The following is a 256,891-nucleotide window of genomic DNA, read 5'->3' on the forward strand; positions in this document are numbered from 1 at the left end:
AATCTTAAACTTAAACCATACTAAATGTTTCAGAGTGAATTTGAAACATATATAAACCTTTTACATGAAAAATCTTGGAAAATGTTTCATTGTTAAGGAACTTATCAAAGAGTGCCTTATTGTGGAAACTCTAGAGTTTCGTTTAAGATACAAAACCAGTATTTTTTTATTTATGTTTGTGTGTTTTTAGGGAACATTTTTAAGTTAACGAGAATAAATCAATTCAGAATACATAAAAAAATATATTTTTCATATATATACACACATTATTTTGAGCTGCTTTTCACTATTTTTTTTCTATTTGTTCCATGTATCTGATAATTCTTTTGGGAAATATATTAACAAAGCAGCTCATACACTAAACTTATAAATACTATAAAATATTTATCTATAAAACTAAATGTTTAAGAGCTTGTGTTGATTCTGTTACATGATTGAATTTCCTTGTTTTATCAACTTTTTGATGTGTAGGATTTGGTTAAATATATAAGTTAAAAATTATTCCTTTCTTTAAGTTTCGTGCCCTCCTGGACAGTTCGGGAATAAAAAACAAGTAAAATGCGTTCCCTGTCCCAAGGACCATTACATTAATATTTTGGGTCCTACAAATGTTCGGCTTATCCAGAAAGACGATTCACAAACCCTGGATTTTCTTCACGGGATGCATGTAAACGTAAGTTTTATCAAATACCGCACTATGAACGACTTTATCTCAGTTATATTCAGAATTTTTATTGCTGCAAGTGCTCAACTCTCAAATAGCTTTAGAACTTCTAGTCGGTATCATTAACAAGTAATGTTATTTATGTAGTTTGATACTATCCACTTCTCATACAGAGAGTAAAGCAACGTACGCTATGAACTTTATACCAAGTTCAGACAATTGACCTGTTTCTTTTATTTAGACAAATTATTTTGCTATAATTTTATTTTTTTGTATCCCTAATTTTTTTTTAAACAGAGGTTTGACTGGTTTTTGTTTAGATGTTCTTTATCAGTTAACTTTAAGATTTTATCTTCTCTTTTTTTTGTTGGTCTTATTGTCACTTCTGTTATTTTTATTATCGCCGTTTGTTCCTAATTTTCTCCGACTTTCGTGTTTGTTGTTTAAAAACACATTTATCTTTTCTAGCGATCTGAATTATACGTTCTCACAATACATGATGTAAAATACAGCAGCGTGACGTTGTATTTGTAAGTTATGGCACATTAGGCGGCATGCTTAGCATCTTATATCTGAATAAATACAAACACAAATATTCTTTTGTCATGGTTGATACCTATGCTGAAGTGAGGACAATGTTTTAAAAGGGGGCTCAGTGTTCCAATAAATCAGAAAATACTTGAGAATACTTGACAAGTTAGGACTGTAAGAGGCTCTAATCTATCCTGAGCAACTTCATCATCTGTAATGATTAGTGAAGAGAAGAAACAAATGAAAAACAAAAACAGTATTGTGATGAAGCTGGACACATTGTTCTATTGTTTACAGAGTAATAAACAATGATTTGAAGTGACAAAGGATTATAAACTAGAAGTTTACAAATCGTCAACTGTTTTCATTTGAAAAATGAATGAAGCAAAGGGAAACCCAGCATATCTTTAAAGGTCGCAGTGTAACTATACAATAGACATTTATTCATTTAGTCATTTTAAAATTGGTATTAGGATCCAATATACAGAAAATAGTATATGTAAAATTTTAAAAGTGTGACTGGTCAAAAACTGACCTATAAGCGGTTACTAATAATGGTAATGAAACGATCGGAACAAATGGAAGCAATATGAAGTACTGGACTTCCAACACCGTTCTAGTGTTAAGATTAATCTCAACTATTGTGCACATAGGAGAAGGAGGGAGCAGCCCCTCTAGCTTGTAATACATACGGTCACTTAGACAGATTTTTAATTTTAATTCGGGCAAAACTAAAGCAGAAAATATAAACTCAATTGAGATAAAATTGTGCAGCCACCCTCTGAAAAACTCCTCGTATGTCTATGATTTGGTACATAAAGAACTTTAGTAAAACTCCATAAACGAGTATTTATATAAATGTTTGTACAATGATCTGTATATATAAAACACCTTTTCGACACATTTATTTTAAAAAGAAACTATACATCTGATTTAATAGAGACATTTTCTGTAACGTAAGTTACGACTATGTTTATAACAAATGATTTCGATGCTTCATTCTCGTTGGTTGGCTTTAGTTAGATGTATTGACATTTTTAATTAGTTGAAATTAAATATTTTTCACAGGTTAAATATTACCCAACTGGGACGGTTTGAAAATATTTATTGAGAAACGATATCAATGATAAACAATGCTAATATTGTTTTAATTTCACTACCCATCATAGAAAAGATATTTACGCTTCCACTTCTGTTTGCCACGGTGGGAATACCACTTCTAATACTTTTATCAGGGTAAGCACAATATTTTTGTTGGTTTAACTTGTTTATCGTTAGGTACAGATGCATTTAATAGGATCGAGTTCCTGACTGTAGTGTTTTTAACCCTCAAGTTTATACTTAATTGGTTGGGCAGGGTAACATTTTAGATATATTTCAATATGTGTATGGTTTATTGTAAATATTTTGAAATTAATATCTTATAAAGAAACCTTTAAGTGGCATTTACGAGTCTTATACTGATTAAATATTTCTAACATGTAATAATAGGCTTACGGCTAAGGAAGGTGTGGAGTTTTAAAACCATATAATTAAACTCGAATTTTTAACTTGCACTTACAGTGGGGAAAACAATTTATATTTAACTGCTAATTGTCAGTATTCGTCAGAGTTATTTACTCACCAGTTAACTCATTTAATATACAATTAATATTTTCATTTTTATTTCTTCCCCTAATCTAGAATATAATTTAAAATTCTTCTCTAAGAACGGAGCACTGCGATATTGATTAAAACAATTAAGAATCTTGTCATGAAACGTGTCAATTAGCCAGTCATTATAATATTACAGTAATATATTAGTCAGTGTACTAATATAATATTACAGTAGTATACTGATATATACAGTACAGATATATTGATACTTAGAGCTGTAGACATGTTTATCAAAATTAAATTCTTCTTTTTTTTCAGTATTATAATTCGTAAACGACAGAGTCTCGAGATATCACTCTGTTGTCAAGACAAAAATTCGGGGACAGAAAAAAAACTTCGATTATATAAAATATTCACCAATTGGAGATTCTAGTGTAAAACGTGAGGAAGATGTAGAAAAACTACAAGAGGTTCCACAACGAAACAATTATCAGAAATTTGTGACGTGAGTGACAAGAACTTTAGTTTTAGTGTGAAATTATAAACCAATCAAACTAAAGTCGCTACTCTTCTTCAAAACAACCACAGAAAGATTTCTGAAACGATTTAAAATGAAAGACGACAAAAAATACAACATTTTAAAAATCTGCGTATATCAAAACAGTCTCCAACATATAAACTTTCACTTTCTAAAAGTACTCCTTGTGTCGGAGGAGAAACACGAAAGGAAACAGGTTGCTCTGCTTTACAAAAACAAACTGAGCAAAAAAATATTCTGTTCAAATTGAACTTGAATTACACTTCAAACTTGTACTTAATCAATCTATATGCTGTGATACTAACACTAATTTTTTATCTTACCAATTTTTTACCATCGTCTACAATTTCCAGTATCAAGATGGAATGAATCAACAAATAGTTTAAATCGATTTTAAAGAGAACAGCCTGTATATCTTCTCGCTGTTATATAAAAACTATTAAATAAAATAGATTCAAATGACCGCTGTAATATATTTAGAAGTAGTGCACAGTTATGTTCACTTAAGAATGGATTTCGATAGTTAAGTTGTACACAAGATAAGAAGCGAGTGTCATTCAGTTAAAATATTGAAGTGAGAAAACTGACTAGTTACACAATCATGTACAATTACTAAATACTCATTCTGATTATTAATATATTTGATGATGCTTCAATAAAGTAGAAGATAATCGATTACATGTTACTGTAATATTGTTTCAAAACTATGTGGAGAAAACATTTGACAAGTAAAATAATTTTTCTGAGCCGACAGAGTGAAATCTTACATGTTTAGTTTATGTTGAATCCATTATTCGTTTATTTATGTGTTGAAATATCTTTAGTATGATGTATCAATGTTTATTTTCCCGTGTTGTTGTACAGATGTAAAATACAGACTTTACCTGAAACAGTAATAAAAGCATAGTGTAGAAAAGTTGAATGAAAGCTAATCCAGTATGTTATGAGCTAATGTGTTTATACAATAACAGTGTTGTTAAAAGTTTTATTAATAAATGTATTAGTATCCTTCTCTAGTCTCTAATTCCACATTGTTAATATAAGGTGTGTTCAATAATAATAAACACAAATGTGTTGGATATAGAAAATGTGGCAGAATAATTGCTTGATTTATAACTTCAGGTTCTTTTGATATTATGATTGATAAGTCTCTTTTGGTTATAAGCTATATTCAAGTGTCAGCAATATTGCTGAAAGAGTCCCCAACGTATATAGATATATCACTGATACTGATCATGAAGTATACAGCAACTGTTTAATGGTAAGAATATTACTAAGGTAGAGTAGTGTTCAAATAATTTTTGATAATGAGAATTTATCGAGCTTTTAGTACAAATGCAAATAGTTTTAGTCGGCGAGAAACAAGCTTAAGTCAAATATTTCTAAAAATATCTACAGAAAGACAAGAATATACTTTTTGTTTTATTTTATACAGTATTGTAGATTAAACATAATTATTTTTTTAGATAGTTTCTTTAAACTCTGGTGTAACAAATCGACTTGTAAAACTAAACATAAGACTTAAAATCGTTCCCGGTTATTACATTGATTGAAATTTCCTTAGACAAAATTTAATACTAGACATTGTACATCCAAATTTTAACTATGTTATTCGATTCTGAGAGACAAAAATAGTTAATTATTTACGGTTTGATCGGGCAATGTAGGATATTCTCATTATATTTTCGGCTCAGCATGGCCAAGTGGTTAAGGCACTCGACTCGTAATCGAAAGGTTGTGGGTTCGAATCCGTAGGGGCGTAATAAAGTTACCGTCAATCCCACTAACAGTTGGTAAAAGAGTATCCCAAGAGTGGGTGATGATGACTAGCTGTCTTCCCTCTAGTCTTACACTGGTAAATTACTGAGGGCTAACGCAGATAACCCTTGTGTAGCTTTGCGGGAAATTAAAAAAAAAACAAAAAACCTTATCATAGTTTCAGGTACAGTTGAGTCAGCTGAATAATCGATTTCATAACTTCGTGTTCAGGGACCAACTCTTCTAACCCAAAAGTATTGATTTTTAAACAGATTTCTTAAATGTTCTTACGACTCGACTTACCAAACAGTGTACACACCTGTCCACCAATGAAGATCTGACACTTAGTTGGATAATTTTTGAAAACTCATTGTGATTCTCGGAAACAAAAATACTTTAATAATTGATCATAGTAAAAGATGGTAAATCGACAGCCTGTTTTTCTGTAACTCTCATTCTAAATGTCAAAGTTCCGATTAATCCCATATGTACGAGTTGTATTGAAGTTAATATAAACTTTTTCTGTAGCTTTTTTATCCTACTACGGTGGCGTCAGTTTGTAGATAATGCAAACAGTTGCTTCTTAATATCATTTCAGTTTCTTTATACTTGGCGTATATGTTCCTTTAATGGTTAAGCATCATTGTGCAACTTCTGGTACGCATTCATTAGCTGTGCTCAGTTTTTCTTTATATTACTTGTGTGTGAATCCTATATGAAATTTTATAAAATTTTGATTTTCTTCTCGTGAGGAATTTGAAAATAGTGTAAAATGCATCAGTTCTTCCTTCTTAAAGAAATGTTTATCATCGACAGAAATTTTACCACTAAACTTCCATGTGTCTTACTTTTCTTGTTGTACTAAACAACGGTTGTATTAACCTGTTTGTAAGTTTGTCCTTTATCAGTTAAACATTCATACTGATGCAGTTGATAACATTTTATCATCTTTAATCTAACTGGGCTTGTTTGTTTTATGATTCTATATGGTTCTTTTCACAATTTCGCCAGCTTTATAGTGTTTCCTATTTTAACTTTGGGAATGCATAACATGCATTAACTAAAAAAGGCACAGTTAAACTTGACATTCTCCTTAAGTTATTGTAATTGTTTTTTGCTTTTTTGTTTTTTTAATTTCGCGCAAAGCTACACGAGGGTTACTTACTCTAGGCGTCCATAATTTAATAGTGTAAGACTAAAGGGAAGGCAGCTAGTTATCACCACCCACTACGAACTCTTGGAATAATCTTTTACCAACGAAGAGTGGGGTTTACTGTCAGTCATAACGCCCCCACGGCTGAAAAGGCGAGCATGTTTGGTGTGACGGGTATTCGAATCCACGATCCTCGGATTACGAGCGAGAGTCTTAACCGTCCGGCCATGCCGGACAGTTATTCTAAAGTAAAGCCTAGTTTTCTCCTCTCTCATTCTATGCATGGTTCTTAATAATCTTTAATATTTCTTCTGGTATTCAACCGAAAGAATATTTTACTTATTTTATGAAGTGTGCTGAAAATGACATGTCATGATCCATTTTCATTACTTTAGTTTTATATCTACGTATTACAAGTATCTGCAATATTCTGTTATTGTCAGTCTTTTCATAACAGTCAGAGTCGAAAGTGTACACTGGATTTTCTTCCTGTAGTATTCTGTTCCTTAAAGTTTTCTTTCACCTTTATATAGGTTCGTTTGTTTGTTGTAAATTTCGCGCAAAGATACATGATTTGTATGTTTTAGACTGAAAATGTATTTCTGACAGATACTCATCTTTTTCTGCCTGATCTTAAAATGATGGTTGAATTCAAAAGGAGTCAACTGTTCTAGGAGGATGTCACACTCCTGTTAGTTTCCAATATCGTTTGGTTTAGAGGAACCACAAAAATGTTATTTCCCACATCATTTCAACAAAAAATCCATTCTCTAGTATCGAGGACATACAACAGATCCCAGATTTTGTTACCCTCACAATAAGTCAACTCTTGTGAGATAAAAGTTTCTGGAGTGACACAAATTGAAACGAGAGGAAGAGACGTAAAGGTTAGAAAAATAACTGTCATTGTTGACCCTTATTATAATTTTTGTTGGAAGCTATATCTATATTCATTTTTTACGTACAGCTAGCCAGACTTAGATAATACTTCTCACAATGTTTTCTTATTACGTTACGTGTTGGTAGATAATAAGTCGGAAAAACCGCTTGCTCCTGATTCGTCCACCAAGGCATTAAACAGACACTATATCGAGGATAAGTGGTGGTCCGAAATATCTACGGGTACTTGCGTGACAATGGAAAGCCATGTTATACAATTAGAGGGTTTATCCTTAATTTTGAATTGTAATATTAAAGGAGGAAAAATAAGACTTTCTTCAGTTTCGGGGTTAGAAAGTAAAAAAAATGTCGAGTGTGAATACTAGATAATAAGAATATACCAGATTTGTTATTTTGTTATTAAAACTATTATAGAAATATTTTAAAGAACTGTTTGATACATCACTTAAAGCGAAAGTGTTTGGTTCGCCCTCTCACTGTGTAATATTGAAGACAAAGCAACATTAGGGCGCACAGTATAATTAAGAAGAAGGAGTGCAAGTGAACCTGTAACATCGATAAGACAAAAAATATCAAGAAGGCAAGTTTTATCATTTCTTTAACTTCTAACTGTTATAAATACAGACAGTGTGAAAAAATAAAATGAATCCAAACTAAACGTTATGTGTATAATATATTATACTGCAGCTAATAATAACTTAAATTATTATCGCAGTTCTCTGCTTATGAAAACAGACTAATCACGTGACCTGTTAATTTACCGTTAGAAAAGCACAAATACACAGACGTACTGATATCAGTAAGAGTCTCAGTAGATATCCGCCAAACAGGCGCGTCCTATTGTACGTTCGTGTGATTTGCACACATTGCAACATACCAATTAAAAATGAATTATACGTGTGATTTTTGTCATTTATTTACTGTTATAGCTATACAACGTTTACATTTATGATATGCGTCTCTAAACGTGTGGCGGTTGAGACACAACATTCAGTTTCCTGAATACTGCTTCAAACACAAACTTTCGCGACTTTTTGGTGTATTTCAAGCCAATAGAATCAAAATACTTGAGTCTTTATCGAACTGATTACAAAATTGTATCTCAGGACGGCTGATATGGGAATTAACACTTTTACTAATAAGGCAGAGAACAACGTTTTGTTTTGTTCACCTGAAGATGTCTTCAGTGAAAGTGTTAATACTAATACCAGCCGTTCTGAATTACATTAAGTGGGTTTCTTGTTGTAACGAACTGATTACAGTTTCTCCTTAACTCTTAACATCAAAACCGTACATTTTAAACATACAACACTTCTGCCTAATAAGAGAAACATGAGCACATAATAACAGGATAATCAATATTAAAAATTTACAGAAAATAATAAAAAGTGTAAGTGATGGTTTTAGGTGTGACGATAATTTAATTATATTCTTGTTGATTATAAACGTCAATCATAAAACACGAGTGAATTAATTTACGGATAAAGCTGGCGAAACGGGAATATAAATAATGTGCTTGCTCTCAGATATAAATGCTAAACCTGTTATATTTACAATTGTTTGTTTGTTTTTGAAATTCCCCCAAATTGTTTGTCTGTTTAGGAATTTCGCACAAAGCTACTCGAGGGCTATCTGTGCTAGCCGTCCCTAATTTAGCAGTGTAAGACTAGAGGGAAGGCAGCTAGTCATCACCACTCACCGCCAACTCTTGGGATACTCTTTTACAAACGAATAGTAGGTTTTACTGTCACATTATAACGCCCCCACGGCTGAAAGGGCGAGCATGTTTGGTGCGACCGGGATTCGAACCCGCGACCCTCGGATTACAAGTCGAACGCCTTAATACGCTTGGCCATGCCGGGCCTACTTTATTGTTATATAAAGTACTTCATTGTATCTTCGGTATCATTATGTTCTATTGGTGAGCAGAGCATTTGGACTCTGTCTACAATTTTCGAACTTGATACAAAGCTCATCACAGACTGCTTATGACGAGAAACCTACTTGAAATAAAAATGTATCTCTAGGAAAGTCAAAACGTTGTTCTCTGCTTATCAATAAAAGTGTTAATACTCATCACAGACTGCTGCTGAGCATGCGTAAAATGTTGTAACATCAGAGAGACTTACTCGGATATCCTGTTTCCCGTATAAGATTAGGATGTAAAACATTTGAGATCGGACTTAATGCTTATGGCAAAAGAGAACATTGTTAAATGCACACAGTTCTCTATTCTGACATGAGGAATATGTTTCAACTGTTGAGTGTTTTATGTGTTTATTTGTTGGCTGCGGGAGATGTCCATCATCACGCTGCCTGTAGTACTGTTTGTTCACTGAAGGGAATTCTAGATTCTGTGTCAGACCTAACAACTTGGCTGAGGAAAGACTTGCTACCTTGCAGAGTAAGACATTGCAGTGCAAGCAATACTGTGAAATTATCACAGTTATAATGGTGGAGTTTTCACATGACAAATAATGGAATATGTTTTAATACGTCTTTTCCTTTTCTATTTAACTTACACTTGAGTTACTGTTGTCTATTTTGTTTCACCCATTTTCCACTTTTTTATTTTTTGTTTATTCCAGATCCTATATGTTCCAAAGACAAAGCATTTTACATGGAAACGTATACCAATGTGACACAAAACAAGGCAGAGAAAAACGGTCTTCTGATAAACTGTGCTACTGTTTATCAATAAGGAAACAGAGCCAGTGGTATCTATATGATATGGCCGCTGTTTCTGAACCACCCAATCTCGGTTTTGTGTGACATGAAAACTGCTGGCGGAGGATGGACTGTAAGTATAATAGCAGCTACTGTATTCGTAACAAACATCGCTACATCTTTTAGTCATCATAAAATCAAAACAATTAGCTAATAATCTGAAGAAATATAATCTATAGATTCAGGTGCAGTAAGGTGCCTACTATTAAACCCTGTCCCCCAGTGGCACAGCGGTATGCCTGCGTAGTAGTTACACCTCTAAAAACTAGGTTTCGATACCGGTGGTGAGCAGGACACAGATAGCCTGTTGTGTAGCTTTGTGCCTAAACAAACAAACTATTAAATATATTTAATTAAGTTTAATTATATACATTATTATTCAGTAAATAAATGATTAAATATCAAATGCTCATCTTAAAACATTCAGGTTCGGCATCGCTAGGTGGTTAAGGCGTTCGACTCGTAATCCGAGGGTTGCTGGTTCGAATCCCCGTCACATCACACATGCTCGCCCTTTCAGCTGTGAGTCGTTATAATGTGACGGTCAAGCCCGCTATTCGTTGGTAAAAGAGTAGCCCAAGAGTTGGTGGTGGATGGTCATGACAAGCTGCCTTCTCTCTAGTCTTACACTGCTAACTTTGGGATGGCTAGTGCAGATAGCCCTCGAGTAGCTTGGCGCGAAATTCATACAAACTTAAAACATTTATGAAATAAGCAACTTTATTTTGAAAAGTATAATCATGTTTTAACAACTATAATGCATATATATACACTCTTTATTGAATATATGCTATTTCTGTTTATATGATTATTAAAATTACTTTAGGCTCCTTCAAACTCACTACTAATATTAAACCTTTTATAAACAACGTATACTCAACTATAAAATGTGTTTATAATGCCTCAATAGGTTCAGTGTAAAGTCATATTAATGAAAGGTATGATAATTATGCATGTAACAGGGTATCAGTCATTTTATTTATACGAACTATCTTTTAGAAATTAATAATATATTATTGTTGTTGATGATGTTTGCTTAAGAAATGAAGATGTGTGTGCATTAAAATTACATAAACATAGCCCTTCTTTTAAACCCTGTTATTTTTCTCTCTTTTTAGGTAATTCAAAGAAGAGGAGACTTTGGTCAACCTATACAGAATTTTTACCAAACATGGGATAGTTATAAAAATGGCTTTGGGAATTTAACCAAAGAATTTTGGTTGGGTAAATAATTGTTTAATTAATAGTTTTGAAATTTATTTTCATTCTCTCTGTGCCATAGGTTATTTTCACACATATCACCGATGCTCTAAGAAAATAAAAATAATATTAATATATATTTTCCAATCCATTGGAAATGACATCATATTCGTCTTAACCAATCAAGACAGCATGGTACTCCGTGTGGATTTGGAAGATTTTGAAGGTGGTCGAAGATATGCAGAAGCTGTTGAATTTTTGGTCAGAAGTGAAATAGAACTCTACAAAATGTCTTTTAAAACGTATAAAGGGGATGCAGGTAAAATTGTTAACTTTATTTTGCTAATGTAAACTCATGAATAATATAAAATTATGACCAGCATAGGTTTGTGATTAGAATAAACTTTTGACCATCTTAAACTCATAACCAGTATAAATTTATGACATGTATAAACATAAGGCCCATACAACCTTTAATTCTATTTTAGGTATGCATATTAGTGAATTTGTGTGTTATTATACAGTACATTTCTTTCAAGATTTATTATTTTTATTTTAAGCAAAACACGGGTATAGATTACTCAGTCCATAAGCTACTGCATGTCATGCAAAAAATATTACCGTCTTTATTGGGTATTTAAGAAAAACGCTTTCATAAAAATGGATCAAATACAGAACTATGCAAAAGTGTAAGAACAAAGTCAAAAATTAGTTTTGAGGCTACTTTTAAAGAACAGTGGAAGATAAATCACGGGTGAAACATTAGAAGTATACTAACCTTCATATTTAGTACAACAGCAACTCAATGGAAGTGTTTGAGTTCAGACAACAGTTAGTATTTTGTATATCTTTCTTTTGCCTTAATAACTGCAGAAAGTCATTCAGATATTATTGCAACATATTTAATCAAAGTGACATTTGGAATTTTACAATAAATGTCCCTAATACAGTCTAATAAGTTTTCTTTGAAGGTAACTTATGGTTTTTCAAGTTTTTAATCTATCAAATCCCAGATCTGCTCAATTGGATTGAGATCGGGGCCCTGCGGGGGCTACTACATCATTTGAATTGTTTGGGCAGATTCTTCCTTAGCTAAGTAAATTCTGTATGTGGTAAAAAAGTATTTGGGGTCATTGTTTTCTTGGAAATAGAGTTCTTTACCAATAATATGTAAACCTATGGGTATACCATGACAGATTAGTATGCGGTGATACTTGCACTGATTCATTATTCCATCTATTTTACAAATATTTTCTGTCGCCTCAACAGAAAAACAGCCCCACACCATCACACTGCCTCTCCCATGCTTCGTGGCAGGTGCTATGAGTTGCAGTAAGTATTTTTCACCTTTCTTCCGCCAGACATACAACCTACACTTTGCACCAACTATTTCAAACTTGTACTCATCCGTCTATAACACCCTTTTCTAATCATCAACAGTTCGGTTTTGTACTTTTTAGCAAAGTTCAGTCTCATAATAATATTGTTATATCAAAGGTTTTTAAACTGTTACACGACCAAATATTCTATCATTGTTGAATCTTGATACTGTATATCTGGGGACTTTTCTGTCACTTGTTACATAATCGTTCATCTCCTGCTTCAGATCAGTGGCAGTCCCGAAGGCTGCTTATGCGAAGATATTTAACATGAGTATCATTAGATTTAGGTGTCCTGCCTCTTTGTTTCCTATATTCAAGTTTATCTGTCTCTGTTTCAGGATCTAGGGTGTATTTGAAGATGTGTCTGGGGAGTGTTATAAGTCTGCAATAATTTGTTAGAGAGTCCAACCAGCATCACATAAAGCTGTCATGCGTTAGACGACAACAAAACTTAATATATAGTGTTAAACACTGTTTTACCAAGGTTTAATTATGGGTTGCTATTAAATACTTTCTTCTAGTATATACCTGTACCATATGCTCGTTTCTTTCTATATAGTTAAGACACTGCATAGGGTACCATGACAGTTATTTCAGACCCTAAATTTGATAAGCATACTCATTGAAGCTGAACCTTATGACGTGTCCTTGGTGCAAGCATATGGGAATTCTAAAGAATTACAAGAACTCTCACCCTAACACATCCAGTTGACAACAGGAATCAGTGAAGCATTATCATACTGTTGAAATGTACATTCTGTAATGGCATGGAAGAATTAGCCCAATAAAATGGAAAAACGACAAAATATTCTTTTGTCATAACACTTTTACACACTAATAGGTCAAAAAGTTTTAGACTTATTTAAAATCTTTTAAATGTATGTGAAATAAAAAGTTACAAAATTAATCTTTAGCCCCCAAAATTAAAAAAATTGCGGATGTAATTTACATGGCCTCAATTCTAGAAGTCATGTGCATTTGAAGGCAAGGGTCTGCATTCTAATGTTTGTTTTCTTTATATGGTTTTTCTGAACTTATGAATCTTCCAGTGTTTTGTTTTAGGAGATTCACTTTCTCAACACAACAATATGCCATTCACCACCAAAGATAAAGATAACGATAAATGGAGGAAGAACTGTGCGGAGGCCTACAAAGGTGGATGGTGGTATAACGCATGTCATCACTCTAATTTAAATGGTATGTATCTGAGAGGACCACATGAAGAAAGTGCTGTTGGAGTAAACTGTTATCAATGGAGAGGGCATAAGTGCTCTTTGAAAGTAAGTGAGATGAAAATACGTCCTATTGCTTTCGTTCCTGGATAAGGTCTACCAAAACAAGGCTTCTAAGTATAAATTTATACCTTAAAGAACGTTTACACATTCACACAACAGGTAAAAGCTTTTGAGAAATATATTTAAATTTATACTTTCTTCAGACACGTGTGTAAAGTATATTTGAGGTCAAAAGTAGTTATTCAACAGTAAATATTTCTTCATTCTTTGAAAAAATTAATAAAAACAATTGATATTTATTTCTGAAAATGTTGTTTGTTTGTTTGTTTTTAAATTTCGTGCAAAACTACATGATGGCTATCTCCTCTAGCCTTCCCTAATTTAACAGTGTAAGACTAGAGGGAAGGCAGCTAGTAATCACCACCGACAGCCAGATCTTGGGTTCCATCTTTACCAACGAATAGCAGAATTGACTGAAACATTATAATGCCCCAAGGCTGAAAGACGCGAACTCGCTACCCTCAGATTGAGATGCAAACGCCTTAACCACTTGGCCATAACCGTATATGATTGTTTACAAGAATTTTGTGCAACAAAAAAGTGTGTGACTATCCACAAGCTTGATGTGACTGTCAATAAGATTTTTTTGTTTAGGAGAAGACGTGCGACTTTTCATAAGACTGGTGTTGAAGAAAAGTTATGTGACTGTCCCCAGGGTTTGTGTGGAAGAAGTGGGTTATTGTCTATAATTTTGGTATGTGGAAAAATATTTGTGACTATATACAAAAACAAAGTACAGCATCATAGCAATTGCACAATAAATAATTTATTATAAACTGGGGACAGCCATAAAGACCCTACATGTTTCGGTGTTCTTACGCCATCATCTTAGTGGTAAAAGTTAAAGCTTAGCAAATACTTTTTTTATAAAAACTACACAATTATTTGCATTTCTTTGGCGCCATGTAGACTTTAAACACCCAGCGTTTATAAAACATATTTTCAGTACTTCATTTCTTTTAAACCTGGACCAACATTTTAGTTCAGTCAATATCTTTGTTGCTGTTATTGTTATTTTTTCAGCTTCTATTGTTTTTCTGAAATTTATTTCAACTTTCAACTGTACCTGATGTATCAATTAAACGTTATTCCAATTAATAACATGATACGTCTTCTGCCACGTGTTCTGCTCAGGTCAACTCATTTACTTTATATTTTTTACTGCATTTGTATATTCTCTGATCACAAATTTCAAATTTCTGCACGTTCGGCCACAAACACAAGAAATTTTATAAATCCCACATTTATCAACTTCTACCGCTTCATCGTTTATATCAGTGAAAAAAAGAGAACATATCATACTTACATTCTATATATTTTTATTTATGTTGTTATTCTTGTTGACAAACCGTAAATATAATGACAAACAAAGCCTCATGTTATCACCTTTACCTTTTCCTATAAACATAGAACGTGATGACATTTTAAATCAGAATTAAATTTCAGAGGAACGACAAAAGCTAAAAACAAAAAATATTTTGGTTGAACAAAGAAGTTGAGCTAGGTTTAGAAGAAATGAAGTATAAAACTTATGTTATGTAAACGTTGTGTGTTTAAGTATACGTAGCAGTAGTTTTATAAACAAGTCTTAATCAAGCTTCAACTTTTACTCGTAAAGATGGCATAAGAATACCGAAACATGTAGAATATTTACGGCTGTTTTTAATAAATTATTTATTGGTCAACTGTTTAAACGTTATGCTTCTTTTAAGTATGTATTTGCGTGTGTGTGTATTGCACAAAAACTATTTTAATCTATTTAAATATACGACTATCTGCAAGATTGGTGAGGAAGCAACGTGAGACAGTCTACAAGACTTGAATTGCAGAGGAGGTGTGTAATTATCCACAAGGTTTGGGTTGAAAAAGACGTATGAATGTCCACAAAGTTGGTGTGAAGAAAAGAGGTGTGTGACTGCCCAGAAGATTGTGTTAAAGATAACAGTATGCCATAAGAGGTGTGAAACTGCCCACAAGATTGTGTGAAAGATAACAGTATGCCATAAGATCGTAACTGTATTACCAGTACATGTAAACAAGCTTTTATTCTATGCAAGATAACATAAATTTAGGAAATTCACAAACTAACGAGCATAATTAACTCATATGTTTGTGTATAGAATAAAGTGACGGTATTGTTATTAAGTTTAAAAAATGACACTTAACACAAAAGGAATAACAAGTATTCTCTGTGTTTAAATACGTCTTTTACTTAATGGATAAACTTAGACGAAACGTTTACAACTAAGAAGTTCTACATATATATAGAATTATTTATTATGAGGAGTGTATATGCCTTAAATATAATTTTTCAGTTCATATAAACACTACTTTCACAAACATTTCTTCTTGGAGAACTGTGTTATTTATAACAACTTCCTTAAGTAAAGATTTAGAAAAAACAGGTTGAAGTACACATCAGAAGAGTACTTCCGAAGGCACGGCTCCAGCTTATGAACACAGGGTACCAACGCTTGCTCCTACCTGGAAAATAAATGTAATATTTAAGTTAATCTGGTGTTGTCTCGGTGCTCGTAACTCCTTCACGTTATCATCTTCTCGAAGATTGCGCCAACCAAATGTAAATAATGCTGAACAGATTACTCTGTTATTACTTATTGATTTTGTTTGATGGAAAAGTCCATTGATTTGTAACATAATGTTGTTTACTTATAAAATACACATTGAGTGTTATTCAGAACTCTTTACATCCTAAACATCTGTTCAATGGGCACAATGTGTCGTAGATAATGAAGGTTGGTAACTAATAATAATATAAGGTTTCGAACACCGGATTGTGTTCAAATTAATTAGAAACACCTTAAACAAGCAACTAGTAAATAATTTAGTAATGTTTTCCTTCAAAAAAGTAAGAAACCAAATTTAAAGTAATCCTGTTTAGCAAATGGGTTAAATAAAGACATAACACCATGTAACAAAATGTTTACTTTTTATTGTTCCTGGGCAGAAAATGTTATTTTCCAATTGCTTATGCTCAAAGTAAATGGAAGAGACCTATTTTTCTCTTCAAACTTTGCTTTTGTGAGATGGGTAATGAAATTTTCAAATTTACCCATTCTCCAGAACATTTCAGGTAAATTCAGTGCTGAGTAGCTGATAGAGAATGTTTTCGAATTTACAAGAATTTTCAAGAATGAAAGTGTTCAAGTCGGAAGTCAGAGGAAGCGTCACCGATATTTTTCAAGCTTCTTCCTTCGTCAAGATGGGCTCTGCTTCTGCCACAATGTATCTGGTCTGTGCAAGGAAATTGGAATTGCCTGTAATTCGAACGAGTGGCGCCTCTTCATTGATAGCTCGTCCAAAAGCCTCAAAGCTGTGCGACTCCATAACGGGAATAAGTATCCGTATCTTCCCCTGGCTCATTCGGTGCATCTAAAAGAGGAATTGAAACAGCGTCAAAACCTTGCGAGAAGCCTTGAAGTATGATGAGTATGGCTGGGAGATTATTGTAGACTTCAAAATGGTGGCATCTCGGATAGGTTTCCAAGGAAGCTTTACCAATTTTCCCTGTTATCTTTGCCTTTGGGACAGCAGGGACACCGCAGCGCACTACAACAGGAAGTACTGGCCACAACGGGTCGGGTTCTCTGTGGGGAGGCACAATGTCAAGTGTGAGCCACTAGTGGATCTCCATAAGGTGTCGTTCCCACCATTGCACATAAAATTAGGTCTCATGAAACAATTTGTCACAGCTCTTGATAAGGAGTCTGCTTCATTCAAGTACCTTCGAGACTTCTTCCCTAAGCTGGCTGAGGCAAAGGTCAAAGCTGGTGTCTTTGTTGGACCACAAATAAAGAAGATCGTGGAGTACACAGAATTCCCCAAGAAGCTCAGTAGGAAAGAAAAAATAGCTTAGGACAGCTTTGTCGCAGTGGTTCGGGGCTTCTTGGGCAATCACAAGGCCGAAAATTATCTGGAACTGGTTGAGGCTCTGGTAAAGAACTTCTGCAAAATGGGTTGCAGAATGTCCCTGAAAGTCCATATCCTTGACACTCATCTTGATAAATTCAAGGAGAACATGGGAGCATACTCAGAGGAGCAAGGCGAGTGCTTCCACCAATATATACTGGATTTTAACTGTCCATGAGAATATAACTGACCACTGTCAAGGAGAATATAACGAAAACATAATAGGAGACTATATTTGGGGGCTGATAGGTGAAAGTGATTTACATTACAGTCGCAAATCTCGAAAACTACTCACTTCTAAACATTTGTGTTCATTTTTGTATAACTTTAGTATAAATACATGTAAATCTTGATTCATATGTTGTTTTATTCAGACCTTATGTAAATGAAAATGTGCAAATTTGCCCGTTTTTACATAGAAAATAGGTTAATTTTTAAATTTCATTATCTAGGTCACAAAAGCAAAGTTTGTAGGGAATAATGGCCATTTTCTGTATTTTTACAACATAAGCAATTAAGAAATCACACATACTATCCACGAAAAAAATTGTATTACATAGTGTAATAATTCGTACGTGTACAACATATTTAAAGGAATCCTCTGTTAACAACTATAGCATGTTATGAAGAAAAAAGAAGTCACTAAGAATTTATATCCTTTCCATACAAGATACGTCATTTTTCACGCAGATAACACAGATGATAACTTTGTCTAAGTTTGTAAAATACATTAATATTACAACTTGATTTGAAAATATTAAAACTTTTGAGTAATGAGGTATTCAAAGGCGCCAAATCAGATATAGAAAGCATCATCCAGAAACGTTACAGTTTTATTGAGCTTTGATGTACCTTTTGAAATCGTTTAATGTTATATTTAAATTATTGTAAATTATCAAACTACATAAAACACCATATAATCACGTTTATTGTTGGTGATAAAAAAGCTACGACTGAAGATTAGCAACTTCTAATAGGTTATTGTGCGAAATATATTGCTAAACATTTTAAGAAATACTACAATAATATCAAAGGAAGAATCATTATTAATCCATTCATGATGCATCATCTGTAATTCTATTAAATGTAATGAAACACTATAACTTTGTGGTTAAAACAAGAGACACTTTGGGGTTTTTCGTAATCTTTACACTAGTTTTTCTACTGATAAAATTAAAAACTGTTCATCAACAACTTCGAGATCTTTTAATAATTATATTAAATTTATACTTTGTATTAATAAATACAGATGTTTCTATTACGGTGTTACTTGTAAAAAAACACACACAATTGTTTCTCTTTAAACGAATTATTCCAGGCTATATATTTTTATTGACAAACCAATTGTTACATTCGGCCTACATATCAAACAAGCACAGGGATTCCAATAAAAGGTAGCTTCAGCCTGCAGGGCACGGATTTATATTCATTCGAACTTGAATTTTCATATATATAACAAATCTTACTAATTACGTTTATATTAAAGCTTCGCACACCAGCTGCGCCTGACGATGTAGTGACAATATTGTTATAGCTAATTATCACGCTTTCTTGACTTAGATCAGGGGTGTGCAACATTTTTCGTCGGTGGGCCATATAACCAACTTCATCAATCAAGCGGGGCCACTTAAAAAACAAGCTTATTCGTGTACATGCACAATAAATTAAAAAAAATTCTCAAAATGCAAGCAATAATATTTTATATTTTTGCATGAGTGATCATTTTAGTGCGACACTTGAAATTTAGAGTCCTTGCAGAGCTTGTCAATATCAGCTTTGACAGAAGTGGTTGCCACTCTTAACTGACTGGTCAAATGTTCATCAGTCAGCTGACTTCTACATTTGGTTTTGATGAGCTTCATTTTGGAGAAAAATTGCTCACAGCAGTAGGTGCTACCAAAAAAGGGAGGCAATTCTTTGTGCATGACGGGACAAATTGGGAAACTTTTCACGTGCACAGAGTTTGTAAAAGTCTAGCAAACTGTTTTCAGAGAATTTCCTTTTAGTGTCCATGTCAGCCTGCAGTTCAATGAGTTCCATTTGGCAATCATCAGGACTGTCTTCCACTGCCAAATCAAAAGGTTGAGCGAACAATTTCAATCTAATTTCAGTTTGTCTGAAATCTGGAAATCTGTTTGCAAACTCATCACGCAGCTTTTGTACACTGGTTCCATATTTGGTGCAATCCAGATTAGGAAATTCCAGTTTCCTGGTTGCAAGACATGTAAAATGGGTCAATATGGCTCTTCTCAACTGAACCTGGAAAAGTTCCAATTTCTTCTCAAAAGCACAAATATGCTCAAACAACTTATTCACAAGTTGACTTTTCCCTTGTAGTTTTAAGTTTAAATCAGACAGATGCTGTGTAATGTCTGTGAGGAATGCTAAGTCATTCAGCCAGTTCTCATTGCTCAAGAAGTCCACATTCTGACGTTTGCTCTCCATGAAGAACTTAATCTCCTCTCGCAGATTCCAGAATCTCTTCAAAGTAGCAGCTCTACTAAGCCAACGTACAGCAGAGAAGTACAAAACATCTGAATACTCACTGTCCAGCTCATCTAAAAAGTTTTAAATTGTCGATGATTTAATCCTCGTGTTCGAATATAATTTACGCATTGGACGACATTTTTCATGACTTCTGCAAAATCCAGAACTTTGGTGCACAAGCTCTCTTGGTGAATAATGCAATGGCTTACAACTACGTCTTGTGCTCCAATTGCAGTTAGAAATTTCTTGGTGAATTCATTTGTCCTACCTGTCATGGAAGGAGCACCATCTGTTGTAACACCACATAATTTATAAGGATTCAGTTCAAACTTTTCTACAACCTTAAGCACTTGTTCACAAATATCCTGTCCTGTGGTTGTGGAGGAAAGGCTTGCCATATCTAAAAACTCTTCGAAAACATCAAAGCCTGCAGTAACAGCTCTGATGAAAATGACAAGTTGGGATGTGTCATTGATATCAGTGCTTTCATCCAACGCCAGACTGAAAGCTTCACACGAATTCAATCTCTCTTTCAAAGTTTCTTTGATGTCCTCTGAAAGATCTTTTGTCCTGCGTGAGACAGTAAAGCGGGAAAGGCTAGTTTGCTCCACCAAATATTTTTTCTCTGGACATGCATATTCTGTGAATATTGTTAAACAATTTTTAATAAATTCTCCATCACTGAAAGGCTTTCCCTTTTGTGCCATACATTCACAAAGCTTAAAACTCAGTTTTGTCACCAGTTCTGAATTTTTCTTGAAAGTGGTAAAAACACCTTGTTGCTTTTCAATGGATGTTTTTAAATGTTCAATTTTGTCCTTTCGTGCCCGACCAACAATTTCATCAAACTGGGAGGAGTGCTTAGTTGCGTAATGTCGCTTAATATTGTACTCTTTCATGACTGCAATTGTAGTTTGACAGACGAGGCAGACAACACCTTGATTATGTGGGACAACAAGATATTTTGTGCACCATTCACTGTTGAATAACCTTCCCTCATCATCAATTTTCGTTTCTTAACTGCTGACATTTTACTAGCCCTGAAATCAAAACAAAAATTATTCTCACGAAAATAGCAAAGTAGAAAAAACATAGAATTTATTTACACATGGAACCTCTTATGGACAGAAACACATGTTTCTAAATTGGCATCCCGATCATAGCCTTCCGGTACTTAAATTAATTGAGAATAGCAAAATACAGTGTGACCTCGCCTATTCGCGGTTCGCCATTCGCGGGTTATGCGCGAACTGCGTTTTGTAGGTCACAGAGACTGAAAGGGCTTTTCGAGGAGATTTCTGTTGTATTTACTCAATCAAGCCGTTTTATCAATTGTCATCTTCACCAAACAAGATTGGACTGCTATTGGCTGACTGCCTCAGCTTCCCCAACAACGCAAACGGCAAAGCACAGCCCGGTAACGCACGGTACAATTTAGTGAAATACATAACAGTATGCAATATTGCTACATTATTACTGCATCAATGAGTATAAGTATCATTAGTGTTTGGGAAGCATTTCATATAGTATATAATCGCATACATATACGTTTTAAAACTGCGTCCAATATTCGCGGTTTTCGCTATTCGCGGAGGGTAAAGAACGTAACCCCGCGAATAACGAGGTCACACTGTACATAGAATCAGATGCATCTGAAAGCAAAAATTTTAATAAATTCAGTAAAGTCACAACAATATGCTAAATAATAATCAATTTACCTTCAATCTCTTGTAGTAACTGTAAAAGGTAATAAAATTTTCACCAATAATGAATGACGGACAGCAGAGGTTAGGGAAAATTGTTGCCAGCGGGCGAAGGCGAGGTTCAGGACATGACGTTGAGTCGTAGACAATAGTGCTAGTGCACGTCACCTATTCATGCCCTAAGAAGGCCGACCAATCGAATTCGGCCTGCTCCTCTCGAGGAAAGATAATTTTAGAAGTTTGTCGAGTCGAAGCCTGGGAATCCCGTAGGATCGATGCTTTTAAAAATATTCCATTTGCGTTGGATTACAGATCAGGCCACATGGTTAGATTACAACAACTAGGGCCACACTAAATGGCTTGGCGGGCAGGGTTGTGGCCGCGGGCCGCCTGTTGCACACCCCTGACTTAGATGAATAAATTTATTCACCGGAACTCCCTCTAGAAAAAAAAATCACCGAAAACGAAAAAATACCACCTAGACTTAGATAACAACGTCGTTTTTCAAAAAAACCTCTTCAATAAATCGGATAGTTCTAAGCCATAACTTTTCTATTTTCAAAAACAAATTTTTCATATAATGTTATAATTCCTACTATACGCAACTTTTAAATACATATAGTTTTGTATTACAAGAATACGTGGACCTCTCTCATAAATCCGTCTTATTCCTTACAAAGTTTATCTATCGCATATTGAGCATCAAATTTATTCGATTTTTATAACCAAAAATCATCTCAATCTAGAAAAGCGACACAAATCAAATAAACACATTAAATACACTCTAGTGCTTGATGCTAGCTAGTTTTTTTATGTATTCCTTAAATAATTTATACTTTCTGGCTTTTTTATGTTAATTTCATTAGCATTATTGGTTAGAATGTTTAATACATCTTGCTATATTATAATCAATGTGTTATTATTGTATTTTTATTTCATATATTATTTTGCATTGTTAGTTCAGTATGCGGATTTAGGACTAACCAAAGTTGGCTTTCTTTGTTATAAACCGTATAGCTATACAATGGGCGAAAACTCCTATGACTACCATGGGTATCGAATCCGATTTTTTGTGTTATAAGTCTTCGAACTTACAGCTGAGTTACTGGAACCTAAGTTACCTTAAACTTGTGTGATTTTATTCGATTTACAACAGAAAATATCAACAACACCAAGTGTACCCAACTAATGAAACGATGTATTTAATCTTTATAATAAAGAACAGTATATTTAATTAACTAAACTCATTACCGGACATATTTTTATTTTTTATATTATAAACAATTATCTTGTTTCGATCAGGATTTGGCTTGTTTTGAATTTCATGCAAAGCTACATGTAAGCTCTCTGTTCAAGACGTCCCTAATTTAGCACTGACAGACTAGAGAAAAGGCAGCCAATCAACCGCGACTTTCAGATTGCGAGTCGAGCGCCCTAATTACCAGGCCAGATCAGAGGTTAATATAAACTCTGTAAAAACAGACAAAAGTTATATTTATATCCTAAGTTCTACAAGTTTATATGTAGAGGGCCGTAATTGTAATCGCTTTTAAAACGTTTACTCTCTGAGAATGTGTTTGAGTGCTTTTCTTATAGCACCGAAGGGAATCGAACCCTTGATTTTAAGTTGTACATACGGAGACTTATTGCTGTCCCAGCAGGGGACTACTCTGTGAGAAATGAATGCGAGATAGTTTAACTGTTAGTATAGATCACTCAAATAACAGGTTGGCTTCACATTTATTTTTTAAATTTGTATATCTAACCTACTCACTATCGGTATACGAAAAATTAAATGTTGAGAATTGCTATTATTTTTTTCCTTTAATTTGATAAAGTATATTCGAGTCAGAATTATTGTAATCAATATTATTGCAAAGATGTAATTCTGGTTTTAATTGTTTTAACAATATAAGTAGGCTCAATGAAACTTTTCATTAAAAACGAATATTTCGTGTTTCTCTTTATGTTAATGAAAAATTATAAAGCAATATATATAGTTGCCGCAAGCCTAAGAACTTTGATTCGGACTCCTTAGTCTTTAATCTAGGCCCGAATATTGCTGTTATAATTACTACGTTACGTATTATAATTTATTTCGGACGATTTTTCTTTATTATGTTGCATACGTTACATATTACCATTTCAAATAACTAAACATTTTAACTTAAAAGTTAATTAAACGTTAATATATTAAAGTTATGATATTTACCAACAAGACTGGTAGACAATTTTCTTTCTTAATACAAATATTTTATTATACAAACAAGAATACAATTTATAAGAACGGTTATTAAAAGTAGTTATTAGATTGAAAAACGCAAAGTTTAAAAAGGTATTGATAGAAATGAATAAAACCCTATTAGTTATTACAAATAATGATTTATATACAACAGTTTTACACACTTGCACACAATACTAAGTCTTATCTCCTGTCTAGAACTGAATATTTGATCGACATTCACGAAGAGCATGTTAATTCTTTGTTGATACACCTGTGTATTTTTACAGCTAGCTATCTTGAAGCACCCGTAAGTTTCCCGACAACAATATTTAATGTCATCGTAGAAATACTACCGTCCGAAGTTAATTCACTTAAGTTAAACAGTTTGTAATGTTCGAAATCTACAAACTATCATGGTCAAATTCTGTAGTTTTCTGATTAATAGGAGTTTATCACAATTATAGCTTTAGAGGCATGTAGCACACTGACTGCAGGCTGACTAACAATAATAATACTGTCTCTTGAGGTGTTGGTCTATATAGTTTAAGGCGAATTTCTAGAACGTTTAACATTGTTGTGTGTGTGTGTGTGTTATAGCAAAGCCACATCGGGCTATCTGCCGAGTCCACCGAGAGGATTCGAACTCCTGATTTTAGCGTTTTAATTCTGTAGACTTAGCTCTGTACCAGCGAGGGACTGTTTAACAATTAGAGTTTTCGTAAAACATTGTTAATTCTTACTCTCAAGAATCTTCCACAAATTTAAGAGAAGCGGGATTTGCGCAATACACAAACAATATGTCACATACATCAAACTGAAACACACGTATATGTTAAAATAAATGTATAACGGTAAATCCGTTACAACTAATATACAGTTAACAGATAAATTTAAACATTGTACATAAAATCACAATTGTGGAACACTGAGTATTTTGCCTGCTTAATAATTTTACCCATACGCTATTTGTTCTTGATAATATAGTCAGCAGTACAGAATCTGTAAAATAAAATTACTTATGTCTTTAAATATATTTTTACTCTAAAAATCAGATATATAATGCGATTTATTCCTTAAAGTTGAATAATCATCCGTAAAACAGTGATTTGTACCAAGTTCGAATGTATACAAAAGGTTGTGAAGTAAACCAAAATTATATCGGGGACAAAAAATTACGCATTAAAACAGTGCAAAAAATTTATGTATCTAAATGTGTGCAAAATAGTCAGCGATGGTATGTAATTACACCTGGTCTTTATACCTACATCTATCTAGATCGCTGTATTTTTTCCCTAACTGAATGCTGAAAATACTCGTGACCCAAAAAAATCGCCATATTGATTCAATTCACCCTTAACTCATTTGGTATATCCCAATAAGTTATAACCTTAATTTAATAATGGACTTGTCCTAATTGAGATATTTTTATTCAACGTCTAAAATCTGTAAAAAGTCATGTCAAACGATTAATTTTAACTGTACTTTTTAAAAAAAATTCTTATAGTTGGCCATTTTTATTAACTTCACACTGGACAGCCACTTGGTTAGTGTTGGTGTCGTTTCTTTTTCCCAGTGCTATACAATGAACTCTGTAATCTCTCCTCTGCAGGAAATCGAACCCCAAACTTTAGCATTGTAGGCGTGGAAACTTACCACTGACCCACTGGAGGATGATGGCTAGCATTATATGGGTGATCTTAAACAGTAATGGTCATTAAATTCTAAGCATTGCATGATATATAATTCAATTAGTAATAAGTAAAAGGTTTCAACGGTTATTCGAGATTTAAAATAAAATCTAGATACACACTAAAAATTACATAAACAAAGTGTAAAAACGAAATAAGAAAAGGATCATGAAAATTACAGTAAAAGAACAGATTACATATATTAAAAGTAGTATGCATGAGGATGCAAACAAAGCGCTCCAAGATATACGAAATTTGAACAGATATGAAACAATACAGAAAATACTTCAACTCAAGATGTTGAAACTGAAAGCACCAGCAAATTCATTTAGGGCTGGATACTGTGTATCAGATGAAAGTAATGCACTTAACGATTATGAAACATACCTGCTCTTGTAGTATGTTTCTTTGAAATTAAGCAGAATGCTACACAATGGGCTGTATGTGTTCTACCCAGCAAGGGTATCAAAACCCGGTTTCTAGCAGTGAAAGTCCACAGAAATACCACTGTGTCACTGCAGACACTTTTGTAGTTCTAGCAACAGTAGAAACTTCCAGAAAGTTTTCATTCTTAATTACCCACTAAATATTCATGTAGTTCTAAAGCTGATAAAGCCTTTACTAGCAAAACCATGGTTGTTAATAAATAGCTTTAGGTACAAATTATTTTAAAATATTTTATGTAAATCACACAAAGTATATTCTCATGATGACAAACAAAACCATAACATTTTCTACAATATAAAGAAAAATACAATTTTAGTGATAAAAAAAATTACATAAAGAAAATCTGTAAAAAATTAAGTTATTACTATTTAAGGATTTGTGTTTCAATCTAAACAAAATGTATTCTGATAAATATTATTACACCTGCTACATAAAGCTACAAATTTTATTATATTTTGAAAATAAACACTCAATTTCTGATAGCAGACAAATAATGAACTTCAATGACAGTGATAAGTGTCATTTGCCCATACATTTATAAAAAGTTATATTAGAATACAAAATTTAAAAACCATGCTTTTAAAGTGAAAAAAAAGAATCTTCTAGCAAATGTAATTCCAATAATATAGCATGAATTATGAAGATTACTTGTACTTGGAGAAAAAAGGCTATAGCAGTACATAAACCTAAAACTCAAATTTTTATAGATTATACAACCAATATTTTATTATACCTTGATGGAAATAAAATTGCATGTGAACGTGTCATTTTATGTTCTTCATAAGTGTAATTTCTCAACATTCATTACCATTAAGTTTAGTTTGTCATTTAATGGTAAATGGTCATGTAAGTATCATGAAAACAACAAACTGTTTGTGTACTCAGATATTTTACACTACTGAACTCATAACATCAACACATGGTTAAATGATAAAACTGTTCTTTAAATTGGGTTATTCACTGGATTTTTATTTTACTTTAGTGGTACGACTTTACAAAGTCATGGATAAAAACAAAATCTGCAAGAACCATTATTTAATTAATAGTTCTTCAGTTTATTAACACATCTATAAATTTGAGCTTATGTGAAAATGGCAGAAATATTTTCTAGCTGTTAAACTGATTAATCTTAGAAATCAAGAAAAATAAGTTTGTTTGTCAAGTATATGTTAATCCACTTCAAATAATTTCCAGAGTACATCACGTATTATAATTAGAGTGGAATGTTAAAATAATATTAAATTTAAAAAACAACATACGTTTATCTGTTTAAGTATTTATTAATCTCTAAGTAAAAACATGCAAAATCTAAAGATTTAGCCAATAACAAGTACTTGTGAAATATACATAAAGCATATTAAAACATAAATATTAATTTATTAAATGCATATCGTGATATTAAACCAACCTATTAAAGAATTTCTTGGTCATATCATTAGAGCATAGCAACATACCATTATGCTTTTAATTTATATTTTGAAAACAATAAAACCAATATTATTACCAATATATGTTAATAAAAACAAAAAAGCATTTGATTTATTTAAAAAGCAAGCAACAAAATGCTTTAAGATCAAAATTACCTGCATAAGTACACATATAATGAGAGAAGAATAGAGAAACCTAATACCATGTGATGAATTTGTAAACAGAAAAGTTTCACTACCAAAACTGTTTTCATGTAGTGATAAAACACTGGTTAGCTGAAGAGAAACAACAAGCATTCTGGAATGGTGATTAGAAAGATTTAAAACACGTGAAGGCACAGATGAAGATATTGGTTCTTTGTATTTACAGATAATTTTAGTAAAATGGCAGCCAATTTATCATGGTTTTGTGTGCATACCAGGAATATCCTGATAAATTCTAAAGTTTTCAATTCTGTAATTATTTGCAATAAATGCATGTCCTATGGGCATTTAAAGCAGCAGTAGTTGCTATGATTTTTATTAAGTTTGTATTAAAAAATTTAAAAGAAATAAAAATGCAACAAATAATAATTCAAAATAATATTATGTAAAAATCTAATAATATTTAAAAATACCCAAAAAGGGTTCTAGTTTTATATTTCCTAGGAATAAAATTATTAAACTTATTCACAAACATGCTAGAGCAGTTTATATTAAAATTTCATGTTATCTTCAAATAAAATAAAAATAACTAGCTGAGTATATTAAACAACCAGTACTTAAATAATATTCTTGTACATTTCTTTATATCCTACACGGTTGAAAAATATGAATCTATACAAATGAAATTTAAGAGGAAAATTGCATTATAATGGTTTACAAGACATGATTGTTCAAATCTACCTATATAACAGTTGTGAAAGAATTAATGATTTTGCTTCTCTCTTAAAAAGAGACAACTGAAATACTTAAAAAATTACTTCAAAAGCAGTGGAACAGACAACATTTGTGCCTCATATCAAACTGTTCATCACAAGAATACAAGTTATAATTTTTGTAAAGCAAGTGTATTTCCAATATGTACTTCCCTGTATAAAATATTAGCTTTTCTTGTTTTCTGCTGCCCTCTATTTGCAAACTTTTCTGAACACATGCCACAAGCATTTGAACTTTCCTATGTTAGAATTCAAAGTTCCAACAACTCTCTCATGAAAATCACTATTCATCACTTCTACACCAATAGGAGAGTACTACCATCATAAAAGCACATGACTCCTCTACAAGCCACCACCAAATTATCACTTTGAAGTTTGACAGAAGACACAAGCACTAAAAGATAATGGGAAGGAAGGAGAGAAGCTTGAGTAGAAGGAAGTACCTTTTCTTTGTTTGTTTGTTTGTTTTTTTTAATTTTTGGCAAAGCTTCACAAGAACTACCTGCACTAGCCATCCCTAATTTAGCAGCATAAGGCTGGAGAGAACTCTTGAGCTACTGTTTTTCCAATGAATAGTGGGATTGACTGTCACATTATAAACACTCCCATGGCTGAAAAGGTGAACATGTTTGGTGTGATGGGGATTCAAACCTGCACCCCTCAAATTACAAGTCGAGCACCCTAACCACCTGGCGATGCCAAACCAGGAAGTTACCTATTGGAAATATTTTCATTTAGGAAAATTAAAGAAGAAACAATGTGCATTTCATGCAGCACTTCATCTCCTTGTGACCAAAATCCCCTAATTGGTCATCTGCACCTGAGGCTGAAAGCACAGGAAAAGACAAATGATATGAACCTGAAGTAGTAATAAAGACTTCAAAATTCATGCATGATACAAAACCTGTGAAAATGTACAACAAACGCTAGTAAATCAAATGATCTTAGAGAAAATGGAAAATAAATTAACTGAAGTTGAACTAAGTTAATTTGAATGAAGTTAAAGAATGTTAAACCACTTCTAGAGTAATAAGTGTTCTAAAGAATGATGTCTATACTTGATCACTGCCAAACAAGAAGAGATAGTTTGATGTTGGCACATATTGGAAGTTGCATGCATCAGATAATAGTACTGTATCTCAGAATGGTGGGTATGGGTATTAACACCTTTATTGATAAGCAGAAAACAATATTTCGACCTTCCTAGGTCATCTTCAGGTTGACAAAGAAACTGTGTTCTCTGCTTATCAATAAAAGTGTTAATACCCATACCAGCCCTTCTGAGATACATTTTTATTTCAAGTGGGTTTCTCATCATCAAGAGATGATAGTACTCTCCTACTGGTGCAGAGGTGATGCACGGCAATTTAGATGAGATGTTAGAACTTTGGATTCCAACAGAGGGAGTGTTAAAATTTGTGGCATGTGTTCAAAAAAAGTTTGCAAATAGAGGGCAGCACAAAATGAGGAAAATCTCATTTTGTGAGCAGAGGAAGAAAACCATATTGGAAGACAGACAGTACCAGCATTCATGATACACCTGGTACCACTAAAACGTGATAGTGTCTGCTACAACCAGAGATGTGGGGGTGTGGTTATTGTTCTCTTTGCAGAGTGACTGCAACCATTCTCTTCATGTCCCAAAATCTTAGATGCTGGCTCAATGAGATTTTCCTAGTAAAAAAAATACCAGGTTGATTAATAATAATACCAAAATATGCTAACAGTATTATTTTAAAACACTTTTGTAACAAGTACTTTAGTAATTTTTTTCTTAATTTATGCAAAATCATGTATAACAATTTATTACTAATATCTGTACTTCACCTTTGGCATTGTACGTTTATGTTGCCTAGGGGTTCCATTAACTGGTTGTTCATATTTATATTGCCTTCGGTGCATGTTATCCACATGGACAAGGTACCATATTCCTGGAAACAGGTCTTCCACTTTACCAACAGGACTGTAAGGAGCTGAAGAGAGATAAAAAAAAAAGAAACTCATTACAATGATCTGAATGAGAGTAATTTAGTAAAATTAAACTAATTTTTTGTTCCTTGCCTTACTCAACACTGGGTCAGATTAAAACATTCTACCCAAATTAAGGAATTTACTTTTAAAACTGAAGAGAAATATCTTTAAAATATCTTAAAAAGAGATGATCTCAGAAACATTGATACTTAAGACAAGTGATTTTAATCTACTAGAAATATACCAAAACAATAAAACTATGTGTATGAATTCCAAAAAGGTTATTTCATTTCAAAAAGACATAAAGCAAAAATATTCACATTTTGTAATTTAGGAACAGTATTTAAAGGAAACAGGTTTTTATTATTTTGTAAAGCAACCATATCACATCATAACCACCAAATGCATATTAATGATGTATGTGGGGAACAAGATATTACTTTTCAAAAAGATACATGATGTATTTCCTGTTCCATAATATTTATCCTGGCTGGTGCAATAAGTTCAAATACACATAGCTTACAGCAGATTTAAGATCACTTGTCTGGAAGTGTCTTGTATACAGTCCTTCTTAAAACAGATTATAAAAGTCCAATATTTCAGGATTTTAGATCAGAACTGTATGAGTGATAGGAAAGGATCATCCATTCAAAACTTCTAAATTACAGCAGTTGTTAGAAAATGAACAATATACTAGAACCAAGAGTACCATCTTCCATTTTGATGAAAGGATACTCAATAAATAGAACAGAAATAAGCTTCACTGGTGTCTTAATGCATATGTGGTACTCAGCAGTTATGAAAGCATTGGGTAGCTGCACCCAATGAAAAGTAAAAAATCAACTCATTTTGCAATTGTCTTTCATACCAATTACAGAAAACAAAATACAATACAGGATATCTTGAGCACCAAATGTTTAATCACTCACCAACACCACAACAATTTACTTATATCAAGTGCATTAAAATCTAAATCCCAGTTTTCTGAAAAACCTTCTAAAATTACTTTAAAAGAAACTTGAGAGTTACTGACTATTATGTATGTACGTACAATGTAAAAACCATTCTTGCTGTATCCAAGTTCTTACAAAACTTTCACTGAAGAAAGCAAAAAAAAGTGTGCAAACCTTGATGATGAGTATCCTCTCGAATCTTCAAAATGGACGTAAATTCCATAGGGCTAACTTTCTTCCTTAATTCTAAATAGTTCAGCTGATCTTTCAGAGCTGTATGTAAGCTCTTCAACAATTCAGCATCAGAAGTGACTATGATGGAAAACATAGTAGATGCTAAGCCTGACCCATATGAGAACATGCCTATTCTCTTTCCAAGCAAATCATTGATGAAAGAGCTGTAAAAATATCTAGGATGTTTGGAAAATATACTAACTTTATGAAAAACTTAAAGTGAAACAGAATATATATTAATATGCAATAATAAACAAGTAAACTTTAAATAAACACCTAAAGTTGATAATATTGACTACATAATATTAAAAATGCCTTGTAACAGGTACATTCTGAGCGAGTTTTAGTGCATTCAACCCTTAATACTCAAATTCACTTGAATTAAAACAAAATACAGAAACTGGAAAATACCTTCAAGCCCAAAAGAAAATTGTTAAAATGAAAGAATATCACAGAGTTACGTATTTTGTTGTTTGTTTATTCTGATATGTCATCAACTACTTACTTATACTTTTTTTGGCATTTCTTTTTACAGGTTCAGTAAATCAAATTTTAAAGTGCCTAGATGAAACCACCTAATCTAACAAGTGGTTTTTGAAGAAATTAAAAATCCATATTATCCTTTAAGTGCAAGATATATTTATTAAAAAGTTTTGAAACTGTTTTCTTTCTATAATTATACAATTAAACACAAACACATACAAATGTTTGAATCTGTTAGAAGTTGTCCATGAAAAATGAAAAAACAAATAATAAAAATAGCATTATACTCTTTAGTAACCATGGTATTACTAGGCATGTTCACAACATTCAACATATCAAATAGTGTTAAACTTCATTTGCATTTAAGCAAAAAAAAATCTGTATTGAAATCATGGGTTTTTAAGTGTGTTTGTTAATAAGTTTACTAAACATAAAACTTATATTTCAACTTTAGACCAACAAACCTGACTATATATGAAGCCAGACATCCATACAGACATGGTGTATACATATTCCCCACACGACTGGCAAGCAGAAGACCAGGCTGGGTTTTCTTCTCAAACAAAGGCTGACTGAACTCCACAAAAGCTTTCTCTACATCTTTGTTAAAATATGTTTCTTGAAGTTTCAGATGGCTGGTAAAAAAATATTAAAAAGAACAATGCATTCTGAATAGTTTCCAGAAAATCATAAAACAACTCACCAGAGAGGGCATTTTTAAGATAAAACAAAATGTTCAGAAACAATACAGTGAACTTACAAAAATCTGATAAGACAAATCAGAAATCATACTAAAGCAGTAATTACAAAAAATTATTACAATGTGTTTAAACACAAAATATTTTCCAATTTTAAAATACAAAATATTTTATTTTTAATTTTGAAACAAAATGCATTAAAAATATTTCAAATATAAGTTTACATAAAACAAAGTGAAGAAATTTGTTTAATCATGTTCAGGAAATACAAAACAACAGGTGATCTTGATATAAAAAAATTTTGTATCTCTACTGTTATTTCTAATTATGACATTCAAAAGTAACTCAAAATACCAAGGATCCTTTTGTTATTTTTTAACTGTCAAAGAAGAAAAAAGCCCTCTTTAAAAGAACTTAAGTTAGTTAAGATAAATTGTGTGTGTGTGTGTGTGTGATTTTTTGTTCTAGTTCTAAACAAGGAACATGATACCTGAATGCTTCCATGGTCTTGTATTTTTCACCATCAACTTTTCTTACAAAATCATTCAGAACAAGCCTTGCCAAAGATTTTTTCACAAGTTTACAGTATGGAGCATGAAACAGAATGGCATCTAGATCATCAAGAGAGAAATCTTTCTGATTACCTAATGGATAAGAAGTATAAATATAAGTAATTCAAGTTTTAATAACTAAGTTCATTTGTGACACACATATACAATACAACAACGAGTACTGGAACACATGCAGATACACAAACAAAATACATTGCATAGAACAAGTTTTTATAAACAGTTTTGAGGTATATATTAAATGTAGTCATACCTATACAAATTAATTGAAAAATTTGCATAAAATAGTCGTGGCAATTAACTACTATCACATAAAGGAATGTTTTTTAAATCTTAATATCTGACATAACTATATATCTAATCACATAAAGCCATGTAATGGTATACCAAAATATTGTAAAATAGAATAAATTAAGAAATGAAATAATTAGTGTATTTAACTTTCACAAGGTCATAAACCTAAGTGCAATAATTACTAGTATATTAAGATACCGATTACTTTAAATCACAAGCGTATGAAACTAATTTCCTATCTTTTTAGGATAAACAAAATACCTAAAAATTAAAAACATGCAAATTTTAATTAATTATAAATGATGAAACTTAAAAATTTGATTTAAATCACTATAACATAGAAACTGCATCTTAACGATTAATTACCAAGCTTCTAAATATTCCTTCAACAAAAGTACAAATAATATATTTGTAATAATATGTTTGTCAATAAATAAAGGCTTTCTAACAACTAATCCTATTATAATTCAATATTTAATTAAGTCTGTTATATTAACAGTTAGTTCTTTTAAGAAAAGATTGTTGCATTAAAAGAGCTATATTGAAACAGTAAATGCACTAAAAGTACAGTCACAAAAATATCAAACAACTTTACAGAAAACTCATTTCTTCGGTTATTACAATGAATTTATTGATAATGCAACATATATTAGAAGAATATCAATAGGAAAATTAGTTTATAAGAGAACTCACATTTTACCTGTTTTTATCAAAGTCTTAGCCTTTCTACAAAATAATTGGTAACACTGATCTAAAGCTTGAAAGTAACATTGGATAGCTAATTTGCCATCAACTCTTGGAAATTCAGAGAGCAAGTCAGGTTTATAGAAGTCATACACATGAGCCATGTGTGTAGCTCGCATTCCTAGAAAAATACATTTAAATTTTTGTTAATATATATTCTAAAAATATTTAGTGTGTATGTATCATAAGAGTAAACTTGAAAAACAATAAATATGAGTGAATTGAAATAAAATATAAGGGATGGACAAAAAAATGACACCTTGAAAATGTTGTTAATTTGTTGCATCTTTTAGTAGATAACAGAAAAAAACCCATAAAACTAAATATTTTTAGAATGCACTCAACAAGATCTGTTCATATATGATCTAAAATTCTAATTTTACACTAGATTTCATAAATACCTAAATTTTCATAAATTTAGTTACTTTTTCTCATAAAAAGTGTTGTACACCTGCTGTAGTTTCTCAGATCTTCTCATTCCAATTGGTTTATGAATTAATCAAACAAGTTTCTCTACAATTGTGGAGTCATTAAAAGATATCTTAGAAATAAGAGAATTCAAAATGAGACAAGTTAAACTGATAAATGAAAGACCACAAGCCAAACAAGGAAGATGAATTTTTTGAATACTCAAAAAAGTCAATCATTCAAGAATGTCTGCACAAACTCATTGAAAGTATACTACATCAATATGAAACAGTACTGAAATGTAAGGGAATGATGACTAAATATTAACTTGTGAAACTGGTTTGTGTTATTTTGAGTTTCATTCTTATATTTGATTATTGTTGATTTGATCATTTTGTAGGAAAACTGGAATAAGAAGATCTAAGAAACTACAGCAGGAATAACACTTATGAGAAAATGTAACTAAAAATCATGAAAATTCAGGTATTTATGAAATCTAGTGTAAAATTAGAATTTTAGATCATATATGAACTGATCTCAAATACATTCTAAAAAAACACACTTTTATATATTTTTCTGTTTTCTAATAAAATATATAACAATTTAACATTTTTAAGTGAATCCACATTTTTCTGTCAACCTTCTGTATATAATGTAATCTGACCATAGCCTTGAGTCCAAAGAATATATCATTCAAATATACTTAGCCATTTACATCCTTAATGCTTCCAATAACAGATATAGACAGCATTTCAATTAAGATTTTCTATGTTATAATGAGAACTGATTGATTAACTCAGTGAATTTCACTAATTAATAAACATTATGTACATATTACTACTCCCAAAAAGGAAATTAGTGAGCAGATAATATACAATACATTAGTATACTCATTACAGTATTAAAAGCAAAACTCTAAGAAACACCAATTTTAAGGTATCTACATAAATTTATGAAGCAGATAAAAATATACACCAAAAAACAGAACTCCTAACCATAAGTTAACAACAGCAGTATAACATATGGTAGATAAACTTATGATCCTAAAATGGCATTTCAGTGTCATTGTATGTTAGCTTCAATATCAGAAAATCATAAAGTGTTCAACATTAAGCTTAAAACATTTCCTCTCTAATTAATGCTTAATTTTACCTCGTTCAAAAATCAAAGCAGCACCTGGTCCCACAAGCATGGCAACAGCCCCAGCACCTCCTGTTGGTCGAGCATTACCACTAGCATATACTGCAATATCAGCAGCAACAACAATAGCATAACGACCTAAAAATATTAAATTTACTTTACCACTGACATATCACAATAACAAATACCATTATTCACAGTTTCTTAATTTGCATACACTTGTTATGCCATCAGCAAGATGAGCCATCAATCCTGTCAAACACCTAACAAATATAAATTAAAATGAATTTTATTTTCAAACTTATTATGCCATATGCATACATAAATCTTCCAATTATGTCATACTGATGAAACATGGAATCAAATTCAGCCACTCATTTGAAAAAGGATGTCTTAAAACTCATCTGTTACAAAGCTTTATAAAAATAGACCAAGTTTTATGTTTACTCCTAAGCATGAAACATACATTTCTGTGCTTATTTGAACTATGCGAGTAACACCGATGTTTAAATGGCAGTCAAGCATAAAATAGTCTTCATTTGCAGAACTTGCAAATAAGTAATGTCACTAATCACCCACCCTTAGTCAAGATAATGCCACAATCATTTGGAAATGATAAATTAATATTATGAAAACCTTGTTCAAAATAAGCATTTTCATTTTGAAAAGTAAGAAAGCATTTAATAGTAAATTGCATCAAATTCAAGAACACGTTAACTATTTAACTACAAATGATATTTTTTTCATTTGTTTAAATTGTAAGGTATTCTATCTTTTCAAAACTTTGTACACTGCACAAATCAATGGAACTAACAAGAAATTTAGGTAATGGTATAAAACTTGAGCTTAATTAAAATACTGCACTTTAATTGTTAAATATAGTTCAACTTTTCTGAGCAAGAACTACATACCCAGGAATGAAACACACATTTTATAACATTACAAGGAATTAATATGAAATGAAAATTTCATTTAAGCACAAAACCTCTTGTTTGGTTTGACGTGACTTCTAGTAAGACACTAAAGGTATTAAGAAGTAAATCAGAGGAAGGTAACAAGGCTCAGAGTGCCATTTAAAAGTAGTGTTAATATATTATTAACAAGAGATTTTCAGAGTATATGAACCATTAAAAGCTATTGAAGCACATGCATGTTTACACTTGTATTTTATGTTATTGTTTTAAATCGAGAGCTGTATTTTACATCAATTTAAGACTATTTTGTATTTATAGCAGCACAAGTCAAAATAATGAGCTAATTCAATCCCTAACAAAGAAAACTAATTGTAATGTTACCATTTTGTTGTCTATAAAAATAAGCTTAAATAATATTAGTGCATCATCCTATCCTTTGTTTATTTGGTTGTCTTTCAATGTATTTCATCCTTTTACTCTATTTTAAATTACTTTTTATAAAATGTTTAAATTTTATAAATATTTATACCTAATAATCTACCTGTTTAATGTAGCTTGCCGAGAATGGAATATGTATATTTTGAAACATTCATGAATTAAATATTTACTACTGTATACACATCAAATGTTTATTATCACTGCTGCTTTGTTGTTCATTCATAGAGAAATTGTAGATTCATACTTATTTTTAATATGGTACATAATAATTTAATAGGATTTACTTAATTCGGGTGTTTAAGACTGCTGAGAGTTAAGATGAGGCACCCATAGGGTTGATTTGAAATGTAAAACAAAATGTTTGGCAACAGAAAATTAAATAGGAGGCATAATAATCAAAGGTTTTAGAAATCGAGTAAAGTTTTTATTTAGTTAAGAAATGACACTTTTCTGTTAATTCATACTCATGTCATGATTTGCATGACCTTACAATTTTGCTGGATAAAAATATGAATAAGATCAGTTAGTAATCTTTAACACAATTGTGTGAAAGACAACAATGTTTGGCTTAAATTAAGTGGACAGCCTCCTGTAACTTTTCTTGGTTTTCATGTTTCTTCTCTCTTTGTGTTGTTTTTTTTAGAAAATGTAATATTTTTGAAATATTTAATAATTAAAAGATACACAACTTTTCCTTTCAAGTAAAACTTGAAATTTTCCTTTTATTAAGAGAATGGAGCTTCTTCATATTCTGCCATCTAGATTAGAAAATATTGATGTTTCAACATAATTTATGCACTAGACACATGATCAGATTAAACTGTTGCTGTATGAACAACATTTACATCACAATTTTACTTCCATGACTTCACACAAGTTGAAATGAGCCTAATTTTATTCAGTATTTGTGTTGTTTGTTTTGTTTTTTTATTTTACAATGCATTTTTATAGAACAGAATGAAAAGACAGTTCTTGGTTATGCCAATGAAATTAATTAAGTGAAACACTGAACTACTGGCAATTTTTTAATGTGTTTTTCATTAGATGGGTTATTTTAATTAATTAAAGAAATATAATATGTTGTCTAGTCCACATTAAGATACCATATTAACTTATTTCTACTGATTTACTTATATTTTTAATATTTATTTATATTATGAGTAATATGCCAATAAACTTGCTTCAACACTCATACAATTTCATGGTAATTGAGTTAGTGACTGAATATGTGATAAATAACACTGATCTGAATACTTCATGTCTCTCAGTCATTCAACAAATGAAAAACTAACTCATTGCTTCATTCACTGATTCTCACATATACAATTTATCCTTGTTTCTAGATATTTTGCAAAGTCTCTCAATCATTAACATTCAAAAACTTTGTAGATATTCTGGGATAATTTTTATGAAGTTACTTGATCTTAATATTTATTATGTACCCTCTAGCAAACATCCAAATTACAATAATAAATCTACACACACTTAATGTTTTGAATTGTAAAAATAGACATTTAGGTTTCAATGTCCAAAAGAGCCCTTCCTTTCAAACAATTTTTTTTTCTCAGCTTATTGTTGTAAACACCTTTCTTGCAATACAAAGAAATATGGAGGTCAACTAAAAAAAAAACAGCAGCTAAGGGGGACTACAATTGATTTCCTACACTTATAATCAAGACCCTCTTAAAAGTTGGATTTTAGTTGATCAAACCAGCACATTTGTTGATCAAAAAAATCAATACTCTTCAATACTTCTCTTACTACACTGTGTCAAAAAATAAAAAGCCCATTTAGGTATTTTAAAACATTTGACTAGAAATGGAGATACACAAGAGACTGGAAAATATTAAAAGCATCATTAATTATTTCACTTAATATTACGGTCTCACCTTCAGAACTAAAAAAATTGCCTCTCTATCATAATCAGAAAAAAATAAATAAAATGGTTTGGTCAAAAATTTGGAGCCTAATAAATAGTCATTTGTACATTATTTTTTAATTTTGACAATGTTAGATGAAGGGAAACTTGTACACAGCAATCAATAATAGAGGCACAAAGACTTTGTTAACAGACATTTAACTTCTAACACTGAATACTTTTAAATATTCTCGTTCTCATAGAGATAAGTTACTCACATACAATCCACTAGTAGATATCATATGTATAACTAAATCAATATAGCATATCTACAAATACTCACTTATTATTGAATATTCCAATAAAAATATAAAATATGTTTATCCAAACTCACCATCCCATGCACTAGACTCCACCCATGATAGCGAGTTAAAAAGAGCAGCTGTTCCTCCATAACAGGCATTTTTGTTATCCACTCCCTCAATGTCTGTATTTCCAGAATCTTCAAACAGTTGCATCAGAACAGACTTCACACTTTTAGACTTGTCAATAATTGTTTCTGTTCCAACCTCTAGTCGACCAATGTGCTTATAACCAACTTTAGTCCGATCCATAAGTCTCTGGACTACAGTCAAACAAAATGAATTCACATCTTCTCTGTCAGAACAAAATCCCATCTGGGATTGACCAAGACCAATTGTGTACTTCCCACAAGAAACACAATCATGTACTTCTAATGCTTCCTGGTCAACATACAAAGAAGGGAAGTAAACTTCCATGTCAATAATGCCAACTTTTTCTGGCCAGGTGCATCGTTTTCTTTGTTTAAAACTTTGCATTTTAAGTAGACTTACCTGTTAAAAGAAAAGATATTTATAATTTAATAAAAATTTCACACACTGAGCAACAAAGCATGTAAATGTTTAATATCAAATTAACACATCAGGTAAATTATTCAATCTATTAAACACTACATTATTCAAGCTTTTCTATGTGCAAAATGTGGTCGTTTTATCTATGGACTGTTTTTTCACTATTTTATTTAAGCTTTTGTTTGGAGGATCCATAATAAAAAAAAATTTTTTGGTGCCCACTGTCCCAACCCACCATGGAGCCCTACATGGGGATGCACTACAATGCCAAACAAAGACATTGCAGCAACACCAGGGTTTTGTGAACACTAAACCCAAACACCAGCATCAGATACAATATCCACAACACCTGTTAAGAACATCCAATGCTGGTACTTGGTTAACCCTAGCCCAAGTGGACCAGTCAACTGACCCTAGGGGGGCCACCCAAATACAGGGATGCAAGGCCAAAGTGCTGTGTTAGAGTTGGACCCCTCAACCACCAGGATCCACTCCTCCCAGTCATGGGTCGCCATGCACAACAGACACGTGGGTGGATCTTCAGATCCCAGAGGAGGTAAACTGAAAGAACAGAACCTTCCTTGGGAAGTCCCTTCACCACATACAGGAATCCACACTGAGGAACAGCAGATAATACATTTTAGAAATATCAGTATTTCTTTTACTACACTATATCAAAACAATTATGAGCTCTTTTAAGTATTTAGAGAAAGAGATGCATAATGGACTGGACATCATTTATTATTTCACTTAAGTTACCATCTAGCCTTGAGAACTAAAACATTACTTTTCTCTTTACCTTAATGAGAAAAAATTAAAATAAAAACTATTTGTATAAAGTTCTAACAGTTTACACACACACACATTGTAGAAATACCACATCTATAAAAGAAACTTTGGGCAAGTTTTTAAACTGGGATCAAAGTTAAATTTGAAAGAAATTTTCCCACCAGCACCTCTGAGAATGCACAAAGCTTAACAAATAAGTTAAGGAAAACCATACAAGTAGAAAGGTTCACTGATTAAATACTAGTAGTAGGACATTTTGAGATAACTATACAGCCAATGCACATAGTATGTGATAATAAAAAGAGGAATAATTTTTTTCTCTGGATGTTGGAAAAAAACAACAAAGATACATTAAATTTACTAAAATAAAGAATTTTTAATCTTCTAGCACTTTCAATAAAATTTAATTCCAATCTGCACAAAAAGAAAAATATGGTACCTTAAAATGTTCTCTAATATTTGTTTTATCCCAGTATATAAAAAAAATAATTTATATATAACTAGTTTAATTATGATCCCTCTTATAAGAAAATAACTACAATAATAACAAAACATTGGTTGTTGCTTCATCTTGTACACTTGTACTGTATGTAATATCAATTGACTGTAGTATCAAATGACAACAGCATGAAAGAAGAAAAATAAAACTACCCTTCTAATATTTCAGTCACTCACCTTGAATGTTAAGATCAAACAGGCTAAATAATGACAATATTTCTGTCAATGACTCAAATTAACTATTTCCTATACAAAACTGGTTTTGCAAACTCGCCAAATGACAAAAAGCACTGGAGTCCATTTTCACTGGAAGGATAAAACAGTTCCAAAATAAACAAAACAAAAATATCAATATAACATTGTATTGTTAAAACTCCAAAACAGACCAAAGTCTCTAACAAACTGTAATAAGAAAACATATTTTACAGTTTTACTTTCTACTTTGAAAGGTAAACATTTTTGATGCAAGAAAAAATAAAACTTGACATAAAAATTAACTACAATGGTGCCTTAAACTTAGTTTACTATCTGTTTAAAAATTCCAAGAGTTTATACACACACACACACACACACATATACACACTGTGGAAATACTAAAGATCCATATATGAAAATTCTTTAAAAGTTATTCATGCTAATTTTTCATAACAAATAGCTCTTATATTCAAAAGACATTTCCTCAGAAATACATCACAAAACTTTGTGGTACACTTCTTTAATAATAATGCAAAACTAAGGTCACCACAGCTAATTAATACAATAAGAAATTTGAGATAGAAAGTTAAAGTGTAATCTACTTAAATGGACCTTAAATGTGAATGCATCAAGTTCATGGAAGAGTATTTTATGACCAATATTATACCATTTCAAACCACATTTGCCTAACATACAAGCATGATACATGGTTCACATTCAATTGCTTAGGTCAATTTCATGTACTTTAATTAAGGACTTTACAAACACTCAGAACATTTTTGTGTGCTTTCTGGAAGCTAAAATCTAAAACAAAAGGAATTAGATTCCACTAAGATTTTTATAAAAATTTCTATTTATTTGTTCAAAATATGAATGTAGAATAAAAAGAAAAGAAATACTTTATTTATTGTATTCAACTCTGCAACACTAATTAGAGGTAGATATATTGACATATTTTGCTATTATAACATTTTGAAGTACTTTTCAGGTAGTTCTGCTAAAAAAAGGGCCCTTTCTAAGCACTTTCAAGCCCTTTAAATTCCATTCTGAATTTCAAGGATATGTATGCACCCCAATAGTAATGGCTAATTAGACAGATAAAAACAAAAATTATAGTGTGCAAAAAAAACAAAACGTTAAAGCATTTCTGATAACTGATTACTCCTGGAAGAATTAAGAATGATGTTTTGAAAACAATATTTATAATATTATTTAATATATGTAGTACATACTGGTGTGTCCAAAACATTAATGCTAGCAACAAATGACCTTGAAAACAACAAATATTTTATTTTTCTTGAATTTGACATCAACATTTTGCCTTACAACTTATTCAGGGAATTTCACCAAATTGCAATTCAACAGTTGACGTTTGTGTTTTGGCAGTATGCTCATGAAGAATCTGGACTATTGCCAATACCTTTCACTGTAAAAACAAAAAGAGCACATTCAAAACTTCAGCCATCTCCATCTTCAACAAAACTACCACCACCTTTAATTATTGGTCCAATCTCCATTCTAGAATTTTTCTTACCTTCAACATATTTTGAAAAAGTCGTAAGTTTTAGCATTATAAGCTACATTTTTCTCATAAGCCTTTTTGAATATCCTTAAAAAATCACTAGCTTTTCCATAATTCTGTAGGTCTCCCAACCTATTTGTCAATTTAAACTTCTTAAACTTATGGCAATTATCCATGGTTTCTCTTATCTGTTTTAAATAATACAATTTAGTTTTATCTCTCCTGTTATCCTTCTCTTTTTAAGAATATGCCTATTCTGAATTAAAAGATTTAAAAGAAAATATATATTAGCTTTTTTATTCCTAAATCTGTACCAAATCATATTTTAACTTAATCATTATCCCAATTAACTAATAATTATGTAGTGGCCTAAAAAAAGTAAAAGCCAGGAACTAAAATTTCATTTATTTTTACCTCAACAACAGCAAAATATTCAGTCTTTTTAATGGAATAATAATTTTTCTATAAATCATTAAATGTTCCCCTAATTTTGTTGTGACAACTATATAATACACACAACTGAAATCAATATGTCAGAAATTAATCTCCCATATAATTGGTTCAGTATTCTTATCAGTACCAAGACTGGTCTCATTACTGATCCCATCTATTTAATCAGATGGCCTACAGGTATAACTGCCAATCAAAGTTCATATAAATTCATCCTCTTACTCAACATTTTACATGTCTCCATTTCTAAATCTTGCAGCTCCCATTCCATGATATAGAAACATTTATAAGCTAGAATTTCAAAATACTTTATATTACCAATGTTCTTTAAATATAACAAAGTTTCTGTACCCTTGTTTAACTAATTGATGTTTATATTACAGATGTGAAACTTAAATGATATTCTGAAGCAATAATAATAATATTAAAGTAAGAATATATATACAAAGCGCATCTCATGAAAATGAATCTTTAAAATCATCAAATGTATTCCACTCGTAGAATCTAAGAATTTGTAGACTTAAGTTATGTTAAAGCGAAATGCTACTATCACTTGTAATGGTAGGAATACGATTATTAATTACTACTAGTATAACAGGTTAAACTCTAAAACAGTTCGAAAAATAATATTTTATAGACGGCCAATATTAAATAGCTTGTGGTAAAATATTACAGCTTATACGACAAAAGAAAAAGAGTAAATAAAAACGTATCATCCGCATACAATTCCACTAGCTGATAACATAAAACTAAAAAGTAATAAACTATGCTCACACCGTAGATGAATTACGTATTGTAAATATTATCTTTATTACTTCTACGTCCTCGCATTAATAATCACATTTTTTACAACGATTATCACAACGTCCAAATTAAAATTTAATATGGTTTATAAAATAAATTGCATAAAACATGTAATGACTAAATAGGAAGCTAGTGTTATCTGTGTTAAAAACTGTAGAAATAAAACTAAAAGTACGCATACAGTTACTATTTAATTTATATTGTACATTTTCACACATAATTATTTATATATATAATTAAGAATCAAATCATTAGAATTACTATTATATTTATTTACTCACTCTGTTATGCTGTTAAAATTTACTTCTGGTTCGAAAATATCAAGTGTAATTACATCTATGCAGTTGCTCTCCCAATCATTTGTGATCCCATCATATGACCAGGCCCATTAATGATCGAAAAATAAGAAAGTGGGCGGAACTCTATTCTGGACCAGTTTAATATACGCATTCATCAAAATTTACTTTCAGATGAAAAATATTTATTCTTAGTGAAGTGGATAATAAAATGAATGAAATCAAGTTGCTAAGATCAATAATGAAGAACTCAAAGAGTAATATTAAAATAATATATTTAATTTCGCATTAAACTACGCAAGGACCGTCTGCGCTAGCTATCCTTAATTTAGAAGTGATAGTCGAGAAAGAAGGTAATCAACACCTCTTACTGCTAACTTTTTTGACTACTCTTTTTATCAATCAAAAGTGAGATTATTAATAACTATTATGCCTTCACGGTGATGGAATTCGAACTTACGATCTGCCAATTTCAGGCTATGCACCCTAAACGCTATGCCAGATGCAAATAACGTGCCATTACAATCACAATTTGTTGTTTTTCACGGAGTTAAATGTACATAAAATTCATCCATTCCTTCAACAGTTGATAACGCAATAAATATTTATTGACATTAATAAAAACAATATTAAGTTAATATTTTAAGATGTTAGTGAAATATTTATGCTGGTAAAACTGAAATAACAGATTATTAATAGCATTGTAAAGATATAGACACCTTGAATAAGACAAGTATATAGAAATAAGCTAATATCATTTCACCAGGCTTTCCCAGAATGCCATATCAAAAATTGTTAGACCATTCCCATTCACAGATAGGCCCAGCAAGACCAAGCGGTTATGGCGATGGACTCGTAATCTGAGTGGCACGGGTTCAAATCCCTGTCACATCAAACATGCTCGCTCTTTCAGCCCTGAGGGCGTTATATTGGGACGGTCAATCCCACTATTCGTTGATAAAAGAGTAACCCAAGAATTGGTGGTGGATGGTGATGACCAGCTGTCTTACACTGCTAAATTAGGGACGGCTGGTGCAGATAGCCATCGTGTAGTTTTGCGCGAAATTAACAAACAAACAAACTATTCAGAGAAAAAGAACAACTATAGATTTTTACTTTTCCGAGTTTACTATCTAACTATTATATTAGCCAAGTCATTCTAGGTCAATTAAATAACTGGACTAAAACAGATATCATAAGAAAAGTTACGATATAAGTAGACTAATCTTTTGCTATGTGCCTCAACCTGAACAACAGACAATAAGTAAAAAATGTTGGGCAAACGCTGATCATATAGGACATCAAGATATATGCAAATATTAAATTACATGAATCAAGATAAATTCCTTTTATAAGTTATTGTTGTTGCTGTTTTGAATTAAGCACACAAAGCTACACAATGGGCTATCTGTGCTCTGCCCACCACGAGTATCGAACCCCGGTTTTTTTAGCGTTGTAAGTCCGCAGACATACCGCTGAGACACTGGGGGCTTTTATAAATTAAGAACAGTATTTGTACACCATAATGTGACTAGGATTTCTCCTCAGCAAAGAATGAACTTGTTAAATACTCACCGAATATTATTTTAAAACGAATGTACTGTTTATGGATAAATGTTTTGAATTTCGGAAAGCTACTGAGGGCTATCTGTGCTAGCCGTCCCTAATTTAGCAGTGTAAGACTAGAGGGAAGGCAGCTAGTCATCACCACCCACCGCCAACTCTTTACCAACGAAAAGTGGGATTGACCGTCACATTATAAAACAACACGGCTGGGAGGGCGAGCATGTACTCGGGCGCGAACCCGCGACCCTCAGATTACGAAGCGCACGCCTTAACGCGCTAGGCCATGCCAGGCTATACTGTTTATGGATAAATGTTTTGTTTGGAAACACTAATATGAACTTGTAATCTAAAAAAAAAAAAACAAAATACATATCAACATACAGTACTGTGCAAAAGTACTATGTTTTCTTTTTTTTATTTCGTGCAAAACTATACAAGGGCTATCTGTGCTAGTCGTCCCTAATTTAGTAGTGTAAGACTAGAGGAAAAGCGGCTAGTTATCACCACTCACTGCCAATTCTTGGACTACTCTTTTACCAGCGAATAGTGGTATTGAGCGTCACATAATAGCGTCCCCATGGCTGAAAGAGCAATCATGTTTGGTGCGAAGGAGATTCGAACCCGCGACCCTCGGATTACGAATCGAACGCCTTAACCCGCTTGTCCATACTGGCCCCTGCAAAAGTAATAGGACAAGAGAATATTTTGTCATTCTTTCCATTTTGTGGGGTTAATTATTCTATGCGATTACAGAATTTAAATTTCGACACTGTAGTAATGCTTCACTAATCCCTGTTGACAATTTAAAGAGCCAAGTAGAGGGTGCTTATCATTATTTAGAATTCCCACATGCTTGTACAAAGGAAACGTCATAAGGGTTCTGCTCGCATGAAGATACTGATCAAATTTAAGGTCTGAGAAAACTGTCGTGGTATCCCATGCAGTGTCTTAACCGTAAAAAAAGAAATTAGCATATGGTACAGATATATGCTAGAAAAAATTATCTTAGTAACATTCCACAAATAAACCTAGATAAAAATCAGTTTTTAACACTATATAAATTTTGTCAGTGGATCAGAGAATTTGCAATCTCCGACAAATTGCTGCAGACTTGAAATGCTCTCCAAACACTGTCAAGTACATCCGAAATCGTGAGACCGAAACAGATAATTTGAAAATAGGAAAAGAGTGTGTTTTGTGTGTTTTTCTTATAGCAAAGCCACAAAGGACTATCTGCTGAGCCCACCGAGGGGAATCGAACCCCTGATTTTAGCGTTGTAAATCCGGAGACATACCGCCGTACTAGCTGGGGGCAATAGGAAAAGAAGGGCAGAACATTTAAACTCAGTGTTATTCATGTTATGCAGCCTTCAGGACAGAAGTAAGGTAGCTACTTGTCTCAAGCATAAGATAAACTTCCATGTACCAAATGACAAGAGTGTCCACATCCACAGCGTCAAGGTTTACAATGTAATGTTTTCTTTGTGATCATGGATTACTGTTGTTGCTGCTGTCGCTTTGAAGATATGACCAGCTCTCTTATCTCGGCCCATCATGACCAGGTGATTAAGGCACTCGACTTGTAATCCGAGAGTGATGGGTTCGAATCCCCGTCACACCAAACATGTTCGCCCTTTCAGCCGTGGGGCGTTATAATGTGATAGTCAATCCCACTATTCGTTGGTAAAAGAGTAGCCCAAGAGTTGGCAGTGGATGGTGATGACTAGCTGCCTTCCCTCTAGCCTTACACTGCAAAATTAAAGACGTCTTACGCAGATAGCCCTCGAGTAGCTTTGCGCGAAGTTCAAAACAAACAAACAATCAAAATATAGTTCTGTTCACGGTCGCGTCAGGGTTGTCACGTGACTTCCTGATTTGCATATTAAAAACTGTTGTAACGTGTTCAAACCACTGTACACAATAACATAGACATCTAACGCCTGTGATTAAAATTACAAACTACTTGCAACTAAAAAGGTAAGAACAATATTATTCCATAAATAGTTATGATTGCCATTCCTTTTTTATTTTTTAAAATATTTTTGGTATTCTGAACTTTTATGTTAAAAAGATACTGTACTATCTTGCTGTTTGCTATTACGTACAAAACTTCATGAAAGGCTATCCCTGCTCTGCCTACCATGTTTATCGAAACCAGATTTTTAATCTTTTAAGTCCATGAACATACCACTGTGCAACATGTTGTGCTCTGAAACATCGTCACCACTCATGCTCCTGGTACAATATAAAATTAACCTTTTATTTTTATTTTTGTAGTTAAAAGCTCGCCGGTTTTTAACACTTAGCGCCATCTCTTATAATTTCTATAGATTTTTACTATTTGCTGCAAAACGTTTTCAATGCGTCATGGTGTTAATTTGTCCGGTAAAGCGCTTCAGTTGGGCCTGATGTGATGCAACTTGTCTGTTAAAACAATACAATGTAGGATTAACGTCAGTAACGTGACAGTTTTCAATTTAAGTATTGTTGATGTGATATAATGTGTTAGCTCTGAGATACAGAATAGTTAATTTATAATAAATTAGATTTGTGCACTTACTATGAGGTATGTTTATTTATAGACAGATACCTTTTAATGTAAAAATTAACTTAGTTTGACTTTTTATTACAGATTTTGGTTTTAGTCGCAGTGATACAGATACCTGTAATACTACTAGTATTAACATCACTGACTAAAACAAAAACCTGTAATAAAAAGTCAAGTAATAACACTAGTATAGTAATAACTAATATTACTAATAAGACAATAGTTATTAGTGTTACTAATAGTATTAGTATCATAATTTATATAATGTATAATCTGTAGTGAAACTGAAAAGCGCTGTATTGAGGATGTTGTAACTTGAATTATTATAAAGTACATGAATTATTTTATAAGTTGGATAAATATTTGGCAAATGGCATTGTTTAGAAGTAAGTGTAAGTTTTAAGTTAATACATTTAGGGATTTGCTCAGATTTAAGATATAATTTGAAACACACGTTCTGTATAGATAGGAATCTATACAGCAGCATGACTAGTACTCTGAGTAGTACTATTAGAAGGTTTTCTTACCTGTGTATTTGTAAGTTCTAGTGAGGTATGCAATAAATGTTGTCTTATAAAGTTGGAACCTTTTAACTTGCACCCTGTTTAAAAGACACATTTTAATTGCACTTGTGAATGTAGCTGTTTGATAAGTAAGTTAGAACTTCAATGTACTTGTGTATATAAATAATTAAAACAGCCATATGATATATGTTTAAACACAATTTGAAAAACATTCTGAAACCGTCGGCAGTCTGAAAACACAGTGTTTTGATGTACAATAACATCATCCTTGAAAATGACAGGTTAACTGTATTAAATGACCTGTAACCGTGTGTTTCAAAGCAATTTCTGTCATTCAAACTATACATTTAATCATGTTTCATTTGTTTCCATTATATCAAAATTTCTCCATTCTGATCAGTGCCTTAACGTTTTCCTTATGCTTCTAGCATTATGATAGTAACAATTAAACCTATCCTTTGAAATATTCCTATACATATTTTCTATGCTAAATGTTTTGGTGAATTTTTTTTTGTTTGCATTTAGTTTATTCAGCCCTCAACACCTTCTAGTCCTAGGTTAAAACTAGTGATAAGTTTACAGTTAAATTAAGATTTTAGCTCTTAATGAAGTCGTAATTATAGGTGTTTTTAATTTCAGGCATATAGATTGTAAAGCCAGAGTCAAACCATAAAAGATAAAGATTTTTGGAAACTGTTTGAGATTGTTTTTTTCACCTACTAGAAATAATACTATCTTGTATTGATTGTTAACTTCTAATATAAAAATTGTTGAGAGGTGGAAATTGAGGAGCATCTGTGCAGGTAATCATTGCTTTGTTGAGGTCAGGAATAATATTTTGGTTACAAATTGTGAAAGTTAAGTATAATTATCTGTTGTGAACTGGGCAGATAAAGTATTTGGAGACATTGGCCAAATGTGAAAAATTTGTATGGATACATTTTTAAATATTCAAGATAAGCATTCCTTACAGAAAAAAAATGGGTGACTGCAAGGAGGAAAAACAACCATCAAAAAAGAACAGGCTGGTTCACAAAGGGTATAAGAGAGAAAATCAGAGAAAAGAATCACAAGTTTAAGAAATTTAAATTAGCTGCTAATACAGGATATTTAGAAGATTAAGAAATTTGGTCTGACAGGAAATTAGGATATAAAAAGAGGGTGTATGAAAAATGATTGTATTAAATTGTAAAAATTAACAGTAAGGATTTTGTAAATACATTAAAGGTAAATAAAATGTTAAAATCAGGTACCCTTTAGAGATGAAGGAAATCTTGTACCTAATGATTATGAGATGACTATTATTAAATTCAGTTTTTACTTGGAAAGGTTTAAGCAGTATATCTCATCTTGAACAGTTGATAGATGAAAACAAGGTCAGGCAGAAAAAATTGTGAAGTTTAACAAATGATGAAGCTCCTGGACCACATAATATTTCCTCAAGGGTTTTGAAGGAAGTTAAAGATTGAGTATGTGAGCAGTTTGCTACAATTGTTTATATGTTCTTGAATAGTAGGCAGGTGTTAAAGGATTGGAAGTTAGCTAATGTCACTTCTCTTTTCAAGGGAGGTAATAAAAATTGACCTATTAACCTTACATCAATTGTAGGAAATATTTTGGAAACTCTGATAAAAGATGTTTTGCAAATTTATTTAACAAATTTAGAATTTTATTGGATAGTCAACTTGGTTTCACTAAGGGAAAATCTTGCCTTATAAATCTTTTGACATTCTTTGAAAAGATTGCTTCTTATGTAGATGATGGTAATGGTGTAGATTTGGTGTATCTGAATTTTCAAGAAGCATTTTAAAAGGTGCCTCATATATAGGTATTGAGGGATAAGTTAACTAACTGCTTAGAACAGGGGTGTGCAACATTTTTCGTCGGTGGGCCATATAACCAACTTCATCAATCAAGCGGGGCCACTTAAAAAACAAGCTTATTCGTGTACATGCACAATAAATTAAAAAAAAATCTCAAAATGCAAGCAATAATATTTTATATTTTTGCATGAGTGATCATTTTAGTGCGACACTTGAAATTTAGAGTCCTTGCAGAGCTTGTCAATATCAGCTTTGACAGAAGTGGTTGCCACTCTTAACTGACTGGTCAAATGTTCATCAGTCAGCTGACTTCTACATTTGGTTTTGATGAGCTTCATTTTGGAGAAAAATTGCTCACAGCAGTAGGTGCTACCAAAAAGGGAGGCAATTCTTTGTGCATGACGGGACAAATTGGGAAACTTTTCACGTACACAGAGTTTGTAAAAGTCTAGCAAACTGTTTTCAGAGAATTTCCTTTTAGTGTCCATGTCAGCCTGCAGTTCAATGAGTTCCATTTGGCAATCATCAGGACTGTCTTCCACTGCCAAATCAAAAGGTTGAGCAAACAATTTCAATCTAATTTCAGTTTGTCTGAAATCTGGAAATCTGTTTGCAAACTCATCACGCAGCTTTTGTACACTGGTTCCATATTTGGTGCAATCCAGATTAGGAAATTCCAGTTTCCTGGTTGCAAGACATGTAAAATGGGTCAATATGGCTCTTCTCAACTGAACCTGGAAAAGTTCCAGTTTCTTCTCAAAAGCACAAATATGCTCAAACAACTTATTCACAAGTTGACTTTTCCCTTGTAGTTTTAAGTTTAAATCAGACAGATGCTGTGTAATGTCTGTGAGGAATGCTAAGTCATTCAGCCAGTTCTCATTGCTCAAGAAGTCCACATTCTGACGTTTGCTCTCCATGAAGAAATTAATCTCCTCTCGCAGATTCCAGAATCTCTTCAAAGTAGCAGCTCTACTAAGCCAACGTACAGCAGAGAAGTACAAAACATCTGAATACTCACTGTCCAGCTCATCTAAAAAAGTTTTAAATTGTCGATGATTTAATCCTCGTGTTCGAATATAATTTACGCATTGGACGACATTTTTCATGACTTCTGCAAAATCCAGAACTTTGGTGCACAAGCTCTCTTGGTGAATAATGCAATGGCTTACAACTACGTCTTGTGCTCCAATTGCAGTTAGAAATTTCTTGGTGAATCCATTTGTCCTACCTGTCATGGAAGGAGCACCATCTGTTGTAACACCACATAATTTATAAGGATTCAGTTCAAACTTTTCTACAACCTTAAGCACTTGTTCACAAATATCCTGTCCTGTGGTTGTGGAGGAAAGGCTTGCCATATCTAAAAACTCTTGAAAACATCAAAGCCTGCAGTAACAGCTCTGATGAAAATGACAAGTTGGGATGTGTCATTGATATCAGTGCTTTCATCCAAAGTCAGACTGAAAGCTTCACACGAATTCAATCTCTCTTTCAAAGTTTCTTTGATGTCCTCTGAAAGATCTTTTGTCCTGCGTGAGACAGTAAAGCGGAAAGGCTAGTTTGCTCCACCAAATATTTTTCTCTGGACATGCATATTCTGTGAATATTGTTAAACAATTTTTAATAAATTCTCCATCACTGAAAGGCTTTCCCTTTTCTGCCATACATTCACAAAGCTTAAAACTCAGTTTTGTCACCAGTTCTGAATTTTTCTTGAAAGTGGTAAAACACCTTGTTGCTTTTCAATGGATGTTTTAAATGTTCAGTTTTGTCCTTTCGTGCCTGACTAACAATTTCATCAAACTGGGAGGAGTGCTTAGTTGCGTAATGTCGCTTAATATTGTACTCTTTCATGACTGCAATTGTAGTTTGACAGACGAGGCAGACAACACCTTGATTATGTGGGACAACAAGATATTTTGTGCACCATTCACTGTTGAATAACCTTTCCTCATCATCAATTTTCGTTTCTTAACTGCTGACATTTTACTAGCCCTGAAATCAAAACAAAAATTATTCTCACGAAAATAGCAAAGTGGAAAAAAACATAGAATTTATTTACACATGGAACCTCTTATGGACAGAAACACATGTTTCTAAATTGGCATCCCGATCATAGCCTTCCGGTACTTAAATTAACTGAGAATAGCAAAATACAGTGTGACCTCGCCTATTCGCGGTTCGCCATTCGCGGCCCCGCATATTCGCGGGTTATGCGCGAACTGCGTTTTGTAGGTCACAGAGACTGAAAGGGCTTTTCGAGGAGATTTCTGTTGTATTTACTCAATCAAGCCGTTTTATCAATTGTCGTCTTCACCAAACAAGATTGGACTGCTATTGGCTGACTGCCTCAGCTTCCCCAACAACGCAAACGGCAAAGCACAGCCCGGTAACGCACGGTACAATTTAGTGAAATACATAGCAGTATGCAATATTGCTACATTATTACTGCATCAATGAGTATAAGTATCATTAGTGTTTGGGAAGCAGTTCATATAGTATATAATCGCATACATATACGTTTTAAAACTGCGTCCAATATTCGCGGTTTTTCGCTATTCGCGGGAGGGTAAAGAACGTAACCCCCGCGAATAACGAGGTCACACTGTACATAGAATCAGATGCATCTGAAAGCAAAAATTTTAATAAATTCAGTAAAGTCACAACAATATGCTAAATAATAATCAATTTACCTTCAATCTCTTGTAGTAACTGTAAAAGGTAATAAAATTTTCACCAATAATGAATGACGGACAGCAGAGGTTAGGGAAAATTGTCGCCAGCGGGCGAAGGCGAGGTTCAGGACATGACGTTGAGTCGTAGACAATAGTGCTAGTGCACGTCACCTATTCATGCCCTAGGGAGGCCGACCAATCGAATTCGGCCTGCTCCTCTCTAGCAAAGATAATTTTAGAAGTTTGTCGAGTCGAAGCCTGGGAATCCCGTAGGATCGATGCTTTTAAAAATATTCCATTTGCGTTGGATTACAGATCAGGCCACATGGTTAGATTACAACAACTAGGGCCACACTAAATAGCTTGGCGGGCCGGGTTGTGGCCCGCGGGCCGCCAGTTGCACACCCCTGGCTTAGAAGAGTGCCTGGACAAAAGAAAGCTAAGGGTTATAAATGGAGTTCAGTTAAAGTAGATAATGTCACAAGTGGGTACCACAGAGCTCAGTCTTAGGACCTATGTTCTTTTTTCATTTACACTAATGACGTAGATAAAGGAATTAGTAATAAATTAGTTACATTTTCTGATATTTAGGTCTTGGGTGTTACTAACTGTGAAGAGGATGCTGCTGCTTTATGAAAGGATTTATATCATACAGTGAGTTGGGCAAATATATGGAAGAAGGTTTTAATTATAATAAATGCAATGTAATGTGAGTTATCAAAATTTGAATTATAAGTATCATTTGTATGAGAAATAATTTTAACAGCATCATAAAAGAAAGAGATCTTGGTGTAATGGTTGATCAGTCTCTTAAGCAAAATGATGTAGTCATTATTGTAGGAGTATCAACAAAATCAACTGTTACTTCCTCAATAAACCATTATTGTGCAATAGGAGATGGAATTTTTCATGTCGCCTGGACCTTCTTAACCTGATGTGCATCAGCCCATGTGTCCCATTCATGATAAAGATGATTTTCTCGGTCTTTTTTCCACCACCTGTCTTTCCCAGATCTACCAATTCTGTCATGGATCGTCCTGGGCCTTTTTCTTTTTTGCCATTTATGGATATAGTTTCTCTCTCTGTCAGAATTTAAAAATAAAATTTGTATTGCCAATTGTCAAAATAAAAGGCTTCAGTTATATTTCTTAATAGTATGAATATATACACTGTTGTTGCTACTTAGAATTTTTCTACAGTAGATGTCTGTGACTTGTCAACAATAAATTCAACAATAGATAAACAGCAACACTTCACTTGTTTTCAAAATAATATATATATTTGGAACAAGTTAAACATATATACAAATTCTTCCCCCTCGGTGTGAATTCCTGTACCTGGTGAGGGGACCTCCCAGGGAAGGTTCTGTTTTTTCTGGTTATCTCCTCTGGGATCTAAATATCCACCCACGTGTTTGCCGTGGGTGGTGATCAGTGAAGGGGAGGAGAGGATCCTGGTGGTTGAGGGGGGTCCAACTTTAACACACCACTTTGGCCTTGAATTCCTGTAGACAGGCAGCCTTTGGGTGGCCTCCCTTGGGTCAATCAGCTGGTCCAGTTGGGCTAGAGTCAACTAAGTACCAGTGTTGGAAATTCTCAACAGGTGTTGTGGACATTGTGTCTGATGCTGGTGTTTGGGTAAAGTGCTCATGAAACCCTGGCGTTGCTGCAATGTCCTTGCATGACATTGTAGTGCGTCCCTTGTAGGGCTCCATGGTGGGTGGGGTCAGTGGGTACCAAAATTTTCCTTTTTTCCTATGGATCCTCCTACAAAAAATTTAAATAAAATAGTGAAAAAATAGTCAAAAGGTAAACGACAACGTCTTGAAGACTTTGAGCAACAATCTTAAACATCTGTAACACATGTACCTCATTTTCTTATATTACATTCTCTTTCAGAAAAACCTTTAGGGCAAATGTCCCCTTTTGTATTCAGAAGGGACTAGAGGGACTTGCTGGCTCTCCAAAGTCAGTAAAGAAGCTTCGATCTGGAGAAATATTGGTTGAAACATCCACATCCTAACACAGTGAACTCCTCTTGAATTCAAAGGCAATTGGGGATGTACCTATTGAGGTTACCCCTCATGCTACCTTGAATTCCTCACGAGGAGTTATTGTTGAGAGGGATTTGAAGAACGTCCCCGAGTCAGAGATTCTCACTGGTTTCTTCACTCGCAAAGATGGAGTTACACTGTTGACAAATATCCTTGTTTTGACATTTACATCACCACGTGCACCTGCCACCATCAAGGCAGGTTATCTAAATTGCAGGGTATAGCTATACATTCCAAACCCTCTCAGATATTTCCAACATCAGAGGTTTGACCACTCAAAGACCTCATGTCGTGGTTTCCTGACGTGCTCATTTGTGGTGGCAAGGAACATGATGCCTATGAGTGTGAAACAGATCCACATTGTCAGTGATGACGAGAAACCCACTTGTTGAGAAATTTATATGCAAAAAACGCTCTTCTATGTAAAGTGTTTTCTCAGCCCAAACGAGCCGTTTTTTGCATATAAAGATCCACATTGTGTCAACTGCAATGGTTCTCACCCTTCCTACTTTTGTTCTTGCCCTGAATGGTTAGAGGAAAAAGAGGTGCAGCGTTCGAAAACGACTCATAACATTACTTATCCTGAGGCTCAGAAATTGCTGTCCACCACTTCATCTTGGACATGTGCTGCTGCATTTTGTTCCACAACTACAGTGGAGTGCAGACAGATCTCTCTGTGCTTCCAAGAGAATCATTTTCAAAACAAATGAAAAGCCTTTTGACCTCCATGGTTAAAAAGGTTGATGAATCAACTTCTACACTCATCTCTGTTCCTCCCATACATTCCAGTAAACCCCAAGATCCACATCTTCAAATACAGGCATTTCTTCAGATACAATTTTTTCTCAAACCCAAGGTGCAAAACAATCATTTGTTTGCATTCTCAGTCACTGGAATCTCCTTCCAACAACAAAGACCTGCCCAATTGACCCAGGGCAGGATCCATAGATGTCGATAGACCTGCTCCGAATAAGGAGAGTAAGAAAAAAAGACGTAGTCGTAAACAGAAGGGTTCTCCAGCCACTTCACCTACCCATCATTAAAAATGGCCACCTTGATACAATGGAACAATCGAGGTTTATGTTCTAATCTGGATGACATCAAAACACTCATTGCTTCCTGGCATCCTGTATGTCTTTCCTTTCAAGAAACATTTCTGAAACCTGCTGATACAGTCACCTTTCGGCAGTTTTCTCTGTACAGAAATGACAGGCTGTGTAATGGTGGGGTGGCACTGTTGGTTGATCAGCATGTGCCTACTCTGTCTTTGTCACTCAACACACTCTTGGAGGCCATATCCATCCATGTTTCTCTGGGTCATACCATCACTGTTTTTTCTTTCTACCTGTCACCTGGAGAGACATATGATCAATCAGACCTTGATGCTCTCATTGAACAGTTGCTGTCTCCCTTTCTAATCCTGGTGGACTTTTATGGACATCACCCCCTGTGGGGAAGTGCTGTTGTTGATATGTATGCTCTCTGATCACAACCTTTCTCTTTTTCAATACTGGTTCTTGCACTTATTTTCATGCACCTAGTCAGTCCTTTACTGCTATTGATTTCTTGATTTGCTTCCCTTCATTATCCTCCCATTTTTCATGGAGAGTTGACAATAATCCACCAGGCAGTGATCATTTTCCTATACTTTTGAGAGAGATTGGCTGTGGTCCATGCCACCCTACCCACATGACCTGGTGGAAGCTGGATCAGGCAGACTGGTCCACTTTCACTGCTCTTGCAGAACTTGGTCCTGCCATCAGTAGATGACTGTGTGGCAGTGGTAACTGACTATATTATACAAGCAGCTTCTCAATGTATTCCTAAAACCTTGACACGTTTTCCACGATATCCTAGTTCGTGGTGGATTCCTGCCTGCCACATGGCACGAAGGCTCAAAAATGGGCCTGGGATACTTTCCGTAGATATCCCACACTTTCAAACCGCATTGCTTTCCAACAGGCCCGTGCACATGCTAGGTGGGTAAGACATCAAAGCCAGAAGGAATCTTAGATTAAGTTAACAACTAGCATATCTTCTGCAACCAGTTCCAAGATCATATGGGACAGGGTTCAAAAGGTCAGTGGGCACTACAATTCTGTCCCCCTCTCGATCTTACTCTCTGATGGTCTAGAGGTGGCTGATGTCCGGAGCATCGCTGATACTCTAGGTGAAAGCTTTTGCCGGGTATCTAGCACTTCTGCTTGTTCCTCCACCTTCTTGGCCATCAAGACTCGAGTGGAGTGTTCACCTCTTTCCTTTTGAACTGACTGTCTCTTTGACATCAAAGCCAGAAGGAATCTTAGATTAAGTTCACAACTAGCATATCTTCTGCAACCAGTTCCAAGATCATATGGGACAGGGTTCAAAAGGTCAGTGGGCACTACAATTCTGTCCCCCTCTCGATCTTACTCTGTGATGGTCTAGAGGTGGCTGATGTCCGGAGCATCGCTGATACTCTAGGTGAAAGCTTTTGGCGGGTATCTAGCACTTCTGCTTGTTCCTCCACCTTCTTGGCCATCAAGACTCGGGTGGGGTGTTCACCTCTTTCCTTTTGAACTGACTGTCTCTTTGACTATAATCGTCCCTTTACTTTGATGGAACTGAAAATGGTCCTTCATCGGTCTGTTGGACCAGATGATGTACACTATGACATGCTGCACCATCTATCTCCTGCTTCTCTTGATATTCTTCTAATTGTTTTCAACTGGATCTGGCAGGAGAATGTTTTCCTAATGCCTGGTGCCAGGCTATTATCTTACCTTTCTCTAAGCCTGGGAAAGATCCCAAGATTCCTTCAAACTACCGTTCAATTGCTTTGATGAGCTATCTTTGTAAGACCTTAGAGAGAATGGTTAATGCTCGTCTTATTTGGTTCCCCGAATCAAACAATCTCCTCTCGCCCACCCAGTGTTGGTTCTGATGACAGCACTCCACTGTGGACCACCTAATTCAACTTGAAACATCAATCAGAGAAGCCTTTCTCAAACAACAACATCTTGTATCAATATTTTTTGACATTGAGAAGGCTTATGACACAACATGGAGGTATGGCCATTTGTGAGTGGGTTACATGGCCATTTACCCATGTTTATTAAAAATTTTTAATGGACAGAAGATTCCAAGTTTGTGTGGGTTCCACACTTTCCTGTTCTTTTCTACAGGAACTTGGGATCCCTCAGGGCTGTGTTTTGAGTGTCACACTTTACAGTATAAAGATTAATGCCATCATTGAACAACTCCTTCTCACTGTTGCAAATGGGCTCTATGTCGATGTCTTTCACATCTTGTGTCAGTCATCGAATATGAGATATATTGAGCAGCAACTACAAACTTACTTTGACCGTGTACTGAAGTGGACCACTTTTGGCCTTCGCGTCCATGTGCAATTGGATAAATTGAGTCTGTCCTTGGATAACATTGCAGAATCCATTGGTCAGCCCATCCCATCATGGCTTATTACAGTCCCCAAATGTGACCTTTCTTTAAGTCATCTGAGAAAAGCAGATACTCCCTATTGGAATTACCGTCTTTTATTTACTGAACAATATTTCCATTCCAATTTATACAGATGGTTCCAAATCAGGTGGTTGTGTGCAGAATCCCTTCTACAGCTTCTGTGTTCACTGCTGAACTGTATGCCATATCTCTTGCTCTGGATCATATTGAAACTAAGCAGCATTCCAGCTGCACTATTTATACTGACTTGCTTAGTTCTTTACTGGCCCTGGAATCACTTTATGTTGGCTCACACCCTGTTCTCGCTGATATTCAAAACCGACTGGCCCATTTCTCATTAACATCTACTTCTGTCCAGTTTTTCTGGATACCAGGCCACGTTGGTATTCTTGGGAACGAGCTTGCAGACACGGCAGCTAAATCTATCTGCTCTGGCACTAACAATACCCCTGTGCCTATTCCATACATGGACTGTGGTTCTGTATTCAAGTGCCAGCTGGCAGTCAACTTGGAGTGAGCAATGCAACAACAAGTTTTCCAAATAAAACCCTATATTGGACTTTGGCCATCTAGCACAGTAGGTTTTATTATGCATTTTTCTGCTTGCCAGTCAGTTCTTCCCTGTTGTTGACATTTTTGTATGTGTCATCTTCAACAGATTGGCACAGCAAATCTTGGTTTTTCCCTTTCTCTTTCACCATGTAGTCCTTTCTATTTCATGCTTCATGTACTTAAAGGTCCTTTCTATTGCAGAGTAAGTTTGTTGTGGTTTGTGGGCAGCAGAACTAAGACAATTTTCCAACCTTGAAACATTGATTCTTGGCCTACTTGTCTTAGAAATGTTTCTGACTACCTTGAGCTGCATACAAACTGTCAAGTAAGTTGACAGGTCTCCATTTAGTCAGTTTGTGATGTTTAACACATACTGAGATGCATTTCTTACTTCTGAACTTTCTTTTTCCCATCCATAGCTCTTACAGTATTTACATCAAACCTTATACTGTTCTTCCATGTATTAATTTGAAGGATGAAAATCCTGTACTTGCTTGTGGAACTTTTCAGTAAGCAAATAATACTGCATAAAAGTACCTGCCTCAGTCATGTGGTCTCTCTTGGCACATCTTCTTTAGTATGCTCTTTAAAACTCCATTTTCTCTCACAAAGTCCATTACATTTATTATTCAATGGGGGTGGAAAAAGGTTGCCAAGTACTGATCAGCCTGCATACTTTTTGCATCTGTTCTAAAGTAAACTGGATCCCTTTGTCAATTAGGATTTCTCTTGGAAAACTTACTCTGCAAAATATTTCCAGGGGAGCTTCTACTACTCTCTCTGTTTATCTTTGACAGTGGTTTTGCTGTGGGATGTGTCACAGAGTCGACTACTGTCAGCATGTACCAGTTGCCCTTGTCAGTTATAGGTGCTAGTGCCCCAATTAAGCCTACAGCTACTCTGTTGAATGGCTTTTTTATGAGATGTTTCCCCCAATGGCACCTTGACTACCTTTCCTCTAGGTATTGTTCTTTGGAAAGTGTCACATGATCCACAGAATCTACTATCATCTTTGACAACTCCTGGTCAATGGAAATTACTGGGGACTCTATCTGCCATTTTCTTTGTTTCCAGATGTGCTTTCATAATTAATTCCCAAGCCAATATCATCACTTGAGTCCAGTATTCTATTGGTGCTATACTTAGTTTAGCTTCCCCAGTATAACTACCTTGATAGATTTGGTATAAAACACCCTACCAGTCCTTTATTCTATATGTATCTTTCCCCTTTTTTTGTGCTGAACTTTCTCCCATGCATTATCCCATAATTTCTATAGTGAAGGGTATTTCCTCTGTTCTTCTTTCACTTCCTGCAAACATAACTTTGGGATGTCACCTTTTAACATTTGCAGGGGCTTGATGTCTTGTTTGCTATTCTTTTCTTGAGCTCTGATGGTGACAGCAGATGATTCATCAAATCTTCCTGTCTGGTTCCTCCAAATGTTTACTAGCTGGTATGTTTCTTATCACCAAGTTGTGTTTTGGTTCCTTGATACACATGGCCTCAAGGTTTCTTTCATGAGCAAACTGGGATTCCAAATTTGCCCCTGAAGAAGAAAGGTATACCTTTCAAACACATTCGGGTCATAAGGTTTTTATTCATTTCTATCAAGACTTGTTGAACCTAGCTGTTTTTCTAACATTGTGAAGGTTTCTTTCATAATGTGGAGTATCCACCTTTATTTTTGTTATGGGAAATTTTCTCACTGTTCCATCAAACAGCACACACATACCTTGCCTGTTACCTGGCCATCAGATAGTAAACTGGTTCTCACTGCTGTACTACTGCACCCAGTGTCTCGTAGAACCTTCACATATTGACATAATTTGTTGGCACCTATGGATACTTGTCTCGTGCTTCCATCACTGTTGGCACTATTGATGCATTTGACGACTTGAGTTGACCATTAGTCGTGCACTGATCAATCATGCTTTCTTGTATTGAATTTGATGAGTAGTCTTACTTTTCTTTATTTTGGCAGCAGCATCCATAGTGCCAGTCACTCTTTTCTTGTTTCTTACCACCAATGTCTTTGTAACTAACTCCAACTGCTTTATGTTGAGGTTTCTGCTGTTTTTTTGCTGGTAATGGACTTTCATTCCTGTGCAATGTGTCTCATTTCATAACAAACATAGCTCTCTTCTCCCTTCTGTCTATTAACCTCCTATCACCTTTGATAAAATCCTGCTTCTGGTCAACCATTACTGGTTTCAAATTTAACTATACATTCTAGGTCTTGCCAGTTACACCACCTTCATGGGCTTCCATATACTCTTCTGCCAGCTTGATCATTTCATCTATGTATTTTAGTACTCTCTCCTTCAGGAACAGTGACATGTCAGTTGAACCCATAGTCATGAACTGTTCACGTACTAATAGATCTACTAGTCCCTCAAAACTATTTTCACACAGTTATGTCAGTTCATCTGGGAAGATATTGCCACAAACTGAAATTCAGATTCTCTAGAGACTTCTCTGAACTTGCAATAAAAAATCTTCTTTATTAAGTTTATATCATTTCAGTAAAACCACTTTTAATTTGTCATAATCTTCTGATTTCATGCCTGCATATACTTGTAGGCCTTTTCCTGTGAGAAGTTGGTGGAGATAGACTGCCCAGTCAGTCATTTTTGTTCCAGTTTTAACTCTGGACATATCTTTCATATCTCTTCAAGAAAGCATCTACATCATCTTTATGTTCATCACATTTAGGCTAGGCTTGACTCCATTGTCATTTTTGAGTTTTTCTTCCTTTGGTTGAGTGAATTTTGCAATCTCAGTTAATGCTCTTATTCTCTCTCTTTCTAGTCTCTCTTCTGCTTCTTACTCAGTTTGTACTGTTATTCTCTATATATATATTTTCAGTCTTTCCTTTCATTTTTTCTTTCTTCTTTTGGTCTCTATTCCTCTGTTCTATATGTAGTTCTTGTTTCACAAATTCTTGTAGTTCACTGTCTTTTTAACCCAAGACATTCTCAAATTTATGTAAATTTATTAAAATTTGAAATGGTTAATAGCATGATTGTATTCTTTGCACTATTTTCATTACAACTACAGTTATGCACATATAAATCTACTTATGTTCACTGTTGTTTACATTTTCTTCTATCATCATTTACCACTATGTAATTCTGACTGTGACTTGCTAATTACCAAAATTTGAAATTAAAATTTTTACTGCTAATTGTCAGTATAAAAGGCTTTCACTTTATTTGTTGATTTATTGTTGTTGGGTGTAGACTTCTACTACAGTAGATGTTTGCAACTTGAAAAATAAACAAACAGCAACACTTCTAATTTTCAAGATAATATATACATATATTTGGAACAAGTTAAACATACATACAACAAATTATTCACACTGAGATTATAGGCATATTATAAACACTATGTATATGTAGTTCTCTTCTTGTCAGAAGTCCACTTAGTCCAATTCAATTACTTTAGAGGAGTTCGTTCAGGGTTTGCTGTGTATAACCTACTGTCATCATCATTTTCATTCTCTTCTTCAGACTTTTATTTTGATCTTTTATCTACCCAAGTCATCACTTCAGCTTCTCATGGGAGATTTTTCTAGTCCCTTGGTTTATATTTGGGAATCTTCACATGTAATTTCCCTCCTTTTCCATTTTGTTTGTGATCTTCCATTGTTGCTAAGCAAAAATCATAACAAAAGAATCCCTAATAATTAATGCTGAACAATTAAAATAAGACTTTTACAGATTTCAAAAGATTGTTCTTAAGTATCTAATGTCAGAAATAAAAATACTTAGCAACATCATGGTATATTAGCAGAAGTGGTATAATTTTTGCTGTTGGTCACTACATTGTTGTCTTCCCCTTCTTCTCTTTCCTATCCTTTTGTGTACTTCATTGAGCTTTTCAACCAAGGCTTATTAGTTTTGATTATTACTAGTTGCTAGCTGGCTCTTTTTACTATTTTTTTTGGTTTTCTCCTTGCAATTGTTTTTTTTTTTTTTTTCCTTCTTGGTCCTTACAATACTTTTTCATTCCTTTCAGTTCCATCACCTTGTCTTTCTGGGACCCTTTGACTTCCTTTTCCATATATCATCTCCCATAAAACCTATTTCCTCATCCTTTTACTTGCAGCTATTGATGTTCTGACACATATGCCATCAATTCTTTATGGAGTCTTTTTCATTTGTCCTATGCCACTCTCCTTTCTGATTGTGCTTTTCTTTCTCAACTGTTTGTGGCACGTGAATTAGATTTGTACATTCATACTTATTTCTTCCTTCTATTTTTCATTTGTCTTCTTGCTTGGATCATGATTACCTCCTCTGTCGTGTTTATGTGCTCCTTTGTTATTTTACTTGCATGTCTCTCTTTTGTGGTTCCTTGCTTAGTTTTTACCATTCTTTTAATAATTTATGCCAATGCTATTATTTTTCCCAGTACCATATCTGAATGTTTCTTTCATCTCATCCATTTATAATATTCTTTGTTGAAAGACGTGCATGTTTTTAAATGCCCTCCAGTTAATTCATCATTTAAGTCATTGATTAGCTGCTTATCTCCATTGGAGGAGTTTGTTTAGGCTGGCATGTGGATGATCTCTTGCAAGTTTATCAACAACTAACTCCATTATCTGGTTGTTTCTTCCTCACTGAACTACAAACTGACTTTGGTCACTATTCTTCACATGTTGCACCATTTATTAATGAATAGTTCTTTTTTCTTTTTTTATTAAGAGCCCTGCAGTTCCTTACAGGATCCTGATCAGTGGCAAATGTTTTTGCCATGATATACTTAACCAAATTCTGCACAGTTTAGGGCCATCCTGGCTTGATATAGTCCTCATCCATGTGATGGAGTATTCCACAAAACCATTTAAGATGTCTTTGGTGTTTATTTTCTTAAATAAAGCTTAATCCAGATAGTACCCACTCATGGACTAGCATGAGTAAAGCAAGCAGGGGATTTCTTCCCATCCTTCATGCTAAGTTTAAAATCTAGTGCTTACTTGCTTTTAAAAATAGTGTTGTCATGATCACCTGTTGAACAGTCTAATGGTGATGCACTCCTCCTGATTTAACCCCCTGTTCTTTCACTCCTCTTTTCTCCTTTCTACTTGTTGTGCTTAGGATTCCTTGCTGCTCATCATTTCCTTGCTGTTGGAGTGGTGAACCATGAAGGGTGTCTCGTGAGTGTTACCAATTTCACACAGTAGAGTGTTGGGCAGTTGTGTTCTAGCCAGTTTTTTCCTACCATTCTACTACTACCAGGATGTTTGGTTTCTGGTTGATCTGGTGCTGGACCAAGCAGTGTAATTTTTCATTCAGTTGGAAGATGGATGTTACATTCCCATTTTGCCCAACTGAGTATTAGGAGATGATGGTAGGGACTTTCTTCTTACTGTACCTTGGAAGCCAACTTCCCAGTGCTGCTTTATTTTGAGCTGGAGTTAATCCACACATACAGTCTGAACCACCTTAGCCACATAGCACTTTCAAAAGCCTGATGCAGGTTTTAGATTGTGCTTGTATTTTCTGCCTCTCCTTGCGACACTTTTTTTTCTGAGAGAAGGATGTACCCTGGTACAGATGAGGTACACTCCCATACTGTTCCAAAGTATAGGGTGTTACACTCCATGGGTTTTCTACAAGTGCTTCTTGAAGTGGTCTCATCTAGGTAAAATTTTGCACTCTTCCATTCATGACTTCAGTGTTGGTTCTAGTTATATGTGAAAAGATTTTACATAAGTTAACATTTTCCAACACTGAAAATGTATTTCTGATAGATACCTTCCATCCCACTTCCACTGTATCTTAATTTCTTGCCTAATCTCGAAGTGATTATTAAACAATTGGCATAGAGGGAACCAGGTGCACTAAGAGGTGGCATTGTATTCCTATTGGTGGAAATTTATTACATATTCATTTGCAGTCAGTAACACAGCATTATTATGTAGAAATTGAGGTTAGGTGATAGCCTAAAGGATAGTGGTAAAAAGTTTGCATATAGAGGACAGCATTAAATCAGGAAAAGCTACATGTTAATGGATGTGATTACTTATTAGAAATACATTTTCAGTGTTGACAAAATATTAACATTAAGAAGTACACTTTGTAAAATAAGTTAATATTTATTGTTTTTTTTTTTTATATAGATAGTATTACCTTGAACAACAGAAAATCCCTTCACCTCACTGCAGCTAAAAACTATATATACCACATTTTCTTCCTACTTCAGAGTAACCATGGCAGGTTCAGTGCGAAGATTATCGTGAGTATTTTGTGTGTGATAGTATCATTAAGTATAGGTAGTGTACAGGGAATGTGTTTCATATGAAAATTGTAGGAAATCTGAATTTCAGAAATAAAGACATAAGAAAAGCTTAGGTAAAAGAAAACCATATAAGTCACCCTACAAAAAAATTAATCTGAGACATAACTTCTTACATCCATAAAAATCATCCAACCAAAAGGAGTTAAAACACTGGTGCATTTCCACAAATTAACTTTAGAGAGAGAGAATGTTTTGCCCAATAACCAGCCTAGGTCCAGGAATTTTTGTATAAGTTTATTTCCTACCCTAACATCAGTCCAATAAACTTTCAATTGCAATTTTATCCAAGTTTCTAATTTCATCCACCTAATCTCAGACACCTGAATAAAACACTTAGTCTTTCTTTATTGCTCAATTGCTTCAAACCAAAAATCATTTTGATTGACCATCTTAAACATTTTCAAGTAAATTACTGCCTTTTGTATAAGGTGGTAGTTTTCAAACTTTTTTTATCTCAGTGGACCATGTGAGGTACACACTATGCTACTGTTTCCTTTCATTAGTTATGTAATCTTTCCACATACCTGAAGAGGGCTTGCAGACTACAGATTGAGAACTACTATAAGAAAAAGTGACCAAAATTTAATACAACCCTGAATGATGCAGTGCCAAAGTTTTATATAAAAAGGTGATAACCTCCCTTCTGAATTAAAATTTTCTGTAATAGATACCTTATTTGCTTTTTTCACCAATTCCAAATATTGCTCTAAAGGATTGAGACTCTTACTTGATTCCTCACCAACATTTTCATTGTTGAAACTTATTCTCCACAAATTGGCATACTCAGCAAGATTGTCCAAGACTTCTACATTGAGGCATTTTACAAAAAAAAAAACTTACTCACTTGCTTAGAATCATCACCAAACTTAAACATTTTACAGTAAGTTATACAATAGTTCAAATCATTGATGTGTATGATAAACCTTTTTTTGCAACATTGCTGAGGGTTTTTGATGAAATTTCATCTTTCAACCCTCTTGCAACTGGTCAGGGTTCAAAGGCCATGTCATCATGTTTGTTGATTTGCATTCAAAATCTTATTGAACTACTATTTTATAGCTTTGTCAGTATGTTTGTAATCAAATTGTAGACAATAATTCAAACATTAATATTATATGTGAGCTAATTTCTTAATTTAAAACTAAATATTAAAAGAGCCCACCTAAAAAGATTTTAGTGAGTCACATGGTATGTTCAATGCAGTGCTGTTTAAAATTAGGTGTTTGTGATGTCAGAATATTAACTCTATAATTTTGTACAAATTAGGAACTCAAATTACTAATATTGACAAGTTAGAATATAAAATAAGAAACTCCTGTATTTTTATTTTTCTGACATGTGTCTTATGTACTGAATCAAACATGGTGGCCTGTTCAATTCGTTGGTATCCATTGTCAGGAATGAATTATTCCTTTCACAGAGGCCTTGGTATAATATACATGAGTTCATCTATACCATTGCACATGCTAGGTGTTTGCACTACAAGTTTTGTTATAGCACGTGTATCTTTACAAAATTTGGTAGAATTTTAGTAAAGATTACAAGTATTTTGTATATAAAAGTCAGGTTTTTTATTGAAATATTTGTACTAAAGATTTGTTTGTGAAAATAGAGTTTTATGTTACTAGTCTGAGTGCAAAGTGATTTCATATTATGATCTAAACAAAACTATTCTTTGACCCAAAAATTTCAAATACTGTTTACATAATTTGTAAAACATCCTAAATACATTTCAAATGTTTGTTTCCTGTAAGATTTTATATTATTTTCTGTACTCTAACTGTGTAGGGCTCTGACACATAACCAATCTTGTAACTATCATTAAAAAAATTAGGAAATAAATATGAATGCTAGAATAACTACATATTATGACACAAATCTAAATGTTTAGTCTAAGTTGCTGAAGTCTCATAATGCTATGTATTTACATATATATATATATATATATATTATTATTATCATCATCATCATATTGACCTTACAGTCATGCCTATCTGTCATTACATAACTCGCATTGATGAGGTGCACATGCACTCATGTTATGTCCAGTAATATAAAATTGACCTTTAGTCTTCCCTGTCTTGACAGTGTTTTGGTGTACTAGTATTTTGTAATATATAGTCACATCTCAATTATTATACATTTATATTTATATAGATTATTATTTAAAAATAAATTATTAAACTTATTTTTCTTAAAATATAGAACAATAAAGCAAGAAGTAAAGCAAACAATTATCTTCCCACTATGACCTTTGTACTTGGTTGTTGCTGAACTTATTTAAGCCTATTAAAATTTCACACGTGGAAGATATTGAACAAATTTTTTTCAGTTTTATGTGTATACATATAATTGAATAACCAAATTACCATTAATTACTACACTGCTACTATAGAATTCCTCTATGATATATTAAGCATAGTAATTAAGGTTTTTTTTAAATTTTATAAAATATGATACTTCAATCAGACTAAAGACACAATCTACCTCCTTGAAAACTTGGATGGAAAGAATGTGGAAGCTTTTTCAAGATTGAAATAGTGGGGAAAACCATTCTGGGAACATTCTAAGCTGTTTGGATATTTCACATGTCATATACTTTATTAAAAGTAGGTAAGAGACAGTTTCAAAAAATAGTTGAATGGGACACCATGTTTGCTGAGATATGGTTCATGTACTTAATCAGAATAAAAAAAACACAAGGCTCTTATTTTGTATTCTAGTTTGTAATTTGAGTTCCTGATTGGTTACAAAATCATAGTCTTAGTATTTTGACATTTCAAACATCTAATTTTAAACAGTGCTGCATTCATATTTATATTTAGGTGGGTTCTTTTAACATTTACCTTTAAATTAAGAAATTATAATATTAGTTTTAATTATACTCTATAGGTTTATTCCAAACTTGTTGATATAAATTCATAACATAGTAGTGCAATAAAATCTTGAGTGCAAATCAACTAAGATTATGTGGCCTTTGACTATGATCTGTTGTGAAAAGGTTAAAAGTGGCAGTTAAAAAATATCTACTGTCTTTACTTAATGTTGCTTATTATTAAATCAGTGCTTTCAAGAGTATCAATTAATTCATATTCTACAATATCTTATAAGTTGAAAAACGAGTTATTTGTTTATCCAGTTTTTTGTGTTGTTTTTTTTACAGTCAATTTTATGTAATTCTGTCCAGAGCTGTATCCAGAAATTACTCAGTAATATATAGTTAGGTGCAATAATAGTTTGCATGTTTCTTTTAGTAACATGAACATTGTACATTTAATAAGGGAAACCTTTTTTTCTCTTCTTTTTAATTGTAGAACTTCTGGTGATTTGCTTTATCAAATTCTGGGACTTCCAAAAACAGCCACACAAAATGATGTTAAAAAGACTTACAGGAAAGTACGTTTTTTAAAAATATATTTAACTTAAGAACTACACCATGTTTTTGAACTTGAAATATGTTGTAATTATCAACACAGTTTCAGCCCAATCTTGTGTTATATTGAAGAGCTTATCATCAGTGCTTTAAAAGGATATTTCATTACACATTATAATAGTGTAGAAAGTGAAACTTGTATAGAATCATACTACTTGAAATTTTCTTATGAGTTAATGGTCAAACATACTGAAATAATTCTATATAATTATATTATTTGCATATATAAAAATTAGTGTTAAATACATTATCACCCTCTTTCGAGAAAATGTAAATGTATACAATTTTGTTACTGCTTTCCCCATTTACCATTTTCTATGCATTTCATATTTAATGATATACCACTTGTTTACTAACTGTACTGATGTTTAGTTGCTGATTTTGCCAATATTATTTTGGCAATCAAGCACATTAGTTTTCATGGTTAAATCTAAGGCAATGACTAAGATTTGTTGTTGAAATCATGAAAATTTGGTATTAAAAGTACAATAGCTTCCATGAAAAGCTGAGGCAATACCTAAAACTTCTTACCTGTCTTATTAACTGTTGGCTATAAAACAAACAAAAAAATTCAATCTATTCAAATCAAGAAACATTTTATTAAACATTCTCTCAAGTTGGTAAAATGTTTGTTTTATTTCAGTTAGCTTTAAAGTACCACCCAGACAAGAATGAAGGTAATCCAGATGCTGCTGAAATAGTAAGTATTAAACATCAACAGAAATGCTGGAAATTTAAAAATGTTAAATTTGATAATAAATAATATAAGAAAATATTAAAAAAATTACCAAAAGTAAGTGTTGTATTATAGTTTAACCTGTCTTCTACAGTCAACAAGAATGCATCACACTTTACATGGGTATAAATTGAGCAAGCTTCAAGTTTTGGTATTACAAGAGTATATCAAACTGCAAGAAATAATTGTATATATAGTATTTATACAGTGTAAGCATTATGATTTGGTTGGTAAAATATAATATGTTTTTCTATAATATGAAACCAGATCTGGCAAACTCAATGGTACGTTGCATCAGGGCTCTGGATAATTGAGTTCAATGTTACCAATGCCTAACTCCATATTTGCATATCGTGAAAAACATGATACTGTTATGTTTTTCTATAATATGAAACCAGATCTGGCAAACTCAATGGTACTTTGCATCAGGGCTCTGGATAATTGAGTTCAATGTTACCAATGCCTAACTCCATATTTGCATAGCAGAATCTACCCAGAGGTTTCTCAGGTTTGTGCACAAGGACCAATGCTGCGGTTTGGGGCTTTGCTCTTCTGCAGAGTTGTTTAAGTTTTTTCTAATCACCTGCATTCCTTGGGCTTGTGGGTGCACAACTGTATAGGTGATTGACTCCATCCCATCAATCAGCAGAACAACACTCTCAGATTCTCCTTTCAGAAGCCACCAAAATGGGCTTCCTTATCAGATTGGAGAAATCTATTTTATCACCAACATAAGATCTTGTCCATTTGGTTGTGTTACCTTATTCATAACCTCTTTATTTCTAGGGTCCTTTTATTTTTCACTGGATCTCACTGTACAGCAACTGTTGCCTAGAGAAATACACTTTCTTTTTTCCATTATGCACTAGCAACCACTTTCACTATTATTACTACAGGTTGCAACAGGCTCTGTAAAAATGAGGTGTTCCATAAGACCATCTAAGCATGTACCATATGGTATTACCTTTTTATTGTGGACTGATACTATTGGACAAAAATTAGTAAAGCTAAAGGGGGTTCTGTCTGTCCATGCTAATCTTCAGGTTGAAAAAAATCGGGATTGGTTTACTTTTAAAAATGTAGGGAAGTTGGTTCACCTCTTGCACAGTTTCCAGAACACTGTTTCTCAGGACTCCCCAATGTGTTTCACTCCCCTTAGACTCTACTAGTGGATATCAGGAGTTCCTTACCACTCCTAGTTTCCAGTTGCTGGGGTGGCAGACGTCTTTTCTTCCAGGGTGTTCAAGTGTGTTCTTCCACTCTTCTAGAAGAAGGTGAAGTTGGGGGTCCTCCTACTAGGTTCCTGGATGTCAGTAGGAGTGGCACTAGCCTCCATTGCAGCCAACTCATAATTCCAATTGAGATTTATACAAAGCTATCTGATTGGAAAGTGCCTGGCATTTCTCTTTAATCCATGTCAGTTTTGTTTATTGTTCATGGAAGGTTATCCATTATTTCCTCATAATTCTGAATGCAAAGTGGTCTCATTCTAGGTCCTTCACTGGGCACAGGTTCCATGTCTTCTCCCTAATTCCAGGGGCAAGTAGAATATTCTTTATCCACGTGGCTGAGTGATGATAAATGTTCATAATTCCAGACAAGAAGAGTTCTGTTCCTTTGGTTGGTACAACATACACAATTTTATAATTCCAAATCCATGGTGTTACTTTTTAGACTTCTTCAGGTGGAGGAGAAAGTTTGTCCACTTCAGTGTTGCTTACTTTCTTGTCATGATTTCAGTGGTGCATAATGCATCACTCTATGACTACAAGTTGGGATCTAATAAAAATTATGTATGTATGTAAAACATTGTAGTTCTATAGACCTAGCAACCAACGTGGAATATAGGTACTAGGACCCCTTAATCCCAATGCTGAGGTGTTGAACTTCAACTGTCTGGTTGGGGCTGTCTTTTACTGATAATTACTCATATTCCATTCCACCTTTGATACAGAAACTAGGTTCCAAATGAAGAACATACATGTTTTAGATGTAGTGAGGTTCTCCCACACTTATACCATTTTTAAACTTTGTATTCTTCTGTTCTATACAGATACTATCTGTATGGATCATGCTTGCACTGGCCCCTCCACCTTCTCAGTGTGGGATTTGAGCAATAGTGACAGAGGATTGTATGTATGTTTTGGAAGTTAACATTCTCCTAAACTGACAATGTATTACCAATTATACTTACCTCTGCTAACATTCTCCTGTTTTACCTCCCCATTAAAAGCCAGTTTGTCTTGAAAAATTTATTACATATCAAAATGAGGTACTTATATATAGTACCCAGATAGAGGGTGCATTGAAGATGGAGGAGAAATTTGCAACTTAAAATTTGCTTAAACCACTCAAGTGGGGGGTATAAAAGACTGGAGCAAACATGTTTAATGCCTAGAGGGGCAAAAAGTGAAAACCTGGAGATTGAGAAATACCTATAGTGTTAGCAGAGGTAAGTATTATTGGAAATACATTCTCAGTTTAGGAAAATGTGAAGTTATGGTGCAATGAGAAGTTATCTAGATTTTCAATGTGTTGACATGAACAGAAAGTGATTCAGATGTCGATAGCTGATTTCATGTTATCATGTATATAAATATTTATTTTATTTATTGTGTTATGAAAGTGAAGGAATGAAAAAGTACTTCATTATAACACTTAAAAAAACTGAAGTGCATTTAATAAGTAAACAAAATCTTAAAAAATGCCTCTTGATAATTGAGATTGTTATTATTATTATTAAATTATGTTTTTGGTATTGTTACAAGTAAAGCAGTTACAGAGCTATAATGAAATTAAAATATTTATATGCATTTTTTTCATGTTGGTGACTTCAGTTTAAGGAGATTAACAGGGCTAATGCTATCCTCAGTGATATTTCCAAAAGAAATATCTATGACAATTATGGATCCCTTGGCTTGTATGTTGCTGAACATTTTGGAGAAGAAAATGTTAATACTTACTTCATTTTCACAAGCTGGTGGTGTAAGGTTGGTATATCCAAATATTAGCTCTCCAAAGTTGCTTGTGTAAAATGTGGTTTTCATTACCTCATTAAAGAAAAATGTAATGATTTCTAAATGAAAATACCCATATTTTTTATTCACTTTCTATCAAATCTGAAACACCACTTGTATTATTAAGTATAGAAATGTTTTTAACAGATTTTTTCTAATAGCAAATGATTTCATTATCTTAAAATATTTGGTTCATGAATGCACTTGTAAGTTGTTAGTAGTTGTTAACAACTACAGTTGTTGACTATATATATATGTAGCTTGGTCAAAATAAGTGGCATAACCTTTTACAGGTTGCATTCAAAATGCAATTAAAAACTGTCATCAATGGATCTTAATAAATGTAGCATCAAAGTGTAGTTTATAACTATTTTCTATATCACCAAAATTTTAAATTTCAATTTTCACTTCTCTGCATCATACAGCATGCCTGACTTATCCTAGTATATCTTTTATATCTTCACTAATATGGCATTCAAAGTGTATAACTAATTAGAAACACAAACCGTACATAATAATAAGCTGGAATATAAAATTTGAACTTTGTACCCTTCCAATTTACTGAGATATCAATAAGTTTATCAAACTCACTTGTGAAGCCCCTCCCATCTTTTCAGAGCATTTTGCCCTGTACAAAAACCATGTTATTTCTTTTACTAACGAGTGTAATTGGACAGTTGGGCTTAAATTCCTTGTGTTTGAATGCCATTGTGGAAATGTGATCAGATAATGTTTTTAATCTGTCGTCTAGCTAGGAAACCAGTTGCATTGTAATGGTTTGGGGACCTGATTTATATTTATTTTTAATTTCTAAAATGTATGTTTCAAAGATACATGAATTTTCATTTGAACAAATAACTCATTGAAGTCTACTAGTGAGAGCAACAATTACTTGAATTGCACACTCTACTTATGATGTTTAAGACAGATGATTATTGGGAGTCCACTGTCATTTATAATGTTTGATAGATCCAAAATACAGCCAATAAAACAGATGTGAAAAGGTAAACAGTCAAAATTATAAATATATGAAAATTAAATCTGTCAAGATGATGCATTCAAAGAAGAAAAAATGTTCATTTTATTTTGTTTTAAACTTGTTATTTCAGCATACATATTGATGATTTTGTTACAGTTAGTTACTATGGAGGCAATAACAGATAAAAATATAAAGTTTTACAAAAAAAAAATTATATTCAGTTAGGAGATCCTAACAGCTTCACAATAGTTGTGTTAAAACCATAAGATTAAAATAAGTATTTTTATTGTCCATATACAAGTCATTTTTCATTCAGTCTAGTCAGAGTCTGAGGCAAATTGACTTGGTAAAAGCTTTGTAAATTTACAGACAAATCTTTAGTAAAATACTGAATTGAAACAATTTTTTGTAAAGCTTCACAGAAACCAGTGGACTGACACTGTAGTTATAGATCTAAATGTTTTTATTTAATATAGTACCTAATGAAGTTTTTATTTTTCCTCTTGAACTGCTATGATTTCCATATTGGAAAAGTTTTAAATAGTGTTAAACTTTAAACTGGAAGATAAACTATTAATAGCAAGAAAAGTAAGTTTTTCATAAATTTTGCAAGTAAAAATTTGGAAAAATTAGTGAGAAACTTGAGAGTTTTTATATGCAAAGAATGAGACCAACATGTATGAAGAAAACTTATGAAGGTTTAAGATATCCTACATAATACCACAAAAGGATAAAGAATTATAATGCATAGTTCACGTGCATTTACAGCACTTCAGGATAAATTGACTAAATCATTTAACATAGAAAGCTAAAAGATATAAGCATGAGAACTGAATGAATAGAAATTACAAAACTGCAATTTTTTTAAAGTTTATGTGGGGAAGGGATGTGATTTTATCTTGCTGTTAAACTTGTATACTTTGTGTAAAAATTATTTCTGTGTACTCTGCATGAACTATGGTCATTTGTTGTTGATTTTTTATTACTATTTACATCTAACACATCTTTCTACAGGCATTGTTTGTCTTCTGTGGAATCGTTACTGGCTGCTACCTTTGTTGTTGTTTTTGCTGCTGTTGTAATTTTTGCTGTGGCAAATGCAAACCACGATCTCCAGAAGAAACAGGACACTATCATAACTTGAAGGTAAGATTCATATAAGATTAACAGACTTCAGGACATTATCAGCACTTGCTTGTAAATTTCATACATGACATTGTGAGAACTCAAAACTCAATAAGAAAACAGTGGTGACTGTAGCTGGATGTAATATTCATATCAAATACTACCAGTTATTGAAGACTAAGAATGGCACAGGTGATTACAAGTACTTGAAAGTCAGATTAATATATATCATTACTATAACTTATGAAATGAGGGATTAACATAAGATACCATTAGAATTTCAGGTAAAATTTAACTAAGGTTATTAATAAAACTTTTAAGATAAAAGTTTAAACAACAGTTTGCAGTAACACTTGTACATCACAATTTGAATTGAAAATTTTTGTGCTATGTCTTGAAGCAAAATATTTATTAAAGATTAAAAGCTGTGTCTCAGTATTTTACACTATTTAATCTACCTATAAATATTATGTAACACAACAGTATGAATTTAATCTACACTACATCTTAGGTATGTTACTTTTAATTTACATTAGTGTACAATACATCCTTAATATACTTAAGTTGTTGTTTTATTATTGTTGTTTGTTTGATATGAAGAGCTTCACTGACATGTGTTAATGATCAGTTTGAGTTTCTTCAAGTGTGGATGAAGCTTATTTCATTGTTATATATGAACCTCAATATAATGTGTACATTCCCACTATAATGCAAATTTAATTTATTTAACGAAATTACCAACAATAATCTATACGCCTATTTAGTTGCATGCTCTAATGTAAATCAGTGCCATATATGTTATCTGCTTTCAAAAAATCTTCATAAAAGTTTTTTTGTAAAATACTCAGGTATTCAAAGGTGTTAGGTGAAAAGTTTACCTTTGTACAAACCATGGGGCTGATATAATTCATTTGAAACCATTTAGAAATCAGTGTGACCAGCAGTTTAGAAATTGTGATACATAGGCATTGAATCTTATTATAACTATACACTACAACATGAATTCTCCCAAGTACAATCAATGTCATTTTGGTTATTGGAAAATTCCTATTGTGCTATAAGTGTGTGATAAAATGTTAAGTGCACTGAATGGAATATTTGTATATATTTCCACAGGAAGAATTTAGTGAAGAAGAAAGCATTCCCTCTTCACCAGTGACATCTGAGCCTGTAGGAAGTGAGAACACTTCTATTCCAGGGCCAGATCCTGATTCTGATTGGATCTCCTCAGAGAAAACAACTCTTCACTCTTCTCAACACTCTACATACAGGACTGGACAAAACTCATCTGCACAGGCCACAACTACAGGCTTTCCTGATCAGCCACAGGAAGCTCATCCTCATTTGAATTTCAGTTCATGACCACTAAAAAACTAGACTTGCACATATCTAGTATGTAGTGGTGATTCATATTTATTTTTTGATTTTTAACTTGTAAGGTCATCAGGATCTAGTCAATTTTCAGTTGGTTTTACTTATGTATCTATATAAATGTGTATATTTTGGAACAGTTGATTAGTTTTGTAGTTTTGGGAAAATATATAAGCTTTACTTGCATTTAACAAAAATACATGAGTGTAACATTTAAATTGTAATAAATTTAGTAAGAAATATGAGTGTAAATGTAGTAATAATTTGTACAGCTGTTTTTGAGCACAGTAATATTTGTTTCAAATAACACTTAGTCTGAACTGTATTAAAATTAGCTTAGTATTTATTTATTCAGGTGGCAGAAAAGATATTCAGCTAGTGTATGTAAATTTATTTTAATTTTAAGTTTTATAATTCTTCATTCTTTTTCCAGTTTTGATAGCAACATAGTCAGTTATACAAAGAAAAATAGAATTTGGATGTTGTCAAATCACTATATAATAAAAAAAATAACATTATGAAATTGGTTAGTTATGTTTAAAAACATTTTCTAAAGTTTTTAAAATATGTGCTAATATTCCTAATTAATTATGCTTACAGTATGTTAAAATTTAATATATATGATCACAGAAAGAGAAACGAAAACAATTACTTACTAAATTTTATATACCTATTCAGATCATTCAGCCTCTTTCTGCTTATATTAAATAAACCAAAGATTTTATATACCTATTCAAATCATTTAGTCTCAGTCTGCTTGTATTAAATAAACCAAAGCTTAAAAAGAAAATACTTTGTTAAGACTAATGATAGTTTAGTATTATTCCCATCAAATAGGTTTTGGAAATTGAAGTGTTAAATCCTAGAAGGTAATCTAACCAATAACAGAAGGCATCTTGAAAGCATGTCTTTTATTTTTACTGACTATAGAAAAATTGTAAGAAGAAAATAATCAAATACATGCAGTAAACCTAACGGGAATATTTTGTATTGTAAGGCGGAGTGTCCTATGTCTGTAATTCTGCTGTGTAAAATTAAAGGAGTGTTATTTCTTTTCTGATGTACAATGTTTTTTTTTTCAAAATATAACTAAACAACTTGTTTTTTGTTTCATTTTAAATACAAGAATGTTAAGATTAATTCAGTGGAATCTTGAAAAGGTAAAAAACATTAAGCTGTAGACCTTTTGCATAAATAACGAGTTGTCATGCAAAATAACATAAATTCAGCTTAAATTACATGACTTCTTGACATTTCAAAACCTGTTCATTGTAGTGTTGCAATTAGTGAGATATGCTTTCTATTTGGACATATTTTCATCTTTATATAACCTTTTCAACATCCAAATGAGATACAATTTAGGATTTTACTAAAATCCCACTAAACTTTATAATTTCATGACTTATTGTAGCACCCTCAGTCCCTTTTTCTTAATTCCATCCAAACCTTTTTTTTTTAAGCATACAGGTTACCACTAGTAGCATATTTGTAGCTTGATTGTAACTTCATTTTTGCAATTGAGATTTTGGTCTACTCTCACATGATCAGTGACTTGTAATGAAAAAAGAAAAATCCATTTCAGTGTTGTTTTTTTAAAATCCTGTTTTGTTGTATATTGTGCTTTCACTGCAGTATGGTAGAATTATAGGGAAGTAGAGATGTTATTTTCTTTGACCAGAAAACTGAAACATTAAAGTGAGTTGTTTCTCTTGCTCTTTCTTGCTGGAAAAAAACAGTGTTAATAAAGAAACATTGTGTTTATATTTTTATGAATTTTTAAATAATGAAACAATTGTGTGTATACACTCTTCAGTTGGCAAACACGTGACACTACATTGATATATTTAACTTACATTCAACCAAATACTAAAATTATGCAGATTTGATTTGTATAGAAACTCATTCTTCAAAAGTTTTTCAGTGTATACTTTTGTTATAGCTCATATGTACTATGTTTCTTGGATGAGTTTTATTTTTCTGTAAATAATGTGATTAAAAAACTACTAGGTTGGTTCAGAACAGTGTTAACAGAATTGAAGTTTTGTTTTATGTGAGCTAAGGTACAAGTTTATGTATGTAAAGTGTTGATGTACAAATAATTTTTAGTTATTTGATATTTTTAGCTTGTTTTTTGGGGGATCAGAAATTGATTAATGGTGTTTTGCAAACACTAAACCATACTGAAAGAAGAAAAATTTCAAACACTGATTGATTTTATTGTATGTGATTATCATAAGAACTGAATCTGTGAAATTCTACTTCTTCAGCATAAGTATCTAATTTTAACAAGATGAAAATATCACATACACAAAAAATATGCAGTATCTGTTCAAGTATATTTTGTCAAATTTACTTTAAAATTTAATTTCATATGTCAGAACAGAAGGAACATGAACATGCATGTGGTTTTATAAATTTGACTGAACTATTATAAAACAAAAAAACAGTTCATGAGAAACATTGGCTTTGGTGTTCAAAGGATTTTAACTGTTGTTCTTATTTGTTATGTTTTGAAACAATTCTCAGTATTACTTGTGTGTTACCTTTCTGAACTCTCTTCAGATGATTTGTACAAGGTTGAATAATTAATGAAAGAATGTGGCAGTATAATGTATAATCTCATTGTGGTTCAGTGAGATAAAAAGGAAAAAATCAAGTTTTAGAACCACTGTTGTAGACTTATTTGGTAATACACCATATGTTAATCACAAACCAATGTACTTTATTCTTATAAATGATGCACAAATATCACTTATCAAAGCAGGTTTCTTGTTAATGATGTACAATACTAAGGTTATGCTGACAGATGAAATTTAAGATATTTGGTTCTGTTTATGTGCAGAATTCTGAATTCTGTTTATATTTTTATTTTTAAATTATAAATCATTTCTTTTATGAGTTGTTAATTTCTACAAATTTATTAAATTTTGTATGATTATTTGATATGTGCATGCGTGCACACACATACACATTTAAATATATTTAGATAATGCCTTTATTTTCAATGACAACTAGCTTTCTTCCAAATATGGAAAAAAATGTATATAAACTACTGCTTTTAAAAGTTCAGATACTACTATCATACTTACTATTCTACTACTTTAAGTTAACTTGATGTAGAGTTCTAGTTAATATAAAACCACTACATACTAGATATGAGCTCTGAATAAATTTTCTATATTCTAATTTCATTAAAAAGTAGATTCTTTTAATAAAAGAGTAATTTCATAATTTATTGGTATATCTGAAGTAGTTAAAAAGTTAAGACCTAGACCTTACTTTAACAAATTAATTTTTTGAATATCTAGATATTGGCCAGACTATTGAGACTTTTAGTGTTTAAGGGTTAAAAAAAAGAAGTTTTGAACTGATTCTTGCTAGAAACTCAAATGTTTAAAGTGTATTCATGCTCATTTAAAACTGTGCGAACACATAGTTATCACTTTAAACTGTAAAAAATGCTCACCTCTTGCTTATTCACGGTTGTGTATGTTTCTCTAATTACTATGTACATTATTTTGGTATTATTGTTTAAAGACCACATGAAATTAGAAACGTCTTTGAACACACTTTTGCTATTGTGTTCATGTAAGCATGATGAACTGTTGTTAATTCAATTTTTAAAGTTCGTCATTAGCATTTTATTAACTAGAAAGAACTACAGAAATCTTTATATGAGAGTATTGTAAGGAATTTCATTTTAAAGAACTTGGAAGCCATGTAAATTTGAAACTGATTCCTAACAGGTGTTTTCTTTTAGGCTTTAGTACAGCCTGAGTTAAAAGAACTTTGCTTGTGAAAAACCTGTTTTGTGAGGTATTAGACATGTAGCTCAATATAACCATCCAATCATTACTTTTTTCAAGCTTACACATCAACCTCTATATAGACACAAACTTAATGTGTTTTAGTGTTAGATATTGTAATAAGTAGTAAAATAAAGTATAAATGTCATTGTACAGGTCTAATATAATTCTTTGCTGTTGTAAGCAAATATACATGTCAAATGCACAAATTTCAAACAATAATAGTTGTTTTTTTTAATTAAAGAAATGGTTAATTTGAAATATGCATAATGTACAGTTTTGCATTTTCTGGGTAAGTATGTTTTGATTATTTAATGTTAATTGTGTCTTTTAAATTTTATTATGAATGAATCTGTAAAACTTCCAAATGTTGAATGTAGTGGTGGTTAGCATGATGAACTGTGAATATGTTTGTGTGTGTGATTACATATTGAATTAGAAAAACCCAAAAACTGGTGTATGCCATTGTTGACTATCTGCCTTATCTCTAGTGTGTCAGAGATGGCTAACAGAATTAACCCTTATGGATACAGCCTTGTGCAGAAACCAAAACATCCAGGAAGTTGATATTCAATAATCAGATGTCAGGAAAATAATACAGAAAACCATATCACAGTTTCCTTTTGAGGTTCAAACTGAAAGTCCCCAAAAAAATCATAAATAGACCTAAGGCTCTATAGATAGAAAATAAATACAAAAGATAGTTCAAAATTTTTTTACAGAGTAAGTGTCCTTGACTTAAGAAATATCTCGCAGAAGATGAAGATAAATCATGATATAGTCAGGCTTTGAAAATACATCCAAAGTCGGTCAATCCCCTTATTGGAAAAATGTGAATATTTTTACAAAAAGTGTTTAATCCAAAAAACTGTGCGAACTGAGGGTGTCTGTCGGGAAGAGGGGGAACTGAGGTGGCTGTTCCAAATTATATGAGACTAGCTGGGGAGAATCTAGAGTCTCTTTTTTTTTTCCGGTTCCTCCTTTTACTAGGTCGGTTTGAACAAAGGATAATTTTGATCAACTACCTCCAGAACCTTTTCTTTAGTTGGTTACTCAGGTGTGTAAAGTTTATGGAAGATCTCCCCGATTGCATATGACTCTACTCTTTCCTTTCTGGTATAAAGGATGGCAAGTGATTGCTTGGTTTTTCTAATTCTATTGTTGTTCATGCTGAAAGATTTTCCGTTCATTTACGTGATGGGATAGCTATGCCTTGTCCCACACGTTTATCGGTATAGAATTATTTGGCTTATCACCCCCATGTGGAGATATATTTAGATTTTCAATGGATGAACTCCCTGTTGGACCTGTGGTGTTCTAGATTGGAACCTGTAATCACCTCAAAAAGATCAGTTTCCTCAAATTTGTATTAATCTTATGACTGTTCTTAGGTATTTATCTTTGATCCAACTTTTACCTGAAGCATATCAGTGTTTCCCTCAGTGATTTGGAGAGTTTGTTGATGTCTACCTCAGCCAGACTGTCTTCTTCAGTTTTTCTTTATTTCTATATGTTTCTTGCTTTAAAAGCAAATATTTTCTTCACTTATGATAGCACTTTGTGCCAGAGCTCTGGCTGACAAAGTTCGATGTTAGCGGTACTTATCTCTATATTTTCATAATGAAATCTTCACAGAGGTTTCTAAGATTTGTGCACAAGGGTCAAGCGCTGGTGTTCAGGGCTCTACCTTTTGATCTTGCATTAGCACCTTATGTGTTCTACATATTTTTTCATGCTTTTTGTCATCTATATTTCTTGTGTCTGTGCACACATTATTATATGAACGACTGGTTTCTTCTGTCACCATTTCATTAATTAGCAGAACAACACAATCAGATTCTCCTTTCAGATGCCACAAAAGATGACTTTCTTATCAGACTGGAAAATATCATTTTGTCACCACTCTAATATTTCGTCCATCTTGGTATGTTTTTCAATACTCGGTTAATCACGCTCAAGCAACCCCCATCAGGCTTCAAGCCATAGAAAAAGCCATCAGATTTTTACTTCTATCTCTTTCTCTTAATGCACGGATAGTTCTCTCTCTCTCTCTCTCTTGAGGATTGGGCATCCCATGAGTCTCTCATTCCTTTGGAACAAGCACATGTTAGGTATCTTTATTGCAAGACTGATAAATCATGCATTCTGATTCTTTGTATCATGCTGTCTCATTACTTAGGAGCAACATCGTCAATTGTAAATGATGGTTGAATCAGAGCAACATCAAGATTAAGGTATTCATTTAATCACCTTGTCCTGAGACGAGACGTTCACAGACGCATCTATGAGATGGGGAGCTTATCTTCAAGATAAGGAGTTCCACATAAGGAGAATATAAATGAAAAACAACTTTATCCTCTATATCAGTTTTCTTGTACTCCTTACTTTACACTAGGCAATGATTCAAAGGTCTGTCACTTAAATTGAAAAATTGTCTTGATGCAGTCTAACAATACCATAGTAGTATCTCAGATTTCTCATCATGAAGGCACAAATTTCGAGGCTTTTGTTTTCGTACTTGGAGCTTTTCTTCTGAGCTTATACCCATTGTGTTAGTCTCTCAGCTTGTCATGTTTTAGAATTTATGAATTTTAGTGGTGGTCAGTTTCACAAAACCAACCATATTCTTCCAATAAAATGAATACTGCATCACAAGGTTTTCAGTGTATTTGTTCTCGGTTCGGGTCTTCAATAATCAATACTTTTTCGTCTCATTAAAATTATCAGTTGCGGTTATTTTGGTCTCTTATACCTCATCCTCAAGCACTGGCAGTAGATACCTTTAGTCAGGAATGGATATTATTATATCTGTATGCCTTTTATCCGATTCGGTTATTGCCCCATGATATAACTATGGTTTGCTCTGCTTCCTGTTGAGTTCTCTTGACTGCACTTTATTCACTAGCTCAAGTTTCTGTTTCTTCAGTATCTGTAGGTATGTCCACCTTTAACTCTTTTACATTGGAAGACTTTTGCAAAAACCTCAATCAAACGTTCGGAAACTAAATCTTCACCTTGGAAGTTATGTGGTTTTTTTGTCCAGCATAAGGGTTTAATTTCTAAGGTTTCAGTGTATTTAGCTTAATCACTTTGTAGGCATACCACGATTGTCTGTCAACAGCAATGAAATATTCATCATCATTGGTGTATTAAATGGAGTTTAAACCCTCTTCATCTATAGGTATCTACCTTATTCAGTTCTCTAACTTTTTTGAGAAGGGTATTGGTTCGTCCATAATGTTTTTACCCACTATTTTTAAGTATGCTAAATGTCAAAAGATTTTTGAATCCTCATTTTTATCCGAAATTCATTAGCCAAAATGGCATTTTCAATTAATCACCTAATTGGGACTTTACAGTTATTTTACATGCGTTGTCTCGTGCTCATTTCGAGCACTTAGCTTTGTGTTCTCTATTTGGCATTTCTTTTAAATTGTATTTGTTGTTGTTGTTGTTGGCCTATGTTCATCGTCAGTCATAGTTGTATGTAATCCACGTGCATCAGACTGTTTATCATTCCACATTTGTTCTGCTTTGCCCCAGTAGGTCTTTCTCCCAAAATTGACATCCATGTAAGGGAAGGATTTTTCTCAGCAATCCTTTGTTAGCCATTTCTGACCTTCATGACTTCTTTGTCTTTGATTATTTGTTATGTCCTGTCAAGGTTCTTAAGTGTTATGCAACTCATACTAACTCATTTTGCGGTAATAGGAATCGATTGTTTATTCATTAGGATCTTTCTATTTCAGTAACTTATTTCCCATTACCCGAGTCTGGGGTGTTGCCTTTTGGACTTCTTCTGGTGGAGAAAAAAGTTTGTTTATTTCAGTGTTGGTTACTTTCTCGTCGTTGGGATCCAATTAAAATTACATATTATACACGCACGCATTCATGTAACATTGCTGTCCAAGCTCTAGTCATAAACATGGGATATACGTATCACGACCCCTTAATTTCAACCACTAGTTGTGAAACTTTGGTTATCTGGTTGGGGCTGGGGTATACGGATGATTGCTTTTATTTTATTCCACTCTTTGATACAGAAACTCGGTTCTAGATGAAGAGCAGGCCTATATGGATATAGTGAGGTTCCCCCATTCTTGTACCTTGTTTATCTTGGTATATTCCTGTTCTATACAGACGTTTTCTGTATGGATCATGCCTGCCCTGGTCCCTTAACCTTCTCAATGTATGATTATAGCTATATTTTCAGTAGAGATACGTATGTTTTGGAAGTTAAAATGTTCCTGACTTCAATATGTATTTGCAATAATACTTATCCCCATTGATGCCTTCCCGCTCTACGTCTACGCACGCTAAAAGCCGGTTTATATCTCGAAAAAGTGAATACCTTATTGCAATAATGTGCTTATATGCAGTACCTAGAGAGAGAAAACTCATTGAAGTTGGTAGAGAATTTTGCATTAGAGAGGGGTATAAAAGACAGAAGCAAGCATGTTCAATGCTTAGATGGGCAAATAGTGGAAACCATAGAGATTGAGAAATAGTTATATTGTCAGCGGAGTTGTGTATGTTTTGGAACTATCATTTCTCACACCATTTAAAATGTTAGTTATACAGTTAAAGAAATTCACTCGTTATGAAATTCCATTTAAAAAGATTTTTTGAGTTGATTTGTGACGAACACATTTCAGTTCCACTCTATCATAACTATATTCATATTGTAGAAACCAAATATAACATGAAAACATAATGCACTGGTTTTTACTGAAGAATACAATTTACTCTTACAGTTGTACTTATTGATTATAACATTGTCTAGGCTTTTGAGTATAACGGCATATGAAAAATGATATGAGTATCTACCCTAGATATATGCATAAAGGAGACCACGCGCTTAAAAAAACACCTAATTTTATTACAAATTTCAAATTAACATATCCAAAATATCTTTTAATACCCTGCGCTTGGAGTATAATCAAAATATATACTTCTCGGATTGATTTTAGATTAGACTCTGACCTTTTTATTTACTCAAAAATTTATAATAATTGTCTCGTAAATAAACAACTGTAAAGGGGAACATATGATTACAGCAAGATGTTATTTTGAGTACTTTTATATGTGAAAACGTTATTGGATGATAAGATAATAACAATGTTTACTAATTAATCACAATAAAGGCTTGAGTCATACTTACAATTTTTGCCTTTGTGTTATTGCTTTGAAATTAAAATTTTCTGCTGGCGACGTGCTATTTGTGACACTCACCAGTGTATATATCTTTGGTTTGCTAAAAAAAATAATAACAAACACAAACTCAGCATATTATATATGTTTGGTAAGCTTTGTCTTTCGCCTGTCATTTAAAAATCATTATAAGTTTGTATAATTTACGTTCCCAGATAAATTTGCCCCAAACACTAGTTTGGTTTGGTTTGTTTTTTGAATTTCGCGCAAAGCTACACGAGGGATATCTGCGATAGCCGTCCTTAATTTAGCCGTGTAAAACTAGAGAGAAGGCAGTTAGTTACGATTACCCACCACTAACCCTTTTACCAACGAATAGTGGGATTGAACATTACATTATAACGCTCCCACGGCTGAGAGGGAAAACATGTTTGGTGTGACGGGGATTCGAACCCGCGATCCTCGGATTACGAGCCGAACGTCTTAACCATACCGGGACCACCAGACACTGGTAACATCAATCTCAGACGAGGGTAGCGGTAAGGGGTGCTTGGTGAGGCTGTATTCCCCAAATGTGTCTTAGCTTTCCCTTGTATTCATAAAAATATTTATATAACACTATCTTGCAGTTTTCTATTGTAACTTTTCCTAACTGCTGGAGTGAAAAATAAACTATTCGAACACTGCTGCACTAACTAGCGAAAGAAATAATAATCAAATACCATACTCTCAAATCAGTCAAAGGATCCACTCAGGGTTCAAGTGTTTAACATATTATAGCAATTTTGAAAATCCTTGAAATCTTTTTGATTGCTGGAGTTTTTGAGCTTCAAGTTTGATAGTCTTTCACAAATCATTTTTTAAATTTCATTGGATAATTTCAGTTGATGAATATATTGTTTCAAGCAACCAAGAGTCTATTGAGCTATCTAAGCTTATTTTGAAAAAAAAAAAATATCGGTTTTATAAAAGCCAATGTAACAATTCAAGCTCACGAAATAACAATTTTATACATTATATTTTTGACAAAACCGCCGAATATTACGCTTAACAAAATTGAAAAATATGTTTGTTGTCATTACAAGTTTTACTGTTTTGATATATTTTTACAATATATATTTTACAATATATTTTTACTTCAAGTGTTTCTTGTCGTTATGAGTTGTTATGCTATTTGTAAACGCTAGTGCGAGAACTGTACGCGTGTTTTCTTTAAAATGCATATTTGATATTATTTTTTTGGTGGTTTGATTGTTACTCAAAATCCACACCATCATTTTGATATATTATCGTTAAATATTATTATGTATTGAGATCTCGATTGAACTACTGAATTTATATATCGAATACAAGTCTTATAAGATATAAATTGGTTAATTTTGTCTGTCATAAGTTTTTAAGTGCATATTTGATTTGGGGAATGTACTGTGGGTAGGTTGATGATTGGAAGTTTCATTTTACGTTAAATAAGGTGAGTGGTATATAAGTTGGTGCATGGTTCTATAGATTTGAAGTTTATGCATAATTTGTTATAAGTAGTTATACTCAGAAATGCTATCTTTTTCGACGAAATTGTTTTAACAAATAACAAAACAGTAATACTATTAAAGTGATAGTATTGTTACTGTATTAGGCCCAGTATGGTATTTTTTAACTAATAATAATGTAACACTAACAATGTAACAACGTAATAAAGTCTAAACGTTATACTAATGGTAAGTTATAACATTTGCACGTAGTGGTATTCTAATCAGATCATATTTAAATACTGCTGTGCTTAAATTTATTACAGTTATTTAAGTGTTTGAGAACATTATTACTAATATTCTGATTATTCTTGACATTGACATCTCACAAGTTACATATGACTATGAGAAGAAAACTGCTCAAGTTCTCTTTAATATATTTTTGGAAGAAGGTATTATATCTTGTTTCAACTTGTGCAACTTTCAAACTAAAACTTTCAACACCAAATTATTGCACATTTTTCTTAATGCATTTAACTGTTCAAAATGACAACTTGCACATTCTTCGTATTATGCATAAAAACAGACAACTTTCAAATTCTTCGCATAATGCACAAAAACACGTGTGATTTATGTAACATCTATATTCACAGTTTTATAACTTTTCAGTTAAATGCTTTTCATGATGGAAATTAATACATGATTTTCTAAAGAAATATGTAATTATGTCATATCTGATTGATAACTGGTACAGTCTATATATTCGTGGTATAAACAAAAGTTACATGTAATGACCTGTAGTATAGATTCAATAGGCAGAAAATGTTTTTAATTTCAGACAAAAGGATCAGTACAATAAAACTTTCACATTTTTTATTTTCAACTTTACAACTTCAAAACTGAAGACGTTCTATCTACTCTTTTTGTGTTGGTGGGTTGTCAAAAATACACTTGTGGTGGCTTTACAGTCACCTATATTGGCAAAACAAAAAGCAATTAAAATGTGTATGAACACACAGGAGTTTCAAACAGGGAAAGGTCAACTATTCCAAATTCAATATGGTTACACTATTCAAACACAATGTCAAATTAGTAAACACCCTTTATCTGTTGATAACTTAAATTCTAACATTGGAATATTCAAAGTATTAGCTTCTGGTTAAAGAAAGTACATATCTCAAATGAACAACCAAGTCAAAATAATATTGTAAGTTTCTCTAAACTCTTCTTGTTTTGATAATATTAATTTTATTCTTAATTCTTGTAAAATTTGTATGTTTTTCCTTTCTGAGTATTTTGTATACATTATTTTCTCTCCATGTTAAAACTTTTACAGTTTCTTATGTTATATATGTTTTACTGTGGTGCAATAATGACCTATGTTTTGCAATATGTAGCTTGGAACTAACGACTTTCCCAACATCAAACTGACATATAATTTTTTAAAACATATGTAACTATATAATATTCACTCAACGAGTCTCTACAGTGAGGTGCATCTCCACTTGCAACAATGGAGTTACACTGCTGACAAATATCCTTGTTTTGACATTTACATCACCACGTGCACCTGCCACCATCAAGGCAGGTTATCTAAATTGCAGGGTATGGCCATACATTCCAAACCCTCTCAAATATTTCCAACATCAGAGGTTCGGCCACTCAAAGACCTCATGTCGTGGTTCCCTGACGTGCTCATTGTGGTGGCAAGGACCACGATGCCTATGAGTGTGAAACTGCAGTGTCAACTGCAACGGTTCTCACCCTTCCTATTTTTGTTCTTGCCCTAAATGGTTGGAGGAAAAAGAGGTGCAGCTTTTGAAAACGACTCATAACATTAGTTATCCTGAGGCTCGGAAATTGCTGTCCACCACTTCATCTCAGACATATGCTGCTGCACTTCATTCCATAACTACAGTAGGAGTGCAGACAGATCTCTCTGTGCCTCCAAAAGAATTGTTCTCAAAACAAATGAAAAGCCTTTTGACCTCCATGGATGAAAAAGTTGATGAATCAACTTCTACACCCATCTCTGTTCCTCCCATACATTCCAACAAATCCCAAGATTTACATCCTTTGTTCCAGGTACAGGGATTTCTTCAGATATATCTTTTTCTCTCACCCCAAGATGCAAAACAATCATTTGTTCACGTCCTCAGTCACTGGAATCCTCTTCGAACAACAAAGACCTGCCCAATTGACCCAGGGCAGGATCCATGGATGTCGATAGATCTCACCCGAATAAGGACAGTGAAGATAAAAGACGTGGTTGTAAACAGAATGGTTCTACAGCCACTTTGCCTGCAATGGCCACCTACCCAGTAGAAGCTGGATCAGGCAGACTGGTCCACTTTTACTGCTCTCGCAGAACTTGATCCTGTTATTGTCTGTCAGCCATCAATAGATGATTGTGTGGCAGCAGTAACTGACTATATTATACAAGCAGCTGCTCAATGTATTCCTAAAACCTTGACACGTTTTCCACTATATCCTCGTCCGTGGTGGAATCCTGCCTGCCACATGGCACGAAAGGCTCAAAAATGGGCTTGGGATACTTTCCGTAGATATCCCACACTTTCAAACTGCATTGCTTTCCAGCTGGCCCGTGCACATTCTTGGTGGGTAAGATGTCAAAGCCAAAAGGAATCTTGGATTAAGTTCACAACTAGCATATCTTCTGCAACCAGTTCCAAGATCATATGGGACAGGGTTCAAAAGATTAGTGGGCACTACAATTCTGTCTCCCTCTCAATCTTACTCTCTGATGGCCAAGAGGTAGCTGATATCCGGAGCATTGCCAATATTCTAGGTGAAAGCTTTTGCCGGGTATTTAGCACTTCTGCTTGTTCCTCCACCTTCTTGGCCATCAAGACTCGGGTTGGGTGTTCACCTCTTTCCTTTTGAACTGACTGTCTCTTTGACTATAATCGTCCCTTTACTCTGATGGAATTGAAAATGGCCCTTCATCGGTCTGTTGGACCAGATGATGTACACTATGACATTTGCGCCATCTATCTCCTGCTTCTCTTGATATTGTTCTAATTGTTTTTAACTGGATCTGGCAGGAGAATGTTTTCCTAATGCCTGGTGCCAGGCTATTATCTTACTTTTCTCTAAGCCTGGGAAAGATCCCAAGATTCCTTCAAACTACTGTCCAGTTGCTTTGATGAGCTGTCTTTGTAAGACCTTAGAGAGAATGGTTAATGCTCGTCTTGTTTGGTTCCTCAAATCAAACAACCGCCCACCCAGTGTGGATTCTGACAACAGCACTCCACCATGGAACACCTAATTCAACTTGAAACATCAATCAGAGAAGCCTTTCTGAAACGACAACTTCTTGTATCAATATTCTTTGACACTGAGAAGTGTTATGACACAACATGGAGGTATGGCATTTTGTGAGACCTCCATATATATGGATTATGTGGCCATTTATCAATGTTTATTAAAAAATTTTTAATGGACAGAAGATTCCAAGTTTGTGTGGGTTTGACACTTTCCCGTTCTTTTCTACAGGAACTTGGGGTCCCTCAGGGCTGTGTTTTGAGTGTCACACTTTTCAGTATAAAGATTAATGCCATTACTGAACAACTTTCTTTCACTGTTGCAAATGGGCTCGATGTCGACGACTTTCACATCTCATGTCAGTCGTCGAACATGAGATATATTGAGCGGCAACTACAAACTGCCCTAGATCGTGTACTGAAGTGGACCACTGGGAATGGCATTAATTTCTATCTCTCTAAAACCGTTTGCATGCACTTTTGCTGCCAATGAAGTATTTATTCATCATGATCTTGAACTCCGTATCAGTGAAGTTTCACTGCCAGTGGTCCCTGAGACCAAGTTCTTAGGGGCTTATCTTTGACCGTAAGCTGACCTTTATACCACACTTAAAGCAGCTATGAGTCAAATGCACAAGGGCACTGAACATCCTTCGTGTCCTCTCTACCACCAGTTGGGGAGCGGATCAGTGTTCTATGTTAAAGATATATTATGCTCTTATTCGATCAAAACTCAACTATGGATCAATGGTCTATGGCTCTGCCAGACCCTCAGCCTTAAAGATGCTGGACTCCATACATCATCAAGGACTTCGACTCTACACTGGGGCTTTCCACACCTCCCCAGTTCAGAGCTCACACATAGAATCTCACGAACCTTCTCTACACCTTCGCCGTATGCAACTGTCTTTGCTATATTCTTCAAAACTACATTCTTTACCACAGCATCCCACCTGGGGATGTGTTTTCCTTCCTCAATGGGACATACTTTTTCAGAACAGACGATCTACCATTGCTCCTTGGCCTTCATGTCCAGGTGCAATTGAATGAATTGGGTCTGTCCTTGGATAACATTGCAGAATCCACTGGTCAGCCCATCCCACCATGGCTTATTACGGTTCCCAAATGTGACCTTTCTTTAAGTCATCTGAGAAAAGCAGATACTCCCTATTGGAATTACCGTCTTTTATTTACTGAACAATATTTTCATTCCAATTTCTACAGATGGTTCCAAATCAGGTGGTTGTGCGCAGAATCCCCTCTACATCTTCTGTGTTCACTGCTGAACTGTATGCCATATCTCTTGCTCTGGATCATATTGAAACTAAGCAGCATTCCAGCTGCACTATTTATACTGACTCGCATAGTTCTCTTCTGGCCCTGGAATCACTTCATGTTGGTTCACACCCTGTTCTCTCTGATATTCAAAATCGACTGGCCCATTTCTCATTAACATCTACTTCTATTCAGTTTTTCTGGATACCAGGCCACGTTGGTATTCACGGGAATGAGCTTGCAGACACGGCAGCTGAATCTGTCTGCCCTGGCACTATCACCACTGTGTCTATTCTATACATGGACCATGGACCTGTATTCAAGGCTCGGCTCTGTGCCAGCTGGCAGTCGACTTGGAGTGAGCAACACGAAAACAAGCTTTTCCAAATAAAACCCTATATTGGAATTTGTCCATCTTGCTTCTGTAAGGATCGGAAGGAGGAAGTTTTTCTGACTAGATTACGCATTGGTAATAGTTTTTTAACTCATTATTTTCCTTTATCTGGAACTGATGCACCAATGTTTAGTTTGTGTAACACTTAGATCACTATAAGCCACATTTTACTTTCTTGCCATCGTTACAACTCTAAACGACTGCACTATTTTAACCATGTTCTATACCGAGGTTGTTCATAACAGACAGTGTTATTGGTGATGGTGACACTATCCACCTTGATAAAGTTTTGTTTTTAATGGCTATTAATCTTTTTAAAGTCATTAAGTGTTTTATATTTATTCATTACACCATTTTAATTGTGGTTCTCTTTTAAGAGTCATAATCTCTCTTGTTTGATTTGAAATTATAAAATGGTCGTACATTAAATAACTCAACACCAGCACTGGAAAGGCCAACTTCAGGTGACTAACGCTGCTGTTTGAACTACACGTTAGTCGTCCTGGTTCCGGGTTATGTGTCATTAGAGCCATTATCAAAAAGTAAAGAAATAAAAGTGTTAAAAGACATGCAGGAAAATTGTAAAAATCACTCACAAAGAAGACTAACTGTGGTTCTTGTACTTACCTGTTAGTCTTCCTGGTGGGTTATGATAATTACCATTATGCTACAGAAAGTCCTTTATAACTTCTCTTTCTGTAGTTTCTCCATTAACGTTGTAGACTGGATGTCAAGATTGGTTTTCTGCCATTTATGTTTATAATTGCTATTTTGTTTTACCATCATTTCCTTTTATGAATTTTACTACATTTACTTTACTTTCACCTTTTTACCAGATGCTTGGCAAGTTATTATTACAATTTTGTTACATATCTTTTAAAACTTTTATTACTTTACATTTTGATAATGGCCATAATGACACATAACCTGGAACCAGAACTGGAAAGACCAACTTCAAGTGACTGACGGTGGTTCTTGTACTTACCTGTTAGTCTTCCTGGCAGGTTATGATAATTACCATTATGCCACAGAAAGTCTTTTATAACTTAGTGATGTCGAGAAAACCCACTTGTAGAGAAATATATATGCAAAAACGACTCGCTTGGGTTGAGAAAATATTTTACGTAGAAGAGCGAGCAACGTTTCGACCTTCTTCGGTCATTTGTCTGCTGATGTCGGGAATATATGATATGCAGCAGTATATGGTTTCATGATTTTTTTGATTCATGAGATGTATTTACTTTTATTGGTTTATTTTGCTTTCTGTGTGCGTATAATGTTTTCTGCGGTTTGTGGAGGAAACTTAATGATGTTGATGAAGATTTGTTTTATTTTGTCTAATTCATTGTTAATTGTATCTGGTGAGCATAGTTTTATGGTTGTGTTTATTTGGTTTCTTAGTATATTGAGTTTTTTGTTTTGTTTCATGTGCTGAGCCCAAGGAATGTATTGTCCAGTATGGGTTATTTTTCAGTGGATTTCTGTTTTAAATTGTGTGTTGGTTGTTGTAACTTTGAGGTTAAGAAATGATGTTTGATTGCTTTCTTTCTGTTCACATGTGAAGTGAATGTTGGGATGTATAGAGTTAATCTGATTGAAAAAATTAAGAGTGTGTTATGTAGATCTGAATCCCGCAACCGTGTCATCTACATATCTCTACCAGTATAGTGGTGGATGTAATGCTGTGTTAATTGCTTGTGTTTCAACTTGTGTCATAAAAATATTGGCTAGGACTGGTGACACTGGATTGCCCATGCTTAGGCCATTTGTTTGTATATAGTTGTGGTTGTTGAACATGAAGTTTGTCTTTACCGTGGTGAATTCTATGAGGGTTGCTAATTTGTTGCTGGGAATGTCTATAGTTGGGTTAGGGTCTCGGATATAGAGTTCTAAGGCTATCTTGCAGGCTTCAGTGGTTGGAACTTCTGTAAAGAGGGATATAACATCGAAACTGGCTATTAAAGCTTTATGATTAAGTTGATTTAGATTAGACTTGAAATTAAGAGTCTTTGATGAATGAGCTGGCTGATGTTACATATTTAGAGAATGCCCATGCTATGTATTTACCAAAATTGTAATTAAACGATTCATATGTGGACATTATTGGTCGTAATGGACAATCTGTTTTATGAAGTTTGGGGATGCCGTATATTTGTGGTGTGCACACCACATTTAGAATTTTTATGTTTTTGTCTTGTTTTAGATTTTTAATGGAATTAATGTCTCTTTTTGTAAGATTGTTTTTTACCTTTGTGTTTTGTGAAATTATGTTGATGGTTTTGTGGAAAATGCTTTGAAATAATTGTTTAAGATGTTGTTTTTAGGTGTTTCTGGAAAATATAAATTTTTAATTTTAACTGGGAAGTTTGGCTGTTGGATGTCAATAAAATTATCCAAGTTGTCTTCTTTTTGTTGGTTGTTTTTGGTTGTTTCCTTGTTTTTGTTTTCTGTAGAAAGTATCGCAAGTCTCTTGGCTAGATCTTCTAATAATGTTTTGATTTCTATGGTTGGAATGTACCTCACGAATGTACATCTCACTAATCAAAAAATCACGAAACCATATACTGCTGCATACCATATATTTCCAACATCAGCAGACAAATAACCAACATTTGGAAAAAACTCAGTTACAAAATATGACATTCCAGTTAATACCAAATTTATTCAAAAACCAGGCACAAAACTGAGGTCTATACTATGTAAAAACTACACTGACAAACACCAGACCAACATTATTTATAAAATACAATGTGATAACTGCAACGACTTCTATATTGGAGAAACAAGTAGAAAAATGAAAACCAGATTCAAAGAACACAAAAAGTCAACTTCACACGTTTTCGAACACTGCAAGTCAAATAAACACAACATAACCATAGAAAAGAAAAACACTCAAATACTAAATAAAGAAACAAACATAAACAAATGCAAAATTAAAGAAGCCTTACTTATACAACAACTTTAACCCAAAATAAACCAATATAAAGGAACGCTTTTATACCTATATTAAATATAAAAAAATAAATAATATAAACTTATATATTCAAACATCTAACACTGCCCTCTACATTCCGACACTCAGTTACACAACCCCTTCCAAACGTGTGGTCAGCTTCTGGTCAGTTACCTCTTTTCTTTCTTTGTGAACCTGACGATGACCAAAGAAGGTTGAAACGTTGTTCGCTCTTCTACGTAAAATATGTTCTCAACCCAAGTGAGCTGTTTTTGTATATATATTTTTTTTACTGTGGTTTCTCTCTTAACATTGTAGACTAGATGTCAACATTGGTTTTATGCTATTTATGTTTTTCATGCTGTTCTGTTTCACCTTCATTTCCTTTTATGAATTTTACTACATTTACTTTATTTTTACCTTTTTACCGGACGTTTGGTGCAGATGGCCTAGCTGCTTTGTGCCATAAAGCACTAAATCAACCAACCAAATTTATCACTTCTAATGTTGGGACTAAATACTTTTCCAATTCAAAGTTCTAGCATAGTTTTTTAAGGTTAAAAAGTAACTATTATTCAGTTCATCTGTTGTTCTCACATTAACATGAATTGTTCTTGGGTTTTTATAAATATGAGGACATAGCTTATATTTACTAATTTTGGTTTTTTTTTTTTTGATTCACTGTTTCAGACAGTTTATGTTTGAACGTACATGTGACATGGCACAATATTTTAGAAAGGGAAGAATATGCCCTTGCTATTATTGATTACATAGGAAATGAGTTTGACATTTTCAGTAGTTGTGAAGACGAGCATTCATATCTTTCGAGACATCTATTAACTCTGTATGACAATAACATTGTGCAGATTTTTTTAAAAAAAATTGACCCAAATATTATTATTAGTATTCAGTCTGCAGACTGTTGTTGGTATAAAATGTACTGGACAGAGTTACAAATAATTTTTTGGAAAGTTGGATTAGAATTGTGGACGTAAGTCTTGAAAATCTCCAGAAACCTGGGTATTGTATCATCATATTACACAGCACTGTTACTCATTGCTTAAAAATCATGTCACTGGAAACTGATTTCAAAGCAGAACTATCTAGCAGGAGAACAAATACTCAAAACAAAAATGTGGAATGTGCTACCAACATTGGCCCTTAAATAAAGACATGATCTATATGTAGTAATTATGTGTAATTATAACATGCAATTTTTTGCTGAAGTATGTCCACTTGTTGTAAGATGCAGTGCAAAGCTAGAAATTCTAAAGAACTTTTATAGAAGACAAGTTTCAAATGATTGGTGCATCATTTATATACCTCACAAAAATCATAATGTTGATGCTATGAGATTTGATTTTCAGGGTTTAAATATTTGGTTGTTTCACTAAAATATATTTTATATCACAGTTTATGTTTATAAATAGCATTTCTCTTAGTAGTTGATGGATGAAAACAAAAGTCAAATACACTATTAAGAGCTGCTGTAAATATACTGGCAGCATGTTTTCAAAGATTGTTTATTTTACAGTCATATTTTAAAGTTATAACACACTAGATAATTATTAATTCAGCTAGTGTTTCACTATAATTTACAAATACATCTTTATCAGAAAGTAGGATTAATTGTATCTTCTGAAAAAGTTACTAGTTCTCAGTAACCTGTATTAAATTTTAACTTGTTGTGGTGTTCCAAAAATGTTAATACAAATTATGTATTATTAATTGCTGTCTTCATCAATTTTTCTTTCTTTACTTGTTGGAAATTTGATCAGGATATAAATAAAAAAGCTGAAATAAAAATAATGAAATTACTAACTAAATATGTTAATAAAGGCTAATGAAGTAATATATTTTTTGATAAGAACTGTAATTGTAAATTCAGAGATATCCAATTAATATTGTAATGCAAGCAATAGTGTGGTGCTTTAAAAGTAAATTAAAAGTTCAAAAATATTGAAGCCTTTACATACCTGTGTATTAAAGTAATAGTTTTAATGACCAGTTTAAAAAGAGATTTTAAAATGTTTAGAAAACATTCTGTCTCTGAAATTTAAATAATAAAACATCTGTAAAATTATAGATGAACATAATTAACACAGTGTTACAAAATCTGCCCCTGGTGGCTTAGCAGTAAATGAGAGAGCTGACAGTGCTAAAAGTCAGGTTTTGATACTCATGCTGGGTGCAGTACAGATAGCCCATTGTGTGGATTTGTGTTTAATAAAAACTAGAATATTAAAATGATAATTAGTAAGAGAAATGACCAAAATACATTAACAGCTGGTATGGCTATGGTGTGTCATTGAAGTATATAAAAAATGAAATTTATTGATGCTAAATTCATGTCAGTGTGATCAATGGTGAAATTATATTTTGGAGAAAAATTGTCTCTGGTGTACTTGTTGCATAAGTAAATACAATCATTGTTGAAAGTCATTGTAACATACTTGAACATTAACTAAAGAGAATTTCATGTAGCTTATACTTAAAAATATTTACTATTCTGAGTATCATTTTTGGAAAACAGAACTCTTGTGTTTATAAAAGTTAAATAAAAGATTCAGTTTCATAAACATTTGCTGTAATGTTAACTCTATAGTTTTCAATGTTCAAGTGAAATTTTAATGAAAAAATGTGAAACAAAGCTTCATTGCTTGTAATTTTTAAAATAAAAGTTATGGAGAAGTTTGAATAAAGAATCAAGAAATTTGTGTGAATGTCAGTAATGCTGGAATGTGCTATTGTGAATATGATTTAAAAGGATTATTTTGGATTATTTAAGAAATGTTTCATTTATATGTCTTTGGATTCTTGTTAGTCTTGTGACAAAGTTATATATCTGTTGAAGTTACTGAGTTTAGCCATGAAAAAGTGTTTCATTCAGAAGTTTCATGCATTGGAATATTGGTCATTGTGATTGTTTGATTTTTTTCAAGGATAATTTGATGACTGTACCAGTTATTAATCATGTGACAAAGTTATATAAATTGAAATTTTAAAATTCAAGGAACTTGCCTATGTATTTAAAATGTTCAAAAGTCCACCAACAAATATTTTGTAATACACAAATAAAATATTTGTTTAAACAGATTGACAGTTCTGGAAGTCACTCTTCCTGTTTCAACACGGTTTCATGTCTTCTTCAGGAGTGTGAAAAAAGTTACTGTGTGCTATACAAATACAAAAGCTGTGGTCATGTAAAAGCTAACTTACAGTTCAAAGAGAAGATCATGCCATCTAGTTACTTCATATGAGTGATAGAAATATTAAAATAAAACATTTAAATAATAAAACATAGCAAAAACAACTTGATCTGCAATAAGGATGAAAGGTTGTAAAATCGGAAAGTATATTCTCATACTCCTGAAGAAGTGAAACCATATATAAATATGTACAGTAGCTTTTACAATTGTTGATTGGTATAAAGAAAGATTTTAATTGTATATTATAAGATGTTGTTTATTGGTGGAATTTAATATTTTAGTTAATTGTGTCTTATGAAGATTATATGTGAGTTTTGTGTTTAAAAAATATTTGTTTCCAAAGTAAGAAGTGTTGACACATAAGTCATTATTATATATGATATATGTTCAGTTGTTTTTATGGAGATTGTACCAGTTACAAGCTGTGTGATATAGTAATGTCTTTAAAAAATGTGAGAGTCTGGTTAATGAAAAGTATTTCATTCAATAGTTTTAAGCTTTGTAACATTTAACATTATTGACTGCAATACATCTAGACATACTGTTTTTTGTGTGGAGAAGTTGGAGATTCTACCAGTTAGTCATTTTTTGTATAAACATCTTAAAACAAGTGTGTGTTTGATCTTGGTAAAGTATTTCATTCAAAAATTTTAATCTTTGAAACATAAGGATTTTTGCCTTCATACAGAAATGAGAAGACAATTTTGCCAAGTATCTCTCTGCCCTTAGCATTTTATTTTCTACTATATTTTGAACCTTATAAATATTAATCCATTTCTGGTAAAGAGAATGACTGAGAAATTAAATGTAATGTCAGTTTTAAAACAACAGGTCCGAAAAAGGTTTTTCCTAAAATTTTAAAGTTTTGAGATCATGTACAGGGCTCATGCTGTATGGACCTATGAGCTTTTTAAGAGGTCAACCCCATAGCTTGTTGTAAAATGTACCCTATAATGGAGGTTATCAGAAAATCCACTGAATTAAATAGTGGATGTTATGTAAATTGGATGAAAGTTAAAGATAACATATCTCCATTTAATTTATTATAAACTTGTATTTCATGAAAAAAAAAAGTAAGTCAAACCAATCTATTTAAGACCACTTAACCACTTTGCAACACGTCATGGGTCAAAGGCCATGTCATCATGTTTGTTGACTTGCATTCAAAATTTTATTGAACAACTATTTTATGAATTTATGTCAATAAGTTTAAAATCAAATTGTAGATTGTAATTTATATTTTAATATTATACGAGGGCTGTTCAAAAAATACGCGAACTGTTTGAATTGCGTGGCTCCAGTTGGTTCCAAGGAAATCCGCTTGGTGTCGTTAGGTTTGCATAGATCAGCTGATTATGACGTCATTTCCCGATTGCAGATATCTTCATTTGTGTATTAGCTACGCGGTTTTAAGTGAAGTGCGATTTTTTCGTTTGGCAGATTTCAGAATGAATGACATGAAGGAGCAACGACTTGCTGTGAAATTTTGTGTTAAACTTGGAAAATCTGAGACTGAAACTTTTGCTATGCTTAACACGGCTTACGGTGATGTTGCTATGAAGTGTACGGCATGTTTAAAGTGGCATGAATGTTTTAAGGATGGTCGACAGTCCATTGAAGATGATGAGCGTCCTGAATGTCCTTCCACGTCAACTGACGACTCACACGTCAACAAAATCAACACCCTGGTGCTGGCAAATCGACGTCTGACTGTCAGGCAGTTTGCTGAAGAGTGTCGGATATCAGTTGGATCTTGTTACGAGATTTTGACCGAAAAATTGAAGATGCACCTTGTTGCTTTGAAATTCAGCCCTCAGAACTCGTGAGTTTTTGGCCAAACACTCGATCACTGTTCTTCCCCCCCCTACTCACCTGACCTTTCTCCTTGCGATTTTTTCTTGTTCCCCAAACTCAAAATACCCTTGAAAGGAAGAAGATTTGAGACGATTCCCGAGATTAAGGCAAATGCGACGAAGGAGCTGGAGGACATTACAAAAGAAGTGTACCAGGACTGTTTCAACAAGTGGAAACACCGTTGGGATAAGTTTGTGCGTTGGGGAGGAGAGTACTTTGAAGGGGTCCCAGAACTGTAACTTCTAAATAAAGTACATTTTGTTTTATGACGTCAGTCCTCGTATTTTTTTTAACAGACTTCGTATACGAGTTAATTTATTAATTTTAAAGTAAATATTAAAAGAATCCACCTAAGTATTGATTTTAGTGAATAATATGGTATGTTGAATGCAGAACTGTATAAAATTAGATGTTTGTATGTCAACATGCTCAGTCTATAGTTTCATACAAATTAGGAACTTAAATTACCAATATTGACAAGTTAGAATATAAAATAAGAACCTCATATATTTTTATTTTGCTGAGATGTGACTTATGTAATGAATTAAACACAGTGGTCCCATTCACCTCTTTCCATTTTTGGAAACCTTTTATATTCACTTCAATATATGATGTGAATAACCCATTGACAGCTTAGAATGTCACACTAGTGGTTTCCTCAGCCATTTTAATGTGTGAAAACGTTACCATGTGCTTTTGATCCAAGATTTCAAGGAGGTAGATTGCATCTTTAGTCTGCTCGAAGTTTCATATTTTTTAAACCTAAATACAGCTTATTTACAAAGCTTAATAAATTTATAATGACTGTGGTATCAGTATAGTTATTTATGATTTTTTTATTATTCAACTGTATATATAAGACCAAAAAACAATTTTGTTTGATATCCTCCATGTGCAAAATTTTTAAAGGCTTAACAACTTATGTTCAGTAGCAACCAAGTTCAGAGGTTGTAACTAGGAGAGATAATCGTTTGCTTCTTTATTTATTGTTCTATATTTGAAGAAAAATAAGTTTAATAACTTGTTTCCATATAGTAATAATCTATACACATATGTATAATAATTTAAATGTGGCTGAGTATTACAAAACACTAGTGAACTAAAACAGCTAAGACAGGGAAGACTAAAGGGTAGTTTTATATTATTGGATAGGGTAATGTGTGTACATGCACAGCATTAATTCAAGTTGTGTAATGTTAAGTAGGCTCCACTGCTAGGTCAATATAATAAAAAATTATAAATATATGTACATAGACGAAACATTTGTATTTTCATGTTATAATATATATAGTAATTCTAGCATGGAAAAAGCATAACTTATATTTATTTCCTTATTTTTTTTATGGTGATTATGAGATTGGTTAAGTAACAGATCCCACATAGTTAGAGTATAGAAAATAACATAAACTATAAAATTTTACTGAAAACAAACATTTGAAATGTATTTAGGTGTTTAGAGATCACATAAATAATATTAGATTTTTGGGAGAAGAGATGTTTTTGTTGTTTTTAACCAAGTCTTAACCAGGAATTCAAAGATTGTTCTAAATATTTACAGGTTCATTGGGAAGCACTCAAGCAGTGCCAATTTTTTATTGCTTTTGATAACAGAAGCTGTTTGACAATATTTAAGTTGGTATCATACATTAAATGTAACTCTTTTGGATATTTGATCTTTTGATTTGTATAACTTGATTAAAAGTTGTATAAAGAAAAAATATATGCTGCCAAAGTGTTATATTTAGCTATTTATTGTGTACATTGGAGCAGACATTTTTGGTGAAGCACATGGTAGGTTAAATTGTTGCATTGCTTTAATAAAGTATGCTAAATACCTCGTACAAAACGTGTTATGTCAAACATTGGATGGTTTTTACAACTGAGCTGTTTCTACCAGGCATATAACTAATTATTTAGCTTTAATGAACTACTCATGCCTGTTTTTAGTTTGATGACTGATGCCTTCATGTTGAAGTCAAAGTTGTTAATTGTGTAGTGTCTTTTTGTTGATTAGAATGATGTTGTTTTTTATGTAAGTTGACATACTTGTATTTTTCTTGGAGGCTGAAATATAGCTAGTAGGATAATAATTGATTTTAACAATTTGATCCTCAGTGCAGAATTTTTTACTTTGTCAAATTTATAATGATTCTTCATTTGACAGTGAATGGTTGGACTTGTATGAGTGTACAAGGATAATTTTATATTCTGTAGTAGAGAGGTGATAGTTTCATCTCCAAATGATGATTTCTAGAAATAGCAAAGTTCTGTTTAAGTGGTAGATTGTGTATTAAAGTTGAGAGAAATTAGTTGTTGAAAAAAATATTAAGTTTTTTTGTCAGTATGATCTAATTTTGAAGGTGTTGTCTAAATAATGCTTCCATACTTTGAATATAAGGTTAATATTCATCTATAGGGTTTAAGTTCGAGACATTTCTATGTAAGTGTCACTGAGGGCTGGTGAGAGTAGCAGTCCCATTGGTAGGGTGATTGTTAAAAGAATACTGAAAATAGGTGGATTTGGTGTAAGAGATGAGAAGTTTATATTATTTGTGTTGATGCGTGGATGTAGGAAGTACTAGGTTCACAGGAACTCTTGGGGGGACATTTTGATGACATCATAGTGAAGAGAAGTTTGGATTTATAAATTTTGAAAATTCAAGTTAATATTTTGATTGATTGTGCATTTTTGTATTCTGTTCCAATATTAACAGTCAGTGAGTTGAACATTTGAACTAGGAATCATGCTGTGAAGTGGAAAGGTGAGACTGTGGGAGGTATATGTCTGAGTGGAATGCTGGTCACATGTTTTTTTGAGTAATCTTTGTAATTGTGACAGTATTTTTAACTAATGCATGTTAGTTGTTGGCTTTCAGTCTCAATTATTTTATTTCTTGTTCTTTTCTGTTTTGTTTGCATAGTCATTTTGTAGTTTCTAATAAGGTTCTTTGTGAATTTTGTAGTTTTTCTCTTCATATTATGTCTTGTTTATTATTACTATGCATTTTCCTTTGCTTTCTGGTAAAATAAAATTGTCTTTCTTCAGTTATTTATTCATTTTACCTACAAGTTTTAATTATATCGAATTTCTAGTTTGGGTATGACCTGTTATTCCATTTATTCACAATATTCTCAGTGAATTACTAAACTAGGTCACAGTGCATTGTTATGATTAAATGCTCAACTGTGATTACTTTTTGTTTTGTTTTTCATTACCACTGAATGTTTGTTTAATATTATTAGTTACTATAGTTTCCTGATCTTTAATATTCTGTGAAAAGTGTGTGAAAGATGTCTATTAGATATATATCAGATTGTCACCATTATTCTGTGAAAGGCTAGCACTTGTCATTCCTGTATTGCTGCTAACACTTATAAAATCCAGTCATTCCAGCCTGTCTTATATAAGTAATGTAACATAGCTAAGCCAGATTATATAAAAAGTCATGAGATGAAACAAGATTTTGCATGACTATTTGATCCTTAAAGGTTGATATGTTCAAAGATAACATTAGATTAACTAAAAGTTATCATTTACATCCATTTATATAACTAGTAAAATGTATATCAAATGAAAAATCAAAACATTTGATACACAGTCCATCACTAGTTCAGGTAAATTATATTTTATGAACTAACAACTCTGAGAAGTTTTTCTTAATATATTTGACAATAATGTCAGTTTAGAATCTAGGGTTTTAATATTTAAGTTATTTAGGATCCTAACAGTTTTAAAAACATTAATAATATATATATAAAACCTTTTGCTATGTTTCAGGAAAAATAACTGCAGATTTTTTACTGTCTTTATATTGGTAAAGTGTTCAGTCAATGTTTAATTTGACAGCCTATCCGTAATAATGAGGTAAAAAGCAAAACAATTACCAATATTAAAGAAACTGACAGTATTCATGATGAATAAACTGGAGTGGGCAGCAACTGCCTCTTGTAAAACACAGGTAGATAGGACGTACTTTCAAAAGTCTTCCATCTTTCATCATCTGAAAATTAAAAATGTTGTCTTTTACGCTTGTGTTCTTACATCACGTAATTGTTATCCATTCCAGTTTACTCAAACTGATAATAATCTGTATACTGAAAATATACAGGTGGTAGAACCTGCTTAACCTTGATCACAAGTAACAGATACTAAAGAACTTCTTAATGTTATTGCTTATCTAACAATCTTCTGTCCACAACAAAATATTATTTGAAGTATAAAACTTTTCATTAAAGTAGAAGAATCATGATAAACTGTTATTAATGAGGTTATAAGTCATCAAACACTTTCTTGCTTTGTGATTTATAACCATTTCACAAGCTTGTTTTTATATGTATAAAAACATGCTGACATTTTTACAAATGTATTATACACTGTAGTTATATAATTTTATTTTACTTGTGTGTGGAAGATGTTGTATTGTTTCTGGTTATGAAACTAAATACATGCCTTAAATTAAAAAATTTTGATTTTCAGTTGACTAGTTATGTCTGACAGTGAAGGAAGTAATTTCTCAGACAATGAAAGTGAACGGAGTTTCCAGGAAAGTGAAGCTGAGGTATGTATTTTTACCAGTGGTAAAATTATACAAACACTTTCTGTCATACAAATTTACATTATGGCTTGAAAACCATGGTTCATAAATACAGTCTTTGGGGGAGTGAATAAAATATTGATTTGAACTGATAATGATTCTTGGAAAAAATTTGTAACAGGAGTTGTATTTGTAGCTAGAAGCACTGGCTAAGTTATATTAATTTAAATTATTTCAAAAAGCAATTTTACAAGAAGCTCATTATGAAGCATTGCACAAAATCTTCCGTGAATTGATTTTTTGGAAGGCCATGAAATACATTCACAGTTATTAGGGAATTTTAACCATATGATCTCAGCTTAGTCGAAATGTGTGTATCATGACCTAGCATTAAAGTGTTGTTTATAATTTAATGTATTATGTTACCTAAGTTTTAATTTTAAAATAAAATATTTGAATAAAATTATAGCCTTCACTTTTTATTGGCATGCTACATATACTCATTTTAATTCTTCCTTTTAGGTTTTCTCCATTACCTTTTATGAGTTTCTAAGAGCCTAACTAGTTAAAAACACAAGCTATAAATATTGACAGACCAGGATATAAAATTAAACCTTCCAACCAGCTAGATTCTCTGAGATAGTGAATTTATCCCACCTACCACAGAAATCCTCTCCAATCTCTTCATTATTTTAAAACTGCTTGTTTCCTTATGCATACTTGTCTTGTGTACATGTTGAAAATCAGTAGAAAGAGCATGTTCTGAACTATATATATCTCATGACTATTTGTATTGGTCAATATCATTAGTGTAAAAAGCAAATTTTAATGTGTGTAGACTGAAGTCAGTACTCTGAGAAGTAATTGAGATTATTATCCTATTTATAGCTTAGTTAGAAAGCCAGGTAAATTGAAGTAGTTTTTGAACATTATATTGTAGTGCCCAATGTATGTTTTGTATTCTGAAATACATATTTGAAAACTATGTGAAATTTTATTTGAAGAATTAAATTACTGAAAGAAAGTGAGCTACTATTTGCATCATAAAGATCACATATTACACCCATAGTATTTGTAATAGCTGCCAATTGCTTTGATTTATTGGCTGTTTGACTAGAGGATTTCTGCTGACATGGGTAGAAACTACAACAATAAAGCCATGAAGTTAAAGGTGAAAACAGTTGTGGAAAAGTTAACAGTTCAAACTTATAAGATAAAAACACCATTAATCCAGTGAAGTGATCCATGCAATGAAATGTGCTATTCTCTATTTTTTCATATTTACCAACTTCTCATTTTACTATGCATTGATGATTTTGCTAGTTACTTTCAGTGTAGATAAAATATACTTTTACCTATAAAATTTTTGTATTTACTTCAGAAGTGCTAGCAGTTGTGTAAATGAAATATGAAAGCTGTAAGGACAAAAAATGTTTTTTATTATTAATGCAACAATCACCTTGCACTCTGACTTTAGAGACTTTGGAAATTCACAGGCAAGTCTTTATTTCAAATGCCTTATTGAAAACCTAATTTATTTGTGTACAACAGACTTAAAATATTTATTAAAAACCTGCAAAATTTCATTAAGGTACATTTAGTAAATTCAGAATTACACTAAACATTATTTTTTATAGCTTTACAGACACTGGGTCAGTTCAGTGAACCAGAACTAATGACTTAGGGTTAAGGGTTAAATTTAAATATTTTTTTGAATTGAAATTTTTGATATTAAAAGTTATAAAACCATTAGAACTTCAAGTACTGTATTAATTATGATTTACATAAGTATTTAAAAAAAGCTACACAACTTTTAACAACAGGATTAAAATTTTTGTGCCCATAGAAATTTGATACATACTTTTAGAGATACTCTACGTCTAAGGATACAGAAATTCTATATCGTATAGAAGGGTTACAATGAAAACATACCACTGTAGGCTTCATAATAATATTTGAATTAATAAGCATATGTGATCAAAATAGAAGTACAGTTATCAGTAGAGCTGACTGAGTGGTGGCATTTGCTAATCTTTTTTTTTTGGACTCAGTAATCAATTAAACAAATCCACTAAACATTCAACTGTTCAGTTAATCTCTGAAATGGGCAGTGCTTCTGCATAATGATTGAGTTATTACTTCTAGTATTTGGCTTCAGTGTCTTAGGCCTATATTTTTACACCAACTCCTTGAAAACTGTTAAAGACACACATGAAATGCACAATATCAAATTGATTTCTAATGTGTAAATCAGCAAGTCTTCTTATAGCCACAGCTGATACAAATTCTTGGTGAAACAATGTTTTTGAACTACATGTTGACGCCATAGAAAGAGGCCTGCAATAAGCCATGGTAATCAAAATGTGGCATCTTGTAACAGATGAGGATCCACAAATGAAAAGGTCAGTGGTAAAAGCTGTGAAAATGTCCCATACAACAGTATGCAATATAATTAAAAAGGATCTCCATTTGAAAATATGGCTACCAAGGTGTGGGTTCATTAAGTTAAGACTTCCAGGCATACCTCCTATCATCTATCACATCATGGATTTTTGTGTAATCGTACTGATGAAATGAATACTTGAAAACTGTCATCCTTATACACTAGATGGATTATGGAAGACTTTTAAGAATGAATTGGTGTGCTTTGCATATGACAGTCTTACAACTATGTTGCAAAGTTATTACCAAAATGCCTGGTTGTCAGATCAAACATGACTAAAAATGGCAACATGGACTGTAATAATGTGTTGATCTAATATTGTTTTAAGCCCAAGTCTCCTGTTTCAATGTTTTTTGTCATTCAACTTTTCGTTGTGATTTTGCATTTCTTAAATTATTATTTTTTCAATATTAATTTGTGGGCTCACTTGTTGATTCCTTTTATATTTTTGTGTTGAGGTCAGTCTGAAAATGTCTTTGTCACTAATCATGATATATGGAAACACAGATAAGTGTTTGGCTTAAAAACTATAGGTTGTCCTTATGTGTTTCATCTTCAAACTAAAACTAGAAACTATGATTGAACCAAGCACTAGTGTTGACAGTAGTCCTTGGCCTGGTTAGGCCTCATGTACAAATAACTTGTCTGTTGTGTTGAACTCTGCAGTTCTTAGTAGTCTTCCTCATATTGATGTGTAAGATGGATCCACAGTCTTCTGTTGGCACTCGTGTTAATATCTTTTTGTGAATGCAGCTACATCAGTTTTTTTTTTTGGTTTTCTGTGAATGTTTTACCTTGTTCAGGCTTACCATTTTTAAATTTAGATAAAAGTTCTGATTTTTTATGCATGCATACATGTCTAAGAAATGATTTATTGAAGAAGTAATTCAGGATACAACAGAACTCTGTTTTGTGTGACTTGAAAATGACATAAAATAGAATTGTGTTTTGAGTCATTTTCATAGTCTCATTTAGTAGCCTGTGAGAATGATTTAAAATTGCATGTAAAGTCTTCATTTGAGACTCAGCCTGTAATATAATGTACTAATTTTCTCTGTAACATTTGTTTTAGCTGTGAAAGGTGTGATTCTAGCCATGTGTAAGTTTGAAACTTTGTACTTGCATGAAGAAAGAATGTTTTCATTAAATTTTCTTAATTTTACTAGTTGCAGGTTCAAATATGTCTTTTTGTTTTGACATTGTATTTAAAACAAAAATTACCAAGAGTTGTTTTTCTTTATTAACTTTAGAAGTGAAAGAGTTAAATGTATTAGGTCTTTACCATGTTTTGGTAATACGTTATTTATTGCATTGCAATTCCTAAATTTTTAACTTTTCAGCTTTTTCTAGTAGAGTATCCTGTTTTAACCTTTGCTTTAACAAATACATTTTTTGCATTACTTATGACAGATTTTCTACTATTATTTTCTTCAATCTTAATTACAAAATTGCACTGTTGTATTACCAATCAGAAATTCTCAATTCATTTCATTATCTGAAATGTGTCAAAAGCTGTTTCTATTTTAAAGATATACTATTTGATTTGTGCATATCTACTTAATTATTAACATCCATAAAAAAAACAAATTCTTTTCAAATCAGGCTGAACAGGATGATGCCAAAAGTGATGCAGGTAGTGAAATTGGAAGTGATGCAGGGAGTGATGCTGGAAGTCAAGGTGATAAGGACGATGAAGCTGAAGAGGTAGGAGAAGCAGAAGCAGAGGCTGAAGCAGAGAATGATGGTGATGAAGAGCCAGAAGGTGAAAATTTGGATGAGGAGGATGAAGAAGAAGAGGAGGAGGAGGAGGTCTGTTGAGAATGTGTTTGTTTTTTTATGTAAATAATAATTGTTTGATATTAGAGCTGAGCAAGTTGTGGAATTTGCTAATTTATTGTTAGGATTGTTGATCTATTACATTTCATTACCCCTTGGTGTGGATTCCTGTATGTGGTGAGTGGACCTCCCACAGAAGGTTCTGTTCTGTCTGGATACCTTCTCTGGGATCTAAACATCCACCCATGTGTTTGCTGTGCGTGGCGACCCGTGAAGGGAAGGAGAGGATCCTGGTGGTTGAGGGGTCCAACCCTAACACACCACTTTGGCCTTGCATTCCTGTAGATGGGAGGCTTTGGGGTGGTGGCCCCCTTTGATCAATCAGCTGGTCCACTTGGGCTAGGGTCAACCAAGTACCAGTGTTGGATGTTCCCAACAGGTGTTGTGGACATTGTATCTGATGCTGGTGTTTGAGTATAGTGCTCACAAAACCTTGGCATTGCTGCAGTGTCCTTGTTTGACATTGTAGTGCATTCCCTCATATGGCTCCATGGTGGGTGGTGTCAATGGGCACTGAAATTTCCTTTTTTTATTATGGATCCTCCAAATAAAAACTTAAATAGTGAAAAAACAGTCTATTGGTAAACGACCACTTCTTGAAGATTCTGAGCAGCAATCTGTAACACCTGTTTTACCTCATTTTCTTATACAACATTCTTTTTCAGACAAACCTTTAAGGCAGATGTCTCCCCTTTTTCTTTCAGAAGGGACTAGAGGGACTTGCTGGTTCTCCAAAGTCAGTAAAGAAGCTTCAATCTAGTGAAATATTGGTGGAAACATCTGCATCTTGCATTCAAAGGCAATTGGGGATATACCTATTGAGTGCGTCATGCTACTTTGAATTCATCATGAGGAGTTATTGTTGAGAGGAATTTGAAAAACATCCCCAAGTCAGGGATTCTCGCTGGTTTCTTCACTCAAGGAGTTTTTGCAGTGAGGCGTATATCCACTTGCAACGATGGAATTATGGTGCCGACCAATGTCCTCATTCTCACGTTTAAGTCACCAGGTCCACCTGTCACTATTAAGGCAGGTTATCTTAATTGCAGAATATGGCCATACATTCCAAACCTTCTCTGATGTTTTCAGTGACAACTGTTTGGTCACTTGAAGACGTCATGTTGTGGTTCCTTGATGTGTCCTACTTTCGTTCTTGTCCTATACAGTAGGAAGGAAAAGAGGTGCAGCGTTTGAAAACAATTCATAACATTACTTATCCTGAGGCTTGAAAGTTGCTGTCCACCAACTGGACGTATGCTGCTGCACTTTGTTTCACTATTGCAGTGGGAGTGTAGACAGATCTTCCTGTGTCCCCAAAAGAATCGTTCTCAAAACAAATAAAAATTCTTTTGACCTCCATGGTTAAAAAAGTTGATGAATCAACTTCAACACTCATCTATGTTCCTTACATGCAAGATCCACTTCCTGTGGTTCCGGATACAGGCATTTCCTCAGATACATTTTCTTTTCTCACCCCAAGATGCAAAACGATCATTTGTTCACATCCTATGTGGCCATTTACCCATTTTTAATAATTTTTTATCAGACAGGAAATTCCAAGTTTGTGTCGGTTCGGTACTTTTCTTCAGGAACTTGGAGTCCCTCAGGGCTGTGTTCTGAGTATCACACTTCTCAGTGTGAAGATTATTGCCATCACTGAATAACTCCCTGTTACTGTTTCAAACAGGCTCTATGTTGATGACTTTCACATCTCATATCAGTGATCAAACATGAGATACATTGAGCAGCAGCTACAAACTGCCCTCAATCATTCACTGAAGTGGACTACAGCAAACAACTTTAACTTCTCTCTCTCAAAACCATTTGCATGCACTTTTACCACCAATGGGGTATTCACCCTGATCCTGAACTCCGTATCGGTGACGTTTCGCTGCCTGTGGTCCCTGAGATGAAGTTCTTGTGGCTTATCTTTGACCATAAGCTGACCTTTATAAGACACATCAAGCAGCTGTGGGTCAAATGCACAAGAGCACTAAACATCCTCCATGTCCTCTCTACCGCCAGTTGGGGAGCAGATCGATGTTCTATGTTAAAGATATATCATGCTCTAATTCGTTCGAAACTCTACTATGGATCAGTGGTCTATGGCTCTGCCAGACCCTCGGCCTTAAAGATGCTGGACCTCATTTATCATCAAGGACTTCATCTCTGCACTGGGGCTTTCCGTATCTACTCAGTTCAGAGCTTATATGTAGAATCTCATGAACTTTTTCTGCACCTTCGCCGTTTGCAACTGTCTTTACTATATTCTTCGAAACTTTGTTCCTTACCAAAGCATCCCACCTGGGATGTGTTTTTATTCCTCGGTGGGCCATACCTTTTCAGAAAAGACGATCTTCCATTGCTTCTTTTGGCTTTTGCTTCCAGGTGCAATTGGATGGATTGGGTCTGTCCTTGGATAACATTGCAGAATTTACTGGTCAGCCCATCCCACCATGGCTTATGACAGTCCCCAAATGTGACCTTTCTTTAAGATATCTGAGAAAGGCACATACTCCCAACTGGAAGTACCATCTTTTATTTACTGAACATCTTTCAAACAATCTTTCCATTCCAATTTATACGGATGGTTCCAAATCAGGTGACTCTGTGGGCTCTGCCATGGTTTGTTGCGCACAAAATCCCCTCTACAGCTTCTGTGTTCACTGCTGAACTGTACGCCATTTCTCTTGCCCTGGATCATATTGAAGCTGAGCAGTACTCCAACTGCACTATTTCTACTGACTCGCATAGTTCTCTACTGGCCCTGGAATCACTTCACGTTGGTTCACACCCTGTTCTCACTGATATTTAAAATCGACTGGGCCATTTCTCATTAACATCTACTTATATCCAGTTTTTCTGGGTACCAGGCCACGTTGGTATTCGCGGGAATGAGCTTGCAGATGCGGCAGCTAAATCTATCTGCTCTGGTACTATCACCACTGTGTCTATTCCATACATGGACAATGGTCCTGTATTGAAGGCTCAGTTCTTTGCCAGCTGGCAGTCAACTTGGAGTGAGCAACGTGAAAACAAGCTTTTTTAAATAAAACCCTATATTGGACTTTGGCCATCTTGCTTTTGTAAGGATCGGAAGGAGGAAGTTTTTCTGACTAGACTACGCATTAGTAATAGTTTTTTTAACTCATCATTTTCTTTTATCTGGAACTGATGCACCAATGTGTAGTTTGTGTAACACTCAGATCACTATAAGCCACATTTTACTTTCTTGCCATCGTTATGACTCTAATCTACTGCACTATTTTAACCATGTTCTGTATCAATGTTTGTTTATAACATTATACAGTGTTATTGGTGACGGTGACGCTATCTACCTTGATAAAGTTTTGTTTTTTAATGGCTATTAATCTTTTTAATGTCATTTAAGTGTTTTATATTTATTCATTACACCATTTTAATTGTGGATCCCTTTTAAGAGTCACAATCTCTCTTGTTTGATTTGAAATTAGAAAATGGTCGTAACATTTAATAACTCGACACCAGGACTGGAAAGGCCAACTTTAGGTGACTAACGCTGCTGTTTGAACTACCTGTTAGTCATCCTGGCGAGTTATTATTACAGGTTTGCTACATGTCTTTTAACACTTTTATTACTTTACTTTTTGATACTGGCCATAATGACACATAACTAAGATCCAGGACTGGAAAGGCCAACTTCAGGTGACTAATGGTGGTTCTTGTAATTACCTGTTAGTCTCCCTGGCGGGTTATGATCATTACCATTCTGCTACGGAAAGTTATTTACAACTTCTATTACTGTAGTTTCTCTCTTAACATTGTAGACTGGATGTCAATATTGGTTTTATGCCATTTATGTTTTTAATTGCTGTCTTGTTTTACCTTCATTTCCTTTTATGAATTTTACTACATTTACTTTATTTTTACCTCTTACCGGATGTTTCGCACAGATAGCCTAGCTGCTTTGTGCCATAAAACACTAAATCAACCAACCAACCTTCCACTCCTATTTATACAGATGGTTTGAAATCAGGTGACTGTGTGGGCTGTGCTATGGTTTGTTGTGGTTTGGTGGTTGCGTGCAGAATCCCCTTTACAGTTTCTGTGTTCACTGCTGAACTGTATGCCATTTCTCTTGCCCTGGATCACATAGAAGCTAAGCAGTACTCAAACTGCACTATTTATGCTGACTTGCTTAGTTCTCTACTGGCCCTGGAATCGCTTCAATTTGGTTCACACCGTATTCTTGAAGATATTCATAACCGACTGGCCCATTTCTCTTTAACTTCTACATCTATCCAATTTTTTTTTATACCAGGCCATGTTGGTATTCACAGGAACAAGCTTGTCGACACTGCAGCTAAATGTATGTGCTCTGGCACTGTCATTGCTGTGCCTGGTTCTGTATTCATGGCTCAGCTCCGTGCCAGCTGGCAGTCAACTTGGAGTGAGCAACATGAAAACAAGCTTTTCAAAATAAAACCCTATATTGGTCACAGTTTTTTAACTCATTATTTTCTTTTATCTGGAACTGATGCACCAATGTGTAGTGTTTGTTACATTAAGGTTACAATAAGCCACATTTTACAACTCTCAGTGATGGCACTATTTTAAACATGTTCTGTCCTAAGGTTAGACAATGTTATTGGCGATGGTGACACTGTCTGCCTTAGAGATGTTTTTAGTTTTTTAAAGGCCATTAATCTTTTTAATGCTGTTTAAGTTTTTTTAATTTTTACATTAGACCCTGTTTAAGAATCAAAGTAAATATAGTTTTATTTGAAATTAGAAAATGGCCGTAACATCAAATAACTCGAAACCAGGACTGGAAAGGCCAATTTCAGGTGACTGATGCTGCTGTTTGAACTACCTGTTAAGTCATCCTGGCAAGTTATTATTAAAATTTTGCTACAAGTCTTTTAAAACTTTTATTACTTTACTTTTGAAAATGGCCATAATGTCAAATAACTCAGATCCAACCAACCATCCAATGTTTCATTAATTAGTTATTCTCACATTAAATGGCAAAAGAAAAACATATAAAAGTCATGTTTGTTTACTGATATTGGGCAGTACACAGATAGCCCTTTGTGCAGCTTTGTGCTTAATAAGAAACAGTGACAAACTATAAGTGAACAAAAAAGATGTGAAATTATGCACAAGACAAAATGACTTCTAGTGAATTTCTGTGAAGTGTTTAAAGGCATGTACATATTTTCATTTTCTAATTTTAACCTTGTAATTGTACTGTATGGTGATGGTAATAGCCAGATTTAGTAGTGACATAGTAAAGAAAATGGAAAATAAAATATAAACATTTACCTTCAAAGCTTTTGATATTCATTTATGAGGTTCTAGTGATTATGCAAATGAATGTGAAAACTGAAAAGTAAAAAATAATATTTTTGTACTTCATATAAAAGTTACGTTGTAGTTAAACTATTCACGAGTCCAAGTGCACTCAGTTGAACTAAGTAATGACATTTTTTATTTGGAAAAGTAGAAAAATTCAGTTAAATATTTTATTTTCTGTGCAAATAACTACATTAGATAAGGAATTTATATTGGAAATAGTAAAAAAATAGAACTTAAATATTTTTATAAAACTACATGCTTCTAGGAGGGTTATTACCAAAATTTCAAAAAATTGCATCTCTTAGTTTTATTTTTGGAATGAAATATAATGATAGTGATGTTAAGTGATATGTGCCATAGCACGGTTTCAGAAAGGTTAATAGCCAAAGCACCTAGTTTGGAGTGCTTTTGTTCTTCCTTCTTTACTTGCTTTTGATGTCCATGGTATTAAGTTTGCAGGGTGTTTACATGCAGGAGTTAGCATATCATGCACTTCATGTACTGCAGAAGCTCATGCACTTCTTTATCATTGTGCTGCAAATCTATTTTTGATAGTCAAAATTTGGATTTCTTTGGGTTTAGGTCCCAATATGTCAGTGTGTTTTTCACAGGCTCATTTTGTGAGATGACATTTATCCCTTATAACATTCCTTTGGCATTTGTCCTCTAGTCAACTAATGTCTGAGGTTTTTTATCATTCACCTGAGCATTTTTTGGTGGAATCAAACACTCTCCTCCTCATGAAATTGTCCATATTGTCTTCATCTGTCCTGTCCATTCACATGTGGCTTTTATGCTACTGGGTCTTATGCATTATTAATATGTGCATCTTCTCTCCACTTATTTGAGGGATTTCTGGGCAGCCTTTTTTTTTTCAGTCTGCAGTGTTTGGTGGGCTGCCAGATTAAACATTTCCTTATCTTTTCCATTTCCCATTTGATATGTTCCTCCTTTCTCTCCTTTACCTTTTCTTTCTTCCTAAACCACATCTGTATGTCATGCCATTGTTTTCCAGTGTCTTGCCAGGTGTCAGTTATACTGATGACTACTCTATTAGATTCAGGTCTGATGAGGCCAGACTAGGTCCTCTCTAAGGGGTGTGGGAGAACTTTACCATTGATCCTTAGGTTCTTTGAGTTTTGCCAGCAGGATTCTCCCTTCTTTTTCTTTCACCTCCTCCTTTATCTCCTATATTGGTTCCTTCTTTACCCTCAAAATGCTGTCTCCTGCCAATGTTTCTTAGAAGCAATCCAACCATTTCTCATCAAGGGTGTGAAAGGACCATTTCCTATATGCATATACTTCTCTTTGTCATGTTTCATTTCTGTCGTCCAATCCACTCCATGTCAGGTTCTTGTGTGGCCTCTCATTGTCTGCTATAAGCATGGTTGCTTTCTCCTCTTCAGGAATAATTTCCAATAACTCTTTCTCTTTTCTGATCCCTCCTTCTAAACCTTCATTCACGAGTACTTAATCCATTTGTTCCCATTCTCTAACTTTATTTTTTTTTGTCATGTTCCTTGTGAGGGGCTTTGGACTATCCTGTTTGCTTCTCCCATTCCTCTTCTATGTCTGTATATCAGTGGAAAATTTTCTGTTGGATTCACCCCTTCCTCAGTTATCAGAATTTTTTAAATGATTGTTTGATAAGGGTCTGTACATTTAACCATTGCAGGATATTGAATGACCTTGTCATTTAACTTCCATATTACCCGTTTTTGCTGTGTGTTTTTTTCTATTATTTTCATTTTCTACCAGTAAATACATCATTGTCGTCCTCCACGTACTACTCACTTTCCAGATTTGAATCTAAATGTAGATCTACTTGCCCTTTCCCTTCCCTTTGAACCACAAGCATAATGTTTCTTATACCACCTTTCCTTGAAGATGTATTTCCTTCTGCTGTTGGCTTGTAGCTGTTACAGCTCAGATTTGTTTGCCATCACTGTCTATCCCATTTTGTACCGTAAAACTTGTGTTCTTTTGTATTCAGACTATTCCCTCCTCCACACAACATCAGCTGCCCATGAAGGTAATCTTGGCATCACTCCTATTTACCTTCCATATCCCACATTTACTCCTGCTTGGATCTGGATAATCTTTTGTATTTGGTTCATGCTTTCATATTTTATCTGTTGTGCACAACTTCCTTCTGTTAAACCATTAGAATCCCATCATTTCCCATGATGTTTCTCTTATCACCCTTACCAATTGTATACCTTAGGTTATTTGTATTGAATATTCATCCATTTCTTCTGAATCTTCTGAATTGTTTTGTGTCTCATCCCATCAGCTTTGTCACCTCTAAAGGTTTCTGGCTGCTCATTTTTGTCCTCCTCGGGAAGAGATTATTCAGGCCAGCATGTGGACCATTCCCCACACTTTTGTGTCTTATTACCTACATTATCTTGCAGTTTCCTGCTTAGATGGATATTGCTTTCCTTTTGTGGCCATCCTACATTTACTTTTATTTAATGGAACAGTTTCTTTCAGGGGCTTTGTATTATAATCCTGCTCTGTAGCAAGTGGTGCCTGTCCAGATATGATGTTTTTAAAATTATGCACCACATGATCTGTAAGATCTAATTATGTTAATACATTGTACACTCATGAAGTAAAGCAGACAGAGATTACTTCTCATCTCTGTTGTTCCTTTGATAATTGGAATTGGGAAATGTCTGCTTTTCAAAACAAGGTGCAATCACACATTGCATTTTCTCTGGTGATACATTCCCATGGAATCTCCAATACATTTCTTCTCCTTCCAGTGAAGTGTGGGAGTCCTTACCACTTACCAGCCCTTAGTCACTGAGATGGTGGATCATGACAGAATCCTCCTGTGTGCACAGTTCCATCTATTTGAAAATAGGGCAGTGGTGTTCTGCCTGTGTAGAATGTATCTGTACTTCTGATATTTTATATCAGATACTGCAGGTATGGACTGAATCTTCCTATCTATGTTGCATTTCACCCTTCCAGATGGGAATCCTCTTTCCTACCACCATATGGAAGTAATTTCTTGCAAGACTAGTACTGGTTAAAGCTGTACTAACCAACGTAAGTCCTCACATGTGAATGGGTTGGAAATTTCAACCTACTAAGGACTGAATGTTACATTCCCAATGTCAGTTGATTCTGAACTGGGACTAACCCTCCATATTGCATTTCTTGCATCCTGACATTGTCTGGATGTATATTCCCAATATTTTTTGTTCTATGTTCCTCTTCTCTTCTAGTTCCTACACCTAAGATGAATAGTTGAGGACTCTCTTTTTACCAGGGGCTGGTTGAGTTCCTCCCATTGCCATTGGTCTGGACTGAGGTTAATCTTTTGTTTATGATCCAATGCACCCTAACAACTCTACACACTTTCTTTTTTCCTTTTGGATTTGAAATGGAGAATTTGTTCCACTACTTGTTTGCAACACAACACTTGTTTGTTGGCTTCACTTGGGTGAATAGTACACCTGGTTCAGATGTGAGCTTCATGTTTTCTAAGTGATTTACAAATTTTTGTGTGGGATTATTAGTTAGACGTTGTTCAAAGGGCAGTAAAACAATGACAATTATAAATTAATGTATTCTATTACAAGTTTAAAGCTAATTAGGATAAACATGTGTAGTTTTATGTTGAAGTTTGAAGTCACTCTAGAAAGAAAAGGGTAATTTAGATTTTTGGCTGCAAACTCAGTCCAGTTGATTAATTATGTATAAACTTATTAGGGTAGAGAAAATAACAAGTAAAATATAAAATTTTATTCAAAAAAGTTTGACATTTATTTAGGAGACTTTAGAGATTTTGAAAATGAGATTTGAAGATAAAGAAAATTATTTTTAATTTCAGTATAACAATCACTTTACATTTGGAGCAGTCAACAGTTTGACTGTATATATTCATGGAGAAGTTTTTAGTGAAAATACTTCATTAGAAATTCATGTTTTTTCTACAGATTGTTTTAATGATTGCTGAAAGTGTGCAAAATTTTATGAAGATACATAAAACATCAGAATTTATAATATGGAAAAGAGAGATATACAAGATTAAATTGGTATCACAGAATTCTCCATTTTTCCATTCATTATTTATAAATTTCAGGTTTTTACATTCTTGGCTCTACATTCTCATTCTGCACACTGTATTGATATACACATAAAATATTGTACATGTATAGCATGTTCTGTGTCATTTAGTAATCTGTCTGTTGCTCAGAATGTCTATCTTTAGCATTTAAATACATTCCATGCCAAGATATAACTGATCTGCAAGCAGAAACAGCCATTACATGAGACTTGTTTGTTTTGTGTTACCAGTATATGGACAAGCCACATTTGCTTTGATTGTTTGTCATGGCAGAGCCTCCTTCAAGTGAAGTTTTATTGATGCCAGACTTCAGACACTTTTTTTTTTGTATTTGTACATCAGCTGATCCACTTTTGTTATATGTTCAACTTTGTACCTAAGTGATCCACAACCTTTTCCTTTCATTGTTAAGAACCATCTTGTCAGTCACTTTATCAGGAAAACCAACAGGAAAAAGTATTGTATAATAAGTTATACTAGGTGATTTAGGATTCTTTACATATTAAGTCTAATCAGTGGAACTTGATTGAATAGGATGATTATGAAGATGAAGAAGAGGAAGAAGAAGTTTCAGGAAGAAAAAGAAAAAAAATGAAATCTCGACTTGGTGGATTTATTTTGGATGAAGCTGAAGTTGATGATGAAGTAGAGGAAGATGAAGAATGGGAAGAAGGTGCTGAAGATATGATTGATCGTACGAGACCTAATCGAGGAAGATACTTCGCGTGATCTAGAGAGTCATCGGCGTCTTCAAATGATGTGGACGTTAGTAACCTAGTTTGCTATAACAGAGTAATAATTTTGTGTTTAGTATTTATTTTTTTGAGATTTAATCTGAGTTAATTGATAAATATTTGTTGTGTGTATTGTTTTCATCGGTACTAACTCATACAATAAACTTACTGAACATTTCAGGAAACACTGAATGTTAATTCAGAACTATATGTCATTAGTTTTGAAATTTTTTGTTCATGGACCACCTGAATTGTGTAATTAAATTTATATTAAATAAAGGATTTGTGGTTACTTGGTCAGTCATATCACAAAGTTAAATAAGTGAATGGGTTTGTGGTTAATATGTACTATAGAATAAAAACTAATATAAAGGGCTTCTCTGTGCCTTTTATATCTCAGCTGGCTTGATGAACCTTGATGTTGGGTGAAAGGTCATGTTGGCACTGGATATAGCAGTTGTTGTGTGGTTTACATGCTGTTACATATTCTTTGCACTCTTCAGTTCTTAGAATTATAATAAAATTAACATATGATTTGTAATCATTTTGAAAACAGGGTATATATTTATTTTGAATGGAAGGTTTATAAAATAAAGTAGAACTTATTTAATTCACTATACCAAAATAAGAAATCCTCGTTGCACCAAACATACTCACCCTTTCGGCCATGGGGGCATTGTAATGTGATGGTCAAGCCCATTATTCATTGGTAAAAGAGTAGCCCAAGAGTTGGCAGTGGGTGGTAATGACTAGCTGCCTTCCCTCTGGTCTTACACTGCTAAATTATGGACAGCTAGCACAGATAGCCCTCATGGAGCTTTGTGTGAATTTCAGAAAGAATGATCATTAAAAGAAACTTAAACTTTCAGGTCAGGATTTATATTACCTGGTAAACTTCTTTCTAAATATTAATAATAATAAACATGAATATTTTTTTTACTAAACTATTAACTTTCATTTTTTAATTATTTTAGGTCTCAAAAGGAAGATGAAATTGAAGATTACTATCGTAGGAAATATGCTGAAACTTCAGCAGCTGAACGTGGATACAGGGAAGGAGATACTGAGCTTTCTGATGAAATCACCCAACAAACTCTTTTACCTGGTGTTAAGTAAGTGTGTGTTTCTGGTTAATCACATGCTTTCGGCATTCATGTAGTTTCCATAGGTTATTGAAGATATTTATTTATCTCTTTAACTTAGCATAGCTGTTGCAGTGTTTTTGACACTGTTTTATCAACTTTTCATCTACTGCACTTGTAGATATATTTCTTGAATTCCTGTATTTAAGGTACTACTTTAAATGTTCAGTCTATTCAGCTATTGTTTTTTCTTCAGAAATAATAATTATTTACTAAATACCAATTACAGAGAGAACTAAAACATTGTGTTGTCAAAAATAATTGTTGTTTTTGAATTTAGAGACCCAAACCTGTGGATGGTAAAATGTAGAATTGGAGAAGAAAAGGCAACAGTTTTAACTCTGATGAGAAAGTTTATTGCTTATCAGCACACTGAAGAGGTAATGTGGCCAGTGTTTTTAATATCTTGTAGGTGTATAACAGATAATTGTTTGAAAAAGTATGACCCCTGTTCAGTTAAAAATACTAAGATATTAAGAGTTTCTTTATTTCTCAAATGTTTCAAATATATTGTTTTAATGTCATAGTTATTTGATGTGAAAAGGCTTTAAATTTCTGAAAAACAAACTGGATGTTTTATCTTATTCTTTGAATTGTTTTATTTCAAACCTCTTTGACATAGAGATTTGATCCCTAAATCAGTTTTATTTTTACTGCATTTTAGATTTAGTCCAAAGATATTTGGTATTTTGTAATTCAACATTATAATAATGTTTTCAGTGAAACTTGCTGTATTTACGATGTCCATGTTCAGTGTTTGTTAGTATTTGTATTACTGTTGAACACTAATGTTATTAACAAAATCACCATATTGTTACTTTTTTTTCAGTGTTAAAAAGTAACTAATGTTTTTCATATTGACAGCCTCTTCAAATTAAAAGTGTGGTTGCTCCAGAAGGAGTTAAGGGATACTTGTATATTGAAGCTTATAAACAGACTCATGTTAAACAAGCCATTGCAGGAATAGGAAATCTAAGAATGGGTCAGTGGCAGCAAACTGTGAGTATTACACAAAATGCTGTATCATTTTTATTATTTTGAATCAAAACTGTTGTTCATTTGTATAAGTCATGAAAACAAACTTTATATCTACATTTAAAATAACTACATCAAATATAAAGTGCCTGAATGATTTATTTACTGAATGGTAGAGAATCGGGTAATGATGTTACAGTATAAATGAATTTAATCCTTGTTATTGCCATTGAGCATGGATGGTAGCATTTAACGTTTTATTGAATTAAGTATTGTTTATAATCAGTAATGATGCTTGAAAGAAAAAAATACAGAAAACAAAGCATTTCAAGAAATTGCATCTATGTTTTCATAACAATAAACTAAAATTGTAAGACACTAAAAAAAGTTACAAAAGAAACTTAAGAATTGATGTAGAATGCTTCTCTAAAGCTTAAATTTCCATGTACCACATATGTCAAGGGTGGCCAAACTTGCTTAATGTAAGAGCCACATATGATAAACTTCAGGTGTTTCAGAGCCACAAGATACAAATAAATATTACACGTTTTTATTGTTACACACACATTTTGTTACGTAAATTTTATTTAAATATTAATAAATATATTATAATATTTATTCATGTATGTAGTTTTTAAACAGTTAATTTGTATTACTTTCAATTATCACAAAGTACACATGTATATACCAAATGTTTTCAAAATCTTCGCTGATTTTTGTTTTAACTATGTTGAGCATATTTAATACGGTAATGAACAATGGAAACGTCTGAGAAAAATATGCAAATTTGCATTTCATTAATGTTAAATGAGACTGCCAAAAATAAAAATAAAATGTTTAAAAACAGATATTTTTAATGATATATATTTCTCTTAGTAAATATATGGTCAAAATGTAGAACAATAAAATTAGAGATATTTTAATCAGATACAACCTTAGAAAATTTTAGTCTTAATCATAATATTTTTCTGACACAAACAGACATTGATACAATAATCAGACTGTTTACTGCTAGTAGAGGTCTTGTGAGTTTCCATCTTGGTTGTGAGTCATTGAAATTCCAGCTGATATGTTGTCAAGGCTGTATGAATTAGCTTCATCAGGTGTTGATTTGTAAGGATTGCATGATACTTCGACTTTAAAAACTTCGTTACAGAGTACAGTGATTCACAGCAGTATGTTACACTGAAAAATTGAGATGAGTCACACACTGGTTTTCTTCAGTTCAGGATATTTTATTTCTGGAACTCAGCTGTAGAACTGACGAGTTTATCCAATGGAATGTCAGCACTGTGATGTGCATTTTTAATGTCAACATCACAAATTGTTTCTTTTAGTGCCACTGAATCCAGCATCTCTTCTTTCATAGTTACATCAGTGGAAACATAATGAACAAATACTGCCAGTTGTGGGTTGTCTTGTATGTCTGTAGATTCGTCAAGGGCTAAGCTGAATGCAAGAGAGTTCTTTAAATCATTTGGAATTTTGCCTGCAACATCAGCTGGTTATTGTGTTGTTAGTAACTGAAGTTTTATGTTATTTGGATCTAATCCTGCAACAACTTCAGCTATATTCTTCTTAACAAATTCACAATCAGAATATGGGCATTTAGCATGAGCAGTATTCCATGATATAACAAAACTAGCTTCAGTCGTTGTATTAACTTCCTTACTGAACGTTGTCAACAGTGTCTGCTGGCTATTTAGTGGTGATTGTAACAGAGTTAAATCTGATTTAGGTGGATAATCAGACAAAAAGATTTTTGTGATTTGTTTCAAAGTGGCATTTCAAGTTACTGGCTTTGTAATGACTGAGCAACACATTGCAGATAAGACACAAAGGTTTATCTCCTTTAATGGTAAATGCAAAATTTTCCTCACACTCTGGCTTAAAATTTCTGTTTTCATCTTCATATTTTTGCTTCTTACAGTATGATGATGCCAACTTCCTTCACAAAATTTTCACAGACACTTCTAAAAAATTAAAGTAAAAAGAAACAGTAAGCTCCAACATGTGCAATGCAACCAAATTCTACAGCGCCCAGTATCATGCTAACACTGCACTAATTTCACTGTCCACAACACAGCCACACATGCCACAATCACGCAATTGCAAGCTTTGCCCACTAAAACTAACATTATGAGCACCAGCTTGTATGATTATTGATTCTCCAGCACAATTCCTCTGTAATCCTTGCTAATCTGAAATTTCTTTAATCCCTGACTTAAATCTAGCATTAAAATTAGGATTTAAATTATGAAATATATTTACTCACCAAGAACATTAAATTTACGTTTTAATTAAGTGGACTTCAGCTTATACCCGGTAAATAATTATAAAGTTTTAGATATTTTTATTTACTTTTTATGTTAATTGTGATGCAAAAAGGAGCTCAACCAACATACTTCCATGAGCTGCATATTATGTCAAAGAGCCACATGTGACTCATGAGTCGTATTTTGGCCACCCCGACATGTGTGTTCAAGGTATCTTGTACAGTTATGAGTAAGAGAATGTAATGTACAGTAATGAGTAACTATGACTCTCTTAAGGTAGCCAAATGCCTCGGCATCTAATTTGTGACGCGTATGAAGGGATTAACGAGATTCCCACTGTCCCTATCTACTATCTAGCGAAACCAGGAAAATCTAGGAAAATGTAAAAGTCTAATAATGTATATTATAATCATGTTTAATTACAAAATTAAGGAATAATTTCTTTGTTGTAACTCTTTCTATGTTTCACGTGTACTTCATATTTTTATTTCTTTATGTATGATTGATGTAAAATTGCAGTTTATAGTAACTCATCCTCCTTGAAGATAATTAGAAAAAAGTATGGAATTTTAAAATGTTTCTACCATGTTAGTCTTAGCACTCGTGATGCTTGAATAACATACTCTTCATGTGGTACTTACCTCAGAAACAAGATCCTTATATATTAATAGTTTATTAGTGTTTTTATAATGAAATAATTGACTTAGATACATGTTAATTAAATAGGTTCTGAACATATGAATATGAGCAAAAAATATTGAAGCTATTTTTTTTCTATTTACTTTGCACATTGTTTGTGAAGGGTTATTATTAGTTGGTGTTTTAAAAGGAATAATTATTATTAATTTCATTGTGGGATGTATATTTAGTTTTTATTTATTTTTTGGGTTGACTGGGCTAACTTGTATGGTTGTGATTATAGATGGTACCTATCAAAGAGATGACTGAGGTACTAAGGGTAACTAAAGAACAAGCTCATCTGAAACCAAAGCAGTGGGTTAGATTAAAGCGAGGAATTTTTAAAGATGATCTTGCTCAGGTAAGGTAATTGTAATTATTTTTCATTAACCCTATAACCACAGTTTTTTTTCTCTGTGCATGACACATGGTTTTAATGCCTTACATTCAACTTTTATTAAACTCATTTTTTTATGTTATAGCAATTACTATAGCATAAAGTCTTGGTTAATAATCTATATTTTAATAGTATACAAGTTTTAAGTTCTTAATTCTACAAAGCAATATTAAAAAAATTCTAAATTTCTTCTAGTGTGACACATTTTCTCTAGGCATCTTCGCTTTATGTTACCCAATGCCCCTCCAAAAAAGTATAATATCAAATGTAATTTACTCACTATAAAATTTTCATTGAGAAGACAAACTGTAATTTTTATAGCCTTCATTTTTGTTTGGTTACAGAGGTACCAAATAGAAAGTCCAGACACATTGTGTCACACCTACCTGTTACATCATTTCTTTCATGATTTTTTAATTTTTCTCTCTTATGTTTAATTATGTGTTATCTACAACCAGTAGGAAGTTAAATTTTTCATAAAACCAAGTGATATATTATATAACATTGTGTTCTGAACAGATAATCGTCAAGCTCCATTCCTATGGGAAAACTAACAACTATCTTGGATGAATTTGTAACACCTCTTGTCACATAATTAGAAAGCCAGAAAAATTTTGAGAATTAGGGGAAATTGGCTATTTTTTGCTTGTCATTAGTCTGCATTCTGTCATACATTATTTAATTGAATAAAAACTTTAGTACATTACTACAATTAAGTGTAAAAGAAAGTGGGACAAAATGGTATTAACAGTCAGTGGGCAGCAAGAAAAATTAGATTGGATAAAATAAGTATATTATTACATGCTTTTCATCTTTGTTCTTTATTTATTATTGTAAAAGTAATTAAAATGTAAAAATAGGATATTTTAGGTTAGGAAAAATTAGATTGGATAAAATAAGTATATTATTACATGCTTTTCATCTTTGTTCTTTATTTATTATTGTAAAAGTAATTAAAATGTAAAAATAGGATATTTTTAGGTTAGGAAAAATTAGATTGGATAAAATAAGTATATTATTACATGCTTTTCATCTTTGTTCTTTATTTATTATTGTAAAAGTAATTAAAATGTAAAAATAGGATATTTTTAGGTTAGGAAAAATTAGATTGGATAAAATAAGTATATTATTATATGCTTTTCATCTTTGTTCTTTATTTATTATTGTAAAAGTAATTAAAATGTAAAAATAGGATATTTTTAGGTTAGGAAAAATTAGATTGGATAAAATAAATTATAGCAATATGATAAAAATATTTCACGAGACATATTTGTGAGTTACTAGTGGATAATGTAATTTGATAATGTAACAGTTGTTATTCATGGTTCAAAGGGCAATAAACTTTAAATATTGATATATTGTTACAAGTTTAAAGTTACTTAAGATAAAAAAATGTAGTTTCATGTTACAGTTTGAAGTCACCCTAGAAAAAAAAAAGTAATTTGATATATTTTTTCGGTGGTTACAAGGTTGTTAAAAATTATCAGTCCTATATAGAGATAGGGTAGATAAAATAACAAAATACAAAGTGTTACTGAAAACAAATGTTTGAAATGTATTTAGTAGGTTTTAGGGATTTCACAAAGGAAATTTGAGATTTTTGAAATGGAAAAAAGTATTTTTAACCTTAACATGAAAGTCACTTTTCACTTGGACTATTCAAAACAACTAATCAGTGTATTCATGGACAAATCTTTATTTTAATTTATTAAAAATACTTCACTTAAAGAAATGATTTTTTTTATGTGAAAAACGTATAATGATAACTGAAAGATTGCGAAATTTTGGAAAGATACACATACTTTATTGAAAGTTAGAAGTATAAAAATTTTAAATGAATACAGAGGTCTCATGGTTGGTCAAATTGACTGAGCTTGTTTTGAGAGAGCTAGTTTAATACACAGTACAAATTAATTTAGCAAATCATTAATCTGCTGTTTTTTACAGTAACATTGGTATGTTGAAGTAATTGTAATTTCACTATTAAAAGCTAATTTAAAATATAATATTACTTGTTTTTTTGTGAGAATTTGCTGTTATTGTAATATATAACATACAGTTGGGTTCTTTTGTGATTCCTTTGCATTCATCTTGTTATTTTCTAAGATGGTTTTATGGTTATTTGAAATCATTCTAAGTTATTTTGCCCTAAGTTAATTGTGTGCATCAGTGTTTCCTAACCTTTGTTTGCTGCAGCAACCCCTTCAGTAGACAATGAACACTCATTTCCCCTTCTAATAAATTTTCAATATAAGTACTAAATAAGGACAATTATGCTCCATGAATGGACAGAAAGCATTTGATTGTACCAAAAACACACCCAAGAAATTTTTTGCTCAAACATGTTGAAAGAAAAACCCTTATTTATAATGGTTTCATTTTAACAAATGTCACTTTGAAACCTTAAAAACATTTTTGTCTGTGACCCTGCTACCCTCTCATGAAGTATACCAAACCTCTGAATTTTAAAAATGCTTACTAGGGGAAAATACTGCCCAGACTGGTAAATATTGGTACACATGATGTACCAAACCTTTTGGTGTTTTTTCCATATTGTTTTTATTATCAGTTTTTTAAAAAGAGCATGCACTGGTTCATTATGGTACTGTGTTAGTCACTGACTGAAAAAAAGCATATGATTATTTAAGTAATAATATTTGGCGATTATTTACATACTTTTAAATTGTTACAAACTAAACAGAGCATTGAGTATCTTACATTGTATAAATTGATCATTTGTTTCTATGTGCTGTTTAAAAATTTAAATATAAATAATGTTGGATGTAATTGCAGGTGGATTATGTTGACACAGCCCAGAATCAAGTTCATGTGAAATTAATACCACGTATTGACTATACGAGACTTAGGGGTGCTCTTCGAGTTCAACAGAATGTAAGTATGCCTACAGCTAATTATAGTACACATGATACCTAAAGTCTGAACTTGTGTGTATATACATATATGAGTGATCAGTAATCTTCCTGGCTTGATTGTTATTGGGTGTTATTCATAAGTTTAATAACATGCATGGTCTTATTTTTGAAAGATCTGTTGTTAGTTTCACATATTTTATAAATAGAAGTAGTTGAAAGAAAATAGCAAAGATGAGGCCTTGCAGAGATTTTAAAATTCCTAGGATTCATAGAAGATGATGTGTATCACATGGAAGGTCCATGAAAATTTGTTAAAAATATGAGTTAAGTTGGTGTATGTGTGAGCTGGGAAGGAGGTTTTAACATGCTTTTTTGCCACCCTTTAATCTCGTTGTATGGGGGCAAAATTTGAAGAGAAAAATTACATACATTCAAGAACTTGTGATCAAGGTTGTGCCATGATGGTCCATGATGTGAGGTACATAGTTTACCCTACCAGGCATTTTGTTTGGGTTATGTGCAAGTTTTTTGTCCCATTTTGTATTTTATATTTTATATTTCTGGTTTTGGTGAGAAACTTAAAGAATTTGCAATAGCAAAATTTGAAAGGAAATTTCAGATTTGTGTTAGCTAGTTTCCCCCTTTCCCTGAAAACTCATTGATATCATATGATAGAGCCTTTATGAGGTTCTTAAATAACATTAGAATAATTATAAAATTGAGATTAAAATCATAGTGTTAGATAAAAATTATACTTCAATTCTTCATAGCAAGTACAACAACTGAATTTGAGAATCTTTTCTTGCTTGTAGTTAAATACATTTTTATGTAATTATAAAATAAAGATTTTTATTCCCAATAGAACTAGAAGTAGTAGTCGATTTTTAACAAGTGATTATCTTGACATTTATTAATTCATTCATCTAATAAAGCTACATTTGATTATTTCTGTTGAAACAAAAAATAATATTTTTGTTTTTGTATTAATCTTGTTTGAGTTTTTTTTATATTTAGTCAATATTTTTCTTTCAGGAACCAGAGAAGAGAAAGAGAAACAAGCGACCACCAACTAAGTTGTTTGATTACAGTGCTATCAAGTTAGTGTTGTGCATAAAAGTATTTAAATAATTATGTGTTAGTGGATTTAACTTTATCTGATATTCAGATAATAAGCTCATGGTAATAAAAAATGAACAGTATAAATTGAAGACATCATTAATTTATTTTGTTACTCTTACTTATTTATTTAAATGAAACTAACTATGAATTTGCAATTTTTGTGGTAGAATTTAAGGACTTCTAACTAGCTTGGTTATGTTTCGTGGGAAATATTTGTACATCAAAGGAATCTTTTCATATTCAAAACAGTTAATGAATGGATTTAATCCCAACCCTCAAAGATATGAGCTTCTGTAGGCAGAAGCACTTGTCAGAAGGCTTTGATAAATGAAATAGACTGAGGTTTAAAAGCAAACTTTAATTTTTACATTTTGTTTTTGACTTAGCAAGTTGTGAAAATGATGATTAGTATGTTAAGAGAAAAGTAAAAACAATTTTTTAAAAAAAGTAACACACTAAAAATATCATAATTTATTTCCAGAATTACGTAATTGAAATGACTGTATTCACTGTATGGTGGGCCTGGCATGGCCAGGTTGGTTAAGGCGTTCGACTCGTAACCTGAGGGTTGTGGGTTTGAATCCCGTCGCGCCAAACATGCTGGTCCTTTCATCTGTGGGGGTGTTATATGTGATGGTAAATCCCACTATTCATTGGTAAAAGAGTAACCCAAGAGTTGGCAGTGGGTAGTGATGAATAGCTGCCTTCCCTCTTGTCTTACACTGCTAAATTAGGAATAGCTATCTCAGATAGCCCTCGTGTAGCTTTGCGCGAAATTCAAAACAAAACAAACCTCTGTATGGTAGTTATTAAACTATATTTAAAGCTGTGTTTTTGTATTACCATCAACTCGATATTCTCACATATGTTGCATACAATAACCTACTGGTTTTGTTTATGAAAAATAATTGCCAATGTTGGTTTGAAAAACACCTGAATGGCCTTGACTGAATAATTAAATATTCTTCTATTAAAAACATATTTTTCTTATTTTAGAGCTATTGGTGGTGAGGTGACAAAAGATGGAGATTTTGTCATATTTGAAGGAAATCGTTACAGTAGCAAAGGATTTCTTTACAAAGCTTTTGCAACATCTGCAATTGTAAGTAAACAAATTTAAAAGTTAGTATATTACTTTTCAGCACTTGTCATTTTTATATATGATGAGCAAATTAATACATTTTGATGAAAGAGTAATGCACTCTTATTTTATTTAAATGTAATACAATAGTTATTGGCTTCACTTTGTTGTTGGTTGTTTTTGCATATCTTAAACACTGATTTGCAGTCAACACCGAGATGACCCTGTTTAATTCCTATAGAATATCTCAGACAATCATACAAGTTATTAATATTTTCATTTTATTAATTATGCTTATAAAATAAGAAAAAAACACTTTGATATACCTTAATATAGGTGTTGTAAAGGCTGCATCATGATTGTTTTTGACCTCTAGTGTTTATTCACCATGATTGTTGTTTGAGGTAGTTTCCTACATGATTGTATTATTTTCTTCAAAGGTATCCACAGGTGAAATTCATTCCATGTATTGTGGAACATATAACATGAATAACAGCAAAATGGACATTAAATTGTCCAAATTCATCTCTCATATATTTAAACACAACTGGTATGGGTAGAGAAAGCACTAATAGAAGAGAGAACAGTGTTTCGACCTTCTTCGGTCATCGTCAGGTTCACAAAGAAAGGGTTACTGACCGGTAGCTGACCACATGTTTGAAGGGAGTTGTGTAATTGACTGTAGGAACGTAGAGGGTGTGTTTAGATGTTGGATATATTTATTAATATAGGAATAATGGTGTTCCTTTGTATTGGTTTATGTTGGGCTTGAGTTGTTGTACAATGAGGCTTCTTTAATTTTGCATTTCTTTGTTTGATTCTTTATTATTTCTATGGTTATGTTGTGTTTATTTGATTTGCAGTGTTCAAAAACGTGTGAAGGTGACTTTTTGTGTTTTTTGAATCTGGTTTCCATTTTTCTATTTGTTTCTCCAATATAGAAGTCATGGCAGTCATCACATTGTATTTTATAAATAATGTTGGTATGGTGTTTGTCAGTGTAGTTTTTACATAGTATAGACCTTAGTTTTGTGCCTGTGTTTTGGATAAATTTGGTATTAACTGGGATATCATATTTTGTTGCTAGTTTTTGCCAAATGTTGGTTATTTTTCTGCTTATGTCGGGAATATATTGTATGCAGCCGTATATGGTTTCATGATTTTTAAATCATGGGGTGTGTTTACTTTTTGATTTTGATTTTTGTCTAGCTGTGTACATATAATGTTTTCTACGGTTTGTGGAGGAAACTTGTTGATAAATTATTGATTTATTTTGTCTAATTTGTCATTAATTTTATCTGATGAGCATAGTTTTATGGCTGTGTTTATTTGGTTTCTTGGTATGTTGAGTTTTTGTTTTCTTTCATGTGCTGAGTTCCAAGGAATGTATAGTTCAGTATGGGTGATTTTTGGTGGATTTCTGTTTTAAGTTGTGTATCGATTCTTGTAAATTTGAGGTTAAGAAATAATGTTTGATTGCTTTCTTTCTGTTCACATGTGAAGTTAATGTTGGGATGTATAGAGTTAATGTGATTGAAAAAATTAACTGTTCATTCTGTTGATGTGAATTCCATAATCATGTCATCCACATATCTGTACCAGTATAGTGGTGGATGTAATGCTGTGTTAATTGCTTGTGTTTCAACTTGTGTCATAAAAATATTGTTTAGAACTGGTAATACTGGTTTGCCCATGCTTAGACCATTTGTTTGTATATAGTTGTGGTTGTTGAACGTGAAGTTTGTCTTCATCGTAGTGAATTCTATGAGGTTTACTAATTGGTTGCTGGGAATATCTATTGATAGGCTAGGGTCTCAGATATAGAGGCTTCAGTGGTTGGGACTTCTGTAAAGAGGGATATGACATCGAAACTGGCCATTAAGGCTTTACGATTAAGTTGATTAAGGTTAGATTTGAAATTAAAGGAGTCTTTAATGAATGAGCTGGCTGATGTTACATATTTGGAGAATGCCTATGCTATGTATTTACCAAAATTGTAATTAAATGATTCATATGTGGACATTATTGGTTGTAGTGGACAATCTGGTTTATGAGGTTTGGGGATACCATATATTTGTGATGTGTGCGATTCTATTTTGCGTAAGTAGGAATAAAGTGTTTTTGAAATTGTGTTGGCTTTTTTCATTATTAGTAATATTTTGTTTAGTTGCATTTCGTGTGTTTTGTGTGTGAAGTCCTCTTCTTTTTTTTCTGACAAGGTCAAAATATTCAAACAGAATCGTAATTTTCATGAATTTTAAATAATAAATATGTCTGTGTATGAAAACAAACTTGTGTTTGTTCGCAACAGCACCCACTATGGGCCAAATGTAAGCATTTACTCTTACTGTTGACTCCATAAATTGAGAGTGAGAAAAATTACAGTTTTGTATTTTTCAATACTAACTCTGATATTCACTTTTTGTCACTAATTTTTGTCAATTTTACTTTATTTGGTGATGTGGTTTTAGTATTTATTAAGATGTAAAGTTAAAAGGTTTTGAAAGTGCATACATTATCTTTTCAACATTTTTTTACTTCTAGATTGCTGATGGGGTCAAACCAACACTATCTGAACTGGAAAAGTTTGAAGAACAGCCAGAAGGATTGGAACTTGAGTGTATTGTTTTATTTAATAAGTGAACTTAGTTTATATTTGTGCCATTTAACTAACTCTTATCACACCAAGTGTAATATAATTTCTGTTATATTGGATATTAAGTTGTAAACATTTAAATATTACTTGAAACATAAAATTTTTTATCCTTTGAGTTTTAAAATTATAAACACATACCAGACTTTCTACTGTGAATTATTTTCAGTTGGATCACAGTGTATGTTAAATTTTTATTAGTCATTTAGAAAGCAAGCCTTATGTTCTATTAGATAAGTTGGGAATATACTGATGAGATATGACTACTGAATTGTTTTCATGGCTGCAGCAGAGCTTATACTATGATTTTTACTCAACTCCTTTTGCTTTAGTGGCTGAGAGTAAAAAAGAAGATCGTGGTCACAACTTTTCTCCTGGGGATAATGTGGAAGTGGCAGAAGGAGAACTGATTCACTTGCAAGGTAAAATTGTCAGCGTAGATGGCAACAAGATAACTATGCTACCTCGCCATGAGGATTTAAAGGTATGTGTATCACACATTGAGGTTTTTATATTTTAGGTTTTGTTTATAATACACTATTAGTCCATAAGATAATTTGCATTCTGTTGAAAATATGCTGTGTAACAGAATCAGTAAGCTCTAACAGTAAGTGGATAATGTGTTTTTGCAATTATTTCAAACCTAAGTTATTATTAATGAAGTTTTTGTTTCACTGCCAAAAGTATATATTTAAATTCTAAAATACATAAAATTCATGTTATGTGGCCTGATTTTAAGCATGTATTATGTAAGATACATATAGATATTTCATAGAAATTTTTGAAATGAAAATAATATTTTTCATTGTTTTTATAGATGATGAATCTAAGCATGTACTGTGTAAGGGAGATTTTATTTCAGTGTCACTTTTATAACAGAAGTTTTTAAGTACTGTATAAATACAAGTGTAACTTGAATATGTTTTAAAAATACTATGTTAAGTCTTCATTATATTGATCAAGAAAAAAGCTGATTTGTAAAACATTACACTGGCTAATTTTCACAATTTTAAAAAATGTGTGCACCTAAGTTCCATTTTACACTGTATAATGTAACTTGAGAAAACATAACCTTGACTGTTAAGTTAGTTATATTTCAAAATACAATTTTTTGTGTGTGTGAAATCCTAAGCCATATTTAATGTGTTTTTGACAATATTTTTTGGATATGAGTATGTATGAAAATTTTATAAAGTATCAAGACATCACCATAAGTTATTGTACAGTTTTAAAATTAAACGTGAACAAACTGTAGCAGTCATCATCAGTTGAAGATTAATTATTTTTGTTTTTATATTACTTTTGTGAAGGATCCATTAGAGTTTCAAGCACATGAATTAAGAAAATACTTTAAAATGGGAGACCACGTGAAAGTTATAGCTGGACGTTATGAAGGAGACACAGGCCTGATTGTTAGAGTTGAAGAAAACCTTGTTGTTCTCTTCTCAGACCTCACTATGCATGAGGTAGGTTTCTGGTCAGATGTTTTAATTTATTAACTTTTATAATGTATGTATTGTGTATAATACTTGGTAAAAACAAATGGAGTTGCTAGAGAGGGAATAAACTGCAATTATGTTTTTGATACATTCTGGAAACATTGATATAGGGTGCTTTAAAAAAATGTTTACACTTATGTGGGACTATCGAGAGTGGATCACAGTTGAAAACTTTCTGTATTTGTCGCAAAACACAGTGGATGACTGAACAACGTCCATTCATGCAACAACCTTTCATCTTTGCTCCAAAGTCAGTCTCGTTGCCATTTCAGTCAACTGCAAGGGAAAGAAAACATTCTCAGAAGTGTTAACATTTTTTTGAACCACTCTCTATTATCACATCATTGTAATGATAAATTGAGCTAAGTTCTTCCTTATTGATATTGTATGATTTGGTTCAAAGCTATTACAGTATATAAAAGGATTTTTCACCATTGAAAATTAAGAATCATAATTTGATACATTGCAATAGTCCAGCCTTGCCAAGAGACCCTTGGTTACATATGTATTTGTGAGTTTCTCAAAACATTTATATGTAATTTAAATGCAAACTTTGTTCTAATGGGTCTGCTAAAATGTTGTAAAACTATGATTTTTTGGTTTTTAACACCCCTTCTCCATTTGTGAATTGATATAGTAAACTTGCTGCAAAGAACAGAATTAAATTTAAGGGTGTATTAAGAAACGTTTTTCTCCTTATTTAACATAGCTAGTACCAAACTATAAAATATTAAGTTTGATAGGAAAAAAAGAAGAAGAGAGATTTGAAAAAGTTATTTTTTTGTAAATCATTTTGTAAGTAACCTACGTAATCCAACAATTCACTTACTAGTATTACAGTACAACTTGTTTTAAAATACTTTAATGTTACACAAAGGTTTCATACTTACTAAAGCCATTAAATAATGTGAATTTGTATTCATGCCAATTCTTATTTAGCTGAAAGTTCTTCCTCGGGATCTCCAGTTGTGTACAGATATGGCCACTGGGGTAGACTCTCTTGGTCAGTTTCAATGGGGCGACCTTGTTCAACTAGAGTAAGTTATCTTCTTGTAGTTACAGTATGAGTAGGATGTTGTGTTGGAGGAGTTGAGCCTTAAACTGTAACATAACTCCACAAAATGACTTAAATGCATTCTAAGTTAATGTTAATGAAACTACAATTTGTTTTAACCTATCATAAAAATAAAATTTTTGGATTAAATATTCACTGTAGTTACATGTAATATGAAAAAATATAAAACTTGTATTTCCGTTGTAATAATAGTGGTGTTTCAAATCTACAGGTTAAACTGTGATCACACTCATAATTATCTGTGTGTGATCTCTATTAGGATTGATGTCTTATTTGTAGAAATTTTACCAAGTCTTCTGAAAAAAGTGTATTATCTTTGAAAAGAGAAATTGTAGCATTAATGTGGTATAGAAATCCCAAATGGTGCTAAGTTGTGATAAATATTTCTTTTTTTTCATATATAACAAATCTGTTGTTTTTTATTAGGTTTTATTAATAACAATTTTAATTAACAAGTCATTTTCTTTCAGAAATATTTTTGCATTTGTTGGTAGATTTTTTACAGTAGTTATGTGTATAGAAAATTTTCTACAGAAGTTTAGTATTTTTGATTATGACAACATCTGTTGTACAAAGTGAAATAATGTATACAGTGTTTGAACTGTCTTTTTCTTGTTAGGTCAAGTTATTAACATGTGCCAACTTCAATAAAAGATAGGATTTTATATTTTAATCCATAATATGTATTTTTGCAGTGTGCTTTTGACATATTACGTAGTAAAGCCTATTTTTTGAAAGAAAATTATTGTTGAAATAATTAACTGCTACCTGTAGTAAATAAAAGTTTTATCAAGGTTACATTGTGAAATAGCAAACGGATAGGATAAAATTAAAAATATAGGCATCATCCTTTGTCCCTAATCATTTTATCTAGTTCTGAGTTTTAATTTTTTTTAACCTTAACATGACTGACAGAATATGTGAAGTTACTGATTTCTGTTGTGAAACCATATTAAGATTATGTTCTTTAATATGTTAGTTTTCTAAAGCATTTTAGTTCTGTTTTAATATTTTTGTCTGTAGTGCTCAAACAGTTGGGGTGATAGTCAGACTGGAGAAAGAAAACTTTCAAGTTCTGAACATGCATGGAAAGGTATTATGAATGTTTGTTTTTTAAGTGTAAAGTAATAGACCAGAAAGTGTTATATACATTATAAAAATGCAGACCAAGAAAGTACCTTGATAAGTTATATGTGTACATTAAGACAGATCATGCTGCCATATAGTAAAATAGAGTATTTCTGTGTCTGAAATTGTTACTAAACATAAGATATATAATCTGGTTACATTTAAAATCTTGAACTTGAAATATTAACACTTAAATTATGTTACCTGTAGTGAATTAGTTGTATATGCAGAGATAGTGAGATGCTTGATACATAAAAGGAAATAGTTGCATTACTGTGGCATAGAAATCCTTAAAAGTGCTAATTTATGACAAGTATTTTTTTTCATATATAACAAATCTGTTGTTTTTTATTAGAATGTTTTATTAATAAAAATTTTAATTAACAAGTCATGTAATGACTACAAATACTTAATTACACTATAATCTCAATATAATAGTTATATTACTGTGTAATTCATAGGCTCATTATTGTCTTGTATCTTCCATGTTTTTGTAGCTTGTACATGTGAAACATCAGTCAGTCACCAAAAAGAAAGACACTAGAAGAGCAGTAGCTCTTGATTCAGAGCAGAACCAAATACAAGTTAGAGATATTGTCAAAGTTGTGGATGGGCCACATTCAGTAAGAATATTTAATAATAATATAGTTTTTATGTATTCTAAACAAGTATATATTATAGTGCCTTTTTGTACATTTATGAAATTTGGAAATATTTGTAACATTAAAATTTAAAATGTTGATAAGTAGATTAGATATAAAGAACATGGTGAACATTAATGAAAATCAAAAGATGCTACATTTTTCTTAAGTAATAGTTGAACCAGAGAGAAATAGTTATTGGGATTGACTTTCCACAGGTTACAGAGAATTTATTTGTAAATCCAGGAAAACAATTGTATGTAGTTGAGTGAGCACACAGGTCACCAAGTTGAGGAAATCTACATGTGGAACACAGAAAATGACTCAAGAGACAACTAATACAGCAACATATGAGACTATTCACAAAAGTTTTAATATTTTCACATTCAATAACATGAAGATTTGTACAGAATATCAGTATTCTTGTTAATTTTGCATTTAAAAAATAAATATCAAACCAATACGTATTTATTTGTTGCATTTTAATAATTAGAGTAATATTTGTGTAGATTTAGTGAAACTGTACAATATTTCAAGAAGGGATGATGTGATTTACAGTAAACTTGGTACATACTTTAAACATTTTTGTTTCTGTCATATAAAAAATTATATAATCATTGTTTTTGAAAAATTCAAGTGTTTGTAAAGTAGATTTTTACTTCACTCTGAAGGTATATATACATATATCCCCATTTTAACTTTCAAATTTTGGCATGCATCTGAAACAACTTCCGAATGTGTAGATCTAGTATACCTAGTTATCACTTTCAAAGATAAACTACTGAAGACAAACATATAGAACCATGCAGATTTACAAATTTTCTTACATATAATTAGATCACCTTGAAAATTACAAATATTTTTGTCTTAAGATAAACATGTTTTATTACTTATAATTTAAAACTTAGACATTTTGTTCAGTAGTGAACTATCTGATTCTCATTGTTTTTGAGAATGACCTTCAGCATTACAGTAAAGAAAATAGCAGTAATAAATGATACAGTTTTGTGATGAACTGATTTATTTAAGAAAGTACTTTTAAGTGCTTTGGGTTTTGTGCAGCTTATGCTTACACTTCATAGGATATAAATTTGTTTTACTTTAAATATTTTACAGCTGTTATTATGATTCAGAGATACTTAAAATGACTTTTTAGTGAGAATATCATTTGTTGAGAAACATATATGAAACATTAAGTAAACTTCAAAAATTACAAATAATACTTAAACTTTTCTTAGGGATTTCAAGGGGAAATAAAACATCTATATAGAAGCTTTGCTTTTCTGCACTCACGCATGTTGCTGGAAAATGGGGGAATTTTTGTTTCCAAGACAAGAAGTCTTTCACTTGCTGGAAGCTCCAGAGTAGGTAGCACTTGATTTATGAAGTTTCTAAACTTGAAATATCAAGATTTTAACACATGAAGTTTCAAATTCAGTAGCATTTTAAATTTTGTGATGTACAATATTTGATGTTTCAAGATAACTAACATTCAGAGCATCAAGCTCAATAACACTAAAATATAAGCTTTTATTATTAGCACTTGTAGGACGACTTTTAATAGTTGTTGAAGTTTCAAGGTTTATTAAAATTTCATCATATGTAGGTCATACATCTGTGGGGATTATTACTTGAATTTCCAGGTAAATTAAAGTGCACGTTCTTGGATAAGTAATAATTGAACTTTTAAAGTAGTTAACTTAGTATGGGTAATGTTATGGTTGAAATATTATTTACAAATCCAAAGTATAAGTTATATAAAGCTGATGATGATGTGAAAGTTCCAGGGATTTTTCATGGTAGGCTGTAGTGAAGGTAGAAAGTTCTGTTTAGTGAAACATCAATGAAAATGTTTAGTTCTAGAGTTTGATAATGTTTGAAGTTATTTGGTTGATGTTAAGAGTTTGAGGGTGAATCATATTTTTTAGTTAGACTAATATGTACCTGTGTAATTATTACGTTCTTCACATAAGTTGGTTTTATAACTGAAAACATTTTTTTCTAATTGATTAGTAAAAAAGGCTTAGTTAATTAACTTGAAATACTGTAATAGGGCATGATTTTGAATGAACAGGATTTTAAATAGTGAAAAATGACCAGCTAATTTGATTTTATGAAATCTAAGTTGATGTTAAAAGGGCTGTTGTTTGTTTATTGTGAAAACACTGATTTTATTTAGTGTGTGTATGTGAGAAATCTAAAGAAAGAAAAATTAGTTACTAAGTGTTATGGGTTAGTTGATAAGAAGGTTTGTTAACTAAATAGAAAGTTGAGCTTAAGTGACTCTTTGGAATATTTTAGTTTTTAAACTTGAATGGAGTGTACTAAGTCTATTCCCAAAATGTGTGTTTAATAGGGATTTTATAACTTTATTTAGATAAATATATAAAAAAAATTGTAAGTGAAATATCAGTTGAACATAAGTGACTTGTAATTTTTTCCACTTCTTAGCCTACTCCAGCCCCAGCAATGGGTGGATATAGTCCTCTTTCTCCCCGAATTACCAGCCCCATGCATCCCTCTGGGGGGGGACGAAGTCCAGGTCCTGGAGCTGGTGGTGGTGGAGGAGGAGGAGGAGGTATGGGCAGAGGACGAGGCCGTCGTGATAATGAGTTAATTGGGCAAACAATCAAAATTACCCAGGGGCCATACAAAGGTTTGTCGTTAGCTACATTTTGAGTGTTCATATAAGTAAATTTGAAGTAGTCAGTGTTAGTAGTCAGGGAAAATTAAAATTTGTTAGTAAACTAGTTCCTTAATATTTTTAATTATGTATTAAGTACATCTCATTATAATCAAAGTATTGGTATTATAAAGATTATTTGTTTAAAGTACTGCTAACCTACAATGTATTGTTTCCAGGTCATATTGGTATTGTGAAAGATGCAACAGAATCTACAGCTCGTGTGGAGTTGCATTCCAAGTGTCAGACCATCTCTGTTGACAGAACTAGGCTGGCTACTGTTGGGTAAGTTTTTGTTATTGTTACTGATTATTATTCTTTAATTAAGTATTATACACAATATTCTTCACTATTATTGTGCGAGTCAACTGAGCACAAACTATATAGTAATTGTATTTGTTGTTATTCTAAAGTATCAGCTAAACGTGAGGTTTTATAGTTCTTGTCATTCGTGTTCATTGTTATGCCATTAATTGTTTTAGGTATATTCATCACTTCTAATGGTACAACATGAGAATAGTGCACATTTCATGCCAGTTACTCTAGATTTTTCAAGATAAAGAACTATTGTAATTATATATATTTAACAAAATGAGTATATTCTAAATATGTTGGTTATAACTAAAAGATTTCATATTCTGTCTGATAAGATTCATTTAAGAAATTTCATATTTTTAATTAAAGTTAATTAATTCCTGTTACTCTATGAAATGGATGAATCTTAAGAGTCATAGAGTATTGGTATTTATTTAAATGTTAAAACAAATGCAGCAAAAAAATGAAATATGTTTAAGCTTGTTGAAAGCAACACTTCAAACTATGTATTGCTTATAATTATTCTGTTCTTTTGTAAGCTCTGCCTGAAAGGAAAGAAAGTAAAACGTAGTATGCATGAAGAGAAAATCATTTACTCTGTGAGATTTAATGTAGAAGAAAAAGAAATTTTCTTTTTTCAAAAAGTTTGAATAATCTTAAAAAGATTTTAAAACATTAGTGTCTAAAAAGTAAAATAGTAACTTTCAGTAGAAAGACTTTTAGGTTTGAAATGTTCATGAATAATGTTCATTTGAGTTCATTCACAGTGCTCCTGGAAAAGGTGGCAGTGTGTCTTCTTATAGTCGGACGCCAATGTATGGAAGTACAACCCCAATGTATGGTGCTGGCTCCAGGACACCAATGTATGGTTCTCAGACTCCACTGCATGATGGTAAATATGTTCATATTTTCATAGTGTAAATCAAGTGTAAATTAGAGAACATGCAGGAGATTAAATAACTCAATGCAATAGGGTATTATTATAATGAGGCAAACTTTGCTTGAAGGAGAAAGTAAAGCAGAAATACAAATATATAAAGTTAATTCAAACGATCTAGAATAAGTACAATAAGGTAAGGATTCGGTATACTTTGACTGAAAATTTTTTATAGTACTATCCAAATGTTGCATTAGTATAACAAACAAACCACGTAGCTTCTGTTGTAATAGTGCTTTTTCAGTCCAGTTGTTTTCCTGATTAGTACTAAAGTCATTATTCAGACAATATAACATTTGCTTGATGATTTATTTAAAAGTCAACATCTTCCATCATAAACTGCATGTACCAGATATTTGAAATTAATTTTATAAGAAGGTAATACCTTGTCCAAAAAGGTGTTACTTTCTTGTTAAGACTTTTAAAGTTTAAATGTAATCATGTAATTCTTGTAGTAACCGAAAGTACAATTTAAGAAACGTACTAATGCAGGGTTTTTTAAAAGTGTTCTGTTTCAAGGGTAAATAAAACCAAATTTAAAAGCAACAAATATTTTTATTTTTTGCTTTTATGGTTCATGTGTCACACTGTATTCTAGCCTACTTGACTGGCAAACAACACACTATTGTATGGTGGTGTGAGTGGTTAAAACAGGTGATGTCTCCAGGCAGGGGAAATTAAATGCTAGAAAGATAAACTGGATTATGTAGTGGTTTTGGAAGTAATCATCTGTGTAATTTTAAATGTTTCTTTACTTATCAATGAAGTGAACACTGCTTATTAAGCAGTGTGTGTGTGTGTGTGTTTTCCTATAGCAAAGCCACATTGGGCTATCTGTTGTGTCCACCAAGGGGAATTGAACACCTGATTTGAGCATTGTAAATCCATAGACTTACTGTTGTCCCAGTGGGGGCTATTAAGCAGTGTTATGTTCGTGTAGAACATCTGACTTATCAACAGATACAGATGTAATCCTTCCAATTTTAAATAGCTTTTAATAACTACTTATTTAGTATTCTTGTGTGATGTGATGAAGAATATATGAATTGGAGATAGTACTAAAACAAAACGTTTTGACATCAACATTTCTGAAATTATATGAAGCCAATAATAAAATTAAATTAAATGTATGGACAAGCATCATAAACCAGAATTATTTACTGATACATACATTTTTTTGTTTTAGGTAGTAGAACTCCACATTATGGGAACCAGACACCTTTGCATGAAGGTAGCAGAACGCCGAGCCATGGAGCGTGGGACCCCACAGTCACTAATACTCCAGCCAGGTATAGTTATGTGTGGTTAAAACTTGCTAAATATTGTGATTTAACTACTCAGAAGAGACTTTTTTTCATTTATGCCAAAACATCAGCTATTTATAATATGTCTACTTCAAGGGAAAAATGTAGTAGTACTGTAATTGTTTGCTGTACTAATTATAGAAAATTCAATCTTTAAAAAAGCAGAAATGAAACTCAAAAAGCATATTAATGTTTGAAAATAATACAGGTTAGATAAACACCACTGTAAATGTAAAGGGTTTATTAAAGAACATTCTCTGAAAAAATGCTTATTATAAAATTGGTTTAATCCCTTTTGCTATGGGTAGGTTAGTGTGCATGTCATGACCCATTACAGAGTTACACTCAGAATTTAATTAAGGTACTTTATTATCAATGTACTTGGATAAAATTAGCATCAACATGTGGGTAATAAATGAAATTTTAGTATTATACAAGTTTTAATTTTATAAAGAAATGTCTAAGTAAATCCTCATTTTCTTCTAATATGAGAATTGTAACATCTGTTCTCTAAATCTTTCCCTTCTCTAATTTATCTGTCTCCTCTGAAGTAGAGAATGTAATGTAATTACTCAATTTAATATAGATATTATTATGGTAATGTGTAATTTTTATAGCCTCCAGTCTTTGTTTATAGTCATAAACTAGAAAATTAGATTCATATAATGCTACACTGTTTTCAGCACAAAATATTGTTGAAAATGTCTTCAATTTGAAGGTTTATCTTGTGGTTTTCAGACTGAGTAACTGAGGGAACTATTTTAAGATTTTTTTGTTTAGGTAAATTATAATGGTTATAGGACATTGTTTTCTTTGTGTGTGTTGCTGTGCTGTGTTCTTGTATGTATAATTTAAGCAATAAAAATTATTTGGTGTACTAGTACTATCATTATAAAAAAGTAAGTTTAAATTTCATTAGTAACCAAACCTGTTAACCTGAAGATGACTTTTGAAGGTTGAAATGTTCTCTGCATATCAATAAAAGTGTTTATACCCATACCAGTTGTTCTGAGATACATTTTTATTTTAAGTGGTTTTTTTCATCATCAAGAAGATCAAATGAAAATACTGTATTTCTGTTTTTTATTTACTATTACAAAAGAACTAAAACACAAAAACTGGAAATTTATTAGGCTAGATAACATTAATTCTTAATGAGGTATACATGCAGGCAGCTTATGCGTTGCCTAATTCAGTACAATAATAAGAGCTACACATTTGCTGAGCGATTTACAATTTTTATGGTGAAGTAATTAGTTAGACATTGTTAAACAGGGCAATGAAACAATAAAATTAATTAAAAACAGGTTTAGATTGTTATAAGCTGTTGTAGATAAACAATTATGACTTTCTGTTATAATTTTCAGTCATTCCAGAAAAAAACATTTAGATTTATAGATTTATTTTGTATATCTTTATGGTGGTTTTATATCAGTCAAATATAGAGTTACGGTAGAGAAAATAACAGATAAAACAAGGATTTACTGAAAAAAAACATTAGTTGCCCACTTAGGATGTTTAGAGGCTATTTTTCAAACTTCATTTGCATAATGATAAATAAGAGTGTTTTTAATCTTCACATAAAAATCACTGGATGCAGCAGTCAATGCTCTGTGACTTTATATTCATTAATAGAAATACTTAATTAAAAAAAAGTGATTTTTTGTAAAAGAGACACGTAATGTTTACTGAAAGTTTGTTACATTTCTTAAAGATAGATACCATATTAAAAGTCAAAATATGGAAACTGATGTTTGTTCTCACATTGTCAGGCACATTGACCAACTTTACATGGAAAAATATTAGGAACATTTTTCATATTACTGTGATGCTGTTGAAGAGCCAGTCGCAAAGAAAATGTAGTTGAAATTATGAATTTACATTTGTCATTGGAAAATTAAATAATACCAATTATAAACAATAGGTTGGAAATATGCAGTGATATTTCATCGTGTTTCCATAGTAGATGTAATACTGAACATTATTAGTATGGGCTATATGTACTTATAGTACAGATAAGTAGATTTTGTGTGTTCTTTCAGTTTGTTTTTATTTGTTAAGATGGAATAATATTAACTCTGCATAAAATATCTAACAGTGCATTATATCACTAGTGAGACTCTAAAGACATTTATTTTCATACTAGTTTTGGATAAATGTACCTGAAATAAAAGTTTATTAAAGTATATTAAATACAATTGTATATGTATTTTCAGACACAATGATTTTGAAGACTACCATTTTAGTGAACCTTCACCATCCCCTGGCTACAATCCTGCCACCCCAGGTTATCAACCAGAAACTCCCCAGGGACCATATACTCCACAGACTCCAGGGATGTTTAGTTCTGATCATAATTATTCACCATACCAACCTTCACCATCACCTGTCGGCTACCAAGGTAAAGTACTGAAATTAAATGTGTCTCAAGAACCAGTAGTGAGAAATGCATTTAAAACAACATCCAAAGCTATCTTTCATAATTAATTTTATTGAGTTCCAAGATAACTGTCTCACTTTGGGCTTGGACTAATCTCATAACTATTTTGTGCTTGTTATAGTTTACATGCTATAATTTAATACACAAGTGTATCTTTTCAATTTTACAGATTATCAGCAAACATTACAAGGCTTTTATACCTTAAATATCAGATATTTTTTAGTTAAGTTTTAAGATTTTTAAGTAATATTTTTATCATGCATTTTTCTATAGTAATGTTGATTATCAAACATGTAAAGTAATTTTGATTTTATTATTAAAGATACTTTTATGCATCAAACACTTCAAATGTCCCATGCAACATCTTTATAACCTCCAAGTAATTATCATCAAACACTTTTTCAAATTTTCCCTGCAAAATCTTTATAACCTCCAGGTAATTATCATCAAACACCTTTCAGATTCTTCAAGCTAAACCTTCATAACTTCTAGGTAATTATTACTAAACACTTTTCAAATTTCCCATGCAAAATCTTTATAACCTCCAGGTAATTATTACCAAGCTCTTTTCAAATTTTTCATACTAAACCTTTATAACTTCCAGGTAATTATTATTAAAACTTTTCAAATTTCCCATGCAAAACATTTATAACCTCCAGGTAATTACTGTCAAACACTTTTGTTTTGTAAAAAGTTTATACTTTATTTGTTACTGTCCCTACTATATATCTTTACATGCTTGGTTGACTTCACCAACCTTGTGACTACTCTAAAAAATTAGGAAATAGATGTAAGTTATGCTTTTCTTCATTGTAGAATGACTAAAATTATAACATGAAAACACATAACAAACAGTATAACTATATATATTGACCTTTCAGTCATGTCTGGCTAACATGACATAAAAGTAAAAAATGCAGTCACATCACAGTTATTTTTTGTAGAATGTAGAATATTATTTCTTGTAGTTATGAACTTTGTACTTGTTTGTTTCTAGCTGGAAGTTGTTACATTTTATCAAATTTCACATGTGGAGGAAGTAAAGCAAAATTATTTTTAGGTTTTATGTATGCATTTTGAAATTTAAAAAAATCATAAATTGCTATATTAACACCACAAAAGTCCACTATAATTTATCAAGCTTGATAATTAAGCTGTATTTAGGTCTAAAAAATATGAAATTTTTGAGCTTGCTAATGTCTTACCTTATCATTTGGAATTTAGCATAAAGAGAAAAATTTTCCAGCACAAATACTATGCAGAATCTGAGAAAACCACTAGGGTGACTTTCTGAGCTTTCAGTTGGCTATACATGTCATTGAGTGAAGTAAATGTATATAAGCTAGTATTTTTAAAAATGGAAGAGGTGGGAAGACCCACCTTTGTTGATTCAATAAATATATTAATATTTCAGAAAATTGAAAGGATCGGAAGTTCTTGTTTTATATTCTAGCTTCTTAGTATCAGTAATTTGAGTATCTGATTTGTTAAAAACTATAGAATTAGTATTTTGACATCAGAAACATCTAATTTGAAACAGCACTGCATTCAACATACCATGTGACACACCAATTTGATACCAAACTTTTCATAAAGTAGTTTAATAAAACTTTTGTAATAGTAGATTACCTAAGAGCAATGCATCAGTGTCTAATTAAGTAATCTTTTAATCAAAATTACAATTAATGTCATGAAAATTATCATCTAATTGAAATTAGTTGTACTGATTATTACTATTTTCAGTTATTTTGTCAGTTGATTAACTGAAACTATGATTAAATTGATTATCATGAAGATAATCAAATAAATAAAGTTAAGATTTCCAACTGTTTACTCATTCTGATTATTTTAACTTATTAAAATATTCAAAATATTGCTATTATTTTTGTTTGTTTGTTGCTAAGTGCATATGTTTAGACTCTAGAAATTTGATTTTATCAAAGTTATTGTTTTAAACACACATTTCTTATAACAGATGTATTGAAGATTTGAGTTTTCATTCTTTAGAAGTTAAAATTCTGATGAGAAAAACTCTTTTTAATATTGTTGATGTTGAAGTGAAAATGCAAGTTGTCCTAATTAGAGGATTTGAGTACTGTTCCAATTGCCACTAAAATTTCTCATACTTTTGTTTATTACAATACTACTAAAATTACACTATGTAACACAAATTTTGTTCCTGGATAGTATGTGTTATTTCTTAATTACTATGTTGTAAAAGTACAGAAAATGTCCATTATTTCCTTCAAACTTTGCTCTTGTGACCTGCATAATGAAACTTGGAAATTAATCTATTTTCTATGTAAAAACGAGCAAATTTGCACATTGTCATGTACATAAGGTCTGAATGAAACAACATATGAATCAAGATGTACATGTATTTATACTAAAGTTATACAAAAATGAACAAAAATGTTTAGAAGTGACTAGTTGTTCAAGATTTGAGACTGTAATGTAAATCACTTTTATGTATCAGCCCCCAATTATAATCACAGCAATAGACTTTGTTAGACCAAGGTCTCTGGTCAAGTCATTGAGGTCTCTTTGGCTGGGGTAGTATGGGTTTCTCTCATCAGCTGCACCTCTGAACTTACAATCTGGATCTTCAACGTCTACCTCCTCTTCTGAGGGTGGCTGCTTTCTCTCTGGTAGGGTGGGTACAGGGAGCTCAGGGCAGTGTGGGCACTGATAGAAGGTCTGGATACATTATAGCAGATGCATTCCTTGCCAACCCGACATTTGAAAGGGTCCACCATACAAAAGTAGCAATTGCTTTGAGTGGTCAAGTGGGTTCATGCCAAATTCTTGGAATAGCTAACTTCATGACTCTCTTTTCCCCTCTATACCATCCTGCAAAAGAGCAAAATAAAATTATTATGAAGAATAAATTTATTTCATCCATAACTAATGTGTGAGAGGTTCATGCAAAATATTTTGTGATATTTTTTCTATACTATTGGAAATTAAAAAAAATAAGATATTTAAATTTTAGAGTTTTTTTTGCAGTGCTTGCAGGTAAAATGAGGTGCCAAGGGTTTGTCTTGATCCTTGAGAGACATGCCGAAATATGCGTTGTAGGCTTCAAACATTTTAGCAGATACTGTCACAGAGTAGTTTTTTGCTCTTGTCATGATAAATTGGCCACATATATAGCAGAATGCATCTGGAGAATGCTTGCAGCTTCTTGATGCCATCTCTGATAAAATCAGATAGATCTATCTGTTCACTTAGGCAGCCAGAACTAAACTGAAGTGGTGAATGGTGAGCCCCTGTATATAAATATTACTTTGGAAAGTTCTTTAAAATTCTCGTAAGTTCTACAACATTCTAGAAAATTCTTGTATGTTTGAGAAAATTCTCTATCAGCTACTCAGCACTGAATCTACCTAAAATGTTGAAATTTCATTACCCAGGTCACAAAAGCAAAGTTTGAAGAGAAAAATAGGTCTTTCCCATTTACTTTAGGTGTAATCAATTGGGAAATAACAGTTTCTGCTCAGGAACAAGAAAAAGTAAAAATTTTGAACTGCTCACTAGAGAGAAGCACTTGTCACCAGTTGTTTGGCTGTGTAAATGCTAAATAAAAATTGACTTAATTTTAAATTGTTTTATATTTCTAATTGGATAACTGTATTGTTAAAGCTGTAAAAGTATGTGCAGAGGGGAAGAGTCCAGAGAGTCTGAATCTCAACCCTATCCATTCTGTCAAAGAAGTTAATTACTGTATTCTTTCATGTTGTTTAATTAAGCATGGATCTCTACTAGTCCAGCTAATTACTGTATTCATTTTTTCCCCCAGAAATTATTAGCTATTATTTAATGTTGTGTAAGCAGGAATGAATCTCGGGAAAGGATGGTCTGTGGCCCTCTCTGTAATGATGAGAAACCCACTTGAAATAAAAATGTATCTGAAGATAGTTGGTATGGGTATTAAAACGTTTTATTAAAATAAAGCAGAGAACAACATTTCAACCTCCTTTGGTCATCTCTTTTGTTAACCTGAAGATGACCTATGAAAGTTAAATCATTGATCTCTGCTCTATTAGTAAAAAGTCTCTGGGTTTGGAACCCAATGTTTTTCAGAAATTAATAACCATGTTTATTTTTAACATTGAGTAAGCAATTATGGATTCAGGGGAGAGTTTAGTAATGCAAAACCACCTCTACTAATATTTTTTAGAAATTCATAACTGTATTATGTAATGTTGTATAAGTAGATGCATACCTAGGGAGTGAATTCACCACCCCAAATATTAACGTTTACTAATTATATGAAGTTTTTCTTAATATTGTTATAAATAATTATAATTAAAAGATTTAAATGTTTTTTCTAACTTATTTTTTATTAATCACATTATTAGAAATAAAGAAATAAGCTTTGAGCATTACAGTGAATAAATTATAACTTGTTATGGTGGGAATGCCTTTACCAAGCTGGTGAAGCATATTTGTAGTTAATTATATTTGTCATATGACATGAGTATAAAACAATTATGGTTTAATTATTTTAATTTTGCTTAACTTTAAAACTGTATAGTCATTATTGATTAATCTAAAATATCATATTGTTGAAGTGGAACTTTCTTATTTATAATATAAAATATTGAAAAGTAACAACACAGCTGACCTTTAAAAGAATAAGTATTATACTGTCATTGTAAAAATTAAACATTGCTACAGGTAATGTGGAGAAGTTAAACATCATTATTACTCATTAACATAATATTATGAAATTATCTGAATAGATTTTCTAGTTATATTCTTATACTTTCGCTAAGGGTTTTCATGCTCTGTAAGATAACCTATAGTGAAAGTTTTATTTTACAAAATAAATTGATGTGATTCCTAGTTTTATGTTTGATGTTAGATCTATGTTAGTCAATAAATACTGAGTTTTTACTTAGGGTAAGCACTTGTTTACCTAATAAATAAAACAAGTTACCATTATTTACTTCTCATGGTTTATTACAAAGCACTAGAGTAATTGTGATGATATATGTACTAATTCTAAGACCTCATCATTATTCTAAAAACACCTATATAAACATGTAAAACTATAATTAATTGTTTGGAATAAGTGTAGAAAAGTGTAAACAGTATTGTTCCTATAGGTGATTGAAAATAAAATAAATACTTTATTGTTCCTAAATATTAAGTAATACAGTGTTGCCTGTATGATATATTTTCATACACAAAGTTTAGAATCAAAATGTAACTTAAATATAAGTTATAATGTTTGAAGAGCAAAGGCAAGATTTCCTTTTATTTTTTTATTTCTTTGCTGTTTGATAAAAGTTTTTGAAATTTAAGTTTTAAGATTTTAAAGTCAGTATTACATGTTAATTCTAATTAAATTTCAAAGTTTTAACTCAAAAATATTTTAGAACCTATATTTTGTCATTTCATGAAATTTATTTGATATAATTCATGAAATTCATATTTCAGTTTTTATGCAGGTAAACAAAGTAACTTCTGCCTGTAAGCAAAACAACCCACTTATTAATGTTTTTTTTCCTTTTTAATTTTATCAAATTAAAGGTCTGACCATGGTCTACAAATTATTTTTATTAGTAGGTGTTTATTACAAATGAAAATAGAAGTAATAAAACTAACTATAATATTTTGACAGTTGTATAGCTAATTCAGACTGTCAATACCTGAAATACATTCAAAGTCTACATATGATACTGTAACTGAGAAAATTCTTATGTTGAACAACCTTTACAATGACCTGATAATACCCTTTCTTTCATTACAGGTGGTACATTAAAGTTTGGCTGTTATAAAGCTATAAAAGTACTTGCAATTGGAGTTTTTGTCAGTTAGTTGCAAAATCTTCTGGTTGTAACACAAATTAGTTTCAAAAGTAAAATGTAATGTAAGGTTTTTCAAAAATTGTGCAAACACACTGCAGTGTATGTTTTTAAGTACTATGCACTTCTGAATTTAAGAAATAGTTAGAAACTGATGGTTTCAAAATTATTTACTTCTCTTTTGGTGTTTGTTTTCATATTTTTCATAATTGCATTGATTTCAACACAATATTCATACACATAATGGTAACTAAAATATAAAAGTATCATATACCCAGAAAACTTCAGAATTTAAAAAAAAACCACATCATTTCAAGTAACAAATATTGCATGTTCATTTTATCAAAATATGTAATTTCAGAGGGGGTATCACAAAATACAAGTGTTTGAAACAAAATGCTGTGCAGAGAAAGCTTCCACCTGTATGCGATATATATATCAAACTTGGTGTACCAAGTAATTTTTAATCATGAAATGATAACTCATGAAAATTTATTAAATTTACATGTTTTTGGTCTTGTTTTAGCTTCACCAAGTCCTACTGGATATATAGGAACAACCAGTCCTGCAGGGCTTCAAGCTACTCCATCTCCTACAGGCTATGGCTATAGTCCAATGACACCTGGTGCTTCATCACCATTTAACCCACAAACACCAGGCACAGGTGAATTACTTTCATTATAAGAGGAATAGGTTCTGATAGATTTTCTTAAGAATTTTGTGTATTATATATTTCTACTACTATGCAGTTGTGAGCTCAGTTTCAGTAGCTATTGTGTTATTGTTAATTTTTTTTTGTTATTTCTGCTCCCCAGGTATGGAACATATATCAGTAGAGTGGCAGACAACAGATATTGAAGTAAGAATACGAGAAACTCATGATGATGATGGCCTTATTGGTCAAACAGGCATTATACGAGGAATTTCAGTAAGTAGATCTGTATATTTATGAACAATGAAGTCTTCATATTTTTACACAGTTTTATGTATTTCTGTTGACAGAAAACATGATTAGCAGTTTTGTCTGTTTTCTTAATTTTGAACCACTTTTTTGGACTAAAATCAGCAAGAGCAGCACTTTTAATTAATAATCAAAGGTTGTTCTGAACAGAAGGGTTTTATTGGAATCCTGTTTAAAGGATTAGGTATGATTGGTTTGAAATATAGTTTTATTGGTGTGCAATCAACTTTTAAATATTTAAAAAATGGTCACTCTTCCAGTTAGCATTTTGTTCTTTTGTATTCTGAAAAGGGTATGACTGTTATAGGTATATATATATATATATATAATTCAAAACTTGAAGAAACATATTTTATCATAAAAGGAAAAATCTAGGGAGATTTAATTTATGCACAAGTTTTCCTGTGTTTGATGAATTGAGTTAATTTGCTACTGTGTATTTGAACCTTGTAAGAGATTATCATCCATAGGCTATTTAGATGTTTTATGTTACATCCAAAACATCTGCTAATGTTGTGTTAACCTTTCAGGGAGGAATGTGTTCTGTATTCTTGTTGAGGGAAGACAGGGTTGTGAACATTCTCAGTGAACATTTAGAACCTGTAACACCATCAGCAGGAAACAGGGTAAGAAACTGGTTGTAGGATGTACATGTGGAATAAAGAAGTAATTCAGTGTGTGTTGTAGATATATATGTGGATGTGTGTTACATTTCTAGTATTTTGTTTCAACTAATATTTTAGTAAAAGGAGAAATGTGTGAATATATATAGTAATTTGTAATCTGTAAATTTTAAGAATTATTGTGTGTGTGTAGTTTTTGAGGACATATATTGTTTGTCTAATTTTCCAGATAAATATCACAGAAACATTGGTACTAAAAATGTGGCCTGTCTTGTCATTAATTAGTGGATAAAATTTTCAATATTTGAAGTCAGGTGTTGAATAATTTCAGTCACTGAAAATATGAAAACTTGAAAATATTTAATTCTTTATGATGGTGTTTTTAGAAAAGTGTTCAACAATCTGTTTATGTCATTGTGAACATTTAGTATGAGGCTCTAAACTTTGTAAGATATATTGGATGAAAGAAAACTTGAAGAAATTTTTGGAAATGCATGTTCAATAATTTTCATGTAAAATTTTAGAGTTTATGTATTTCCAGAAATTAAATATAATATTCAGCTATTAGTTATTTCACATTCTTAATTATGATTTAAAGTTTTGATAAGAATTTAGATAAAGACTTTGAAAATCATTTACATTTTTATAATTAGAGAGGCCAGTGAATCTCTGTGTGTAAACTGATTTTGTGAACTTCATTATTTAACAAAACAAAAAGATATATTCAAGTTTTACTTTTCAATTTCAAGGTAAAGGTAATCATGGGTGAGGATCGAGAAGCTACTGGCGAACTTCTCACCATTGACAACAACGAAGGAGTTGTGAAAGTTGATCATGGTGGCATCAAGATGTTGCAACTTCGGTTCTTATGTAAAATGAAAGCGGATTAAACTTTCCTATTGTTGGAAGACACATCATGAAAACTGTACTGTATTTTTGTTGTCAGAATACTTTTCTATATTAAACTTGATTAATGTGTTTAACTTAAACTTTTACTCGTTATTGTGGAATATTTATTGAACTCATTAAACATCAACATTCTGTAGGTTGATTTTTTTAAAAATGTAGTTTTTCTAGTAAATAATTTGATAAAATTCTGTAAAATACAACATAACTTACAGTATCAGCATCAAAAATATAAGAAAAACAACAATAAGAGAACACTCTTAGTAGTCATTGTGAATAATGGTGATTAAATGTCACAGGATAATAAACAGAACATTGCCATTAGTAGGTGTGAATAATGCTACTTAAATATCGCAGGATAATAAAAGGAACATTGCCATGAGTATGTGTAAATAATGCTACTTAAATATCGCAGGATAATAAAAGGAACATTGCCATCAGTAGGTGTGAATAATACTGATTAAATATCACAGGATAATAAAAAGAACATTGCCATCAGTAGGTGTGAATAATGCTGATTATGTATCACAGAATAATAAAAAGAATGTGTGAAAAATGCTGGTTAAATATCCCAGGATAATAAAAAGAACATATCTAGTTATCAGTATGAATAATGCTAATTAAATGTTACAGGACAATAAAAGAACATCTCCATTAGTAGATGTGATTGAATGTCACAGGATAATAACAATAATAAAGAAAGCATTGAGTTTCAAATATAGATAATGCTGATCATATCTCTTTAGGCCTGGCACATTTTGATTAACTTTACAGTTTAAGTAGAATTAGTATATCAATATTTAAAGTTTTCATCTATCACACAGTGTAGAAAGCTTCTATAGAAAAATTAATAGTGCTCATATAATATTGGGATAGTGACAGAATGTCTCTATAAAATTAATACTCACTCCTGGTTGGTGTAATGTTTTGTTTCCTGTTTAAATATTGTAGGTTTTAAGTAATCCACTTGTAACTGTTGATTCAGTTCAGATGAAATAATTGCATTTCATTTTTGAAATTTCATTTGAACCTTTAATATATTCCACATGATTTCAGTTAAACTGCCTCTAACTTGGCTGTAAGACACATTATTTTAAGAACTGAATTATAGAATATAACTGACAAAATGTGATTTATGAATTATTAATTGACACCAGAGGCTTCACTAGGCAATGGCAAACTAGGCCTGTGCACCATTTCTATTTGACAGTTCCCCTGTAGCCACCATTATTATCTTGAAAAATCAGGATTTATGTCATACTGAACTCCAAAATTGAATTTCAATTTAGTGAAGGTAATAAACAGATGTATTTCTTTCCAAGTTTAATATTATTAGCAAATGATTTCAAACACTTTTTAAATACTTTTCTTCCAAAATGCTATAGTAGAGTTTGATTTACATCCAGTATATGTTCTTAAAGTTTTAAATTTCATGAAGTGTTTCTTTACATCCATATCATTAATACGTTTTTCTTATCAGTGGCTTGTACAGGCTGTACATGCCATCAATCTCTTGTTGTGTTTTAAATCTTTCAAAATTTGTGGATACTATTACCACAAAAGTGGTATACAAAGTTACACAATAGCTACTTGAATTAACCATTTCTGATTTTGACAGATCAAAGTGAAATTAGTTAAAAATCACCCAATGACAACTCTGTGGTTAATATAATCAAATAGTGTGGTATTTGGCACCCCCAAAGTGAGGGGCACAATTTTACGGAAACAGGACAATAACTATAAACCCTCGGGTTCACGGACCAGTATACAAGTGCTTTCTTTTATAGATACTACAGTTATGTGAATACTAGTAATACTGTAGATTAGCCTAGATTTAGAGTTGTCAAAATCACTTGTAAATAATACTATAACCACTTAGTGCTACTTAATTTCTGTTTAGGGAAAGACTTTTCAAGAATAAAAAATCTTAAAAACGAAAATCACAAAATGAAAAACTTGATTCTTATTAAATTAGTGCTAATAAGAATAACTAACACTTCTAATTAGTGTCATTTATTTTCAATAGGACATTTGATAACTATTTAGGAACGTGTTACTTCTTTTATGTTTTACTTGGTATTAAGGAAACAGATGTACAAGCTTTACTAGCTAGTGAAATAATATTAAGGAAATCAGAAGTGAGTCTATGATAAAACGTCAGTGTTTCTACTTTTGTTTTTTGCTGTTAATTAAAGTGAAACATACAAAACGAACAACTCGTTTCATCTTTCCATGTAGCACCAGTGATGGTTAGTTCTTTTGTTTTGACTTTTGCAGTTATGTGCTAACACATCGAATACAAGCGATTTCTCGTTGTTGCCTCTTAAATACAAAGTTACACGATGGATTATTTGTGCCGTGACTAACACAGGTATCAAAACCCGATTTTAACGTCATAAGCCTTTGGACTTGCCACTGAGCCACTGGTTGATATTATAATGCTTGAAGGTAATTATTAAACTTTGCTAATAAGCCATGTGACAAGTTAGTTAAAACTGTAGAAAATTTTAAGGAAAAACGTATTTTTCTTTCCTTTTCTAAGTACAAGACTGGATATTTACAAATGGATTCAATTTTGACTTTTTTAACTTTGGAGTGATTGAGTTTTATTTACATCATGTGAAGGTAGCTCTAGAAGATAAGCAGTAAGAGTACGAACTTGCATCGCGAACATTTGGGGTTCGATTCCAAGCATAGGATAGAAAGTAGGTAGTCCACTGTGTAACCTTGCACTAAAGAAAAAAAAAGTTATTTCTGTTAATACTAAGCCCGTGTCATAAGAATATAAGGTATGAACATTTTTTCTCCTCCATACAGACCACAGTATAAAACATTACACAAAATGTAGCCATAAGTGGTTTAATTTTCTTAACCCCCCACTTGCATAAATTTTTGTGATACTTCCTTTGCTTTATAAATATATTTTTAATCATTGGTAACGCATTACACAGGTTGATTACGTTATATTAAACCAATTTTAGAGTTTTATCACGTCGTTACAGTATATTTCTCCATGTCCTGTCATATCATATCAGATGACCGTAATCTTGACAATAGTCCTGTTGTGTAGTCAGTTGCAAAATGCTCTGTCGTAAGGTTGCCATGTTAAAACCACGTCTCTCCCTGAATTTTTCCATTATTAAATAAATGTAGAAATATCACACTTTCCCATCGTCCGTTTTAGCAGTCAGATTGCCCAGAAATCCGTAGGTACTGCGTCTGGCGGCTTGGCCGATATATATTTGTATGAAATAGCATGGATACTCCTTTTTTTTTTTTTTTTTTTATCTGGCTGCTTTAATTTTGCGATGGTGAAATTGATAGGCCATGGAAGCAATTTATTTACACGTAACCTGTGTTCTTTCTTAAAGATGCAAATCCGTCTTGATTATGTTGGCATTATTACCTGATATATATATATGAACGGCTCTAGACTTTGTGTTCGTTATATGACGCCACACTTTGCTCACTGTGGGTGGGGCACGACTTGCTCTTGTTATATTTCTATATCGTCGTATTCAACTTGCTTTGTTTTCTATCTTATTGATTATAAAGGATATACCCATATTAGATATTCGAAATTCTTTATGCTCTGTGTGTATGAATATTTGTAAAGCAATCACTTTTCACATTACCTGGGAAATGTCAGTTGATACCAACATAATGCATTCCTTTCTGCCACCACGTTGTATCGGTTGTGATAGTCTCGTGACTTACTGTCGCGTTATTTCAAAATCGTTTGAATGTAACGCATTCAACCATGTATTAGCTTCAGAGTGTCAGTTACAACAACTGAATCAATAAACATACGCTACTAAACCTGACCTAACATGAAGAGTTGGAAATAGGCATAAATAAATAAATTTAAATTTACTGCTATAGGAAGATAACTTGAAATATAAGCTCACGTTAGAAAATTTAAACCCGTGAAGGTAGGTTTAAGTTTAGGTGCAGACTTGTGTTTGGAAACTTTGTGAAAGGTTTAAAGAAGATTGCTGTAGAATTTGATAAGTAAACTTTTTCCAATTTTGAAGGAGGCATTATATTTCGTATCCATTTTAACAGCTGTCAGCAAACATAACATAATGTTTTTTCTTTTTTTCATTTTAAATGAAAGTTGCAAAAGTTTAGTGTGTATTGTATGGACTAGAACAATTAGTTTTCCGAAGCACCTAAATACGAATTGGTTTTAAAGTAAACTAATAATTTCAGATGTGATACTACACTAAATGTTTTACAACAGTATTAACTCTGATCGAGTAAATCCGTGATACAATATAATAGCAGGCAGTGAAGGTATCCAACTGATCACCTAAACCGGTGTGAGACTTTAGTAGTTTACCTGTTAATCGTAGTTAAAACTGTTTATCCTTACAGAATTTTAGCAGTTGTTCTGGTAGTTACTTTATTAGGCCATCCCATAAGTAGTGTCCGAAAATTTTAATACAGGAAGTGCACCTTTGCAAAAGGCTTTAATGACTAAAATATGTAGAAGGACGTGTATACAAATGTTCAGACAAATAAAAGAAATTAACTCAACTCCACTTTTTCAGATCATTAATCAAATAAACCCTTATAAAGATGAATGTGTTTGAGGATCACATTAGGCATATAATACTTTATGAGTTTAAAAAAGGCAATAGTGCAGCAAAAACCTACATGAAACATTCAAGGTGTTTATGGTGCGGAGTCTCTCAATGAAAGAAAATGTTGAAGGTGGTCTCAGAAGTTCAGATCAGGTGACTACAGTTTAAGTGATGCGCCACGTTCAGGTCATCCTGTTGAGTTCAATGATGACTTGCTTCTGGCTGCACTGGATTTAGATTGTGCTGTAACAGTTGGAGAACTAGCACAGATGCTTAATTCAACCCATTCAATAGTTCACAGTCACCTGAAACAGCTTGGAAAGGTGTCAAAACTTGGAAAATGAGTCTCACATGATTTGAGAGAAGCAAACTTTAGAGCAACTCTCGTGAACGTAACTCATCTTTTTTAGACAGGTTAGTGACTGGAGATGAAAAATGGATATTTTATAAATATATTAAGCGCCGCAGACAATGGCTCAGTGGAGGTAATCTGGCTAAAGCACAGCCCAAAACTGACCTTTACCCTAGGAAAGTTGTTAAGCGTTTGGTGGGATATTGTTGGCGTGATCCACTTTGAGTTGTTGCCACTCAATGTAACGATTACATTAGACTTTTATTGTAAACAGTTAGGAGCGCTTGAATGTTGTGCTGGAGGAAAAGAGGCCTGCTTTGATCAGTCGTCAAAGTGTTGTGTTACACCGGGATAATGCACGGCCCTATACGGGAAGGATCACATCTGCAAAGATTGAAAAGCTAGACTGGGAAAAACTTTCACGTCCTCCTTACTCCTCAGACCTTTCACCATCTGATTATCATCTATTCTGAAGTTTGCAGAATTATCTTGATGGAAAAGAGCTTGGATTTTGTTTGTTTGTTTGTTTTGGAATTTCGCACAAAGCTACTCGAGGGCTATCTGTGCTAGCCGTCCCTAATTTAGCAGTGTAAAACTAGAGGGAAGGCAGCTAGTCATCACCACCCACCGCCAACTCTTGGGCTACTCTTTTACCAACGAATAGTGGGATTAACCGTCACATTATAACGCCCCCACGGCTGGGAGGGCGAGCATGTTTGGCGCGACTCGGGCGCGAACCCGCGACCCTCAGATTACGAAGCGCACGCCTTAACGCGCTAGGCCATGCCAGGCCCCAAAGAGCTTGGAACATATGAAGATGTCAAAACTACCCTCTATATTATTTTCCTCCAAACCTTAATAATTTTATATAAGTGGCATTCTGAAGCTTGTGAATCTTTGGCAGCAAGTAATTAATAATAATGGAAAATACATTATTGATTAAATAACGTTAATAGCGTTTAAAATCCTTTCTCTTTTTCTGGACCTAAAGTCGGACATTATTGCGCGAAATTCAAAAACAAACAATCACTTTTACACTGATTTTGCAGAAAATTACGAGATTATGTACATTTGATGATAAAATAAATAAAACAATATATAATATTTTTATCAAGCCACCTTAAAATTCGGACCAGTTTTTTTTCTTCAAACATGGAGAGTTTAAGTTCAAAGCACAGCATAAGGCAACATTTGCTTCTCGCAGGTGTATGTATGTTAATATGTACACGTATTTCTTTAAGGAAAATGTCATGAAAAAGTAGTTGTACACTATTCACATTATATACCAAATTTTGAGAAAAGCAAATAACACTGAGGAAAAGTAAAATATATTCTTTTTTCATATGAGATTGAAGCCAAGATATGATTATGGCTGATTATGAAATAATTTCAAGTAAAGTAGGAATGCATTACAAATAATTAGTTACCCGTTCGTTATTTTCGTCGTGTACGTTACTTTTGATCACATTGTCACAAAAGGCTGTTTTATACATGCCTGTTTGTTTTTCATTTTGTGCTTATAGGATTTATATGGTTTGCTAAAAAATGTACAGGAAAATCAAATATAAATACCTGCCAAACAATTTGTCTGCGTTTTATTTCCAACAGTGAAGTGGTTACATAATTCAGTATTCACACACGACGATGAATTTGACAACAGAACATTTCAACCGTCTTTTATTAACAACTTGGCTGGTTAAACATGTAAGATTCGCAGACTTGTATCTTACAACACAACAGCTCAACCGTGTTTTATTTAACTTTTCTGGTCACACTGTTACGTATTATAATTTATCTCGGTCGAGATCCCAGTTTATTATGTTACGCATTGCAGATTTCAGATAGCTTAAAACTGAGTTAAATTGTTTTTGGGATTTAGAAGTTAAAACTGAACGTCGATATGTATCAAATTTATGGTATCTGCCAACAATATTGATACACAATTTTCTTTCTTAATACAAATATATTTTTATATAGAAATAATAACATCATCTATAGTAACAGTTATTACAAATAATTATTTATAAACGAAAGTTTTACAAACTTACAAACAATATTGAGTCTTCTATTTGGTCTGTAACTGAATATTTTATTGCCGTCAAGATGAGATAATTAATTTTGATTTCCTATTGGTACAGTTCACTTGACGGGTAGCTTTATTTTTCGATTGGTCTCACGCCGTTTACAAGTTGATTTTTCACCGCTGAAGTTATGTAATGTTTTCGTGAAAATGCTAATGTCCGATGTGACTTCGCCGAAGTTGAATATTTTGCAACGTTCGAAATATCTGAACGTTCCTGATTAAATATCTGTTGTTTCCTTATTAATAAGCGTTTATCACCGTTGTAGCTTCCGAGATTTATAGTTCACTAACTTATAGCAAACCAACAATATAAAACCGTCTCTGGCGCGTCGATTCGATTATGGACGGTTCTCGATATTCCCGTTGGCAACAATACTTGACAATACGTTTGTGCTTTCCTAAAATATATAATGTTGATTGTTACACACAAGATCTTCTACAAATTTAGTGAATAGGCGGAAATTTCACAAAACACTTTTAACAGTATAAGTTGCATGTATTGCTAAATGTATATTTAACCGAAACAATCATCAATATTAAACCCATCACAACACGTATAAAAGAGTAATAGAGTTGTATCTAACTGCACATCTTGTATCCCCCCCCCCAAAAAAAAAATGGCCGATACCACAATCTGTTATTCAAACAACGACAGTCCTCATTTGGATATATTATATATAAATAAATGAATACAAAATCGATATATAAAATAGTAACAGAAATTAGTTTGAGTAAAGGTAGTAAATACAACTTGTACTGTACAAAAAATCATTAAATGTGAATAAAAGTTTTAACACTAAATACAGTTGCTATCACACTATCGAACAGTAAAGTATTAGTTATCGATTCATATTGTTTTGGAACTGTTTACTCTTAATATTCTAATATAATTTGAAATACCGTGGATTATGTGCACTGTAAGAAATTATCAGTAATTAAACGATACTTAAAGTAATATTGGTCGTGTGTGTGTTTTCTTACAGCAAAGCCATATCGGGCTATCTGCTGAGTTCACCGCGGGGAATCAAACCCCTGAATTTAGTGTTGTAAATCCGTAGACTTACCGCTGTACTAGCGGTGGGGGTGATATTGATAATTTTTAGATAGTGTTGAAATTTCCAGTTTTCGCTTATAATGTAAAACAATAAAGTGAAATTTTCAAGTTTGAAAATTCATTACATATGTTCGTAAGAAGTTTTTCGCGAGCGAATAAATATTCTACGACTAGAATTTATCCTGAAATAAGAACAATAAAAACATGCATTATATAGAGGACGCTACTAAACGTACTTTGTTGTTTTTTGGGCACTGGGGAAGGCCATTAACTTCTTAGGTCTTGAAGATATTTCGGTACTAACTATATTGTTTTTCAGTCAGTGTTAAAGGTCTTAATGAATCTGACCTTATTTTCTATTTATGCGCTAAAAGATAAATATAACTAATCTTCTCCTACAGCATACCAAATGAAACATAAACAAATAAAGGACTGTAAAAAGTTTTTGTAACGAAAGTTTTGACCTTATAACTTGTGGAAATAAGGAAGTGACGGCAAAGTTTGAGAGTATTTGAACCATATAAATTTGGATAAATGTGAAAGTGGCTTGAGACTTATGTAAATTAAAAATCTCTCGATTCTGTACAGTCAATGTATGATATTCTTAACATAATGTTATTTCACAAACCACATTTCTTATTTTAGTATTTATTTAATCAAAATAAGTAAAGAAGAATGAAGGGAAAGGTTGATTGTGGGCTTTTATGCATATAGGCGTCGCTAGGCACTGACACACGTTATCCGTGCTCGATCCTATTTGAAAGTGTCCCGAATCGCCAGCTGGAGTCTTGAAAAATCAGAATGAAAAATTGTGAACGATATCATAATAAAACGCCAAAAGTTCCCGCGCCTATGGGTCTTAGCACAAGTTCTTCTCATATATGATTGTTAATTTAATCACTATTGTCTTGGCTTAAATGTTATCTATCAATATCACTACTCTGTTTAGAAAAAGTGTTCTTTTGTTTTTTTCTGACACAGGCATAGGAACAAATTTGAAGGGCCATCGACGATTGGGTTACCTTATTTATTACATTAATCGTGATCATTGAATTTAAAATCGAAACAGAAAGTGTCAAAACAAAGGATATTCAAGAGAGTAACTCAGTCACTCTGTTGAAAATGTTTATCTGCATGTTCTGAAAAGGCGTTACGTCCAATATATTAATGAAATGAAATATCAAAAGTCACTCTCGAACCTTTGGAAGAGTTTCGATGGTTTGTTAAGTTTTGTATATATGTATATAATGTAGAAAAAGTACTTCTGAATATATTGTGCTGTTTATTACTGTTTTGTAGTTAGTCGAAACAAAATATAGTATGATATAGTAAAGCACATTTTAGCAGATAAACCGAATTTATAGGTTTGTAATGCTGATGTAGACCAATAAAAGTAATTCAGCTTTTAGGTTTGGTTTGTTTTGAATTTCACGCAAAGCTACACGAGGGCTATCTGCACTAGCTGTCCCTATTTTTGCAGTGTAAGGCTAGAGGGAAGGCAGCTAGTCATCACCACCCACCGCCAACTCCAGGGCTACTCTTTTACCAACGAATAGTGGGATTGACCGTGATATTATAACGCCCCCAGAGCTAAAAGGACGAACATGTTTGGTGTGACAGGAATTTTAATCTGCGACCCTCAGAGTAGGAGTCGACTGCCTTAACCACCTGACCCTGCCAGGCCTCAACTTTTAGGAAGGTCACATTGTTAAATAAGCAGCGTTTGCTCGATCCAAAGTTTTTACGAAAATTTGTATACATTTTATGTTTGTGCAGGTGTTTAAAAGTAAATATAAAAATTTAACGTTCGCCAATTTACTTTGTAGCTCACTGACAATGTGTCGCGTACTGTGAGTTCAGTAACGCTGTTTTATCCATATCGACAGAACGTTTGTATATGCACCAGTTCTGTTTTTTTTTTTAATGAGAATAAGGTTAATAAACAGTGCATGTTGAGTAAAAGTTCATAATTACTTAAAATACTGAAAACAAGTATAGATTTAGTTACAAGAATGTCACAAGTATTCCACCTTGGCTTTTTAACACTAAATCTATACTTGTTTTCAGTATTTTAAGTAATTATGAACTTTTACTCAACATGCACTGTTTATTAACCTAATTCTCAATGGCCAATTTGAGGTGTTACATGCGTTTAATAAAGAACATACTAACTTTTCACATCGTTCAAACTTCTTCAAACAGACAAACGCTAGAGAAGTTGGAGATGACCGACGACTAGTGATACCTAGTTTTATATGTTGAAACAGTGATTTTCACTGATACTTATACACAAGTCAAACAACTGGGTAAGTTTCTCCAGTCGCGCCACCTTTTCTCCAACATTAAAATTTGTGTGGACTTCATGACAACAAAGCTGCATGATCATGCGTGGTAGTTGCCAAGAGGAGCAATATAAGGTACACATCTCTGAAAATAATCGAATGCTATTATAGGTAAGCTAGCTAGCAGTACTTCTATTTAGCTGTACAACTTCGAACTCAATATCAGCTGCCAACTCCTATACTGAATGCAGAATTGAAAAAAAGAAGTTGATTATGCTGCGAATCTGAAGATGGCAGAAGATGCGCACTTTAGTGTGATGACTGGAGTAACGTGTGAAATTAAATAACTGTGAACTGTATAACTACTACACCAACACGAGTTGTTCATGAAACAGTCAGTAAATCATACAGATGGATTCGGATTATTAATAATGGTTGGAGAAACTTTTGTTGCAAGGTACCTTTCTGCTTAATAAGCAATATCAACAACATGAAGAAAGCCTAGCAGTTACTTCAAAACAAATGTCTTAATCACTGCAGTCACTGGCGTAAGGTCTTTTTCAAAAGTGTATGTCGGGTGGGGTGCAATTTCTTTACCTGAAAACAATAAATGTGTAAAGGTATTCTATAGAAGAAAAAAAAAGGTCCGGTATGGTCAAGTGGTTACGAAACTAAACTTGGCAGGGGTTTAGTTTAGACAGGGGTGGCCAAGAACGTTGTAGTTCCTCTTCCTCCCCGCTCATGGAAGATTATTTAACTTTATGTGGGAGTTTTCCTGTATTTTAATTTTGCTTGTTTAAGGTGGTGAAGTGAGATCGGGCATAATGAAAATGTCTGGTGAGAACGCTGAGTGAGACCAAGGCGGCACAAGGGAAATAGGCCAGGCCGAAGCCCTTGCCCAAAAAAAGCCGAACGGCGGCCGAGACGTAACATCAACTCAAACGGCACGATTCGGGGCGTGGCTGGGATCTAAAGATCCATTGCCTGAGATTTAGGTGTGGGGGGAAAGGAGAGTACCCAGAGAAAACCCACTTTCGCGGTCTGGACGCCGAATTATCTACCCAGACCGTGCCCGTAAGTGTCTGGAAAGAAAATCAAGGTTATTAATACATATTTGAATAGAACACACGTGGCTTAAAGCAAGAATGTGGAAGTAACTGATTGGTTGGTGACTTGAAGAACTACTCAAGTGGTTAGGGTCGCGGGTTTGAATCCCAATCACACCAAACATGATCTCCCTTTCAACCGTGGGGGCGTTATAATACTACGGTAAATTCCACTATTTGTTGGTAAAAGAGCAGCTCAAGGGTTTGCGATGGGTGGTGGTGATCAGCTGCCTTCCCTTTAGTCTTACACTGCTAAATTAGGGACGGCTAGCGCAGATAGATTTGCGAAAACTTTAAAACAAACAAATGAACTAACTTTACAAAAATCCACTGAGTGATATTTTTTCTGCGTCCCTTGTACAAATTATCCTACGATTTCACTGCATTTTTGAATTGGTTCTCTCATATTTTGAATGTTCTTGTTAGTATATATATATATATACAGTTGAAGGGAGGAAGACATACCCATCTTAGACAGAGGACTCGAGGATCGAATTCCAAACGAAAAAGTTACCTATGTGAAATTTGAGAAAATTATCGAGCTTTTGATTACGTAATATTGTTTTTGCTGAAGTTGCAGAAAAAATATATTTACACAAGTTGGCTGTTAAATGTCTCGGCCTCTGTATATCTTTTGTAATGATCGAAAGATACTGAAGTCACTTTTTTTTAGTATTGAGGATGCTTATGACCATTAAAGCACCGTAGAGGCTGATCTATCAGCGGCGATTTTCAGGCAGATTTGAAACCGGTTGTGCCTATAGTCTCTCCAAATAGCCACCTCTAACTTAGTAGTGAAAGACTAGAGGGAAGGGAGATAGTCAACACTACCCACCGATCATTTTGGTTTATCCAATAGTGGGCTGGACCGTCACATTATCACGCTTTCATTGCTGGAAAGGAAAGCATGTTCAACAATGGAAATTTGAGTCGATAGCCCTAACTTTAGCATGAGTTCTAAAAGAAAGGTACAGCATAATCTTTTGAAAGAAGCTTTGCATTCTCATGTGTATAGTACATAGACTGAACTTTTAGGCTAGAGCCAAAAAGTATAAATATGCATTTTAAATTTTAATTGTCTGAATTTAACGTTAGCTTGACTTTTCTGATGATCGTTTGTTTGTTTTTTTTATTTTGCGCAAAGCTACACGAGGGCTATCTGCGCTAGCCGTCCCTAATTTAGCAGTGTAAGACTAGAGGGAAGACAGCTAGTCATCACCACCCACCGCCAACTCTTGGGCTACTCCTTTACCAACGAATAGTGGGATTGACAGTCACAATATAACGCCCCCACAGCTGAAAGGGCGAGCATGATTGGTGCGACGGGGATTCGAACCCCCCGATACTCAGATTACGAGTCGAACGCCTTAACCCAAGTGGTCATGCCGAGCCTTTGTGATGACATTGTCACATTCGTGAAAGAACCTCAGAAGATATGAGTAAAAGTCTGAACAGGTGGTTCATAGTAAGAAGAATAACGAGAGTAGCTGAAAAATAACGTGTCACGAATTAAGAACAATTAAAGTTAAATGTTTGTTTTTGAATTAAACATAAAGCTACACAATGGGCTATCTGTGCTGTGCCCACCACGGGTATCGAAACCCGGTGTTTAGTATGTAAGTCCGCAGACATACGACTGTGTCACTGGGGGACATAAAGTTAAATTTGTATTTAAATAAGGTAAAGGCAAACAAAAAAAACAACAACTTTATTTCTGTTCAAAAGTTATCACCGGTTGTAACTACGGTTGGTGGAAAACTTATTGGGCAACATTCAACACAAAATTTTGTCTCAATAAGATATTCCTAATATTTAGGTTACGTTGAATAAGACGACTCTCTGAATTATCTCAGCATCTTCCTATTGTTTGCTTCATTCTTATACACTTTGCAGCATAATTGTGGCATACATTATTTTACCCTTACACATGAAAATAAGTTTTTGTTCCATTTCCTCAAAATCTTGAGAATATTAGATGTTTTGATTTTTAGTTTAAGAAAGTCTTAAGTTATTTATTACATGTAAATACACAAGATTTTAGTTTGTTTATTTTTAGCATACATACTCCATTACTTTATGTAGCTTTGTGCTTAATTACAAGTAACCATTATAAATAATAACTTCTGTTTAAAACACGGTACTGTCTTTATACGGTCATGACCTAGTGATTAGGACTCTCAATCTGCGGGTCACGAGCTCGAATCCCCGTCACACCAAACATGTTCGCCCTTTTAGCTGTTGGAGCGTGGTAGTGTAAAGGTCAATCCAACAATTCGTTAGTAAAAGAGTAGCCCAAGATCTGGTGGTGATGACTAGCTGCTTTCCCTCTAGTCTTTCATTGCTAAATTAAGGACAACTACTGCAGGTAGACCTCGTATAGATTTGTGCGAAATTTAAATTCTACAATGATAGAAAGTATAAACTATCGGTGTTTAAAATATTACCGTTTTTTAAATTACCGATAGTTCATATTACTAGTTTAAACATTTATATTATTAGTTTTTCGTTACTTAGAATAAGTAATGTTTATTTTCTCTAATATTGTTTTCTCAACTTTGGGTAAGATATGTTTTAAAAGAGCCCTTTAATTTCTCTACGTCTTCAGTATTAATAATGTAAAACTTATTTATTCTCTCTACTTTATAATGAAAATGTTTGTTTTAACAATGTTTTAGTGTTAATGCGATGATCTGTTGTGGAAGTCTTAATTGAGGTGTTTCTTAGTTTAAACAGAATAATTTGCTAAAACATCTTCATAGTACAACTTTCCTTGAATTTTGAGCACTTTGACAAGGTGTCTTTATGAGAGTGCTTCCATGAATACAGTGTTTTCATGAATAAATACAATGTCTTCAAGAGAAGGTTGCCGTGAATGTTGTGTCTTTATGAGAAGGCTTCCATGAATACGTTGTCTTCATGAAAATGTTTCAAAAAGTGTATGAGGTAATTAAGGCATGTCTGTCAATAATGTAGTGAAAGTTACAAGCTGAGACATTGAAGAAAAAAGTAAGAAATAATAATACTTATTTATACTTGAAGATCGAGGACTGATGACATAATTATGTCTAGAAACGTTTTATCCAAATATAGAATAATAGCTATATGATAATAGTTCATTTATGGAACGATCTTATAAAAGATAGAAAGTAAACAAGAAATAAGGTTATTTATTATAAGTTAAAGTTTTTCGGCCGGAAGAAAGGTTCCACCAAGAGATATTTTTGGTAGTGATACTAAACCTATCTAGGACAAAATTTAAAGTGTTGAACCCTGTTCTATTGACTAACCACTTAACATTCAACAAAGTTTTTAGATATAAATCGGAATAATTTAACACAACGGGGAAGCAGTACAGTAACCAGAACTAATATTCTGTTTGTTTTTTGCGCAAAGCTACTCGAGAGATATCTGCGCAAGCGGTCCCTAATTTAGCAGCGTAAGACTAGCAGCTAGTCACTACCACCCACCGCCAACTCTTGGGCTAACTTTTACCAACGAATACCCAACGAATAGTTTACCTTCACATTTTAACGCTCCCACGGCTGAAAGAGGGAGCATGTTTGGTTGACTGGGATTCGAACCCGCGACCCTCGGATTAAGAGTCGAGTGTCTTAACCACCTGGCCATGCCGGGGCCTTGTAGCAAGTTACAGCATGTTAAAAAAAAGAAACAACAACGGAAACAAAATGCTTTACAATGCTTGCAAATCGCTTGATCTTAAGTTATTAATAGACCGTAGAAAACGGAAACAGTGCTTAACAAAAGTCCAATAACCTCCTTTAAAATGAAATTATAAACAGAAAATTTAAAATAGAAACTTAACAACGAAGTTCGGGAAAAATATCAAAATATTGTAGTTATTTTAACAACAATTAATTATGTGACAAAAACTGAGTTATTTCATTTTTGTTGTTTTATGTTTTCTTCTGTGTTTACATATTCGTTACATTGAGGCTTATTAGTTTATGTTTTTTCTTTATATATTTAGGTTACATAAAAATGGTTTTCCTAGGTTAAAGATGAATATAATTAAATGACATCCAAGGAAACGAATACAACAGTTATAAAGTGAACATGTATCGTCTCACCTGTGTGGCTTCGGCCCGACATGGCCAGGAAGTTAAGGCACTCGACTCGTAATCCGCGAGTTCGAATACCTGTCGCACCAAACATGCTCGCCTATTCAGCTGTTGTGGCATTATAATGTTACGATTAATCCCACTATTTGTTAGTAAATGAGTAGTCCAAGAGTGGGTGGTGATGATGACTAGCTGCCTTTCCTTTAGTCTTACACTGCTAAATTAGGGACGGCTAGCGTAGATAGCCCTCGTGTAGCTTTGTGCGAAATTCAAAAAACAAACCAAAGAAAGTTTGACAAAAAATGACAATACACAACAAAAGACATTTATCACAGAAACAATCTGTAATTAAACTATCTCCAGTAAACTTTTGTTTGTTTGTTTTAGAATTTCGCACAAAGCTACTCGAGGGCTATCTGTGTAGCTGTCCTTAATTTAGCAGTGTAAGACTAGAGGAAAGGCAGCTAGTCATCACCACCCACCGCCAACTCTTGGGCTACTCTTTTACCAACGAATAATGGGATTAACCGTCACATTATAACGCCCCCACGGCTGGGAGGGCGAGCATGTTTGGCACGACGCGGGCGCGAACCCGCGACCCTCGGATTACGAGTCGCACGCCTTACGCGCTTGGGATTCCTCAGAATCCATAACAGATTTTGATCAAGTGAACGGAAGTTTACCTTTAACATTTGAAGTTAGATTCTTGAAAGTTTGATGTCATGTGAAAAACGTATAGGTTAATTATCTGTAATGCATACAGATAACAGTAATGGCAGCTTTAGCAGGAAAATAATGGAAAATATTTATTAAAATTAACAAGTGGATCATTCGATATATCTACGATTTGTCTCAATGTAAAACCCTCTATAGTAATATTTTTGTGAGAAAGGATTGTGTAAAAGGAGCAAGTGTTAATATTCATCTCAATGTATTCTTAACATTGTTAAAACCAGTTTAGGTAAATTTCAGTATTATAACAATCAATTAACTTAAAGGTTTCAAATAAAATTTTATTATCTATATGTCACCAAATCTGTGACAGCGGTAAGTCTTCGGATTTACAACGCTAAAATCAGAGGTTCGATTCTCCTCGGTAACACAGCAGATGGCTCGATGTGACTTTACTATTTGAACACACATACCAAATATTACAAATAAAACCTGAATGCACAGATGTGAGAATCTTTCCTTCTGTTAATTATTTTACAACATCTTATATCTGTCTGTCTGTCTGTCTTTAAACTAGGTAAAAAGTATTCTTAGCCAGCTTTTCTAATACATATTTTGATCGTTTTCAAACAGTTTTTTAAGTTAAATTTTCAAAGTTTTAAACGTCAATCATAAAATCATGTTTTGAATAGTATGTTTAGAAACTTCTCACAGCATTATAATGACACTTTACCACTGTTAAAGGATATATCTTAAATCTCTTGTAGAACATAATAAAACCATTTATTCCACTTTTCAGTGATCTTTTATATCACAATAATGTAACCTATTGCACGTTTAATGGATATTCTTTGATTCTCATTTACAACATTAAAGTACATTTTATTTCACTTTCTAAAGATATGTTTCAACTCTCCTGACAAATAAAACAGTGTAATTTACTCCTGTTTTGAAATATGTGTCTCGAATCTCCTGAAGGGCATCATAATGTCATTAATCTCACTTCTGTAAGTTTTCGCTTCAGATCTCTTCTAAAATATTACAACTCAACTTACTTTATCTTAAAACATTTATCTTGAGTCTCCTGAGTAACCCATAGTGTCTTTTACTGTACTTTTGAAGGATAAGCTTTAATCTCTTGATTAATCAACAATATCACAGTACCATTCACTTCAATATAAGAAGTATCCTTTGTACCTCCCCAATAAATTTATAGTGTAATACACTGCACGTTTCATATATACATTTCTAATCTCCTGAATATCATTGTACCATCACTTATACATCACTTCTGTAGGACATGATATAATCTACTATACTTTTCAAGGGTATGCTTCGAATATACTGAGCTGCAACACAGTCTTATTAACTCCATTTTCGAAAGACTGCTTCAAGTCTTCAGAAGAAAGACATGGAGTAAATTACTCCACATTTTAAAGATATGCTTTGAATCTCCTGAAAAGCACCATATTGCCATTTATATCACTTTTGAAGGTTTGCTTCATAGTATATCATCATAATATTATTTATTTCTGAAATAAATACTTTAAATTTTCTAATCACATTTACTCCAGATTTATAGGATATACTACCAAACTCCTCGACAACCAATAAAGTAATTTACTCCACGTTTAAAAGACCTACTTTGAATTTTATAAACAATGTAATAATGACAGGTACCACATTTTGAAAGGTGTTCTTTTAACCTGCTAAACAGTATCATAGTGTTATTCACTTTTGAATAGTATGTAATCTGATTCTTATAATGAAACATACAGTAATAAATACAACTATAATAAACATTCTAACTGACATTTAGTGAAACAAACATTAAAGAATGGATATAAACTGATCATTGGTGGTCATTATTATTTGAAGTCTTACTACACTACATAAAACTCATAGTTTCTTTATTCTTGTCACTAAATAACCTCTATTTGAGTGATGACAAACTACACGATTTTCGTTACTGAGTAGACTAATATATCTTTTACTTGTAGTTTAGCGATACATATACTGTTCAGGTACCTTCAAGAACTTAATGTAAATAACAATACCTTCATGAAAATACATATGTATTGGTTTTTGTTCAGCATAAAACTACACAATGAGCTATCTGCGATGTGCCAAACACAGGTAGTGTCAAAACCAGGTATTTAGCGTTATAACTCTTCAAACTTACTCATGAACCAATGGGTGTCTAAAGTAACTGTCTAAAGATAAAAATCATAGCAAATAGTAGATGCATTTAGTAGTATCTGAAACATCGTTGAATCTAAATCCCCCGGTGTGACAGCGGGTTTACAACGCTAAAATTAGGGGTTCGATTTACCTCAGTGGACAAAGCAACTATCCCGGTGTAACGTTGCCATAATAAAAAAAACCCACACACACACTCGTTAGCCTAAAATATACCTTGGTTCCTGTTCCAAAATCTCTAAGAAGACATAATTTTTGGACCAGTGAGTGTAAATATTTAACAGGAAGGTTTAAAACTGTAAAGTAAATATCATACGTACTAACAAACGAGTCGATGCTTTAAGCTGTTTCTAAATAATATATATCCATATTCTTCGTGAATAGAAAGACAGGTAAAGAGCTATACGAATAGAGAAATAAAAGGAAAACTGGGAAAACAATAGAGTAATCATCACATAGAATAGATAATCTCATGCTAATAAAATCGAATATTTTAAGAACAAGATGTTAAAAGATTTTACTTTGGGGTATGAAACAAAGTAATTGTTTACTGGATAAATATTGTCGATATTTAAAAAAAATTTACGGTCACATTTTCATTATACAAATCTTCTCACTGGTTATTCGGAAAAAACGAACGTAATCAGCTAATTAACTAGTGTTTCTTTAAAAAAAATTAGTATAGAATTTGAAATTACCAAGTTTGTATATAACAGGAAAGACCAGTTTCAATGTACTATTTTTTCACTTCAGTTATTCTATTTGTTAAGTTGAGAACAAGCAAAAGCTGTGTTGTGGGCCAGTACTAACACAAACATTCAAAAAGTCTATAAACGTACTTGTTTTAAGGGTATTTTAGGTTATATAGACATGATAGAAGCAGGCGTATTCTACTAAAAGCCAGTACGCTACTGTAAATGTAGTTATTAAAGTTTTATTTTTAATCTGCGTGTTGTTAAATAAACCTAAGCCAGGTGCAACAACCTCAGTCTCAGCTGTTTCCTATAAATAATCAGGTCATGCGAAGACATGGCGCTGGTGTTTGCGATTCCGCTGGCATCAAAATAAGTTTTTGTAAACTCGTGCAACCAGTTTGGTTCGTGGAGACTTTTAGTTGGTATTAGCCACGAGATAACCTTACAAGCTTAAAGCAAGTACTCTAGTGAAAGAAAATAAATTAATGGCTTTTAATCAATATGTTGTACTCGTTGGTTCATTGTAATACTAATAAACAAAACTATATTATTTGTTATTTTACAACTCCATGTGCGTATAGAATATAAGCTGTAAAAATACCACGAATTAAATATAAATTGTCATATTTGCTCTAGATACATATGCAGAGAATATAGTTGTAAAAACACCACGAAATAATCCTAGTCTACCATACCCCGTGGTTGTTAGTTGTTTCTCTAAAACGTTTAAAATAGCTTTTACACTTGTTCAGAAGACAACTATTCTTTCATTCTATATACTTTATATATAACCTCTCACCACGAACTTAAGGCTGTAACTCTTATAAGAAAAGCGTCAAGCAAATATGCTGTTTAAATGTTTCAAGTCAATAGTGTTAAAATTTATTTTAACTTTTTATTATATGCTTTATTATCTGCTTTAAATTACACATACATGTAAAGGCCGGAAAGACGATGGTCATAATTAAAAATAAATGAAAAGTGTTTCAGACTACAGATAATAAATTGCACGTCATCCTGAAATCATACTTAAATATGTATAACACTTTGTGAGGTCTGTAATCGATGTATGTAACTTTTCTAAGTTCAAAATTTTATTTATTTCTTTTTCCAGAATTATTAGAAAATTTTACATAGCTGTAACAGATTTTTCCTTACAGTTTTAAGGGCTACATTCTAGGCGATTAACGTTTAACACTTCACATCTGAAAAGTATTCACAAAAAGGAAGAATTGTTCACTAACTTGAACGTTGGAATATATTTTGTGCAAACCACATGTAATTGATCATTATCAGTATTACGAAAGGACACTATCGAAATATATTTGTAAATACATTAAACTCAGAAAACTTTTTTGTGTTCGTTTTGAGGGCTAAATATGAAAAGCGCAAATATTGGTTTGAACAAGGAAATATTTATGCAATCACAATAAACTCTTACCTCTTAGATACTCATTCCTTTTGTTGCGTTAAGTTCAGTCTTTCCTGTAAGCCGAAAAATTTTCTTGCTTTTAATTTTCTTAGAACACACGCCGTAGCTATTATTCTATTTATTCAGCCACAAACCAACAAGTAACCTCTGACTCAACTGCGGCAGAAATGCTAGGATTTGGTTACCGTTAAGCATTAAGGTACAAAATGGACTATCAGTACTTTGCTCACCACGGGTATCTAAAGTGGATTTTTAGCGTGGTAAGCCTGTAAACTTATCGCTGAGCCACTGGGTAGCGAAATATTATTTTGAATATTATTTAGCATTTAATCTTTTTTTTTCAATATAAATATACAAGAATGTGCATTATTTTGTGAGAAATGCATAGCTTTACAGAAGTTATTATTGTTTTGTTTTTTTCGGTAGAGTTGGGTGATATTTGTTACCATTATTCATTTAACAGTTCTGCCGTTGTTGTAGTACATTATCTATGAAATACTTAACATTCACAAGTATTTTGTGAAACCTGTGAGGAACTACTGAGACAAGAGCCAGAATCTTCGAGTGTTTATTCTTGTTGAGGTGGAAACGAGGTTGGATTAAAAGATAATCCTCAAATATAAGATAACGAAATGTCCGAGGTGCTACAGGTGCAGAAGGTGTGAATATGATTACAATGGCATATCATTTACTCAAAACTTAGTCGTAAGAGAGGTAATAAAACCTTCGACGCAGGAGGTGCTGTCAAGCGTCCAAAGACAAAAGAGAAGTACGTCTGTATACAAGAGTGATAAAAATATAGATGTATCCAACAACTTATCCACAAGTGGGGGCTAGAGCAGAAAGAGTACAGTGATTTAAGATCAGGTAAGGAATTGAATTTAACGAGAACAGCAGGAAAGAGGAATACTAAAATTGTTTGTTTGTTTGTTTGTTTTGGAATTTCGCGCAAAGCTACACGAAGACTATCTGCGCTAGCCATCCCTAATTTAGTAGTGTAAGACTAGAGGGAAGGCAGTTAGTCATCACCACCTATCGCCAACTATTGGGCTACTCTTTTACCAAGGAATAGTGGGATTGACCGTCACATTATAACGCCCCCATGGCTGAAAGGCCGAGCATAATACTAAAATAATGACTAAATAACATTATAGCAGTATACGCAACGTTCACTTTGAGGGGGGCCTGGCATTGCCAGGTGGTTAAAGCACTCGACTCGTAATGTGAAGGTCGCGGGTTTGAATCCCCTTTACACCAAACATACTCGCACTTTCAGCCGCGAGGACGTAATGATGTTACGGTAAATCCTACTATTTGGTAATAAAAGAGTAGCCCAAGAGTTGGCGATGGGTGGTGATGATTAGCTGCCTTTCTCTCTAGTCTTACATTGCTAAATTGTGGATGGATAGCCTTCGTGTAGCTTTGCGCAAAATTCAAAACAAACCAAACCACTTTGATGAGATAAAAACACATTAAAGATTATCCAGTGGTTCTTAACCTTTTTCATCATCTTACCCCCTGAGGCTCTTCAGGGTATTACCGTGACCCCTAAAATAATTTTTGTAATGGTGAACTTTGCGTAAAGGTAAAATAAAACAAAACTATGTGAAGATCCTAATTTATTGAAAATGTTACAAATAAATAACCTTGAGAAATGCTACAAGTGCTAAACAAATGCAAAATCCATGGAATTACTGAACATCATACAAAACCTACTGATTCACTCAGTGTGAGGGTTGATATAATATATACATATATATAATGAGAAAATATACTAAATACGATGGAAACTTTGATATTTAAATTTTAAGTTCGATGTATTAATATTATATAGTTAAAAGATTTAGGCAATTCAAAACGTTGTAATATATGAAAAGTTTACTCAAAATTAGACAGGTGGTTGCGCAACAAGAATCTCGACGCGGTTCAACTGCCGCACTTCAGCGTGTTTCTCATTGGTGGGCAGTTACAGGCACTTACCACAAAAACTACAAACTGCTCCGCTATTTCCCCAATAATTCCCAAACCTTACGTGACTCCCGAAAAACTTCAAACGACCCCCCAGGTTAAGAACCACTGGACAGCTCGGTACAAAGAAAGTTTCGCAGCAAAATTATTCTTGGATCATAACTCTAAATAGACGTGTATCTCACTCTTAGACTTCCGATTTCTGGATCTAATGTTACTCATTATCAACTACCAAAATAATCATACGTCTATTGAGTCAGAGATTCCTTGATATATTTTGTAGAATAATTTATTCTCTACTACTCAAAAAAACCCCACAAAAACAGTGGCACGGCAGTATAGCTGCGAATTTACACTGCTAAAAACCGGGTTTTGATACCCGTAGTGGGCAGAGCACAAATAACCCACTATGTAGCAATCCAATCCAAACTTCTGAAAAGTCTTTAAGTAGCAGAAATGCAATTTTCCATTCAAGTAACAACCTATATTTTAATTAAGGCTGTTTATATGTATATGCGTGTGTGTGCTTAAACAACATATTTTATTATATGATAAATCGGCCCTCCTGTGGCTCAGCGGTAAGTCTTCAGGCTTATGACGTTAATACCAAAGTTTCAATGCCTGCAATAGACATAACGCAGATAACCACTTATATTACTTTGTAACAAAGTTACCCGACTACTCACCTATTTTGAACTGATAGATCAAAGGGAAGGTAGTCTGTCAACGATACCCATTGCCACACTTTGAGCTACCCTGATCAAAAAGTTGGATTTGACACTCATTTTTAGGAGGGTACGAAGTACGAAACACAAATTGTCGATTTTAAAGTTTGTTGCTTGTTTCGATGCTTGTCTCATAAGGACGAAAAAAGAATAAATTTTCAATAAAAAACGGGAAGTAAGGTTTGGCAATAATAGCAGCTATTAATAAATCATCTTATTTTAACGTCCCTAATTTAGTAGTGTAAGATTAGAGGGAAAGCAGCTTGTCATCACCACCCACCGCCAACTCTTGGGCTACTATTTTATCAACGAATAGTGGGATTGACCGTCACATTATAAATGTGAAAGGGCGAGCATGTTTGGTGTGACGGGAATTCAAACCCGTGACCCTTAGATTACGAGTCGAATGCCTTAATCCACCTGGCCATGCCGGGTCCCGTGAAATTTAAAAACCAAAGGTGAAATTATTTGCGAAATCAAATTATAAGCTATTTTTAAGGAAAATAATTCGCCTTAATTAATATGAGACAAATCACAGTTTGCTTTTATATATGTATGTATAATATCTAACTTTTTATATTCTAACCGATTACCCGTGGCACCAGTGCATTAGATCCACGTGTGACGTTTTATGACGTCATATCTCTGCACCCTGAGAATGAAGAAAAATAAAGTTCTCCGTGACAGGAAACGGAGACGAAATGGGAAAATCGGACTTAGTTCCACTAAGTCTGGCCCCGGCATGGCCAAGCGTGTTAAGGCGTGCGACTCGTAATCTGAGGGTTTCGGGTTCGCATTCCCGTCGGGCCAAACATGCTCGTGGGGGCGTTATAATGTGACGGTCAATCCCACTGTTCGTTGGTAAAAGAGTAGCCCAAGAGTTGGCGGTGGGTGGTGATGATTAGCTGCCTTCCCTCTAGTCTTACACTGCTAATTTAGGGACGGCTAGCACAGATAGCCCGCGAGTAGCTTTGTGCGAAATTCAAAACAAACAAATAAACACTAAGTCTGTTTGCTCTAGCCTTCCATAATTTTCAAGTGATAGCTTAGAGGGAAGGCTGTTAGTTAACACCATCTACCGTCAACTCTTGGGCTATTCTCGCCAAGTCGGATAACGGGATTTGACTGTCATTTTTATAACTTATATATGGTCTCTAGTGCAGAACTAAACAAAAGGTTGCCTGAGCCCATTTGTGTGTGTGTGTGTTATAAGGTATCATTTTTATTGCTGAAGAATACTGAGAGGTTTTTCTTTTGGCGATAACAAGCCGCGGACCAAGAATATTCAGATCCGGTACACTGGTCAGTGGGCCGTGTTCGCTCCTCAAATATTATTTATTCACCCAATTAAATCTTCTCTGCGGATAATGTTTTATTCAAACAGCCACAACAGCAAACTCCTTGATTCTGTGTGCAATGTTTATGTGCAGTTCACGTATATTTGTAATTACCCTGTAACAGATGCAAAGAAAACGATAATTAAAATGGTTTGAAGTACATCATTTTCGATCCATTCAGTATTTTTACTGCCTAAATAAAAGTGTTTATTTAACACTTATGTCGAACGCATCAGAAGATGTCCAACAGCACATATATATTCGGTTTTCGGCCCACTAACAAGAATCTTTTCCTCACTTAAAGACGAAAACAACTGAAATTTTTTTTTACTTTTTGTTTATTTTTTCTGGCTAAGTCACTAATCAAGAAGTTGTGTGTATCCTTATTCCTTCATGACCTCTCGTTTCTGTTTGAACTTTTGAGTATTAATACGCTTATTAGTTGAGCTAATGGGAAATGTTTTTCTATTGTTTAAACCCATTGTTTAAGTTTTAGATACCTACTCTGGGAGAGATAAGTCATATTCTATCTCTTAAATTTTAATAATATTATTTTAAAGTTGAAGCTACACAAAAGGTTGTATGTGTTCTGTACATAGAAGACAATCAAACCCTAGATATTGACGTTGTAAATCTTTACATTTATCGCTAATCCACCAGGGAGCTGCAGTATTTAATTCAAAAGCAAAGTTTCTTTTTCAGGTAGCATTATGTTGCCTTATTTATCTTGCATGGTGTTCTTAAAGTTTAAAGCGACCGAACTATTTCAATTTTAGAAACGATAGAGGATTGTTTGTTTTTGAATTTCGCGCAAAGCTACATGAGGGCTATCTGCGCTAACCATCTTTAATTTAGCAGTGTAAGACTAGAGGGAAAACAGCTAGTCATCACCACCCACCGCCAACTCTTGGGCTACTCTTTTACCAACGAATAGTGGGATTGTCCGTCACATCGTTACTCCCCCATGGCGAAAATGGCGAGCATGTTTGGTGTGACGGGGATTCGAACCCTCGACCATCAGATTACGAGTCAAACGTAATACCCGGCCATACCGGGCCACGATATAGGAAACGAAAATATTTTCGTACAAACAGGCCACTGCATTAACAAGAACTAATGGTATATTAAATGGTGTATTTCTGAGGTCAGCCAGTGCGAATGTATTTACAAATAGTTGTTAGAGTTTGGTAAAGTATTTTGTGGCTAAAACTGTTATTCATTGTTTAGTTTCTTACAGAAAGAACATTTCTGTTAAATATTCTGTAATGTGAGGAAACCCAAACGAAACGGAAAGTCAAAATTATAAAGCATCACAACGAAGCTTGTTGATTAGGATAAAAAATGTATCATACCTCTAATAAACGTTTTCTCTCTTGTGGGCCCGGCATGGCCAGGTGCTTAAGGCACTCGGCTCGTAATCCGAGGGTCGTGGGTTCGAATACCTGTCACAACAAACATGCTCGCCCTTTTAGCCGTGGAAGCATTATAATGTGACGGTCAATCTCACTATTCGTTGGTAACAGAGTAGCCCAAGAGTTGGCGGTGAGTGGTGATGACTAGTTGCCTTACCTCTAGTCTTACACTGCTAAATTAGGAACGGCTAGCGCAGATAGCTCTCGTGTAGCTTTGCGCGAAATGCAAAACAAGCCAATTCACTCTTGTGAAAAATTTTTCGGCTGTAGCCGTGATTTTGTTTTATGTGACTCATTGGATCTTTTCAGCTAACAGAGTAATATTGTATCTGCCTTTTTTATTTAGAATAAATCATAGCATCTGCCTTGGTTAACTAGTAGAAATCACAAGAGTTTCCTGGTACTAAGTAGCCTGGAGCATGAAGAAAGAGATGCTACCGATCTCTATCCTTGACTTCTCTACCATCCATCACTATAAAATCCAGTTTTCTGTCGTCTATGGAATTTTTTCCCTGGACGCATATCGTTCACGATCACGTTACTCAGCGTGTTGTATTTTTGCTCCAAATTATGCTAAAAATATCTCATCTTCTTACCTTGACTTGTTCAAGAAGAGTTCTTGTACATACTTCAACCCTGTGATCTTGTAAGTGAAGATTCATTTACATTTGAAAGACTGTTAACCTGAGTAACCACCCTCTTTTGTTTTGTCTTTTGTTTTCAATTAAACGCAAAGCCCACCACGATGTCTAGCGGTGTGAGTCCGCAGACATAATGCAATGCCACTGTGGGTGAGGGGGGGGAGCTCTTTTGCATAAAAGTAGTGATATGATTTTAAAGGAATGAAGACAGCCCATAACGTGTAATTCGGGTAAATTGTACAATGATCTTTTTTTATAATTATAAATATATTTTTATCTTGTTATTTGTTCCGTATTATTTCAGTTATCTTTAAGTAATTATCCAGTTGCGACTTACTAGAAAGTAGTTAAGCCCATTACTAGCTAGATTTATGTACTTATGTAAGTTATATCTCAGGAAATGAGGTCATTTTTATACATGTATACGTTAGTCTTGTGTAATTGTTAACCATGCATACGTTAAGTTTCACGTAGTGATGCTGTTATTAGATATTCAATCATACCAGTCTTTATGAAAGCATTTTTCACTGATAACCCTTCATTTGAGTTTTATTGAAATATTTTCCTTGGAAGAACTCTTGATTAATATCTTAACGTTTTTTCTTTAGATTTATCTAATTAATAGTTTCTGTAATTCATAACATTTTACTTGTGATTCTGTTTTACTGTGGATTACAGTTACTCATTTTAGATAACACACACACACAAATGTGAAACAAATAATTGTTTCTTTTTTTAAATCTGTGGTGACAAAATTGTTTAGCAGTTGCTTCAACATTTCTGTTGATTTGATTATTAATTTCATCTTGAATCGAATTTACCGACGTTTTATTGCTATCTAACTTTACAAACAACTTTATCTGGTTTATAATGAATTTTCAATACAGTATTAAAGTAGTCATTTAGAGCTCCGAAACGAGTAACTTGACTTTTTATCAACAAAGCCCAAGGTCACATGAAACTGGTTTCAAATATTTAACTAAGTCATAAAGTATTTTATAATAAAAGTTATGTAGCTAGAGTTTAGAAAAGCCACATTTTGTCAATAAATGGACTTAGAACTATGACGTCAATGCTTGCAATCGTTGGTGTTAGTTTTAAAATTCAAGTATACTCACTCACTTCTTCTCTATGTAAACTTTGAATGTAGTCTCTCACTCTCAACTTATGCATAACTAAAAGAATATTAGGTCTTTGTGTCTGTATAATTAATAATGTATTGGTGAGTAAAATACCAAAAGTTGATACTGAGGTCATTTTTTTGCTAAAACTTTGGCTTAGAATGCTGATAAGAGCTGTTATAAATATATATATAGACTTATGTGTGTTTGTGTAAGTGTAGTATACTGTAAGTGATAAAAGGGTCAACCTATCAGAATTGTGCAGGAACCAAGAGTAACATTCTACTTCTTTAAAAAAAAACAACAACAGGAAAATCTCAAAATGTAAAAATTACTTCGAACGAGAATAAGGTTTTCTCTGAGTCGCAGAGATTTTAGCATTTTTAAGTGTTAAAAAGCACGCTGAAGAGATGCGTTAAGCAATGGTGTGTATAAATATACACCATTTCATACGTAAACGATGTTTTGTTACAGTTTACATTACACTTCAACAAACACGATTTCGCACGTTAGGAAATGTACGGGATGGGCTTCATCCCCTTGGAATCTCATTGGATATGACCCCCAAACTCTTTCTCTGATACATCATTTTTACCTCCCATAGAGAAACTTATCTCTGTGTGTCTATTTGTATATACACAAATACTAAAAACTACATATAAAAATACATGAATAGTTTATATTCCGAGAAGTGATAATTGTATAGTTAACTAGTATAGTGTTTAATAGGAAAATAACCGGAAATTCTTCAAAAAAATAAACACGTAAAATAAAGTAACGTCTAACTGAAACGAGAGAAAACATATATTAACACCTGAAGATGTAGTGAGCATCGTAACACTTGTTTAGAAATAAAATACACAACATTTAAAAATTTAGTTAGCAGTCATCACTATTGTCTGAGTGCTAACAGGAAGTCAGTCAGTTTGTTCTGTTTAAGTGCAATTTTACCCTATGGGTTGTTTACATTATGCCCACCGCAACTATTGAACTCCTAGTATCTGGTGTAATAACCTAGCAAGCTTAGCACTGGGCGCTCGAGTGAAGTAGGAAGCTATTTCTCTTTAACAAGACTTTTGCTGCTATTTTCTTCAGCTTTATTCGTGAAATGTTTATATTTTCTTGTAAATTAAATGACATACTTTTTCAAGTCACTAGGTTATTATATCTTTGAGCAATAAAAACATGTATAGTTAATGCATAGAATTTTGTAGTATATGCGTGTGTTTTCTTATAGCACAGCCACATCGAGCTATTTGCTGTGTCCACCGAGAGGAATTGAAACCCTGATTTTAGCGTTGTAAATCTATAGACTTACTGCTGTACCAGTGGGGGACTTGTGGTATATTCGCTCTGAGGTTTGTAGTAGTTAATCTTGATAACCGACAAAAAAAACATTCTAATTTTATAATAATGGCTCTGTAAAGGAGCAACTTCAACCTTTTTAGAAAGTGAAACCATAACGTTTAAATCTACCAGCCCCTCTCCCCATGGCATAGTGATATTTTTGCGGACTTACGATGCTAGAAACTGGGTTTCGATACCTGTGGGGAGCAGGGTACAAATAGCACATTGTGTAAATCTGTACTTCAACAATCTAAACATATAGTTTAATGTAGTAGTTAAAGGAAACAGAATATTTCACTTTTATGTCTCAACATTTTATGTATAGCTGGATTACACTGGATTGATTCTTGACCAAAAGCAAGACTTCTTTCCGTATGATAACATACCACTTGAATATGAAAAAGAAATTTAAAGTGGTTCCTTTAGTTTCGTCCCCTAATAACTCACAACGCTGTGTAACTTTGTGCTTATCATAAAACATTCATTTAGTCCCGTTCCTGCAATTCCAAATCCTAATTTGAGGTAAAAGACCTGAAATAGTTAGTCCAATCACGTTACAATTATATCAAGTTTAAATATGAAATGGAGAAAACATAAAGTAGTTTCTCCAATTTCAGTTGAAATAAGTTAATTGTATTTGTTAAGAAGTAATAACAGTTACAGTATGGCCTAGATACAAAAACAAAAAATATTTAAAAAAAGAATTTAAAAAAAAATGTAACTACTGAAAATTGTGGGAGCTGGACAAAAATAAGGCGCGTAAAACAGGTTTAACTTGACATAAACTCGTTTTGTGTGTTTCACTACTGAGTTAGTAGCTGAACATTTCTTATAAATATTGTAAATATTGTATAAGCATTATAACAGTTAAAAATAACATTTTTAAAACTTTATAAGCTACACCTTTTACAGGGTACTCTTGAAACCTAAAATAACTTATTCAACGATCCAGAGAAATAATTAAAATGGAAGAAAAAATTTGTCATCAAGTAATATACACATTTTTGAGGAGACGAGTTATGAACTAATTCTACTAATTATTTTGAATGTTTTTGATGTTGGAAGATAGGAAATATTTTCGTGAATTACAGTAAACGTTTCTAGTGATTTGAAATACTTGAAGTAACTCATCATGGTATTGCTCTGTCCCCTTACATACTGTGATGGCAGAACAAATAATACCGAATAAGACGAGTATCTTCATCATTGAATACTACTACTACAGTTTTACTGTATTTATTTTTAAATATTTGATGTACAGATAAAGTAATCAGTAATTTGAAAATAAGCTTTTTGTTTATACAACACATATAGCAGCCCAATGTTTTGATTATACGTATTATACTTAGTAAATAAAATGGTTCTGAAAGAATAATTTTAGCAGTAGTCCGATATCTCTAATTAGTGTTGAAATACATAGTATTAAAACCTCTATTTTATACATCGATGTTGTATTTATTTTTAAAGACAAGCTATTCTGTTCCTCATCGTTGAAAAGCGTTTAATACCTAATCTTTAAATTTTCTTTGCATTTGTAAAAGAACAACAAAACGTGATATAAGATGTGCTAAACGTATATGATAATTTATAAGAATATTGTTACACATTTATTCATGCAAACTTCATAATTCTATAACGCTACTTTAGTTTTACGAGAAATGGGTTGTTGTGAATATGAGGATTTAGGATTCATAACCAACTGTCTCTAAAGCGGACATAGCATTTTGAGGTCGTAGGAGCACTATAAGAGCGATGTTCAAATCCCACTACTTAATTAGACAATAATTGGAATTGGGTGCTGCTGGCTAGCTGTCTTTACGTTAATCTATCAGTTTAAAATTAGTATCAATCGTGCACAGATGAACAAACATTCGATTGCGGCACTGAGTGAAAATTCTAAAACAAACGAACAAATTTTACGACAGCTGCTAAAAATGTACGCTCATTGACAGTTTAAAACCTGAATATGAAAAAATCTTTCTATATACTAAAAATTATGATTAGATTCGGTTCATCACCTGTAACAAATGTAATATGCTAGGATTATTACTCAATTTTGTAGTCTTCAAACCTTCTAAAAATTCTAGCAAGCAACTGGCTAAAACTTTTTTTGGTGATACTGCGCAACTCCGGTCAAAGGAAAATATTTTTTTAGTATAAAAAGATAATCAAAATACACCCACAGTTTCTAAGAACTTGGCGAGAATGGGAGGATTACTATTTGTTTTCCCCTTTTTTCTCAGACATTAATTTTCGACTAGGTGCTAAGCTTAATAATATGCAGAGCACGAATTATTTGAACACACTACGTTGCTGTAAATGTTTCTAGGATGAGGACACCCGATATAATCCTCTGAATTATTATAAACGCTTCTGGTGTCGTGAGGTGCGAAATAATTCCTTGAATTACTGTAAACGTTTCTGACGTGATGAAATGCGAAATACTCATATGGAGGACAAAGATAACTAAAACAAAACGATTTCAGTAATTTTCTGGACCATCTGTTTATACGAAAACTGCAAGCGACTAACTAAGCTTTTTTTTTTTTTAATCATAAGTTACTAAAAATGGTGGAAAACATATACTGTGTGTAATCATTAACTATGTATAAATCAAATAATTAATACAGACGATATAGGATATGAATAACCTTATTTTTCCTGACCTTGCATATTACAGCTCTAGTCTAATTGTTTGTCACACTAAATAAACTTCATATTATACTGTATTGTTAAATAAATTAATTTCCACACAAGTATCGGATAAAATTGCTTAATAACAGTAGGTTTGTGGAGGAAATTTTTAGAGTGATATGAATTTGGAAAGTTGACTGTTTAAACTGCACATGTGATGTTAAATGCAAAATTGTTTTTATTATGACACAAAGCACAAAAACTATGGTCGTATTTGCGTAGACGAGTAGATAATTGCCTCTAATGGATCTATGGATCGAATTATGGTTGTTAAACATTTCAACACAAAAGTATAATATCGCTGCATTATCCTCTTTGGCAGAGTAGATAATATCTGCTATAGAGAACAAAGGCAACTAGAACAAAATGATTTCAACGGTTTTATGGGCAACGTGTTTACCGCAAACATGCATGGCAGTTAACTAAACAAACATTGTAAAATTATTATATGGTACTAAAAAGGGCGGAAAACATATGGTATTCTTGCAAATCATGACTATATTTCAGTTGTTTGATTTTTTAAAATTTTATGCTAACAGTTTTAAAATTTTGCTTTCGTTTTTACGAACTTATAACTTTTAGTTGAATGTTAAGTGTTGAGAAATAAATGAATGCTAAAATCTTTCAAGTCTACTTGTTGAGTGGACCTTTCTTAATAAGATCACTCTCAAACAAATGCTATGATGGATTAAGTCAGAAGAAATTAGATCTGAGACATTAAAGGTCATTTTTACACAGTAGTGTTAATAATATTATAAAAGTTAGACGTAAATCTTACCGTTTTTGCTATTGAGCTTAACATTTGATTAGAGTCATTAGCATAATTAATGAGGTTGATTCTCAACGAATATTCCTGAACTACAGAAAAGTGATTGAATTTTCTGGAACGATTGAGGCCTAAAAATATATAAAGCGCCGAAACTTTCTGGAATGTAAATTAAACGGCAGTGAACTTACTAGAATTAAAATTTACAGGTAAGTTGTGGTGACATTCACGTGCGAAAGTTTTTAGAGCCTAGAAGTTTCTGAGTTCTATCATATTGTATAAAAGTTACTAAGGATGGCTTGAAGTGAATACCTTTTGTAGAGACCTAACCGAGTGTGGCACGGAATGACCAGGTTGTTAAGGCACTCGACTCGTAATCTAAGGGTCGCGGGTTTGAATCTCTGTCGCATCAAACATACTCGCTCTTTCACCCGTGGGTGTGTTATAATGTGACAGTCAATCCCACTATTCGTTGGTAAAAGAGTACCCAAGAGTTGGCGTTGGGTAGTGATGACTACCTGCCTTTCCTCTTGCCTTAAACTGCTAAATTGGGGACGGCTAGCGCAGGTAGCTCTCGTGTAGCTTTTCGCGTAGTTCAAAACAAACCAAACCGAGTGCAGAAGTCATCACGCTTGAGCTTTTATAAAACTTGGAATTGTGTGTGACAATTTTTTCAAAAGCTGGAATTGTATTTGACGGTGCAATTAGACTCGTTTAAGCATATTGTGTAAAGAAATTCTTGGTTTTGACTGGTTACTTTTTAGGATTTTTGTGATTTTGTGAATATTGTTAGATTAATAATTGTGTAAGCATTGTTACTGTTAAATTCGTCTAATTGTAATTTAATAAATGTCTGAATAATTACTATTGTAAACTGCCTCTGTCTTCTTTGTTAGTTTCACGATCGGTACTTTTTTACCGTACCAGTCGCTCCCCGCTAATACAGCGGTATGCCTACGGATATACAACGCTAAAATCAGGGCTCGCTTCTCCGCGGTGGGCTCAGCAGATAGCCCTATGTGACTTTGCTATAAGAAAACACAAACAAACAAACCGTAACAGTCGTATATTCACACAGGCTCTGTTTTTGGTCCATGGCAACTTAGTTGGAACTTTCCAGATACTTAATAAGTTGTATGTGTTTCCTGTAATTTACATTATTAAATGTAAGGAATTAAATATATGTTTTAGTTATCTATAGTATTTGGTATATCAATGTATAAAATAATATTTATTAGACAATAGTAATCCCAATGATAGGTATGGTACATGGAGATTTACTGGTGACGATTCATTTTGGTGTTTAATAATATTGCTGTAAGGCCCAACTTTGTCAGTTTGTTTTGTTTGTTTTTTGGAATTTCGCACAAAGCTACTCGAGGGCTATCTGTGCTAGCCGTCCCTAATTTAGCAGTGTAAGACTAGAGGGAAGGGAGCTAGTCATCACCACCCACCGCCAACTTTTGGGCTACTCTTTTACCAACGAATAGTGGGATTGACCGTCACATTATAACGCCCCCACGGCTGGGAGGGCAAGCATGTTTGGCGCGACGCGGGCGCGAACCCGCGACCCTCGGATTACGAGTCGCAAGCCTTACGCGCTAGGCCATGCCAGGCCCTACTTTGTCAGATGTTCTTGTACCGAAATGCTGCTAGCAGAGAGGATACACAGAAGATGATGTGATATGATTTTCATTTAATGTATCGTGAACTTAACATATATATATATATTAATAAGCAGTTTTTAATTTTTTCACATTATCTTTACGTCCTGTGTCATATCAATGGCCTTAGTTCTGCACTATATCTACAGCAACAATCTACTTTTATTTCCTAGCAAGCAGGTTTTGAATCACTCTGGATGACACATACATTTGTTGCTATAATCATTTGTTTTTGAATAAAGTCACAATGGGCCATCTGCTGTGTTCACTGTGGGGAATCAAACATGGTATTTTAATGTTATAAGCCTGTAAATTTATCACTGATCCAGAAGGAGAAAGGAGCTCCAAACTGTTCCTTTTTGAATAAGAATCATGAGCGCTAGAATAAAATAGCCAAATCACACACAAAATACATTAAATATAACAATACTATGTTTAACTGCCTCTCTGTCAATTTGTAATTGAAAAGGTTGATTATTTTAAACATGAAATTACTAATACGAGTTTTGGTGGAAACGTGCTTCCGTTTAGTTTGATCATGTAAATTGAACACTTAAAATAAGAACTAGTCAAGCGACTACTTTTGAATAGTAAATCAGGTAGTCAAGCGGTGCCAAAAAAGACTCTCCAAGTTGTCGCTAAAATCGATGACTACCTAATATGACCATTAAATATTAGTCATTTGTGTAGCCGGAAAATAGTCAGGTGATGGTGGCTGGGATACCTGGCAGGTAGTAAATTTGACTGCTCTATGATAGGCGTTATGACTTTTGTTAGGTAGTCATTCTGGCCAATGCTGACCACCTGACAATAGTTTCATTGCCTACCTGCAAAGCACTACAGAGTAGTCATGACATAGTCAGTGGGACCCTATTCGTCCAAGGAGCGGTTGTCATAATGACCATCCATTAACAATGGACTGTTGTCATTATGACTATCCAACGACCATGGAAGATAAGTCATGTTAACCCGGTCAGAACCATCTCTGCAATGTCAGTGTTAGGCAAAGAGACCATCTTCAGTCAGTTGTGGTCAGCAGAATAATCACTGAGCATTTAACCCGCTGCCATCTGAGGATTCAACCTAAGTCCCAGTAACCTGCCACCATCCTGAAAAATATAAAATGCATTTTAGCAGCACCATTTTTATTCCAAACTGAACACAAGTGTACATCAATATACATGTACCAAAATAAAATTCAAAATGCAGCAACAATTTGAAAATAAACAACTGAACTTTACACTTGGTTTTTGAAAATTCGCCCTGGATCAAATACACATGAGAAGTTACTATTACCAGATCTGATATAACCTTATGGCTTTGAACACTTTCCTCTTCCTTTACCTTTGGACGTTTTGACAGATTTCCCGCTGCTACGTTTTTTGACATTCAAGAGATCAAGCAACTGAAGAACACATCTGTCTGCATCTTTTTCAGATTTTGTAATTTTCCTGGACTCATCATAGAGCTTCAGAACAACTCTTTCAACAAAGTTGAAAGTTTTCTTGAGTTTTGTTGGAAATACAAAGTTGAAGATATAAAAACTCCCTATATACATAGTGAATGCTTCCACAAAATCTTCAGTGGCACAAATATCAAAGCCATCAACATATAGTTTGAATTCCTGATCACAAAACTGAGAAACTGAAATACATTGAATGTATATACCACTCTCAGCAGGTTCCCTAACTTCAGTACCCACCATGATACTTTCACTTTCTTTCAGAAGAAAAGGTATACCAAGAATGGTAATACTAGATGTAACATCAGGCATGTGTGAGGACTGTTTCATAAGAAATGCTAGCAATGGATTATTTTCTGGTGATATGTTTCTGTCCTGCAGGTGAGAATTTACTGGAGTCCTTATATTAAGAAAGTTGGACACTCCTTTTTCTGCATCATTTCCTAGCCGCTTAAATTCATTAAATAGTTGTGCTAGTGATGCCACAAGGAAAGGATAATGCTCTATAAGTTCATTGACAGGAGTGTTGTCAATGACCAGTGTCCTACGATCATGCAGAGTTTTGTCCATAAGCAAGTCCACTTTACAAAGATCACCTTTTTTTCTGCAATGCAGACAAGTTTTCATTAATTCCTTGTGTTTTTCGGTGGAAGTTTCATCTTCCCCAACTGGCTTTTCACACAAGTATTGCTCTAATCCATATAGCCTCTGTTCTGAGATGTGGTTTGGAAATGGGGTTTCATCTGTTACAGTTTTCGTCTTTCTCTTTCTTTCTTGGACTATAGGCAATGATGAATCCTTCCGCTTTCTGTTATTCTGGAATTTCTGACGAAGCCTCATCCTCCACAGCTCCTGCAATTAGAATTGACAGAATTAGTTCTATTGAGAATGAATAACAAAACTGCCCTGGTAAAACTATAATTATTTCAAACAGTATTTCTTTTAAACCACTTTTGGCATTTTTCAGATTTAATTTGAGAAACTGAAAGTTATACACAAACTGGTTAATAAGTCAGTTGTACGAGTTCATCTTGACAATGTATTCTCTTTAGCGTCAAATTAGTTGAGTTTCATCAGTTGAGTCATGTTACATCGTATACAAACAAAACAAGTATTTCAAAGTATCAAAATAGTATTTTCCACAGCCCCTTCTTGGTAGACATAAGTACTTGTGTGTATTTTAAAAAATATAAAACTTCCCACAAAATTTTCACTTGTTTCTTCACTAATATTATGCAACACAAAAATGTTATTTAATTTATTTTGTAACTAATGAACATATTTCTTGCAGAATACATTTACATCCTTACAAGTGGTGATATGGTCATTCCTGTTATACACTTTAGGACGAATTTTATTGGGCTCATTAGCTTTTGGGCTCATAAAGTCAAATGTATAGAAAAAGAATATATCTGTGATGAAAATATATTTCACAACAAACTTAACATAATGCACATGTAGATAGTACTTACACGAACACCTTAGGTGTTAGATTTGGCAGCCATAATAGAACAGGACAAATTTTGAAACATTACTTGTAGTTTTGTAAGCAATTTTTTTCATTTTCACGCAGCTGCAGAATTGTTTTAGCTAAGGCTCTTCGCTTGTCTATGACAACCATCTCCTTATTACCATCAACTGCCTCATCACTGTCAGAGTTTTTATACCTCTGTTCCATACAGTATTCGGCACATTCACCACCAGCTTCATTATCATGCATACTGGTAGGAGCAAATTATCCATGCTTTTTATTTATATGTCTTTTGAAACATCTGATGCTTTTGAATGGTCTTTCACATCCATTAACCCCACATGGGACAACAAATCCAGGCTCATGCTCATGAACCAAAGTAAAATGTGAAAGAAGCCTGCTAAAATGCCTGAACTTATAATTACATTTAATGCAAAGGAAAATATTAAAAACTTCTGACTGTTCTGCCATGTTTAACTCCAAAGTTTACCAAACTTCACAGTGTCTATTAATAAATAGAATAAATAATGTTTCAGGTCTTTTTTTGTACCTGAAAAGATTTTCAGATAGTTTGTAATATTAAATTAAAGCAACACACATTAAACACAATATACGTTTCACTTTTTCGCTGTTTTCAAATGATTTATCTTGCCACCCCATTTGTAACTCCATTATTGGCTGTGTCAGTGAATCCCACTATAATACACACGTCGCATAAAGTGTGTACGCTTTAGCATTTGTAGCTCTGCTGATTTATTAAAAATAAGGATTCATTATTTACGTATTATCGTATGTCATCTTTAATTATTATTAAAATAATAACAGACGAGGTTCCTTTTAATGAGTATACAACTTTCATCTGTGTAGCGGTGGCCGTAACAAATCTTTTTAGCAGCGGTGTAGTTGGCGCTAAATTTAACAGAGCAGCAACATGGATCATTGCGGGCTTTTGATTCTACCACAGGATATGCATTCAAGATACCAAATGTGTGCATTTGTGATGTCAAGACTGGGGAATGTTTTCGATTTCATACTTGCTTCAAAGCATTACCTAAATATTAATATTCCTGCTCTACTACTACTAGACTACAGTAGTACAGACCTACACAATATAACGGGCAACCATCCTTGTTTACACATAACGAGTTGTACAAAAAATACGGATGGATTCACTTCAGCTAATCTAGAAAGTTAAACATTCGTATTCTTATATTGTTTTATTGAAACATAGTATAGGAAAATAAGACATAAACGATTAATATTTACCTGGATTTCTTCTTTCCGTCATCTGCGCGGTTACATGGCAATTGCGCAATGTCAGTACAAGTTTCGGTAATAATAAATTCTATAAATGTCATAAGTAATTATCCAATGTGGGACAAAATATTGCTGTGTGTGATTTATCCCCCCCCGGCCCCTTTGAGTTTATAGTGTCATCCCTACCTTTGGCTGCCGCAAAGGAGTGGACCGTGTCGTCTTTACTCCCCCCCTTTGTATGTATTGTTGTATGTGAGCCCCTAACCCCCCTCCCTGACCACCCAAACCTTTCTACGTTTGGATTATTGATTAAGAGAAATATTTTATGTGTGTGTGTTTTAGGTTACTTATCCCACGTGACTGTATCTTTGTAAAATAAATAAAAATAATAAAACCCGTTGCTCAATTCATACACACACATACATTCAATGAAAGTATTTAGATTTTAGTCCTTAGAAATAAATTATAATATAAAAATAAATACTGCTGTTAAAAATTGCATATTTTGTTTATATCATAAACATCTATATTTGAAACTGATATTCAAAGCGTAGAAACGTATGAAGTGTAATGGTGACTGTAGCTCAGTTCCAAATACAGATATTTATTGTGTAAATAAAAATAATTGTTTTTTATGATTTTACACAAGGGCTTGGCATGGCCAAGCGCGTAAGGCGTGCGACTCGTAATCTGAGGGTCGCGGGTTCGTGCCCGCGTCGCGCTAAATATGCTCGCCCTCCCAGCCGTGGGGGTGTATAATGTGACGGTCAATCCCACTATTCGTTGGTAAAAGAGTAGCCCAAGAGTTGGCGGTGGGTGGTGATGACTAGCTGCCTTCCCTCTAGTCTTACACTGCTAAATTAGGGACGGCTAGCACAGATAGCCCTCGAGTAGCTTTGTGCGAAGTTCCAAAAAAACAAACAAACAAACAAATTTTACACAAGTGTCCAAGAAGAATTTTCAAGTTATCACAAATTTGCGAGGAAATCTGTTATTGGTGCTTCAGTTAACAGTTAAAGCTCTTCTACTTAAAAAAAACCTAATGTTGCATTCAACAGCTATTTAACGGTTGTTGGTGAGCGATATAATAGAGGCTAAGTGTGAAGGTATCTGACCAAGCTTATCTTATGATTTGTATTATAACCATTCGTTTTTGGATGACTAAATAAATATAAATATTTATGTTAAACACCCCGTTCTACTAAAATCAAATAAAACGCAATTTTTTTTCTCTTATGAACAAATCTTATTGTTCATAGCATATTTGGCGTGACGGGGATTTAAACCCGAGAACCTCAAATTACGAGTCAAGCGTTCTAGCCACCTGGCCATGCCGGGCCTTGTATATATACGTATAAAATGTATACAAATATATAGTTGTAAAATGTAACTTTCTCATTAGACTTGTTTGATTTGTTGTTTTTAAATATAATTATTGTAAGGATTTGTGCAGCATTTCGTAGCTTACATAACTCAACTGACAATGAAATCAGGAAAGAAGTAGTGACACTGATTCGTAAGTTTACTTTTATTGTCGTAACAATGGTGCCAAATGTTTTGGTTTTAAGAAATTTATAACTCGTCAGTAGTTTAACTTTTTGATGTGGTTCTCGACAAAAACTGTTTGGTTTAATACGCGAACGTTAATACTATGAATAATTTTACTGTTTAATTGGCCAAACTGATAATTTATTCCTCGGTAAGTTTTACAATTAAAAGGCACTAACCAACATCTATTAATCTACTACCGTGTTTCTCCGATAATAAGACCTACCCATAAAATAAGACCTAGTGTGATTTTTGGGGATAGTTTTAATATAAGCCCTACCCTTAAAATAAGCCCTAGTTAAGAGTGGCAGGAAGTGGAAAAAAAATTAATTTATTAATTAGATTAATAGTTAGTTAATTAGTTTGTTTAAGTATTAATCAGTTAGTTTAATAGTTTAATAATAGTTTATTTCAAATGGTTAGTTTAATAGTTTTACTTTGTAACTTCATTTTTTTAATATATCAAAATAAGACATCCCCCGAAAATAAGCCCTAGTGTCATATTTTGGAGTGAAAATTAATATAAGCGCTGTCTTATTTTCAGAGAAGCACGGTATATGTAGCTAATATTTTAACACTTCACCTGCATGGCTCAACAAACCTTTGGTTGAGAATGTTTGGCATACTATTACAACAAACTGTCTGCGTTTTTAATTTCTGCGGGCTTATCAAGCCGAGAAATAAAAACCAAAACCTGTTTGATCAACAAAAAGCTATGACAACTAAGGTTGTAGTAAAATATCCGTATTTGTTATATTCCTCACCAAATCTGTGCGATAATTTTATTTAGAATGCTATAGGATTTCCTAGAGACGTCACGCCTCATAGAAATGAATGACACGTTCACTGGCCACTCGGCAAGCCTTATCCATTGAGCATGGATGAATGTTAAATAAAAGCGGCACGACATGTCAGAAAAACCAACAGTTTGAAACGCAGTAGTGTCTGATAAGAATTAGTGCCCCACATCTGAGGAAGTGAGCAACTTGCTAAGTCAGTCAAGTTACGAGAACATACTGTACAGGTGAGGTGTTCTGAGCCCCGTCGGGTGCATTTACACGTTCCTTGTTCTTGAAAGTAAAAATAGGAAATAGATAACCGTTCATTTCCAAAACATTTTATATCGTTAATCATTATTTATTATTTCTAAAGATTATAGTTGTATGTAAGCACTAGCTAGCTCTTTAAATTAACAATACTATTTTCCAGAAATATATTTAGATTATTTTGCATATGTTTTATTTGCTATATAAGATTACAATATATTTTATCATAGAAATACTTAAACACTGAAATTGTAAGACGGTATCTAAGATAGAAAAATTATTTCTAATTAGTGTAGTATTTGTTCATAATCCATAGATTACTTTAAAAATAAAAAAGTACAGAAGTGAATTCCATATTTTAACGTTGCTAGGTTGATGGATCATTTGATAGTAGTTAAAATATTTTGTCTTCCATTTTGTCTTTTCTCTATATCACAAGAGCAAATAAACATTTAATTTTGTACGAGTTTTAATTATTGGTGTAAGTTTTGTTTTCAAGTGTGTAGTAAACTGAGTGATGTTCAAATATGTTTATAACTAGCAGAATAATGCATTCCACCGTGAAGTATGTCGGAAGTGTTTAGAGAGGTGTTTAACTTTCGTTATCGACTGTTATAAAAAAAATAAAGGATTTCAACTGCGTATTCATGCACAGTTGGAAACAATTTTTTTATTTATAATCCCATAGAAATATTTGAATTCTTTATCTGTCGTTGTCTGCTCTAGTTATAATTGATTTATAACATAAAACTTTAGAATTAACTCTTAAATATTAAGCAGTAATCATATGAAGAACATTAACCCAAAGACCATTTTAAAAATCACGTTGGTAACAAATACTACATAGTTTCATCAACTTACAGTAGCAGAACACACTGAACTTTCTCTTTTGATAAAGATACCATTTTTCTGTACAGAACATTTAATCACACACACACACACACACACACACACACACACACACACACACATATATGCGCTTATCATCGATGATATTTTAAAGTAATTTGTCAGAAACGATAAAACACTCTACATGTTAAAAACATACAGATAAAACTAAGGTGCCAACTATAGTGTAGGAAAAATCAAATGTTGTAAGTCCTTTAGTCAGACTTAACTTCATTCGAAAACTTCACGAGTGGAAGACAATGCAAATATATATATATATATATATATCATTTACCGTCTTTAGCCGGTTGTGGAAAGGTAGTTGTTTTTTAACTTTGCTTCATTTTGTGGGATTTGAAATTTAGCCCCTACAATAGACATGAGCAGATAGTTCACTGTACAGCTTTTCTCTAAATGAAAAGAGCAAGTGAACATTTATACGTCTCTAATTGTGGCCTTGTTGTCTGAAAACTTGTTTTATACATTAACTTAATAGATCATTGTTTGAAACATATATTTTGTTAATGTAAAAATAAACTCAAAAAACAAACAAACAAGAATTTGGAATTTCGCACAAAGCTACTCGAGGGCTATCTGTGCTAGCCGTCCCTAATTTAGCAGTGTAAGACTAGAGGGAAGGCAGCTAGTCATCACCACCCACCGCTAACTCTTGGGCTACTCTTTTACCAACGAATAGTGGGATTGACCGTCACATTATAATGCCCCCACGGCTGGGAGGGCGAGCATGTTTAGCGCGACGCGGGCGCGAACCTGCGACCCTCGGATTACGAGTCGCACGCCTTACGCGCTTGGCCATACCAGACCGCAAACAAACAAAGAAACACCTTTATACCTATATTAAAAATAATATAATAAATAATAATAATAAAATAAATAATATAATAAATAATATAAAATTATATATTAAAACATTTAAGCATGCCCTCTACATTCCGACACTCAGTTACACAACCCCTTTCAAACATGTGGTCAGCTTTCGGTCAGTTACCTTTTTCTTTCTTTGTGAACCTGACGATGACCGTTGTTCGCTCCTCTACGTAAAAAAGAATTCTCAACCCAAACTAGCCGTTTTTTACATATATATATTTCTCTACAAATAGGTTTTCTCGACATCACTGAGATGTCAAGCATTGATAATACTGGGGAACACTCATTTTGTTGCATTTAAAAAAAGACCTTTCTATAGTCAAGTTGAGTGTGTTGATTTCAAATCTGAAGTCGGTTTTTGTCTGCAAGGTACAGATTTTATGCAATTTGACATTTTTATTTATTTTTTAATTTTTCGTTATTATAGGAAATTATAGGAATAGCTTATCAATTTGTTTGTGTATTTTATTCAGGTAGGAATTTGCGTTTGTAACTTTTGCGTTTGTACACTTCATCTGGACAATCTCGTTTAATGCTCCAGCAGTAGTCAGCCATCATACTTTTGTCCCAGCGCCCTTGGTAGCGTTCTTCCATGACCTTTAGGTCTTGGTGGAATCGTTCTCCTTGTTCGTCACTCACAGCCCTCAGGTTGTCAGGGAACTTATCAAGGTGGCTGTTCAAAATATGAAGCTTGATGCTCATGTTGCACCCGAGATCACGAAAAGCGAGGAGCATTCTGTTCACAAGTTCACTGTAGTTCTCCGCCTTCATTAACCTCAAATTGCATACAAACTAGAGCTTGTAGAGAAAAATTAATCTCATATTTGAAATCAGCGCCTAAAACTCCTTCAGAATCAGTTAAAATATCCAATGCAACTTAAAGTTACTGAAAAAGTGTTCCTCAGTGTAATTATATCACCTGACAAGTTCAGAATGACGTACCATGAGGAAGTATTCAGAACAAAATGCAGGAGCATAACTTGCCCAAGGAATGTCGAGAAACCTTTTCCACTGGACTTCATAATTGCACCAAATATCTTAAAAGACCGATTGAAGATGCAGTCAAATGAAGTTAAATCCGTTCAGAATTGTCCTTTGTCAATGAGGATCTTTAGGACTGTACTTATAGTACAATTTTTTAAAAATCATTCTTTGATATAATTATATAAAGTACTTGAAAAACCAAATATGTTTTGTTAGACAGCTGATTGTGAACAAACATTCAACAAACCGAAGAAAAAAAATTAATTACTACTCTTGCATTACCGTACTAAATCCTCGAAGATCCTCAGATATTAGACATAGATTCTAGTTATTTTGTAGTAAAAACAGTGTTATCATAAGTACAACAGGAAAAAAGAACATGTAACAGCAAGCGAATAATTAAATGCTACACAACTATCGTACAACTAGAAAAGAGCTAATAGTTGTTTCAGCATTAAGTAACTTCCATTATTAACTATACAGGCAAATTTTACACTTTTAACTGAAGCATGGAAACGCTGAAGCATTATCCTATAAGCCATTCTTTAACGGAGAATGAGAACATTGTGAAAAGAAGGAAGCTGGAGATATTAAAGACGACCGACCTTAAGTACAAATATGAGTTTATTTCTGTTGTAATACTATAGTTAGTCCTGAGCTTTCACAGTTATTTAGAATAGTCATTATAATTAAAATTTACTTGATGTACAACAGATGTGTGATTATAAATTGCTTCAAATATTTGAAGATAAATTGATAACTCACTACACATCAAAAGTACTCAGCCACAAAAGTCTATAAAAAGATTTTTCTTTTACTAAAATTCACCACATAGTGTTATGACTTGGAGATGACTTATTTACTTCAGAAACATTACGTATAACAAACTATACATAGTTAATGGATCATATAAACATGCATTTGGTGAATAAAATATGTATATCTCATAATTTTATATTAATCTCAGATACGAAGTTTAAGGAAAAGCACACAACAGTGTTAAACAAAATGAAGTTAATGGTGGCATCAAACAACATTAAGCTTTAAGGAAATTGTTCCACATTAAACACAGCAGCGGATGGTATATCTTATGTTTTTGTAGCTCTGAGATAGATAGATATTTCGGGTCTAGATCAGGAGTGTCCAAACAGTTCAACTGCAAATATACAATATAAAATGCAAAGAAACTATGATCTCTTATTGCAAAAGTAGTTGGTGGCATCTCAGTTCTTTGAACTGTACTGTTTGTAATAGCAAAACTGATCCATCGTCTTACAGGAAATATCACTTATAAATACCTGTATCAACTACCCCTCGGCTTTGGTGAGTGAAGCCTCCGTATGACACAAGTTCTTTCCAAAATCCTTCAAATAGGCTAATGGATTTGCTTTTAGTGCAGCAACTTTAGTGCCTAGCCTACTTTACTAATTGTGTCACTCCCAGTTAACACATGTATGACAAGCAAAACTTTACACATTTTTTTTACTAATTTCCAGAGTGTGAAAAGGTATAGAACTTGTAGTATCTTCTACACTGCCGATCATCCACAGTTATTTCAGTCCACGATGTAATAATGAATGCTTGGGGCCAGAACACTAGTATAATTGGACAGTATAACAATACCTTATGTCATTTCTTGTGGTTCAGATTCCTCAATATCAGTTTGCAGGTCTGGTTATGATAAGCCTACTTCTGTAATGGGGAATCCTCCGAATTTTCAATGCGAGTGGTTATAATACAGTATTAGGCTTCTTCAAATGGTTACAACTGTTTCTTTCTGCTTTGTAAAGTGAATTAATAAAGTCACAAATAAGGAAACTTTTTTTATTAAATCAAGATAAAATAATGGAGCATTTACTCATTATGAATAACTCAAACAGCAAATCATGAAATATTTTCTTTGTGCTAATCATTGTGTTAATATATTTTAATATGTTTGATATTCATTTATTTTTATCTGGGTATATTCTTGAAATAATTTGAATATTTATTAAAGTTCCAGTTACGTGAAACATACAGCTTTAACAAGATTCACAAAACATATCCCTAGACACCCTTGTCTCTTGAAAGGGGCTTTACTTCATGTGATGGTGGCCATTTTGATTTTCCCAGACAGTTAAGGACTAATTTAATTTTTGCATTTTTATACCATAAATAGATTTATTACCTTCCAAAACCTATGTCTAGACACCTTAGATCATTTAGTTATCCGGTGTAGAGGATGACTTATGCCTATTTGCCCTTCTCAGCGACTATATTGGAGACCATCTTGAATTTCTCCCTTATTACTAGGTTTCAAAATCTCTACCTATGTTTCTATGAATCTTATATGATGCTGTTCTGATATATGAAGAATAAGTCTTCAGGCATAAAAATATCCATATCACCGCCCTTAGTCATATGACTAACTATAAAGTAAATAGAGAAAGAGTATAATATAAAAATACCAGCCTGGTGGGCTGAGTTAATTAATTAGTTAAGTGTACGTTAGTGATGCAGACAGTGAAAATTTGTTCGTCAGTAATCAAGTTAATGAGTTCGCATGTTTGTCTTGAATTTCTGCAAATAAAATTATTTGTGAGTAAATGCACATTAGTATTGGAATTTCTTTTGAAACGTTGTATGTGAATGTAGCCTGTAGCAAAACATTGATGAAGAAACAAATTAATTAGTTATCATTATGAGACTGGACTTCGCATCAGTGTTATCAAATAATTAAAAAACTCGTTTCAACGACTGAACACAGTCTAACTACAGTACGCAACTGTTTCTGAAAACAATGAATAGCACAACAATATATAAGAAAATTGTATTACGACTTTTTAAAGAGACAGTATAATCAGGTGAAAATATGTCTTAGTATAATTTCGGATATTACTGTTTACGTGAAAGAATAGCTTTAAGGCAAAAAATCATTCTCATAGTATCCAGAAAAGATTTCTTTTTGGTTTTTTTCAGAGCCTGTTTATATTGAGGTTTTCTCTAATGATGGTTTATCGACGAACCTTTTACTGTCACTGTTCTTTTCTCGTGTGCTTGAGTCAAAGGTTTTCGGTTTTTTTTTTTCTCAAAACCATCAATTGTTACAAACATACAATATTAATTCCGTTTTATAAATGAAAGTTTTATTTAAAAAATGGTAATACCTGTTACCAGGTAAAAGATACCGTAATGTTGTTAATAATATATCACGTGTTGTTGACAGGATGTTTTTGACATTGTGTTTTTTAACTTCTGATCCAGTTTAACCAGAAGAATAGGTGTATTGCTTTGTTAATTATTCTATAAGTTTTTCATAAAAGTTCCACATAATTATAGTTATCAGTTACATACTATTAAAAAGTTGGGCTGTAGCTCTTTCTTGATACCTGTCATATCTTAACAAAATTAAACATTTATTTCATATGGGTAAGAATGTACGTTTAACAGCTGTTTCATTTTTGCTATAAATAAAACAAAGGTTGCACGTTTCATGTCAATAAACTAATATATGTAATGCGTGATAACTGGTGACGTAGCTGTGCAACTGATATATGTAATTAGCACAAAATGAAATAAAAATAACTGAAAACTAAAAGAGTTTCAAGGACGATTAACGTACTGTTCGGATATAATAATAATAATTATTATTAAATTTTCTAAACTTTTATTTCTATTCTGGGCTCAGCCCGATGTGGCTTTGTTATAAGAAAAAACACAAACAATTTTTCTATTCCATAAGTATATCGCATTTTCTAACATATTAACATTTCCCTAAAAGAAGAGATATTTTGATGAAAGCAGTTTGACAAAGAGTTTCTTTGAAAATGCACAATACTAAATATTTAAAATAGTTTATAATAACCATAATAACCCACTAAATATTGTAACACTGTAAAAAGTCACACCACGATATCGTCTAAATAATTTATTGACAACCGAATTAAACAAATTTTGAAAGAAAACACAAATCTCTTTTAAAACTGTTGTTTTTAAGAATTTAGTGTGATAAGAACTACGTAAATAACTGTCTTAGAAATTAATTTTTAAACATTAATTTTACACAACCCGTCTTTTTGTCATCCTTGTTATAAAGCAGAAAATAACTGAGTTACTCTGTAGGCATAAATATTTACTTTTCGTAGTTAATATATTTGCTAGAATTTTTTAATACCATTAATAAGAACTTATATAGAAATGTTTTAAAAAAGGAAATATCAACTTAAAAATTAATACGTGTACAAATATGATATTTTGAAATATAGTTTTCCCAACACCATTGTTGGCCACTTGAACTAAGTATGTTGTCTCAGTACTTGGAAGAGCCGGTTTATTGGTATGACTGGATGATGTCGAAAGGAGGTAAGTCTATTTATATTTTATCTTAGTTTTCCTGTGGTGATTTAGTTCAGTCATGTGAGGTGTTACTGAGGGTTACAACTAGTTAAGAAGGAAGCTAGATTCACCATTGCATTAAAGAATAGATGAATAAATGCATGTCTCTAAATGGAACTACAGAAAAAATGCTATCATTAAAAGTTGTTTTCCCCGTAAATTTTTTTAAAAAGTTGTTTAACCTCATGATGCATGTTTGAGGCTAGTATCCCGACGAGTCAGCTGTAAGTATACGGACTTACAACACTAAAATTAAAAGCTCGATTCCCCGTAGCCTATAAAATATACAGCTTGTTGTAGCTTTGCGCTAATAACGAACAGTTCCCCGCTATGGATTTACAATCCTAAAATCAGGGGTTCGATTCACCTCGGTGGACTCAGCTGATAGCCCGATGTGGTTTTGCTATAAGAAATCATACACACACACACACACAAATCATTTAAATAACGCATTAAGTAGTTTATCGTACAGAATTCATGAATATATATATTAATGGGATTTGCTTCGTATCACAGAAATCGTTAGCTGTATGTTAAATGCTGCATTACATTAGACTTCCAGACTTTTGTTTTACATAAGCTTGATTAAGAAAGTGGAAGATTCTTTTTTCGTATTTCAAGTATTTTATTAAGTCGTTTCTATAACTACAAAATAACGTCATCGTGTTATTATTTCTTGGAGTAATGTTTTTCTAGTTTATAAATATGCTAACACATTATTATTCTGACTGAATTATTCTGATAGTTAAAGAGTGGCAGTTTACCTCATTATTTGTTTCAAAAATGGACAAAGTCTGACGCCCTGACTGACCACTTTTCCCCTAGTCAGTAAATCAAAATTAGAGTCAACTATACCTGGACTTTAGGAGGTCTCTGATCGTTTAGTCCAAATTTAGCGTACAGTACTGTTCAAGGTAAAACTCCAAGTACTAAACTGCTGGAACACATAACATTTGAGGTTGATGAAGGCTACGACATAGCAGCTAAAAGTTAACATAAATCTTTATAATAAATGTAAAGTTTACCTGTTTATTGTTTATTTGTTGGGAAAATTTTCGATATATTATTGATGAGAAAAACTTTGTTACAATACTTAAAAGAAACATATATTATCAGCTGTATTAGTTTTTTTTAGCGTGAAATATTTATAAACTGGTTTTACTGTCTTTATTTTATAACTTTTAAAATATTTCTAATAATTTCAAACATTGTTAATTCAGTTTTTGTTAAGATATTATCATTAATTAAAAATCACAATAAAATGTTGTCTTTTTATGCTTTATTTGCATTATTTTACGAGCTTTCACAGAAAAAAATGTTAGAGCTAAAAAGCTTTTGAAATAAATAATGCTTAAGCAGATCAATAGCATCACTACTTTTTGGGTTTGTGGGTCTGGAGTAAGGTGGGTTCCATCACACCAAACATATTCGCCCTTTTAGTCATAGGGCTGCCATAATATGATGACCATTTCCACGATTCGTTGGCAATGGTTGGTGCTGACTAGCTAGATGCCTTCCCTCTAATCTTTCATTGCTAAATTAGGGACGACTAGCGAAATGGAGAGGAAGCATCAGGAAAGGCAAGACATCATCATGATGGCTGATTATTTCTTGTTATTGAAACAAGTTGCTCCAGACGCAATACATAAAAGAAAGACCAAAACTCGTAGTTTTGAGACTAAAATACCTACATTGCACAGAAAACTTAGGATGAATGATAGTAGATATTCGTTTGACATCAGTGTTTTTTCTTTTATTCAGTTTGTTTGTACTTTTGTTAACACAGAGAATAATAATAATAAATGTTTATTTTAGTAAACGAAATAATAATTCGTTTAAAGTAAGAGTTTTTCTTTTCTACCGATTTATAAAATATTCTTAAAAAATGAAAAAAACTAATATTGTTTACGAAATCTGAATAGCAGAGACATGAAAAATCCGTTATTAAAACCAAAACAACCTTCATGAAGTTCAAATTCGCAGCGTGTGTTATTGTCATGGGTCAAAAGGTTTTCTATCGTAGCCATCGACTTCAGTTTACAGATAAGGGCATAGCTCAAATTGACTTATGGTGCGGTTTCAAAGATAATTATTCTCCTGAACACTGCTTTATGAGATTTTCCGCTTGTATGAATATTTACAACATTATATGAAAATTTCGCTATACTTGTATTCTTTCCAGAATAAGTTTACCTGATAGTATTACCCTGTCAAATGTTCAAAACTTCACCATGATCCAAATGTAAGAGTACTAAATATGTCGTTGGTGGCGTTATTCGTCACATATATTTGAAGTGATACGACACTGCATTAATATATAGAGTTCCTGTTGTAAAATGCGATTTATTTTTGTATTTCTTAATTATATTCTTATTTACCCTTGTTACTGCTATTGCCTCCATTTATTTATAATACCGAATCACTATGTACCATTGGGATTGATTTGAATAATTCGGCAAAGAAGAATAAGAATAAATAGGTATGTGAACTACTTGAATTATTTATCCTTTATTCCCTGATACTGTCCTCTTTCTGTAAATTTTGTTAGTCTTAAGCCTCATATTTTAATTACATGAGCTGTTCAGGTACAGAGCACCATACGTTTTCACGCTGGTCAAGGCCTACTTTTATTGGCAGCAGTACCAAATAAATGTATCATATCAGCATTGACCATTCGAAATAAACAAATAATATAAACATCTCACATGAGGCTTGGAATCAAATAACACGATCTGTAGCACTGGGTTCAATCGATAAAGTGAGATGAGTGTGCTCGAATCTGGACATATCAGAGTATATTGACAGTAAACATTTCATAACTGTTATTGTTTTACTTGCAGTTAAGACGGCCCGGAATGGCCATGTGGTTAAGGCACTCGACTCGTAATCCGAGGGTTGCGGGTTTGAATCCCCGTCACACCAAACATGCTCGCTTTTCAACCATGGAGAGATTATAATGTACGGTCAATCTCACTATTCGTTGGTGAAAGAGAATTCCAAGAGTTGTCGGTGGGGGATGATGACTATCTGCCTTCCCTCTAGTCTTACACTGCTAAATATGGGACGACTAGTGCAGGTATCTCTCGTGTAGCTTTGGGCAAAATTCAAAATAAACCAAACCAGTTAAGACTGTTAAAACAACCCAATTTTCAGAAACAAAAAAGGTTTAACTTGTTTTAAACTGTAGCTGTAATACACCAGCTTGAACAGTAGCTTTTCACGGAAAAACCAACCCATACCTCTTCACACTCAGTAAAACATTAAATTAATTAATAACCCTCAAGATCCCTTACTTACCATTTTTATTCCATTTGTATCTACAGTAATTTACAAAAGATAATTCCCAAGAAATTTAAAATCAGAATTTATTTTAAATCTGACAATCGTCTCTGAATGTTGTTCACACGAAAAAGCAAGCAGCCTGGTAATAATAAGAAATGAAAATATAATTTCCAGTATTCCTTGCAGTTGTAGTGAAACCTACATTGAAAAAAACAGGAGTAATAATCATTCAGAAACTAAAATAACATGTTGATGTAACAAGGTTCTAACCATCAGAAAATCCCAACACAAGACATTCGTGTGAACAGAAATGTTACAAAATTCTAGCTACTGCACAACTCTTTAAGCTTAGAAAAATTAAAAAAGCTCTCAGGAAAAAGCTAAATCAGTTAAACGCCAGTGAAGAACAAGGTCCAGAAACTAACAATATCTTAGGTTTGTAACCATATACTACAGAAATCTAACAAACACAGGATTAAACAACCGTCTCAATACCCAATCATAGCCGAAGCTCTCCTCTGAAAACCATCATACTGTTTTAGAGTTTCTTCCTTTTTTTCACAAAACACAAATGTCAGAATGGCGCAAGATACAGAGAAAGTGACCTTCAATCACCAAATGGTAACCACCAATTTTACTCTAATTTATCGATTTATTAATACATAGTACTTGTGAAATCCTGAAAAGGTACGGTGCTTTTTCTAAACCTTTCTTTCACAAGAGGGTCAAACACGAACAAATATCAGGAAATATATATATCTTAGTATGAAGGCCCTCTCAAAACGTTCACGAAGAGCTTTGTTTTGAATCTGATGAGCTTTTATCTACGTTGTAAGGTTCTCGTCAAATTGGGATAATGGTTTTCACGTTTACTGTTTGGTTTATTACCAGTTGATATTCTATTTTATTTCCAAGGTTGCGATGTCTCAAGTTTATTTACCAACTTTTTGCGACTTAAGAAATGATGATTTATTATATCAGTATTTTGTTTTGTTAGAAGATACTGAGAAAATACGTGTACCAAAAACATTGCATCGAAAATAAAACATTGAATCACTTAAGATTAAATATTGAACACATTTTCTTTGTATTTCTTCTCCATTGACAAGTTGTCGTAAGAAGCTTCTCGTAAATTTTGCTTCCTTGTCGATTTTCAGAAAGTCAAATGTTTGCAGTTGTAATGGACTCATTTTAACTTATAACTCTTAAACTTTTGAGTCAGTTTTTTTGTCTTTTTATTTTGTGTTTTTGCCTTTTAAACGGTTTTTCTATTTAAAGTTAAGTTGTCTTCGTGAGAAGTGTGCGTGTTTTTCTTTCATTTTCTGAAACTGCAACAAATAGTCGAAGGATTCCCTTTGTTGTACAATCTAATATTGCAATAATTGGACAAAAAAGCGCTCTTATGTTTTTCTTATTGGTCTTTTTAAGATCACTGTTTAGTCACTATTGAGTTATTACTACTTTAACTGTCACTTCAATAGCAATTTCCAAGAGAGGTAATACTATAAATGTATATAATGATCTTGAAAAATGCATAGTATTATAAATGTATATAGCGATCATGAAAAATACAATCTTTGCTAAAATCGTTTAACTTACTTTGAAATCCACATATTTTGATATTTTGCCACACAATGGGCTATCTGTATTGTGCCTTCTGCGGGTATCGAAACCCAATTTTCAGCATTATGAGCTCTCACACTTGCCGCTGAACCATCTAGGGCGCCGGTCTATTTTGCAATTTAAGGTTATTTTGTCAATGTTAAATAGAGATACCCTTGCCCCTGTAGTAATAAAATACAGTCACATTACGAAAACATGCTATGTAATCTATTGAACAGCTTCTATTCAACCATGAATTGCCAGTTATTTGGTATCTTCTACTTTCCATATATTTATTTTTCATTGGGTTATGATAAATAAATGTTACAACATTTAAGAAAGATTATTCTTTTAGGTTCATATTTTCTTTATGGCAACCCGTCATGCGTAGTTTGAAACCACAGACTAGTAGAGGATTCGAAGTCAAGTCTATTTTATTTGACAGATGTTTTAGTCGTGACAATAAAATATATTTGACTTCTTGATGTAAAAACTTAATAAAATTAACTTTTGCACGTTTAGGTTTTACCCTAATAGTAAACTATTAAATAGCTAAATAGCTCTGTCAAATGATGTTGATGGAAATAAACTACAATACATCTGAATGTATCCGAGAAAAACAAGCTAACGGATAGAAACTTGTTTTTGCTAAAATAAAAGATGTGTGGTATGTGAAGTACTTAAATAATTTAGTTCAATGGCAATGGTTTTACTTTGTCTAACGAGATTCAAATGAACCACCATGCATTTGTGAATATCAGAATACTCACAGCCCAGTGGACTGAAACCATAACTTGACCCAAAATACATCAGTTTTGTTAAAATTAAAGCTTGATACAACTGAAGTAGCTGCTCTTTGCTATATTAGTGTGAGAAATTACATCAGCAGGTTTAACGTAATGTAATGCTTTGTTAAGTTTATAGTTCAAATATGTTTGTATATTTAATATATGTTTTAATTAGTTAACAAATAAAGATTGAATTGTCCTTAAAAGTAACCTGATTTATTATTTACAGAGACATACGCTTTATGATTCTGGCACAGTCGTAATAAGTTGATTTTTTTATAATTATACACTCGGAATTTGATTGGTTTACCTTGTCATGTGACAATACTCATCTTTATCATACGTCACACATTTCTTCAAAAACATTCTATCGTAGATTATTCACACCTCTTTACTTATATTCTTCGTATCATAAACTTCATCACAGATAAAACATTCCTATATACATCATATACACCATATTTGCCACTGTGCGCTCCAAATTTCATCATATATGTTTGAACTAATGAACTTTTACTAAACGTCTGTTATCTTTTTTCAAGCCATAGCAAGATTCTGACCAGCAAATAATGAAAACACTTTATTATGTTACAGGAAATGTAGTCAGTTATTTGTTAGAAACTGTTGTAGTTAAATTTAATTTCTCATCCTTAGTTTTAATTGGTAAGTGGTGCATTTTGGTTAAAGATTCACTTATAATATAAACGAATAACTCATTATTAAATGAACCAAGTACCCTTTTATATTTGTAATATAGAACATTACCTTTTCATATAAATCTTCACAGTAACAGACTACCACATTAATCAATTGATCTAGTGCTATTCATTTTAACTGATGTAATCTTGTACTGCACCATTTTCTTTACTTTTTTTTTGCCTACACTTCATTGTTATTATCCTATGTTATACATCTAAGCCACGAAATGATATAGTTATATTGTTGTGTATATTGCTAATAAGGTTTTAAAAGTGAATAAAAATATATATATTTAATTCTAAGAATGTCTACAAGTCATTTACATGAAACTCGGAATTTGGGGTCATTTGCCGGTTATTATATTCAAAACATGTTCCCGTGATGTGCCACTTCCTTTACTGAGTAAAAATCAATATAACTCAAGTAATAAAAACAAAGACATAAAAAGCAGCATTTTTTTTAATTAAGTATTCCGAGAGTCATCCTAATTCCAAGCACGTTTTCTGTTTCTTTCTTGTTGAGCGCATGAACATGCCTAAATAGATGCTTATTTTTAAAAATATATTTTACAAGTTTTAAATGATTACGAATAAAACAAATCTAAAAATAATAATAAACATTGCATGAATATTTCTTTGACGTACTTGCCACTGAGTTTGAGTTTAACCGTTAGAAATATGTAATAAAAGCAACTTATATAACAAACTGATGTGGATGCTAATCAGACCGTGACATAATAATCGTCATTGCTGTTGTCTATAGACCGAATTCATTAACCCTTCTTTGGAATAAAAACTTTTAATGCATATGCATTTTCTTAGGTTATTTAGTTCGAATTTACAACGCAGAAATCCGGGATTCGATTCCCTGTGGTAGGCAGAGTACAGATAGTCTATTTTGTGGCTTTGAACTACAACAAACTTACATCATTATCCCTTTTCCTGGAGAAAGTATCGTTTTGGGCCCGAAAAGTGACAGACATGCACAATCCTTCTGTTATCGCGTTAGGTCAAGACCTAGAACAGCCTCCTAGTCGTTGGATATGTAGGACTACTTGGAATAGTATAGTGTTCATTTCGAGGTGTGTTGAAGAAGTATCATAATGTTACGTCCTCTTATTCTCTCTGTTAACATAAAATTTCGCTACACTTCTATCCAGCTGTAGTTCTTGTTACTTACCCTCCTCCAGTGTTATTCCTCTATTTCCAGATGGTTATTCAACACTTTGTCTCCATCTTGTCCTTACGACTGGTATCCATCCCGTATACTTCTTCCCGTACCTATTTACATTTGTACGTTTAACATTGCTCCTCTCAGTAAATTCCAGTACTAAATCCACTCCAAAACTCCTCATTTCTTATCATATCTCTATAAGTAACTCCATATATGAATATTAAAGTTGTCATCTCTGCTCCCTGTATTTTTTTTTTTTCCTTTCCTGGTTAACACCCATGCTAATTTCTGCTCAAGCTTCTACAACAAGTGTTAACTCATACAGAAGCCTGTCCTTAGCTCTTATGACTGCTAGTTAGTGAAATTCCTGGTCTCTTGCTCTCGTCTACAGGTTTGCTAACACTAGACCTGATCAGACTGGGGTAGGCTTCAACTTCTACAACATTGAACTGTAGTTTTAATATTTCCACAGGTAAAATAAACAGGATGTGAACGGATGAATTTGTTTTAAACTCAAATGACGTTTGTTGATTTTTTGTTTGTTTGTTTGGGAATTTCACACAAAGCTACTCGAGGGCTATCTGTGCTAGCCGTCCCTAATTTAGCAGTGTAAGACTAGAGGGAAGGCAGCTAGTCATCATCACCCACCGCCAACTCTTGGGCTACTCTTTACCAACGAATAGTGGGATTGACTGTCACATTATACACCCCCACGGCTAGGAGGGCGAGCATGTTTAGCGCGACGCGGGCGCGAACCCACGACCCTCGGATTACGAGTCGCACGCCTTACGCGCTAGGCCATGCTGGGCCAACGTTTGTTGAATACATAAATATGTATCAAACATAAAATATATGTTTCCAGTTGGGCTACTTCAAAGTTGAAAGTGATATAGCAAAATTGATGTTTATTTGTTCTACAATACAAAGAAAACGAATGCTAATTTGTTTCCTAATATTACAGTAAACTTATAAAAAGTAGAGCAATGTTGTAAGTCACGGTTTGACTCTTTACGACAAATGTTTAGCTTAATTTTAAAATCTTTCAAGTGTTTCATATGTCTCACTATGTTCAGATAGTTTAAACAGTTTTGTTGTTTAGTTTCAATTTAATCTTTGTAAACTCTGTATGTTAAAATAACAGTTATATAGTAATTAAAAATTCATTTACGGCCTGGCTTGGCCGTGTGGTTAGGACGCTTGACTCGCAGTCTGAGGTTTGAGGATTTAAATTCTCGTCTCACCAAGCATACTCGCTCTTTCAGCCGTAAGAGCGTTATAATATGATAATCAATCTCACTATTCGTTGGTAAAAGAGTAACCCAAGAGTTAGCGGTGGGTGGTGATGTCTAGCTGTCTTACACTGCTAAATTAGGTACGGCTAGCGCAGATAGCCATCGTGTAGCTTTGCGCGAAAATGTAACCAAACAAGTTCATTTTATTTACTAGACTTGTTCTTGGACTGTAGAAAGTTGGTTAAACTCGGAGGTTAATCTATTTAGTTTAGTGACAACTCGTTCTAACATGTTAGTTTTTCAACTCAATGTATCGTGGTTAAACACAGAGTTTGGATTTGAGGTCTTAATGTTTCAAACATACAAATTTGTATGTAGCATTCAGTAGATGCGTCTCTACACCTAGCAAGCAATAAAGATAATAACACGTTGGTTTCAAAAGACCCGAAGACTCGAGCTCTTTCGAGTAGTTGACTACCCCCAAGAGTAAAAATAAGAATGTTTGGAAAATGTAGAGTAATAAAGCTAACTCTACGTGAGCAGGAACTGTTTGTCATGGTAGCTGTAAAGGGGTGTGTTGGTAGGCTAAGGAAATGGTATGGTTTAGAATTTCGAGCAAAACTACACGAGGGTTATCTGCGCTAACAATCTCGAACTTAGCAGTGTAAGATTAGAGGAAAGACAGCTAGTTATCACGACAACTCACTGCTTGGGCTACTCTTTTATCAGCGAATAGTGGGATTGACTGAACAGTATAACGCTTTCACGGCAAAAAGGGAGAGCATGTTTGATGCAACGGAAATTCGAACCCACGAACCTTAGATTACGAATCAAGCATCCTAACCATCTGGCCATGCAGGGCCGCGCAAAAAAAAATGTCGAGAGCGCTTGTTTAGAAGCAAACTATTGAATAATATGATGATGGTGAAAAGAATCACTTATTAGTATTAATAATAAATTATTGCTGCTAATAATTGTTGAGAATGTCGCTAAAAAGAATACAATGGATAAGGAAATTATATGGCTGTGGAATAGATGCTGAGGTGATTCTGTCATGTAAAGTGAAGAAAAACAATAACAAAGCATTAGAGTTGTTAGTAGCCGGAAAGAGAAGACCAGTATAGCACTGTAAGCGTGGGATTCAAGAAAACAGAAACGAGAAAGAAATTGCAGAAATCGAGCAATGAACAGATATGAGAGCAACATGTGTGACCCCTGCTGAAGGGTAAAGTCAAGAAAGAAGAAAATTAATGTTAATAATAATAATAAGTTCAAACTGAAATCTTCTTTTATAATTTAGATAAGGGGTGAAAAGCAATAAAGTAATAGGTTTTGTTCGTTTGTTTTTTCGCTCAAAGCTATACAATATAATGTAATATATATGTAATAGGTCATATGCGCTCTGTCCACTAAGTGAAATCGAACCCCTGAATTTAGCTTTTCAAGTCTGTAAATTTATCGCTGACTTGTCGGGGGAATGAAGCGATATAATATAGTGAAAACATATAAAAATGGAAAAAAACTCTTGCAGGCTTACAAAATGGTAATGATAATAATAGAAGACAAACCGAGGGTAACCATCTGTGAGTTAAAAGAGGAATACGGAAAAAAATGAAACAAGTTATAGTTGGAACTTTTATGGAAATGTATCAAGGTCACTAATCCCAGTATGGTGACTGATGCCATTCGACATTACAGTTTACGGAGTTGCTTCAGGCAGCCTCTTTAATTTCTCTGTCTGTTTTTGATGTGAAACCAGTGTCTACACTTTATTTGTTGTAAATGAAGTGGACAGACATGTTTAGCTGTAAAAGTCTTGTGTTCATGGTGTTGAATATTTGTGCTACGTAAATAACACGTTTAATGTGATTTACATGATTCTATTTCGTCTTTTGCTAAAAAAAAAAAAAAAAAGTGTGTTAAACCAAATTCAGATATGAAATAGTTGTCATCTAAGATAGTAAACATGAAAGTGTGCATTATCATTCTATTTTCAACGTGGCCCTTATTTCACTTCTTGATGAAACATTAACAGTAGTGTTAAACAAATTATCGCGACAGTTAAATGGGCTGATGTACAGATTATTATTACGTTACCATTTCCTGGTTATGTTAGAGAAGTTCGTCGTTCCATATTTATTACCTTCATAGGTATAAGGTTGTTAGTGCTTTGTTACGCATATCAACATCTCGGAGATTGTTGAACGAAAGTAATTTAAAGTGGTAGCATGCTAGTTATTCTATTAATATGGATGCATGATTATGAGAAATCCTAAAATTTGGAAACTCTTTGAAAGAATAAGTCGATTTCACATTTTACAAATAATCTGTTTGTATGAAAAACAAAAGTACCGAGAGCGGCTGAATGACTATCATGTCGGATTGTGGATCTGAGGTTTTGTGATTCGTGTCCCGCAAAAAGCAAACAATAAATCATACTGTGAACTGTGGGACCGTGGGTTCGTTACCAGAGTTACATTCAAATCCCTCTCTTCGGCTTGACAAGACTAACCTAAAAACTTGTGGTAAATGCTATAGATTTAGCTACCTTACGACTAGTCTATCGTTTCAACGTTTTGGAAAAAGCATATTTGTATACACTATCATCATGAAATAAAACTGTTGAAAACAACTTGATAAGTTCATAAAGTTAAAAGTATAAATTATGCATTTTTTAATTAAAGGGGAAATGTTTCAATAACACATTGTTTCGTGTAGCAAAGTAATTTATTTTATTAATGTATTCTTTATCGTGCTAAATGTCTACGTACTACTTTTGCAAGACGTTACTCTTGGATGTTTTTCTGTGTTGCAATTGACATTGAAGTAATGTTTTTATATTTGTTTGCGTTAAAGAGTTTGAAACTGCTTTTTAATCCTTACAATGAGAAGCTGCAGAAATAAAAACGCACATGCACTTACAGTTACGACAGAAAGTGTTCGTACCCCTCCGTCGTGAGTAGTTTTTCTTTTTCCTCATAACTTAAAAAGTATCACGATTAGGATAATAAAAGTATCACATATTATAAATATTATACTAACACACGTCTACATAATTTTTATGTACATTAAACGACAAATAAACTGTTTATAAACAAATAACCAAACATAGAAGGGGTAGAAAGTGTTCGTGCGTCTACTTTAATGGTCAGTTGTGTAGCCTTTTAGGTGAATTACTTGGCGCAATCTCTCCTCATAACCCTCCATGATCGTTTTACAGTATTCGACTGGTATTTTCTTCCATATTTTCAGAAAGCCTCCAACTCTTGCAACTTTTTCGGATGACGCTGATGAACCCTGATTTTCAACTCATGCCAAACGTTTTCAATTGGGTTGAGATCGGGTGACTGCGATGGCCACTCCAAAACGCTTATATGATTCCTCTGCAACCAGGATTGCACATATTTCGATGTGTGCTTAGGGTCACTGTCGTGCTGGAGGATCCAACGACGCTCAAGCCGCAAGATTCGAGCATCATTCTTGATATAAGTGGCTAATATATCAACGTACTCTTCTTTCTTAATGATTCTGTTGACGCGGTGAAGATTGCCTACACCAGAAGAGCTGAAGGAACCCTATATAAGGATTGAGCCACCTCCGTGTTTAACTGTATGGACGGTGTTCTTTGGAAGATTTCGTTCCTTCTTACGGAAAATATTGTGAACATCATTGTGGCCGAAAAGCTCCATTTTAGTCTCGTTTGACCAAAGAATACTCTTCCAATAGGTAAATGGGTTATCTACATGCTTTCTTGCATACCTCAATCGTGCTTCTAAACGAACAGGCTTAAAATATGGAGTTTTACGAGGACGGCATGCTTTGAACCCAGAAGAGCGTAACATGTGCGTAACTGTAGAGGTGATTACTTCAACACCAGTTTCCCTTACCAGTTTCTGTATGTCATTACGTGTTAAACGAGGGTTCCTACTAACTTCTCTGAGAAACTTCCTCTTGGTTCTCTCTGGAAGTTTGGTGGCGCTTCCGGAACGAGAGAGGTTAGCAGTTGATCCTGTAACTTGGCAATTATGCTTTGAACAGTAGATTTCGGCACGTTAAATTGTGTAGCAATACCGGAAATAGACACACGAGACTTGTATTTTACAATAATTCGGTGTTTAAATCACTTGACAGTTGTTTCCTGTTCGCTATGATGACCAAGCAGATAATGATGGAGACGGCGCTAAATTGCGGAAAGTAAATTTTTTGCTGGCTAAATTCCAATCATTATGAACCAAACGTCTAGTTCTGGAATAGTATAATGTAGTTTATTCGCCAAACTAAACAAAATTTTCACGGGAATATCAGTTTTTTTCACACGTTTTGAACTGTACGAACACTTTCTGCTCCTCCTATTTTTGGTTATTTGTTTATAAACAATTTATTTGTTGTTTGATTTACATAAAAATGTAGGTAGATGTGTGTTAGTGTAATATTTATAATACACAATACATCTATTAGCGTAATCGTGATACTATTTAAGTTATGAGCAAAAAACTACTCAAGACGCAGGTGTACGAACACTTTCTGTTGTAACTGTACATAACATTACCGGCTTGTTACATTATTGTAATTAATATCCATTACTTGTACGATATTAAAAAAGAAAGAATGTAAACGTAGTATTATATTTAGTTTTCTTATCTTTTTGTATTCAGATCCACGTACAAGTAATTGGCCTCTCATAGGATCGCCTCTTCCAATTATATCAATTATTGCTTCGTACGTGTATTTCGTCAAAGTGCTTGGTCCTGCCTGGATGAAAAACAGGAAGCCCTTTCAAATCGAGAGGATAATAATATTGTACAACATAATTCAAGTCATTCTCAGCGCATTCTTCTTTCTTTACGTAAGTTTATTGGATATGTTGTTTATCACTTCTACTGAGTGAATACCTAAAATTAACAACGTGTGGTAATATAAAAAGAATTGATGAATCACAACAAGAAACCCAGTAACTGAGCGTTTTGTGGATGGATTGAAAATGGAAGTATAAATTGTGGAATTCAGCGAATTATATATATTTTACCATCTTCCCATGACGACACGATAAAGTTAGGTTTATTAAATGCGTGAATGATTGCTGACGTACGAAGAAAATTATAATGAAAAAAGGAGAAATATAGCAGTTAATGCGGGACTGTTACCGAAAGGATTTGAAGAGAAAATTTAAAGTAATATGGAAATATAATAGAATATAAGGCGAATTAAGACAAAAATATTGCTAATTTTAACAATATGAAAATAATTGATAATAATAAAATACCTGGAAAGTAAAGCAAAAATAATAATATGAAAATTAATAAGTGTGTATGTTTTCTTATAGCAAAGGCACATCAGGCTATTTGTTGAGTCTACCGAAGGGAATCAAACTCTTGATTTTAGCATTGTAAATCCATAGGCTTACCGGGAAACATAACTGATAAGATGGCTTAATGAATACATACGTCTCTCATGTAGCAGTAAGTTAAGGCAAAATAAAACGCATCTGACAGATAAATTATTAAAGGTCAAAGATCATTACTTTCGGAATCAACATTAATTTCACAGAAATGAACATTATTCAAAATATGTCATTCTAATAGGCTTTTTGTATTTCTCTATCGGTCTAGCTCTAAATCCGGCTTCTATGATTAAGAAACTCCTATCATTGTCAGATTGATTAAAATCTCAAGTAACAATAGTATTCTCTTTTTGGTGTTGACTTTTTATGTGAAAATTTTGTCTAAGTAATTCAGGTTTGTCCAACATTCTCATGGTTACGTACTTGCTATGTATGAAATAAACGCTATTGTAAAAATAATTTCTTTGTTAAGTTTTAAATAGTTTTGAAATACTTACCAGACGAAGTAGCAATTGCTTCCAGGAACTTGCAGGCCAGGCAATAAACTTTATTAAAAAGATGACAGCCGTTCTGTAAAAGACTATGATTACCTTTAGCACTAACTAGGGTGTCTGGGATTCTGTTGAAATGATTCAACATTACCAAATAAAGCAAATGTTATCAATGTTATGGTTGCAAGTGTGAATCAAGTTTTACGTAAGTTTTCTCTAGGGGTTGGTGTCAGTAACTATTATTTTAATTTAATTTTTTTGTTAATTTCAAAGTAGCTTACGAACAGATCAGGGCTAGTTATATAAAAAAATATCTGAGATTTGCATGAGTTAGATAGGATTAGAAGATATTTCAGTATTTCTAATCCTTGTTGAACAACTCCGACACAACTGTCTGTTTGCAACCAATAGAATATGGCTTTAAAAGCAGTTGCATATGGAAGATAAAACTTGTGGTAAAATAACTCTCAGTGTTTCTGTTTCTTATAAATTCATGTATGTCACAAGATTTTGTCCGTTTCAGAATTTTTGTCCAAAGCTACATAAACGGTTATCTGAGCTGTCCCCAATTTTGAGTTGATAAACTAAAGGAAAAGCAGCTAGTCAATGAACTCTTGTCTAAATAAAGATTGACGTTTGTCCACTTACAGTGCACATACTGTCCCAAAATTTGACGTACGATTCTGCAATGACAGCCTGTGAATCATGAACCTTCGGATTTATAGTCTGAATACATTAACCAATTAGAGACAACTTCTCGTCCGTTACAAGGGACTTCCGGTTCATTGACGAATTTTTAGTAAGACAGAAGAGAGAATCTTACTAAAAGCTAATTTCTGCCTCAGAAGGTGATGTGGCTGGAAGATCGAAGACATTTGAAGCATTCAGAGTTGCTATTTACACTGTGGTTATAACAGCATGCTTGCTAGTGTTGTAAGAATGTGCACTATATCGAAAGCTAGGACACTTGCTTCTATTCTCCACCTAAATAAACAAGTCAAGTTTATTTTGATTCAGTTGTGTTTTTATTAGTTTCGATCTTTTGTTTAAATTGAGTTCATTTTCTTCAAAACAGGGATTTAAAACTAAATATAGTTACAATTTTCTGATGTAGGCTATTTCATCAAAATTTCTACATAATTTTCGTTAGATGTAAAGGGATGTTTCTGAGAGTTTGGTGGTAACATTTGTTGAAGAATTAGTTGTTTCACGCTCTATTGTTACAGGTACTTTCAGTTTTAGTTATTGCAGTATATTGTTTCAATACTGCTTTTTCCCATTTGTTTTCCACAAAATGAGCGAATATATATCTGACTGCTTTTCTATCCGGATGAACTTCCTAGATGCCACTGTTTTTTTGAAAGGAAACTACTCTATTTATATTTGTTTTGTTTGTTTGTTTGGAACTAAACACAAAGCTACACAAAGGGCTATCTTGGCTCTGCCCACCACGAGTATCGAAGCACGCTTTCTAGAGGTTTGAGTCCGCAGACATTCTGCTGTGCTACTGGGAAGTTGCTTTCTCTCCCACATTAAAAGCAAGTTTTCCATGTTAAAATGATGTATACAGTTAGAAGAAAACACACTGATTTGACAATAATTCCTCATACATTTACGTTATAAATGATGTAAAACTGAAATATAAGAAAATTGACATCACTCAACGAAAATTTCTCTGAAAAACGCAATCAAAACCGATTTAAAAATTCTAAAACGGTTTATTGTACAAAATGACATTTATTTCACACTGTTGGACAAACCCAGAGTTACTAGAAAGAGTTTCAATAATCATAAATCTATCAGTACAAAAAAAGTGCCCTTTCTGTTACCAAAGGTTTTATGGAACATGATCTTTCTATCAGTAATATAATATTATTAGATGCCGAAACTGGTTTTAAAACTAAAGCAGATAGAGCCTGAAAAAATGTCTTTCTTTCAATATCGATCATATCTGTGGGATAAACTTTAAACCGGATTCAGTGATCTTTGGTCTTTAATTTTTTCTTTGTCAGGTAAAAAAGAAATATTACAATGCATTAATTTATTTTACTTATTTTGTAAAAGAGAGAAGTATATTTTCATTTTGTTCTTAATGTATTTTATTACTTATTACATTCACATTAATTTTTAATTTTTCTACCATGCGTACTAATACGTTACTATCAAGGTTTTGTTATTTATTTTAGTTTTTTATCACTTAAGTTTGATTCATGCTATTATATCTTTATTATTTGCCACATGCAATCCATTATTCTAGTTTCTGTATTACACTGAAATTGTCTTAAACGATTTGCCAAGTACTTATACATTTTTACCTACTATATTACTTACAGTTCCCTTTTCTGTCCTATTCATATCATTTCAAAAACACCTATAATCATCCAATCACAAACAACCTAAACACACCTGTAATGTTCTAGTTAAAGCCCACCTGAATACACCTATAGTATTGAAGTCAAAGCCAACCTAATGTTCCAGTGAAAGCTAACCTAAACAGTTCTTTCTCATAATAGTAAATAGCTATATTAAAATTACTTGATTAACTATTGTGCTTTACACTTTCTATTCAACCTCCAAAAGCCTTAAAATTATTGGGTTTGTTGTTTCAAGCACTGAGTAATGTTATTGAAAAAAGAGAGAGAAAAAGAGACAATGTATTGAGATATATTATACCCGAAGTCACTTTAAATGTTGCGAAATAGTATACTACTTATCTGACATGTTAGTTTTAATAACAGTAAAATACGTACAATATGTGACTTTGTTGCATGAGCTTAAATCCTATTTGATTTTCCTCAATTTAAGTTATGAACATATCCCAGATAAAAACTGAGAAAAGCTATCTTCAAGTATGCGAACAACTGGTCTTGTCAGCAGCGAGAACACTACATAAAACAGCATTAAATAATGACCTTAGACACTAAAACACATGTTAAAACTGCTATGTTTGCTACTATTTTATCTGTTATACAATAACTACCACAAAGTTATCTTTCGTATTTCAGATTAACGTGACTCAGCATGTTCTACAAATGGTAAAGAATGGCACTGATAGTTTCATTAACCAAACGTAAAATACACACAAAACTAATTATAAACCTTATCATATTCTTTACCCTCTATGAGTCATAGAAAATAGACCAAAGAACTTCAATACAGCATGCTATATTCTATACCCTGTCACATTGCTATAGAGTTACAGTAAATCATTAAAGAAATGCACCTTAAGAAAAACCATTTGTTCTGAGCCTTGAGTTATGGAAAATCATGAGACAGATTCACCTTAACGAAACTTTTCGTTCTGAACCTTGAGTTGCGGTAAATGATTAGATGGTCTGTCTTTTTATTTGTAGGGCACAATGCTTCACTAGGACATATCTGAGCTCTGCCCACCATGAGTATCGAACATATTTCTAGAACTGTAAGTCCGCACACCTGCCACTGGGGTTATTATTAGATGGCACCCCCCCCCCTAAGAAAACCATGTATTCTAAATCTCGAATTATGATGGGTGGAGTTATAATTATGAAAACAAGCACCCTGAATTAACACACATTCAAGTTTCTTAGGTTTACCGTTTGTCACTTGATTTTAATGTTAGTATTAATACAACTTAGATAACAACTTTTGTGTTATCCCTTTTATTTTTCTAGTAATTAGCTAAAGGTTTATGTACGAATAAGTGACAAACTACATCGTGTTTTATCGAGCACGATGTATGTGTAATCCGCAATAAGTCAACTAAGTACCATCTAAAAATAAACTTATGACCTGCCACACGGACACTTGTTTCTGTAATGATAGTGTAAACAGTTGTTATTGTATTTGTACTATTTCTCTCTAATTTACAAACTTTAGTAAAAAACAAAACTAACTAAATAACAATAGAAACAAGATTTTCAGGTTCATGTGTCATGCGTCTTTCAGGGAGGTAGTGTGACATACTTTTCACCGAACTATAGTTGGCTTTGTCAACCAATCAGTTATGCCACGGACCCAGAAACAATGAAGGTAAGGGCTTCAGAGCGTGAAAATCCACAAAGGAGGTAAATGTTCATTGTTTTACATCGAAAACGTGGTCGTTTATTTATAGTACATAACATTTTCTTTACATTTAATGTTCCACTTATTTCTTCGTATTCTTTCGCCTATTATAATCTATCTTTTATATTTTACTTTCTAATTTCTTGAATGCTGGGTAAGTTATCGATTCTCAAAGGACGCGGAACTTATCCTTGCTATATTGCAATAAAGTGGCTGTTTTTTTTTAATTTAAGTAAATCAATTTTGAAAGCAGAATTGTGTGTATATATATATTACTTTCCTCCAAAATTTTTCAATTTGAAAACATTACTATTTGTTTTTTAGGTATTTATGGTATTATTTTCTTAAAATTTAAGACTAGTAGTTTCTTGTATTGTAGTTTTAGTTATTTTCCGGCTTCAAACTATTGTGAAGGAAGATGTTTGAAATATCACAAAAAATATACATTTTATCATATAAACACGTTTTTAAAATATATTCAAAATTAATTTATTCACAGAAATAATAAATAAACAGAAAAAAATGAAGAACATAACATTTAATTTCAACGTAATAGAGAGAAATTAGAATGTTATAATAGTTATAATTTAAGCAATTAGCGCGTGAAACAATACATTAGCTTGTGGAACTTAAGTTTATTTCAGAATTGTCTTTAATAATGTGTATACTATCTTGATGTTGTCGTATAGCTCTTTCCAGTCTCGTGGTTTACATATATCTCTTGTGAGATTCCACAATTATCATAGACAATTCTGTCCGACGTGAGAGAGCGTCGTCAAACATGAATAATATACTTAACGAGACTTTTAAATTAACAAAGTGGCTGCGTTTGTTTACCTTACTCTTCTAAGGTAAGATAGAAAATCTTACTGACTCTTGAGAAATTATTATAAAATTATCGAAATTACTTGAATTGCTAAGTTGTTTGACGAAAAATAATTTAAAACCGTCTATGCTTTTAAGGTTACGATACTCCTGTAATATAGGCACGAGTACTGTACCTACTGTTCATAACGTTGTAAGCCAAACGGTTTAGTTTTGGATGAGTTAAAAACACTAATTAGAATGCACCTGATTTGGTATGTTTTTCGCGCAAAGCTACTCGAGAGCTAACTGCGCTAGCCGTCCCTCATTTAGAAGTGTAAGAATAGAGGGAAGGCAGCTAGTCATCACAACTCACTGCGAACTCTTGGGCTACTCTTTTACCAACGAATAGTGGGATTGACCATAACTTTATAACGCCCCCAAGGCTGAAAGGGCGAGCGTATTTGGTGCGACTTGTGACGGAAGAAATTAATAATTCGTATAAGAAACTCTTCTAAAAACGAATAAAAATTGTGTTTAAACTGCAATACAGTTCCGCGTTTAATAATATAATATTAACATTATTATAAGTCCGCTTTATTTACATATCATATATATATATAGCACCCTCGATTATGCTTAATAATTATTCCAGCTAAACAAATCACATCTGATTCTTATGTTGTTTTTTTTGAGGGTTGCATGTTTGGTGTGACGGGGATTCAAACCCGCGCCCCTCAGATTACAAGTCTAGTGCTTTAACCACTTGGTCATGCGGGGCCTGCACCTGATTTGAGTTGTTAGTTAGTTAGTTTGCAAAGGTTAGGGCAAAGCTACACAGTAAGTTGTCTATCTGTGCTCTGCCCACCGCGTGTATCGAAACCCGATTTTTAGTGTTATAATTCTTCAGAATGTGCAAGTATTTTTCTGTTACAATAGTCAGAAAAATTATTTTACTTATTTGTTTTATTTTAAGTAAAAAAACAACAACAACAAATGTATTCTTTACCTGAACGACTTCGTACTCAAAAATGGCGTGAAGATCAAGGTCAGAAAACCCTAAAGCTCAAGCATAAAATTTCTTAATTTTGAATTTCGGACCAGATGTAGAACAACCAATCGACACGCTTAACCGTATTAGCTTTGTGTGGTCAAAGTTAATGTGCCGAAAGATGAATCCGAGGTTCTGTTGTACGCATCCCATTGCCTCAGATCTGGACTTCAGACTTTGAGGTTGTGGGTGTGTTATAAGCGTACAGTTAAATATCACACTTCAGTTAGAGTAACCCAATATTTAGCATGTTAAATACATTCGTTCCCTCTGGTCTATAAGTTCATAATTATGGACAGCAAGCTCTTGCGTAACTTTGCGTGAATATCCAAAAACAAACTTTAACAAGAAATAACTAGTTTTAACAACAAATTTATAATTCATAATCCCTACACAATGCTAGTTTCAGCCACGTTCTCAGTTCACTAGCGCCCCTGTCTGTTATATTTTAAACAACTATTAGAGAGTACATTTTGATTTTGAAACACAGAGTCACTAAGATATGGAAAATGTTACCAGAGCAGTGGCACAACGGTATGTTTGCGGACTCACACCGCTAGAAATCGAGTTTCGATACCCGTGGTTGGCATAGCACAGGTAGCCTATTGTGAAGCTTTGTGCTTAATTCCAAATAAACCAGAGTAGTGTGGTATTTCTTTTTCAGCTTTCTCGTGAAAAATTAAATGGTAGCTTTTTTGTCGTATTCAAGAGGTGTAAATAATCCACTTATATGTAACAGACTAAAATCAGATTTGTATGATTCTCTATTACAATGCTATAACGTTGAAGTAATGCACAAAAAATCAAAAGTTTGCTTTTGGTTGTTACTTTTTCTCTGTTTATTGTTAATCTTTTTTTTACCGTAAAATTGTGGGTGTGGTGTTTTCTTATAGCAAAGCCATATCGGTCTATCTGCAGAGCCCACCGAGGAGAATTGAACCCCTGATTTTAGCCTTGTAAATCCGTCGACATACCGCTGTACCAGCGGGGGGTTACAGATGTGGTCAGTTATAACAGTTTATCATGCATAGTTTTTTGCTTGTGTTCATAAAATATAAAAATAATCTTGACAACCAGTTTATATCACTAATAAAAAAATACTTAGTAGGTCAATGTTATGTTTTTGAATGTGTATGACCTATTTGTAGGCTTACATTAATAACCGTTTGTTTATTAAATTTATCAAAATTATGAAAATTTTGTGGGGATGCATGTGCCTAATGTAGTGCTCGTCATAAACAAAACCCATAAGTATAAACATGTTTATGTTGTTTTTGTTCATATAGATTTTATATTTAGAGTACAATATCCACACGCGTGATAATTTCAGGTTTAGCCAGAGTGGACTAATTCTTATGTAGCCGTTAAATTAATTCCCTAGATTCACAGACATTTGTAAGCGCCGTGGCTTTTCCCGTTATTACTTGAATATCTTTTAAGTAATATTTTTATCAGGGTGGATAAATAATAAAGAGAAATAATTTATTTTACCACGGAAAGAGATCGAGACGTAGCTTCGGAACTTTATGCATTGACCTGCAAAATAAATTCTTTATCATGTAGCTGTAGGTCTTCAAAGAGAAAATTAACATGAAACGATATTAACACATGATTTTATAAACATATATATATAGATGTATTCCAAAGAACTTCTCTTTATTAAAACGAAACAATCCAGATACCAGTGAATATGAGCAAAATAAGATTAATTCTAAAATAATTGGAGCTGGGGTTTTGCCTGAAGGATGACTAAAATCGCCTGGGGAACATAGCACTGTCATTGCATTAGTTGTTTATTCTTAAACATAACCCCTCGGTGTGGATTCCTGTACGTGGTGAGGTTATCTCCCAGGGAAGGTTCTGTTCTGTCTGGATACCTTCTCTGGGATCTAAACATCCACCCACGTGTTTGCCGTGCGTGGCGACCCGTGAAGGGGAGGAGAGGATCCTGGTGGTTGAGGGGTCCAACCCTAACACACCACTTTGGCCTTGAATTCCTGTAGACGGGCGGTCTTTGGGTGGGCCCCCTTGGGTCAATCGGCTGGTCCACTTGGGCTAGAGTCAACCAAGTACCAGTGTTGGAAGTTCTCAACGGGTGTTGTGGACATTGTGCCTGATGCTGGTATTTGGATATAGTGCTCACGAAACCCTGGCGTTGCTGCATTGTCCTTGCGTGACATTGTAGTGCGTCCCCTCGTAGGGCTTCCATGGTGGGTGGAATCAGTGGGTACCAAAATTTTTCTTTTTTCCTATGGATCCTCCTTCAAAAAATGCAAATAAAATAGTGAAAAAACAGTCAATAGGTAAGCGACCACGTCTTGAAGACTCTGAGAAGCAATCTTCAACATCTGTAACACACGTACCTCATTTTCTTATATTACATTATCTTTCAGAAAAACCTTTAGGGCAATTGTCCCCCTTTTTTATTCAGAAGGGACTAGAGGGTCTTGCTGGTTCTCCAAAGTCAGTAAAGAAGCTTCGATCTGGAGACATATTAGTTGAAATATTCACAACCCACCACAGTGAACTCCTCTTGAATTCAACGGCAATTGGTGATATACCTATTGAGGTTACCTCTCATGCTACCTTGAATTCCTCACGAGGAGTTATTGTTGAGAGGGATTTGAAGAACGTCCCCGATTCAGAGATTGTCGCTGGTCTCTCCACTCAAGGAGTTTCTGCAGTGAGGTGCATCTGGATGGAGTTACACTGCCAACTAATACCCTCGTTTTGACATTTACTTCACCACGTGCACCTGCCACCATCAAGGCAGGTTATCTAATTTGCAGGGTACGGCCACACATTCCAAACCCTCTCCGATGTTTCCAATGTCAGAGATTCGGCCATTCAAAGACATCATGTCGTGGTTCCCTGACATGTGCTCGTTGTGGTGGCAACCACCAAGATGCCTATGAATGTGACATAGACCCACATTGCGTCAACTGCAATGGTTCTCACCCTTCCTTCTTTCGTTCTTGCCCAAAATGGTTGGAGGAAAAAGAGGTGCAGTGATTGAAAACGACTCATAACATTACTTATCCTGAGGCTCGGAAATTGCTGCCCACCACTCCATCTCGGACATATGCTGCTGCACTTCATTCCACAACTACAGTGGGAGTGCAGACAGATCTCTCTGTGCCTCCAAGAGAATCGTTTTCAAAACAAATGAAAAACCTTTTGACCTCCATGGTTAAAAAGGTTGATGAATCGACTTCCACATCCATCTCTGTTCCTCCCATACATTCCAACAAATCTCAAGATCCACATTCTTCAGTTTCAAATACAGGCATTTCCCTTGAAACATCTTTTTCTCCCACCCCAAGAGGCAAAACAATCATTTGTTTGCATCCTCAGTCACTGGATTCCCCTTCCAATATCAAAGACCTGCCCAATCGACCCAGGGCAGGATCCATGGAGGTTGATAGATCTTCTCCGACTAAGGACAGTAAGGAAAAAAGACGTGGTCGTAAACAGAAGGGTTCTCCAGCCACTTCGCCTACCCGTCATTAAAAATGGCCACCTTGATACAATGGAACTGTCGAGGTTTACGTTCTAATCTGGATGATATCAAAACACTGATTGCTTCCTACCATCCTGTATGTCTTTCCTTACAAGAAACATTTCTAAAACCTACTGATACAGTCACCATTCGGCAGTATTCTCTGTACAGAAATGACAGGCTGTGTGATGGACGAGTACATGGAGGGATGGCACTATTGGTTGATCGGCATGTGCCCACCCTGTCCTTGTCACTCAACACACCCTTAGAGGCCGTAGCCATCCGTGTTTCCTTAAGTCATACCATCACTGTTTGTTCTCTCTACCTGTCCCCTGGTGAGACATATGATCAATCAGACCTTGATGCTCTCGTTGAACAGTTGCCGTCTCCCTTTTTACTCCTGGGGGACTTTAATGGACATCATCCTTTTTGGGGAAGTGCTGTTATTGATAGTAGGGGTCGCTCTGTAGAGCGTATGCTCTCTGATCACAATCTTTCTCTTTTCAATACTGGTTCTTCCACTTATTTTCATGCACCTAGTCAGTCCTTTACCACTAATGATCTCTCAGTTTGCTCCCCTTCATTATTCTCCCATTTTTCATGGAGGGTTGACAGTAATCCACTAGGCAGTGATCATTTTCCTATACTTTTGAGAGAGACTGGCCGTGGTCGATTCCACCCTACCCGCGTGCCCCGGTGAAAGCTGGATCAGGCAGACTGGTCCACTTTCACTGCTCTCGCAGAACTTGATCCTGCCGTCGTGAATCAGCCATCAATAGACGACTGTGTGGCAGCGGTAACTGGCTGTATAATACAAGCAGCTTCTCAGTGTATTCCTAAAACTTCGACACGTTTTCCACGATATCCTCGTCCGTGATGGAATCCTGCTTGCCACTTAGCACGGAAGGCTCAAAAACGGGCCTGGGATACTTTTCGTAGATATCCCACACTTTCAAACCGCGTCGCATTCCAACGGACCCGTGCACATGCTAGGTGGGTAAGACGTCAAAGCCAGAAGGAATCTTGGATTAAGTTCACAACTAGCATATCTTCTACCATCAGTTCCAAGGTCATGTGGGACAAGATTCGAAAGGTCAGTGGGCACTACAATTTTGCCCTCCTCTCGATCTTACTCTCTGATGGTCAGGAGGTGGCTGATGTCCGGAGCATCGCTGATACTCTAGGTGAAAGCTTTTGCCGGGTATCTAGCACTTGTTCCTTGTATCTTGTTTGTTCCTCCACCTTCTTGGCCATCAAGACTCGGGCAGAGCGTTCACCTCTTTCCTTTCGAACTGACTGTCTCTTTTACTATAATTGTCCCTTTACACTGGTGGAACTGAAAATGGTTCTTCATCGGTCTGGCAGTACATCTGTTGGACCTAATGATGTACACTATGACATGCTGCACCATCTATCTCCTGCTTCTCTTGATGTCCTTCTAATTGTTTTTAACCGGATCTGGCAGGAGAATGTTTTTCCTGATGCCTGGCGCCAGGCTATTATCTTTCCTTTCTCTAAGCCTGGGAAAGATCCCAAGATTCCTTCAAACTACCGCCAATTGCTTTGACGGGCTGTCTCTGTAAGACCTTAGAAAGGATAGTTAATGCTCGTCTTGTTTGGTTCCTCGAATCAAACAACCTCCTTTGCCCACCCAGTGTGGATTCCGACGGCAGCACTCCACCACAGACCACCTAATTCGACTTGAAACATCAATCAGAGAAGCCTTTCTCAAACGCCAACATCTTGTATCAATATTCTTTGACATTGAGAAGGCTTATGACACAACATGGAGGTATGGCGTTTTGCGAGACCTCCATACATATGGGTTACGTGGCCATTTACCCATGTTTATTGAAAAATTTTAATGGACAGGAGATTCCAAGTTCGTGTGGGTTCGACACTTTCCCGTTCTTTTGTACAGGAACTTGGAGTCCCTCAGGGCTGTGTTTTGAGTGTCACACTTTTCAGTATAAAGATAAATGCCATCACTGAACAACTCCCTCTCACTATTGCGAATGGGCTGTATGTCGACGACTTTCACATCTCATGTCAGTCGTCGAACATGAGATATATTGAGCGGTAACTACAAACTGCCCTGAATCGTGTACTGAAGTGGACTATGGCAAATGGCTTTAATTTCTCTCTCTCTAAAACCGTTTGCATGCATTTTTGCCGCCAACGATAAAGTTTTGCTGCTAGTGGTCCCTGAGACCAAGTTCTTGGGGCTTATCTTTGACCGTAAGCTGACCTTTATACCACACTTAAAGCAGCTTCGGGTCAAATGCACAAGAGCACTGAACATCCTCCGTGTCCTCTCTACTACCAGTTGAGGAGCAGATCGATGTCCTATATTAAAGGTATATCGTGCTTTTATTTGATCGAAACTCGACTATGGATCAATGGTCTATGGCTCTGCCAGACCCTCGGCCTTAAAGATGCTGGACTCCATTCATCACCAAGGACTTCGACTCTGCACTGGGGCTTTCCGCACCTCTCCAGTTCAAAGTTTGTACGTTGAATCTCATGAACCTTCTCTGCACCTTCGCCGTTTGCAACTATCTTTACTATATTCTTCGAAACTTCGTTCCTTACCAAAGCATCCTACCTGGGGATGTGTTTTCCTTCCTCATTGGGCCCTACTTTTCAGAACAGATGATCTGTCATTGCTCTGTTTGGCCTTCGCATCCAGACGCAATTGGATGAATTGGGTCTGTCCTTGGATAACATTGCAGATTCCACATGTAGGCCCATCCAACCATGGATTGTTACAGCCCCCATATGTGACCTTTATTTCAATCATCTGAAAAAGGCAGATACTCCAGATTGGAAGTACCGTCTTTTATTTAATGAACATCTTTCAAACGATCATTCTGTTCCCATTTATACAGATGATTCCAAATCAGGTAATTCAGTGGGCTCTGCTATGGTTTGCTGCGGTTCGGTGGTTGCGCGCAGAATCCCTCTACAGCTTCTGTGTTCACTGCTGAACTGTATGCCATATCTCTTGCCCTGGATCATATTGAAGCTGAGCAGTACTCCAACTGCACTATTTATACTGACTCGCTTAGTTCTATACTGGCCCTGGAATCGTTACACGTTGCCTCACACCCTGTTCTCACTGATATTCAAAACCAACTGGCCCATTTCTCATTAACTGCTACTTCTATCCAGTTTTTCTGGATACCAGTCCATGTTGGTGTTCGCGTGAACGAGCTTGCAGACACGGCAGCTAAATCTATCTGCTCCGGCACTATCACCACTGTGCCTATTCCGTACAAGACTATTCCGTCTTGTATTCAAGGCTCGGCTCCGTGCCAGCTGGCAGTCGACTTGGAGTGAGCAACGCGACAACAAGCTTTTTCACATAAAACCCTTTATTAGGCTTTGGCCATCTAGCTTCCGTAAGGTTCGGAAGGAGGAAGTTGTTCTAACTAGACTACGCATTGGTCACAGTTTTTTAACTCATCGTTTTCTTTTATCTGGTATGTCTCCGGATTTACAACGCTAAAATCAGGTGTTCGATTCCCCTCGGTGGGCTGAGCAGATAGCCTTTGTGGCTTTGCTAAAAGAAAACACAAACACACACACTCTTTTATCTGGAACTGATGCACCAGTGTGTAGTTTGTGTAACACTCAGATCACTAAAGCCACATTTTACTTTCTTGCTATCGTTACGATTCTCAACGACGGCACTATTTTAAACATGTTTTTTCCAAGGGTTTATCTGTAACATTAGACAGTGTTATTGGTGATAGTGACACTTTCCACCTTGATAAAGTTTTTAGTTTTTTAATGGTCGTTAATCTTTTTAATCTCATTTAAGTGTTGGATATTTATTCATTACACCTTTTTAATTGTGGTTCCCTTTTTACAGTTTCATTCTTCTCTAGTTCAATTTGACATTGAAAAATGGCCAGAACATTAAATAACTCGACACCAGGACTGGAAAGGCCAACTTCAGGTGACTATTGCTGCTGTTTGAACTATCCGTTTGAACTACTCGTTAGTCGTCCTGGCGAGTTGTTATTACACTTTTGCTGCATGTCATTTAACACTTTTAGTACTGGCCATAATGACACATAACCCGGAACCAGGACTGGAAAGACCAACTTCAGGTGACTGACGGTGGTTTTTATACTTACCTGTTAGTCTTCCTGGCGGGTTATGATCATTACCATTCTGCTACAGGAAGTCCTTTACAACTTTGTAGACTGGATGTCAACATTGGTTTTACGCCATTTTCTGTTTTAATTGCTGTTTTGTTTTTACCTTCATTTACTTTTAAAAATTTTACTTCATTTACTTTACTTTTATCTTTTTACTGGACCTTTGGCTACTCATTATTACGATTTTGCTATGTGTCTTTTAAAACTTCTATTATTTTACATTTTGATAATGGCTGCTATGACACATAACCCGGAACCAGGACTGGAAAGACCAACTTCAGGTGACTGACACTGGTTCTTGAACTTACCTGTTAGTCTTCCTGGCGGGTTATGATCATTACCATTTTGCTAGAGTAAGTACTTTACAACTTCTTTTACTCTGCTTTCTGTCTTACCATTGTATACTAGGTGTCAACATTGGTTTTATACTTTTTTTGTTTTTCATTGATGTTTTGTTTTACCTTCATTTCCTTTTCTGTATTTTACTACATTTACTTTATTTTTACCTTTATACCGGACATTTGGCGCAGATAGCCTAGCTGCTATGTGCCATAAAACATTAAATCAATCAATCAATCAATCTTAAACATAAAGCTCACCATAATCATCAAAGCCAGCTTTTTAGCATTATAAGTCATCACATTTACTGCTGAGGAATCGGGTGAAGGGCTTTATTGGTTTGTTTTTTTTAAGTTAAGCACAAAGCTACACAATGGACTATTTTTGCTCTGATCACCACGGGTATTAAAACCCTGTTTCTAGCGTCGTATGTCTGAAAATATACTACTGTGCCACTGAGAGAATGTTATTACTTCAGTCGGAACATAATTTATTTGATCATATCACAGGATATACTATTTTTCTGCCCGTTGTTTTTAAAGGTAATTATAGTAATATCAGCATTTATAAAAATCAAACTAATATGTCTCATGTTGGCACCGTTTCATTTTTATTAATATTATTCTCTAGTGTATTCTTCTTACAGTGTGAAGTATTGTTCATTCTGATGTAGCAAAAATATATTTGTGGGTCATCTCCTTTATACAAAGTAGCCGTTGTTTCCCTCAATCTCTCTTCTTCTGCAATAATCGAGCAATACTTCAGTATTTCAGTTTTAACCTGAAACAAGTATAAATTAAGTGTTGAAAAGCCGAGAATGATACAAGTATTCCACCTTGTGTACCAGAGTAGAAAGTGATAGCGAAACTAATGAGGCAATAGCCAATTTGAGGTGTCACATAGTTTAATAAAGAACATACTAACTTCTCACATCGTTCAAACTTCTTCAAACAGACAAACGCTAGAGAAGTTGGAGATGACCGACGACTAGTGATACCTAGTTTTATATGTTGAAACAGTGATTTTCACTGATACTTATACACAAGTCGAACAACTGGGTTAAGTTTCTCCAGTCGCGCCACCTTTTCTCCAACATTAAAATTTGTGTGGACTTCATGACAACAAAGCTGCTTGATCATGCGTGATAGTTGCCAAGAGGAGCAATATAAGGTACACATCTCTGAAAATAATCGAATGCTATTATAGGTAAGCTAGCTAGCAGTACTTCTATTTAGCTGTACAACTTCGAACTCAATATCAGCTGCCAACTTCTTTACTGAATGCAGAATTAAAAACGTTTACATTAAATAAATTTGTTTTTCTATGTGAAAAAATCCCTAAAAGATGGGTCTACTAGACATCAATAGAGCTGGTAGAATCTGGCTGGTGTATTAGAAGTGTTCACATGAAAATATACCGCTTGGTTATTACTACCATTTTGATCAACAGTTTTATAGATAACCCTAACAGCTCACGAAAATACTTCTGATACTATTGTACACCTCTTGCTTATCATTCATTGAACGACAGTTCGAAGCACTATATTTGCAATATCATGTTTTATTAATTATCTTATGTCTGCCTTTCCAGTCCGTGCGTTTTGCTGTTATTACTTAAACTGCTTTTTTTTCCAACTTAGAATGGCTATTTATTTTAAGATGTATTTTCAATATCATATTCTACTAATTATCTTGTATCTATTTCTTTAGTTCGTTAATCTCGGTTGGTATTACCTCTTACTGAAGATTTTTGAATTTACAGACACAGTAAGTGTATTTTTCTCCTTTAGACATCAGTTTTAGCTCCATATTCTAGTGATAAAGAAAATGCTTTTGCCATGCGTAGAGGTTTTTGACTTGGTTACAAAAATATAAAATGTAATTTTATTTCTCTCGTTTGAATTATTAGAGAGTTAAATATATAATGAATCTAGAATATTAATTATATTCTTTTAATTTTTCTCCCAGGATCTTTCCAAAATATGTGAATAAAGTATTTAACTATATACACTATAATTGCAATTTTTAATTCCGTATTTAGATTTTCTTCGTCTTGAGGAAGAAATTCAGCCACATTTCCGCCCTGCATGTGGTGCACCATTCTTCTGTTGCCTGGGCTATCTGGATTGGCATGAAGTTTGGTGCTGGTAAGCTGGTGTCATGTTAGGCTGTTTCGTATCTGATAGTGTTTTACAGATCCAGGTAATGTGATGTACGTTTCTGCCGCGAAAATGTTAACAAGAAATAAATCTACAATATGTCACCCATTTTTCACAACTCAAACTGCACTTCCAACAAATAAATGTATTTTCTGCTTAATTCTATCGTTTATTTGTTTGTTTTTACTTTTGCCCAAAGCTACACGAGGGCTATCTGCGCTAGCCATCCCCAATTTAGCAGTGTAAGACAAGAGAGAAGGCAGCTAATCATCATCGCCCACAGCCAACTCTTGGGCTACTCTTTTTACCAGCGAATAGTGGGAGTGATCGTCACTTATAACGTCCCAGTGGCTGAAAGTGTAAACATGTTTTGCGAGACGAGGTTTCGATCCCGTGGATCTCAGATTACGAGTCGAATGCTTAACCACCTGGCCATGTGTTGTCCCCATCGTTTTATTTTGACATTTGGTATACGTATAACTAAGTGTATCAAGTGAATTACATTTCATGGCAAAATCCCATGAGATTATTTAGACATTTTTGTTTTGTTTTTCATATTGATGTATCATACAATGCTTATATTCAAGTAGTTTCTTATAAAGCTGTATTTACTTAAAGGTAATATAAAATTACATTTTATAGCACACGTTATTTTTATCCCACATTTGGTAAATAATTATATGGTTCAAAAGAATTACTAAAATCAACATCTCATTTTCTTTTACATTCTCGTAAACGATATAGAAAATATAATTTTTAAAGTTTTATTAGGCAGTATTATAGACAGCCAACAGAAGTTGACCCAAACGTTATTAAGTAAAAATTGTACTTGCAGAGTGTTAGTCCACGGATTGTGAAAGTCTGTGTTATTTATATTTATTTTAACGCAGTCCAAGAAAGGAAAACTGTTATTTTATTTAATAACTAGTGAAAGTATATAGCTCTGGTTGGAGTCAACGGATACTCTAAATCAAGAAATCAACAAATAATGCTTTCAGTTTGTAGTTTATACATTTAATATTTATACTTAAGATGCATAGGTTGTACTTTTGTTGCTAAACAACATGACATAAAATCAATTGTTGGAACGCTTTGTTACCAAAGTGCACTGGCTTTTCTAAATATTAGAAATAGGTATATAAAGTACCATTTCATTTCTGTGGATTTTTCAATAGCTTGCCATATTAAAAAGATGCACACGGTTATGGATAAGTTAAATAGTAATACCCAGGTGCACACCCTTACGGTCCACTTAGTATGGGTGCAAAGTTTCCGATTTCTATGTTTTTTTTTCTCTTGACGTTATAGCGGTCACACTTCTATTCTATGTGGTTTTTCGCTAGCTTGCTTCTTAAAAAGATGTGCACGCGATTACACACATAAATAAGTAATAATACCAAGTTGCACACCTTCAGGGTCATTTTAGCATCGGTGCAAAATTTCAGGTTTCTCGATTCCTTCCTCTTTGAAGTAGTGTGGTCATATACACACAGACACGCCCTTTTATTATTCTAAACGAAGTTCAAAACTGATGAAAATCAGTTCTTTAAAACGTCGCAGTAAAATAAAACAATAGTTTTTCTTTTTTGGACGTATGTTTATTTGTTTGTTTTTATTAGAACTACTAGACAAAGTTAGGCTAAAATAAAAAAAGAATAGCAGCAAGAAAAATACAACCGTAAGAAAAAATAATTTTACTTACATAACCAATATCTGACTCTTTTTTATTATTATTTGTGGCAGGTGGCCATAACGCCTTCTTTCCGTTCATCAATTGCTTTGTTCACACTATCATGTATGCCTACTACTGCTTGGCTGCTATCGGACCTCGCATGAAGCCATACCTTTGGTGGAAGAAGTATCTGACCATGTTGCAAATGGTAAATTAGATTGGCAGTCTCTCTTGGTGTAAATGAATAATTACATATTTGATATTTGTTTCACACCACCGTTTTAAAGTAATTTCCTCAAGTTTCTTTACAGTTTTCATTATAATTATATATGTGAATCTCGATATTAACATTTTAAAACTATTTATTATTCGACCAGGTCTTAAGAAATGTATTAACTCTATAGATAAAGATAAGCTTTGCCAATCTATTAAATAAACACAAAATTCAGCAATGAATTAATAATTTATCCAGAATAGTTTTGTAATCTCATTTATTAATTAAAATCAGTAACACAATTTATCATTTACTGTAAGTCAGATGTACCTATTAGCTTAGCAAATTATCAGGAATGTCATATGTTATGTATACAAACACACCAGCGGGGACGCCGATACAGAGGTAAGTCTACGGATTTCCAACACTAAAATCAGGCGTTCGATTCCACACGGTGGACTAAGCACATAGTCCGAAGTGTCTTTGCTATAAGAACACCCACATGCGTGTAAACGGCTACCATCATAATCTTGGAATGTGCTTTACGGTGCATAAAATCTTTCAGCTGTTATCGTGTAACGTGCAAAAATATAACATTATGCAATGTATCAGAGCTTTTTAATTTAAAAATCGATGTAACTATAAAATAATTCACTTCTTAATCATCAACTCTTAAAAAGAAATAGAACTTTCGGAATTACATCTTATAAATTATAATGGTAGAATGTACTAAAACTTGTCGTATCCATTCTCTTCTCTTTTCCATTAGGATCCCTCCTAGTGACACAACGGTATGGCTACGAACTTCCGACGCGAGAAACCGAATTTCTATACCTGTGGTGGGCGGAACAAAGATAGCCCATTGTGTAGCTTTGCGCTTAATTACAAATGACATCTCTTTGCAGTATTTATCTATATATATATATATATATCGTACTATATTATCATTGCCACTTTCCTGTCTCGAATTTTTATAACCCTCATTAGAAGGTACAGTATTAAAGTTAGAAAGTTAATATTACAGCCCAACAAATATACTTTAAAAGTATGTGTTAACATTTCTTATCCTGAAGATCGGAATTTATTGTCTCCAAACCCGTTTCGGAGATATGCTGCTGCACTATGTATTACTTGTACAGTGAGAGTGTAGACAGATCTTTCCATGCTTCCATCAGAGTCATTCTCATACCATGTGAAGAAACTTCTGCTCTCTATGGACAAACGAGTTGACAAGTGAATATCTACTCCTGTCTCTATTCCAACCATTCCTTTCAATGACTACCCGGGTCCACTTTCTTCGTCCCTGATTTCTGGTGTCTGCTTGGTTCTACTATCCTTGGCTTCGAGATGTAGAACAATTATTTGCCTGTCATTGATAGACGACTGCATTGTAGTGTTAACTGACTGTATTGTTCAGGCAATACTCATTCTATTCCTAAGATCTTGACACGAATTTCATGTTATACCCGTCCATAGTAGAGTCCTACCTGCCAGGAGTCACGGAAGGCTCAAAAATGGGTCTGCCATACCTTTACAGTTGTCCTACTATTTTGAACTGCACTGCTTTCCAGCAGGTCTGTACCATGCATGGTAAGTTAGATGTCAAAGCCAAAAGGAATCTTCAATTAAGTTCACAACTATTATATTTTCTACCACCAGTCCCAAAATCCTATGGGTCAGAAGGCCAGTGGGAAGTATACTTCCCATACCCTTTCCGTCTTGCTGTCCAATGATCAGGAAGTTGCTGGTATCCAGAGTATTGCCAATACTCTCGGTGAGAGCTCTTCTCGTGGCTCTAATACTTTTATTTCTTATCCCGCCTTCTTGGCCATCAAGTCTCGGGCAGAACAATCATCTCTTTCCTTCCGAGCCGATTGTCTCTATGACTATAACTGCCACTTTACAGTGGTGGAACTCAGACTTGCTCATCATTGATATGGTTCACTATGAGATGCTGTGCCATCTCTCTTCTGCCTCTCTTTCTATTCTTCTTGTTGATTGTCTGGTAGTGCAGCATGACCAGATGGTTAGGTGGCTCGGTTCCTAATCTGAGGGTCATGGTCGAATGCTCGTCACACCAAATATTCTCGCTCTTTCAGCTGTAGAAGCATTACAAAGTGATGATTAATGCTCGTCTTATTTGGTTCCTCAAATCAAACAGTCTCCTCTCACCCATTCAATGTGGGTTCTGTTGAGAGTGCTTTACCACGGACCACTTTATTTGACTGGAAACGTCGATCAAGAAAGTCTTTCTCAAGAGAGAACATCATGTTTGCATGTTCGTTAACCTTGAGAAAGCTAGTAGCACTACGTGGGGGTACGGCATTTTGCGAGACCTCCACTTCTATGGGTTATGAGGCCATTTACGCATTATCATCCAGAACGTTTTACTGGACAGGTGATTCTAGGTCTGTGTGGGTTCGACACTTTCCATTTCTTTTCCACAGAAACTTGAAGTTCTTCAGGGTTGTGTCTTGAGTGTCTCTCTTTTCAGTATCAATATTAATGCTATCATTATCCATCTACCTTCTACTATTACAAACTGGCTCTATGTTGATGACCCCACATCTCGTGTCTGTCATCGAACATGAGGTTTCTTGAGTGGCAGCTTCAGACTGCTCTCAATTGTTTGTTGAAGTGGTCCACAGCAAACAATTTTACCTTTTCTTTCTCCAAAACTGTTTGCATGCACTTTTGCTGCCAAGGGACATTCACCCTGATCTCATGCTCCGTCTCGGTGACGTTCTTTCTGTGGTCTTTGATGCAAAGTTCTTGGGGCTTATCTTTGACAGTAAGCTGACTTTCATTCTTCACATCAAGCAGCTATGCGTCAAGTGTACAAGAGCACTGACTATCCTCCATTATCTCTCTTCCACCACTTCAGGAGTGGGTCAATGTTCTATGCTCAGGATTTACTATGCCCTCACTTCATCCAAACTGGACAATGGGTCTCTGGTTCCTCCAGAACCTTGGCCTTGAAAATGCTTGACCCCATTCACCCTCTTAGAATACATATCAACTAAACCATTTCATTTTGATATAATTCGAAAGAATATATTATAGAAGGCAAGCCCGATAACTTACAGAGAGTGGTCTTTTGTTCTTCAAGGGTAAAAAATGATGTATTTTTACGCAAAAATTACCACTAGGTTTAATACGCTATGAAATATTTAGAAAGGAACACGTATAGCCCATTTACAATTCTCTTACTGACGCAGTATTATATCTACCTCAGGCAGAAATGGCGCCCAAAGAAGCTTTAGCGGTAGCGTTGCGCAACAAGTAGACTCACTTTTTAAATGTTAATCTCACTATCATTAATAAATTCTTAAGCTTTTTATTGAACATACGTTAATAGAAATGACGCAATAACTTATCTGTTTGTATATATATATATATAATCAGACTATAAATCACCTTTAAAAACTATAGTAGCGATTTATTAGCTTGACGACATTTCAAGCAATCGCCCTTCTAAAATCCAGAACCAAACCTGTCGGTTAATAACAATTACAGCAACGTTTTGAAAGGAAACAACACAAAAAACATCATGTAATAAGAGAAAGAACAATCACTGCTTCTCCTCTGTCAGCTTATTTAGTTACAATGTCGTCGCGGGAACAAATATTATGCAAATCTGTTTCTTCATTTTTAGCAAGATTTGTAACTGATGTCACAGCTGTGCATTGGAAGCTGTAAATTTTCTTTCGACATTTCTCTGTGTTACTTTGTTTTTGTAACTGAGAAAGAAATGACGTAATGGTGTTGTAGGTTGTGTAGATGTTTCGTGTATTGATTCATCTGTAGTTGAAGTGTAGAAATGCACTTGAAGACGTATGTGGCAAAAAAAACGTTCGACGTAGTGTTTTTATTAAACTCATTTAGATGCTTTTAATGGAAACAATATTTAAGTCTTTCTTTAGCATACCCATCTGACTTTCCGTTAGGTATAGGTTCTTGGGTATTTTGACAACAGAAGTAGGCGGATGTCTGTCAAGAAATCTCTTGATTTCTGTTGTAAACCTCCATTCCATATGAAGAGGGACGACTCGAGGTCTTAAAACATTACCTTGATAGAAAAGATACCCGAGACAATGGTTTTTTAAACTATGCTCCACGGAGCCCTTAGGCTCCGCGAGGAAATATTAGAATGTTAATATTTTTAATAAAACTATAAAATTGAATAAGAATACTCTGTACAAAATATTAAAAATTAAAATATATCTTTAATATAACACATTTATCACAAATTGGGCCTTTTAATATTATATTCTGCCTAACGCCAGACGATTTTATTTAGCTTGGAGAAAGTGCTCGCAGTGAAAGTGTTAATACAATTTCAATTAACTTCGACAGTGGCATCACTGGTTGCTAGTACGTATGGCACCATCTCAAGATCGCATGGGTCATTGGAGATGCAAGATACCCTAGTAATTTTCGTATGAAACATCGGTCAACCCTGAGTAGTGATGTCAACTGTCTTTTAAAAGCCAGGTCTTGATTAGCGGCTAAATCTCGAACGAAATGAAACATGACGTTAGAACTGAAACTTGTTCAGATTTGAAAGATTGTGATGTAACTATATGTAGTATCAATTGTTTCAGTTTCAAAATACACTTATATAAAGTATAATTATATTTATAGAAATTATAATTGGTAATTGTTAGGTTAGGTTAGATTCGTTGTAGTTTAATTAGACAAACTTGGTATCAGTGAACTCTATAATGTCATACGCCCGCATGATGTCATGTTTCATTTTGCTTAATTTCGTTAGAGATTTAGACGCACGTCAGATCTGGCTTAATATTTTGTTATTTGGCTTAAAAATTTCTGTTAAAAAACAAAACAAAATTCTTAAAATAATAGGTTACCCTTTTCCTTTAGAAAATTATATTATTCTTGCGGCCTAGCCTTTTTTCCACAAATCTTTATTTCTGACTTCATTATGGCAACACTTATCTTATGTCAGAAAGTCATTGTATGATGATAACACTCAAGTGCTTGAACGAGTTTTTATTAAGAAGTTATTTTGTGTCCACGAAAATACGTTTGAAGTGCCAAAGATATAATAATACGTTTTTAGACAGATAAATAATTTGTTGTTACCCTTATAATAGACAAGTGGCTGAATATCAATAATAAATCTGATACAAGTAAAATTCTTCCTAGGCCTAGGCCTAATGCGTATTCATCGGTGTTATCGTTATGTGCAAGCACTTTAACGCAGGATGATGCAAGAAGCGCCGAAACAAGAAAGAAAATAAAGTATGATGAAAGTTTTATTGAATACGGTGTTGCATGGACAGGTAATGAAGATGGACCTGGTGTGTTGTGTGTGTAGAACAGTGTTGAGTAACATTAGTTTGCATCCATCAAAGTTAAAACGGCATCTAGATACCAAACACATCGAATTAAAAATCCAGCTTCCGACTACATTTCGTTCGTTTGTCCATCTGGACAACAAAGGTGCTGTTATTGCTTCATATCGTGTTAGTTACAGTATTGCAAAAGCAAATGTAACTCATACAATTGGAGAATATTTGATAAAACCATGCGCAAAAGATTTGGTAGAGTGTACGATTGATGGGAAACTTCATAAAAACATTAACTCTGTGTCCCTTGCCTGGCATGGCCAAGTGCGTAAGGCGTGCGACTTGTAATCCGAGGGTCGCGGGTTCGCGCCCGCGTCGCGCTAAACATGCTCGCCCTCCCAGCCGTGGGGGCGTATAATGTTACGGTCAATCCCACTATTCGTTGGTAAAAGAGTAGCCCAAGAGTTGGCGGTGGGTGGTGATGACTAGCTGCCTTCCCTCTAGTCTTACACTGCTAAATTAGGGACGGCTAGCACAGATAGCCCTCGAGTAACTTTGTGCGAAATTCCAAAAAACAAACAAACAAAGTGTGTCCCTTTCTGATAACTTGGTTTCTCGACGAATGAAGGATATGTCAGCAAATTGCTTAACGGAGTTAATAAGGCAAGTAAAAGCGAGTCCAACTTTTTCGCTTTAGATGCATGAATCAACAGATGTCGCAGGTTATGCGATATTGCTTGTGTTTGTTCGCTATATTCACGAAGTTAGTTTTGAAGAAGACATGCTAATTTCAAACCTTTACCTTCTTAAACAACAGGCGAAAAAATATTTAAACTGATCTATTTATTTATAGAAAAACATAAGATCCAATAGCAGCTTTGCTCAAGTATTTGTAATGATGGGGCTCCAGCTACGATTGGAAAATTTTTAGGTGCAGTGGCACGCATATAAAAGAAAAACCCGAACATCGAGAGTATCCACTGCTGTCTTCATCGTCATGCACTTGCAATGAAACTAATGCCAGAAGAATTAAAAGAGGTATTGGGTGATTATTTTATAAAAGTAACTATTTTTACGACAAGACCACTCAATGCGAAAATCTTCACTTTGCTCTGTGAGGATATGGGAAGTTTGCATAAAAATTTGCCGCTTCATACTGAAGTTCGATGACTTACTTGGGAAAAAGTGCTTGCTCGGTTTTACGAACTGCGTGAGGAGATAGGTTTCTTCTTATCTGAATGTCATTTTGAACTTGTATACAAATTAAGGGACAAATGCTGGACACAGAAAGTGGCTTACCTTTCGGATGTATTTGCCTATCTAAATGAAGTGAATGCTACAATGCAGGGTACTAGGGTAACGTACTTTAAAGCAAAGAGTAAAATGGAAGCGCTTCAATGTAAGCTAAAACTTTGGGTTAAATGTATACTTATTGAAGAACTTGACTGCTTCGGAAATCTCAGTGATTTTTTTTTACTTATGAATGAAATTTTCTTAAGTGAAGATGCAAAGGTTTCAGCCTTGCAGTAGATATCTGATTTGTGTACAACTATTGGGAAGTACTTCCCTCCTCAGTTAGAAAAACTACTGTGGATTTAAAATCCCTTTGTTGACTCTGCAAGTACCAACAATTTGCCTTTGAAAGAGAAAGAAGAACTTATAGAAATTTCAACTGATTACACCCTGAAAACAAAATTTCAGCAGGAAATTCAGCACAATTTTGGATTCAAATGGCCGTGGAACACCCTGAAATAAGTAACAAAGCTTTGAAAATGTTGATGCGTTTTCCAACAACATATCTTTGTGAGCAAACATTTTCACTGCATACAGCTACAAGATCAAATTTAGATACAGGCTAAATAATGAAGATGATTTGCGCTTACAGGTAACAACCATAACTTCAAATATTGAACTACTTTGTGAACAAAAGCAAGCCCATTTGAGCCACTAATAAATAAATAAGTACACTGTACTTTTATTGATATAAATTTTGCAAGTAGACATTTTTGAACAAGTAGGTAGAAGTAAAAATTTTTCTTTAAATATTGATATTTTAAATAAATTTATATTCTAGAAACTTGAAGCAAACTTTGTCTGGTGCTAATGACGCTTGTTTCTACTTTTAGTGTATTTTTTTTGTTAAGGCTTTGGAATGTTTCTTCTTTCTGATGCGAAGCTACGCATGTCTAAAAAGTTTGGGAACCCCTGCCCAAGATCCGCCAACTGAAACTCTCATAAGGTTACCTGAATGAGTTTGATCGTTAAATGTATTTCCTCTTGACAACAAATTCTATAAAAAGTGAAGGGTTTAATCATGGGAACCAAATTGTGTCTCTCTTAGGCGAACATTTTTGTTGATTACATTGAAGATTGTATATTTCATAACTAGAAAGGCACTCTCACTACCTTATATTGTAGATATACTGATGTGTTTTTTTTTTCGGTATAATTACATGTAGTAATGGTGAACTCGATATATTTTGTTCAGTTCATTCAATCTGTTCACTCGTCACTCCAATACACGTGTTTTACTCTCATCAAACCATTCCATTTCTTGATATAAATATTCCGTGACTGATTATGGCAATCTAGCGATATTTGTACGTTATAAACACACATAGCAACCTACATTTTCATTCCAGTCATCCTCAATATGTCGAGAGAAATATTCCCAAATCACAAGCTACCAGATTACGTACGTTCAGCACTAACGACCGCGCCTTTAATAATAAATCTATCAAAGTGTTCCACTTCTAAAAACGTGGCTACCGTACTTCATCACACTAAATATAATCTATATAAAAACAATAAATATCCGAATTTAGCTTTCCAGAAACTACTTAGTTCAAGTCATGTCAGTAATTATAATACCAATACTGTATACAATTCAAAACTTCCAAAACACGAGTCCTACTTTGATTTAACCAACACACTCCACAAATCATCAACACATTTCCCATTACTCTTACGTTTCACCCATTCAACACACAAACAACACGTATATTGGTTGACAACATCCACATCATAACACAGAACAACACCATCAGTTACATGTTCCCCAACAAACCTTTAATTTCTTATAAACGAGTTACTGACATTAAAGATTTAATCGTCTGTAGTCAACTTCCAAACAACATAAAACTATTATCTGACACTCAAATTGGTCCGTACAATTGTCAGAGGACTAGATGCAAAAACCTGGTTATAGAACATCTGTTAGTGGCTCTAAATCAATGTATTCTTCGAATAGCCATTTCACCTGCACAACTAAATGTTTAGTTTATTACATTATTTGTAACAACTGTGACCACTGGATGCTCACTGAACATACACGAAAACACTTATGTAGCATCTTGATCAACGATCAAGATAAACCTGTAGCTCAACACTTTAAAACAGTTGATGATTCTCTTGAGTATTATATATTTAAAAACGGCTGGTATGGGTAGATAAAGCACTAACAGAGGAGCGAACAACGTTTCGATCTTCTTTGGTCATCGTCAGGTTCACAAAGAAAGAAAGAGTTACTGACCGGTAACTGACCACGTTTGAAGGCGGTTGTGTAATTGAGTGTAGGAATGTAAAGTGCGTGCTTAGATGTTGGATATATTTATTAATATAGGTATAAAGGTGTTCCTTTGTATTGGTTTATTTTGGGCTTGAGTTGTTGTATAAGTAAGATTTCTTTAATTTTGTGTTTGTTTATGTTGTGCTTATTTCATTTGCAGTGTTCGAAAACGTGTGAAGGTGACTTTTTATGTTCTTTGAATCTGGTTTCCGTTTTTCTACTTGTTTCTCCAATATTGAAGTCGTGGCAGTTATCACATTGTATTTTATAAATAATGTTGGTGTGGTGTTTGTCAGTATAGTTTTTACATAGTATAGACCTATGTTTTGTGCCTGGTTTTTGGATAAATTTGTTATTAACTGGGATGTCATATTTTGTTGCTAGTGTTTGCCAAATGTTGGTTATTTTTCTGCTGATGTCGGAAATATATGGTATGCAGCAGTATATGGTTTCGTGATGTTTTATTCGAGAGATATATTTACGTTTGTTGGTTGATTTTGCTTTCTGTCTAGGTGTGTGCGTATAATGTTTTTACGGTTTATGGAGGAAACTTATTGATGTTGATAAAGTATTGTTTTATTTTGTCTAATTCATCGTTAATTTTGTCTGGTGAGCCTAGTTTTATGGCTGTGTTTATTTGGTTTCTTAGTATGTTGAGTTTTTGTTTTGTTTCATGTGCTGAGTCCCAAGGAATGTATAGTCCAGTATGGATGATTTTTCGGTGGATTTCTGTTTTAAATTGTGTATCGGTTCCTGTAATTTTGAGGTTAAGAAATGAAATTTGATTGATTTTTACCTGTTCACATGTGAAGTTAATGTTGGGATGTATAGAGTTAATGTGATTGAAAAAATTAACTGTTCATTTTGTTGATGTGAATTCCATAATCGTGTCATCCACATATCTGTACCAATATAGTGGTGGATGTAATGCTGTGTTAATTGCTTGTGTTTCAACTTATGTCATAAAAATATTGTCTAAAAGTGGTGATACTGGGTTGCCCGTGCTTAAACCATTTGTTTGTATATAGTTGTGGTTGTTGAACATGAAGTTTGTCTTCATTGTGGTGAATTCTATGAGAGTTGCTAATTGGATGCTAGGAATGTCTATTGATGGGTTAGGGTCTCGGATATGGAATTCTAAGGCTATCTTGCAGGCTTCTGTGGTTGGGACTTCTGTAAAGAGAGATATAACATCGAAACTGGCCATTGAGGCCTTATGATTAAGTTGATTAAAGTTAGATTTGAAATTAAAGAAGTCTTTGATGAATGAGCTGGCTGATGTTACATATTTCTAGAATGCCCATGCTATGCATTTACCAAGATTGTAATTAAACGATTCCTATGTGGACATTATTGGTCGTAATAGACAATCTGGTTTATGAGGTTTGGGGATGCCGTATATTTGCGGTGTGCGTGAGTTGGTCTTGCTTAGGTAGGAATAAAGTGTTTGTGAAATTGTGTTGGCTTTTTTTCATTTTTAGTAGTATTTTGTTTAGTTGCGTTTCGTGTGTGTTTGTTGAATTTATGTGTATTGGTTTAAATTTGTTTGTGTCTGATAGAATGTTTGTCATTTTTAGATGTATTCATTTGTGTTCATTATGACTATAGCGTTTCCTTTATCTGCTTTTAGAATTGTAATGTTATTGTCTTGTTTTTGGTTCTTAATGGAATTAATGTCTCTTTTTGTAAGGTTGTTTTTTAATTTTCTGTTTTGTGAAATTATATTGATGGTTTTTTGAGAAAATTCTTTGAAAAAATCGTTTAAGATGTTGTTTTTAGGTGTTTCTGGAAAATACAAATTTTTAATTTTTCGAAGTTGTCTTCTTTCCGTTGATTGCTTTCGGTTGTTTTTGTTGTTTTTGTTTCCTGTGGAAAGTATCACAAGTTTCCTGGCTAGGTCTTCTAAACGTGCTTTAATTTCTAAAGTTGGGATGTACCTAGGTGCTATTGCGAAGTTGAGTCCTTTTTTAAGTAGATGTATCTCGTCTGTGTTTAATTGTCGGTCGGTTTTGTTAATTATGAGGTTAGTCAATGGTTTGTCATGTCGGTGTCTTTTCTGTTGTTTGCATTTTAGTTTCTCTAGTTTTTTTGTTGTGGCAGATCGTTTGGTCCCTGTCGTTTCTAGTCATCATGCAGGACATATTCTCTTGGGAACTTGCTTTACATCATGCATCCTCCTCTAACACCAATCATCAAAAGCCACAGACTTAAAATGGTTTAAGTCCTTTTGGTATAAAGGAACGATTCCATTTTTAAAAACGTTTTTGAGATATCCTTCTTTTATTATTTTAAAATGTAGAATGTTCATGTAAAACTATATGAAAACACGTTACACGTTTAACTGTTTCTCAGTAATATTGTATGTATATTTATATTTCAAAATAGGTACCTCTAAAAATGATCTACTTTTTAAACAAAGTCACTAATATAGGAAATTCTAGAGAAGATTATGTTCTATATTTGCAGGATCAAAATAATTTTGATCCTTTCATTTCTTCCTTTTTTTCGAATAACAGAAACAGAATAGAGTAATGTATAAAGATAAATTTTGTTGAAAACCCAATATAATGAAATTAGTTGATTGTGATTTCTTCTATTTTTGTCTCACCTTAGGTCCAGTTTGTTGTAGCCTTTATTCATGGACTCCTTCCTCTTTATCTTGATTGTGATTTTCCTCCTGGCTTTGTGTACGTCATTATTGGAAATGCCGCATTATTTCTGGTGATGTTTTCTAACTTCTATAGGAAATCCTACCGAAAAACTAATACTAAGACAGTGAAAATTAACGCACAATCTAATGGACAATATATCTGCAATGGCTTGGAAAAGAATGGAATAGATTCCAACAACTTTCATGGGAAATGGAATATTTGTAAGAGAAAGGGAAATTATAATCATTAAAAGTTGGGGTAGATAACATCATAAATAAATAAATTCATCACTAGATGCCATGTAATCCATGTAAAAAGTTTGCAGGCAAAAACTAACCGTGGTTCTTTTAAAGGCTCAAGGCATTAAGGAGCCGAGAACAGCAGTAAATCATTCAGTTTCTGTTGTGTAGCTTAATATGTAACTAAAATTTACAAGAAATAAAGCAGCAGATATTTGGCACCAAAATGCAAGTACAATGATCTGCTACCTTTTCTGATATTTGTCTACAAAATCAGGGCTTAGACTTGTTCAGATAAAACTTAATCGTTTATGGACAGTCTCTTGACGTCCAATACGGATAATTATATAATTTTTTTGTCAGTGAAGTAATAATAACAAACATATTCAATAGCATACCAAAAAATAATTGTATACTAAAAGGTTTGATTTCATTAGATTGCTATATTTTCAATTGTCGAAAGATAACTTAATACAATTTATACAGATCACAAAAAACGGTTATTTGAGAACATTGACAGGTAATTTAAGTAGCGATTAAATAACTCGTTAATTTGTTGGCATTAATTTCGACCCTAACATACAAAGCATCATTTTCTTGAAGCTAATGGTCTACCATAACGTAATGGTTAAGGCACTCACCTTGCAATTGCAGACTACCAAATCGAATCTCTTAACAGGACATATTCATCCTTTCAGTCGTGTTGGACGTTAATGATAATTTCAATATTTGTCGGCAAAAAGTAACTAAATAGTTGGTGGTTGGAGGTGCTGACTAGCTGCCCTCCCTCTAATACATCACTTAACAATTAGGAACATCTTGCACATATAGTATCCCAGTAGTTTTGTGTGCAATTCAATAAACAAACAAACAAATCTTTGATTTATTTTGTATAAATCTGGTATTAGAACTTAGACTGCTAAACTTCTAAACTGGACCGTAAATTCCCTTAAAATATTTCTTCACGTAATATCTAATGATTCTACATAGAATGAACATATGTACCAGTTTCGTAGTGTGTGCAGATGTGAAGTTCCCCATCAAAAACCACATCTATAGTGCTTCCACGTAGCTCACAGATAGGCACAGTAAAGTCGCTATGATTATGTCTATTTATTGCAAAGATTCTTTTAAGCCTATTTTCATATATTTAACGTGTAACAGCTGTTTTTACAGGCCTGAATGTTTATTTAACTACGAATTTTCCAACACGTTAGTAAATACTCGTGTTTGGTAGATTACGTATGACCAAGAACTGGGAATATTTCAGTTATCGACTGTGTACTCTTCCAGCAGTCTTTAATGCATCCTATCCAAACCCCATACCATTCACGACATTAGGCTATTTGCACACACTACGAAACTACTAATATATTTATATATGGGTTTTCACGGAGATCTCTTTCACACACTACGAAACTGTAATTATCTGTCTAGTGTTTTACTCTTTGCACACAATACGAAGCTGATAGTCTATCCGTCTGATGTTTCACAAGGTTCTCTTTTGGAACATACTGGTGAGCCATGCTACATGTTCAAAAGGTGTCAATATACTTTTGATAGAATAGGGCATATTTAATACTAATGAATATATGTGTTTCTATATGTGTATGTAAATGTAATGCATTAATCTAGTAAAGAGTGAACGAATTTCTGAAGATTTCTTTAAAATTATATCTATATCACAACACTTAAAACTTGGAGAACTTTGGAGTAAACTTTTACATACAGATACACTTTTACTCAAAATACTAAAACGTTTAAGCATATTTACCAATAAGGTTAATTATGTAAACAGTAATTTCATATAGTTTTGTCTTTTTGGTTGAGAAATTATTCGAGATGTAAAAGTATATTTCAACTCTGATTTTGTAAACGTTTTCAATAAAGTTTAATATTGTTAAGTTTATTTTGTATTCCATACAGTTTTTAGCTATTTGTATACAAGAATTAAATACGTCACAGATCATTCTGGAGGGATCCTTTATCAATAAAATGCTCTTTTTCGTTCGATAATTGATATACTCCTGCCAATGAAACAGTGTTAACTCATTTCGTTTTATGAACACATTTGAATTCGGTAAATAGCCGTGGTATCCTAATAAGTAGTTTGGGCATGACCAGTTGGTTAGGGCGCTTGACTAACAATCTGAGTGTCGAGGGGGTTCAAAACTCCCTTCCCATCATTATACTTGCTCTATCAATCGTGGGGGGGGGTGTTATAATATGACGGTTAATCCAGCTATTTATTGTAAAAAGAGTTTTTCAATAGTTTGTGGTGGTTAAAAACAACGAGCTGCAAAATTAAGGACGGCTAGCACAGATAGCCCTCGTGTTGTTTTGCGCGAAATTTAAAACAACCTAGTCTTTTAAAAAAGAACATTTGGGCATAGATATTTCATTACTCATCACTGTATAAAGAGAGTTAACAAATATGGTAAGAATAAGTACGTCTGGGCGAAAAACTTTATCACGTTGCCTATTGGGGAATACATCCAGGTAAAAGAATTGTGTCACTACGACAGAAGAAAATATTTCTGATTATAAGAACTATACAGAAAGCATAACGTATGCAAAAATGAAAAACTGTTCCGCTAAGCAAAAGGAATGTTATTTATTCTTTGATGATAGTAAATGATTTGATGATATTACACTGACTACAACGGAAAATCTACACACCTGTGTATATTACTGCTACTATACAAAAACTCTACACACCTGTGTATATGACTGTTACTATACAAAAAATGTACACACCTGGGCGAAAGAAATGCACTACCTTAGTAGCAAAAATCAATTTCGTCTCTGATGCAGTAAAAAGGCACAATTGGATAGAATAACTACATCAACACAAGTAAAGTAGAACTGGGAACACTGCGTTGCTACAACTAAAAAATTCAAATATGACTAAAAGATATGCGTTTGTTAAACCCGGCATGGCCAGGTGGTTAAGGTACTCGACTCGTAATCTAAGAGTCGCTGGTTCGAATCCCCGTCCCACCAAACATGCTCGTTCATTTATCCGTGGGGGCGTTATAATGATACAGCCAATCCCACTATTCGTTGGTAAAAGTTGGCGGTGGGTGGTGATAACTACCCTCTAGTGCCTTCCCTCTAGTCTTACACTGATAAATTAGGGACGGCTAGCGCAGATAGCCCTCGTGTAGCTTTACGCGAAGTTCCAAAGAAACAATTCGTTCGTGTGGGAGATAAAGATGCCTCAGTAAAACACTTGTATCATTGCGATGGAAAAGATACGATCGAAGAAAATCAAACCGCGTCCTTCTGACGAAAACAAATGTATATCCTGGTAAAATAACTTTGTTACTGTGAAAGTAAAAGGAATATATTTTGGCAAAATAAGCAGTTTACCTAGAATTAAAAAAATACACCAGCTGTGTTACTGTACACCCGGGAAACAAAAGAAATAATTTTCAATGAAAGATAAAGACACACCTTGGACCAAAATATAAGTTGCCATGAAAAAGAAAAGGTGCACCTTGACAAAATTTATTCGTCATTCTGACGATAGCAAAATGCAATAGGAATTACAACATTAAAATATGCTAACATCTGGTTTTCCGTTTGTTCGACGGGTGCCGTGAGCTCATGAAAAATGTATACCTGAATGTGAACTTTGACCATTCTTATAATGAAAGGAAGTCATTAAACGAAAAACATTTTTATTTACAAAAGTTTCGAATGTTTTGGAATACATTTATTGGAACTTCAGTGTTATCTGGCCAGGCATGGCCAAGCGTGTTAAGGCGTGCGACTCGCGATCTGAGGGTCGCGGGTTCGCGTCCCCGTCGACCCAAACATACTCGCCATTTCAGCTGTGGGGGCGTTATAAAGTGACGGTCAATCCCACTATTCGTTGGTAAAAGAGTAGCCCAAGAGTTGGCGGTGGGTGATGATGACCAGCTGCCTTCCCTCTAGTCTTACACTGCTAAATTAGGAACGGTTAGCACAGGTAGCCCTCGAGTAGCTTTGTGCGAAATTCAAAAAAACAAACAAACAAACCATTTGTCCTTCATCGTTATTTCCCAAAATATTCCTATTTTAGTTCAAATATTTTGCACAACATTTCCATATTTACTCTCTTTTTTGTTTATTTGTTGTCTTTTTCTGCTCAGCCATAATAAATAATCTGTCAATTCACGCAGGTTGATATGTACATGCACAAGCATCCGCTATTAGTGCTAACATTTACATACATTGTTAAATTGTTGAATGTTGATTTACATTCTAAAATATTCTTCCTTACTGTAAAAGCTGTAACTTGTGATAAAATCATGCTTATAACCAGTAAGTAAACTCAAATTATTTGCTGTTGTTATTCGTTTACTTTCCTGAGGATGCATAAACATAACTTTATGACCAACCATTTTAATTTATCTGAATGTACAAATGGAAGTAACTGAAATGTGATTTTATTGAACAACTTTTACTTGTGTTCTTTATTCATTACCAGGTCTTCTGCAATTCATTTCTCCTTCGTGTCATATTTAATCTCAACCTTCTAGCACTTTGCTGAAAAGCTACTAGCAAATAAAAGACTCTCCTTAATCATTTTTCTTTATTTCTTCTTTTCATGTGACCAAACCACCTAAGACGCACTTCTCTTGTCATTTTCTCTATTCCACAGACTCCATCCATTTCCTTAATTTTCCTATTCGTTCTCTTCTCTTTCAGCGATGCTCCAAATAGTCATATCAACATTTCCATTTCCGCTCTTATCAACAAGCTTTCTCCTTCAAGGTCATGATCTCGGTTCTGTAGAGGAAAACCGATTCAGCTACTATCTTATACTCTATTGCTTTTTGTTTCATTGATAACCTTTTGTCAGAGATGACTTTAGCTATTTCCTTCCCTTTCCTATAACCAGCCTGGAATTATATTTCTCACAGTTTTTATTACTTCCTTCTTCACTTTAAGTTGTATTCCCCAAGTATCTAAAGTCTTCTACCTGTTCCAGTGGTTTCCCATTTACATCTGTGGTCTCGACCTTTCTCTTACCGTGACTTCCGTTTTTCTGACTTCACTTTCGAACCTCTTCTTTCCAAACTCTTCTGCTGCATATTAACTTGAGTTTGAAACTTCTGTTCACTTTCAACTATTAAAACAAGAGCATCAGCAAATAACAGTCAGGACACTTCTTACTCAAGACGTCTATTACAATATCGAACAACAGGGGCTAATGGCTGACCCTTGATGCACCTTCAAACTTGTTCGCTTCTTCATATATCGTTTACACGATTGTTAATAAGTGATTCTCACGAGTCCGATCAGTTTTTAGGTAGTCCTTTCTTTCAGAAGCACAAGTAACTTAATTCTTGTGGTGTCCTGTCAGACGTTTTCTCCAAATCTACAAGTGTCTTGTGTAACTTCTTGTGTTCTTCAAGGTGCTTCTCCCGCAACTGTCGCAGAATGGAGATTGCGTGTATTATTTGTCTCCTAATTTGAAACCCAAGCTGTATTTTGTCAATATTCACGACTTTTCTTATTTTATTTTTCATTACGTTTTCTTTCACTTTCTATTTTATTTTTCTGTAGTTGTTACACTCAAAAGCATTGCCTTTCTGATTGTACATGGGTATGAATAGCTTCTGTATCCCTACTTCGTGAGTGTTTTCTCTTCCTTCAAGATGTTATTCAACAGAGTCCAAACATATTCAATTCCATCAGCTCCTAATACCTTTAACATCTCATTCTCAATATTTTATGGACTTTCTGCCTTGCCTACCTTCATTTTACTGATTACTTCCTTGACCTTGACATCAGTTCTATTGATATCCACATCTATGGTAGTGTCTCCTTCATTTCTTATGCCTCATTTTTGGTGTTCATCGTATTAATATTTCCATCTAGTTTTTACAACCCTTTTATTCATCAAATGTTTCCTTTCATTGTCTTTAATTACTTTGATCACTGTGATGTTTCTGTTTGCCACTTCCACTTTCTTGACTATTCTGTAGACCTCCTTCTTCGCTTTGGTGTCTCCAGATTGACAATTTTTCATTGTCTCGTTCTTCGCTTCCTTTCTAACATTTTTGCATATCATTCTTGAAAAGTCGTTCTTCTGTATGTGCGACACATTATTTAAGAGCTTCCTTGTTTTCATTGACGGTTTGCTGTATATTTTGCTCCACTACCAGGCTTCTTTCTGTTCGGATCTTCGTCCTTTTATTTTGCCATAAATGTTTCCTGCCTCCTGAACCAGGCATTTCCAGTAACTCTATACATTTTCAGCAATCTTTTGGGTCTCCTGCAATTCCCGTTTCACTGCTCTTTGTAATTCCCTTATTGGTTTTATATTTTTATTTTCCTTCCACGTCTTGATCTTCTTAGTTCCTTTTTATTTTAATTTCTTCTTGTTTCTATTATTCTTCATTCTATGTTGAAGTGCCACCACTGCTTCTCCTAGTGTCACCTTTACATCCAACATCTTTTTTCTGTCCCTCCTTCTGACTAGGATGTAATCAATTTACTTCTAATTCTAGTCATTCTTGCATGTAATGAGGTGTCTTTTTCTCTTTTGGAACACCGTATTTGTGAGGAAAAAATCCATAATATCTGCCACTTCTAATAATCTCTTTCCGTCCACCTTTATTTTCTCATAGCCTTCTTCTCCCACGCCATTTTTAAAGCCATCCACCTTTTCTTGTACAATCGCATCAAATCTGTCCAACAATCAACACCTCACTATCTCTCTATGTCACGTAATTGTGATATATATAAATATATAACAGTTTATGATATGACAATAATAGTCATAAAAATCCTCATTTAACTTATTTCATTTTGTATCATAATCTCATTCAATAATTCAATTAACGTTTAACAAAATGGATTGCAAGTAATTTGTAATCCACTAGCTTATTAGTATTTATTTAGCCAACTTTACAAACGTTCATATTACAAAACTAAATTCATAAATATCACAGAAAAACGAATGTCAATGTTGTTCATACATGTTAACATTATTCCATGTTCTGTTTGTTTGTTTGTTTTTGAATTTCGCGCAAAGCTACACGAGGGCTATCTGCGCTAGTTGTCCCTAATTTAGCAGTGTGAGACTAGACAGAAGGCAGCTAGTCATCACCACCCACCGCCGACTCTTGGGCTACTCTTTTACCAACGAACAGTTGGATTTACCGTTGCATTATAACGCCCCCACGGCTGAAAGGGCGAGCATGTTTGATGCGATGGGGATTCGAACCCAGGACTCTCAGATTATGAGTCGAACGCCTGAACCCACCAGGCAGTGCCGGGCCTTTCATGTTCTGTACAGCTTAAAGAGTTATTTTATTTTATCAATCCTCATCTCTGCTTTCAATATTAGAAATTTACAAATAAGAACAAATTTATCATTCATCATACTTACGAGAGCTTGTCCAGCAAGTTTCGTGAAATTATGAATGACTTTCAGTTAAAGCTGTATATTCATTAGGACTAGGAATTAATTTAGTAAATAATGTAACTAACTCAATATACCGTTTTTCTCTACTTTTTTCACTGAGTGTTCATTAAGGGGAATCGACCTCCTGACTTTAAAGTTCTATATCCGTAGACTTAACGTTATCCCACCAGGGTAATTTTTTATGGTTTGTTATAGCATGGTTTCTCATTATTTTAGTTTTTTTCTATACGTAGGTATTAATATGTACTTCCTTTGTTCAAACTTGAATGAATTAAAAACGTTTTCAATTTTTTTCGCACAAAGCTACACAAAGAGCTACCTGCACATAAGCATCCTGAAATTTGAACTCACAGAGTACAAGAAAAGCAGATAGTCGACAGCACTCACCACTAATTCTTATCTAATTGAATAGTGGAATTTAACCGTTACGTTAATTTATAGTGCATCCATAGCCCCAAAGTGAATTAACATTTTTGTGGAAACGGGCAATGAACTATGAACCCTCAGATTCATAGTTCGAACACACTAACCATTAGACAACAAGACGAAAAGTAGATTACAACAACAACTGGTTAATATTTAAGTTTTGTTTGTTTGGAAACCCGATCTCTAGCGGTGTGAGTCCATAGACATACCGCTATGCCACTGGCGGACCCTATTTAAAGTAATGTGGTTCGCAGTGGCATAATTTTTTTTTTTTTTTTATCCACAGATAAACGGAATTTCTTAAGCTTCGGTTGATGGAGATTTTGGAATTGCACCAGTAAGAACTATATTCTCTATAAAGGTACAATGTCTCACAGTAATGGTCACTCGGAGGTTAGTTTTGGTGGAAAAAAACATCCATTACAGTAGTGGATCAGGTTTAAACAGTTCCATATTAATTGAGCTACAACATACTTAGAAAGAGGGGTGAACAATGACAGTGAAGAATTGATAGACTGCTAAACATTTTAAGAGTTCAACATTTTAAAATTTCCTTCTTTTTTCTCTCTTTCTTTGTTTTTTTTTGTATATATAGGGCAGAGACTTAGTCACGTGATTTTCAGTAAAATAGTTAAATCATTTACCTATTGAAGGAATGTCGAAAGTGTCATGTTTTTATAGTGTAATTAATTCACTCCCTAATTTAGCATGCCATAGAAACAGCTTTAAATTCAACAACAAAAACAGGGTGTGTATATTAGAACTTACTAATATTGTCTAACATTCCCCATAGATTATCTCAGTCTCGAAATCGTTAAAACTTCTATTCACTATTCAGTCTTTGTATTTCAAGTTAAATTTAGATTGATATAGTGTACTTAACATCTTAACATCCATAGCTGATCCGCTTTCAGCCATGAATTCAAACATATTGACTTTATCTTCGTCTAGTTGAAAGTCGGATGTTGATAAATGTGTACTATTTGATATTAATACGGCTCTGCATGATCACAAGAATGATTCTCGAGTAAAAATATCTGAGCACGCAGCAATGACGAGCCATCTACTAGTTGTTTTTTAAACTAAAACATCATGCTCTAATGATCGTTGAACATCAAAATGTGAAAGAATTGTTTTAATTCAAAATACTGTTTGTTGTAATGTGACCCTTTCAAACTTTTTTATTACCATAAAGGGGTATTAGATGTATAAAAACGATAATTACGAAACCATTTTCATTTCTATTTTCCACATTAAAGCGTTTTTATATATTTTAATAAATTGTTGAAAACTTCTAAGAGAAGAGCAGCGAAAAATTCAATTTTACAGAAATTATTTCAAAAGGTTTGACTACGAGTTAACAAGAAAAGTACAACAAGCTTCTATGAACACTCTGCTTTAGGTATCTTCGCTGCTCGTGGTGGTTTCGGTCTTACGAGGTAATTAAAAATAGAAACTACGATTTCGTCTACGCTCTAAAATATTTCTCCAGGTTATTAAATGATTCCAGTTCTTGTATACAAATCGCAGTTAATATGTCCTAAATAAGATGTCTGGAACATGTCACTTACGTAATTCATAAATGATAAGATTGAAAGTCTTGAAAGTTTATAATAAAGTCGATAAACAACATCGACACGTGAGCTTTACCCTCAAAAATATCTTTAGGAATATCAAAAACAGAACATTTTGTTCATCTTATTGGTCAGTTTTCGTTTCTTTTAAATGATCTAACCAATGACTTTTACACAAATTATACCGTGTGCGGGGTTGAAAGCTTCGTATTAATATTCATTCAGCCTGGCTTGACTCGACTCATATTCTATATTTGTCGCTGTTCTAAACCCACTCCTAACATGCTCGCCATTTTAGCCACGCAGTTATTATAATGCTACGGTCAATTCCACTATTCTTTGGTAAGGAACAGACTAAGAGATGGTGTTCACTAGCTGCTTTCCTTCTGTTATATCACTACTAACTTAGAAACAGCTAGCGCAAATTCCCCTTGACTATATCTCTAAGTAAAATTCGACAAAGAAACAATATTTATTCCAGGTGTGTTAAAAAAAGAAAAGAAATTAAAGAACGACAATCATTATCTCTTTACGAAGATACCAAAACAAGGATATTTTCACTTTGAATTTTATTCATAAGAATCAGGGGCGTAGATCCTGAAGGGATGGGGGTATACACCCCCTTCATTTTAGGTGGAGGGTATGGTGCATACAATCATTCCCCCCTACAGTTTGATCTGTTGAATTGTTTTCTTGCATCACAGGCCTACAAATTGTGTGTTTGTTATTGTGATTCTCGTGTTCTCACCAATCAAATTACATAATTAGGCCTAGATGTAGGCTTTTTCAGTAGCCGAAATGTACATCTTTAATATAGGCGTGCTTCTAAGCTTTTCGATCTGAGCGGCAGTTCGTAAGTATCAGTCAGTAGGCCCAAGTATACATACAAGTATCGTGGAAACAAGATTACTCTGTGACTGCATGTTTACAGCTTTCAGGTTCACGTAATCAGAGATTACCAATTTGCAAATTGAACAGTCTACATAAGTGGTTGCAAAAATCATTCACCCCATCAGGTGTAGAAAATTTACGCCCCTGGTAACAATTGAATACAACAGAACATTACTTATATTAGCCCGCCATTAGTAAGAGAATCTTTTGTTTGTATGGCTTATTAAAGATAGATATTTTTATTCTAATTGCAGATTATCTAGAGAAATATTTATGTTCACTATGTTATTATATATTCACACGAAAGTTACATTGACAAGATTTTATTTCAGAACATGTACATACATCTACACATAAGACTATCTGCACACAACTGTCAACAGCACTCTCCTCAAGCTTCTTCTGTCAGATTAGTAGAGATTGATGACACTCTTATAACGCACCAATTGCTTCAAAGTGCAAAGCGCGTTTTTGAAAAGCAACCGGACGACGAATTATCGAATTCAGTTCAGAATTCTCTAGATATTTGGTCACACCCAGCTAGATAATTGTAAAGAAACAGATTTAACCAATACCGTTCACTTCATCATTAAAGATATATTGATTTGTCTGGAAAAACGTAACACCTTCATGCAGTATGAGAGACCAAATTACTTGCGATGTGGGGAGCAGGAGAAGAGAAGAGAATGGAAGATGCTCATGTTAGTTGTTTATATACTCATCGACTCGTTTGTTTTAATTTGCTGTTTTTACGCTAAAAATTAAGTTGGATACGAAACAATTCTACAAACTATTTTTATTTCTAGTTATTCATTGCGCTTTTACACTTACAAAGTCCTTAATGAAATATATAAGCAAAAATAAAAACCTTCTACAGTTCTTTAATTAAATGATACTAAGTGGTGTTTAGTTAGATTTCCTGTTTTCATAGTCACAGTAGAGGAAAATATTTGTATAGCTGTGGATTTTAAAGTAGCTATGGCTAAATAGTGTTAAGTATTGTTTTTATAAAACAACAGAAATTTCTCCACTTAATAGCCAAATTATTTGATAATGAAAAACCCTGTTGTATAATAGTTGAAACATTCAAGTGTTATATTAGGTTGAGAATGTACATTTTAAAATGTTCATTTCTCACGAGACGTGCTAAAAACAGCTTTTTTCGGGTACTAGATTAATAAATCAGCTCCGTATTGTTTACGCTTAAGATAATTTTCGTATAGTTTAAGTGCACGCATAGAAGTATCGTATACACTTCAGTTTTTGTCAATAGACAGGACTTCTTTATTTATTTATTTAAAGCAGAAACAAAGGGAGAGAATTTTTGAAGATCGATATAAAAAAAAAAAGAAAATGAAATATAACTTAAGA

General features: G+C 33.5%; 4 protein-coding genes and 1 pseudogene across 24 annotated transcripts; 4 read left to right on the forward strand and 1 right to left on the reverse strand.

Annotated features, from left to right (window-relative positions):
- Positions 1–9,308: 9,308 nt before the first annotated feature.
- Positions 9,309–13,798, forward strand: LOC143248134 (techylectin-5B-like; annotated as a pseudogene). The gene is made up of 4 exons (XR_013026808.1): positions 9,309–9,544; positions 9,729–9,940; positions 10,986–11,386; positions 13,512–13,798. The product of XR_013026808.1 is annotated as a techylectin-5B-like (transcript).
- Positions 13,799–27,171: 13,373 nt separating this feature from the next.
- On the reverse strand, positions 27,172–44,996 carry LOC143249238 (hydroxymethylglutaryl-CoA synthase 1-like). Of its 9 annotated transcripts, none has more exons than XM_076498724.1 (11): positions 44,683–44,991; positions 42,952–43,051; positions 41,608–41,736; positions 39,666–40,125; positions 36,074–36,199; positions 34,470–34,634; positions 33,397–33,550; positions 32,673–32,843; positions 31,666–31,901; positions 30,395–30,540; positions 27,172–30,241 (listed from the first exon to the last, which is right to left on the reverse strand). In XM_076498724.1, exons 4-11 carry the CDS (start codon positions 40,108–40,110, stop codon positions 30,137–30,139), a joined length of 1,548 nt encoding a protein of 515 aa, XP_076354839.1. In that variant the 5' UTR covers positions 40,111–40,125; positions 41,608–41,736; positions 42,952–43,051; positions 44,683–44,991; the 3' UTR covers positions 27,172–30,136. The 9 variants fall into 9 exon arrangements, with proteins under 9 accessions (XP_076354839.1, XP_076354841.1, XP_076354840.1 ...); XM_076498726.1 differs by lacking the exon at positions 44,683–44,991 and adding an exon at positions 44,374–44,536; XM_076498725.1 differs by lacking the exon at positions 44,683–44,991 and adding an exon at positions 43,820–44,336.
- A 3,099-nt stretch (positions 44,997–48,095) lies between these two features.
- On the forward strand, positions 48,096–79,539 carry LOC143249240 (dnaJ homolog subfamily C member 5-like). 10 transcript variants are annotated; one of them, XM_076498736.1, is made up of 9 exons: positions 48,600–48,829; positions 50,694–50,804; positions 54,428–54,490; positions 66,032–66,147; positions 69,525–69,606; positions 70,287–70,343; positions 73,217–73,369; positions 75,390–75,521; positions 76,617–79,539. In XM_076498736.1, exons 4-9 carry the CDS (start codon positions 66,122–66,124, stop codon positions 76,860–76,862), a joined length of 696 nt encoding a protein of 231 aa, XP_076354851.1. In that variant the 5' UTR covers positions 48,600–48,829; positions 50,694–50,804; positions 54,428–54,490; positions 66,032–66,121; the 3' UTR covers positions 76,863–79,539. The 10 variants fall into 10 exon arrangements, with proteins under 10 accessions (XP_076354855.1, XP_076354854.1, XP_076354856.1 ...); XM_076498741.1 differs by lacking the exons at positions 48,600–48,829; positions 54,428–54,490 and adding an exon at positions 48,458–48,501; XM_076498735.1 differs by lacking the exon at positions 54,428–54,490 and having other exon boundaries at positions 50,665–50,804.
- A 7,453-nt stretch (positions 79,540–86,992) lies between these two features.
- Positions 86,993–152,831, forward strand: LOC143249243 (transcription elongation factor SPT5-like). The gene is given in 28 exon segments (XM_076498743.1): positions 86,993–87,299; positions 104,741–104,822; positions 108,844–109,050; positions 119,030–119,203; positions 119,205–119,260; positions 120,204–120,341; positions 120,652–120,751; positions 121,236–121,370; positions 124,545–124,661; positions 127,491–127,589; positions 128,603–128,667; positions 129,686–129,791; positions 132,315–132,390; positions 132,756–132,907; positions 133,734–133,889; positions 134,862–134,959; positions 136,021–136,090; positions 136,623–136,748; positions 138,005–138,130; positions 139,218–139,422; positions 139,629–139,734; positions 140,532–140,656; positions 141,888–141,990; positions 144,222–144,406; positions 150,785–150,922; positions 151,074–151,186; positions 151,750–151,845; positions 152,592–152,831. Coding segments are annotated over 27 exon segments (3,285 nt in total). The 5' UTR covers positions 86,993–87,299; positions 104,741–104,750; the 3' UTR covers positions 152,733–152,831.
- Positions 152,832–173,470: 20,639 nt separating this feature from the next.
- On the forward strand, positions 173,471–247,109 carry LOC143249244 (very long chain fatty acid elongase AAEL008004-like). Of its 3 annotated transcripts, none has more exons than XM_076498745.1 (8): positions 173,471–174,155; positions 200,752–200,848; positions 214,313–214,503; positions 219,417–219,500; positions 231,102–231,158; positions 231,433–231,538; positions 233,294–233,430; positions 244,930–247,109. In XM_076498745.1, the coding sequence occupies exons 2-8, from the start codon at positions 200,788–200,790 to the stop codon at positions 245,215–245,217; spliced, it is 924 nt and encodes a 307-aa protein (XP_076354860.1). In that variant the 5' UTR covers positions 173,471–174,155; positions 200,752–200,787; the 3' UTR covers positions 245,218–247,109. The 3 variants fall into 3 exon arrangements, with proteins under 3 accessions (XP_076354860.1, XP_076354859.1, XP_076354862.1); XM_076498744.1 differs by lacking the exon at positions 173,471–174,155 and adding an exon at positions 193,578–193,725; XM_076498747.1 differs by lacking the exons at positions 173,471–174,155; positions 219,417–219,500 and adding an exon at positions 193,578–193,725.
- The last annotated feature ends 9,782 nt before the right edge of the window (positions 247,110–256,891 follow it).

This window comes from Tachypleus tridentatus, chromosome 4 (assembly GCF_004210375.1).
Source record: "Tachypleus tridentatus isolate NWPU-2018 chromosome 4, ASM421037v1, whole genome shotgun sequence".
Taxonomy (NCBI): domain Eukaryota; kingdom Metazoa; phylum Arthropoda; class Merostomata; order Xiphosura; family Limulidae; genus Tachypleus; species Tachypleus tridentatus.

Coding starts and splice junctions, on each gene's coding strand:
- LOC143249238 (XM_076498723.1), bottom strand. CDS start 40,110: ATGCAAAGTTTTAAACAAAGAAAACGATGCACCTGGCCAGAAAAAGTT. Junction 36,200..39,665: donor GGAGTCTAGTGCATGGGATG/GTGAGTTTGGAT, acceptor TAATATTTTTAG/GTCGTTATGCTATTGTTGTT. Junction 34,635..36,073: donor TGCTTTGATTTTTGAACGAG/GTAAAATTAAGC, acceptor GTATTTTTCTAG/GAATGCGAGCTACACACATG.
- LOC143249240 (XM_076498740.1), top strand. CDS start 66,122: ATGGCAGGTTCAGTGCGAAGATTATC. Junction 66,148..69,524: donor GGTTCAGTGCGAAGATTATC/GTGAGTATTTTG, acceptor TTTTAATTGTAG/AACTTCTGGTGATTTGCTTT. Junction 69,607..70,286: donor TTAAAAAGACTTACAGGAAA/GTACGTTTTTTA, acceptor GTTTTATTTCAG/TTAGCTTTAAAGTACCACCC.
- LOC143249244 (XM_076498745.1), top strand. CDS start 200,788: ATGTTGTCTCAGTACTTGGAAGAGCCGGTTTATTGGTATGACTGGATG. Junction 200,849..214,312: donor CTGGATGATGTCGAAAGGAG/GTAAGTCTATTT, acceptor TTTTGTATTCAG/ATCCACGTACAAGTAATTGG. Junction 219,501..231,101: donor CGGACCCAGAAACAATGAAG/GTAAGGGCTTCA, acceptor CTATTTCTTTAG/TTCGTTAATCTCGGTTGGTA.